General features: G+C 36.1%; 5 protein-coding genes and 3 long non-coding RNA genes across 29 annotated transcripts in view; 1 reads left to right on the forward strand and 7 right to left on the reverse strand.

Moving 5' to 3' along the window:
* Positions 1 to 3364: 3364 nt before the first annotated feature.
* LOC105837946 (ribosome biogenesis protein NOP53) lies at positions 3365 to 51052 on the reverse strand. Its single transcript, XM_012683152.3, has 4 exons — positions 50891 to 51052; positions 34479 to 35245; positions 15120 to 15637; positions 3365 to 4574 (listed from the first exon to the last, which is right to left on the reverse strand). The coding sequence occupies exons 2-4, from the start codon at positions 35241 to 35243 to the stop codon at positions 4484 to 4486; spliced, it is 1374 nt and encodes a 457-aa protein (XP_012538606.1). The 5' UTR covers positions 35244 to 35245; positions 50891 to 51052; the 3' UTR covers positions 3365 to 4483.
* Positions 51053 to 72516: 21464 nt separating this feature from the next.
* Positions 72517 to 183282, forward strand: LOC105834815. Of its 16 annotated transcripts, XR_004962770.1 has the most exons (10): positions 72517 to 73477; positions 73600 to 73608; positions 85460 to 85887; positions 86146 to 86252; positions 87008 to 87128; positions 128938 to 129993; positions 130768 to 131542; positions 139360 to 139630; positions 139713 to 139888; positions 139971 to 143192. XR_004962770.1 is itself a non-coding variant. In XM_036285226.1 (4 exons), the coding sequence occupies exons 1-4, from the start codon at positions 73338 to 73340 to the stop codon at positions 182854 to 182856; spliced, it is 918 nt and encodes a 305-aa protein (XP_036141119.1). In that variant the 5' UTR covers positions 73050 to 73337; the 3' UTR covers positions 182857 to 183282. The 16 variants fall into 16 exon arrangements, 4 of the variants coding, with proteins under 4 accessions (XP_036141119.1, XP_036141118.1, XP_036141120.1 ...); XR_004962771.1 differs by lacking the exon at positions 86146 to 86252; XR_004962769.1 differs by lacking the exons at positions 72517 to 73477; positions 73600 to 73608; positions 85460 to 85887; positions 86146 to 86252; positions 87008 to 87128 and adding exons at positions 115268 to 115344; positions 115442 to 115678; positions 128430 to 128592; positions 128682 to 128829.
* LOC105840975 lies at positions 75082 to 78001 on the reverse strand. Of its 4 annotated transcripts, none has more exons than XR_004962782.1 (5): positions 77771 to 78000; positions 77548 to 77654; positions 76962 to 77445; positions 76099 to 76879; positions 75082 to 75797 (listed from the first exon to the last, which is right to left on the reverse strand). It is a non-coding gene; the product is annotated as an uncharacterized LOC105840975 (long non-coding RNA). The 4 variants fall into 4 exon arrangements; XR_004962783.1 differs by having other exon boundaries at positions 76099 to 76564; positions 76662 to 76879; positions 76962 to 77654; XR_004962784.1 differs by having other exon boundaries at positions 76190 to 76879; positions 76962 to 77654; positions 77771 to 78001.
* On the reverse strand, positions 143965 to 168513 carry LOC114255097. Of its 3 annotated transcripts, none has more exons than XR_004962787.1 (6): positions 168449 to 168513; positions 147282 to 147412; positions 146482 to 146815; positions 145394 to 146373; positions 144234 to 144664; positions 143965 to 144144 (listed from the first exon to the last, which is right to left on the reverse strand). It is a non-coding gene; the product is annotated as an uncharacterized LOC114255097 (long non-coding RNA). The 3 variants fall into 3 exon arrangements; XR_004962786.1 differs by having other exon boundaries at positions 145394 to 145878; positions 146024 to 146373; positions 146482 to 147412; XR_004962785.1 differs by having other exon boundaries at positions 146482 to 147412.
* LOC105839590 lies at positions 162105 to 165032 on the reverse strand. The gene is made up of 3 exons (XM_012686016.3): positions 164702 to 165032; positions 164445 to 164613; positions 162105 to 162390 (listed from the first exon to the last, which is right to left on the reverse strand). Exons 1-3 carry the CDS (start codon positions 164830 to 164832, stop codon positions 162292 to 162294), a joined length of 399 nt encoding a protein of 132 aa, XP_012541470.2. The 5' UTR covers positions 164833 to 165032; the 3' UTR covers positions 162105 to 162291.
* A 14562-nt stretch (positions 183283 to 197844) lies between the features above and the next one.
* On the reverse strand, positions 197845 to 199341 carry LOC118645356. Its single transcript, XM_036286231.1, has 3 exons — positions 198545 to 199341; positions 198364 to 198502; positions 197845 to 198267 (listed from the first exon to the last, which is right to left on the reverse strand). The coding sequence occupies exons 1-3, from the start codon at positions 199339 to 199341 to the stop codon at positions 197845 to 197847; spliced, it is 1359 nt and encodes a 452-aa protein (XP_036142124.1).
* Positions 199342 to 199491: 150 nt separating this feature from the next.
* On the reverse strand, positions 199492 to 200826 carry LOC118645357. Its single transcript, XM_036286232.1, has one exon. It carries the CDS (start codon positions 200824 to 200826, stop codon positions 199492 to 199494), a length of 1335 nt encoding a protein of 444 aa, XP_036142125.1.
* Positions 200827 to 283122: 82296 nt separating this feature from the next.
* The window catches only part of LOC118645257, a 10452-nt gene continuing 5216 nt past the window's right edge, over positions 283123 to 288358 (reverse strand). Inside the window, exons 2-4 of one of the 2 annotated variants that reach the window (XR_004963025.1) lie at positions 284096 to 284249; positions 283758 to 283932; positions 283123 to 283336 (exon numbers count right to left, since the gene is read on the reverse strand). This is a non-coding gene — a long non-coding RNA (uncharacterized LOC118645257). Of the gene's footprint in view, positions 283933 to 284095; positions 284250 to 288358 lie in introns of both variants that reach the window. The other variant, XR_004963024.1, reaches the window with a different exon arrangement.

Below are 288358 nucleotides of genomic sequence, written 5' to 3' on the forward strand. Positions count from 1 at the left end.
TATATATATGTATATATATAAACATCATACTCTGGCGCAAAAAGAAACAAGACAAAAATTTTGACCGAATTTTTAGGCAATCTTCAAAGTAATGCAACTTTGCGAATTAATCATTCAAATTATATGTACTTTTTTTTAAATTAAAGGGCAAAGACTATTTTGAGAATCCCTAAGCAAAAGTTTAATTTGTTAAGTGTGAATCTTTTGTATTGCATAAAGACCAAACATGTTTCTTTTAATTGAAAAAGTAAAAATTTTTTATTACTTTTCACAAGTTTCTCGTTAAAATCTTACTAATATTAATCCAGATTTTTAAAGTTTATTCTTTTCTAAGCAATTAAAAAAAAATGCTCGGGATTCAGCATGTATTGAGTTCGCGCCGTCACGTCAGATGGCAGCAGCTATCGATCACCGTTCGCGTAGATCGTGGTGCGCCAGCATGCGTATATCACCAGAATTAACTACTTCGGTACGTGTGCTCTACGGCGGTGGTTCACTTTCGTTCATCGTGCTATTGTTTCGACATAGTTTTGGTGCTCGAATCTATTCGTAAGATCATAGGAGATTCATCCGACGATTACTCAAGGAAGGACTCATTTAATCATCATTAAAACTCATCCATACTGCTCTAGTGCATCAACATCGAGAGGCTCAAGCTCACTACGCCGGCGCCGCGTGATTCCGGCTCACGGGCATCATCGTCGTCACCGGTAACAAATTAATATAATTTCTGCCGAGTTAGTGGACATTGTTTAATGACTCTAAACAATCTCATTAGTGTGCTGAAAACCAAATAACCGCATGTAACGTGTCTCAATAAGATCTGTGATAAATATACGGTACGACTCGGACATCACGATGAATCCACGTGACACGTAATTGTAATGCATTTGATCTAACACCTGTTCCACAAACGTCCTCTCACCCTGCTTAACATCCTCAGGGGTTATGCAGCGAGTTCATCCAGCGAGACATGTATTCGCCGAGTTGCGAATACATGTCGATACAATGTTTTTTGTTGATTGCACACGAGTTTAAAATTTGCACTGCATTTTAGATCCGATGTGCACCACGTGAGGTTGACGGTCGGATTTTGCACATTATGTGGCCCTGAAAAGGGCTAATGTTTTAAATAAAATTTAAATTCTTATTTTTTATGTATGAGTAAGTGTATATTTGTGTGATATGAGCAGGCTACTAAAATAGCAAACCTTCTGTCGACTTCAATAAAATTAGCGCATTAGCTATCCGCTATATTCAGATCAGTAAGTGTAAATTTCCACCGATAGATGATGTGCAAAATCCGACAGTCAACCTCCACGTGGTGCACATCGGGTCACTCTGATGATTGAGCTAAACACGAATAAAATCAATGTGCAATATCATATTGATACTCAAAATTCATGATATTAAAAAAATACCGTATTTATTCGCTAAAATACCCTAAAATGCAGTGCAAATTTCAAACTCGTGTGCAATCAACAAAAAACATCGTATCTATATTTTTTTTTAATTGCTTAGAAAAGAACGAATTTAAGAATCTGAATGAATATTAGCAAGATTTTAACGAGAAATTTGTAAAAAATGATAACAAACTTTTACTTTTTTAATTAAAAAAAACGTCTTTGGTTTTCGTGCAATACAAAAGGTTCACACTCAACAAATCAAACTTTCGCTCTGGGATTCTCAAAGTAGAGGCTTTGCCCTTTAATTTAAAAAAAGTACATGTAATTTGGCTTATTTTTCGCAAAGTTGCTTTACTTTGAAAAATTCGGTCAAAATTTTTGTATCGTTTTCTTTGCACCAGTGTATATAAACATCATAGTTAAACATCATATAAAAAATTTAGATTTTTTTGCTCAACTTTTGCGAACTTAGCGCTATTTCAAACTTTTGTTCCTTTAATTCTGCCCAGTAGTTTAAAATCACAAATACATGTCACCACAACGTTTTTCACATCATCAAATTTAACTGTTAGTAATAACTTTACATTGTACGGCGAGAGAGCATAAACAAACCGCGCATAGAGCAGAGTGGCAACGTTTAGGGCCACGATTATTATATTATTATCAGATTAGATATCATACCTACACTATATATTGCATTCCATTGTCTGTGACAAATTGTGCTCAAATATGCCAACCTGTGACAATTTGTATCTCCTAAAAAGAAAGCACCTAATATTTATTTTGTATTATCTACTAAGCTTCGTTTGTTTTTCTTTAAAGAAGATAACGATGATTCTGAACATCCGGCAATATTTTAAATTTATGTCATTGTAAAACTTTGTGAATACAGCACAAAAATGCACTTAATGTAAAACTGAGCTATTTCAAGAGTATTTCAGTAATTACTGATATTGAACTATTAATTTTGGTAGCTCCGCGTTATTTGTTGCAGGCACTGGCAAACAGCACAAGCAAACGGTATAGTAGGAATTACTTCTACGAAGTAATTAAATAAAAACTTATCTGCCCAGTTTATGCTCTCTCGGCGTACAGAATATAAGGGCAATATATTCATAGCCAAATCTTATTTTAAGATCGTCTCAAGTAATGTCTCAAGATGCTAATACAGCTCTGTAATTGGTTGATTATATCTCAAAATTGTATTTAAGATGATTTTAAATATAAGACTCGACTATGAATAACGGTGTAAGTGGGAGACTTCCTTTTGGACACGTAACGATTGGACATGGCTCGATTGGACACGCTCGATTGGACATCGCATTATTGGACACCGCACGATTGGACACTGCATTATTGGACACCGCACAGTCTTCTAGTAAAAAACATTAATATATCATATGACAGATTATCTAACCTTAGAAATATCTGGCACAAAAAAACGTCGCTCTGCTAAAAAAAATGTAAATTTCAAACGTCTATATACGTATTTTTACGAGCATTTCGTTTTGCGTAGAAAGTCGCAAACTTATGTGGTGTAGAGAATGCTTCGCACACACACACGCACGCGCGCGCGCGCGCGCGTGGATTCAACAGGGGCCTTCGGCCTCTTCTTCCGCACCCATCCCATCCGTCACTAATCCATGTAAATTGTATTGGAAATCTGCAAACACATGTAAATGGGTGTGTGTGTGTATATCCCCAATCGTGTAGTATCCAACAATGCGGTGTCCAATCGTGCAGTGCCCAATAATGCGGTGTCCAATCGTGTGGTGTCCAATCGTGCGTGTCCAATCAAACCGTGTTCAATCCTTACGTGCCCAAACGGGATACTCCCAGTCTAAGTGATTTACGTGATACGAAAGATATGTTACACTTAACGTTCGCAATAATCTTGGAATTATTTCCTTCTTGTTGTTTATCAAATATTAAACAAAGGTAAATAATACTCGCCAGCGTTACAAGTAAAACGCACTAAGTGTCAACTATATTTTGAACTCCAGTTGAGATATCGTTGTAACATACATATGACAAATTAAATCTAGGGCACACAAAAATACATAAGCAGTAAGACATAAAATAAATAAATCTATTACAATTGAAAACTTAAGCAATGTTAAAAATTATAGTTCTATAGTACTACTGTGTAAAGTACTTTTCATTACTCATATTTTATAGTTTCTGAACATTGAACGCTGAAACACTTACCACGCAACAAGATGCAACGCGGTAGCCAATCAAAGTTGGATGAAGTGATTTTATTTTATGTAGCGAAAGATTTCGTTGCATTCATTTTCGCCACGTGATAAGCGTTTACCGTGTCCAATATGGCATATCCAATATAGCTATTACTATTTATGTATTTTAATGTGTTAAAGTCTAGTAGCTAGATCATAATACATAAAAAAATTTCAGGAATAAGACAATCCGCCAACCGTATACAAAAATATGTAATCAATGTGTAACAACAATCGAATTCTAGCATTGTAAACACAAAACTTAAGACGCGAGTAAAAATTTCAACAATTTCAACGTTGTTTTTAAAATGACTGCTTATGTTTTCGACTAATTGGTTGATTTATTTATTACTTCTATTTTATGTATTTTTGTATGTCTCGTAGGCTTCACAATTAAGAAATTAACCCTCCGTCTGTACATTAACCCCAAAAGGAAACAAACTAAATTTTTCACTTGTATATCACAAAACTGGTGATAGATGGAGCTTGGCTCCCTTTTAATAAATGACCAAAATAATTATTAAAATTTAAAATGTAGTCACTCAAGAGTACATAAGAATTTTTTAAGATTTTGTTGCATGTATTTAACATTTTAAAAACATTTTAAAAGGGACAGGACAAAAAGGAATCAGTGCACAGACCGTATTGGTGAAAGTAAGTGTACAGACGGAGGGTTAAAGCATAACATAATCGAATCCAAACTGCTGATTTCTTTACTGCTTACATTTTACTGGTTAAATTTTTTTTCTTTTTGCTATAGATCTTAGCACGTCATAGCGACACAATTACATACAATGTCAAAATAATAGATTAATCAAATCAAATATTAAATCCTGTTTTTTAAAAAATTGTAGTTGCCTTGATGTCATCCAAGTTTTTTATTTTATGGTCAGATTTTATAAATTTTTTCATCTTTGCTTTGTCCCGTTTCCTAAATAAAAAAATATTAGATTTTTATTATAAAAAAATTTTTTAACTATATAACTAAATAATATAAAAAATAATTAAAAATCTAATAACGTTTTAATATCAGAACTAACCAAATAATGTTCATATGCAAATTATTTTTCTTTTTACTTAATACTCTTTTTCATTTTTATTCCAGTATTTTTTCTTAAGAAAATATTCGTATTTAAAAGGTCAAAAATTTAATATTTTTTTAATATTCTTAAAAACTAAACGTCTTAAAAAAAAATATTTCTTAAGAAAATGCTAAAGTGCCCATCAAATTTAATCGGGGTCAATATAATGTAATCATTCGTGCATATCATTCACAAGATTTTGTATGCATTTCTTTTAGATTTAGAAATCCTTTTCCATCATATAAACTGGACTTTATAACAAGAATAAAAAAATATTTTTCAGACTGCGTTTTCTAATCTATAAAATAAATGTCCCTATTCCCGACCATGCTCCCTCTACTGGCCACTTTAACGTGAAACGTTATTTACGAGGCTGCCGATTCATCAACACGTTTATTAGTGGAGTGGAAAAATTCCAAAATTTATGTAGTACAAAAAAATTGTAGCGTGCAGAGTGAGTACAATAATTAGATATCCTTCTTTTCGCATTTTTTTGCCGCACGTCACCATCCACGCATATTCTTAAAAGTAAAGTTAAGAATTAAACCGGTCGTCTAACTAGTCTGTATTTCGTTAAAAATCCTTTTGTAAGGAATAATTCAAGCAATAGATGATTTGTTACAGTTTGATTGCCATACTCGGAAACAAAAATCAGTCGGAAACTGTCATATTTTTATTTATTCGATCGAGGTTAGGCATAGCAAAACGCCTGCATGTTCCCATTACCGTACACGTAAACGTCAGTGTATTGTCGAACACTAAAAAAATCTGCAAAAATATTAAAAATTTTGTAAATTTTAAAATAAGATTTTAAAAATATAAATTTTGTTCTTCGATTATTACATTAAGTTAAGCTAATATTGATTGTTTGATATTATTAAATTAAAATAAAATGCCTATTTTCATAATTTGTGTATTATTTATGTTTATCATTAATTTATGTTCATTTTTATATTTATTTTTCGTTTGAAACCTCCGCCTTGTATGCTCTAAAAAAAAGTGGTCGGTAATGGGGACATGCCCGGTCGGAATTGGATACAGCTGGTCGGTAGAAAGGGCACTAGTACGCCTTTATTCTTCTCTATCTAGAAAAATACTTGATGGAATGGGTTAAGTCTACAATTTTTGGAAAGTGCATGGATGAAGCTATCCACCAGTATAAAACTCTTTATCGAATTTATTTTCGTCACGCTTGACAACGCCATTCTTTGATTGGGTCTGCCTTATAGAGATCGGGAATAGGGACATTTATCTAAAATTGCAATTTGTAATTATTTACATTAACGATTTCGATGATCTTCAAATATGTTGTCAGGGTCATTATTCTGAACAACTTTTCCCTATACATGTTACCGCCGCTCGGTCTCAATTTTTAAGTTATACACAAAGGTTTATTTTTAATTTCTTGCTTCGATTTCATTAGTTTTGAAGCACGGGGAAGAGTGCGGTGTAGAAAACACATGGGCGGAGTGCAGGGAGAGATGCATCGCCTCTCTGCTCTGTAAGCAGGAGACGCGGGTAAACTATAAAATGAATTTTATCAATCCAGATAATATATTCAAAATATTGAACGTTGTTGGTGTAAAACTAGAGCCAACATTCCGCGATACGGAACTCGAAAAAAACATTATGTTGATCATATAACCGAGGGTGTTTCGACGGCGACATGACTTGAATAAAAGAAGAGTTGCATTTTTTTTCATAATGGCTGAAGTTTTTCCAATTTCTATTAAAAATAATAAAAATTAACGTAATTATTTACATTAGCGATTCCTTATCAATTTTGATGATCTTCAAATATGTTGTCAATGTTGTAAAAGTTTTAGACCACATTTGGCATTTATTAAAAAGTTATTAACACAAGTTTTATGATAATAAGGTAATTCTTCCGAATCACGGCTCTACTTCCAAATAGGCAAAAATTTTTGGTAGTGGCTTCTTATGGATAAAAAATAATCTAAATTACAATTTTTAGTCGAGGGAAGTTTAAAAAAAGTTATAAACAAAAAAGATTAAAAATGTACCATTGTTTTCTGACTAATATGGAATAAAATTTGTGATAAATCATAAAGTTATATGGTATAGAGGACGCGTGGGCGGGGAGGAGATCCGCCCCTCCTTTTGTACACCCCCTCCCCGTAATTTTTCCTAACTCTAACCCAACCAATTTTATGTCGTTATTTGGTTAATGCAAAAACATTGGAAACGAACTGCGTGGACTTTGTTTGGCATGAAAAGTCGCAAACCCGTAGAGAGCGTCCTAAATGCGCACAATAATAAATGGACACAGTAGGCTGAGTGAAACGGACACAGTAACAAACGGACAAAATCTGATGTACAAAATCCAATCGTCATTCTCCACGTGGTGCAGATCGGATCACTTTGATGACAGCGGTATGATTGAGTTCAATACGAATAAAATTAATGTACAATATCATATTCATACTCAAAATTCATGACATTCAAGAAATACCGTATTTGCTAAAATACCCTAAAATGCAGTGCAAATTTCAAACTCGTGTGCAATCAACAAAAAACATCGTATCGACATGTTTTTTTTTAATTGCTTAGAAAAGAATGAACTTTAAGAATCTGAATTAATATTAACAAGATTTTAACAAAAAATTTGTGCAAAATGATAACAAACTTTTGCTTTTTTCAATTAAAAAACACATGTTTGGTTTTCATGCAATACAAAAGGTTCGCACTTAACAAATCAAACTTTCGCGTAGGGATTCTCCAAGTAGAGTCTTGCCTTTTAATTTAAAAAAAGTACATGTAATTTGGATGATTTTTCGCAAAGTTGCATCACTTTGAAGATTGCCTAAAAATCGGTCAAAAATTTTGTTTCGTTTTTTTGCGCCAGTGTAAATTGATGTCGCTGGTACGAACTCAAGAATATGAGCGCTTTCCGGATCCTAGCGTTATTTGAAGCTAGTTACTTGAAAGCGTCCTTGTTACAATCGCACTTGATAAGGACCTAAATGTAAGGTCGAAATGTTGTACTTTTCTATTTTATATGAATAAAAAATTGGCCAATTCGTTGACTAAATTAAGGAGTTTCATGTATATATATACTTTTATACATTACTAACGGTCATGATCTTAACAACATATAAACCTGCGAACATAAACATAAACCTGTAAAGCAAGATCTACCATATTTGACTAAAGTTTTATAAATACGATACATGATATCAGTGCTTTACGTAAAGTAAACGACATTTATGCTTGTACAGTACCACATGGGTTTGCAACTTTCCACGCCAAACAAGATCCACGCTGTTTGTTTCCAATGTTTTCGCATTAATCAAATAGCGACATAAAATTAGTTGGGTTAGAGTTAATAAAAATTATGAAGAAAGGCTTCCCTATACCATAATATTGGATTGTTTATATATACGCACTTTAGCATCCTTCTATCCAGGACACCCCTACCGACGGGTGAGTGCGGAAGGGGGGGCCAAAAGTCTCCTTTGCACCCCGTGTGTGTGTGTGTGTGCGTGCGTGCGTGCGTGCGTGTGCAGAATCAGGAAACAATGATACATTTTTATATCTTTTTTGTTTATAACTTTTTTTCACTTTCCCTGACTAAAAATTGTTTTTTATATTAGTTTTTAAACATAAAAAACCACTACAAAAGTTTCAGCCCATTTAAAAGTAAAGCCGTAGTTCGGAAAAATGGGAGTGGCTCACTTGAACACAGTACAATTGGACACAGTGCAGATAGACACGTTACAAACAGACAAAATAATTTACAGTTTAAATGGACACAGTAACTTTTAGACAAATAAGACATAAATTTTGGACACGTTAAAAATGTACACCGTACATTTCTACACTGTAAAGTTGTACACCACAAAATTGTACACCGTACATTTTTACACCATAAAGTTGTACACCGCAAAGTTGTATACTGCACATTGCAAACAAAGTAAAGTTCATATGTGTTTGCAGATTTCCAATACAATGTACGTGGATTAGCGACTGAAACGGGAGCCGAAAGCCCCCCTCGCAAGCCCCGTAGGTGTACGCGCGCGCAAAGCATTCGCGAAATGTTCGTAAAAATACGTATATAGACATTTGAAATTCACGCATTTTTTGCATGGCTTGTGTTAGAAAGAGCATGCGCTTGTAACCAAGAAGCATGAGGATATGATCCTGCTTCTTGGTTACAAGCGCATGCTCTTTCTAGCACAAGTTGCGCATGCTCAAGCCATTTCGTCGGTATGACAAATCTTATAACTTGATAGTCGTCAACTTTAACTGTTGATCTCCCTTCGTAGAGCAGAGCAACGTTTTTTTTTGCTAAATTTGTTTTGTGCAAAAACGCGTCGATTAAGCCTAAATTCAACAAATTCAGTGAGCAGTGAGCTCTCCTTTAGTATTACCATACAACAAGGTAAATCTTTTACGTATTTAAATAAACAACTTCGTTGTATACGATTTTACGTGTCCAAATGAACGGTGTATAACTTTACGGTGTAGAAATGTACAATGTACAATTTTGCGGTGTACAACTTTGCGGTGTACAACTTTATGGTGTAGAAATTACGGTATACAACTTTACGGTGTACAACTTTGCGGTGTAGAAATGTACGGTGTACAACTTTGCGGTGTGCAAATCGGTAAAAAATCGCTAATGTAAATAATTACCTTACAATTATAAAAAGTTAGAGAAGTTAATCTTTTTTCTAGACTTTTAATCTTAGTGAATTGCACGATATTGTTCGTATATGTTATCCCTAAAAAAATGTTTCATTCTGTACATATATATTGTAAATTTTGTATACTAAGCACATATTGTCATCAAGTAACAGCTCTAAATGCAAAAAATAAAATTTTTTTTCGTTTATATCAACTCAATCGTATTCCTCTAAATTTCAATGCGTACTTTAATTCTATAAAAGAATTTTGCAATTCTAAATAATATCGACTAAAATAGGTGACTTTAGGATCCCCTTAAGATATTATGTACCTTCCAGTTGTGCTCAAAGACGATTCGCGAAAAAGAGAAAGAATGCAAATAACCTTTTCTCGCCAGAAAGTCAATATATTGACGCTACAATGATCCAAACATTATACGGGTTATATCTAAGATATAACATTTTGGGATTTTCTAAGAAAATTAAGTTTTCAATGCCGACAGTCAAAAAGTTAAAGTAAGCGAAAAATGATACACCTTTGAACACTACTGGGGTACACACGCATGGCACTTCGTGTCCGTGTGCACACGTACATAACACACAATCTCGCAACAGAGTAAACGAGGAGCTGGCAACGTCGCATTGCACGAGAGCAGCGAGAGAAATAAAGTGAAACTGAGACTCACACTCAAATACTCGCTTCATCTTCTCTCTCCAACTCTCGTTCAGAGAGTCGCACGACGTTGCCGCTACGCTGTAAGTGAGTCACTTCCTATACTTATAGTCGCGATCAAAATAATGAACTTTCGATTAAATTTATGTAAAAACGAGGCAATTATCATAAACTTTGTTTTAATTTAATATAAATACTACGTTCTAACAAATGTTAGTTTTTTTTTTTTTTTTAAGAAAATCTGTTGTTAGAATTCTTGTCTGTAAGCCATAACGTTCGATTCTTTACGTTCGGTCTATCTTCCCTATATTAAAGACTCAACTTTGAGGCTTTATATCTCAAGTGCGGTACGGTAAATTGTTTTAAAATTTCCATCAGTTATGCAAAATAGCTTGATTTACCTGTATAACAAATTTTTTCAAAATCTATTAAAAATTGATTTCGGCTAATAATATCTTAGGGGATGATAAAGTTGTTCTATTTTACCGATTATTTTCCTACTCACTAATCTTTTATTAAGTGAACAACTTTGCTTTCGCCGTTTTCCAATAGATGGCTGTAGCGGTAGGTGATGGTCGAAATAAACAGATCGTAGACATCATACAATAAGCATTTGTAGACATAACGCCATCGAAATATTAGTCGATTGTGTTCGCATCATAAAGTTATTCTTGATTGAAAATGTTGGCTTATAAAATTCTCCTCATTTGCGGAAGGTATTAATTTTTTGCTTCAATATGAAGAAATCTGTGGCTGAGGCTCATCAAATGCTCTCAAATAGTATGGTGAGGCCGCTATTAGTAAAAGAACGTGTCGAGAGTGGTTTCAATGCTTCAAAAACGGTGATTTTTGACGTCGAAGACCGGCATGACGATAGAAGAAAGTTTTCGAAAATGCAGAATTAGAGGCATTACTTGATCAAGACTCGTGTTAAACGCTAGAAAAATTGGTAGGATTATTGGGAGTGACTCAACAAGCCATTTCAAAACGCCTGAAAGTCATGGGAATGATTCAGAAACAAGGAAATTGGGTGTCGTAAGAGAAATGTTGAAGCCGAGAAATGTTGAACGGTGTTTGTTTGCTTACAAACAGCTGCTTGTAAGACAAAAATGGAAGGGATTTCTGCATCGTATTGTGACTGGGAATGAAAAATGGATTCATTACGATAACCCCAAGCGCAGAAAATCATAAGACTTCCCAGTCATGCTTCTACGTCGACGGTCAAACCAAATATTCACGTCTCCAAGATCATGCTCTGTATTTGGTGGGACCAGCTCGGCGTAGTGTTAAGAGCTACTAAAACCGACTGAAACATTCACAGACGATCGGTATCGAAAGCAATTGATGCGTTTGAGCCAAACACTGAAAGACAAACGGCCGCAATACAATGATAGACACGATAAAGTGATTTTGCAGCATGACAATGCTCGATCCCATGTCGCAAAGCCCGTCAAAACATACTTGGAAATGTTGAAATGGGAAGTTTTATCCCACCCGCCGTATTCTCCGGACATTGCTCCCTCTGACTATCACTTGTTTCGATCAATGACACACGGCCTGGCTGACCAGCACTTCCGTTCTTATAAAGAAGTAAAAAATTGAATCGATCCGTGGATCGTTTCAAAAGATGACCAGTTTTTTCAACGCGGGATTCGTATGCTGCCAGAAAAATGGGAGAAAGTAGTGGCCAGCGATGGACAATACTTTGAATCGTAAATGTATATGTTTTTCACAATAGTCTTGAATTTCGAAAAAAAAAACGGCGGAAACAAAGTTGTACACCTAATAATTGCATTAACAGAATTAATAATCCTTCTCTAAAATTATAGACGATAACAAAGTCCGACTATAACAATTTTGTAGGAAAAACAAACAAAATTTTTAATTGTCAGCTTCTGGCGTCAACTAATAACATGTGCTCGATGTAAAAATTTTAGACCTTGTACGCATAAACCAAGCCTGGGTCGTTGTTGAGTAAACATTTAGAAACAATACTACGCTTTCAGATTAAACATAGGCGTTCTAATAAAAAAGTTTAATGAGTACAAAAATTTCGTGTCTGAAAAGAGCAGTCAAAAAATTTTTTTTTAATTCTCAGTATGAAATTTAATTCATAAACTGATATTAATACATGTATTTTAATTGTAGAAAAAAATCTAAATCTGTAAAGAAATACATACAATATCCTGTTAATGATGTACATTGTACATGAATGACTTTACACTATCGACCTCGAGCAAGTATTATTTAATGACATGAAATTTATTATTTCAACAAAATTACAAGCGAGAAAAGCAAGCAGTACATAGATCATAGTCAAAACATTTAATTTAGCTCAATTATTATGAAATGTTTTTCAATAAAAATGAAATTTATAAATACATGTGTCATCATGCTCTTTTCATAATTATATCATTTGTGTATCTTTGTTTTGACTTACATAAAACCATAAGTTAAAAATTCAAAAAGTAGAAAATAATTATATTAAGTTCATTACTATCATGTTCATTGAAACATGCATTACTGTCACTGCAATTTTGAAAATTTTTTCAAAATAAAATAAATATAAATATTGAGTCAAAATTTTACCATAAAAAGAGATATTTGCTAATTAGAAGATTTTTATAAAACGTGACGCATACTACAGAAATATTAAGATAAGGAAAATAAGAATTTTGATAATTAAGTATCTAAAACAGAATCACACAACTGTGATTACAAATAATTTATTATATATATTTCCAATAATTTCGGATACGAAAAAACTTAAAAAATTAAAATTATTCGAAGAAACAGAATATTATATAGATCTAAATTAACTACAATAAAAATCGCATGCTAACTATAAAAAAGTGTACTTAAATTTTTTAGTTTTACTCGAAACTGTTTTTATTCCTTAGAACAACTTTCTTAGAAATTATTAGGAATATTGACTCAAATTTTTGCAAGTTTATTATACATCCATCTTTTATTAAACTAAAATTTTTATTATATATTTCTGATTACTTAATATTTTTGTTTATAACTAAAATTACAAAATTTTTCAGGCTAAGTATAAAATTTCTTACAAAAGCTGGTATTTTGTTAAAAGATGTTTTTATTTAGTTCTAGTTTCAATGATATCTATATTTTCTTTGGCTGTAGTCAACATAACATTACAAATGCTCCAAAGTGCTTGACTGGTCAATCAAAAAATTTTACAAATTTAATAATCAAAGAATACTTCAAATACTTTACAGCATCAAGTTAATCGTAGCCTTCAATAATAAAAATTTGATTCTTAAATGTCTAAAACGGGTCGCATTCATTTGACCGACAATCACTTGACCGACACCACTTGGCCGACAGTACACTTGATCGACAGTATCACTTAGTCGACAATTACACTTAACCGACACGATTATTTGACCGACAGTATCACTTAATCGACAATTACACGACCAACAAGTATACTTAACCGACACGATTATTTGACCGACAGTTCACTTAACCGACACTACTTGGCCGACACACTTGCTCGAAGTGAGTCTTAGATGCGCACAGTAACAAACGGACACAGACCAAACGAACACAGTAACAAATGCGCACAGACCAAATGCGCACGGACCAAATGCGCACGGACCAAATGCGCACAGACCAAACGGACACAGTACCAACAGATTTACCACATGGGTTGCGACTTCTGAGGGCACCCCTACCGGCGGGGTGGGTGCGGGAGGGGGGGCAAAGCCCCTCTTGCACCCCCCCCCCCGTGTGTGTGTGTGTGTGTGTGTGTGTGTGTGTGTGTGTGTGTGTGTGTGTGTGTGTGCGCGCGCGCGCGCGCGCGCGCGCGCGCGCGTGCAAAGCATTCTCTGCACCACATGGGTTTGCGACTGTGCGCATTTGTTACTGTGTCCGTTTGATCTGTGTCCGTTTGTTACTGTGCGCATCTGTGAATCACTCCGAGCAAGTATGTCGGCCAAGTGGTGTCGGTTAAGTGAACTGTCGGTCAAATAATCGTGTCGGTTAAGTGGACTTGTCAGTCATGTAATTGTCGATTAGGTGATACTGTCGGTCAAGTGCACTGTCGGCCAAACGGTGTCGGTCAAATGAACTGTCGGTCAAGTAATTGTCGGCCAAGTGTACTAGACCCGTCTAAAACAGCTACCATTTATCCTACTGCTTCTACGCATTTTAATATAAGTATAATTAGCTGTTAAGTCATTTTATAATATCTAAAAAAGTAGCATTTTTAAAAGATCTGTTTCATTTCAATGTGAAAAAAACAAAGTTTTTAGAAATTTTTTGAAAAAAATACTACGTGATGAATTTTAATTTAAAACTTCGTACGTTTATTCTATATATTTTTATTAAAGTGTAGATTTAAGTATGCTTCCCAGGTAAACCACGAATACATATATATCGCAACTCTCTCTTCGCTTTACAATGTCTCATTAATGTGTAGAATAAAATTATAAAAAATATTAAATTTTTAAAGATATAAAATAATAACAAGGTATTTCTGGAAAAAAAAACTAAATATAATATTTCAAAACTTATTAGATCGACTGATTTCTATTTTAACATATATTTTTACTTCTACAACTTCTTATAAAATTTTTAAAATTGTAAAAACAAAAATTTTTTGTGGTAAAAAAGCTAATGTTTTGTATATTTTTTTTGTATATTTTGTATATTTTTCAGCAACGTCTTTGTTATTTTATAACTTTTAAATAAATTAATATTTTTTTAATAATTTCTGCTCTAGGCATTAATAAAGATATGCATAGAATAAACATACAAGTAAAATAAATATATAAAACTTAATCTCAATCCGCGTGGTTAAAAAAATTATAAAAACAATTTTGTTTAAAAAAAATCGTTACTAATTTAAAAAAATATTAAAACAGTAGTAAATTTTAATATTGGTTATTCTTTTTCAAAAAATTCTGAAAAACTTTTTTCGACCTTTCAAACAAATATATTCCCTTCATACAATTTTAATACATGTCTATCTCGTCCTAAAATCATACTATTCAAAATTCTCATAAATATATTTCATTTTATACTTATTTTACCACCAATTTTATACTTACAATTTTATGACGGTTGGTGCAACAATGTTTCTCTGTTGAAACGATTTATATCGTTCTTTCAGTAAATTTTTAGAAGGTTTACAATTTCTCAAATTGCCAGTTAATTCTTCTGCTAACTGAAAATCAGGATCAATGGGCTCAAAACTGGTCTTACTTAGTGTCTTTGGCATAAGAGATTCTCTCTCATATTTCTTTATACGTTTCTGCCGCAAGAATTCTTGCTTTCTCTCATTTACTTCTATCTGCATTTGCAGAACTTTTAATTTATAAATGTCAGATACTTTTTTCTTCTCTAGTTTCATCAATGCACGTTCATTAGCTGCTTGTTTCTGTTCTCGTTGCTTCCTTCTTTGCACAAGCGTCTTTTTAGCATTCTTTATAGATTTATTATTTGTTATTTCGATTGAATCCTCTTGATCATAATACTCATTAGATTTAAAATTTGATGTAATTCGATTCTTCGGCAAACCTTCTGACATTTCTTTCATGATATCTTCATCTCTTTTCTGTAATGAAATCTGAAAAAAAAAATTAAAAAATTTAACATTACAAGTTAATTCAAAAGATACAAAAGTTAAAAAATATTTAAATTAGAACTTATAGATAAAATTATAAGTTAAAACTACATAAATAATGTAAAAATATTAATTAAAAATATAATTATATATATATATATGTATATATAATTCTAAAGTGTCAGCATAAATAAACTTACACCTAAATACTAACTCAAGTCAAAAAATTTTTGTTAAATTTTTTGTAACTTAAAATAATATTTGGCCCGCGCATATTGCACGACAGCGAGGACAGTGGCTGCAATTCTGATGGGGATTCTTCCCTGGAAGCTCACCGCCGTCATAAGGGTTCGTATGTACAAGCGGGAACTCCGCGAGGAGAGTGATCATTACGCCCCGCGTCAAGGACTGTCTGAAAGGCCAGGAGTGGCGGATGCTAGTAGCCAACTAGTAGAATGAGCTGCTCAGCATCAGCAGTATGACCGTCGCGGCCGTGAGACCTCTCCTTGCCGATTGGTTGGTAAGGGTTCACGACAGGGTAACTTTCCACGTGGCAGAGGTGATCTCCGGACATAGTTGTTTCAGAGACTACCTATGTCGAATTGATAGAGAGCACACTGGGCATTGCCACCAGTATGGAAAGGAGAATGCATTGCAGCTGTGTGGAGGCCATTCGGAAGATAGAGTAAATTTAATCACAGCCTTAGGAACAAAATAATTGTCTCTGGCTACGGTCATCAAAGCCGTGGTCGGAAACGAGGACAAGTAAAGAGCGTTCGTCTTTTTCTGCAACCGAATAATGGCGCAGAGGGAGATCTACGAAAGGAAACGGAGAGATAAAGTTGTTCTCCCCACTCTCTCTGGCGCGCCTTCTTCAGGAGGTAGACTGACGCCGCACAATGATCAAGACAACTAAAAACGTGGCCAAAACTCATTTTTTCAACACTTTTAAAATATTATCAGAACATAACTTTTTACTTTTAAGCCTTTACTAAATTTATATAAAGTTATAGTTCAAAAAAATCACATTCACGGAAGTTATACGTGCACAAAGATCATAAAAATCGTAAATCTCTTATATGATTTTGAGAATCAGAATCAGGATTACATTTGTGATTTCATTCAAAGTTGTCTTTAAGTCAGCTATTAGAGCTTTTTATCGATGTTTGGTATATGTATGTATTTATTATACTGTGTCCCCTCAGGGATTACAGTCATCATGATTTATACATATATCCATCCAGCCCTGTACGCCCTGGCCATTACTGTAGCCTTACAAATATCACCACCCTCCCTTTCGCGTCCCTTCTAACTCTCTTTTCCTATTCCATATCCTCTTATCCTTTCCTATTCCATGTCCTCATATCCTCTCCCCTCTTCTCCCAACTCCTCTTACTCTTCCCCCTTCTCACTTAAACTCTCTTTCTCTCTTCATCTCTCTCCCTCCTCTCTTCATCATTCCCCCTCATCACAATTCCACCTCTTTTCCTCCACCCAGATCTCTATATTGCTGAATTCCACCCATCGCCTCTTCGCTCTCTCCCTTTTTGTAGCCTCTACGATCCTCCATCTCCTCCTCGTCTCTTCAATTAACATCCAACTCCCTCAGCACCATTATTATGATCCGCCTCCCCCTTCTTTTTTCTACCTCCCCTTCCCAACTCTCTCTATTCCCTTACACATCCTCTTCTCACTTCCTAGTCCTCTCCTCCAACTCTTCTCCAGGTTACGCTCCTCTACCTTTTCTTCCTTTTTACTTCCTCTCTTTTCTCGATTCACTTCCGTATTCTCTCTTCCCATTCTGTCCTCTCTCCGTCTATTCTCCTCGTGTCCATCCACCTCTCATCTTCCTTCTCCTGTCGTTCAGTACTGCCGCTGTTCCCGATCCTCTTCTTCCTCTTTTTTTGATCCCATCACGCTCTCCGTTTCCACCTCCTGCACGTCCTCTTAAATTTTAATAATACATGTTTTCTCCGCATTGTTGAATTACTGCTTGCAGCCGATTCCCCAAGTTAATGCAAGCCCTAATTTCTTCAATATGAAACTTTTTCAATCCGCCAGTGAACAATGACAAATTGGAAAATTATTAACTAATCGACAGTACTGGCCTAAGTAATGTTTATTAGTAAATGTTCATAACGTTTCGGCCTTCGTTTAGACCCTTATCAAATGATAGTCTTGAATTGAAAACGCAGCTAAACTTTAATCATGTACATACGTCAAAGATTTTCCCCAAAAAACAAGCATGTGGTAGAATTTAATATGAGAATTTTCAACTGCATTGACTGTTATAACTAAATGCGTCACGTACCACAATGAGTTTGTCAAATTTTTTATAGTGAAACATAATTAATAACGAAAAAAGTCTGCACATCTTGTTAAACGTGTCGGAGCGACTAATTTCTTCTTGTGGAATGTCATTCCAGATTTGAATTACGACTTGTGACAAGTCTTGGAGATTGACAGGTTGTTAAATTTTTCAACCTACGACCCATTATGTCCCATACGTGTTCTATGGGATTCAAATCTGGATTTACTGTAGAATGTAGAAGCAGTCTAATTGAATTTTTCGCCATAAATTCGAGTAATGCCTGCGGTATGCGGCCGTGCGTTATTCTGCATAAGGATGAAATTTCTTCCTATGCGACGACTCATTGGCAGCACATGAGGTCGCAAAATTTCTTCCGTATCGTACCACTGTCATTCCTGGTGTTGGTAGAACAACAAGATTGGTACGCTGATTCAAGGTGATTCCTCCCCATACCATTATGGAGCCGCCGTTGAATCCAAATGTAAACAAAACACTGGTCCGATTAGTGTCCGTACAATCACACAACGTTGTTTACATTGAGTAATTTCCGTAAATACCGAAAGCCGCCAGTGTTTTGTTTCCATTTGGAAGCATTTTTCATTCATTCTCGAGTTGTACTGTCCCGAGAACGTACAGTTTTCCTTTTAATACAAAAGTAAGAAGTGTTGATTTACAAAATGCGGCAACTAAATCAAGTTCAGCGTGCGCAAATTATTGCGCTTATGAGAGAAAGTTTCTCTCAATCCTACACTGCAAGACGACTTGGAATAAACCAATCAGCAGTTTCTCGCATTTGGTCTCGTTATCAAGAAACGGAAAATTTGCAGCCACGAGGGCAAGGTCGAGCACGCATTACGACTGCACAAGAAGATCGCGATATTGTAAATTTTACTATGCGAAATCCAACGGCCATAGCCCAACAAATTGCAGAAACAGGTCGTTAAATTAGTGATCAAACGGTGAGAAAACGTTTACACAAGGCAGGTCAAAGATCCCGGAGTCGCTGCCGTGTACCAATGTTAAATGTTGGGCATCAACGTGCTCGCTTAGAATATGCGCAAGCTCATGTTTGCTGGACAATGAGACAATGGCAAAACGTGTTCTTCACCGACGAATCACGACTTTCATTATTCTGATGGGCGAATTCGAGTCGTCGGGGACAGCGATATGACAAAGCATGCGTCGCTCCTGTAAAAGGATTCAACGGCGGCTCCATAATGGTATTGAGGGAAATCAACTTGAATCATCGTACCAATCTTGTTGTTCTACCAGCACCAGAAATAACAGCGATATGTGGAAGAAATTTTGCAACCTCATGTGCAGCCAAGTCGTTGCATAAGAAAAAATTTCATCCTTATGCAGGATAACGCACGGCCGCATACCGCAGGCATTACGAATTTATGGCGGAAAACTCAATTAAACTGCTTTCACATCCTGTAGTAAGTCAAGATAAACCCCATAGAACACGTATAGGACATAATGGGTCGTAGGTTGAGAAATTTAGCAACCTGTTAATATTCAAGACTAGTCACAAGTCATAATTCAAATCTGGAATGACAAGAAATTAGGACTTGCATTAACATGAGGAATCGGCTGCAAGCAGTAATTCAACAACGCGGAGAAAACACGTTATTAAAATTTAAACACACACACACACACACACACACACACACACACACACACACACACAAGTGAAGGGAGACTCACTTTAATCAAGCACTCTGAAAATGAGCCATTCTACAAGCACGCACGCACACACGTACACACAAACACACACACTCTCTCTCTCTCTCTCTCTTACACACAGAAAAACGGATCTTTTCAGGGCCATATAATGTGCAAAATCCGACCGGCAACCTCGCCGTGCACATCAAATAATGCCAATGCCGGTGATATATGCCAAAAATGCAAGGGTTATTTTAAAGTGCTGTATCTTTGCGAAAAAAAATGGCAGCGACTTTACTTTTTTTTAGAAATTGAAGAAGAAGGTTCGTACTTTATGTTTCTGCAAACAGTATCCCCGAAAAAAAATGTAGCAAGTTCATGCATTCCGTCAAACCTTGTAATTTTCAATATAATAAACATGCCCTCACATTTAAGATGTTACAGTGGTAGGGATACATCACACCTAAAATCGAACTATATTATCTTAAAGTAGAGATTTCAAGCTTTAATTTAAAAAAAGAACATAATTTTATGTTGATGATTTTTTGCGGAGTTACCGTCAGTCAAAATTGGCCTAAAATTTTTCTATGCCATATTTTTTTAGCGATATATATATGCATGTCCAGTGGCAGTTTCCGCGACTTTTCACACTTTATATCGGCCGATTCTAGGACATTTGGCATTTTCCAGGACTATCCTGGAAAAAATTTGTCTTACGGCAGTTTCCAAGACGTCTTGGAATCTACCTTACAAATACAAGGGCAGGTTCCGGAACTGTACATCTGAATATATATACATTTTGTACATCCAAATGTATTGGCAGATTTCAGGACAAATATGTAAACCACAAATAATTATTATAAAGTCAATACGTATAATAATTAAATTACCAAAAAAATTAGTAAAAAAATTTGTTATTATCATAACTATAAATTAATTTATATATTAAAATCATTTCGTATTGGAAACACAATAAATAGACTTTATTGTGTTTCCTCAGAAGTTACAAGGCGCTTTTGACACGGAGCGTTCCCAAACCGTTTACATCTATATCTTAACCACAACCTCCGACTACCCCTTCTCGCACGTCCTTATCGCCCGTTCTCCCCCCCTCCTGCAGCCCCTCTTCTTTTGCCCCTTTTATCCCCCGCCTCTACTTCTCTCAGTCCCCTCCATTTCCTTCCCCACAGAACCTTACTCCCTCCCCTTCTACGATCCTTTATCCTATTCCTCTTCCTCTTCCCTTCTATTGTCCTTCTTCATCCCCTCTCGCCACTCTTCATATCTCTTTTTCTTCCCCCTTTTTCCTCCTACCTTCCTTCTTACTGCTTATCCTCCTTTCTCCACCCCCCCCTTCACCGTCCCAACTCCATCTCCTCTCGTCTACCCATAACCCTCTGTTTGTCACTTCCACCCATTTACCCTTTGCCCTTTCTCTTCTCGCCGTCTCTAAAATTCTCCACCTCTTCCTTCTCTCCTCCATCGTCAGATCCTCGCTAATTCCAACCCCCCATATCCCTTTCATTTCACCTCCCCTTGCCAACAATTCCACCCTGTCAACCTCCCCGGCTATCTTCGTTATGAATACCCGTATTCCCCCTCCGCCTTCCTTTCCTCCACACTATCTAAAACAACCCTCCTCCCCAGCACCTTCTCAATGATACCATCTATAAAATATCTTCTCTCCTCCTCGTCCTCCCCTTTACATACATCCTTCTCTTCTCTTTTTGTCCTCTTCTTTCTTTCTTGTCATGTCTTTCCTTTTGCGTAGCCCTCTCTCTTTCGTCTAGTCTGTCCTTCATCTTTTACTCTGTCTCTTTCCTTCTGTCCATCCTCTTCCTCTATTTTTCCTTCTTCCTGTGCTCTTCTCTCCTTTCCGTTCTTCTCCCTTCCTCTGCCTCCCTCTGCCTACAGCCATTTTTCTTCCTCGGAACCTCTCCTCTTTCACCTTCCTCTCCTTCCTTTACTATATCCGACTGCATTTTCCTCTCTGCCATCCATCTTTCTTTTTCCTCCTTTTCTCTCCTTCTCAACTACTTTCTTCCTCTCACCTCCTCCCACTTGCTCTCCTCCTCCGCTTCTCTCCACCACTCCTCCATCATCTCCTTCGTCATCTCGTTTTCCTCCTTACTCTTCTCTCTCCCCTCTTTCTCCACATCCCCCCTTGTTGACTCCTTTTCCTTACTCTTCCCTTCCTCCTTCCTCTTCTCTCCATCCTTTGGCTTCTCCCCTTTCCTCCTTCCTCTTCAATTCTGTCTTCTTCCATCTGTTTTCCCGGTGCCTGTACTCGCTCTTCCTCCTTTTGTCTCCTCTTCTCTTCTTCCTCTCCTCACCTTCTAACCTGTTCCTCTTGCTCTTCCATCCTTTCCGTCCTCTTTCCGCTCTCCCTCCTCTTTGCCTTTTCCTATGTCTTCTTTTTTTTCCAACCATGTTTCCTCCATAACCCTAACATCTGCCTTAAGCACTCTCTTATCCCTTTCAACTCCTCCCTTATTTCCTTCAGCTCTCCAATTTCCATCTTCTTATCGCCAACTTCTTTTCTTTTATTTCTTTCTTCTCTCTTTTCTACGTTACACTTCTCGTTTTTCGCTGCTTTCTCCACCATTGTTTTACTCCTCTTGCCATGTGACACTTCACCTCACTCTATCTCGATAATCGATATACCACGTCGACTCTTTCTTTGCTCTCTCCATCAATCACCTTCCTCCTTTTCTCCTATCGATCTATCGATATCTCGTTCCACTCACTCTCTCCTGGCGGACCACGTCTTTAAGCTGGTCACACACACTTTCCGTAGAACGTAACAGTAAGATTTCGACATGTTGGATTGGGCGACCGTAACAGTAAGCGACTAAATCAAGTACGTGATTGGTCAAAACCTTACTGTTACGTTCTACGGAAAGTGTGTGTGATCCGCTTTAAGAACGCTTGCGTTCCCAAAACCCGTTACTACCATCCTTTTCTTCTCTCTGCATCCTTCTTCTATTTTCACGCCATCTGCCTCCTGTGTCGCCACCATCTGCTTCTTTCACCAATCCCTGCGCCCGATACCAAATCCACCACCTTTTCTCCGCTACCACTTCTGCCACCCGACTTCCTGCTCTTACTTCTCTCCTCGTCTTACTCTCCGGTCACGCTTGCGTACTGCCTTCCTCATCTATCCGCTACATCATCCTCTTTCTTGCCTGCTCCGATTTTTCTTTGTGTCCTTCCTCCTCCACCTCTTCCTTCCAATATTCGGCTTTTCTTTTCACTTTCTCTCCTCCCAACACTCCCCTCACTTCTTCACCTCTTATCACTCCACTTTCTCACTCCGAGAAAAGCCCCCATCTACTCTCCTTCGCCATTTTTTAAACTCTCCAACTTTTCAAATAAATTGTCTATTTTTTAAATAAACTGTTTATTTTCACTTTTTGGTCTTTAAATTACTTTTATTACTAAATATTTTATAAAAAATTTTGTAATAAAAGACACAACTTTAATACAAATTTAATACTCACTTTATAAGAAATCTACAAATTATAAAAAATAAATTCCGACAATTTTATAATCTTATTATTTTTTAATTATTTTTAAAAAAATTTTAAAATTAGCGAAATTTATTTTTCACAATACTTAGGTTTCACCAAATTTCTTAACAAATAAGTCTTCTTTTTAAAAGTAATTTTTCTTAAAGTAACTTTTCAGATTACTTTTAATTAAAGTTTAAAGTGTTCAAATTTACTTTACGTATTTTTTAAGTTTTTTTAAAAGTAACTCAGAAGTATTTATAAAAACAAAAAATATTTATGATAAATATTTTGTACATATTTTTATGTCTGAGTTTGCCAGGTATAAAAAAATTATGATATTCATTAAAATATTTAAAATAATTTGGATAAAGTTTCCGAAAAGCGCAAACCTCCTATCGCGTTGAAATTTTAACCAAAGCTCACCCTTGATTAGAGAAGAAAGTCCCTAATACGATTTTTGGCGACAAAGCCTTGTTTGCTCCCCAGTCCCCTTCAAAGTTTTTATAATTCTTACTAAATATCTCCAAAAATATTGATTTTAGAGAAAAAAGTTTGAAACAAAAAATGAAGCTCATAAAAAGCTCTACAAAAAAGATTATATACATTTTTTACGTAAACCTAGTTTACGTAAAAAGTTTAACAGTTAAACTATAGTAATGTTTATGTTTTATTTTAAATTATAAAAATATTTGTTTTATGTTAAACTGTAAAAAAATTACTTTTTTTTAAATTTGCAATTAAACCTTTTTTTACCTTAAATATATATAACCTTTAAATTAAAAAAATTTTCGCATATTTAAGGGGTTACACCAACCTAGACGGTCGAAAAACAGGCCTAACTTTGATATTTTATTCCTCCTAAACGGGTAGTGGGAATTAAATAAAATTTTGGGTGATTATTGACTTATGTTTCGACAATATAAAAAAATTTTTTTATTAAACAATGGCGACGGAAAGCAGAAATATAGCCACTGACACACATTGAGGTTTGGAGAAACGCATTTTGCGGTGACCACTGTCCCGTCTAAACAATCCATCTGAAACAAAAAAACAAAAGTGTTTGTAAGTTAACAGTAGTGGTTTGTCGGTGACGATCGCCGATTGTCAATTTTATCGTTTGTTACAAAATGGCGATGAGTTGAAGTTAAAATTAAAAAAAAAACGAAAAATTTTTGTCCTTTTCATTTTTTTAATTTTTAATGAAGATCGATAAAAAAAACTAGATCGTCACCGACAAAAGAATGTTTCTGAGAGTATTGTGTAAAAATTTGAAAACGATCCATCGATTAGTTTTTGAGATCTGGTGGTCACCGACTTTGAAAACCATGTTTTGAGAAAAACGCGTTTAAAGTTTCAAGTTTAGTTCTACTATTGTTAATAGCCGAATTTTGCACTTTACCTCTAGTTGGCAATTCTGGTGCCATATGAGATTCCTTCCACATCAATAACAGCAGCGCTCTGTGAAGACTTCTGTTGACGGCGAGCAATCCTTTCTTCGCGCGTCGCCTTCTGCGCTCGTACTTCGACCACATCGATGCGCGCTCGGTCTTGATTTTCGCAATATGCAGCACTATTCTTTTATTATCATTAATAAATATGCGGCAGCATCTTCATTAAATGTGTATGCAGCAATATTGGCAGCAATTTGCACAACGTGTGCACCGCTATGCTGCACTTTTGGCGCTATGCGCCAAATCAGATTGTTCAAACTTTTGTTAACGTTTTGCGTAAATCCACCGACGCATTTCTCCAGTAAATTATCACTAGAAAGTTGTTTTCAAATATTGGACAAATGGCTTTAATCACATCATCGTCCAGTGGCGATTTATGTTGATATTGCTCCAATTCGAGCACTCGAACGCTCGATCTTGTTTTACTTAACTCTCTGTAATTCCGGCATTTTTTCAGATATCAACATAAAACTTTCAGGATATATTCTCGAAACTTGAAGCTTCACGAAAATGTAATTTAAAAAAAATCGAATTTTTTTTCTCGCTAGGTAATTAAAAAAAATCGAATTTTTTTTTCCCGCTAGGTTGGTGTAACCCCTTAATAAAACAGAAATTTTTTAAAATGTTTAACGGGGTCAATTTGACCTCCGCCAAGTTATTTTGGATCATAACAGCCAAAATAATAGGTTTACGTAAAAAATGTATATAACCTTTTTTGTAGATTTTTTTATGAGCTTCATTTTTTGTTTCAAACTTTTTTCTCTAAAATCAGTATTTTCGAAAATATTTAGTAAGAACTGTAAAAACTTTAAAGAAAACTGGGGGGCAAATGAGGCTTTGTCGCTAAAAATCCTTTCAGGGACTTTCTTCTCTAATTAAAGGTAAACTTTGGTTAAAATTTTAGCGCGATCGGAGGTTTGCGCTTTTCGGAACTGTATCCAATAATTTTTGTATCATTTCTAAATGGTTTATGAAAGATAATTATATAACTTTTAAAAAATATTTTTTGAAAATAAATTTGTAAAATATTTATGAATATTTATGATAAATATTCTGAGATAAATATTCTTGTTATCTGAGAAAGTATTGTTTTTTTTTAAGGTTTTCTGAAATAGATTTTTCCAAATGCTCGACATTATGAAAAATGTGACATCCAAAAAAAAACTAAACTAAACATTTGTCTGTATTTTTAAATTAACAAAAATATCTAGATAAAAAAACATTTGGATAGTTTGTAACACACTTGTAAAATACTCCAAAACCTTTTCCTTGACAGTAAGTAAACAGATATAAAACAAATATATGATTATAGATTTTGTTACATTCGACGAAAATTTTTCCCTTTTCGTCTCACTCGCTCTCGCGCGTTCCATCGCGTCTCCCGTCTTGCCGAGCGCTCCCCTTCTTACGAACTCATACGCATGGGACACCGGTGTACGCTCCTATGTGTATCTTTTTTTTTCTTTTTATATTATCGCGCATACAATTAATACCTCTTTTTTTCCTGTTATCTCTGCAAGTATGGAAAGGTCGAATTCATCGAATTACGCCATATGTGATTAAGAATCACTCTTTTTAAAATTAATATTCTTTTTGTCTTTTTGTTTATTAAAGCTCGTTGGGGTGATCACCATCCTTCACGCTCTCTCGCTAATTGTTACAAATTATAATCCGCTGCAATCACTGCTTCGCTTTCTCACTCTTACAAGAATTTTAATATAATTCAACCACGCGGTTCGCGCGTGGTACTCTCGCGCTGCCGAAGCATTGCTCCAGCGTGTTACCCGAGAGAGACAGCAACAGCCTACATATTACTCCAGTCCCGAGATGCGAAAGAGATGGCAAAAGAGAGAGCAATTATGAAGGTATGCGGGTCAATTACTCCGCTCATAGAGATGATAGGAAGAAGGCGTAAAGAGTATCGGAACGCTGACCCCCCCTGGCTACCTCTAGACCAAAAATTATAACTATTGGAATAAAAATAGTTAATTCAGGAATTTCAAAAAATAAGTTGTTTGTCGCAGAAAATTACAAGGAATTCGAGCTTCCCCATACCCCTAAAACTCCTAGTTTTGGGGTATATAAGAAGCGCAAGAGCCACAAAAATCAGTATTTTACTCTAAGTAGCTCGTCGTGCTGTCAGCACCATAGTCTCGCGATATACATACGCTAATATACGTATTGAAAATAACGATACCTCGAACGTACCACCCCGCGTACCCGCTCGTCTATTACGAGACCAATGTAAGGATCTCGCTCTGTAAGTAATACTCTTCCTATCGTTTTACCGATCGCTATTCGGTTATAGTAAAATCAGTGCGCTTAATTTAAAGACAAAAAAGAATTCTCAAATTTAACTTTTCTATTGTACAGATCCTTTTTTTTCTTTTACCTGAATCAAATATTTATTGTCAAATTATTGTGATTTAAATCAAATCGCCTCTTTATTTCCTTTTAATTTCTTGGCACAACTGCGAAGTGCGTTCACTATTACAATAAAGTCTGCACCTATTGATAAATTTTCTTATTTTCTTTTTGCGTGCTCTTTGTTTTTTTCATTCTTTTGGCTCGCAAGTGTTAAAATTAAGATAGATATAAGGGGAAAAAGGATATTTTCCCTGGTGCTTGTGTTCTCCGAGTGAAAAACGGCGACTTCCTTGACTCATCCCGGAGACGCGCGCTTTCCCTCGAGTGTCTCGTCTCCTCCGTGAATCTTGGGCCAGGAGCACCTATTAAGGCGCTTTTTTCCACAACGTTATTTTCTCCTCCGATCGTGAATCATGGGGCCTGTGATTCACAATCTGGACGCTTTCAGTCCACATTCACCCTTCTCTACCCTCGTGGGTTATGGTGCGCCTCCAAGGCGCTCCGTCTCACGCTTCAACCTAGGGTCACCGCTATTTCGCTCTCCTTCTCACTTGCGCTCAATCGAGCATTCCGGAAGTCCACCTACAAAAGAAAGGGTTAACTTCCCTCCCCCTCATTCTACCTCCTCTACAATAACAATGTTAATATCCGCGTTAACGCCAATTCGCGTGGTACGCAGATGATATTGAAAATAAATTCATTGTCGTTTTCTCTTTCTTTATTCTCTCTTTCCTCATTTCTCTCGTTTGCTCGCGCTAGACAATCACATACGCACGTATACATATATACACTCAGCAGCAAAAAAAGCGGTACACCTAAAATTTCAGAAAATTTTACGAAATTTTAAATAATCATAACTTGATGAATAATAAAGATAACAATTTTTCTCGAAAAGGGAAATAAAGCTTGAATTGTCCACTTTAAGAATATTTTAATAGCAATTATGCGTGGCTATTTTTTTCAAAATGGCGGATGACAAAGATAGAAAATGCAAAATTGATAAATAAAAATCTGAGTTGCGGCGGTGCATGACGTGAATCGGGTGTCACAACCCAATGGAACAAAATGCAAATGAAAATATAGAGCATTAGCTTTAAAATGCTTTTTTACAGAGTTCGATGCGATCATTTTTCGCTAAATAATCAAAATTTGAATTAAAAAACAGCTTTTCTCTTTAAACTTGCATAACTCAGCAAAAAATTATCGTATCAAGATCTGTAAAAAAATTTTAAAGACAATACTCTATATTTTTAGATATTTTTCGTCCCATCGAGCTGTAATACCTACTTTACGCCACGCGTTGTCGAAAGCTCGAATACTTATTTGTCAACGTTGCATGCTCTTTTTTTGTCATCCAACATTTTGAAAAATTTTTGCCTACAATTTCGATACAAATTTTAAAAAGTATGGTTTTAAAGTTTTCAAACCGTTTTTGAAATTTTGTGCTAGGGCAATTAGGTGCCAAGATGTTCAATTTTACATTTGTAACAAGGTCGATTCGTCAAGACTTAAAGGGCTCGGAGGCGTTGCGATTCGTTTAGTTCTTCTATAACTTTAACAGCCAGATTTATTGTTCTTTACATTAATAATTTGCATCATTTTGAAAATTAAAAATTTATTATTTTCAAAATGTATCAATTTAAAAGCCAGGAAAGTAAAGACAAAATTCGATTCAAGATTTTCATTCTTCGTAATCAATATTACGAAATAAAGATGCGATTTATGTTTTAAGATACTGAAATCATTAGCTCAAATTATTGTTGTAATTTTTCCCAATATGATCCGCATAGATTTTGACTGGTTAGAATTGCATCTGTGTGTATGTGTGTGTGCGTGTGCGTGTGTGTGTGTGTGTGTGTGTGTGTGTGTGTGTGTGTGTGTGTGTGTGTGTGTGTGTGTGTGTGTGCGCGCGCGCGCGCGCGCGCAGACCGATAAGAAGTATGCCAGATCGCATAAATGAGATAATCCGCGCACAAGAAGGACATACACACTACTAATATGTACAACATGCACGCGCGCACATGCACACACGCGTACCTACACAATACATACACACGCGCGCGCGCGCTTGCGCGCCACAAGGAGGGTTAGGAGTCTTAAAATACTGTGGAGTTGACGAACCACGGGGTCCTTATCCTTGTGGAACACACCCCCCCCACACACACACCTGCACCCCCAAACCGCACCCGCACCGTACCCGACATGCACACGCACACACACAGAGAGAGGGGGGGGGAGTATGAGCAGTTGAACAAGATGTAAATTGTAGTCGCACGAAAGCAAGATACAGTAACGCAGAGAGATAAATAACAAGAGATCGCAAAAATATTACAGATTTAATGGACGACGCAAAGGTGAACAATAAAGGTGTGAGGTAGATTACAATTAAAGATAAGAAATGTATTTCTATACATTTAGAAGAGTAGCGAGAGATATAACTACAATAGCCCGAGCATATATACGACGCAAAGCTGTTTGAAAGTAGAGGATAGAAGCAGTAACGCAGGTCGCGAGCGCATAGACTACAGTAAAAAGCATGAGGAAAGGATTAATTTAAGAATGAAAGATTCAAAATGAACTTTAAGAATCTGAATTAATATTAGCAAGATTTTAATAAAAAACTTGTGAAAAATGATAACAAACTTTTACTTTATTCAATTAAAAAAAACATAGCTTAGTTACTGTGTCTTAAGTCTGACGAATCCTGTCGGCGCGCAGTTTAAAATAAAACTAAGAAAATTAAAATTGAAAAGAATTATATCCATCATCAAGATCCGATGTAGACCGTTAGACGATTTAAAAATTCATTGATATGTTTAAAAAAAATGTTTGGTTTTTATGCAATATAAAAAATTCACACTTAACAAATCAAACTTTCGCACAAAGATTTTCAAAGTAGAGTCTTTGCCCTTTAATTTAAAAAAAGTTCATGTAATTTCGCAATGTTGGATCACTTTGAAAATTACCTAAAAATTTGGTCAAAATTTTTGTCTCGTTTTTTTACGCCAGTGTATTACTGCAATTTATTTTGGCGAATATGTTAATAATAGAGTAATTTCTGTAATATTTCAGAAATATTTAGACTATATTTCACTGTAATATTGTAATGGGAAAACAATATTTTTGTGATGACTGTAATATTGCGTGCTATGTGGGTTATAACGCTTGATTTTGTTGCTCGACTCTAAATGAGAATAAATAAACAGTTTGTCTATACGGATGGCCGCCAAGCATCATTATCTGGTACTTTATATACTATACAAACACTATACAGACAAATAGTTAAAAGATTTTATTGTTCGTATAATCGCAATTTTAAAATTTTCGGTGGATAATGCCCTTTCAAGATTTCTAACGTTCAATTTTGTTGCTCGACTCTAACAATAAGTGATTGTTGAACAATGAATAATTTGTCTACGCGGGCGGCCACCGTATAATTTCGAAATGTTTTTGCGGTATCTTAGAGATACAAAAAAGCATTAAATTTTAGTGTAATCATTTTTTTTTCGATTTGAGCACTCTGAATATATCTTTTTATTATGGAGAGGGCTAGCTTGATGACAAGTTGGCCCCCTTTCAAATGCCATTTCCTGCCAAACGGCAACAAAGTATTAAATTTTTGTATATATATATGCGGTTTTTTTTGTGCTGATAGAGGGAAGGTGCTAACTTAATAGTATGGATCTTCCTTCTTCTTCCTATACCCAATGGATTTCCCTATTGGGACAAAGTACCACAATTTAATATGACGGAGGACAACAATTGTGCAGGTTAAATTGCGCCCTTATTGGTATCGGTCAATAAGCATACTTCCTCACCATCAGCATACTTCCTCAAAAACTAGTCGTATATATGCATAAAATATGCAGTTTTACTTTGTTGTCATCACATGGAAATCAAGCTATATATTAATTGGTATGTTTTATTTTCACCAAGTATGCAAGCAATAACGTTGCTTATGAACAATCTACAGTGGAACTGTAATTAAAGGTTGATTTAGACAATTCTGGTCATTTAGAAGATGTGATAAATAAGTAGAAGCTATTTCTTACCTCTTGTGCGCTTTGTAAAACACGAAAGATGTTTCAATTTATCAGTTTTATCTGATCTAATTAGATAAAACTTAGTCTTCGCCTGATTTAGGTCAAACTAAATTTTTTTGTTTACATGTCAGACTAAATATAATCATCAAGTAATATTTATAATCTCAACCATTACGTCGGTGTAAACTGTCAAATAATATTATTTTAGGGTGAACAACCAGAAAGCACAAAACCATTTTCCAATTACACAATCGTAAAATAAATAAAGCGAAAGAGCTTTTTCACAATTGCTATGTGTGCTAAACATCACTTTATCAAATAAACAGTTAAAAAAAGAAATAACAATTATTAAGTAAACAAGTAAAGGAACACTTAATACAAAGAGCTACATTTGCATTCTTTAATTCCAAGCATGAAAGATAATATAAACCTAGTAATGTAAGAATTCAATATTAATATCAGAAACTTTAACTATTTTATCCCTAATTTTAGTTGTGTAATTAGAAAATGAAATTTTGTGCTGTCTGACCATTTGTGCACTCCGAGGTTATATCATCTGACGGTCAGTTTATATCAACATAATGGGTGAGTTTATAAATATTACTTGATGATTAGATTTAGTTTAACATGTAAATAAAAAACATTTCAGTTTGGTCCAAACCAAGAGAAGACAATTCTATCTGATTAGATCAAATAGAACTGACAGATTGAAAAACCTTTTAAGTTTTACAAGTGCACAAGAGATAAGAAATAGCTTTCCCCTATTTATCATATCTTCTAAATGACCAGAATTCTCTAAATTACAGTTCCACTGTTGGTTGTTTATAAGCAACGTTATTGCTTGCACACTTGGTGAAAATATGCACGCACGCACGCACACACGGGTGGTGAAAGGTGGAAGCTTTGGGCCTCCCGCACCTACCCAGTCCAAGTCACTAACCCATGTACATTGTATTGGAAATCTGCAAACTCATGTTAACTTTACATTGTTTGCAATGTACATGGGTTAACACGCATTTTTTGCATGGCTTGTGCTAGACAGAGCATGCGCTTGTGACCAAAAAGCATGAAGATATGACCGCTGCGCATGCTCAAGTAAAACATACGTGACCATTTCGAACGTGGCCAATTCAAACGTGGCCATTTCGAACGTGACCGTTCCGAACGTGTCCGTTTCGAATGTGGCCATTACGAGCGTAGTTGTTTCGAACGTGGGCCAATTGAATGCCGTGCAATATTTCCCGTGGCCATTCCGAACGTGTCCGTTTCGAACGTGGCCATTCCAAACATGACCATTTCGGACGTGGCCGTTTCGAACGTGGGCAAATCGAACTTCGTGCAATATATCCCGTGGTCATTCCAAACGTGGTCATTTCGGACGTAGCCGTTTCGGACGTAGTCGTTTCAAACGTGAGCAAATTGAATTCCGTGCAATATTTCCCGTGGCCATTCCGAGCATGGCCGTTCCGAACGTGGCCATTCCGAGCATGGCCGTTCCGAACGTGGCCATTTCGAACGTGACTGTTTCGAACGTGGGCAAATTGAACTCCGTGCAATATTTTCCGTGGCCATTCCGAACGTGGCCATTTCGAACGTGGTCAAATTTACGCGTGACCATTTCGGATACTCCCGTGAATTTGAGATCTAAGAGTGTTCCAACGGGAGTGGCTTACTTGGACACAGTACAATTGGACACAGTGCAGATAAACACGTTGCAAATGGACACAAACTAATGTACACGGTTCAAATAGACACGATTTACTTGGACACAGGAATTTTGTACACCGTAAAGTTGTACACCGCAAAGTTGTACACCGTACATTTCTATACCCTTCGGTTTAGCACACCCCTACCAACGGGATGGGTGCGGTAGGAGGGCCGAAGGCCCCCCTTGCACCTCCCCCGTGTGTGTGGCCACAGTTACAGTGTAGAAATGTACGGTGTACATTGTTTTGTGTCCATTTGCACTGTGTCCAAGTGAAGGTCACTCGTTCCAACACATAATTACTTGGGCAACAAATAGTTCTAGTAAGTTGCGAGTGCTATCAAGAAATAAAAAATAAGAGTTTAATGTAATTCTGATGTGATCCAAAAAACGCCCTTATTGATACCCCTCCTTTGTCTAAATTATTACATAATTAAGCAACTTTCGATAAATTCCATAATTTCGTTAAATTCATTCGTCAATGAAACCATCTTTGATTAAATTCGTTCGAATAAATCTTAAATAATTTCAGATTAAATCTATTTAAATTAAATGTTACAAAAAGGGATTGAATTATTGAGTGAGTCCCAAATGCACACAGTAACAAACAGACACAGTAACAAACGGACACAGTAACAAATGCGCACAGACCAAATGCGCACAGACCAAATGCGCACAAATTAAATGTGCACGGACCAAATGCGCATGGACTAAATGCGCACAGTCGCAAACCCATGTGGTGCAGAGAATGCTTTACGCGCGCACACACGCGCGCACGCACGCACGCACGCACACACAGACACACACAGAGGGGTATGCAGGGGGACTCCCTCCCTCCCGCACCCACCTCGTCGGTAGGGGTGACTTGAGAAATCGCAACCCATGTGGTAAGTGTTGGTTACTGTGTCTGTTTTCATTTGGTCCGTGCGCATTTAGTCCGTGCGTATTTGGTTCGTGCGCATTTGGTCCATGCGCATTTGGTCTGTGCGCATTTGTTACTGTGTCCGTTTCACTCAGCCTGCTGCGTCCGTTTATTACTGTGCGCATCTGGGACGCTCCCGAATTATTTTATTGAAAGTAATGCTCAATTAAAATGTTTCTGATTAAGTTTGTTTAAATCATTCAATTAAAAGAATTTTAATTAAATTTGGTTAAATAATTATTATTAAAATATAATAATTAGGAAAATAATTACTCGCAATCATAATTTCTATTAAACCAAACTTTTACTTCTTACAAATAACACTACCCGGTGCCACTCACCAATTTTAATATGCTTAGAATATGTCGTAATCTAGGTCAAAATAAAAGACACGTATTTTTTTATGCGTGACCATACAGCCATTGAAGTGATGAAAACCCTCTTGAAGAAAAATCGGTTTTTATCTTTCTAAGCAAATATCGTCGAAACAGTAAGATATAAAAAAAAATTTCAAACAAAATTTTTACGGTACTTTACTCTAATGTACTTTAAAACTGTGCAATCAAATTTTTCGAAATCCTCCTCTCCCCTCTCAATTTTTAAAAATTGAAAAATTTTCACCACTTCAACGGCCGTATAGACACGTATAAAAAAATACGTGTCTCTTATTTTGACCTAGACTACAACATTCTAAGCATATCAAAATCGGTGAATGGCACTTGGGTAGTGTTAGTAAAATCGTTTCTAGGCCAAGTAAAAAATGGCTGCCAAATTTTTTGCATTATTTTCAAATATGATGTAAAACAATCTGTATTTTTTTTAAATTTGAAGACAAGTGTAATACATTCTTAAAAATTTCATAATTTACTTTTTGAAACATTTGAATGGTGACTCTGTCCAAATGCTCTTCCTGTTTTATAAGCTTCAATTCTTTCTGCCCAACTTTGTTTAACAGTTCCTGATGATCGTTGTACGATGGATTATACGATGTACCAGGATGAGGCGTCTCTATTGCGCATAATACAGATGGTTTTTTACACAATGATGAAGGTAATTTTCTTTTCGTCACTCCTAAATGCTTAATCGTATGTCTAATGCTGTCTGAAGACATCCATTTTGTAAGTGTTTCTGGCAATATGACATTTGTATCATTCCATACGTCATCTTTAATCTCTCCTCTTTTAGAACGATTCCCTGAAGAAACTTTTGGATGCATTTCATTCTCCAACACTTTCTTCTCTTTTAATTTAAAAATATCCTTTATTTTTCTTTTCCTTTCACGTTGAAGTAGTATGGAATTCATGTTTTCTTCCTTCGATCTCACTCGATTTCTTTTAGAAATCGGATCAGGTACACATGTATGTGGTTTTAACGAAGTAAAACATCTTGGTTCTTTATTTTTCAATGTTAATCTAGCAGCACGTTTAGAAATTGCATTTCCAGTTGCATCGACTGTAGTTTTGTCGATAATAAATAATTGTGAATCTGTGCGCTTGGCAAAAGAATCACCCAATCGTTCTTCTAATCTGCGGTTGTCAAGAAATGCATCTATATCTTTGACATCACTGTATTTCCTCCATGATTTTTTGGTCTTCATAGAAACCTTATGCTTTTTAGCCTGGACGTCAAGCATTTCTAAAAAAAAAATTCTTATATTTTAATATAAAATACACAAATGTGTAATTATAGTTTTAATTTTTATACAGGGTGTCCCTGACCATGTGGGTCAATGTTCATAAAGAGGTAGAAGGAATCGAGATAAACATAAAAGTTCAATATTGTCTTAGGTTAAGTCCACCAATAATCGAGATATTAATTTTTCAAATTATGCGAATAAGAACGCGCCGAGGGAAAAGCTCGATCCGCTCAAACCATAACACGAAAAAAATCTATCGTAAAGGTACGATAAGCTTTCATTAATTTACTGTTCACAATTACGATAGAAATTAGATTATTTGTAGATTCCATACGTTAATATCTCGATTATTGGTGGATCTAACCTAAGATGATATTGGACTTTTATGTTCATCTCGATCCTTTCTACCTATTTACGAGCGTTAACCCACATGTTTTAGGACACCCTGTATAATTTTAATACATGTCTGCTTTAAGAGTATTAATTAGATATTGTAACTACCACTTATTTTACAAGTATAATATATAATATTATATATGTATCTACTTATACAAGTATACACAAAGGACCCTGCACAGAACATATGAAAAATGGGTCTTGGTGAATTTGGCTGAAACTTCGTAGATTTGTAGTTTATGTGATCCTGATGAAAAGTTCTCATGGCCCCAACTCGATCAATAGAGTCGTTTAAGTTTCGGAGATCGTCAAAGGTGTAAAATAGGTGATTGCCGCCGCCACTGTGTAGGCAACCATATGAATTATTCCTTTCCTTATATCTTCTGTACTCTTTTTTACTTTCTATCCTCTCTCGCTTTTCTTTCTTCCCCCTGCCCCTTTACCCTTATTTTTTCTTTTCTTATTAGTTTTCGTTATTTTACATTTTGCTTAATTTAGGTAACGCTAATGCCAACGGTAAAAGTGACATATTCCAATTCTTGTAATTCGGAAGATTCAATTGACTGTGACATAACAGTGAATTTTCGCTTGTTGCTCGTAGAAAAAGATGCAAATCACGTAAAATAAAGCAAAATGTAAAATAAAGAAAACTAATAAGAAAAGAGAAAATAAGGGTAAAGGGGCAAAGGGAAAGAAGAGGGGAGGGGAGAGAGAGAAGCGAGAGAAAATAAAAAGTAAAAAAAAGAGTACAGAAGATATAAAGAAAGGAATAATTCACATATGATTGCCTACACAGTGGCGGCGGCAATCACCTATTTTACACCTCTGAGGATCTCCGAAACTTAAACGGCTCTATCGATCGAGTTGGGGCCATGAGAACTTTTCATCAGGATCACCTAAACTATAAATCCACGAAGTTTCAGCCAAATTCACCGAGACCCATTTTCCATACGTTCTGTGCGGGGTCCTTTTATATACATATCAAAAGACACGGTAGTGTCTCGCCCCAAGTAAACGCGCAGCGCGAAACCGTCCCGTGTATATATACGCGACTTGCGAGCACCTGATATTATCAAATCTCAATAACGACTAAACCGATCAAGTTCTAACCATAGAGATATAAGAATAGAGTACGTAAAACAGTCGAAAAAGCGATAAAGAATTAGAAAGAAAGCCCTAAATAAAGGCCCCTCTTTGTTCAATCGTGCATGCGCAGGAGTACTGTTTTAAAGTCTGCCGAGTCTGTATCCGTGCATCGCATGATACGTCAATACAGAATAATAAATTGACGATTTTTAATGGACAGTAATATCTATATATTTCTCTATATGTTTAATTTAATAAGTTCAATTATACTATGTTATGTTCTTCAAAATTTTGTATTGTTACACTTTTTGTAGCAAAATAAAATATAATTATAATTCTAGAATTCAACCTTCATTATTTATTTTGATGGCTATATATATATTTTTTAGCAGAATAATTATAATTATTGTACATGCTTATTTTTAATGTATAGTTATATAAAATTTCTTTATATTTAATTTTTTGTTATAAAAAAAAATTTCCAAAAGTTAAGCGCGATCCTCCCGTATCTATACAAGTTAAAAAATAAATGCATTGCTAACGTTACCATTACGTACGTGTATCAATATTATCAGGTCTGTAAATATAAAACCAGAATTTGCCCATAGATGGCGCTAGCTGTCAATGTAGTTACCATCAAACCGTGTCATTGGCGCCATCTTGTTTTGATATATAATAAAGATAGTCAACTCACAATAATACAAGTTTCATATACAGCATAGTTTTTAATAGTGTTGAACATGTCGAATTTTGTGCCTAGACACTACAATTTGCGGACAGGATTGATTTTCTGTTACCATTTGAAGAAAACTGTTGCAGAATCGCATCAAATGCTTGTCGAAGCTTACGGTGAGCATGCTCTTCGTAAATCACAGTGCTTTGAGTGGTTTAAAAAATTCAAAAGTGGCGATTTTGACGTGAGAAGCAAAGAACGTGGAAGACCACCAAAAAAATTTGAAGACAGCGAATTGCAAGCATTGTTGGATGAGGATGACGCTCAACTCGCGGATCAATTAAATGTGACACGAGAAGCCGTCTCCATACGTTTGAAAGCCATGGGAAAGATCCAGAAGATGGGAAAATGGGTTCCACATGAACTGAATAAAAGACAGCAGAAAAATCGAAAAACTACTTGCGAAATGCTGCTCGCCAGGTACAAAAGAAAATTATTTCTTCTCAAATTGTGACTAGCGATAAAAAGTAAATATATTTTGAGAATCCAAAGCTTAAAAGATCATGGGTAACTCCAGGCAAACCATTAACATCGACTGCAAGGCCAAATCACTATAGACAAAGACAATGCTCTGTGTTTGGTGAAATCTATTATGAGCTGCTAAAACCTGGCAAAACCGTTAATATTGAACGCTACCGATAACAAATGATCGATTTCAATCAAACTTTGCGTGAAAAACAACCAGAATATAAAAAAGGGCAACACAAAGTGATTTTGCTTCATGATAATGCACCATAACACACATCAAAACCAGTCAACGAAACAATTGAGGCGTTTGGTTGGGAAATACTTTCGCATGCGGCTTACTCACCAGATTTGGCTCCATCCGATTATTACTTATTTACATCGATGGGACACGCACTTGCTGGGCAGCGCTTCACATCTTACGAAAATGTAAGAAAATGACTAAACTGGTTTGCCTCAAAAGAGGAACAGTTTTTTTGGCGTGGCATCCATAAATTGTCAGAGAAATGGGAAAAATCTATAACTAGCGATGGGCAATACTTCGAATAAAATATTTTTTATCATTTTCATACAATAAACGTGTATTTTCTACAAAATTCCGATTTTATATTTACATACCTGGTATATTACTAAAATATGTAAGTTGTGCATCAGGGAATTTAAAGTTCATATTTATTTTTATAAATAATAATTTTTTAGTGTTCTACTTTAGATTTCTTATTATCTTCATAATTTTAATTTCTCATAAAAAACTTAAATTAATATTGTACTTTAATGCTATAAAATAAACGCACTCACAGCTTGTTCACTGGCTCTGCACATGCGTCATTAGACAAAGACAAAAGGTCCCTTATTCTCTTTCTATCTCTCTATCGCAGCTACTTATATGGTAATATACAACTCACGCGCTCTATTTTTATATCTCTATGATTCTAACTAAGCTCAATCAAAAGCTTGAGTTTAATTTCTATAAAAAAAACTTTTTATTTTTACTCTACGTGCCCTACGAGTGGAGATATCGTAACGCAAAGTCCGAATTGTAAATTTTTCATTCAAGATATGTCATCATCGCTCTAAAATTCTTGTCCAGTACATGAATTCAAGAGGGCATAAAGATTTACCTGTGACAGGTCTCTTATAAAATGTTGATGTATACTATATATTGATATAATAATAAATCGCTGATATTCGCTTTGCAAAAGTAAAAAATAAAAAAATATCAATATGTCTGTAAATCGTACAATAATTATAAAAAAAATCGTAGATACGAAAAGTGCACGTTTTGTCATCGCTTTTCCACATATGTAATTGACGGTCGAATTCGCGACGAGTTTCACGGCAATAATGTGACAATTCGTGGTTAATAAAGCGCGCGTGGTTAGTGACGAGTTATTTGTGTTTCTGTACACGTATTATATTGAAAAAAAAAAACGGCTGTGCCGAATTTGGAAATTGGTTAACGTACTGTGCGTTGTAGAATCAGATGAGTATATTACAAAAAATGTTCATCTTTTAAAGAAAATAATAAAAATAGTTTTATTTTGTTATTTAAAAAAAGAAAAAAACACTTTACTTGAAGTTGAACTAGAGAAAGAACAGTTTGAGCGAGTAAAAAAAGAGAAAAAAGAGCATCTGCGAGGAGAACATAGACTTTTCCGAAAACGCTGCAATTTATTAAACATACCGCCCGTCTTCTTTCACCAAAAGAAAAAATAATCACCAAAGGAAAAAATAAGAAGGAAGAGTAAGAAAAAGAAAAAATAAGAAGAGTAAGAAAAAGTAAAAATAAAGTAAGTTGTTACACATGTAAATAATTTATAATTAATTATGTATGCTAAAAAGAGCGTTATTGTCAAATTGAAAGAAAAAAGAAAGAGAGAAAGAGAGAGGAAGAGAAGGGAATAACATTGTGTAATATTTATGTATGTATTTGTATTTACATGTATATGCGTATGTACATACATATATAAATATAAGTATGTATGTATGTATATATGTACGTATATGTATATATGCATGTGTATATATTCTATCTGTCTTTCTTTCTTTGTGTAAGTAATGCTTCCCCTTGAATATTATATAATTCTGTCTTTTGATAGTAAAAACAAAAAATATTTTAAAGATAAATTTAACTTCAGGTAACAAGAAAGAAAAAGAAAGAAAGGAATACAAAAAAAGATTGATAGAGTATAGAAAAAAAACCGAAAAATAAAAGAGAAAAGAAAGATAAAAGATATAAGGACCTTGATAAGATATGTCAAGGTCAAGGTCATCGGAGCTGCCTCCCCTAAACTGAATAATTACCTTATCTTTGTAAAATTTGTGATGGGATCATTTTTTAATTATTTTATTTGTACAAATAATTTTCATATTTTTATTGTATAACATTGATGCAAAATGATACAGAGACCGTGTGGGCAGGAAACCCAAACATTTTAAAGTCGCTATTTAGCCACAATTTCAACTCTGAAGTCGCAAGCCCTTGTGCTAAAGTACAAGCGTAGACATCGTTTCGCTCTGTAAGCGGGAGAAGGGATGGATAGACGTCGCTACGCGTGGAAAGTCGCAAACCTATATGATGTACTCCTATACTGAATAATTATGTGTCGTATTTATGAAACTTTTTGTTAGTAACTTTTTAACAAATTACGAAAAACGGCTAAAATATTTTGAAGGTCACTCAGGAAAGTGACCCGGATAATATATGTCAAGGTCAAGGTCATCGAATCTGCTTCTCCTAAACTGAATAATTACCGAGAAAAAGACATAGAAAAATCTCGTAAAATCTATCAAAAAATTATTTAAATTATTTGTACAAATAAAATAATATAAAAATGATAACTCATCAAAAATTTTACAAAGATAAAAAAAATATGTCAAGTACATAAACGCATTTAAAAATGGGACGAGATCAATACAATTAACCAAATATATTTTAAAAAAAGACTTAGAAAAATCTTGTAAAATCTTTCAAAAAATTATTTAAAAAATGGAAATGTTATTAATAATAACAGATAATGAAATAAAAACTGATAAACAGTAAAACAAAACCAAAACCACATTAATCACATTCTTGTATATATACTTATTGATAACAATAGAGTCTTAAAAATATAGAAAAAATCCGACCCGGGCACGCCAAGTTTTTACTTCACTATAATCCCATTAGTTGATTTTAATTATTCAATTATTTGATCATCAAGCCCATTTATTATTAAGTATTTTTTTAAAAAGTTATAATAAATAAATTTTGTATAAATATTCTTATAGTTGCAGCATTTACTTTATATCATTATTTTTGTAGGGAAGACGATAAAACAATAAATTAATAGAACAATAAGACAATTTACTTAATATAATAGTTTTTTTCTTGGGAGCGCACATACACACACTTGACGCCTTTTTTACCTTTTTGTAAAAATATATATACATATATTACACATAAAATCTGTGTAGGAGATACAGGAGCAACGTGACGCAGCAGATAACGCAGCGCACTTTTATTGTAACAATGTGCATTGTCACTTCAAATATTAATGCTATTTAATGCAGCTACATTTAATTAACAAGGAAACCTCGCGAACCCGAAAATTCTTATTGTAATGAAACTTGGCATAAATATAGAGGGGGTAAATACATAAATTTAGAAATTCTTTATTTTGGTTCAAAAACGGCTTGAAGGAGTGGAACCACCCTTCAAAGTTCAGACATTTTTGCGTTTTCTCGATGTATCTCGCAAACTAAACAAAATATAAAAAAAAATGTTTCATACAAAAGTTTTACAGCATAAATACCTCTATTTAACTATGCTATTTATTTTTTTTTTAATAAAAAAAACTTCCAAAAATTTTTTTCTGAAAAAATAAATAACATAGTTAAATAGGGGTATTTATGCTGTAAAACTTTTGTATGAAACATTTTTTTAATATTTTGTTTCGTTTGCGAAATATATCGAGAAAATGCAAAAATGTCTCAACTTTAAAGGATGGTTCCACCCCTTCAAGCCGTTTTTGAACCAAAATAGAGAATTTTTAAATTAATGTATTTATCTCCTTTACATTTATGCCAAGTTTCATTAAAATAAAAAATCTTCCGTTTGGTGTTATAAAGTTAAACGGTTTGAAGGAGTGAAGCCACCCTTCCAAGGTTGAGATATTTTTACCTTTTTTCGATATAATTATTTCGTAAACTAAACAAAATTACTTACGTGTAATTTTATAAATAATTACATAATATCATATAAAAGCATATTTTATTAAAAATTATTTACTTAATTTTTTATAAACACACACACACACACACACACACACACACACACACACACACACACACACACACGTACATGTATGTATGTATGTATTTATAAAAAAAGTTAAAAAATTAAGTAAATAATAATTTTTAATAAAATATATTTTTATATAATACTACGTAATTGTTTATAAATTTACATAATTTTACACACACACGCGCGCGCAAAAAAAATAAGCCAAAAAAATAATATAGAAAAAAAAATAGTTTTTTTATTCAAAATTGCAGAAGATAAAGGATAAATTAAAGAAAGAGAAAGAGATAAAGAGAGAAAAAAAGAAAAGAGAGAAGATTCAAAAAAGCATAATTTTTTAAAATTAATAAAGATAAAGATATTTACATAAAAAAACAGAGGGAGAAAAAAGAAAGAAAGACGAGAAAGGTATATATAATTATTTAAAAAGCTGTTGCGTTATTTTTTTTATAAAATAGCATGTTATGTCATGTTTAAACATATATACGTTATGTTCATAAAAGCATAAATATCATATATGCATACATATATAAGTATATGTACATTTACATGATAATATTTTAAATTTTAAAATCTTTCAGAAAAAAAGAAGTAGAAAAGGAAAGAGATAGGTAGTGTGATGTGACAGCCGCAGGCTGCTGTCCGTCACAAAGGCCTAAGGGCCCTTACGCGTTAACATCACGCGGGTCCTGCGTCCTCCCGTTCGGGAACGGACGCAAAAGCGTGATAAGTCGTGTTTTCTGTGTGTGTCGTCTCGTGTGTTGTCCCTTCGCTAATTGTTAAGATTCTTACAAGCGCTGCATCACGAGTGCTGCGGGAATCGGTGGCCACAGCAATCTATTTTGTAAATTCTGGCGTCTCGTCTCAACAAAAGACACCCTCGGAATACCTGGAGAAAGAACTAACAACGAGGAATTTGCAGGAGACCCTTTTCGAGCGGGGGTCCGCACGTAATACCGCTTTTATCTTGCCTACGATTTGTATCGTACGAGAATTCCGATACTGCCGCCGAATCACGCTTTCAGGATCCAGCAATGGCGCGCGAGGCCGGTGCCCCGACGGGGCGACTTCAAATCCAATCCCGTACAAGTTCCGGCGGAGATCGCGACAGCTTACAATCAGTAAACGCCCTCGTCAAGAAGGAGATAACGTCCCGGTGGCAGAGGATGCGCCCGGCAAAGAGAAAGGAAACTGCCGCAGAGGAAAGCGCCAAAAATTCCCGTGCACGGGGCCCAACAATATCGACCACCGCGCTTGGATCAATCAGCAAGCGACGGCGTACACGTTGCGCGTCGCGCGCAAATCGATTTTAGAAAATCACGGCCAATAAGGACCCGGCTTATCAGAGGCAAGGTGGAGCGCGTCGGAGAATTCCCGCGTACGTAAAATAACCGTTCGTTCATTATCCCGTATTCGCGAAATTTACTTTCAAGCGATCATAAGCTTGTAACGCGCGCGAATCACCATTGCCATTTAACAGAGTCGTATAATTCTGTATCGTTCACTGTTAAATATATTTGTTAATTTTATTGTTAAATTTATGTTATCTTGATAGTCCTCTCGCCTTCCCGATTCCATCCGCCCGCGCCAACCTCCCCCTCTGCCATTTTAGGACTGAGTAGCTGACTATCGAAGGCGCCGAGGCCCCGGTCATCTAAAGAGCGCCCGTCTTTTCCGCGATTATATTAGCGTAATGCTGATTCACTGTTCAGCATAGAAAGAGTGGTACGCTCAACGTACCTAGCGCCCAAGTTCAAGCTTTAACGAGAATATCGGAGTTCGGTCGCCCCGACACACGGGCAGCGCAGGGCCGTGACCAGGGGCGAACGCGAAGTTGACCGTCGCTCGCGAGCGCGGTTACAGTAGATAGATTGATTTAAAGATAGAGAGAGAGAGAGAGAGAGAGAGAGAGAGAGAGAGAGAGAGATTACGAGATTCAAGAAATTTAAAAGAGAAACAGCGACTTTTGCTGTAAAAAGAAACAGACAAAGTGAGATAGAGAGTTTAAAAGAAAAGAAATAAGAAGAAATATCAGGTAATATTAAAATAAAAAATAACATTGCACATCATGTCTGTATAACGATGTTCATAAATATATATTTTTTAAATTTATCTTTAAACTTTTAAATCTTTTTTAATATAAAATTTAAGTTTTTAATTTTTATAGAAGTAAATAAAAAATATAAATAAACAGATAGATAGATAGAGAGAGTGTGTAAAATAGGCAAAATAAGCAAATTATATTAAAATATAACTAGGTGAAACAACGACTTCGGTAGATAAAAGGAACAGATATAGAGTGCAAAAGAGAATGAGAAAGAGAAGAAAAGAGTGTAAAAAAAAAGTAATAAGGGAAAATATCAGATATTTAATGTTTTAATAACATTGTTTAATATTGTCTGTACATGTACGCTTATTTTGAGATTTTTAGCTGAGAGTTTTTACTCTCAGTTACCACACATTTTTGGCCACCCCATTTTATCACTCATGGGTTAAAGTAACCCAGAGTCTTTTTGTTTATATTTCGGGATCTAACAAAGCTTTTTTGAAATATTCTTTTTCAATCAATACGCCAGACAGTAAGAAAAAAGAATATATCGGTACAAATGTCACCAGATTTCTACGATTCAAGATATTTAAGAAAAAATAAAAAGTGATCTTGTAAAATTCCCAAAAAATCATGTTTTTTTCAAAAAATTATGATTTATTGTTAAAAAAACATGTAAACGTTTAAATATACAGAAATGTAAAGGGTTTGAATCAAATTAAAAAAAAAGTTATTACGATTAGCTCTAAAAAGAATAATTATTTGACGAGATAAAGTTGAAGAATTTTAAATTTTTATCAATGAGCTGCCTATCTAAAATATTTCATTTCTTTTGCGAAGATAATAAAATAATACAATGTAATATAGAAATATAAAATTTAATTATTATTAATTATATTACAATTAATTAGATAATATTTTAATTAAATTTATATTATAATTAAATTATTGAAAAGTGACTCTAATACCACACTGGATAAATTTAACCCATTGACAGATTTGACGCCTCTCGCATTAAGAGGTTTCGATTACATTAAAGTTGCTATGTTGACGGATTTGTAGTGAAGATATAGAAGTTTTATCTCCCCAAGCCCGAGTCAAAATTTCAAGTCATTTAGCAATGACACATGTTTAAATTTTTGATATGGGTAAACGTAACCCAGAGAAAAAACTGAGGGTTAAATAATTTGGTATTTCGCGTATTTCTCAGGAATAAAATTGATAAATATAGATCGAGAGAGAGAAAGAAATATGACAACATTAAAATATAATATTATTTATAATTAATTAAAATTTTTACTGTGACGTAATAGATTAAATATATCATATAATATTGTTAAAAGTTTAAAATCTTTCAGAAAGAAAAAACTTGGAAAGAAATGATATTGATAGATAGATAGATTAAAAGATAGAAAAAGAGTGAGAGAGAGAGAGGGGGGAGAGGGAGGGGGAGGGAGGGGGGTGGGAGAGAGGGAGGAGGGAGATAGGGAGAAAGGTAAAGGGAGGGGTGGGAGGGTGAGAGAGAAAGGGGGGGTGCGCGCACACCACCACACACACACCACACACGCGCGCGGTTTCCACTTTCTATTCCTTCTATTACTTTTTTTTGTTGTTTCTTTTTCTCTCATTTTTATGTATTAATATACTTTATATATAGTATACCTATATTAGGCATATTGTTACACACTGTTTATATCTCTCTCCTCTTCCTTCCCTCTCCTCTCTCTCTCTCTCTCTCTCTCTCTCTCTCTCTCTCTCTCTCTCTCCTCTCTCTCTCACTCCGTCTCTCCTCTCCTCTCTCTCCTCTCTCCACCCTCTCTCTCTCTCTCTCTCTCTCTCTCTCTCTCATTTTGTATATCATTAAATGTTTACACGAAAATTGTTTAAGCACGTATATTTAGTATAAAAAGATATTAAATATCGTGTCTTAAACAACTTGTCGATTAAACTTCTTTAATTTGACATTACAAAATGTGTAAAATCACAATCAAATTGCTCTTTGAAGAAAAGAAAAAAAATTGATGCTTTCTACAAATATAATATTAAAAAAATGTCAACTATATAAAAATGAATATTTATTAAATAAACTATCAAATTATTGTTTATTATTTATTTTATTATTATTCTGTAATTTTATAATTTAATGATTAACGTATATGGTTAGGTGGAAAGTAGAATAATATAATAAAAATGAAATAAATGGTTTTAAAAAATTGATATTGCTAAAAAATTAGTAAGAACGGAATTCATAGACCAATCTTAGGTTCAAGAATAGTCTTAAGCCACAAGCGGATTTAAGGCTTTACTTAACCAATGAAATAACAGTATTGACCTCTGAAGATCGTACTTAAGACGGATCTTGAATAAGATCGATCTATGAATTTTGTCCTAAGTTTTATGAAACTAACAATTATATATAACAGTATTTGATTTCTTCGACCATCACATTTTAAACATGTCAAAGAAATGTTTATAGGTAAATCTATTTCTTTGATATTGATATAAATCCTATACGGTAAATCGATATATTATTATAATAATGTAATGTATTAATAAATATATGCGAAATAATATTTAATAATAATAAAAAATAGTATTAAAATGTATTTGTTGATTTTTGAATAATAAAATAATACATTTTTTGTTATTAATATATAGAAATCTTTTAAAATAATTTATATAATTTTATTATAAAAACTTTAAATCGCTCTTATTTAAAGTCTCTTTATGTCGTGATTAAATGTATTGAATAAAAAATAATAATTTATTTTTACAATATATACTCTGAATAATATATACTCTGAATTAAATAGAATTAATTTCGACATTTACGTCATATAGCGACATACACTACAAAAACGTATAGAAAAAATGTTAGTAATTTGCATATATTTGTTGTGAGTTTATAACCAAAACAATAAAAAATCAAAAACTGCATCGATAATTGTATTAGTAAAAATTTAGATTAAAAAATATAATTTATGACAAAAATTGAGATAAATATTTTTGATATAATAATTATTACGTTATTTTAATAAAAATATATAAAAAATAAAAAAAGTTCATAAGTAAGCGAGGAAGAGAGAGAGAAAAGTGCGTGCATCTGTGCATATGTACACTGTAGAGTATCTTATTCGAACAAAAGATTTTCGAAAGTTAGTTTTCTATATTGATTTTTTTTATTTGATTATTTTTTTAATTTATTAATTTCTATATGTGCACGCGTACATTATTATTTTATAACTAGCAATAATAGTTAATTAATTAATGTATATAAAGTTGCAAAAAATGTTGATCTCATTTTATATAGAAGGGTACATATAACGTCAAAGTATTTAATAATTCAATAACAATTGTAATTTTGTTTTTGTACACTGTAAATTGTAACTCTATTTTGATAATCTATAGAAAATTCTATAACTTTCTTTAATTTTGCTGTGCTTTATGCATTATTTAATAATAATTAAACAAAAACACTTCCTTTTTTTATTTTTTCAACTACAATTTAATATAAAAATAGTATGAATCCTAATAATATTTTAATGTAGAAACAGGGATGTGCCGCATTACACAATGTGTTGGGTAATAAGATGCAAATAAACATTTTTTTTAATGCAATACTTTCATGTATTATACAATGAAGATTTTATTAAGTTAGTCACATGCTAATATATAGATAAGATGTCCAATTTTAATTTTATCCTTTATTTTATTACATTTAAAATATTTTTCATTCAAAATATTCAATTTTTCCTTAAGTGCGCCATATTCCCACCATCTCCCCTATATATAAATATATTTTCTTTCACACAATATGTAAGATTGTTTCTACCAAAGTAGATTAACTTTAATCTTGATTTAACTTATCCTTTATCTTTTTCTAATTCTTATAATTAGAATAAGATAATAAGTAAGTTAAATCGAGATTAAAGTTGAGCTATGTTGGTAAAGACAGACCTAAGCAAATCAAATTTTACTTTCACATTTGTTAATTATCCACATGTATTTTTGAAACAATTATAAGTTATAGTGTTTATGCCATATTCAGATAGACTTTAGATATTTCTTAAGAGAATCATAATATTGTGCTAAACAAATATAATTTTAACATACTTGTAAAACATGTAATTATGCATGCGCATGCACATGTACATATACTTTCATGAACATGGTACGCACACATGTATGGTGTATGGTTTACAATATATTATTACTACAATAATTTTTTAATTATTACTAACTATGATTTATTGTATACATAAATTTGTTAAAAAACTATATCTATACATGTACAAAATAAGTCTCGTGACAATCCTCCTGTGCAAAGTTTGTCATGTTGAGTGCCATTGAATATAGAATATTTCATCTCATATCAATTTTTTATAAAAATCTAATGCAACACATGTTTGATTCTTATACACTGACTTTGATTAAAAAATACGTCCAACTTTATTTCTTGTTAATCAGCTACAAAGAAAAAAAATCACAGAACAGTTAAAAAAAAAATCATCAATTTTTCAGAAAAAAAACCTATAAGATTTATTTGTACACTACATTAAAGACTGAAAACCAATAATAAAAAAAAAGTAGAGTGCTGATAGAGCAAACTCACTGCTTACTTACTCACAAACTCACTTTGGCGATAGAGTTGGTAGATTCAACAATATTAATTTCTCGTTAACTATGCATAATATTGTTATAAAATCACAAAAATTGCAAAATAGTACAGAACTTTATAACTCAGTTTAGCAGCTTTACCCACATATAAACGTTGTCACAAGAATTACCATACCATGGTGGACCAATTTGACTGAATATAGACAGAAATTACTTATATTAAACTTGTTTTAGATGCGTTTTCGACATCAGAATACGTCCACTATTTTTAAAAGTCTTATTTTTAAAAGACCTTTTTTAGTCAAATATCTGTCTACATATTGCTTAAATATTGTCTACACTGTAAAACGCTGTTTAGTCAGTTTGCAACTCTTGTCTAATTTATTCTAGGATAGCAAATCTAATAAAAAATTTTTTGAAAAAAATTAGACTGTTTCTATATCTAGTGTCGCTTAATTTTTGTGATAATCTTATATGTGCAATTATCCAAACCATAGTTACATTTATTATGGCATTGCAATTGGAAAAGCGGTCACCATATACTTTTATCAGCCACCAATGTTGCTTAACTTCAAAGATTGTATGTGAACTGATGCTTCATAATGATCCATGAATACTTGATTCTTATAAATATATATTTGTAATGCTAGCACTACACTATGCGCGTATTCGCGATTCATACGATTCGTAATTCGTAATTCGCGATTTATCTGACGTTCATAAATAGTGTGGTGAGAAAATTCGTTGATTCATCATGCGCAATTCGTCATTCGCACTGATTCGCTGGTCGAGTGGTCAGATAAATCGCGAATTATGAATTACGAATCGCGAATACGCGCATAGTGTGGCGCTAGCATTACAGATCAATTCAATAGATATTGTCAGAAAGGTAAATAACATATGTAGTTAAAGATTTGTTTTTGCTTTGTTCAGGAAAAAATAAAAAAATAAATTTCTTATAGAGTTTGAAATGAAAAAGCAGAAAAAGCTAGTTAAATTTTGTCACATGATAAAAACACATAAAAAAATTGAGTTCAAATCAGAAAAACGCATAGCGTCGCAATTCTGTTAAAAAAAGTACATACAAAGGCTATGTTCCAATATTAATGCCATTACTGAAAATCCAGTTTCCATTACGTATACTATAGATTTTCAGTACTGATAATAATATCGGAATGCAGCCAAAGTTATGATAATTGTGGTTCGGCAATGTATATCAATTTAGGATAGAATGTAGATGTTTGTTTTTTTTAACAAATCTCAGATATGATATAGACAAATTGTTACCTTGAAATGTTAAATATTGAAGTTTAACTAATTAAAAAAATTTTTTAAATAAAGTAAACACAAATTTTCTGGTAGCCTTGGACTAAATCTAGATGGATTTTATCCAAATATATTAAATAATCTAGACTACACTTGATCATAATGATGCAGTATTTTTGCGAGAACTCCTGACAAAATTTAGAGAAAGTTTAGACATTTTATATTAATTCCAGGCTGTATCTGGATGTTTAGATGTCTAATTATGTTTATTCGATCAAAATTTTGTCTAAAATATACATCTAGCATTTGTCTGTACTGTTTAATTTTTGCCAAGTTGGCCCATCAGAAAATTAAACAAATCTTATTAATTTAGACATTTTGCTGCCTTGAATTGTTAAATATTTTGACCAGTTTTCAAAAATGTTTAATAAAAAATAGACATCAATTTTGTGGATAAATCTTAGACTAAATCTGAATATGTATCCAAATGCATTAAATAATTTGGACTAGATTTGGACTAGACATAATCTCGACGCAGTACTTTTGCGACAACTTCTGATAAAATCTAGACGGACTACTAAACATTGTGTACTAATTCCAGATTATATCTAGACCTTTAAATGTACAAAATTTGTCTAGTTATGCCTATTCGATCGAAAATTTGTCCGGTATGCATCTAGTACTTGTCTATATTGTCCAACGGTTATCAAATTGGTCGGTTAGGGATATATATCGATATTATAATACGTTACCTTATAAATTATTTCGATAACTTTTCGTAAATGTATATGTTTATATCTTTACAATACCACGTGCAAACAATTCTACCAATCTAACCTCACTTAGATCAATGTAGTAATAACCTAAGATTCCAAAATTATATAGAGCCGCTTTCGTGACGAATGGTTTGTTCGCGTCGCCCATAGAACTTATACTAATCATTGGTCTGTTCTTTTTCGGTGCACTGCTGCACTGGTGCAGTAAGTTAGAATGAGAAAAAATATATTTTGGTCTGTTCTTTCTAGCTGCACTGTTGCACCGATGCAATAGGTTTGTTCTGGTTGTCTACACTTTTACACTTCTACGAAAAATATAAGTTCTTATTGGTTTATATTTTTAACCAGCCAATGAGAACTTATACTTTTCGTAGAAGTGTAAAAGTGTAGGCAACCAGAACAAACCTAATAAGTTAAAGGCTGCGTTCCGTTTCAATGCATGATGCGCATAATGCATTGTTCATCCTTGTTTAACGTTTGACAAACAACAAAGATGAACGATGCATCATGCGTATCATGCGTGAAACGGAACGCACCTAAAGTAAGACAAGTATATTTTTTCTCATTCTAACTTATTGCACCAGTGCAACAGTGCAGCTAGAAAGAACAGACCATTTAACTTGTTGCACCAGTGTAAGGGCCACCGCACAAACTTTTCCATAACGCGTTACGTTACGTTAAGTACTCCATACAAACCTAAGTTGTACTTAAAATTTAACTTAAATCAACGCACAAAGAAATCCTTAACGTAAGAACTTAAGAACTTACGTTAAGGATTTCTTTGTGCGTTGATTTAAGTTAAATTTTAAGTACAACTTAGGTTTGTATGGAGTACTTAACGTAACGTAACGCGTTATGGAAGAGTTTGTGCGGTGGCCCTAACAGTGCAGCTAAAAAGAACAAGCCTCATGATATTACATCCATAGAACTTAGGGTGGATTTCCATGGCACATATTTTCCCATAGACATAAAGTATGTTCGGGGAGACACTATTAACGCTACAAACGCTAACGCTATCTGAACTGTTCGTGGAGCCAATAGCGCGATAGTGATAGCGAGTTCCATGAACAGCTATAGCATAGCAAACGCAGTTGCGCAGTTGGTTAGCCACTGCCAGCAATATTAACAAAATGTTTATATATATATATTAATAATTATTAATGTTAACTATGTTACTTATATTTATTATAATTTATTTCTAAATATATATAATATATATATAATACTTATTTATTTATATTTATTTTATATTAAATATTTTAATAATAATAAAATGATTATTAAACAATTAAATTTTTCAATGGAAATTGAAATTATTGAAGTTCACAAAATAAAAATTATTAAAGTTATTTACGATCTTATTAAATAAAGTTTTTAATTTTTAATTAAATTAAATAATAATTAATAAGTCGTATATATTACTCTTTAATTAAAATTATTTTATATGTAATAAAATAGAATAATTTAAACAATTTCTTATAAATTTTTATTTTGTTCCATTTTTCTATCTCAATTCAAAATCAAATTAATTAATTAATTTATATTTATTTTACATAATATTATATGTTTGAAGCTTTATGCTTAATATAATTTTTTAATGTAAATTTATGTTTTTTTGCACTATGTCGTATACTGTCGCACTTGAATTGCATTAATTATTTAAACTAAAATTTTGAAATAATATATGATTACGTTATCAATTTAATTGATAATAATAATACTTAAGTCGTTTACATATTTGCAATTGGTACAGAAAAAGATTGCATTTTAAGACAAACAGTACATGCAGTGTAATGAATCAAAATAGTATATATTATTATATACATATTTTGATGAAAAATAATATTAAACTCAAAGATCCAGTCTTGATCACCTTGATAGAAATATATTAATAAAATATTTCACAGAAACTTTTTTATTTGATCCATTTTTATTATTTATTAAGATTTATTAAAATGCATTAAAATTCATTAAAATTTATTAAAATTTATTAAAAATTAATATTTAACATTTATTAAAATTTATAAAATTTATTTATTTAATAAATAACAATGTAATAAAATAAATTTTATGAATTTTAAAAAATTTTAACAAATTTAAATAAGTATATTGTAACAGCCGTGTTTCCCTGCGCGGGCAAGTTTATCGGGAACTAGGGCAGGAAAGGCCGCAGAAACAGCGAAAAGCGTACGTTCTAATAATAATTAAGTATATTTTGTGTCGAAAGGTATCTGTACATTTATTTACAATTATTTACAGTGTACCGCGGCGGGATATTCCTTGCGGCGGTGCGCGCGTGCTCGCGGCGTCAGCTGTGCGGTCGGGCGAGCTTGACTAGACGCGGTGGCGGCGGGGTCTCGAGGTGAGCGCGTGATCGTTTTCGGGCCGTTGTGGTGCGCGGCGCGCGTGATTGCGTTTCTCGGAAAACGGGTAGGGTTTTGCCGAATTGGTCATGGTATCCCGAGAAGACTCGGGCGAGGCGGAGAACACTCTACCCCGTTTGTTATATACCGTGTCAGGAGAGGATGGAACCGGCGGCCAAGAACCCTTGGCAAAGGCGGAGAACACTCCACCCTCGACTTTGCTGGTTCGGAGTCTAGGACGTGTTTTCTTCTTCGCAAACGTAGCCGAGAACTCTCGGCTAAGGCGGAGCACGCTCTACCCTAATCTGCGTTCGCTCTTCTCGTGGTGTCCGAGCGGATCGGGAAAAGCTCGGGCACCGGATAAACGAGAAGTGTCTGTTCCTCCGTCGAGGCGATCTTTTATACCGCTCTCGGCGGAGGTTCGTGGACCCTCGGGGGTCTTCGGGCTTCTCCGTCCTCCACCTTTCGCCGAGCGGGATGCTGGCGGGAGGATCGAGATCGTCGAGACGGTCGTTGTCTCGGTCGCCTACTCTTAAGATTTATTATTGGGCCGATGCCCATATCGCGGTCTGGCGGGTAGTCGGTCAGACCGGCCGCGGTCGTTGGTCACCGAAAAAAAAGGCGGTTTGTTACACCACCCCTCTCTCAAGATAGCACCTGAATTTGAGGTGCTTTTTACTGCCTCTCAGTTGGGGGGTAAGATTTTTCTTTGCAGGACCGCAGTCGTCCGCAGCTGTCGAAGCGCAAGTGCCATCGTCGATTGCCTAGCCGGGCCTTGTATTGCCGGCTCACGTGCACCGAGAAGTGAGGAACGTCCACGACGGTCCCGGGCTCTACCTCTACGGGTATCGGCGGTGGCGGTGCCGGTCCGTAAACTCGGATGGGCTCCAGGGTCGGCCGTTGTTCTCCGGTTGCTGCTGGCTGCGGTGTGGCCAGTTTTGGTCGTGGTGGCCTGGTGGGCGGTGGTTGGAGCATCCAGGCGTTCTTGGTCTGGTTCCGCCGGTCGGAGGGCTGAATGAGCCGTCCGTTCCGATGTCCGACAAGGGCTACTCTGGCCGCTGGTCGTGCCGTTGTTGTTGGCTGCTCGGGAGCAACAGCTGGTCGCTCGAAGCCCGGCTGTGTTGGGTCGTATTCCTCGTCATCGTTGAGATAGGCGTTGATGACTTCCAAGATCTCGTCGTGCGCCATGGTCGGAACGCGAGTGAGGCAGAGATTTTCGAATTTCTGGCTGGTGCCTCACAATTGCCCTCCCCTCCTGAGGCCCGTTTGTTGTGTTTTGGTGGATTCTTTAACGTTCGTCGTCCGTGTTTTCATCTCCACCGCTGGAGTGCGGATGGGAATCGGTGGCCTTCAGGTCCTGTACGTGTGTGTGTCGATACCATTTTCCCCCTTTACTGCGTAGGTCGACAATTACGGGTAAGATAATGCGGCGGACCTCTAAGGGTCCGATAAATTTTGGGGCTAATTTCGCATTGAAGGCCTCGGCGCGCTTTGAGAGGGGGTGGTCGCGCTTCCATACCCATTCCCCTAGTTTTGGTTGCCAATTGCGGCGGCGCAAGTTATAATATTTTTCCTGCCGCTGAAAGGCACGCGCGTTCTGTATGCGTACGAATTCGTGTGTTTCTCGGAGTCGTTTCTGCAGCGCGTGAGGACGTGGCCGTTCGGTTTCGGTGGGGGGCTCGGTCGGCCGCCTAAGCTCGCGCCCGTACATGAGATACGCCGGTATATACCCGGTGGCGTCATGCTTTGCGGTATTGTATGCGAATTGGAGTTCACCAATATGCTCGTCCCAAGCGCGGTGATTTCGCCGGACGTACTGTGAGATCATTGTTTTCAGGACCCGGTTGGTTCTCTCGACGGGATTGCAGTGGGGCGCATAGGCCGGCGTAAGGCGGTGACGGATGCCGTTTCCGGCAAGTAGGTCTTTGAGTTGGGATGACCGCAGCTGGGTGCCGTTGTCCGACAGTATTTCTTCCGGACACCCGTGTTGTAATATGACTGCCCCCGTAAGTTTTTCTACTACGTTTTTCGCGGTCGCGCGTCGCAGTGTGCGAGCTTCTAACCATTTTGTAAATCGATCCTGCATTGTTAGGATCCACGTATGTCCCCTCGTAGTACGTGGCAAGAGTCCGACCAGGTCTATGGCTACTTGTTGCCATGGCCTGGTGACGGCGGTGGGGTGCAGGAAACCTGCGGGTCGTACCTGGGCAGGTTTGTGCGCGAGGCACTCGGGGCACCGACGTACGTAACGCGCGATCTCGCCGAACATGCCGGGCCAATAGTAAAACTCCGCGATACGGGTAATAGTTTTCGCGATGCCGAGGTGCCCCGCGGTCGGCTGGTCGTGGTATCGGTGCAGGAGTTCCTCGCGTTTCCCGGCCGGTACGCACTCTTTCCACTACGTCTCCGGGGGCGTGTCTCGGAAGTCTAGCGTGTGCAGGACATGCCTCCGAAGCCGGCCCCCTTCGATCCGGAAGTCGGGTGCATCTTGGGGTGTTTGCTTGACTGTTTGCCACATGCGCCGGTACCACGGACATTTTGGGAGGACGATGGCGCTTACGGTGGTCTGGCGGGAGAGCGCGTCGGCTACTCGGTTTAGGGATCCCTTACGATACTGTACCTCGAAGCTGAATTGCTGGAGCTCGAAAGCCCATCGGCCGAGTCGCCCAGCCGGTGAGTCGAGCGTCCTCAGCCAGCGTAGTGACTGGTGGTCTGTAACGACCTTGAAGTGGTAACCTTCGAGGTAGCAGCACATGCGTCTTATGCCCCATACGACCGCGAGGCACTCGAGCTCGGTGGCACTATAATTACGTTCAGCCGCGTTGAGGGTCCGGCTGGCGTATGCGATCACCCGTTCTCCCTCGGGAAAGTTCTGCGTGAGGACCGCGCCCAAACCCGACGCGCTCGCATCCGTTTGCAATACGAACTGACGGGTAAAATCGGGACAGGCTAATATCGGCGCGGTGGTCAACGTGCGTTTTAATTCGTTAAAGGCGGTATCTTGTTCGGTTCCCCATTGCCACGATGCCTTTTTACGTGTCAATGCGGTTAACGGGGCGGCGATCGTGGCGAAGTCTTTGATGAAGCGCCGGTACCACGAGGCGATTCCGAGAAATTGCCGTACTTGCCGGACGGTTTTCGGAGGTTCCCATCGAGTGATCGCGTCGGTCTTCTCGGGATCGGTTCGTATCCCGTCGCGGTCAACCACGTGTCCGAGGTACGTCAGTCGATTTACGCCAAACTTGCATTTCGCGGGGTTTAGTCGGAGGCGGGCCTCGCGCAGTCGCCGGAATACCTCGTGCAGCGTCTGTAGGTGTTCAACAAATGAGTCGTTGACGATTATAATATCGTCCAGGTATACAAATACGTGCGGCTCGAGTTCGGGCCCCAGAACCGCGTCCAGCAAGCGCTGAAATGTCGCGGGAGCGGAGTGTAGCCCGAACGGCATTACCCGGAATTGTAAGAGTCCCTTTCCCGGCACGGTAAATGCAGTGATCGGCCGACTGGCGGGATCGAGCGGCACCTGCCAGTACCCGTTTTTTAGGTCTATCGTCGTTAGGTATCGCGCCCCGCGCAATTTGTCCAGTGTCGCGGAAATCTGTGGTAGCGGGTACGCGTCGGCTTCGGTTACTTCGTTCACTCGGCGGAAGTCCACGCAGAACCGCGGCTTTCCGTCCTTCTTTCGCACGATGACGATAGGCGAGCTCCAGGGGCTACGCGAGGGCTCTATAACTCCTTCCCGTAGCATTTCTTCTACTTCGGCGTCGATGATCGATTGCATAGCCGGGTTGCGTGGTCGGTACCGTTGTTTTATTGGCGGATGATCTTTTACGCGTATCGTATGCTGAACGCGGTCGGTAGGTCCGTGTACGTCCTCGAACAATGGCAGTTCGGTATCCAAAAACTCCCGCAGCTGCCCTTCTTTGGTAGGCGTAAGGTCGCGGCAATTAGACGCGGAGAGAAGCTTCGGTGAGACCGCGGCGGCGCGCCGTATCGGTGGCGGAGGAATCGCCTGGCGCAGGCGGGCCCAGAGGTCGACGCCGATTAGAACTTCGGCGTCGAGTCCAGGCATAATCTGGAGGTCGTGCAGGATCACTCGACCGTTTACTGCGATCGGTAGGGTCATGTACCCGACAATCTCGGTGCTCGACCCGTCCGCCAGGTGTACTCGACCGGCGGCGGTTTTCGCTGTCAGCCCGGTGTTTCGTAGTTGCGCGGCGGTATGGGAGCTCACGAACGATGCCTCAGATCCGGTGTCCAGTAACGCGAGAAAAGCCCGACCGCGTATTCGAATCGGTAGGTGCGGCCGCGGTTTATAGACTATTCGGAGGGACGGGGCGCGGTCGCGCTTTCCTCGGCCCTGGCGGCGTTTCCCGGCGGGGGGTGGCAATCCCTCGTAAAGACGCCATCCCTGCCGCATTGCGAGCAGAATTTTTTCGGTATACGGCGGCAATCAAACCGAGTGTGCCCCCGCTGCTTGCAGCGCCAGCAGCACTCGGTTTTGTCGTATGTGGTGGCGGCGGTCACGGGGCTCCGCGGTGTCGCTTGCCGCGATCGGCATTGCTCGTCTAGTACCTCGAAGTCTTCCGCGTGCCGTAATAATTCATTTACGCGGACGATACCGTCGCGGCGCACGTATAGCTTATACCGTGGCTCCATATTCTCGTACAATATGTCCAGCTGGTCGACGACCGTATACCCCCCCGCGCGTCGCATCATTGTTAATATTTCAGTGGCGTATTTACGGTATTTCTCCCCGGGTTTTTGCATTCGCGCCTGGATTTCGCGACGGAGCTGCGTGAGGTAGCGGCGTGGCAAATAATATTCGCGGAATTCAGTTATAAATTCATCCCACCTTTCCCAGTTTTGGCGGTTATTTCGGAACCACAGGAGGGCCTCCCCTTTCAATAATTCGGGGAGCCCTCGTAGCAGTTGCTGGTCGCTGTACCCGTACTCTGTTTTTAGCTCTTCTACTCGCTCTAGGAATGACATCGGGTCCTTGCCCTCGAAGTGGCATCCCCATTTTCGAATTTGATTCATGGCTTTTGCCTGTGATTCCGCGGGGGGGTCTTCTTCGGGGGGAATTACCGTGACGTGCGGTACGTCCGAAGATGGTCCCGGGGGGACGGACATATTGGTGAATCTCTCGGGGTGGGGTGTCACGAATTGGCTTAATCGGCGTCGTAGGTCATCTAACGTTCCGTGTGTTTCCAGGCCGGTTTTCGCGAGTATATCTTTTAATTCGTCTTTGGACGCGTTATATATCCTCCGAGCGGATCGGGAAAAGCTCGGGCACCGGATAAACGAGAAGTGTCTGTTCCTCCGTCGAGGCGATCTTTTATACCGCTCTCGGCGGAGGTTCGTGGACCCTCGGGGGTCTTCGGGCTTCTCCGTCCTCCACCTTTCGCCGAGCGGGATGCTGGCGGGAGGATCGAGATCGTCGAGACGGTCGTTGTCTCGGTCGCCTACTCTTAAGATTTATTATTGGGCCGATGCCCATATCGCGGTCTGGCGGGTAGTCGGTCAGACCGGCCGCGGTCGTTGGTCACCGAAAAAAAAGGCGGTTTGTTACAATATATTAAGGAATTTTAATATATATTTTAATAAATTAAATAAATTTTAATGAAACTCTCTCTCTCTCTCTCTCTCTCTCTCAATAAAGAAAGATTTTTAGTTAAATATTTTCATTAGGACATATAAACAATTTCTTATTTTCTTCTTTCAAGATCACGCATAAATTTTCTCTAACCTTAAAAGAGAGATAGCACGTGATGTTTAAACAGACAATGGTGAGGATTGAGCCAAACGCTATCCATGCACTACCTCTAAAGCAGTAGCATGGATAGCGCGCGTTTATGACGTCAAACGCTGCGGACAGTGACGTCATCATAATTTTGATAGCGCTATCCAGCGTCTCCGCGAACAGCGTGCTACGTAGCGCTGATAGTGAGCTCCCCGAACGCACCCATAGGGTGCGTTCGGGGAGACGCTATTAGCGCTATCAGCATCAGTCCATCTTCATTACTCATTAAAAGTAGAACAAGGATAAACTGATGCTGATAGCGCTAAAGGCTGTGGCACACAAAAAAACTTAAGCAGTAAGTCATAATTTTGACCAATCACATACTCGATTTAGCCAGTTACGGTTATGGTCACCCAATTCAATGCGTCGAAACCTTACTGTTACGTCTTATGGAAAGCGTGTGTTTCTCGCTTAAGAAGATGCTACCCACACAGCACACTTTATCCTAGGGATGTCCCTGGGATGTCATTTTGGGATATCGCAATATCGTTGGATATCCGTGGACCGTCTGCGATATCCAAGGGATATCCAAGGGATGCACAAATGTCCACCGATTTGACATCCTGTAGATATCTCAAACGATATCCAGAGGATGTCCAAGAGATTTCCTGAGATATCGTAATATACCCTAGTGAAAAAATTTGTCAGAATTAAAAAAATTTCTTTCAGGATTTCTGATAAATATTCCAATTTTTTATAAGAATTGAAACGTTTTTCGAAAAAACTTTAAAAATGAAAAATTTTGAATAATTTAGAAAATTTTTGAATATTTCTAAGTATTTTTGAGTTTCTAAAAATTGAAAAAACTTTTTACGGCAATTTTGTAAGAGAAAGAAGACTATAATATAACATGTTTTAGCCAAGCCGTCGTACCTGTTAAAGCATGTTTAATAGTTTAATATCTCTATACCTGAAAAAACGGTCACCCATCCAAGTGTTAACCCTCGCCGATGTCGCTTGACTTCGAAGACCGTACGCATTCTAACGCTTCGTGGTGATCCATAAACACTTCTTGTTTATGGATTCATATTTGTTATAGATCATTGCAATAGATGTCAGAAGGATAAAACATGTATAGTTAACTTATATTTTTATAAATAAATATGAAGTTTTACCATTTTTTTTACTTTTTTTACTATTTTTATATATGCGCGCAAAATAGTATGTAGACTAACTTATTAAAAAATCTGTTTTTGCTCCGTTTGTATAAAATAAAAAAATTTTTTTAATGTCATTTTTTATAATTTTTTAGTATATGTGGCATATTATTAATATGCCACATTGTTTCCATAAATGTATTTTCTTTATGTTCTGACGTTTTAATCTACGTTTCTTAAAGATTTAATTTACACTTCTGTCACTCTTTTGTTACATTATAATTAACTTTCCCTTTACACCTCTTACGGAAAAAACACTTTAATTTTGAGAGTTTGCACTCAAAATTGAGTGTTAATACTCGATTTTGGGAGTTTACTCCCAAATTTAGGTGTATACGCTCAAATCTTGAGTATTTAAACTAAAGATTGAGTGTTAATACTCGAACATTGAGTGTGTATACCCAATGATTGAGTGTTTATACCTAAGTTTGGATTTAAATATTGAATATTTGAAAGTATACTCTCAACATTTGGATATGTCACTCAATAAATGAGTGTATACTTTCAACATAAAGTGTGAACACTGAAACGTTAGGGATGTACACTCAACATCTATCGGTTGAAGGTATACACTTAATATTGAATGTGCACTCTCAAACATTGGATTAGAAAATGTTAAATAAAAACAAAAGCAAGAAAAGCAAGTTCAACCAAGATTAAAATTAATCTGCATTGGTAGAAACGGACATAAAACGAATATCTAAAATAAACATTCAACTATAGAGTGTTCGGTTGGCTTTGAGTATTAATTTGAGTATTACTTTCAACTTGAATGTTTGCCATCTAATTGAGTGTTAATTTCAGTGTTATTCTTAAATTTAGGATTAACATTAAAATTAACACTCAATTAGATGGCGAACATTTAAGTTGAGAGTATATAATAACACACTAATTAAAAGTAAATTAAAGAGCGAACACTTAAGTTGAGTGTTTACACTGAATTGAGTGTTTACCCCTTGTCCCAAATTATACTCAACTTGAGTATTTTTTTAAGTGTTATTTTTAGTGTTTTTTCCGTAAGGGACTTGATTTATGCTCCATTAATTGTAGAGATAAAAAAGATATGATGGGATATTATTTGGATGTAATAGAATATCGTAAGATATTAATGAATATCTTACAATATCTTATAATATTTTAAGATATTTTTTGGGATATCGAAATATATTAATAAGATATCATATGATATTTTAAGATATTTTACGATATTTTAAGATATTTTTGTAGGATATCCCGGGAGCTACTCATTGAGATATCCGTGGGATCGCCTTCGTCTGTCTGGGATAATTTGGGATATCCTCAGGATAAAGTGTGCTGTGTGGGTTTCTACGACTATTGCTACGGCCTACGACTCTCCAGTGCAGATGGCCCTTTACACATGAATTGACATAACCCTGACATAAGGTTTTGACGCGTCGGATTGGGCGACAATAACCGTAACCTGCCGTAACCGGCTAATTCAAGTACGTGATTGGTCGAAACCTTAGGGTGCAGTCCCATGGAGCGGATTATGCGGAACGAGCGGATCACCAATCACAAGATCGTTTCGACGGAATTTTTGCAAGAGTTCTATCAGAATGATCCCGCAATTGGTGATCCGCTCGTTCCGCTTCCGCATAATCCGCTTCATGGGACCGCACCCTTAAGGGCCATCTACAATGGAGTGTTTTAGCCGTAAGGGCTACCGCACAAACTCTTCCATAACGCGTTACGTTACGTTAAGTACTCCATACGAACCTAAGTTGTACTTAAAATTTAACTTAAATCAACGCACAAAGAAATCCTTAACGTAAGAACTTAAGAACTTACATTAAGGATTTCTTTGTGCGTTGATTTAAGTTAAATTTTAAGTACAACTTAGGTTCGTATAGAGTACTTAACGTAACGTAACGCGCTATGGAAGAGTTTGTGCGGTGGCCCTAACAGCACTAAACTACAGCAATGCTGTCTAGAATAAAAACGACGTAGCAATAACATACAAGCCGGCCATCAAAGAAAGGTGACTAAAAACTAATCCCGAATGCCCCAACGCTCATCGTAAGCACGCAATGAATTGGCTCAATGTCTGCTGTAGGCTGTAAACAGTAAAGCAATACGAAGTGGAGACATTTTCTACGACTACTGCTACGGCCTACGACTCTCCATTGTAGATGGCCATTTACTGTTAAGACCCTCACACATGAATTGACATAACCGTAAGATTTCGACCAATCACGTACTTGAATTAGCTGGATACGGCAGGTTACGGTTATGGTCGCCCAATCCGACGCGTCAAAACCTTACGTTATGGTTATGACAATTCATATGTGAGGGCTTTTACGGTTATGTCAATTCATGTGTAAGGGCCTTTACGGTTATGTTAATTCATGTGTGAAGGCCTTTAGGTCAAAATCACGTGGTGCAGAATAGAGCTGCCGAGTAGAACGTGCATCATAGAAACAGCCAATCAGAACTTTGCCGCATCAACGCATTCTTATGTGGCAAAGCTCTAATTGGCTGCTTTTATGACGCACGTTCTATTCCGCACCATGTGATTTCGGCCTAAGGGTGACGTCCCATGGCGCGTATTGCGATACGCGCGTATCGGGCGTATCGAACTCTGCAACCAATCACAGATATTCCGCTGCTTTCAATACGCTGAAATATGTCTTTTATGTCCCATGAAGCGGATTACGAGGAAGCAGAACAAGCGAATCACCAATCATGGGACTGTTTCAACGGAATTTTTGAAAAGGTTCTATTAGAACGATCCCGTAACGATCGTGACTAGTGATCCGCTGATTCTGCTTCCGCGTAAGGCTGAAATCACATGGTGCGGAATAGAGCTGCGGAATAGAAAGTGCGTCATAGAAGCAACCAATACGAGCTATTCCGCATTTTCTGTTCCGCAAATGTTTAACCGGCCTGTTTCCATGGTGCATCATAGAAGGGCAATAACGCATCCGGAATGAAAATTACCCAGGTAGCAAGCCCATGTCATTTTGACGTCCCAAAATGGTCATATCTGGTCATATGTCGTCAAAATGACCATTTTTTTACATGACCTAAAATTGACGTCATAATGACGTCATTTCGAAGTCATATTTCAGTCATGATCTGACGATTATTTTCCCAGACAGCACACATCCAAAATCAGAACATAAAGACGTCATTAAGACGTATTTTAGACACGGTCTAAAGCGGTGTCTATACAATGAGATTTAAGGCGTAAGCATAGCATATTATATAAGCATATTTATATTTACTTTAAGAGAACTTTTTTAAGAAAACATTTAGATATCTTGGAAATAATTTCAAAATGGTCAAATTAACCATTTGAACGCTTCAAAGTCTTAATGCTAAATAGATCGCAATTTCCATCAAATTATAAAGGTTATGGAAAAAGTTAAATTTAACAATGAAATTAATAAGTAAATAAGTTAATGCTATTTATTTTTAATATGTTTTGCAAAATTTAATTGCTTTTATAAAAAATAATATAATTGCGACAGTTTCCCACATAGAAATTGGCATCCAGTGGATGTCCAATGGACGTCCATAAAACCTCCATAGATCCATGGGACGTCTATGTCCATGGTGGAAGTCAGATAGACGTCCATTAGAGGTCTAGTAAACTTCCTTAACTCCATTGGAGATTTACCTCTATGGCGGAAGTTAGGTAGACGTCCATTAGGGATCCAGTAAACTTCCATGGCTCCATTGAAGATTTACCTCCATGGCGGAAGTTAGACAGACGTCCATTAAAGATCCAGTAAACGTCCATGGAGGTTTACATCCATGGTGGAAGTTAGATAGACATCCATTAGGGATCCATAAACATCCAAAGCTCCATTGGATGTTTTCTTCCACAGTGGAAGTTAGATGGACGTCTATTAGAGATCCACTAAACTTCCATAGCTCTATAGAACATTATTTCCATGATGGAAGTTAGACAGACGTCCATTAAGGATCTATTAAACTTCCATAGCTCTATGGAACATTTACTTCCATGATGGAAGTTAGATAGACGTCCATTAGGTATCCATTAAACTTCCATAGCTGTATGGAACATTTATTTTCATGGTAGAAGTTACCCAGACAACACGCTTATCAGAATGAAAACTTTAAGAAAACTTTTTTAAGAAAACATTTAGATATCTTGGAAATGATGTCCAAATGGTAACATTTATCAGAGACGTCTACTAAGAGAGGTCTTTGAGATATCTCATGGAAGAGTTTTATTTAAGTTTCTTGAAAATGTTATCCTTATGATATCATAGCTAAATGATATCAGCTTAATATCTCATAAAAGATATCACAATGCTGTCCGATTTTTGAGCCGTCCATGCGCGTGGTAGTTGACTCAGAAATCAGACAACACTATAGCATCCTGAATTAGAGATCCATTTGATATTAAAAAAATTTATCATAAAGATAATGTTTTCAAAAATAACGGTTTGTCTACAATTACTGCGCACAAAAAAATGCATAAAATCTAAATTTATCATGTACTGAATACAAAAACAGAATAATAAATGTACTATTCAATTTTTCTTAGAATATATATGATCTATATAGTTAAAATTATCTAATTACCATTTGAACGCTTCAAAGTATTAATGCTAAATAAATCACAATTTCCATCAAATTATTAAGGTTATGGAAAAAAATAAATTTAACAATGAAATTAATAAGTAAATAAATTAATGCTATTTATTTTTAATATGTTTTGCAAAATTTAATTGCTTTTATAAAAAATAATATAATTGCGTCAGTTTATAACATATATGTATATGTAGACAATATCAATGAGTCAAATTGGCATAGCAGATAGAGTACAAGGTTTGTAATCCTAAGGTCCCGCCCACCCTTACGGAAAAAACACTCTAATTTTGAGAGTTTACACTCAAAATTGAGTGTTAATACTCGATTTTGGGAGTTTACTCCCAAATTTAGGTGTATACGCTCAAATCTTGAGTATTTACACTAAAGATTGAGTGTTTATACTCGAACATTGAGTGTGTACACCCAATGATTGAGTGTTCATACCAAAGTTTGGATGTAAATATTGAATATTTGAAAGTATACTCTCAACATTTGGATATGACACTCAATAAATGAGTGTATACTTCCAACATAAAGTGTGAACACTGAAACGTTGGAGATGTACACTCGACATCTATTGAAGGTACCCAGATAGCCAAAGAAAGGCAACGTGTTGTTATTTTGCTATCACTTATTCCCTATTAATTTTATTAAACTAAAGCCAAGGTGTTTCCGCAAACTGTCTGTTGTTCTGACATCATATAAAATTCTACATCAGAATTCAACAAACTGACGGCAAGTTGTCAACATGCATGCACAATTGCTGTCATTGTAACAAGTTTATTATTCCTCAATGCATGCACTTATAATTTTATAAATTCATGAAGGTTATTTGCTCTCCTGATGTTAACTTCGTTCCACGTTAAATTACAATGACAGCAAATTGTGAGCAAGTTCACAACATACATGCAGTGCATTAATTTGCCCGATATGTTTAATTTCGCTTGGCTATCTGGGTATACACTTAATATTGAATGTGCACTTTCAAACATTGAATTAGAAAATGTCAAATAAAAACAAAAGCAAGAAAAGCAAGTTCAACCAAAACATTCAACTATAGAGTGTTCAGCTGGCTTTGAGTATTAATTTGAGTATTACTTTTAACTTGGATGTTTGCCATATAATTGAGTGTTAATTTCAGTGTTATTCTTAAATTTAGGATTAACATTGAAATTAACACTCAATTAGATGGCAAACATTCAAGTTGAGAGTAATAACACTCTAATTAAAAGTAAATTAAAGAGCGAACACTCAAGTTTACACTGAATTGAGTGTTTACCCCTTGTCCCAAATTATGCTCAAATTGAGTATTTTTTAAGTGTTATTTTTAGTGTTTTTTCCGTAAGGGAAACATTGGATTAGAAAATGTTAAATAACAACAAAAGCAAGAAAAGCAAGTTCAACCGAAATTAAAATTAATCTGCATTGGTAGAAATGGACATAAAACGAATATCTAAAATAAACATTCAACTATAAAGTGTTTAGCAGGCTTTGAGTATTAATTTGAGTATTACTTTCAACTTGGATGTTTGCCATCTAATTAAGTGTTAATTTCAGTGTTATTCTTAAATTTAGGATTAACATTGGAATTAACACTCTATTAGATGGCGAACATTCAAGTTGAGAGTAATAACATTCTAATTAAAAGTAAATTAAAGAGCGAACACTCAAGTTGAGTGTTTACACTGAATTGAATGTTTACCCCTTATCCCAAATTATACTCAACTTGAGTATTTTTTTAAGTGTTATTTTCAGTGTTTTTTTCGTAAGGGCAGGTAGCAAGCCCACGTCATTTTGACGTCCCAAAATGGTCATATCTGGTCATATGTCGTCAAAATGACCATTTTTTTACATGACCTAAAATTGACGTCATGATGACGTCATTTCGAAGTCATATTTCAGTCATGATCTGACGATTATTTTCTCAGACAGCACACATCCAAAATCGGGACATAAAGACGTCATTAAGACGTATTTTAGATACGGTCTAAACCCATACAGCACAAAAGCTTGCAGCAACATTGCTGCAACGTTGCAACATTGCATATTGCGATGTAATGTTTCAGAGATATTGCAAAGACATTATTTTACAATATTACTTCAGCAATGATGCAGCAACATTTTAAAATATTATTAAAATAGTGAAAATAGATAAAATTAATATTCAATACAGCCCAAAGAACACATTATATAGTCAAAATGATATCACATTGATGTCATAATTACATCACGACAGAAAAAGTCAAAATGATAATTTTTGGTAACAACATTTGACGGTTTATTGACGTCAAAAAAATGTCATGCTTGTAATATTATATATTTAGTATTATAGTAATGTGCAGGGTTTTTCTTTGCTAGTTAAAAGAATTTTTGAAATACATTTATAGAGTAAAAACATATGTGAAACAAATTTATTAAAATGTTTATATCTTATAATTATAATAGATATAATTGAACAAACTATATATATATATATATATATATATATTAGTATTATAGTTTTCATAATTTTAGTGTATTGTTTAATTTAATGTATTGCTCTAAAAATAGTTCTATTGCAAAATTAATTATTACCTGTACATATTACATATGCATAATGTACCATAAGTATAATTTCTATATAAGCTGATACGTTTTTATATATTAAAATTAGAGATTAGTCATCTTTTCGTCACGGAGCAAACTCAGATAGCACAGATGATCCTTTTAAGTTCAAAAAGAATTCACCTTTTTTTATTCTTTAAAAATTTACATAATCTGTTCGAAATGAGTTCAAGAAGAGTACCATATTTAAATTTGTTATAAATTCACATAATGTAGTCAAAATGAGTTAAAAAAAATTCAATATTCAAATTCGTTATGAATTCATATAATTGATTCGAAATTAGTTTAAAAAGAATACCACATACAAATTTATTATCAATTTATATAATTTAGTCAATATTAAAATTCTTATAAAGAGCCATAACACTATAGAAAGGTATAACAAATATAAGTGTCTTTTTATTTTTTTGCTTTTGACAACGCATAAAATTTCTATAACACATTTTTTGATTTTAATAAAAAGAACATAAAAATATATATTTCTTTGTTATTTGTAAAAAATACTATTATTATCTAAATAGTATATAAATACTTTATGCTATTATATATATAGTATATGTATATACATATATATATATATATATTATTTGTCATAAATTTGATATATAACTAAATAAATATTTTTTTTTATTATAATAAACATATAATAATGCGTTTAATAAAAAATTTGTAAAAAAAATTGTAAAAAAGTACGTTATATATTTTTATATAAAATCAGGAAATGTTAATTCAATAATATACTACAATAAAATATGCGAAAATTTTATACATAATTTATACATGTATAGTAACAATAAGAGAGTTTCTCACTTATAATAATAATATACTAAATTCTCTATTTTTGTAGCAGTATATTTTTAAATTAACATTTCTTAAAATTTCAAAAATTCTTTATTTTTTTTTTACACCAAATAGCAATTCTTTTTTGTACTATAAAAAAATCATAATAAATTCAAAAAGGTATCTCGATAAAGTTTTATTAGAATACTATTAAAAAATAATTTTAAATTCAATGCGAATTCTTATAGAACATAAAATGAACTTTATATGCATTACAAAAGGGGCTCAGAATTGGTGACATACAAAAGAATTTTTTTTAAACTCTTAAGAATCCTTTTGGTGCAGAAATGGGTTAGAAAAAGACTTCATTTCAAAATTTGGGTGTTCAAAAAGAATTCTTTTCGAATTCGTTGTGCTATCTGGGAAGTCATCATCTTTTCGTCACTAAGTAGCTAGTAGCAGATACTGGAGTCAATTTTTGGTCATACAAAAAATGCGTGACTATTTCGAATCAAAATAAAGTCATTTTGACTTTTTGTTGACTTTAGTGTGTTCCTTGGGAGTTTGAATAAATTAATATATTACAGTAACTTTTAAAAAATAATGTAAAAGTGATCGTTCTATATTATTTAAAATTTTTCATCTATAGAAATACATGCATTCTGGAGTAGTTTTAATTTGTGTGTAAAACTATTATTATGTAGATTTGTGTATAACAGAGTACAAGGTTATTCAAAATTATTTTAAATAACTGTATTTTTTAATTTAACAAATACAGAGTGATTATAGTGACATTAACCAAACAATCATCCGATTATAGTGACATTAACCAAACAATCATCCGATCAATTTATTCGGTTTTAAATAACTATATTTTGAATTTAACAACAGAGTGATTACGTCAACTAAAAGATAAATTTTGTAAGTTTTGTCTCTCATCTTATAATGTACTTATATAAGATAAAAGACAAAACTTGCAAAGTTTATCTTTTGGTTGAAGTTTCACTAATCACTCTGTATTTGTTAAATTCAAAATAGTTATTTAAAATCAGATAAATTATTTTGAATAATCTTTTTCTGAATAATATTGCATACATATTTTACTGCAATATTGCTACAATATTACGTAACAATATTTCTAAAAACGGACATTTTACCATTGCTGCAATCTTGCAGCAACCTTGCAACGTTTATGCAATATTGCAATCTTGCGTTGAAATGTTGCTACAATGTTGCTGCAATCTTTCTGTGCTGTATGGGAAGCGGTGTCTATAAATGAGATTTAAGGCTTAACGCATAATTTAAGCATATTATATAAGCATATTATATTCAACTTTAAGAGAACTTTTTTAAGAAAACATTTAGATATCTTGGAAATAATTTCAAAATGGTCAAATTAACCATTTGAACACATCAAAGTCTTAGTGCTAAATAGATCGCAATTTCCATCAAATTATAAAGGTTATGGAAAAAGTTAAATTTAACAATGAAATTAATAAGTAAATAAATTAATGCTATTTATTTTTAATATGTTTTGCAAAATTTAATTGCTTTTATAAAGAATAATATAATTGCGACAGTTTATAACATCCCAGATAGCTACAAATGTATGTATGAGCACAAATTGTTCTCATGTTGCTAATAAAGATGTTAGCATCTTGCTATGCATTTACGTCGTCCCTTGTGCTGTTATTTGCTAGCATTCGACACTGATCTTAAATAATGCTAGCATAATGTTTGAAACGTGCAAAGAATTTTATTTCCGACATCGAATGCTAGCAAACAACAGCACAACGGACGACATAAATGCATAGGAAGATGCTAATATCTTTATTATACCAAACTGGTTATCTGGGATATAAGTATATGTAGACAATAACAAGTACCCATATCGATGATTCAAACTAACGTAGCAGATAGAGTACAAGGTTTGTAATCCCGGGTTCAAAACCTACCAGCGGCAAGTAAGAATAAAATAAAATAATATAATTTGAATTTAATTAATTAATAAAAATTTATCCCAAATTTAGTACGTACTGTTGATAAGAATAATAATAAAAATAAAATTTTTATTTTATTTTTTTATCTCTAGTTGCATTTTAAAGATATCCGATTTAAGAAATCTTTTAGATATTAGTTTCATGATATCTTTCTGTTCTCAAAAAACGACGCATTGGTTAACATTCTGACATTATATGTTCCCAGTGAACACATTTTATAGCGGCAATATAACATGGAAGTTACATGTAATTTAACATTGTTATTCTTGTGATATGTAGGTGCTATATGACATGGAAATAACCTGTTACGTAATATTTGTTATACGCAAGTGATATAGCTGTTATACATCGTTTTGGCGTTACAGTTATTCAACAAAAATTGTATAATCGTAACATAACACGTTCGTATCAATGTTATTACGGAACGATGCGTCGTAGTTGACTCAGAAATCAGACAACATTACAACATCCTGAATGATAGATCTATTTGATAATAAAAAAAATTATTATAAAGATAATGTTTTCAAAAATAACGGTTTGTCTACAATTACTGCGCACAAAAAATGCACAAAATCGAAATTCATCATGTGCTGAACAAAAACAGAATAATAAATGTATACTATTCAATTTTTCTTAGAATTACGATCTATATAGTTAACCATCTAATTAATCATTTGCACGCTTCAAAGATTAGTGCTAAATAGATCGCAATTTCCATCAAATTATTAAGGTTATGGAAAAAGATAAATTTAACAATAAAATTAATAAGTAAATAAATTAATGCTATTTATTTTTAATATGTTTTGCAAAATTTAATTGCTTTTATAAAAAATAATATAGTTGCGTCAGTTTATAACATATAAGTATATGTAGACAATAACAAGTACCCATATTGATGAGTCAAATTGGCATAGCAGGTAGAGTACAAGGTTCGTCATCCTAAGGTCCCGGGTTCAAACCTAGCAGCGACAAGTAAAAATAAAATAAAAAATTACATAATTTAAATTTAATTAATTAATAAAAATTTATTCTAAATGTAGTATGTGCTGTTGATAAAAATAATTTAAAAAAAATGAAATTTTTATTTTATTTTATTTTTCTTTGTAACTGTTGTGTAACGGTGAGATAACATGTAATTATAACATGTTATATTGCTGAGTCGGAAATTGTAACTTACATGTAAGTTACGTGTAATTTCAGAGTAACGTAACCTGTTATATTCGGTTACATTGCTGTTACACTGCTGCTATATTACTGTGTTCACTAGGTTATCTTTTAAAAGTCTCTTTATGTTATCATTTTCAGAAACAGGATATTTTTTAGAGATCTTTTTGACAACATATTGTTCACCTCATTCTATGACGTCAAAATACGGTACATTTCATAACGTCAGGAATTTGTGACATTCGATCGTCATTTTAACGTCATAAGAGCGTCATTTCGTGACGTCAAGAATAGTCAGTAAATGACCATTTTGTAATAGCAATAATAATCATTAATATAATGTTATATGAAATTTTGTATTGAATATTAAAAAGTTGAAAACAATATTTTTAAATTTTTGAACTGTATTGACGTATTCTTGGTCATTTTCTGCACCATGTGAACAGGCCGGTCAAAGATTTGCGGAATGCGTTATGCGTGATGTAGCCTTGGTCGTACACACCATGGAATAATTGTTAACCTTTTTTGCTAAAACTTTGTTTTTGTCAGAAAATAGTAAAGGTTATGAATATGGAAAATAAAATAGTGATGGTTCAAGAGTCTATTAAAGTTTTAACGAGAGTATACATGAGAAGAACTCCAATGCTCCAGTATCAAAAGGAAAAAATCAGTTTTGCTTTAGCCCAGATAGCCAGTTTGGTATAATAAAGATATTAGCATTTTCCTATGCATTTATGTCGTCCGTTGTGCTGTTGTTTGCTAGCATTCGATGTCGGAAATAAAATTCTTTGCACGTTTCAAACATTATGCTAGCATTATTTAAGATCAGTGTCGAATGCTAGCAAATAACAGCACAAGGGACGACGTAAATGCATAGCAAGATGCTAACATCTTTATTAGCAACATGAGAACGATTTGTGCTCATACATACATTTGTGGCTATCTGGGAGTGAAATTATGGTTATTGTATACAAAATTGTCAAAGTAGAAATAAAAAAAAAGGATGTGGGTCAGGCCTATTTATTCAATTGAGCAGCGTTTCTCTCAAGGAGATACCCAGGTAGCCACAAATGTATGTATGAGCACAAATTATTCTCATGTTGCTAATAAAGATGTTAGCATCTTGCTATACATTTACGTCGTCTCTTGTGCTGTTATTTGCTAGCATTCGACACTGATCTTAAGTAATGCTAGCATAATGTTTGAAACGTGCAAAGAATTTTATTTCCGACATCGAATGCTAGCAAACAACAGCACAACGGACGACATAAATGCATAGGAAGATGCTAATATCTTTATTATACCAAACTGGCTATCTGAGATAGTGACAATTTAATTAATATATATGTTACGAATGACAGATCCTTTATTATATTTTAATTGTATTTTAAGAATGGATGCTAGCATCTTTGAAGATCTATTATTAATAGTAGATCCTGGAATTGAAAAACAATTAAATATAAGAGAATCAATTGCTTTAATTTATATACAAAACTCCAAATATGATTAATATGCCATGATGTTCTATGACGCTATGACGCAACGATGCCAATGACGCGAACGCATGCAGAAAAAATTGTAGACACTGCGGCAAAACTCTGATTGGCTGCTTCTATGACGCACGTTCTATTCCGCAGCTCTATTCCGCACCATGTGATTTCAGCCTTAGCCGAAATTTGGTTAGGTCCGTTAAAACGGACAAAATTCCATAGCTAGTTTCCCTTCTAAAATATTGCCTGGTTTAAGGCATGAAAAATGTTTTCACACGTCAGTTCAAGATTTTGTTTTCATTTTTTTCGATTTTTTCCACATTTAATTATTTATAAAATTTATTTATAAACATATTTTTTTAAAACAAATATTTTTTACTGTTATGGCAGTATAGATATTAAAAGAATTGTTTAAAAGAACAGTATTACAAAAATACTTCATTTTATATATTGTTTTAGTAAAACTTGAATGTAGTATATGCAAAATTCTTATTGTAAAACTTTGATGAATAATGATAGTTATCAAGCATCTCCTATACCGGAACTGGACGTAATATTCTCCAAGTTTCGTGGTGAAAAAAGTACTGGTAATCAGAGCATTTGGATCAATTGCCACAGGTAAATAGATAGAAATAACATTAAATCTTGTCGTATTTTTTGGTACATTATAGTTTATGCAGAGCTGTGCATTAACAAAAAAATTTGCTGTATATAAAACTAATATATATATAAACTTTGAGGATTTTCAGGTAAGAAGACATGTCTATATATGTCTACCTACAATGGTGTCTTTCCACACATGCATGTTTCATGCACTGTCCAGAAAAATACAAATACACATGCTTATCACTTGGCTGCGATGATTGATTTTGCACTGAATACATTTTTTGATTCTGCTTTGTTTATCAATCAACATGTGTGTTCAACGGGTATCAGGAATTCAATGGGTAAGAGAAATTTAAATTACAGAAGACTAGTAATTTCTCATTTTTAATAGATTAAAGATATTTAACTTCTTATACATTACTTACCAGCTGCATAATGTAATGTATTGTTTTTACAGACTCTTGATTTTTTAAAAACTATGATTATCATAAAAAGAAACACTTATTTTCTAAAATATATTTTTATAATCCAGCCATAGTTAAAAAGACAGCGAATTCGCTACAGGTAGACAACTTTGCTTTTTCCATACGAGTGCAATAGTATTGCGTACTATTTTAAGAAAAAAGTATTGAATAACAAAAAATGCATTTAATTCTTACTTTTTAGAATGGTGTTATTCTCAATCAAATGCTGCAACTCAAACGAGGAATACATTCCATATATTCTACAATTTATGAGATTATAATACTTACGGTATGAATTTAATAAATTCACATAACGTAAAGTACAGACAGCTGTCACAAAAATGCACGCTGGAAGATAGTCAAAACAGGTTTTCCATGGATCTGTTAAACTCGCCAGTGTACCTACCATTATCTGTAACGAAACAGAGTATATGCAAGCTAAAAGTGGATGTGCATGCTTTGGAGATTCTGAACAGGCAAGGTGTCAATGAAAAATTGTAGCTGAATCCTGATATTGCCGCGATATAGGAAGAAGAGAAAGCTAGGAGGGCCGAAGCTGGTCTAGAAAACGCAAAGTCGCAATTATTGTATCCTAAGACTCCTAGTAAAATTACTCTTTTTTTCAACGAAGAGTGATATTTATCAAAAGGAGAAATTATTGATGAGACTGAATGCAGGTATTTTATTATTCTATTACATTATGATATAAAAATATTAATATATACCTGTGTAATTTTGTTTAATTTTTCATTTTAGATCAGTGAGACAATTATGTCAAATACAACGGTATTTTAATATCTTGTTGAAATATCTTATTAAATAGAAGATAATGAAAGTGCATCTCATGTTCTAAATTACAACGAATCTTTATCTGAAGAATATCTTGAAAGAACCGTTTCTGATAATTATAAATTATCGCAATTGGCATTGTTTTTTAGAGGCAACTCGAAGTCAAAGTAATATAACAGATACTAGTATTTGTAAGTACTTTATATTTACTAGTCCATTACTGAATGCATCATAAATATTTGTGACATTTCTGTTAAAATACTAAAAAAATATTTATTTTGTATATAGCGGATGCAGATGATATACATATAAGTGTTTTACATTTTTCGAGAGGAGAAATTATTGACGAGACTGAACGCTATATCATATAACAGGTATTTTATTATTTCATTACACTGAGGATATAAAAATATAATATATGCTTGTGTAATTTTGTTTAATTGTTTATTTTAGATCAGTGAGAATTCAAGACAATTATGTCAAATACGTTATTTTTGTATCTTATTGAAATAGAAGATAATGGAAGTGTATCTCATGTTCTATATTTTATATATGAATTGCAGCGATAGGAGAAATTGTTTCTTTGGCGTACAATGCTTCACTTTATTGCTTAAAACGTTGTGTTGCTCCCACAATTCTGAAAGTCGTCTACAATATGCAACAAAATGACCTGGATGTCCTATCAGTCTGAAACTATAAAATAACGCTTACATACTGTTTTGAAAAATGTAAAACGATTGTATTTATTTTATTTAAAGTAATACAATTATACCTATATTGTTTTGCCAGCATGAGCATTGACGGTAATTCTTCCAATTTACAAGATTTTGAATCAGAATTAATTAATATTAGCTCTGATATCTAATTCTATAAACATGTGGCAATTAATTTCGATTGTTAAAATAGAGCAACCGCCACATTGACATCGTTTGTTGTTCATAAAAGCATCTCCCAAAGAAATCTTTTATGAATATATGTACGTTTTTTAATCAATAAATTTTCACTGTTCTTCGATTTCTGTTCGTGATTTTATATTGATTGGTCAACCGTTGTCATTTTCCCCAATTTTTGCGGCATGCCTACAAATGTATAACAAAGATTACTTACATAACTTAAATAATTACAATTTCTTTGAATAAATTATGTAAAATATACAAATATCTTATACAGTATTTGTTTCATTATTATCTGTGTCATTTTCTAAAAAAAAAGGAATTTTTTACTTGCAGTAATGCAATTCTACTTACAATATTTTTTACTTATAATAATGTAATAAATATAAATTGTAACAATTATAATAATAATAAATGTAATAATAGTAATAAGCTGAGAGGACAATAGGTTATATTAATAAAATTATTAAATAAAAGTATACATTACATTCATCAAAAAATTTCTCATAAATATAATACATAAAACTATTTGAATTATATAGATCCACGTTTAAATATTTTTCACAAAGCAAGCTCACACGTAACAGATATATCTTGTGCAGTAGAAGTAGAAGGAACATTGGATGTTGGCATATATTGATTTCTCTTTGAAAATTAACATCGTTGGTATTTTTATCCGTAACGTAATCATTATCCCGTAATCGTATGTTAACGTTGATCGGATCTTTGATTACACATTAATTCCTAAGAACTTAAATTGTCCAACTCTAAATTGTGATATGTAAATTCTCCACTTTTTCTTCTTCCTCCACTTCCTGATCATTTTTAATTGATTTATTGAATACAGAATATGGGATCCCCAAGAACATTATTATTATCTACATTACTCGCAAACTCGTTTTCTTCCGCTAAGTTAGTTAATATTTGTACCAATTTTATATCATCTGCATCCGCTATATACAAAATAAATATTTTTTTAGTATTTTAACAGAAATGTCACAAATATTTATGATGCATTCAGTAATGGATTAGTAAATATAAAGTACTTACAAATACTAGTATCTGTTATATTACTTTGACTTCGAGTTGCCTCTAAAAACCGATTGCGATAATTTATAATTATCAGAAACTGTTCTTTTAAGATATTCTTCAGATAAAGATTCGTTGTGATTTAGAACATGAGATGCACTTTCATTATCTTCTATTTAATAAGATATTTCAATAAGATACTAAAATACCGTTGTATTTGACGTAATTGTCTCACTGATCTAAAATGAAAAATTAAACAAAATTACACAGGTATATATTAATATTTTTATATCATCATAATGTAATAGAATAATGAAATACCTGTAATACAGCGTTCAGTCTCATCAATAATTTCTCCTCTTGATAAATATCACTCTTCGTTGAAGAAAGAGTAATTTTACTAGGGATCTTAGGATACAATAATTGCGACTTTGCGTTTTCTAGACCATCTTCGGCCCTCTTAGCTTTCTCTTCTTCCTATATCGCGGCAATATCAGGATTCAGCTACAATTTTTCATTGACACCTTGCCTGTTCAGAATCTCCAAAGCATGCACATCCACTTTTAGCTTGCATATACTCTGTTTCGTTACAGATAATGGTAGGTACACTGGCGAGTTTAACAGATCCATGGAAAACCTGTTTTGACTATCTTCCAGCGTGCATTTTTGTGACAGCTGTCTGTACTTTACGTTATGTGAATTTATTAAATTCATACCGTAAATATTATAATCTATCATAAATTGTAGAATATATGGAATGTATGCCTCGTTTGAGCTGCAGCATTTGATTGAGAATAACACCATTCTGAAAAGTAAGAATTAAATGCATTTTTTGTTATTCAATACTTTCTTCTTAAAATAGTACGCAATACTGTTGCACTCGTATGAAAAAAGCAAAGTTGTCTACCTGTAGCGAATTCGCTGTCTTTTTAACTATGGCTGAATTATAAAAATATATTTTAGAAAATAAGTGTTCCTTTTTATGATAATTATAGTTTGTAAAAAATCAAGAGTCTGTAAATACAATACATTACATTATGCAGATGGTAAGTAATGTATAGGAAGATAAATATCTTTAATCTATTAAAAATGAGAAATTACTAGTCTTTTGTAATTTAAATTTCTTTTACCCATTGAATTCCTGATACACGTTGAATCTTACACACGTGTTGATAGAAAAGCAGAACCGAAAAATATATTCAGTACAGAATCAATCGCCGCAGCCAATTGATAAACATGTGTATTTGTATTTTTCTGGACAGTACATGGAACATGCATGTGTGGAAAGACACCTCACATAGAAATTGGCATTCAGTGGATGTTCAATGGACGTCCATTAAACCTCCGTAGATCCATGGGACGTCTATGTCCATGGTGGAAGTCAGATACGTCCATTAGAGGTCTAGTTAACTTCCTTAGCTCCATTGGAGGTTTACCTATATTGGTGTAAGTTAGATAGACATCCATTAAGGATCCATTAAACATCCGTAGCTCCATTGAATGTTTTCTTCCATGGTGGAAGTTAGATAGACGTCTATTAAGGATCCATTAAACTTCCATAGCTCTATGGAACATTTACTTCCATGATGGAAGTTAGATAGACGTCCATTAGGGATCCATTAAACTTCCATAGCTGTATGGAACATTTACTTCCATGGTAGAAGTCAGATAGACGTCCATTAGGGATTCACTAAACTTTCATAGCTCTATGGAACATTTACTTCCATGGTGGAAGTTACCCAAACAACAAGCTTGTCAGAATAAAAACTTTAAGAGGACTTTTTAAAGAAAACATTTAGATATCTTGGAAATAATGTCAAAATGGTAACATTTATCAGGGACGTCTACTAAGAGAGGTTTTTGAGATATCTTATTAAAGAGTTTCATTTAAGTTTCTTGAAAATGTTATCCTTATGACATCAGCTAAATGATATCAGCTTAATGTCTTATAAAAGATATCACAATGCTGTCTGATTTTTGAGCCGTCCAATGCGCATCGTAATTGACTCAGAAATCAGACAACACTAACATCCTGAATGAGAGATTCATTTGATATTTAAAAAAATTATCATAAAGATAATGTTTTCCAAAATAACGGTTTGTCTACAATTACTGCGCACAAAAAAATGCACAAAATCTAAATTTATCATATACTGAACAAAAACAGGATAATAAATGTACTATTCAATTTTTTTTAGAATATATGATCTATATAGTTAACCGTCTAATTAACCATTTGAACGCTTCAAAGCATTAATGCTAAATAGATCGCAATTTCCATCAAATTATTAAGGTTATGAAAAAAGATGAATTTAACAATGAAATTAATAAGTAAATAAATTAATTCTATTTATTTTTAATATAATTTGCAAAATTTAATTACTTTTATAAAAAATAATATAATTGCGTCAGTTTATAACATATAGGTATATGTAGACAGGTACCCATATCGATGAGTCAAATTGGCGTAGTAGATATAAAGTACAAGGTTCGTCATCCTAAGGTCCCGGGTTCAAAACCTACTAGCGGCAAGTAAGAATAAAATAAAATAATATAATTTAAATTTAATTAATTAATAAAAATTTGTCCTAAATTTAGTATGTACTGTTGATAAAAATAATTTTAAAAAACATGAAATTTTTATTTTTAATTTTTATTTCGTCAATCATCTATCGAGGCTCCATGAAGCCTCTACTAATGATCCACAAAACATCTGTTAGTCATCCATCGAGGTTCCGTGAAGCCTCTATTCCCCGATAATCATTTCTGCTGTGACAAATGTTGGCAACAGATTCTGTTGCCAAAAAGGCGACAAATGAGAAACATGTTGTCATTGCAAACACTGTTAGCAGATATTCAGCAAATATTTAGCAACGTCTGTCATCAGAATACATGACAAAATAATAGTGAACTGCGAGCAGATTTATTGAAAGTATTGATGACAGATTGACGGCAAACATCAAAATGCAAACAATATCAGCAAATTGCCTGTAGAAATGCAATAACATTTGTGCGTCAAAGTACGCGACAGATTAATACCAGAAACGCAGCAATCTGTCCAAATGTCAAATTGGCAATAAAAAGCGCGGCACCGTCGATAGGCGGTCTATTCTCTCGGAAGTAAAATGCAACCAACTCTCTATATAAGGACCACTTGCAGCGCGACTAACGTAAGCAAAAATTACTTTCCTTCGCTGCGCCTGTGGAGGTGTCCGATGTGGAGGACCACCACATTATACTTTTATAATACAGAACTACTAGTATTTTTATTTTGTTAGAGTGACATTTAACTACAAGAAATTTAATGAAATTAATTGCACCTAGAATAGATGATATACTTGCGATATAAAGGAAGAAAATAGATAGGTCAAATTGAGGCCTCTCTCCTATAGGAAATATTAAATGCTAAAAAGAGTGTGAAGTAAATTATTCCATCTGTTCCTATCCCTAAATTAATAAACCTTTCCAGGAGATTGCTTACATCTATTCTCAAATAAAATTATAACTGTGAAAATGAAAAGATTCGACAAATATGTCACCAATCTGTCGTCATTTATGAATACAGATCTGCTGCATATTTGGCGCAAATCTGCTGTGAGTTTACGTTGCAACACCTGTTGTCAATTTGCTGCGTAAATTTGTCATTGTATTGCTAGTGACAGATCTGCTCTGTTGCACTCAATTTGATATCAGGATTTGATGACAATTTTTGCTTGCAATTGGAACGCATTCGAGGACACAGTAGGCCATGGTTTTGACAGCCTGATTCCGTAAGAAATTTTTAGCAGTCTGCTGACAATTTAGCAGCAAATGGTTAGCTGGGTTAATAATCCACACAACGTCTAGATCTCTTTGACGACATCAAAATATTTCAGACAAAAGTTGTAAATAGTTTCAAGGGGGACATAAGATGGTATTATTGGTTTGACCTTGAAGAATTTGTTGAAGGTCACGTGAAGGTCACTTTCAACTTCTTAAATGGAACGTACCTTTTCTCATTACATATTATTGTAGCTTATCTCGAGAGCTTTCCAAAATACTATAATTAATTGTACTTCTACCAAGTACTTTTCGAGTTATGAGGCCCCAAGGTAGTACTTTGCAGTACATTGACACAAAGTGCAAAATATCTTGTATATTGTATTGTTATGGGGTCAAGTTAATCCTTACGTATCATTCAGGTTGATTTGACTGACAAAAGCAAGATCGAGGTTGATATCTTTGTCTGCGAGGTTTCCAACGAAGGGTTCACGAGTTAGACTTGATGTTCGTAACTTAAGTCTTCCGTGACTTAGGTAAAAGTTGTACACCGCTCAGTTTTTACACCACCCACCTGGAACCGTACAATCCATAGTGTGTCCAAGTGAACGCCACTCGTTACGTGAACGTAGTAGAATTCCGTTCTTTTTGGGGTACTTGATTAACGTGAGTCTCTTTGCCTCTCACAATCTGCCAATTTGATATTGTCACTTACCAATGCATTTCACAAAATATTTCAAAAATATCAGATAATATTCGCTTTATTGAATTGGTTATTTCGAGATTTCCGTGAAAGGATAATGCGAGCAAGAGCCACGTGGAGAAAACACAATTCCTTATCGTTTTGCAGATTCTCATTCATGATCGATAACTACCTTGTCAACTACCTTGTATTTGAATAGGAAGTTGTGTACCATGGCAGGCTATACACCAAATGAAATAGTTGATATTTTGTTAGTTCTTGGCGAAAGCCATAGAAATTACAGAAATGCTTCACGTCTTTATGCTCAACGTTATCCTGATCGTCATCCAGGATCGCAACAAATTATAAATATTGAGAGAAAATCTCATGTAATAGTAAATCGTCGCCAAAGACAGTGAAACCGAAACATTAATAATAATGACCCAAGGCTCCTCGCTGTTTTGGGTATGGTTCATCTGAATCCTCACATTAGTATGTGATAGTACTCGGCACATCGAACGTCAATTAGGGATTCCTCGATCAATCGCTCATCGTTTGTTACAATCCGTTGATTATCATCCCTACCATATTACACTTGTTTAGGAACTGAGTGAGAATGATCAACTGTTGAGAGTCAATTTTTGTAGGTGGGCCCTGAACATATTAAATGAAAATCCAAATTTCTTTTCGTTCGTTTGTTTCTGTGATGAAGCTACATTTCACATTACTGGCAGTCTGAATAGGCATAATAGTCATTACTGGTTGCCCATTAACCCTCGGTGGATGAGAGGGCGAATGAATCAGCACCGATGGAGTCTTCACGTATGGATAGGAATATTAAATGGCTATATTATTGGACCACATTTCTTTGAGCGAACGATCAATGATAAAACGTATTTGGATTTCCTCCGACTTACCTGGTTACTTGGAAGAAATTTCGTTAGATGTTCGACAAAGAATGTGGTTCCAACATGATGGTGCTCCTGCCCATCACTATCAACGTGTTAGCAGATTTCTTCGACGGCGGTTTAAGGATCGTCTGATTATCCGCAACGGTCCACCCTTACGGAAAAAACACTACAAATAACACTAAAAAAATACTCAGGTTGAGTATAATTTGGGACAAGGGATAAACACTCAATTCAGTGTAAATGCTCATCTTGAGTGTTCGCTCTTTAATTTAATTTTAATTAGAGTGTTACTTTCAATTTGGATGGTCGCCATCTAATTAAATGTTAATTTTAGTGTTAATCCTAAATTTAAAAATAACAATTAAATTAACACTCAATTAGATGGCAAACATTCAAGTTGAAAGAAAACTCAAATTATAACAATACTCAAAGCCAGCTGAACACTCTAATTGAATGTTTATTTTAGATATTTGTCTTATGCCCATTTTTACCAATGTAGATTAACTTTAATCTCGGTTAAACTTGCTTTTTTTGCTTTTGTTTTTATTTAATATTTCCTAATCCAATGTTTGAGAGTGCACACTCAATATTAAATGTATACCTTCAACCGATAGATATTGAGTGTACATCCCCAACGTTTCTGTGTTCACATTTTATGTTGAAAGTACCCAGCTAGCCAGGCCTGTTAAAATCACATATCGTGAAAGCTTTACAGCAAGGATTGTTTCAATTTTGACAACAATTTTATGACAAGTAATTGTCTGTTGCTTTGTTTTCTAAAAGTTTTGAGCAAATTTACGGCAAAAGTTTTCATTACACGATGCTGCAAATAACAGAGAAAGACTTGTACATAAATATTACGTATAGAAATTACAAGATTTGTTCCAACACGATAAAATGCAAAATTTAAGCAAATAACAGAGCAAACCTTGCTACACGACATGACAATAAATTTATGGCAGAAACAGGAAATCTTGTTAACCACAGAATAACGGCAAATTAGTAGCAAAAACAAAATAAAACTTGCCGAGCATACTTTTGCAACAAAATTGCGACAAGGTGTATCCGTAAACAGCTTAGTTTTTGTTGGCAAGGCTTGTCGCAAATAGTATGACGCACATTTTATGCAAATAACAGGGTTGCATTACCGGGTTTTAAATTTTATTTCTGACTTTACTATCTATCTCGAGATGGCGCATTTCTCGTGAAAAAGATTTACCTACTGGATTAATAAAAGGGGCTCGTCGAGAACAGAGAACCAAGTACGATTGCACCATTCACATTTGATATTGGACTAATCAGTCTAATATTTTATTTTTGTTGATCTAAATTTCGACAATATTTGTTCTGTTCTTGCCACAAATTTGCTATCATATTGTGCATAGCAAGGTTTGCCTTGTTTTTGCCACAAATTTACTATCATGCTATGTACAGCAAGGTTTGCTCTATTCTTGCCACAAATTTGTTATCATATTGTGTACAGCAAGGTTTGCCTTGTTCTTGCTGCAAATTTGTTGTTATGCTTTACTAGCAAATTTTACCCTGTTATTTGCATAAAATATGCGTCATACTATTTACAACAAGCCTTCCCAGCAAAAGCTAAGCTTAATGCGGACACACCTTGTCGTAATTTTGTTGCAAAGGTTTGCTCGAGTTTGCGGCAAACTTCGCGCAAAGTTTGCGTCATTTTGCTAGCTGGGTATACACTCATTTATTGAGTGTCATACCCAAGTGTTGAAAGTATATTTTTAAATATTCAGTATTTAAACCCAAACTTTAGTTATGAACATTCAATTTTTAGTAAATACTCAAGATTTGAGCGTATACACCTGAATTTGGGAGTAAACTCTCAAAATCGAGTATTAACACTCAATTTTGAGTGTAAACTCTTAAAATTAGAGTGTTTTTTCTGTAAGGGCAGTATTGTGACCTCCAAGATCTCCTGATTTGAACCCTCTTAATTTTTACTTTTGAGGATATGCAAAAGCTTTTGTGTATCAAATAGCTCCAAATACAAGAGCTGACATGATGGATAGAATAAGGAGAGCTTGTCGTACGATTACGCAGGAAATACTTGTAGAAATCACACAAAATTTCAGGCAAAGATTAACTTTGTGTTTGAATAATTAAGGACACTTTGAACATTTATAGTCCAGATCTTGCTTTTGCTAGCCGGATCAACCTCGATCTTGCTTTTGCTAGCCGAATCAATCCCGATCTTGCTTTTGCTAGCCGGATCAACCTCGATTTTACTTTGGCTAGACCTCGATCTTGCTTTTGTCAGTCAAATCAACCTGAATGATACGTAAGGATCAACTTGACCCCATAACAATACAATATACAAGATATTTTGCACTTTGTGCCAATGTACTGCAAAGTATTACTTTGCGGCCTCATAACTCGAAAAGTACTTGGTAGAAGTATACTTAATTATAATGTTTTGGAAAGCTCTCGAGATAAGCTACAAGAATATGTAATAAGAAAAGGTACGTTCCATTTAAGAAATTGAAAGTGACCTTCACGTGACCTTCAACAAACTCTTCAAGGTCAAACAAATGGTACCATCTTATGTCCCCCTTCAAATACCACCATACAACTTTTGTTTGAAATATTTTTATATACGGGGGTTAGATATTTTGCTGTCTAAGTTAATTAGTTTTATATACAGCAAATTTTTTTGTTAATACAGCTCTGCATAAACTATAACGTACCAAAAAACACGACAAGATTTAATGTTATTTTTATCTATTTACCTGTGGCAATTGATTCAAATGCTCTGATTACCAGTACTTTTTTCACCTCATAACCATGGAACTTGGAGAATATTACGTCCAGTTCCGGTATAGGAGATGCTTGATAATTATCAATATTTATTAAAGTTTTACAATAAGAATTTTGCATGTACTACATTCAAGTTTTACTAAAACTCTATATAAAATGAAGTATTTTTGTAATACTGTTCTTTTAAACAATTCTTTTAATATCTATACTGCCATAACAGTAAAAAATATTTGTTTTAAAATAATATGTTTATAAATAAATTTATAAATAATTAAATGTGGAAAAAGTCGAAAAAAATGAAGACAAAATCTTGAATTGACGTGTGAAAACATTTTTCATGCCTTAAACCAGGCAATATTTTAGAAGGGAAACTAGCTATAGAATTTTGTCCGTTTTGACGGACCTAACCAAATTTCGGCTAACTTTAACGAATTAAATAAAATGTGTTTGGATCACTCATAAATCTTTTTAATTAAACTTCATAACTCTACGTATAAACTTTAAACAATTTCGTATAATAACTTTGTTCAATTAATATATTCCAGCTAAGTGTCGGGTGAAAAAATAATTAATTAATTACAAATAAACGGATGACTCACAAACCTTTTTAATTGCACTTCAAACTTCTTCATACGAAATACACACGATTACATGTAGCAATTATTTAAAAAAGCATTTACTTCCAGTCAAGTATGGGCGAATCTCAGTCGCCTTGTTTTACGAAACGGGAATGGACGAAAAACAACAAAATGGCAGATGTGACTGAGTGCCAAGTGCCAAATTTGACGACTATAAATTCGACCCTAATGGTTTCAACAGACCAGCGCAATTTCTGTCGCCCGCAACGTACGACGTCCAATGAGCGACCGTCTTTCCGCTCATCTCTGTACGCTCATTAGATGTCGCGCGTTGCGCGCGACAGAAATCGCGCTGGTCTGCCGGAGCCATAGAGCTTGTATTAATGGAAGGGCCATTGCTATATGCCAGAGTCCGTGCGGGGAGAATCGACAGAGACATGAATATATTCTCATATATTCTGTCTCTTTTCGTATTGGACATCCCCACCACTACGTTTTCTAGAAGAAAAGAAGCGCACATACGAGCGGTACGACAGGTACGTACTTGGTGCCTACTTGGGCCTTAAGCTGTTACATTTAGTACAAAAAATTTTTACATACGAAAGTAATACTGCGCATTCATGCATTGATTGGCATGCATCTTTTAGGTTCTAAATTATGTACCACTTAAACTTTACCTCAATCCCTCTCTATGAGTCGTTTTCGTCCTGCTTAAAATTACTATTGTTAATTTCTCGTACAACCGTGATGCTAGCGTCATCAAAGTTATACTAAAAAAAACTTTGGGGGGGAAGGGTCTTTAGTGCAAAAGAGAGAGGCCAACCCGGTCCGTTTGTTCTACTCCAAACGCCAGCTAAATAAAATTCAAATAGGACGTTTTCGACCCATAGGGAGGGATTACGTAAGTAAAAATGATTATTTTGAAAAAAAAATTTTTTATGTAAATTAAGTATTTAGGGACACGTACATGCATTTTAGAACATAATTATGTATATATTTTAAGTTGAACATCTACAATGGAAATTAGAAATCCAGAATATTTTGAGCAGATCAATAAAAATCAGTTTTCGGCAAATATTGGGAAGATTGGACATTAACTATAAATATGGTAATAAATTAAAAAAAAAAAGATGTTTTTATTGTTTACACAAAAATGATAAAAAGATCAATCAATGTTATGCTCGATGCAACAAATCCGTTTGCGATGATCATCGTTTAAATTGCTGTCGCGATAGTTTTAAAACTGTTCTTTTTCTATTTTTATAACAAAATTTTGTATTTTTACTATGTATTAAATAATAATTTGTTTAAACTTTAAGCAGAAAAAATAATTGTAGATTTATTGATGTTTCCCTATTTTATAACATTATTTATCATCCTAAAAAAATACCAATTTTTATACGCTGAAACTGGATATCTGCTTTTATTCTACGTTGATCAGACATTTTTTTTTGTAAAGAACTTTTTTCCTTCCAGAAACTGATTAAAAAATTTTTTTTTAATTTTTACCATAGCTATATTTTTTTTTTAATTAACCTTTTTATTGATTTTTCTCATTGTTTATTAAAAAATACATATTAAATTTGGGAGAGGGAGATAATATAATAGTAGTTTCTTCAAGAGAAATGTTAAAAGAGTATACATGATTTTTTTCAGATTTTTTAAACCATTATTTATATGGTTATAAGGGTGAGGACGAAAACGATCCATAGGGAGGAATAGAAGGTGCCGAAAAACGGGAAGGATTGAGGATTAATGAATGCACAGTGTTATATTTGTAAGCAATTTTTTTTCGTACGAGTTCGAGAATCAAGCCTCTGATTGGAGTGAGTCCCAGATGCGCACAGTAATAAACGGATACAGCAAGCTGAGTGAAACGGACACAGTAATAAATGGACACAGTGCGAAACGGACATAGTAACAAACGGACACTGTGCAAAACGGACACAGTAACAAACGGACACAATAACAAACGGACACAGTAACAAACGGACACAGACCAAATGCGCACAGAGCGAAACGGACACAGACCAAATGCGCATAGAGCAAAACGGACACACTGCGAAATGGACACAGACCAAATGCGCACACTGCACATGCGTACGGACCAAATGCACACATGGAAAGTCGTAAACCCATGTGATGCAGTGAATGCTTTGCACGCACGCACGCACGCACGCACGCACGCACGCACGCACGCACGCACCCACGCACGCACCACGCACGCACGCACGCACGCACGCACGCACGCACGCACGCACGCACGCACGCACGCACGCACGCACGCACGCACGCACGCACGCACGCACGCACGCACGCACGCACGCACGCACGCACGCACGCACGCACGCACGCACCACTCACGCACGCACGCACGCACGCACGCACGCACGCACGCACGCACGCACGCACGCACGCACGCACGCACGCACGCACGCACGCACGCACGCACGCACGCACGCACGCACGCACGCACGCACGCACGCACGCACGCACGCACGCACGCACGCACGCACGCACGCACGCACGCACACACACGTGGGTGCAAGGGGGCCTTCGACCCCCCTCCCGCACTCACCCCGTCCAAGTCGCTAACCTATGTGGACTTTACTCTGCTTGCAATGTACATGGATTGCATTTGGTCCGTACGCACGTGCGCATGTGTAGTGTGCGCATTTGGTCCGTGTGCATTTGATCCGTGCGCATTTGGTCTGTGTCCGTTTCGCATTGTGTCCGTTTTGTTCTGTGCGCATTTGGTCTGTGTCCGTTTGTTACTGTGTCCGTTTCGCTCTGTGCGCATTTGGTCTGTGTCCGTTTGTTACTGTATCCGTTTATTAATGTGTCCGTTTGGTCTGTGTCCGTTTGTTACTGTGTCCGTTTCACTCAGCCTGCTGTGTCCGTTTATTACTGTGCGCATCTGGGACGCTCCCTCTGATTGTATAGTTACGAACCTGTTCCCACACGAAAAAAAACAGAATATATTCACCTCTCTGTCGATTCTCCCCGCGCGCGTCACGATGCACCAAGGCCCCTCCATTAGTACAAGTTCTATGGCCGGAGCACAGTTTAGCTATAACCAGGACCGCTATTCTGTAATCACTTACCGACAACTATCGATGTCGTTAAGTGTCGTTGCGCATATTTTTTCATATATTAAAATACGTGCGTGAAGACACTTTCCCAAAGAAAATTTCAAAATGGCGGATAAAAGTAAAATTTTCGATTTTTGCTTAAAATGTTTGCCTTATTTTATTTATAACTTTTTGCAAACATTAAATTTGGCTAATATCGTAAGTTCACATAGAAACTACATTCATTAGCTTTAAAAAAATCTTTGGGTTTTTTGTTTCAGACGATCTACGAAGCGCTAGAATGCTTGCAGATTTAAAAAAAATTTTTTAAGGCGCCTGCGTATTCCAGCTCTAACTTTGTATATGTTAGCATAATTGTTTATAAAAATTTATTAAAACAGTTCAATATATGAACAATAAGTGGTAAAAAACGTAAAAAGATTCATTGAGTAGCTTTTCTAAAAAAATTCATGAAAAAAGGCTTTTTTTGGCCTTCTAAACCCCTTTACTCTCTTAACGACATTGATAGTTGTCGGTAAGTGGTTACGGAATAGCATCCTAGTTACGACAGTCAGCGAAATTCTTCGTATAACATTTTACGACGCATGCGTCAACTGTACTATCTAAAATATGCCGGACATGGCAAGCCACGCGGTATGAAGCTAGACATATGATAATTGCGTATTAGAGATTATATTGTGTGAATAATTTTTCAGTGATATTAAGCAATGTAAATTAGGTATTATTTTGAAAAGATTATCAATGAAGATCATCTTCAGTGTTTTTTTTAATATTATTTATTTTGAAATAAATCATAATAATGAATAAAGTTAGTAAAGGTGAATTTTCTTGTGTCATGTGTAAAAACATATCTGGACGAAACGCAGGAATAAAATTTTTTCGTTTTCCAAAAAATCCAGAAATGTAAGTTAAATTTTTTTTATAAATAATGCAGATTGCGATGTAGTATATTAAGTTTATATAATAATATTATAATTGTGTAATTAATTTTTTGCATAAGTGTAAATTATGGTTTAAAGCTTGCAATCATGTGATAGACAAAACAACCGAAAAACTTTATAAAAATTATCGAATTTGTAGTGCTCATTTCAATGAAAACATGTATCTTAATGATTTAAAAACTAGACTTCTATTACGCTATCCTACCCAATGCGATACAGACCACTTCAAATTTCATGGTAAATCCAAATGGTGACACTAACGTTATTTTACAAGGTAATGTTTTGCTTTACTTTTTACTTAATTGAGTGGTACTAATAAATTTTTATCACCGAGAGTACAGGATATGGACAGGAATTCTATCACGAATTAGAGACAAATGAATTATTATTAGATGGACAAATGGAATTAACTGAAGAATTCCAATAAGTTTCACATAGCAAAAATAAATACAAGAAACTAATGATTAGCAATGTATTACTTTTAGTTAGTACAGTGCAACACATAATTAATAAAAATTATTATGTATTGATGTTATTTGTAGCTGATGGGATGCTAATGATATCAGAAGAGCGCAATATTTTAAGAAAGAAAATTGAAGAACTTGAGTCTTCGACAGCATTCAGTAAACAAATACAAACGCCTCTGAAGTTGTCTCACAATACACCAAAAAAAGAATAAATTAAAGGGAACAATAATACGATTGCAACGAGAAAACAAAAAGTTGAAAGAACAGTTGAAAAATGCACTCAAAAAACATAAATTAAGGATAATTTAGAATACTACTGTCAGCTAACCGACAAATTTTTATCTCTTTCTATAGCAGCTTTAATGAAGGAACAAGCTAAATTAAACCAACAGTCAATGAAAGGCAGGAAATATTCTATGTAATTTAAACAATTTTGTCTTAGTATCTATTTTACTAGTCCAAAGACTTATCAAGTATTGCATAAGAAACTAATACTACCAAGTCCGAGAACTCTTCAGTGTTCGAGTGGATATAATTTGCTCACATTCGAAATGGCCACGTTTGGAATGGCCACGTAAAATATTGCACGGAGTTCAATTTGCCCACGTTCGAAACGGCCACGTTCAGAATGACCACGTTCGGAACGGCCACGTTCGAAATCGCCACGTTCGGAATGGCTACGTGAAATATTGCATGGAGTTCAATTTGCTCACGTTCGAAACGGCCACGTCCGAAATGGCCACGTTCGGAATGGCCACATTCGGAACGGCCACGTTCGAAATAGCCATGTTCGGAATGACCACGTTCGGAACAGCCACGTTCGAAATCGCCACGTTCGGAATGGCCACGTGAAATATTGCACGGAATTAAATTTGCTCATGTTTGAAACGGCTACGTCCGAAATGGCCACGTTCGGAATGGCCACATTCGGAACGGCCACGTTCGAAATGGCCACGTGAAATATTGCACGGAATTCAATTTGCTCATGTTTGAAACGGCTACGTCCGAAATGGCCACGTTCGGAATGGTCACATTCGGAACGGCCACGTTCGAAATGGCCAGGTTCGGAATGGCCACGTTTGGAATGGCCGCGTTCGGAATGGCCACGACCGGAATGGCCACGTTCAAAATGGTCATGTTAGTAATGGCCATTTGCCGCAAGAGATCGAGCTGTGCACCTGCAAAGGGTTCTCGTCGGCAGCTTTGAGGACAATTGTCCAGAAAGGACAGTGAGGAACACTAAGGAAGTCTCCTGGTGGAACCCTAAGCTGCAGGAATTCAAAAGTGCTGCACGTTGTGCCTGGAACAGGGCCAGGAACACGGGCCGCCAGGCTGACTGGGACTTTCACCGAAGGGGTCAGAAGGCCTATAGAAGTTCTAGTAAGGGTTAAAAAGGAGAGCTGGAGGAGGTTTTGCGAGTCGGTGGAGGGGATACCCGAAGCCGCTAGGCTCGGCAGGATCTTGGCCAGAGATCGGGACACGGCTTTGGAGGCCATTCGGCTCGACGATGGGACAATGGCGTCTGGAGAGCAATGCCTAAACCACCTGCTGGAGTCGAACTTCCCGGGCTTCCGCGGAGGCCTGGAGGAAAACGTCCACCGGGAGATCTCGAATCCACATAGGGTACGAGAAAAAGATTGGTCTCTTGCGGCAGAAATCGTTAGGCTTGACAAGGTCAAATGGGCCGTAAAGAGTTTCAAGCCCTTCAAGTCGGCTGGGCCGGACCGAGTCTTTCCGGCCCTTCTCCAAGAAAGGCTGGAGCAGATCACCGGGCCGCTTACGCGGACGCTGAGAGCTTGCTTGGCACTGGGCTATACGCCTAGGGCTTGGAGGCAGGCGAGAGTTGTGTTCATCCCCAAAGCAGGAAGTACGGACTACAGTTCCGCCAAAGATTTTCGTCCAATTAGCCTGACGTCTTTTCTTCTCAAGACGTTGGAAAGGCTGGTGGATGTCTACATACGACGTAGTTCTATTGCAACACCTGTTGCATATGAATCAGAACGCGTATCGTATGAGATATTCTACAGAATCGGCGATTCACTCCGCTGTATCGTTTATCGAGGAGCAATTGGAAAGGAAAGGCTAAGTAGTTGGCACCTTTCTAGACATAGAAGGGGTTTTTAACAACACACCGTACGAGGTGGTGTGTAAGGAAGCTACTCTCGCAGGGGCGTGCCGGAAAGGATCGGGGATTGGATCAGAGGCATGCTCGGGCGGCAGGTAACTGCCTCAATGGGAACAGTGAAGGTCAATGGATGAGTGAAGAAAGGCTGCCCGCAGGAGGGAGTCCTCTCTCCACTCTTGTGGTGTCTGGTAGCGGACAGACTGCTCAGGACGCTAAACGAAAGGAGCTTTTTTCATTGGGATATGCAGATGATCTGACTATCCTGACACGAGGCCCCTTTCTGGAAACTCTCCTGGAGCTGACGCAGAGGGCCTTGGAGGTGGTTGAGGAGTGATGCGACGAGACCGGTTTGTCGGTGAATCCACTGAAGACCGGGCTCGTGATATTCACTCGCAAGTACAACGTAGGCCCGGTGGAGGGGCCGGTCCTTGGAGCAACGAAATTAGTTCCAACCGGATTGTCTAAATATCTGGGAATGATCCTAGATAGGAAGCTGACATGGAAAAAACATCTCGAGAACCGCTGTAAGAGTATGTGCTCTTACTTCTGGATATTCAGAAGGACATTCGGGCAGACTTGGTGTCTTAAACCGAAAATGGTCTACTGGATTTACACAGCGATACTCAGATCCAGGCTGCTTTACGCGTCTGTCGTATGGTGGCCAAGGGTGCTAAGAAAAACCGCTAAGTCAACACTGGTGTACGTCAGAGCTTTAGTTTTAAGAGGGGCTCTGGGAGCCATGCGGACCACGCCGGTGGCGGCGATGGGGATGCTGCTTGGCTTCGAGCCTCTCAATCGGGTGGTATTGGCGGCTTCGGCGACGGCGGCCTACCGTTTAAGGTGTGAATCAAGGTGGAGGACAGGAGTCTTTCACACGAGATTTCCTGAAGGAATTTTATCTTGGTTCCTTTCCATTTTTGCAATAGGACAGGATAGGAGGCCGATGGTTCGTACCTTCAAAAGAAGGTACAGAATAAGTTTCCCCGGGCGCTGAGATTGGAACAACTCTAAGGGACCGATCCCTCGGAGACGTTTGGTTCATGGACGGCTCCACAACGAGTACGGGCTCTGGAGCTGATCTTTACTGTCAGCGCAACCGGGCTGGAATAGTCGTTCCGCTTGGCGAACACGCTACGGTTTTCCAGGCGGAGGTGTTAGCCATCATGAAATGTGCCCAGAACCTATTAGAGTCTAATATGGTGGGAAGGCGCATCCGAATTTTTTCGGACAGTCAAGCGGCGCTTAAGGCACTTAAGGGTCCAAGAATTAACTCGCGACTAGTCTGGGATTGCAAGTGCGTACTGGACGAGTTGGCGAAGAAGAATGATGTCGGCCTAGTATGGGTCCCTGGGCACGCAGGGATCAAGGGCAACGAAATGGCGGACCTGCTTGCTAAGGAGGCGGCCAAAACAAGGCTGTTGGGACCTGAGCCGGCTGTTGGGATCTCTTTCTGTTTGGGCAGGGAAAGGATCAGGAGCTGGCTTCGGGACCAGCATCTTGAATACCGGAGGAATGAAACAGAGGGCAAATGCGGGAGCGGTGCACTTGCACACGGTTCAAATGGACACGGTGCATTTGCACACTGTGCATTTGGACAAAAGAAATTTTATTAAAAATGTACACCAGTTATGTGCATACGTAAAATTTGACCACTGATATTTGCACACGGAAAAATGCGCACTGATTATTTGCACACGGAAAGATGCACACCGTTTATTTGCACACCGTTCAGTTGCACACCGTTCAATCAAACGCATATTAAATATTCATACAATGGCCGTTTGCAATGTGTACATGGGTTAGCGACTTGGACGGGGTGAGTGCGAGAGGGGGGACCGAAGGCCCTCCTTGCACCCCCCGCGCGCGCGCGCGTGAGTTTGTGTGTGTGTGTGTGTGTGTGTAAAGCATTCACTGCACCACATGGGTTTGCGACTTAAATGGTGTGCAATTGAACGGTATGCAATTGAACGGTGTGCAAATGATCGGTGTGCATCTTTCCGTGTGCAAATGATTAATGCGCAGCTTTACGTGTGCAAATGATCAGTGTGCATCTTTCCGTGTGCAAATGATCAGTGCGCATCTTTCCGTGTGCAAATAATCAGTGCGCATCTTTCCGTGTGCAAATGTTCGGTGCGCATCTTTCCGTGTGCAAATGATCAGTGCGCATCTTTCCGTGTGCAAATGATCGGTGCGCATTTCTTGGTGTGCAAACGAGTGGTGGGCAAGTGAACGGTGTGCAAGTGAATGGTGTTCAAATGAGCAGTGTGGGCATTTTTTCGTGTGCAAATATCCGGTGATCAAATTTTACGTGTGCATAAAACTGGCGTACATTTTTAATAAAATTTCTTTTGTGTCCAAATGCACAGTGTGCAAATGCATCGTATGCAAATGCACCGTGGTCATTTGAACCGTGCGCAAAATGTCGTGTCCAAATGCACCGTGTCCATTTGAACTGTGTCCAAGTGAGTGCCACCCGCAAATGCAGACAGGCTAGGGACCTGCTGGGGGAGTACCCCAGCAGGGACCTGGCCAGGAGCATAAGATTTCTAGGTATGGGGGACGCCAGTCTCGCGACACAACTGCTCACGGGCCATGGTGACCTTAACTACCACCTGCATAAATTGGGTCGTAGCGATACGCCCGATTGCAGGTTGTGTGGTGAAGAGGAGGAAACTAGCCTCCACATTCTTGGGGACTGCCCAGCATTGGTCGGACCAAGAACACGCCTGCTGGGGTCAAGTTTTCTGGAACTAAGCCAGGTGAGACAGTGGCCTGTGGGGGATCTGCTTCGCTTCTGGAAAGAAGCGGGACCCCGATAGGACAGCTGATAACGGGGAGGCCCAATGAACGGGGAGGCCCGGTCTGAGTGCCAAAGTGGGCTTTGTAGGAGGACCGCCCTCGATAACATTATTATTATATTATTATTAAAATTGTTTATAAAATTGGATTCAATTATATATATATCTTACAAGTAGCACATATGTGTTCAGAATGTAGAATGTCACAGTTTCACGAAAGGGATCCTCACAAAAGGGGTATAGCATGCAACATACATAAAAAAATCTGTTGGTCATCAGGCATTAATCAACATTTAGCCTCTATATTTTCTATAGAAATGACGTGTTTTACATTATCCAAATTTGAAACTTTAAATATGCCTAATGTTGAAGAAGGAAGTGGATAAGTGTAATAGTCTTCCACTTGATGAAACTTGTTGCCAACAAGATGTATTGAGTTTCCTTTTTTAACAATGTTAATAAGAACATAAATGCTTCCTTCAGTTGTTACAAATATATAATTTTCGATACAATAAGAATTACCTGATAAAATAGCAATCCTACAGACGAACTGCATGCAGCGTAGAAACACACGCACCGAACACAAAACCATTGAATAGATGCGTTTAGTAATTATAGCAGACGGAGTAGACAGTGAGCGCTCAGTGATTCTTTACTATGATTGGTTTTTGCTTCTAAGTCCAGCAAAGAATGAAAGGCAAGAAGCAATCATATTAAAGACTCACTGTGTACGAGCGCGTCACTGATCCGCTCCGTTTGCTGGATATTAATCGTGTAATTTCATGTAAAAAGTTTCACTTTTCACTTTATTTATTTTACGTGAATTTTTTTATGACCAAGTAACATTAGTTGTGTCACATAGAGTGCGTTCGGGGAGACGCTATTAGCGCCACCAGCATGAGTCCATCTTTATTACTCATTAAAAGTAGAACAAGGATAAACTGATGCTGATAGCGCTAATAGCGTCTCCCCGAACGCACCCTTAATGGCACAAAATTATTTAGACGTCTATTAGATGTCTATTAGACGTCTATTTTGACACAAAATTATCTAGACATCTATTAGATGTCTATTAGACGTTGAGAAATGACTTGCAGCTTAAAATGATTTTTTATTAATAATTTATTGTTATTGTATAAAGACTACTATTGTAAGGTTTTAAACAAACACAATGACACAAAATCACATTACATCTAAATTAGATATTTCTAGACGTTATTTAGACATAGACGGCTCCGACGTCTAATAGACGTCAATCCGATCTTTCATTTCTCCCTGGGTAAGATGCGAATAAAAATGTAACTAGATCTCGCGACACTTGGAGCGAAGGTTGGTCACGCGAGTTTGGTACGCGTGGTGGAAGCATATAGCGTGCAGGTACTGAACGTGCGCTGACAGCCGGATGTGACGTATCGAGTGCATAGACTAACGTAGCCTTTTGAGAGGGGTAGTTGATTTTTGCGGTAAGAGGAGAGTCCATGAACTTCGGTCAGTTCCGCGATTCGACTATGTTCGGCATTATATCGTCCGTCGCTCTCTCGCTCGCTCTCTCTTTCTCTCTCTCTTTCTTTCTCTCTCCCTTTTGCAGTCATATGTCGAATTATTAGTCGAATATTATCGAGCGTACTCGATAATATTCGACTTCAACCGAAGTTCATGAAGTACCTCTTCACCCCGAATATCAGCCCCCTCTTGTCCTAAGTGATAGGTAATGCTCCGTCTACGTTAGTCTATGATCGAGTGATATCGGAGTACGTCGCTGACTCCGAAGCGAGGGAGAACGCTCTCACTTTCGTTCGAGAAGTCTCGTGGGGCTGATCTCCGCTCTAATCGCTTTTGTAACGTACCTGAAATATACTTATCTAGTGTTAAATTGCGGCTAGTTGTTTCTCGATTTCCCGATAATATCCCGAATTCCTGATTCTCGATCCAAAACTTGAAAGAAAAGAAGAAACAAGTTTACAACGTCAGAAGCGGGATAGTGCTCCGGCTTACCCGTCTCGTGCCTTGTGGAAAAAGTGCCTGACTTATCGTCTTGTGTCTCGCGGAATTGTGTTCTGGTCTTCTCGTCTTGTGGCTCGGTGGATTGCGTCCCGGTTTTCATATCTCGCGTTTCGACGCGCAATTCATCGGCCACCGACTCGTTTCTCGACCGTACAGAAGCACGTGCGCGATTGAACCTCGACTCAGCTCCTACAAGTGAAAAACTCAAACTATACTCGAATTAAAATATATTTAATAAGCCTCCGGTCCACGCGTCGCGTTGGCTCCAAAAATCTCGTACCTGCGTACTCGTACTCCGGTTTGTGTGAAACCTCGTGGTGGCCAAGAAGTAAACCGGTGGACCGCTATTACGTGCCTTTTACCTCGTGCAGTAGGAGCCAACTCGGTAACCAGCGAGAATACCTGAAAGAAGATAAATTTTGAAAATGGACCAGCAAAAACTGACTAAACTCGCGACAGAAGCCTTGAAAAAAGATGCTGTTCGCGCCGGACTTGTGGATCAAATTAGTTACCCGTCGATCAAAGTGAATTAATTGAAATGATCATCATGCGGAGGGAAGCAGAGGCTCATCCCGGTTCCGACGCCGACCCGGCGAACTCGGCTTTTGACGGCGAAAAAGAGAGCGCCGATGCGGCAGCCCTGGATCACGAAAACGGGGGCAATCCCCTCGCAAACGAAGTAAAACAGCTGCTAGCCACAGTGACCGCCGATTTTCTCGTTAAGCAGCGTAAGATGGAAAGAAAACAGCAGGAGTTCATGGAACGCCAGCAACAGTTTGAAAGACTAACGCAGCAACTACTGGGGCAGCGAAGCGTGCCGTCGGCCCTTCTGGAGCCAAGACAAGGGCCGGTGGTACACCCGCATTACCCGACCATGATGGTGAGTTCGCCGCCAAACCTCCAAGGTACCCCAGCAATATCGGCAACGATGACTGCTCCGGTCAAAGTTTCAACACTGGTGCCCTAAATACCCGAGTTTGGGGGCACCGACAACGAGAACGTGAGAGTATGGGTCCGTCGAGTTAATAGCGTTGTTCAAATACATGCCGCCTCGAATAGAGTGACTTTACTCCAGTTGTCTCACAAAAATAGCTAAAAGGTAGTACAACAGACAACAGGGGGAAGCCCTTGAGTCCTGGAGCGGGCTCCAGCAGAGACTAGTCAAGGCCTTCAACAGCAGAGTGTCGTTTTATGGAATGAGGCGGAAAATCGAGGCCCGCACCTGGAAGCACAATAGAAAAACGTTTAGTCAATATTCCATGAATAAACTCGACCTAATGAGTAATTTAGATCTTTTGGAGAAGGACGCCATCAGCCTCCTAGCAGGTGAAATCACGATTAGCGCTCTGCGATATACCGCGCTGACGATGGAAGCAGAGACAGTGGAGGATTTTCTCGACAAGATGAGAACTCCCACGAGAGATGTACATGAAACAGAAAAGAAATCATTTATTCAAATTGGCACAAAAACGAGAGATCCCGATACGTGCCGAAACTGTAGGAAAAAAGGCCATACGCACCTGGAATGTCACGGAGAAGAAACCTGCTTTTATTGTAATGCAAAGGGGCACTGGTAGTATAAATGCCCCAGTAAGAAAAAAAGGAGTAAGAACGTCGACCTGAACGACCTCGACCCGACCGACCACCCGCACTACGGAAACCGCAGCAGCAGTGGAGGACGACCCCTCAACGGTGGATTCAGTGGCTGCAGTTCGAGATGCGACAGGTAGCGAGGAGAAGCGCCTAGAAATCTCCGGCCCGTTTGTGGGCATCCGTAAGCTGCAAGATAGTCAATGTTATTTATCTGCGCTTGTAGTCCGGTCTCGTTTATTAGTAGTCAAGCGTACATTAAATATATTAGTTCTCGCGTTGATAATTTAGATAAAGTAGACAGAAAGTTAATCAATTTGAATTAGAAAACGCTAGATTTGCTCGGGGTAACAAATTCAAAAATGACATTGAACTTGTTACCGAGCAAAAACTTCGAGATAGTTCTATATGTTATACACGATAAATTGTTTAACGGCGACATTATTTTGGGTCGTGACTTTCTCGACAAAGAAAATCTCACCTTGATATATCGACCCCCGTTGACCGAACAGGAGGAGAAAATCGACTTGTTTTCCGCTCTCCCCTTAAGTATAATCGAAAACACCGAACAAGATCGCGTGCCTGAGATGATCGAGCAAGCTGCTATTGATTTTGAGGCCGAAGCAAAAGCCCGGTTGAAAGATGTTGTTCTCGAAGCATTGTCTTGCGATATCACGCCGGTAGCGGATGATTATGCGATAGATATAAACATGCGTGACACGTCGATCTTTGCGTTTGCGCCTCGTCGTTTCGCTTACGCCGAGAGATTAGAGTTGCGAAAAGTCACGGATGACCTTCTGGAACGAGGGATCATTCAACCGAGTATCTCGCCGTACTGCTTCCGAGTAGTTCCTGTTAGGAAAAGAAATGGGCAAATGAAATTATGCGTCGATCTCAGACTATTGAATAGTAGGATTCACAAGTAAAAGTATCCATTCCCGCTAATCGAGGACTTGTTAACCAGATTAAGTAACATGAAAGTTTTCACGCTCTTCGATTTGAAAGACAGCTTTCACCAAATTAAAGTACGCCCAGAGCATAACAAGTATTTTTCTTTCGCAACTCCGGACGGTCAATTTGAGTATCGGTATCTGCCGTTTTGTTTTAGCGAATCGCCAGCAGAATTTCAAAAAAGACTGGTCCAAATACTAAATGCACTCATTCGAACAGACAAAATTATGGTCTACATTGATGATGTGCTAATTCCGTCTGAGACTGTCGAACAGAATCTGGAGACCCTTAAAGAAGTACTTATCGCGTTACGAAAATATGGATTTGAATTGAATTATGGCAAATGCAAATTTCTTGAAAAGAGAATAGAGTTTCTTGGCTACGTTATTTCCACCGACGGAATGACGTTAAGCCCGCGACATACGGAAGCGGTCCGCAACTTTAAGTTACCGGAATCAGTACACGACGTTCAATGCTTCCTCGGCTTGACAAACTACTTTCGAAAATTTATAAAAGATTATGCCCATAAGGCAAGACCATTACAGAACTTACTGCGAAAAGAATGCAAATTTCAATTTGATAACGTGTGCTTAGAGTCATTTAATTTGCTTAAAAATGAACTCGTCTCGTCGCGTATTGCATTTGTACGACCCGGCGGCAGAAACCAAACACACGGATGCAAGTAGTCTTAGCTTCGGTACTATCTTGTTACAGAGACGATCCGATAAGACATGGGCTCCCGCTTATTACAGTCGAACAACGAACCAAGCTGAAATGAAGTACCATAGTTTTGAACTTGAAATGCTAGCGATTGTACGAGCGTTAGAACGGTTTCACCTTTATCTTTATGGTATAAAGTTTACAGTTGTCACGGATTGTAACTCAATAATACATGCGGTTAACAAAGCGAATATTAACCCTCGAATAGCGAGATGGACACTTGCTTTGCAGAATTACGATTTTCAAATAATCCAAAGACCAGGCAAATCGATGGCTCACGTGGATGCACTAAGTCGCAGCGTAGCGGCAGTTGACGCGTTATCTCTCGAAACGACTCTCGTCTATAAGCAACTCGCTGATCCTAATAAAATAAGAGAAATTAGTCAGATATTAGAGAAATGCGCCGATGGAAAACTACTCACTAGTAAATGGTCTAGTATATAAGATAATATAGATAATTAACTCAAATTTTATGTACCTGAAGCAATGACCATTGCTGTTATTCGTACATATCACGAAAATATGGCTCATTGCGGGGTTGAAAAACTTCCAAGGCATCCAGCGAACGTATTGGTTCTCCCCTTGCACCCCCCCCCCGTGTGTGTGTGTGTGTGTGTGTGCGTGCGTGCAAAGCATTCACTGCATCACATGGGTTTGCGACTTTCCGTGTATGCATTTGGTCCGTGCGCATGTGCAGTGTGCGCATTTGGTCTGTGTCCGTTTCGCACTGTGTCCGTTTCGCTCTGTGCGCATTTGGTCTGTGTCCGTTTGTTACTGTGTCCGTTTCGCACTGTGTCCGTTTGTTACTGTGTCCGTTTCGCACTGTGTCCGTTTGGTCTGTGTCCGTTTGTTACTGTGTCCGTTTCACTCAGCTTGCTGTCCGTTTATTACTGTGCGCATCTGGGACTCACTCGTAGTGACGATGCGAATGGCTGCATTTCGTTTTATTACAAACATGATTAATAACATTAAGGTAATTGTTCAATTTAGCTACGCCAGTGCAAATATTGGTGAAACTATGCTCATTCGACGTGTTTTTGCACGAAACGAACGAATCTGGCAGAAAAAAGCGTCGCTCTGCCCCGGGAAATGAGATATTAATCGTTAAAGTTGATGAATATTCAGGTTATGAAACCTGTTATACCGACGAAATGTAATGACTTGAGCATGCGCAACGATCATATCTTCATGCTTTTTGGCCACAAGCGTATGCTCTGTCTAATACAAGCCATGCAAAAAATGCGCGAATTTTAAATGTATGTATTTTTATGAGCATCGAGCATTTTGTTTAACGTGGAAAGTCGCAAACCCATGTGATGCAGTGAATGCTTTGCACGTACACACACACACACGCGCGCGCGCGCGCGCGCACGCACACACACACACACACACGGGAGTGGAATGCGGGGCTTCGCCCCTCCTCCCGCACCTACCCCGTCTAAGTCGCTAACCCATGTGCATTGTACTGGAAATTTTGTAAAACATACGTGGCCGTTCCGAACGTAGTTGTTTCGAACGTGGCCGTTTCGAACGTGGCCGTTTCGAACGTGGCCGTTTCGAACGTGGCCGTTTCGAACGTGGCCGTTTCGAACGTGGCCGTTTCGAACGTGGCCGTTTCGGACGTGGTCGTTTCGAACGTGGGTAAATTGAACTCCGTGCAATATTTCTCGTTGCCATTCCGAACGTGGCCATTTCGGACGTGGCCGTTTCGAAAGTGGGCAAATTAAACCACGTGCAATATTTCCCGTGGCCATTCCGAACGTGGCCATTTCGAACGTGGCCGTTTCGAACGTGGCCATTTTGAACGTGGCCATTTTGGATGCTCCCCAGCGTTCAGTTAAGTCATTACAAATATATCCCGGACTTAATGATTTAGTCTTCGATATGATTAGTGAAAGAATTGTTAATTTTACATGTTTGGACAGGTTATGCTTAATTTGTATCGATGAAATTTCGTTGAAAGCTAGTCTTGATTATAATATTATTCGAGATGAGATTATAGGATTTGAGGATCTTGGACATGGAAAGAAATTTTTGCTAGCATGTAACGCGGCTGTAATTATGATAAGAGAAATTTGTACATCTTGGAAACAACCAATCGCTTATTATATATTAAATTCAACTTTTAATGAAGTAGACATACAAAATGTTATACAAGGAACAATTAGAATATTGCAGATTATCGGATTAAAAGTTCTTTTACTTGTTACAGACATGGATAAAAACTATCAAAATACGACAAAGCGGCTTGGTCTAAGTTCTAAAAAATGTTATTTTGACATTGATGGCAAACATATTCATTATTTGGCAGATCCACCACATTTAATCAAAGCTGCAAGAAATAATGTTTACATTAACGATATTAAATATAATGGTCACCAAATTTTTTAGCATTATATTGTAACTCTTTACAATTACGCCAAATACCAACCAAATTGATTAGCTTATAAACTAACAGATACTCATGTTCAACCATCAGGATTTGATCGAATGAAAGTAAAATATGCTGTACGGGTCTGAAGTGCTATGGTAGCAGCTGCCTTGAAAACATTATACGTTCTAAATATCCTATCAGCGAGCGTTTTGGCAGCCGTCGAATTTATTGAAAAATTCGATGCTTTGTTTGATTTATTCAACTCTTCCATGTTAACAGATAAGAAAAGTCATAGGCGAGCTTTTACTGGCGCACAAGATCAAATACAGTTTTTACAAAGAATGTTACATTACGTGTTAAGCTTAAAGGTTTTTTAAAAAAAATTAGGAAACGACATCTCCGAATAAGGTTCAGGTTTTTAAGTTTTGGATATTTAACAAAAATCTCTGCAGTCACTGTGGACTTATATACAAAGCATTCTGCCAGATGTTAAATTTTTGCTCACTAGACGTTTAAGTCAAGATGCATTGGAGAATTTTTTTTTTTTTTAATTCGAACTTTGAATGGCGCGGCGTATACAGTTACGCCTGCACAGTTTCACTTTGGATTTTGAAAATTATTTTCTACAATTTATTTGACAACAGGAACCGGAAACTGTACTGAAGATCGCGACTTAATGATTATGGACGTTGCTAATTTTAAAGCTTAAAATGTAACGTTAATTTAAATCAGCAAGATAAAGGAACAGCAATTTTAATCGATGATCATGATTACCGCCAAATCAGTCTACCAGAGGAAAATGCTTTACGTTATCTTTGTGGATAATTAATGCGAAAGTGCATTATAAAACATTCCTGTGATATTTGCCTCAAGCATGCGAGAGAATATATAGACTTGAATAATAATTCGTATTATTGTTTTTTTCGAGCTTATGAATCAACAGAGAATGATTTGTTTGGTATTTTGTTTATGCCAAATAATGATTATGTTACATACATAAAAGTTTTGGAATACAATTTCTTCTAAAATATAAATACCTTGATATTGCAAAAAGGAGTTGTAGCTAATTTAATTGAAGTTTTTTCTTATGTACCATTTGAACATCCATGTTTAAATTTTCCTAAAGAATATTTGATAAGGCTGTTTGCTCGAGTCCGTCTTTTTTTTACTTTAAGAAATATTAATAATACATTTAAAACTCAACGAGGACACAGGAAAGTAATAATTTTGAAACTGTTCGGGATTCGGCTTCCCTTCTAAATTTCCCGGATCAATCATTAATCGCTATCTCTGATTCTCCGCTGATGACACATCGTGTCAACAGATTTGGCGGTGAGACAACGGGAAAACAATAGCATCATGCCGGCCGTCTTGAGCCTAGATCTCGGAGTTTCATGTCCCTCGGTGGGGAGACCGCGTAATCCTCCGTAGATTAGCTGCGTGACAAGTGATCGCCACGCGTTGTACGCGTTCAATCGGATGGTGATGACGCGCTCGACTTCCCGGAGCAACCATCCTTTGCTAGTCTTGCGCCTGCTACCGCCCGCCAAGTACCCGTTTTTCGCTTTGCGAAATCTGCTTCTCTGTAAAAGTTCTTTGTTTTTGCGCTATCGTGCGTTGTTCCGCACAACGAGAGTCTGTAAATTACGACTAATCGTGCCGCGATCACGTTTAAATCCGGTTATTCGATTAATTCACTTTTTCTAGTTAGTTGTTTGTTTTGTTGTAAAATTTAATGCTCTATTCTCGCGGGTGATAGAGGCGAGAGCGTCCTGTGAGTGGTTTTTCGGCATTACCGATGATTCTCGTGATCGCACCTGCACTCCTGCCTCGCGGCAAAATCTCCGTCGTTCGCGCGCTCAAGATATCCGTTCGATATCACGCGCAATTCGGCGTGAGGCAAGATTTCCGTCGCGGACCACCCTGGCAGACATCAAGAGTGCAGAATAAAAGATTTCCGACCGCTCGCGTATCATCGATTCCGCTCACATTAGCCGTTTGCGCCCACTCGTGATTGCCACCACCCGCTTGAGTGACCATTGACGGGAGCGTCCGAAGTGGCCACATTCGAAATGGCCACGCGTAAATTTGACCACGTTCGAAATGGCCACGAAAAATGTTGCACATGGTTCAATTTTCCCACGTTCGAAACGGCCACGTCCGAAATGGCCATAAGAAATATTGCACGGAATTCAATTTTCCCACGTTCGAAACGACCACGTCCGAAATGGCCACGTTCGGAACGGCCACGTTCGGAACGGCCACGTTCGAAATGGCCACGGTTTACAAAATTTCCAGTACAATGCACATGGGTTAGCAACTTAGACGGGGTAGGTGCGGAAGGGAGGCCGAAGGCCCCCCTTGCACCTCCCCGTGTGTGCGTGTGTGTGTATGTGTATGTGCGCGCAAAGCATTTTCTGCATTACATGGGTTTGCAATTTTCCACGCAAACAAAAAAAAAATCATTTCAAACTTGTCCGTTTCAAACGTGGCCATTCCGAACGTGGCTCTTTTGAACGTGACCGTTTTGAACGTAGCCGTTCCGAACGTGGGCGTTTCAAACGTGGCCGTTTCAAACGTGGCCATTTCAAACGTGGCCGTTTCAAACGTGGCCGTTTCGAACGTGGCCGTTCCGAACGTGGCCGTTTCGAACGTGACCATTTCGAATGTGGTCAAATTTACGTGTGACCATTTCAAACGTGGCCATTTTAGACGCTCCCGATTTCCGCGATCCGTTCCGTTCGTTTTGCCTAATATTACATGGAGCACAATTTACGCTAAAAAGCCGGACAATATGGTGATAACTAAACATTATATTTCTTTATTAAAATGTGCCTTTACTTAATTTATTGTAATTTGTATTAGTATACATATCTTTTCACGTCATCTATTAAAAACAAGCATCTTAATCAATAAATACCGCTAAACATTCTTATTTTCTAATCCTCTATTCCGTTTTTCCGCGTAAATTGTGCTCCATGTAATATTTGGTAATCAAAACGAACAGAACGGATCGCGGAGATCTAGTAAATTTTGTCTTCCGCGTTTGTGCGTTTCCGCACTTCATATAATGGCACCCTCATAATAGGTTGGCGTCATCGGAATCAATGTTTTGGAGTGCGTTATGTAACGTGTGGTACTGTAATCTTTTTTGGAGTCGGATATCTAACCGGAGTTTCTAAAGAAGGGTGTCTTGGCGTGAATAGGAACATGTCGAGGCATGTGACGCGGACAGAGCCTGGGGTACTATTCCGTAACCACTTATCGATTATCGATGTCGTTAAGTGTCGTTGCGCATATTTTTTCATATATCAAAATATGTGCGCAAAGACACTCAACAACGTCAATAGTTGTCGGTAAATGGTTACAGATTAGCCCCCCCCCCCACAGTATATACAGTAGCGCAACTCACACGATTCTAGCGTGTACAAAATTGAACTACACTTGCGCAGCGCAAGATATGCGTTCGATATCAGTTAGAGATGGGCGATACAGTATCGATACACCTGTGTATCGATATTTTTGATGTCAAATATTGATATTTTGTATCGATATTTTAATTTTCGATATTACCTTGTATGGATATTCGAAAAGGGATATCGAACTTCCGATACAATCCGTTAATTCCATAGATTTTTTGTTTTCTCGCCCGATCGCGAGTGCACACACTGCTTTTCACTCTTGATAAGAAGCACCCGCGGAATATTAAAATGTAATTCGCTTAAGTTGTAAGGTTTAATTAGTTTAAGAAAATTAGTTTTTAAGATCATTTATATTAAGAATTATATTAATAAGTTATATTAATAATTAATATTTCTATAACATTTTTTCTTATTATATGTGGAAATGATAAAACCAACATTAGACTACTTATCGCATATGTATTTGTTGTAATTGATTTTCTCTTTCTGAACAGTGATTTAACCACTGCTGTTTGCAACAGAGTTCCATACTTAAACTACATACTTAAGAAAATTAGTTTACATTAATTACAAAACTAAATGACTTAATGATGACAACGGACCGCTTTGTTCTCCCAAATTAAATTGAAATATATCTAATAATAGAGGTATGAATTATGGACAGTATAGAGTATCGATATTATTAAATATCAATATTTTCAATGCAATATTTTTAGTGTATCGATGTTTTTATTTGTGATACGTATCAATACGCAATATCGATATTTTCTACTGTATCGCCGATCTCTACTTGCGCCAGCTAAGTAGGTAACCAACATAGAGCTTATACTAATAGAGGGGCCTTGATGTGTTGTGACCATAGAGCTTATACTAATGGAGGGGCCATTGCTACATGAGAGAGTTCGCGCGGGGAGAATCAACAGAGACATAAATATATTTTCCACCACTCCGTTTTCTAGAAGGAAAGAAGCGCACATACGAGCGGTACTACAGGTACGAACCTACCTACTTGGGCCATTACAGGCCGATATCAAACAAAAATAACTTAAAATTGATTTGACGTACTATTTATAATGGTAATAACTTGCTACATTTGTAAAAGACGTTATAAAAAAAAGTAACATATATCGTTTCATCTGTAAGTATGCATATAAACCTTTAGAGAACCGGCATTTTTTTTATAAAAATAGTGATTTTTTGGCCAAAATTTTGTACATACATTCATTGATTGGCATGTATCTTTTAGATCTTAAATTACGTACCACTTGATGAATGCACAGTGTTATCTTTGTAAACAATTTTTTTTGTACGAATTCGAAAATCGGGCCTCAGGTTGCATAGTTACGGACCTGTTCCCACAGGAAAAGAGACAGAATATATCCACCTCTCTGTCGATTCTCCCCGCGCGCATCACAACCATAGAGCTTATACTAATGGAGGGGCCTTGGGGTATTGTGACACGCGCGGGGAGAATCGACAGAGAGGTGGATATATTGTCTTTTTTTTGTGTGGGAACAGGTTCGTAACTATACAATCTGAGGCCCGATTCTCGAACTCGTACGAATAGATTTGATCTTCTGAAGATTGATGAACAAAATTTTGCACAACAAATTATGATACGTTATAAATATGTATAAAAGTCTGATCAAAAAATCACTATTTTTATGACAAAATGCCGGTTCTCTAAAGGTTAATATGCATACTTACAAATAAAACGATATATCACTCTTTTTTTCATAACGTCTTTTACAAATATAGCAAGTTATTGCCATTATAAATAATAACACGTCAAATTAATTTTAGTTATTTTTGTTTGATATCGGCCTGTAACGGCCTAAGTAGGCTCGTACCGCTCGTATGTGTGTTTCTTTCCTTCTAGAAAACGGAGTGGTAGGGATGTCCAACACAAAAAGAGATAGAATATATGAGAATATATTCATGTCTCTGTTGATTCTCCCCGCGCGGACTCTCTTACTGTCGGCATATAGCAATGGCTCCTCCATTAGTATAAGCTCTATGATAACCAATCACATAACAGATTTTCTGTTGCACTTCTTTCTATTTTCTATATGTTTCTTTGTCACAATTAAATGCCTCAATGACCAAAATTGGTGGCAACAGACAAAATCGAAGCTTTAACGTTAAATGTTAAAGGAGTTGAAATAAAAAGGGTGTCAGTGGTTAGTGTTCAGTGTTCAGTGGTCAGTGCTCAATGTTCAGTGAATAGTGATTTGAAAAAAGTTGTAACGAGTCGTTCCTCCGCTGCCACCGGGATGACAGCGAACAGTATGCCTATTCTCTAACTTCTTAACATAGACATAGTAAGTATAGACCGCATTCCGCTGTATAAGCGTTGCTGCATACGAAAAGAAAGAGAAAAGATATATAAAGAATCTCTTTCTCTCTCTGACATCATTGTAGTAGGGAGAGCCTGACAGGGGAAATGATGGATCGACGCGAGGAGATGAGGAGAAGTGCTCCCCATTCTCCGGCATTAAAAAGAGAAAGAGATTCTTCATATATCTTTTCTCTTTCTTTTCGTATGCATCAACGCTTATACAGCGGAATGCGGTCTATACTTACTATGCTTCTTAACGACAGTATCACTAGCTAGGGATATCGTTATGCAGACTTAACGACACCCTAACGAAAAATGATATTTTGTAATTCAGCGTATCGATAAATGTCGTTAAAAATATCGATAAAATACCGAATCTTATTGTTAATACATCGAGGGGCCTCATACCCCTCGATAAACAATAACGACAATATAACTAGACATAGCAGTCAATAGAAATGCTTCGATGTGCTCCGAAGTGACTTTGAGTAATAGTACGAAAGTATTCAAGTGTAGTACATGGTTTATAATATTGCATAAATATTATAAATATTAACATTAAGAGCACGCAAAAAGTAATATTGCATTATTACATGGTAATAAAAAATAATGTATTACATAAATCTTATAATATGTAAAAATATTAAAATAAATAGATTTAGGTTAGGTTATATTCTACTTATGCAATATATGTAGTATAAATCAAATGCGTTTTTTATAAACAATTTTATTAAGATCTTTTATTTTTAAGGTAAAATGGCTGAAGGATATTTGGCATGGAATTTATTATTTTTACAAGAAAAAGTCCGGAGGCTTGAAAGAAGACTAGAGAGAAGAGTGTTACGTGATGTACAAAATCCATTTGAACTTCCTCAACAAGAATTTATTGCACAATTTGGATTTAATCAAGATTTAGTCATGCATATCGTTTCCACTGGAGGTTTACCTCCGGAAATTAGATAGACGTCCATTAGGGATCCAATAAACTTCCATGGCTTTATTGGAGGTTTACCTCCATGGCGGAAGTTAGATTAAGGCACTATAAAAGTGAGTATTCTCACGTCCGCCATTTTTCTTCTAACTAGCAGGAAAAATTAGATATGTTTTGTATATATATACGTCAATAATCTTTGGAAGCACCAAACTTTATGCGACAATGAAACGAAGACACGATATTTATGATCTTGGGACTGTAAAGGTTATTGCGATGTATTATATATATAAAACATTATGCTAGTTACTTGCTAGTTTGAAGAAAAATGGCGGACGTGAGAATACCTACTTTTCTAGTGCTCTAGTTAGATAGACGTCCATTAAAGATCCAGTAAACTTCCATGGCTGCATTGGAGGTTTACCTCCATAGTAGAAGTTAGATAGACATCCATTAGGGATCTATTAAACATCTATAGCTTCATTGGATGTTTTCTTCTATGGTGGAAGTTAGATAGACGTCTATTAGGGATCCATTAAACATCCATAGCTCTATGGAACATTTACTTCCATGATGGAAGTTAGACAGACGTCCATTAAGGATCCATTAAACTTCCATAGCTCTATGCAACATTTACTTCCATGATGGAAGTTAGATAGATGTCCATTAGGGATCCATTAAACTTCCATAGTTGTATGGAACATTTACTTCCATAGTAGAAGTCAGATAGACGTCCATTAGGGATTCATTAAACTTCCATAGCTCTATGAAACATTTACTTCCATGGTGGAAGTTACCTAGACAACACTCTTGTCAGAATGAAAACTTTAAGAGAACTTTTTTAAGAAAACATTTAAGTATGTTGGAAATGATGTCAAAATGGTAACATTTATCAGAAACGTTTACTAAGAGAGGTCTTTGAGATATCTTATTAAAGAGTTTCATTTAAGTTTCTTGAAAATGTTATCCTTATGACAATAAACGTACTATTCAATTTTTCTTAGAATATATGATCTATATAGTTAACCATCTAATTAACCATTTGAACGCTTCAAAGTATTAATGCTAAATAGATCCCAATTTTCATCAAATTATTAAGATTATGGAAAAAGATAAATTTAACAATGAAATTAATGCGTAATAAATAATTTATTTTTAAAATATTTTGCAAAATTTAATTGCTTTTATAAAAAATAATATAATTGCGTCAGTTTATAACATATAGGTGTATGTAGACAATAATAAGTACCCATATCGATGAGTCAAATTGGAGTAGCAGATAGAGTACAAGGTTCGTAATCCTAAGGCCCCGGGTTCGAAATCCACCAACGGCAAGTAAAAATAAAATAAAATAATATAATTTAAATTTAATTAATTAATAAGAATTTGTCCTAAATTTAGTATGTACTGTTGATAAAAATAATTTTAAAAAAATAAAATTTTTATTTTAAATTTTTATTTCGTCAATCATCTATTGAGGCTCCATGAAGCCTCTACTAATGATCCACAAAACATCCGCCAGTCATCCACTGAGGTTTCGTGAAGCCTCTATCAATAATCCACACAACGTCTAATAGACCTCTTTGACGACGTCTAATGGAGGTCTAATAGACGTACGCAGTGCGGAAATGTGACTCCCAATGCGCACTGTGGATTTCTAATGGCTCTATGTTGGACGTCTAATGGACATCCACTGGAAGTTCAAACTTCCATGGCAGACGTCTAATGGACGTCTATTGGAGGTTTCATTTCTATGGGGGTATATTTTCGTCTTTAATAATTATTTTTTATTAAGTCGTATAGCCATCAATTTATTTTTATTTTTATAAATTTTAATGATGATAAAATTAATTTTTACATGACCATATCCTACTATGTCATTCAGAAGAATTATCGCGTGATAACTCTGAGTGACTTTTACTGTTTTGATTGTAGCATATCATGGCTCTAAAAATATTTTTGTTTGCTTTGCTTACGATTTGAATTCAAGTTAAAAGGATGAAACATTTTTTTAGTTTCTTTTTGTGAGCACTTTTTTGTTGCCATTTCAAGACGAAAATGATGCAAAAAGGTTATAAAAAGTTATGCTCTTTATATCGATACACTTTAACGATTCTCGAGTTACGTGAAACACTCGGCACATCTGATCGCAGCATGCTCTATTGATTCGTAATGCCAACTCCAAAAACGTACCCATAGACAACAGGAGTTGAAGAAAACAATATATTTTATATTTAAATAAAGTAATATTATCTTACAAGACTTGTAAGCAAATAAAAATATTTTTCGAATAACGGTATATTACACACAATACAGTGAAAGGGACTCAGGATTATTAATTCTTCTGAATTATATGGAATGATATGCTTAAGGGGATCCGGGAGTGACAGAGTTACCGACATTTTTTGGGGAACTTGGATTTTCGAATTGGAGTAACAGAATGCAAAATCCTTTTACAGGATTAAAGTACGCACAAAAATGAAGGGGGCGACGTACGATTTGTTCTGATAAATAAAAAAAAATTGTTATTTATTAGTCACCTAACGACAATATTTGCTTCATACAAAAAATCTATAGTTTATATGTATAAAATAATCACGTCGCCCCCTAGAAAAAACTCTCAGGAATAATATCGTGCAATTAGAAATAAGATTAGAATCCTAGAAAAAAAGATTCGCATTCCGCAAATTGGAAAATGAAAAAAACGAAAATTTGGGTTATGTACACGTAAAAAGTCGATAAGTAGAGCAATATGAGAAAAATTTTTTTCGTTTTCAATATAAAATCCAATTTATAGATTAATATTAATATGTGTACTTTAATTCTGGGAAAGGATTTCTAAATCTATACAAGAAATACATATAAAATCTCATTAATGATGTGCACGAATGACTCTAGCTTATCGACCTCGATCAAATTTCAAAGGCACTCCTGGATCCCCTTAAGCAAAAGTAATTTCAACATCTTTGAACTTTATAAAAATAAAAATAGATTGATGGCTGTACAACGACTTTAATAAAAAATCATTAATAAGGACGAATATATAATTAGAAATAGTAAATAATTTGTTCATTCATTTAATTTTGGTACTAACTATTAAGGGGATCCAGGAGTGTCTTTGAAATTTGATCGAGGTCGATAATGTAGAGTCATTCGTGCACATCATTAATGAGATTTCATATGTATTTCTTGTATAGATTTAGAAATCCTTTTCCAGAATTAAAGTACACATATTAATATTAATCTATAAATTGGATTTTATATTGAAAACGAAAAAAATTTTTCTCATATTGCTCTACTTATCGACTTTTTACGTGTACATAACCCAAATTTTCGTTTTTTCATTTTCCAATTTGCGGAATGCGAATCTTTTTTTCTAGGATTCTAATCTTATTTCTAATTGCACGATATTATTTCTGAGAGTTTTTTATAGGGGGCGACGTAATTATTTTATACATATAAACTATAGATTTTTTTGTATGAAGCAAATATTGTCGTTAGGTGGACTAATAACTAAAAGCTTTAAACTACATATATTATGTGAAAAATTCTGCCCTTTTCAATGAAAATATTCATTTTAAAATAAATTTTGGGGAAGGTATAAAAAAACAGGATTTTTCTAAAAAAATTATCATTTTTAATGCTTTCTATAATTTTGAGAAAATTGGAAATGTTTTTATTGGAAAGAGCAGGAAATTTTACATAAAAATGTAAACGTTTGACAAAAGAACAAAAAAGAAGAAATTGGTTAAAATTTACTTTAAAGCGATCTCGAAACGCGACATGTCAAGAAAATAATAGCAGCGCTCCCGCTAAACCCGTGGGTTTAAAAATTAAAAAAATTCAGATTGTTTTAACTCATATTGACAAATTTTTTCTGCAAATTAAACGGAATCGGTGACTATGGTTCCAGATTTCATTTGCGGATTCCGTGAAATGACTCTTATTATATAGCATTAAAGTTAAAAAAATTGAATTTGTTTATTATTTTACAATAATTTTTCTAAATTGGTACATTTTTACTAAACTTTAGAACACCCGGGAAAAAATACCTCTTATATGCACTTACCCATGAAAAAATACCTTTTATTTGTTTATATTTACAAATATATGTTTATATATGTTTATATATCGTCATATAAGAAATAAAAGTGCAATTATAAATGATCTTATACGGGAGCGTCCCAGATGCGCACAGTAATAAACGAACACAGCAGGTTGAGTGAAACGGACACAGACCAAATGGGCACAGACCAAATGCACACGGACCAGATGCACACGAACCAAATGCGCACGAACCAAATGCGCACAGACCAAACGGACACAGTAACCAACAAACTTACCACATGGGTTGCGACTTTTCGGGCACCTCTACCGACGGGGTGAGTGCGGGAGGGAGGGGCGAAGCCCCTTTTGCACCCGCTCGTGTGTGTGTGTGTGTGTGTGTGTGTGTGTGTGTGTGTGTGTGTGTGTGTGTGTGTGTGTGTGTGTGTGCAAAGCATTCTCTGCACCACATGGGTTTGCAACTGTGCGCATTTGGTTTGTGCGCATTTGGTCCGTGTGCATCTGGTCCGTGCGCATTTGGTCTGTGCGCATTTGGTCTGTGCGCATTTGGTCTGTGCGCATTTGATCTGTGTCCGTTTCATTCAGCTTGCTGTGTCTGTTTATTACTGTGCGCATCTGGGACTCACTCATCAAATCCTCATCCACTTCCACCCTCCATGTCCCTTTCACTTCCCCTCCCCTTGCCAATATCTCCTCTCTATCCACCTCCCTTTCCATTTCCGCTATCAATACCCACTTCCCCCCTCCCCCTTCCTTTCCTCCACCCTGTCAAAAGCCACCCTCCTTTCCTCACCCAAACACCCTCTCCATAATATCCTCCACAAAAGACCTCCTCTCTCTTCGTCATCTCCTTCCACCCCTCTCCACACTACATTCTTCTCTCTTCTCCTCCTGTCGTCTTCTTCTCCTCCTGTCGTCTTCTTCTCCTCCTGTCCTCCGTTTTTCCCTCTGCGTAGTTCTCTCTCTCTCTCTCTCTCTCATCTAATCTGCTCCTCATCCTCTCCTTCCTCCTGTCCATCCTCTTCCTCCATTCTTCCTTCTTCCTGCACTCCTCTGGCTCCTCTCACCTCTCCGTTGTTCTCCTCCCCTCTTCTGTCTCCTTCTGTCCATTTTTCTTTCTCGGTATCTCTCTCCATTCACCTTTCTCACTTTCTTAAAAAAAAAAAGAAAATATTATATTAGGTAAATTGTCTTACTGTCCTATTGTTTTATTGTCTTTTCTACACAAATAATGATATAAAGTAAATGCGCCAATTATAAAAATATTTATACAAAATTTATTTATCATAACTTTTTATTAAAATATTTAATAATAAACGGGCTTGATAATCAAATAATTAAATGATTAAAATCAACCAACGGGATTATAATAAAGCAAAAACTTGGCGTACCCGGCTCGCATTTTTTCTATATTTTCAAGACTTTATGTTATTAATATCAATAAATGTATACACAAGAATGAAATTAATGTGGCTTAAGTATTGTTTTACTATCTATCAGTTTTTGCTTCATTATTTATTATTATTCATTTCCATTTTTAAAATAATTTTTTAATAAATTTTATAGAATTTTTCTAAATCTTTTTTCAAATATACTTGGCTAATTGTATTCGTATTATTTTTGAATACGTTGTGTACTTGACATATCTTTTTTATCTTTGTAAAATTTTTAATAGGTTATTATTTTTTCATTATTTTATTTTAATAAATAATTTCCATATTGTATGACATTGTCATGTGGGTCACTGCGTTTCAACGAGCCGGGCACGCCAAGTTTTTGCTTTACTATAATCCCGTTGATTGATTTTAATCATGTAATTATTTGATCATCAAGCCCGTTTATTATTAAATATTTTAATAAAAAGTTATAATAAATAAATTTTGTACAAATATTTTTATAATTGGCGCATTTACTTTATATCATTATTTGTGTAGAAAAGACAATAAAACAATAGGACAGTAAGACAATTTACCTAATATAATATTTTCTTTTTTTTTAAGAAAGAGAGGAAGGTGAATGGAGAGAGGTACCGAGAAAGAAAAATGGACAGAAGGAGACAGAAGAGGGGAGGAGAAGGACGGAGAGGTGAGAGGAGCCAGAGGAGTGCAGGAAGAAGGAAGAATGGAGGAAGAGGATGGATTATTTGTGTAGAAAAGAGAATAAAACAATAGGACAGTAAGACACTTTACCTAATATATTTTTTTCTTAAGAGGCTACATCACCCAAAAATTTTGAAAAAAATTGCTTTTTCGTTTTTTGCATATTTGTAAAGTATAAAGTCTTGAGAATATCCCTTGCAAGTTTCAAAGTGATTCCTTGAAAATTGTCGGAGATAGAGCGAGAAGGATCCAAGCGCGTTTAGCGATGTTGGGGTGCGATGAGCGCCTTCTAATCCTTTGCAGCAGCTAGCTTACGCAAGAATATTACGCCGGCAAACTAGAATCGAAGCCTTTGATGCCGCTACATCTGGGGAGGGTTCACTGTATGGCCCTGGAGTGGATGACTCCATGTAAGTTTGAAAAAAAATTATCTACGTTTTAACCGAATGTCAAACTTAAACGCGTTTTTCTCGAAACCATGTTTTCAAAACGCGTGCCAAAAATATCTCGAAAACGGCTGAACCGATTTACTTGAAATTTGGAGGGCTTAATCTATCAAAAAAGGCAGCCTTTACCGTGGCGATTTTTTTAAGAGCTCTTACTTTTTTTTAAAATTAAAAAAACGACCGATTTTTACCTTTAAAAATTGCTTTTTTTCTTTAAACGGCCGCCATTTTGCCAAAAATTGATATTTTTAAAATTGGCCGCGATAAAAACTAGATAATATCATTTAGTTTAAGAAAATTCTAGGCTGGTCTGTTTTAGATAAGTCCTGTACGAGTTGCAATTGGCACCGCGGAGCATCTTTTTTTAACAAGGTCTTGCGACGAGGACAATATCTCTGCCATTTTTAAATATTTTTAGTTCAAATTTATTCTGAAACATGTTCTAAGAATGTATTTTAAAGTAAAGAAAACTAGGATTAATTACATACATTACGTTTCGAAAAAAAATCGAGAAAAAGGCCTATTTTTTACGTCTCTGGGTGTATGTAGCCCCTTAAGGGCGCACATACCCACACTTGGCGCCTTTTTTTACTTTTTTTTAAAAAAGGTAATTTTGTTCGGATATCACATTTTGTAGTATTAAGCATCTCATTTAGGCTGCGTCAGTGAATATTCACTGATTATCACAGTTATAAGTATGCCATTGCGAATTAGTGAATATCCACTGATTAAGATTTAGAAAGTGAAATACGGTAGTAAATAATGTACCAAATTTTTGTCTTCCTAAATATCTAACAATGACACATTGGCTTGATATATGCGTAGCTTCTTGAATTCCTCACACGCTTTGCTAAATCATTTTTTTTAAATAGAGAAACAAAGGTATTCCTATATTATTACTTTTGCCAGATAGATCAAATTTTTGTAATTGTTCAACACTTATAATTTTATATTGTTTTATACATAGACTCTAAATATTTATAACTGCAGCAACAAGCATTTGTTACTATATACTAACTACCTAATACTGCATGCTTTGTAATTTCCTGTAGAGCTTTATTCTCTATATTATTTTTGTCAACTTCTGTTTGTAATTTGTCAATTTTTTATGGCTATATATTAAAAGAAAAGGTTTTTTATGGCTGTGCTTATTATTCTCTTTTTCTCTTTCTTTTTTCTTCTCTTTCAGCAGATAATCGGGAAATAGCCACAATGATTTGAAGGTTCTTTTCTACTAAAAAAAAACGTATACATATATACATATTATATTTCTACATACTAATTTATGGAAAAAATAATGTCTTAGATTGTCTTAGATTGTCTAGATTATATATATAAGTAAGTATTTTCATACGTCATATGTATATAGAAGGATGTATATATCTACATATGTGTGTATATGTGTGTCTGTGTGTGTATTATTTGTAAATTTTATTTATCTCTCTCTCCTTTTTTTCTTTGTGTAAGTAATGCTTTTCTTCTTTTTTTCCTTATGTTATACATAGTTCTAATAATTTAAATAATTACTCGTAATAAATATAGTATACGAGTAATAACGAATAATTACTAGAACTATAACCAGGGTTCTCTATAATGCATTACTTTTTGTAATGCATTACGGTTTCATTAAAAAATACTTTTTTAATAACTAATGCGAAGATCCTTAATTACGCATTACTTTTTTAATAAGTAATGCGATTTTTTCATTACGCATTACTTTTGAAATAAGTAATGCGATTTTTTCATTACGCATTACTTTTGAAATAAGTAATGCGATTTTTTTCATTACGCATTACTTTTTTAATAAGTAATGCGATTTTTTTCATTACGCATTACTTTTGAAATAAGTAATGCGATTTTTTCATTACGCATTACTTTTGAAATAAGTAATGCGATTTTTTTCATTACGCATTACTTTTTTAATAAGTAATGCGATTTTTTTCATTACGCATTACTTTTGAAATAAGTAATGCGATTTTTTTCATTACGCATTACTTTTGAAATAAGTAATGCGATTTTTTTCATTACGCATTACTTTTGAAATAAGTAATGCGATTTTTTTTATTACGCATTACTTTTGAAATAATTAATGCGATTGTTCCTATTACGCATTATTTTTTAAATAATCAATTCGGTATTAAAATATTTTGCAGTCCGAGTTCAATTAGATTGAATTATAATTAACAATAATGCTAACCGTAAAAAACAACATTTTCGAATATTTTTCATACATTTATTTAATATGAAATAATGAGCGTGCACTTGACTTAAATTGAATCAAAAATAAAATGTAACATAAAATTCAAATTATGTGGTCACAAATTGACAGGGTTCTAAATAATGCATACTTTGTATATATGCTTGAAGTAATAAAGATTAATTAAAGTAATGCATTACTATTTCATTAAAAAATATTTTTTCAATAACTAATGCGAAGATCCTTAATTACGCATTACTTTCTTAATAATTAATGCGATTTTTTTCATTACGCATTACTTTTAAAATAAGTAATGCGATTTTTTTCATTACGCATTACTTTTTTAATAAGTAATACGATTTTTTTCATTACGCATTACTTTTTTAATAAGTAATGCGATTTTTTTTATTACGCATTACTTTTTTAATAAGTAATGCGATTTTTTTCATTACGCATTACTTTTTTAATAAGTAATGTGATTTTTTTTATTACGCATTACTTTTTTAATAAGTAATGCAATATTTTTCATTACGCATTACTTTTGAAATAAGTAATGCGATTTTTTTTATTACGCATTACTTTTTTAATAATTATTGAGTAAAGAAATAATTATTTATTAAAAAAATAATAAGTAATGCATTATTTTTTAATTTGCATTTTCATTACCCTGTGTATAACATAAGGAAAAAAAGAAGGAAAGCATTATTTATATAAAGAAAAAAAGAGAGAAAGAGATAAAAAATGCACACACACACACACACAACACACACACGCGCGCGCGCGCGCGTACAGAAACTAAATAAAAACTTGCTCGCTATTAACCTCGCGCATGTCACATCATTAATCCCGAACTGTCACATTATCGCCGTGAAACTCGCCGCGGACTCGTCTGCTAACGTCAAAGTATATTCGACTATGAACGCGCACTTCTCGTCGGATCTACGAGACTTTTCTTATAAGAAATTATTAACCGTACGATTTACAGATATATCACTTAATATTTATTCTTTACTCTCACAAAATGATCATATCACAAATGACAGCGATTTATCATCATATCAATATGCAGTATATACTTTGTAAGAAACTGTCACAGGTAAGTCTTAGAAGAGCCCTCTCGTGTTGAATTCGTGTACTCGACAAAGACCGACGACGTATCTTAAATGAAAAATTTACATTTTGGACTTTGCGTCGCTATATCTCCGCTCGTAGAGCACGCAGAAAAAAAATGAAAACATTTTCTTTTATAAATCAAACCCAAGCTTTCGATTGAACCTAGTTAGAACTCGATAGGTTAAATCGTTATTGAGATCTGATAATCTCAGGTACTCGCAAGTCGCGTACTCGCGTAAATGTATGGTGGTCTCGCGCTGCGCGTTCACTTGGCGCGAGACACTACCGTGTCTCTTGATAATTATGCAAATAGTTATTGCAGTTTATATTTTATACTTCTCTTTTAATATTATATATTTTGTTATATTGCATTTGCCGTTTTAAATATTAAAAAAATATTTTGCTTTATATTAATTTATATTCGCATTTGTAACAATGAAAATGTACGTACGCACATACGTATATATATGCTACTTTTGTTATATATATGCATTTATACTTAATATCATGTAATACGTTGAGTATTGTGTAATTAAGGTTTTTATGTTCTAATATAAAAATATACGCAGGAGAGGCAGTTATTGAATGTGACGCGACTAAAGAAATAACGCAACTTCTAGCGCGGCGCCTATAGCACGAGATAATCATCTTGTTTTGCCAATAATTGAGAATGATGGAATCCATATATTATTATATTTGGATGGATTTAACTTTTAATGCTTTTTAATTTTTGCCCTTACAAAATTTCCAAAATTTTGAAAAAAGGGGTGGAGGTGGGGTAAATTAAAAAGTTTGAAATTTTGGGAAAATCTAAATATACTATTGTAAAGAAAATAAAATACCATAAAACTTTTGTATAAATCATTTTTTCATAAACCTTATATTTTCAAAGATATTCGCCAAAAACAAAAAAACCTGTTATTTTCAAGGGGTGGTTTCAACTCCTAAACGTCGAGATACGCCGCTAAAAAAAAATATGGGTGTAATATTTTTTTATGTTCTACAACATATTCAAAGCTCATTGAAATCGGTGAGGGACATTTTTGTCCGTTCCCTTGTAAGTATATTTTTATGTTTTGTGGAGTTACACACAAAAATACGATCTATGACATATATCCAAATAAATCATCTAAAAAACAAAATAACAAATTATATAAAACCAAAGGGTGTACGCAATTAAAAAGAAAGCAATTATAGTAATACTTACAGTCATGTGCGTCATGAAAAATACAGATATAAAATAAAAAATTCTGATAAAAGTGTTATAGTATGTGCGTTACTTTCGTAACAAGATGTTGAGCCGAATAACAAACAAAGGGAAAGTGAAAAATAATCACAAGTAGAGGAGTGACCAAAAACAAAATCATCAAGTATACTAAAATAAATACGTCATAAACTAAGTAGTTTTGATTACTCTGTCATAAATACTACTCACTTTTCACTGTCAGTTTGTAGATTAATGGTATGATAATATTTTATAATAAAAAATGTGTGTTTCAGGTATCTCACGTTTCCTTGCCACTACTTCTTTATATAGTATTTTTGCTTGTGACCATTTGAAATCATGTCCGTAAGTGCTCCTATGTTGACTAATCACCGAATGATTATTAAGTTGTTTTATAATATCACGTTGGTATTCTTTTATGCGCGTTCCTACATGTTGCTTAGTCTAACCAATATACACTGCATCACATTAATTACAATCGATTTTATATACAAGTTGCGTTTGTTTTGAATGTTGTAATTTATCTTTGCCTCTTTTTATTAATTTAAATTAAATTTCTTGGGAGTAATATGTACAACTCTAAATTTTAGATCACCAAGTATATGACTAATGTTGTCACTTAACCCTTTGATGAAAGGGATAGTAATAAAATCTTTTAACTGCGGTTTTAACCATACTTTCTTGGTGTGAATGCTTAAGTTCATTAACACGAGAACGAGTGTGTTTATCTATAAAGTAAATAGGGTAATAATTATTAATTAATATTACACTCTTTAGTTTTATATAATTCGTTATCTTGTCTTTTAGATGATTTATTTGAACATATGTCATAGATCGTATTTTTGTGTATAATGTAACGTATGTACGTATCACATTTGAAAAAGACCTATAATCGAAACGTAGTGCCTTAAATCTGGCCAGTTAGGTCAAAATTAAATTTATTTTGGAATCTTTTTAATTGACAGTTTTTAATTTTTCTAGTAGATACAAAAAAATTTAGTGAATAAAAAAATAGATCATTATTTTTACATTATCACAAAAATTAAGAAAAATCGACACTTTAAGGTCGTCATCTTACCCCTCCTCCCCTTTTCTCCTATATAAAACAAGATACAAGAGATAAATACTAATTGTCGAATCCGATCTATTACTGGTTATGTACTGAGATTACGTTCTTCTTTGACATCTCTATTAATATAATGATAAGTAATCATACAAGCGATATAATATCGAAAAATATTATCGCTACGTGAGAATTAGCAGGTACGATGACATATCGATTCTGTTATTTCGTTCACATGGCTTTTCCATTCAAACGATATTATCAGCTTTTTATAATTTACAACGCATAAAATGTTATCAACGCTTACGCATTCTTTTCTACAAATTCCGATATGCTTTTTTTCTTCTTTTTTTCTTCTTTTTTTTCTTATTCATAATATTTTTTATACAATTTTAAGGAATTACCTAATACAATATAATGATTTATCTACTATACGGAGTGTCCCAAAACATGTGGCTCAATGCTCGTAAAAAAGTAGGAGAGAGTCAAGATGAACATAAAAGTCCAATATTGTCTTTGGTTAAGTCTTAGGTTAGGTCTTAGGTTAGGTCCACCAATAATCGAGGTATTAATTTTTCAAATTATGCGAATGAGAGCGCGCCGAGGGAAGTGCTCGATCCGCTTGAGCCATAACATGGAAGAAAAAATCTATCGTATATGTATGATAAGCTTTTATTAATTTACTGTTCACAATTACGATAGAAAGTAATTAGATTATTTGCAGATTCCATATGTTAATATCTCGATTATTGGTGGACCTAACCCAAAACAATATTGAACTTTTATATTCATTTCGATCCCTTCTAAGCGTTGACCCACATGTTTTGGGACACCCTGTATATAAATTAACTTACACAAACAAATTTATATTATATGTATATGTAATAACATATACATATATATTATAAGGAGTTTGCATATAAATATATCATTATCATAGTATCAATATGAACAAAGAAATATCCATAATAGTAAAACAAAAGTAACAATATTGTCAAATTGTCTTAAAACTTAAAAAAAGAGGGAGACTTATAAGGGTAAAAAATAACCTATATGGGTAACCGACTGAATTTTATTTATATGAAAAAGTGAATATACATCATACTTTTACAATTAATATCTCGAAAAATGCTCATTATGAAAACCGAAGATGTTTCATGTAATTTTGCATATAAGCATGCAATTCCCAGTAAACACTGATCCGTAACATTTACGTGATCATTATGGAACAATGTTTCACTATTCTCGTAATAGTTACGTCATTTTCCGGTTATAATTTGGTCAAAATGTCAGCATATTTTGATTTTATTTCGCGCAACAAAATAAGAAAAAAAGAGGAACATACACATAATGGTTTCGTATAAAATAACGTTACTTTTACGTATAAGATGACGTCACATTTACGTATAAAATAACGTTACTTTTACGTATAAGATGACGTCACTTTTACGTATAACTTAACGTAAAATGCACGTATAAAATTACGTACCAGAGAGATTCTTCTTGTAACTATATTATGTCGTTTTTACTGCATCCAATAAAATAGTCTAGCTGGTATAAAATTTATTGAAATCAATAAAATTTTATTTGAACCAGTTAAAATCTATTTGTATATAAGCCTAAAGTTTTAATCGGTTGATATGTAAATAGATTTTACCTAGTTCAAGTAGAATTTTATTGATTTCAATAGATTGCATATATACTAACTACAAAACTATTTTACTAAATGCAGTATGTAAACTAAAAGATAATAATTACAAGAGGTTATAATCAAAATTTCCGCATAATTGTAAATTATTTATTATTTAACAAATTATTATTTTTATTTTTATTTAATAAAATGATATTTCTTCTTATGCTTAGTATATAATTAATAAGTTATAATAGTAACAGAGTTAAATCGTCTTTTCAGAAATAAAATGGCGCGAGAAAGAAATATCATTTTGTTAAATAAAAATAAATATAATGTTTTATATACTAGTATACATATATATAAATAAATATTAAATTTAATGAAATGAAAGTTCTTTAAACTCTTTATTTTGTTAAAATGATGAACATATATAATATTAATCATATAATATATATTTTAAATATATATAATCGTGAAATTCTCGCAACTATAAATCACATAAGAATCACATTGACAGTTATTTTATAAATAATAAAAAAAATAAATTCGTAAAATAACGTAAAAAAATGTAAACTATAAAACAAAAACTTAAATGTTAGCTTGCTCCATTTCCCTAGCCCTTTTTTGATCACGTGCGAGTCTCTGTCCACCCTGAAACCATTCTTTGGTTACATCTTCGAATTCTTTCAAAGTGAATATATGATTAGTTGAAATTGTTTCTAAAACATACATTACGACAATATAATTTTAAAAAGAAACTTTTGAAAATGGATATGTCCAAGTAACATATATTTTACCTTGTATGGCCCTTATAATTGTTTTTTGGCCACTGATATTAAAGTGATCACGTAAGCCTTTCCACGACGATTGTTTAACTACTTCATTGCTAAAAACTTTTCGGTATATTCTAATCAAATTTTCTTTCCTACAGCTTCCGCCTATACGAACTAGACAATACAGCTAGACAAACATAATGAGATTATAACATTAATTGCAATATATATAATAAATTAAATAAAAACCACATTTAACTTACAAATTTGTTATATTCTTTCACATTTTCTACTAAATTATTTTCAAAAGCCTTGACATCATCAATTGTTTTAAGTGGAAGAGAACGCTCTATATTTGTCACATCCAATGCAGGGACATCTGGAGTCTTCTTCATTTTTTTTTCTACAGCTAATAACACAGTTTTATTCTCTTTAACTGTTTGTGAATTAGAGAAGTTATCACTTCGTATATTCTATTAAAATGCTCTAAAAAATTAATAATATTAAGAAATCAATACAACAAAAATAGAAATTACAGAATAAAGAAAAATATATAATACCTTCCATGCTATTTGACATTGATGTCATTTTCGTATGTAAATCCTGTACACCTACAAAACTATAGAAGGACTAAAATAATCTTAAAATACTTGCTAAGAAAAACTTCAAATCTTATTTAAAAATATGTATTATATAAAGATAATACGTATAAATAATAACGTCGATTAAATTAGAAAACTTCCTAACTCTATTTTTGGACAAAATTGAGATATTAAGTGCATATTAATGTACATAATATGTATAATAATATGCACATAATATTTCTATTTTATCCAAAAATGGAGTTAGGAGGTTTTCTAATTTAGCCGATAATAAATATAGCAAAAAACCGTTACTTTTATTAGATACTATTGATCCGTCAATGACCTGAATGACTTCTTCAATGGATTCAAGTGGCTTGAAAGTACTTGGTTTAGTAACAGGCATGTTAGTCATTGTAAGAGTCGGTGGGTTTGGCAAAATCGATCTTGACTCAGAATTAGAAAATTCGGAATAATCGGAATTAGAATTAGACGGAGTTTTTTCCCGTTGGGATTTGCTGGATATTCGCACATTTCTCTTTCTTTTATGTTGAATATTGTTATCATCGTATGATGAATAATTTGTAGATTTTGCTCTAGCCTGTTCTAACGTATCTTGGTTGGGAGAAAATCATAATTTTCAAATTATTTTTCAACAATATTAATAACTTATAAAGACTATAGATTAATAATAAAATATAGGTTACCATTATATCCATGAAATTCGATAGAATATAGAGCCCACTTTGGGTCATCATCATCAGGTAAAGTTTGTTTTAATATTAACGTATTTATATTTTTGACCGATGGCCACCAGCATTTTGTTGCATTTGATCGAAGCCATGAACTCGGTACCTCAGACACGATTTCTTCTTCATCATCGCCATCTTGAGTAAACGTTACTACTGCATATGGTTTTGTCATTGTTGATTTTTTCATCTGTAAAAGTAATAAATAACAACTTTTGTTAAATAATATTAATTTTTTACATTTCTATATATGCTACATCTATATCAGTACTCGCCATAAAGACGTATCTTGATGGAGTAAAGATAATATTACTGCTTCTTCTTTGCCTAAAGGCAATTTTACACATTTTGTTTTAATATCAGCCAATGAAACAATAACCGATTCGTATTGTAATTCACTGATTTGTTTAATTCCAATGCTTAAAGAATCGCATGGACTTTTAAAAAATGACTTGACATTCAAATATTTTTTACCCTGAACGAAAAATCTGTTTATTTTTTTAATAAATTGTTGTAAGCACAATTGTTGTACCATCAAGCAAAGAGCAACAATTATCAGCAGATCGTGTACTAATATAGAAGTCCTTGCATTGAATTGATTTTATTACCTTTTCACAATTAGCATTTGAAGTATTACTAAACTGTAAAATTGGATAATTCTTTTCTTTGCGCGACAAGTTCAAATTATCTTCTTCCATACAACGACGAATTAACTGTTCTAAAGGTTGACTCGCAGATTTAATTTTTTTTTTAATTTTTTGCATGTAATTTTCGTACTTAAATGCGCTGAACTCATCTAATAGCCCCCATAAGTTTACATAGTCACATAAATGAATTAAATTATGCACGTTATATATGAGACATGCTGATTTCCATATAATATACCATAATTTTCCACAAAATACAACAATAAACTGCGTGCATAAGCAAGCAGTTGTATGCAATATTCTTTTGAACATAAAATTCGAATGGCTACACTGAGGCTTAAGAAATAAATGTACTCATCACGAGATAATTTGTTATAAAATATTACGGGTCCGGTGTACAACAACAATTGCCTAAATTCGGTACCTTTAAATCGATCAACCTGATCGAGTGATCTTGATTTCCTACAAAATTCCTTCGGTAGAAAAGCCGAAAATGACAGCAACAAATTTGAAATGTAATCTAATACAGTTTGCACAAAACGTACGTTCATTTTACCCTTTATCCAAAACTGCAACAATTTTTTCATTACTCCTAATAACACAAGGTGCATGTAGTCCAAAGGAAATTGTGTGACCATTCCAATATTTAATTTTTCAAGACTTGAAGTGAATTTATGATGCTCTTCCTGTTGTTTGAATTTAAAAGATTCATCTGATCTTAATGTTGCATGAATTTTTTGAAATGTGACTCGATGTTTTATGTAATCTCCCTTTTAAATGCAGTTACCACATCCAAAATGGGCATTATGCCCCACAATTCCTTTGATAAAAGATCTTGCAGGAGTATCGCAGATAAATGTATTTACTTTTACAGTTATTTTTTTATTAAATTCTATAATGTCTGATTTCAAAATTTCAATACAATTATTTATAAAATATTGCATAAAATCATTACCGCATTTTGGCTTTTTATTACCGTGGTATACACCAACTATAAATGGTTCGGTAAAAATCTGCCACAATACTAGCCAAAATGGGCCAAAATTGACTGCCGGATGACTTTGTTAACGGAAGACCATCTACGTTCACGTTAATCTTTATTTGTGATGGACAAGAATCTCATAAATAATGCTTACGAACAGACTTTTTTAAACTTTCACGTAAACCTGCATGATAATGCCCTGGTTCCATTTGAAAAATATCCACCTGTTTAGGAGTTCAAAGCAAAGTTCTAGCATCAACTGGTAGGTCATGGCCGTATTTCACGAGAATTTTCAATAAACCACTTAAAGCAAAATGGCTCAAAGAATTCTCAATGGCCCATTTTCGAATCTCGTCTAAAATATCAGTTTTACAAAAAAAATCTTTATCAGAATTGCTTGACGAAAAATTATTTTCATTGGCACTAACTCTCGAACATATAGAAATTAAATCATCATTTACATTGAAATCGTCAATGTCAACTTCCCTTACATCACTTTGCTGCTGAGGTAATTGCTCGATGTTGTCTGGTACATTAGTTTGACGTACAATATCATTTTCAACTCTTAGAGAATTTATATTATTAGGCTGATTACGAATATTATTGAGTTCTGTTAAAAAATTACGTCGCTGTTGCCTTGATGTTAAATAAGGAATATCTAGTTTTAGTTTCGTTCTAGGCATATTTAAATTTAATATATAGTAGGAAATAGTAAATATGTTATAGACTGATATTAAAATTACGTGTTCCCAATTAATTGCTCTCAATGACAAAGTAATCCATCTTAATATAAAATGTTTCAAAATATCTGCAAATAACATTTAAAAAAATGATGCAGATAAATTGAATTAAAATGATGAAAATTAATATTAATACATTAAGCATTATAATTGAGCAAATGTTTAAGTGATTTCGACTTTCTCGAGACCAATTTTTGGAAAAATTTTCTTTCAGTAAAAATAAAAAATAATTTGGTCAAATCTTAAATTCTTAGATTAATAATTCTTTGTATTTATTATGTATCGTCACACATTAAGCCAGATATACTTGTAACCATAAATCTAAAAAAAAGTAACAATAAATACCATAAATCTAATAAAAACATAAACAATCGCACTTACCATATACGATAGTAAACAAGCCAGCGGAGAAGAGATCACAATTCGTAACACTTCAATGAACAAAATGTTGAAAATTGGGCTAATATAATCTGAATCGATCAGAAATGGGAATGATTCAATTCACCACACTAGATAGATAAGAATACGAAAAGTGCAGAATGATTCGCGGATCAGACGCTTCGCCTGTTACGTTAATTCATTGCCGGTCAGACCATGGACATAGGAATATAGGGACGGAATATAACATTATAGGGCAGAAGCCATTGAGAGGAAACTGACTGTGCCTACTTTTGATTGGTTATTATTTGGCGCAAGCGCAGCGTTAAAAATATGAATGTAACACAACGTGACATTTAAAAAATAAATAAAAGATAAATAGGTTAATTACGTTGTGTCAGGGTTTTACATTATAACAAATACTTTTTGTAAGTGAAAAATGGTACAGTGCTTTGTTCAGTCGTGTAAAAACAGATCTGATTTTCAAAATTGGAAAAAAAGAAATAATACTATAAATGATAATATAAAAATAACATTTCACAGGTATTAAATTATTCATTACGTTAAACATTAAAATATTATATTTTTTATTTTAAAAATATAATTTGTTAAAAATAATATGGTTCTTTTTTAGTTTTCCCAAAAATTCTACTACTCGCAAGTTATGGTTGGATATTTTGGGAATGAGTTCATCATTTATCCCAACTACAGCTCGTATTTGTTCTATTCATTTTAAAGAAGAATCTTTTAATAGAACATGTTCAATAACTCGACTTAGGCCAAATGCATTGCCTAGTGTAAATAACAATTCATGTTTTTATAATATATATTATATCTCATACTATAATATCTATTTTTCATTAACTAAAGAACACTTACAATGCAGCGATCATCTTCGGAATCTACTGTTGAACAATTTATTAATGAAAACGTTGAAACGGTATCACAAGAAATAAATTATTCGCCAATAGTTCCAACAGAATCAATAGATGTAATCAATGGATCCTTATCACCCATAACAAATATTTGTTCACGTAAAAATCATTTTTAATACATATTTTATCTACCTTCAAAGAAATAGAATTAATAAATAAAATTTAATAATTTTAATCTGATATAATTACTGTTATTTATTATTTTAGCACAATCGGTATCTAAAGTGGATAAAACAACAATGGTATCACCTACACGAGTCTATAATTCTCCAGAAAAATCTAGATTACGAAAAAGAATTAAATTCTTGGAAATACAACATGCAAAAAAAATGCGATTTGCGCAACAAAAAATACGACGGTATAAGAATCAAGTGATCACACTCAAAGAAATTTTAAACAAATTAAAGAATAATCAATTGTTGAATGAAACACAAATTGACATCATACATATGTTAGGTAAACCAATAGGTGAGATTTTTAAGCGATTAATTATGCGAAAGAAAAATGCATGCGTACCTAAACAATATTCGCCGGAAATACGTTCATTTGCACTAACGCTACATTATTACTCTGCACGAGCTTATGAATATGTGCGTGATTACTTTAATAAGTGTTTACCACATGTAAAAACTCTTTCTTCTTGGTACAGAAGTGTTAATGGAGAACCTGGTATTAGTTCAGAAGCGTTATATTCTATCACTGAACGTGTAAAAAAATCAAATTATACATTATTTGGTTCTTTACTATTTGATGAAATGGCAATTCGAGAACATTTAGAATATGATGGTTCAAAATTTAGCGGTTACATTGATTTGGGAGAAAACATTGCTTGTGATGATACTATCTTAGCAAATCAAGTTTTAGTTTTTATGATTGTTTGCATAAATGGTGCATGGAAAATTCCAATTTCATATTACTTGATAAAAGGAATGTCTGCAGATGAGAAAACTCGTTTGGTAACAGAATGCTTAAAAGCTGTGCATGAAACTGGCTTAAAAATAATATCTTTGACTTGTGATGGAACATCTACAAACTTTTCTGTTTTTAAAAATCTCGGGTGCAATTTTGATGATATAACTTCGTTGCAGACATCGTTTTCTCACCCTGTTACAAATGAAAAAATAGTAGCTTTTTTCGACCCCAGTCATATGCTAAAACTAGTGCGAAATACTTTTGGAGATTTGCAATATTTTATTGATGGGGATAATCAACCAATACGATGGTTATACTTAAATAATCTTCATGAATTACAACAACTGGAAGGTATGCATTTAGGCAATAAATTAAGAAGCGAACACATCAATTATAATAAACAAAAAATGAAAGTTCGATTAGCCGCTCAAATTTTTAGTCAATCAGTCGCAGACTCACTTTTATTTTGTAAAAATAATTTATTGTTGGAAAAATTTCAAGGTTGCGAGCAAACAATTAAATTTTTATTAATTTTTAATGATCTTTTCGATATATTAAATTCAAAAAACATAAAACAAATTGGATTAAAACAAGCGTTAAATTCTAAAAATATAGAATTAGTAACAAATAAATTTGAACAATTTAAATCCTACATATTATCATTAAAAAGAGAAAATGGTGAATTATTATGTTATTCTCGTCGAAAAACTGGTTTTTTAGGATTCCTTATTTGTATGGAAAGTGCGTTAATATTATTTAAAGAATTTTGTATAGAAAATAATTATTTAAAATACATTCCCTTTTATAAATTCAGTCAAGATCATATAGAATTGCTATTTGGATGTCTTAGACATCATGGCGGAGGAAATAATAATCCTACTGTCAGACAATTCAAAGCGGCTATAAAAAAAATTCTTATTCATGCAGATTTACGTAATTCAATGACTGGCAATTGTATTCCTTTAGAAGAAATATCAATTTTACACGTATCATCTGCTGGCAAAATAAAAAATTCTGAAGATATTATAAATTCCACATCACGATTATTACGATTATATGATAAATCGTATGAAAATAATAATGTTGAAACATTAAACTTAGTTAATGATCATAACTACATTCCAGATGTTCGGGAAATTTCGGAATTTTCTAAGAATGTCATCGAATATATTGCTGGCTATGTCGTAATGCAATTAAAAGAAAAATTAATTTGTGATGTTTGCGTAAGTGCATTAACAGTACGTAACGTTGGAAAAAATAATTTGATAAGTGTAAAAAGTCGTGGAAAATTAATACAACCGTCAGTTGATGTTATAACTATATGTCGTAAATGTGAAACAGAAATTCGGTGCGCTGTTCATTCAAGTGGAACATTTATAAAACGAAAACTTAATGAACCTTATATATCAAACCAAGTTTTAGAACAATTTATTAACAGTAATTTATTTAACAATTTAAAAGCACACGCACACGATCAATCATTAATGGAAAATCACGATGTCCATTTAATTCGAGCTATTGTTAAAAAATATGTAAAAATTAGGCTACACTATATAGCGTTAACTAGTATAGATAAATCAAATAGTAAGCGTCACTTACTTAATAAACTTGTACTTTTTAAAGGGCAATAAATGTTGTTACTTATTAAATATAATTAATGATATTTGTTACCATACATTTCATAAACATATCCCTCATTGAATCCAAATTTTTTAATGCAATTCCAAAGATATATCTCAGGGGCTCGATTCTTGAGCTTATTCGCAAGAGAAATGTATTTGCAAACTTTGTTTTTATAGAATAATTGGAAATTTATTGACTGTCGTATGGCTTTTAATAAACTTGCAACTTTTCTGTTGCAGCGGGTATTTGCGCATACATTTCTTTTGCGAATGAAGTGGTAAGTAAATGTCCAAAATATTTCAACAAGATATTAATAAGATATTTTATGTCATAATATTACATATTAGCCATGTATATTTGTTAAGGTTTTGTACTTATATAGACAACAATAAATATTTAAAATATTAAATATTGTGTAGTAATTCGACTAAACTTTTATAATTTGTATTTTATTTTACATTATAGCATGTATATAAAACTAATTAAAAATTTATTTAAATAATATTAATGATAAATATTTGATAACGTAGAAAATAAAGTAAATAATTTCATAATCCAATAGCACTCAACAATGGTACTAGATTTATATTTGTATAACAAATAAATAACAGTTTTAAATTAATCTGTATTTTTTTTCAAAATAGTAACACTAAGCATGCGCAGAATTATAACCAATCAAATTTAGGCACAGTATCATGGCGGACTCCCCCTGTATTTTAGCTTCACTCCCCTCGTCCTTCAATCAAGCTTATGCTCTGTCCCTATATTCCTATGTCTATGGGTCAGACAAGGAATGAATGAATAATAAAAAAAAAAAAGAATCAAGCGACGCTTCGTCGCCTACGCTGATCAAGGGACTCGAGACAAGAAAGCAATTAGAATGATGTCCGTTTTTTTTTTTTTAAAGGGAACGATGTCCCCCTCCCGGCCCCGTCGTCAACCGGAAAATCTCCGCATTCGGAAATTCCCTTTAATTCGGAACATTTTCCCGCCCGCCTTCGGGAACATTGTTACCGAATTTTCGTTACGGAATTTTTGAATTTTTTTTTTATTATAGTGGTAAATAAATTGATGTGTTTTATAATAATTACGAAACTAAAAAATTATTGTTATAAAAAAAGACCAAATGTACAAAATGCAATGCAAAATAAAGCAAATATTATTTTTATTAAAAATTTATTTAATATTCAAATTTAATAAAAAAAAATATATTTTTTAATTTTTATAGCCAGTAGAATGTCAAATGACCTGAACGGGTCCAGAATGAATTACAGTGATTTATGTGGCACGGAAAGTATTAAAGATATATGATGTCGTAATAACATTATCACATTTATGCTACATTAATGATACTTTTATGTTAAGCTCATTGAAGTCATCAAAATTACGTAATTGTTACATATTAAACATGATGTCACAATAATTATTACATCTATGCTGCATTTACGAAATTTTTATGTTACGCTCATTGATGTTATTAAAATTACGTAATTGTTATTTATTAAACATGATGGCGCAATAACATTACAATAGTGACATCACATTTACGAAACATTAACATTTGGCTTATTGACGTCAACAAAATGTAAATGTTACGTAACTATGCAACGAAATAGTGACAACACAGACATACATAACAGTTATAGTTTCGATTCGTCAATGACATACTTGGCACATTATTAGTTCATTGTGCTGGTCTGTAACATTCATGTACAGTATGTTTTATAAATGTTCCGTAAATGCTCACAGCGTGTTCACTGGGTTGTTACTGTAAGTGTTGATCTTACCTACCATAATTTTTGTAATTGTTTGTTCTTAAAAGCATTTAGAATTAAATTGAAAAAAATGCAATATCTAATAAAATAACTTAATTAAATTAATTAAAAACTAAATACCTCACTATGTGCGTATATAACATAGGTGTTTTGTAAGATACCAGTATAAATTAAAATTTTTGTATAAATAATGTGTAGCTTTTATTTGAGTACAGTTTGTATTTCATTTACATTATATGAAATATTATATTATTAAAGATTCGGATCTTGTATTAATTAAAATGCGTTAATTCTTAATACTCTAGAACCGGCACTTTTCGTACTACGAAAATTTGCACTCAATGTACATACATTGCTGTAATAGTGCAAGCGACCGAAGTTACTATTAGCAATCGCCTTTTTATCATTCCAAACTTGTTATCTTCTGTTTATACTTTCTATACTTGTTCATTGGTTAAACCTTCCCCATGGTAAAGACATCATTTGAGAAGAGAGAATTTTAGTTGGGTTTTCTGGATGTTGTTGGTCTCCAAATGCTGTCTAAACAAAAAATCCAATATCGGTCCCTAAGGTGTTGACAATTAATGCGTACTAGCTTTCCATTTTTTTGCTGAAATAATTACAAATTATTTTAAAAAGTTTTTTTCATAAAAAGCCGTTTTAAAAATAAAAATGCTAGATTTGTTTTATTTTATTAAAAAGGTGCAAAAAATGTATTTATAAGAAGCAAAAGAACTTGTATAATTAACCACCCCTGTTTGTAAAAGACACTAGTGCTCATTAGCATTCAGATTCATAAATAATATAAAAAGCAATTAGAAAACAAAAAAAAACAGTGCGTACGTCTAGAAAAACATATATGATCCAGATAGCACAATGTCCAAAATCGGAACATAAGACGTCTTAAAGATGTCTTTCAAATGATTTTTAGACATCTTTTATTTAGACATGGAAATATGAAAAACATCTTAAAGGCACATCTTTAACAAGGTGGGGGGGGGGTCACAGTAATAATCGACTTTGATGAAACTTATTCTATATATCATGTCAAGTGTTACTGGGTAAAAGAATAATTGGAACTACTTAACCGTTTGCGAGAACATTGTAATTACAACATATTAACTAAAAGAAGAGAACATTTCAATGAGAAGCGCGTAGCACAGCGGCAGTGCGCTAGATCCATAACTTTGACATTGCGGGTTGCTCGATGAGAAACTTCTTTTTCTTAAATAAAATTTTTTTTTTTCAATGATATACGATTTTTTAACATGTCATTACTGTTTAAAAACAGAATTATATTTATTAATTTTCAGTCATTGTATGAAATATACATATAACGAACCAGGCAAAGAAAAAAATGCACTTTTATAAAATAAATAATTAAAACGTATTAATTATATTAATTTTATGTAAAAAAATCGTATGTCATTAAAAAAATTTTTTATTCAAGACAAAAAAGTTGTTTATCGAGATTTGAACTCGCAATGTCAAAATTGAACGTTTGAGTAGTTCCGATTATCCTTTTACCCAATAACACTTGACATGATATCGATGGAATAAGTTTCATCAAAATCGATTATCATACTAGTGTGATTTTCCTTTGTAAGACGTCTTTAAGATGTTCTCGATTTTGAATATTTGTTACGATTTGTGCTTTCTGGGACGAAATCGGTGTTTGCTAAAAAATGTCATCAAGTATCACGTATTTCTAAGATTATTGTGATGTTTATAGAACTATTACATTAACACTAGTAATTTTGCTTTATTTGTATACTAATCATATTCATATACTGATTATATTATTGATTTGTACTTCTTACATGTAGAATTATGTGTTCGCGTGAATGATAAAAAGTTTTCACGGAATAGTGAGAAGTTTCACGAAATTACATGATGGGTGCCTTGATTTTTTCATAGGAAAAGTTGTCTAATTTACTTCTTAAAGGTTTAGATTTGTTATTTAAAAATCTATAGTCAAAATGGCAGATTAAAATGAGTTTCACTCAAATTTAAGAAGATTTAGTATTTTGATTTGTCATGTTGAATCTACTATTTTCAATTTTGGAATTTTTGCCGCAAATTTGTCATCAGCAATCTCATGAATCTATGTATTAACTTATATGTGTGTAACTTAGTGCAACGGAAGTTATCATTTTAATCCGCCACATTGAAAATCCTCTTTAAAATTAAATAGTAATTTTTTTCATACATCTCATATATGTAAGGCAAAGGGGAGTGAGATGACGACCTTAAGGTTTGTCGATTTTTCTTAATTTCTGTGATGGTGTAAAAACAATGATCTACTTTTTCTTAGATTCACTAAAGCCTTTTGTACCTATTATAAAAATTGAAAGGTTCTAAATAACTTAGAATTTTAAAAAATTTTGATTTTCTAAGAACGTGTCAATTTCGTTATTTTGCCCCCCCTATGTGGGTAAGATGACTTTTAGTAGCGAAAAGAGTAAAATTAAGTGACATTGTAACCTACCTATTTTTAATCTGTATAAATATCAATTTTCTTATTTATTTAACAATATATTATATTAATAGTACAACTACTTTATTTTTTAAAAATAACGAAATTATAAGTTGCACACGATAAAATTTAGTTATAGATTATCAATATAATCAGTATCACAAATTACAAACTTAATTTGCATAACATTAACGCAATTACGTTGCAGAACATAATCTTCAAGTACAAATGCGTCATCTGGCATTATCCGTCATCTTACCTGCAATCATATAATATTCACTTATTTATTTAAAAAATATATTACATTACGAGAAATGAAAGATATGAATGCATTATTATGTGCGTTTTTAGCTATACTATATCATGATTTTATTAGAAAATCGAAAATTATATTTGTGAAATATTTGTAACTATATAATTACGTCATTCCCTGTAAATAAGTGCCAAAAAGTTAAGCATGAATGTATCTAAAACACATTTCTTATTATATTATTCATTTTTGTGGACCGAAAACCATATTACAACAAATAATCTACTATTATCTAAAACATTTAATGAGTTCAATTTTAATGAGTTCAGGTCGATATCTGTTATTAGTTTAGAAAAATTAGTGATTCGTCATCTTACCCACTTCGTTCTTATCCCCCTTTCCCCTACGTTGATTGTCAAAATGAACCTATAAAAAACTTGCTATCTTGATTATTGTAAATAATCTAGGCATTTTTCACTTTTCACTTTTAGTTTATGAATATTTCAACTTTCGATACACTGGTAACAAAAAAAGATTGTAAAGTTATCGTTAAAAATAAAGCACTTAAGGGGATGCTCGATCAGGATCGATAATGTAGAGTCATTCGTGCATGTCATTAATGAGATTTTGTATATATTTTTTTTACAGAGTTGGAAATTCTTTTCCAGAATTATAGTACACATATTAATATCAATCAGTGAATTGAATTTCATATTGAGAACGAAAACATTTTTCTTCACATTAATCATGGACTTACGGACTTCTTCCGAATCCGCACTCACCATACATATTCAAATACATTATTTTCTTATACCAAAAGCTTCTAGCTCATTTCTGAAAGCACATTATTATTCTTTCCTGTAATGATAAAGGTGCATAACAGTTATTTTGTACGTATGGAGTCTTTAAAACTTACAATTAGTGCTGCAGATTAAAGTCACGAAACTGCACAAAAGTATAATTTTCTAATTTTTTTCGTTTTTTGGAATTTGACCATTCAAAGCAAAGTTAAAGAATAATGATTTTGTTCTTAATTAATTACATTTCAATTCAATCCCAATATCAATCTTTAATCTGATACAAGTTTAATGAAAAATCAAACTATGAATGCCAGCCAAAGAATAAACATCAATTTTTATAGATTGGCGCATATTTTTTCATATCATTATTTTTGTAGAGAAAAAACTTAACACTCATTTTGTAGTGTTCACTCTTAATTGGCGCAAAATATTTACATTTCATTATTTTTGTAAAAAAATTTTTCTACAAAATTAAAAAGTGTGCGTGAATACAATAATTTTTTATTAAAAATAATGGTTACTTTAATAAACAAAGTTATACCATTTTAGGAATGTATATTACTTAGGTTGAATTTAATCAAAATTTTATCTTGGATTTGTGATTTTTTTTCGTTATAAAAAATATCACTTAAGTTGAATTAATAAAAAGTATTCTTGGATTTTGTGATTTTTTTTTAAAGAAAAACTACATACTTGGCGCGCTTTGTTTACCTTTTTAAAAAGGTAATTTTGTTTGGATATCATGCATTTTGTAGTATTTATAAATTATATATCACTTAGGTTGAACTTGATATGATCAAAAGTATTATCTTGGATTTTGTAATTTTTTTTTATATATTACTAGTAAAGCAAAAAATAAAAATTAGTATTATTAGAAACATTTGTTTAAAGTTTTATTCAAGCTAATTAATAATTGTAAATATTGATTGACAATTACAGCAATATTTAAATTATTCATAATTCAATATCACACATCCCTTACGGAAAAAACACTCTAATTTTGAGAGTTTACACTCAAGATTGAGTGTTAATACTCGATTTTGGGAGTTTACTCCCAAATTTAGGTGTATACGCTCAAATCTTGAGTATTTACCATAAAGATTGAGTGTTTATACTCGAACATTGAGTGTGTACACCCAATGATTGAGTGTTTATACCAAAGTTTGGATTTAAATACTGAATATTTGAAAGTATACTCTCAACATTTGGATATGACACTCAATAAATGAGTGTATACTTCCAACATAAAGTGTGAAACTGACCACTGAAACGTTGGGGATGTACACTCAACATCTATCGTTGAAGGTATACACTTAATATTGAGTGTGTACTCTCAAACATTGGATTAGAAAATGTTAAATAAAAACAAAAGCAAAAAAAAAACAAGTTTAACTGAAATATTCAACTATAGAGTGTTCAGCTGACTTTGAATATTAATTTGAGTATTACTTTCAACTTGGATGTTTGCCATCTAATTGAGTGTTAATTTCAGTGTTATTCTTAAATTTAGGATTAACATTAAAATTAACACTCAATTAAATGGCGAACATTCAAGTTGAGAGTAATAACACTCTAATTAAAAGTAAATAAAAGAGCGAACACTCAAGTTAAGTGTTTACACTCAATTGACTGTTTACCCCTTGTCCCAAATTATATTTAACTTGAGTATTTTTTAAAGTGTTATTTTTAGTGTTTTTTCCGTAAGGGATTTCATCTATCTCATCGACACCAGTGTAAAATCTAAGTTATGTTGCTCTCTGATTAATTAATTTTACATTGATGTTGATGATTAAATAGATGAAGTGTGACGTAATGTTTTGCATTGGTTAAATACTGTTGACGTTGTAAAGATACCATCTTTTATCACCAAAATACTGGCATTATATATGTTACTAGTAAACTAAAGAATAAAAATTAGTAATATAAAAAATGTTTATTAAAAGTTTTATTCAAGCTAATTAATAGTTGTGAATATTGATTGATATTTACAGCAATACTTAACTGACTCACAATTCTATATATCACACAACATCTCATCTATCTCATCGACACCAGTGTAAAATCTAAGCTTCTCTTACTCACTGATTATTTAATTTTACATTGGTGTTGATGATTAAATAGATGAAGTGTGATGTAGAGTTGTGCATGTGGTTAAATTACTGCATTCGGTAAAGCAAATTTGAGACGTAGGAGTGCTCTCTTACCTCACTCTATCTTTATTCGATGCCAATAAATAACAAAGACAGAATGTGTCAACAGAGCCTCCAGACACTTCAGATTTGTTTTGCCAAACCCACCTAATATTAAAAGGTTTAAGTATAAGGAGCATCTTTTACTTAGCGCACACGTACACACGCACACACGCACGCACGCACACACACACACACACACACACACACACACACACACACACACACACAAGGGATGCAAGGGGGCCTTCGGCGTCCAAGTCGTTAACCTATGTGGACTTTACTTTGCTTGCAATGTACATACACGGGCAATCCATGTACATAACCTGATCATATTTATAAATAAATTAAGAATTAAAACATCTAAATGTGCTTTTTAACTATATTTAATTATGAAAAGTAAATAATAAGGTTTTTGGTAAATCTGTTGAACATTAGCAATCCATTCTTGTTTAAAATGTCGATTAAATGACAAGCTATAGTAATGATAGGTTATGTGTACTTTTAATTGCAATTTTGTTTTATTTTTATTTATATAAGAATATTCTTATGTTTTTCCAACTTGCGTTTTTTCCAATAATTTATAAATTATATGTTTTTTTAGACTGCTGTTAAAAAATGATTATTGCATAAAATGTCTGATCATCAGTATTACTGTGATAGTATCGCAAATGAAATTAGGATTGATATTCAGGATACCGAAAATTTGTCTGATAATTTCGAAAATGATAGAGAAAGAAATGGCGATGACTTTCTGATAGAGTTATATAGAGAAAAACCGTATTTATATAATAAGAGAAATAATAATTTTAAGGATACATTAAAATAAAACGCATGGAACGAAATTTCTAAAACGATAATTGAGACAAATTGTGGTAATTGTTTTTTAAAATATTTATTGTCGTTTTTTATCATTACATATGGTTTCTTTAATATATTCTATAATTTCTCCTGTAGGTGATTTTTACACTCCAGAATATTATCAAAGAAGGTGTATTTCATTAAGAGAACAATTTAATCGCGAAAAAAAGACAAGAAAATGAATCCAGAAGTGCTGCTTCAAATTCCAAATCACGTCCATTTGCATTATATTCCAAATTGACATTTTTGGACCAAGTCATAAAAAGACGAAGGTAGTATAATATCTACGAACAATTTTATCATATAATATTAATAACATATCTTTTTTTAATGTGATTTTATTATTGTTTTCAGAAGTTATACTAATGTACAAAAATTACAATCAGATGCAACATTAGTTAACGAAAGTGTATTAGGAAGTGAAGTTCCAGATGTTAGCACTTGTTCAAATAATAAAGAAAGTGAAGGCGAAAAGAATCAAGAGAATGTCGATATAAGAAATTTGCACAAGTTACAATATGTTCTCCACGTCGCAAGAAAGGAAAAATAAATGAAACTAAATCATTAGACAAAACCAGAACAAACATTTATGAATATGAGCAGCAGAATTGTGAATTACATGGAAAATTCAAAACCACACACAGCAGATGAAGCATTTATACAATTTATAAAAGCACAGTTAGATAATGTCCCGGAACACGAAAAAAATATTAGAAGAAAAATGATTATGGATGCTACATTTGTATCATTGTCAAACATATAATCTTTTTATGTATTTTATTATCCATTTAATGTTTGAAACATGTTAAATACTTTATTGTTTATTTAACATATATATATATATATATATAATTTTTATTTTATAATTTAATTTTTATACTGTGATAATTAGTTACAACAAAGATATAGTTTATTTATTTATCACAGTGCTCATTGCGTACCTAAGTAGCGAGGTCTTAATAATATCTTATTGATGTATTAGAAAGGTTTACTTTATAATTTAATTTTTTATACTGTGATAATAAGTTACAACAAAGACTTAATGTATTTTTTCTCACAGTGCTCATTGCGTCCTTAAGTAGCAAAAAAGTTTTATGACATTTTATTAATGATAGAAAGATTAATAAGACGTTATTTAAGCATTTGACGTCATATTGCTGTGCTATTACAAATATTTTACATTTTATTAATTTATTATAATTATTATTATTATATTTGGATAAATTTATTTCACTACATGAGAGAGATTTGTCTATTGCATATATTTTTATTTTTGCATATTCCTTTTATTTTATGTTATTTTACCATGTTGTATACTATATCTCATATACTTAAATACAATAAGCATAAACCAATGCAGTATATTTGCAATATTTTTTTTATAGATTAAATTCAAAACATTGTAAACGCAACCATTTATGGCAGTGTTACGTCCGGCCGATTTTTCGCGCCGGCCGTCACGATCTAAGCAAGGATCGCGCCTTACGATGACGCGTTGCCGTGGTAACGGAGTGCGAACGGATTCACGCGCTCTCGGTGCCGGGGACTGGTGGATCACGCGCTGCGAGCATGCGGTCCGCTCTGGCGGCGCGCATGCGTTAATTAAAAATATCATTTATTAGAGAACCGAATTAGATATCGAAAAATTTCCAAAAGAGGAGTGATCCTTCCCCTAGCCGGCTTCCCGAAAGCTGAGGCGCCTCGGCTTCGAATCATTGATAGTAATCGCGCAAATTAACTAATTAATTTAATTTATTAATTACTTTTTGGAGAGGAGGAAAGCCTACGCTCTCGCCGGCGCCGGTGAATCCGCACTCGCGCGGGATCATTTGGGATAGGGCAGTAAGGGCCAAACACCCTTAATTAATTAACAAACGGAGTAAATGAGTTTCGAACACGAGGAGGAGCACCCTGTACCTCCGTGGTACTGGAATCTCCTATCCTCAACTCCGTTATGAAAAATTCAAATTAACTCACTTACGGAATACGGCAATTAAAAGGAGTGGGCGATAGTTGCGCGCCCCACGACTAAAAAATGTGAATAAGAGGGCAAAACTTTATCTGGCGACCATAAAATAACAAACGATAATTAATTAGTCATCAAATTAGATGACAGATGTTAGATGAATTATTGCTCCTTTTTCCGCGCTCTTCACCCCCGAACGCCCTCACTTGCAGGTATATAAGCCGCGATTTTCGGGCAAAATTAGAGATTTTGCCTCCTTGTCTCGCGCCGAAAGGTCGTAAAACGCGTTCCGTACTGACTCTCATACTTATAAAATTTCGCGATTTTTCTCGTCCGAACTTAGAATATTTTTCGCGATTTTTGAATCCTAACTTAGAATATTTTCGTAATTTCCGTATTCGAACTTAGAATATTTTTCGCGATTTGAATTCAAATTTGAACTTAACACCTTTTGTCGCGATTTAAGACTTACAATTTAAACTTGGAATATTGCGCGGTACTAAGAGAGACTCGAGGTGGCAATTTCTCCCTTACGTTATTAATTAGTTTTTTTTATAATTATAAAACGCGACTAGCGATCACAGCGAGCGTCTTGCGTGCGAACCGAATAAGTGTGAAGCCGGAAAATTGTGAAGGTGCGAGTTCTCTTTTTTTTACAAAATTTTTCGTTTATTAAAATTAGTGTAATTAAGATCGAGATCTTTTTTTTTCTTTCCACGTTGCTGAAGTGCGAGTGCGGGACAAATCGGTGGTGCTTCGATCACTCTTAATACTTTCCATTTATAGACGGTGAAAGTGGTGAACCACGGCTCAGAGCTGCAGTTCCGTAAGGAGTGCAACGGCCCTCGTCACCCGCTGGGTGAGCGCGTTTCAGCGTTCCCTCACGGCACGCGGGAGGATCGTGCGCTTTGCTTCTCTCTCTCTCTCTCTCTCTTTGTCGCAACCTCCCATCCTTTCGAGGACGACCAGCCAACGGTGCGGGAAGGTGTGCGCTGAGAAGGGTACGTCCTTCCCCGTCAACCGCCCTTGCGAAGTCGTAAGACTTTAGCGTAGATGCGGGGCTACCGGCGCGCTATATGCGTTCCGCCATTCTTGACAGCACCGGAGCGGACACCAACGACGGTGCCGTTACTAAACCAGGCGCCTCCACCCAAATTTATAGTGTGGGGTACGCGTCCTTTGATCCTCTCGATCCACGCCGTCAGGCAATCCAGCGGCCTCCGCATAATAATAATAACGATGATCTTCGCGCGAAGCACGACCGAACAAATCGCTCGGTGACTTAACATAGTAGTTTCCCACCTTGCGTATTACCTTGATTGTCAATTAAAATAAGAGAACTCAAGAAACGGTATTTCTTGTTACAGGACAAGAAGATCAATTAATAAAGATACGATTAATTAAAATCCACATAACCATGCTAGCACCCCTAACACTCTCTGTTTCCGCTCGGTAGAGGAGAGTAACTTAATAGAACAATACGAAAAATAATATTTCACGATCCTTGTCCTGCCGGATGTAGCAGCAGTAATTGCAAACTTTTCTTTTCCATTAAAGTATATGGCTAATGTATTGAAATTGTTCTAAATAAAAATAAATAATTAAACTTTCATCTATTTATAACAGTCTCCTTTACATGAAATATATTTTAACAATTATTTACAATAATTATTATGAAATTAATAATTTTTCGATTCCACATATATATATACGTACACACACACACACACACACACGCGCGCGCGCGCGTGTATTAATTGTTTATTAACATTTATTAAATTGTATACAGGGTGTCCCAACGCACATGGATCAATTCTCGTAAAAAGGTAAAAGGGATCGAGATGAACATAAAAGTTCAATATTGTCTTGGGTTAGGTCTGCAAATAATCGAGATATTAACGTATGGAAATCTCAAATAATCTAATTAATTTCTATCGTAATTGTGAACAGTAAATAATAAAAGCTTATCAAACATTCATAATAGATTTTTCCGTTATGGCTCAAGCGGATCGAGCTTTTTCTTCGGCGCGCTCTCATTCGCATAATTTGAAAAATTAATACCTTGATTATTGGTGGACCTAACCCGAGACCTAACCAAAGACCTAACCACAGACAATATTGGACTTTTATGTTCATCTCGATCCCCCCCTTTTACCTTTTTACGAACATTGATCCATGTGCGTTGGGACACTCTGTATATATGTATATAAAAGTTCATAATTTTAATGTAATATCTTATAGTTCTTATACCGTTATATCCCAGCTAACAAGATGTCAAAATGACGTCATTTTTTAAAGCCCGCAAATGTCATTAGGAACATAAATAGAACATCATTTTAACGTCTTGTTACCTGATTAAATTAATGGAATGTAAAATAATTATTCATATTTTTATATATTTTATTTATCTGCATGTACACCTCTATGGACAAAATCATATTGCCACTCCAATTCTCCCGTTGGAGAAACAAAATATTCTCATAATGTATTTCGTTGAGCTTGAGCATCTTGGACATTATCACTACATTCTTCAACATTTGGTAGTGAAAACTAAGTTGCACCCTGCAATGTTAATTAAGATATGTTATTGAAATAATATATAAAATATCTATATAGCAACTATGCATTTCTTATTAGTTATAATTCTTTACCTCATTTATAATATTATTTGAAGTTATTTCATTACTATAAAATTTATATCCACTGCGTTGTTCTTCCTTTAGCACATAATTATGCAAACAGACAGAAGCTATAACAACAACATTAGCGGTTTCAGATAGTATACACATGGCTGTGTGAAATATTCTCTATTTATTGGCAAAGATTCTAAAGGCGCTTTCAACAGTTCTACGTGCTCTAGAAAATCTGTAATTACAAATTTTTTGTTTGTCACTCAAATTTTTTCCTGAATAAGGTTTCATTATTCTATTTGAAAGTCTGAAGGCATCATCAGCAACAAAATATTCGAATGTCTTCAAATTGCTGTCAGGAGGATTAACAGTTCCTTTTGACAAATTTAATTGCTCATTACTTAGTTTAATTCCTATCTGAGAATCATTAAAAATTCTTCCATCACTGTCTCCTATATTTAATCAGACACAAAAATTATTTTTCTTTAAATATATTGATTAAAAGTGTAGATAATATTGCATAAACATGTTAATTATAATTTCAAGGGTTCTACAAGCATCACACTTAAGGGGTTATACTACCCAGGCGTGCTGAAAAATGAGGTTTTTTTTATGAATTTTTTTCTCCACTACTAATAAAGCAATCAAACTAAAGTTTACAGGGTTTATCATATATGTTTTAAGATATACAAAAATATATATTTTTTTAATTTAAAGTACAAAATGGCATCGTGGCAGTAGGTTACTTGAGAACGCTTTTTTTTCGAAAAAGTAAACGGCGTGCAGGGTAGCAATGTTTAGACAGCATCTACAGGAATAAAAAAAAATTTTTTATATTCTATATTAGTGTTTCTTTGGAAGTACCAACAATTATTAAAAAATATTGATTTTTACAAATTTGGCATGCATTTAAAAAGAAAAATTACTTTTTTCGATGAAAAATTGATTTTAAATTGTTTATAAAAAATGTAATTATTTATTGATCGTAAAAATCGTTGGTACTTCGATAGATAATCTATCTAAGAAGCTACAGTTCAAATTTCAAGTCAATCGAATAAAAATTGCCCGAGTTATGCTGCACGCCAATTTGAAAAACATGGTTCTGAGATAATCGCGTTTAAAGTTTCAAAACATGTTTACTATATGAAAAATTGAAAATATCGGCTTGCTGATTTTTTTACCTTCACTCTGCTATCCCAGGACCGTAAAACATTCCTTCCAAACCTAAATATTGCTCTTCAGCCTCCTTTCTAAGCGATATAAGGTCCTTCCGCGCGTTTTTCTGTTTATTGATGCTGAGCGGTTTGCAGCTTGAACGTTCATCGATTTCCATACAATAATTATAAAATTCGTAGCTAATCTTCAGTTGTTCAAGTGTACTCATTATAGCAAGTAATCCTTGAAAACCATCATTATAAGTGATTGCAGCAACATTAGTCGCTATATCAATAACGGTTTTGCCACTTGATACCGATTTCGGCGCTACTATCCAAACGACGGCGTTTAAACTTTCATTCGCATTTAATTAACACTTAATTTGAGAAAGTATGACTTTTATTTCTACCGATATAAATACCGACTTGACTACAACGCTCCAAAATGCTGCGCGTGACAGAGTGGCATTTTCTAACATTCCAAAGCGCTCGGAGGCGCCTCAGAAAATAAGCTGTAAAAATTTTTTTTTACTTATAATTTGCTGGAATATCATTTTTAGATAGTTTATGCATCATTTAAGCCAATAAAAAAAAACGGAAAAAAATTTTTTTGCTGAGTAGTATAACCCCTTAAATATTTATATCTTATAAGATTACCTCCATAAGCTCCTATATCAACTAATGTAAATCTATATAAATGATCTGCTACTGCCATTAAAACTATGCTATAATATTTTTTATAGTTATAAAATAATGTTCCAGAATTTGGAGGACACTGCATTCTTATATGTTTGCCGTCAACAGATCCAAAACAATTAGAAAGGTTCCATCGCTTCCAATATCCATCCGCACATTCTTTTCAATTTTCTTCAGTAGGAAAAGTAAGATACAGTGGTAAAACATTTATAAGTACTAGACAAACTTCCTTTATTATCTTCTTGACTGTAGATTCTCCAACTCGAAATGCTGTAGCTATTGACAATGGTGAATTACCTGTAGCAAGGTACCTACAAACAATAAAATATTACATTTATATTGTGAAGTATATATTGTTTCTTAAAACAACATTAATAATTACAATATCAAATATTTTAAAATAATGTGTATTATTTTACCTTAAAATTATTATAGATCGATGTTCTGGAATAAGAGCTCGTACATTTTTTTTTTTAATGTGGCGTAGTTAATTCAACCAATTTTGTAAATTGTTTAAGTATTATTCTAGTGTAGCGGTATAAAATAGATTTCGATCATTTTTTAATTCTTGGAATAAATTTTTATAATCTCCAAATCGAGCTCGTCTTTGATTTATTGGTCTAGTATGCCATTGCCTATGTAACCATCGAATTTGTTTTTTTTTCGTATAAGCAAAATAAATGTACTCATCCAATGAAGCACGTCAATTAAAAAATCAGTATTTTTTATTTTAGTTATTGCGTACATATTCTCCTAAAAACACAATTGTTTATTATACAAGCATCTCTATGAGAATAATAACTGATCCCAGATATCTTAAGAACATCTTGTTTTTAAAGTTTCTAAAATATACATGAGACGTTTTTGATCCAGAAAATGCTATGTAAGATGTTGTTTTATATATAATGAATTTCATAAACCTTATATTATTATTCAATGTTAGTGTGTTATTATTTTACTTTCAGAACAACTTGAAATTAAAATAATACTACTCATTGTTTATTATAATGTTAAATACAATAAATATTTCCGTCATTATTATATGGCAATATGATAGTATAGTTGCCAACAGATATATTGTATCAGTTTGCTTGAGTAAAAGAAATGTTATTATAATTAATATTATTATTTCTTTTTTGTAACTAAATATAATTAAAAAGCATATTTAGATGTTTTAGTTCTTAATTTATTTATAGATATGATCAGGTTATGTACCTACCGTTGAATAGGCAATCACAGATCACGACACAATCATACGACAAAGCTTGTGCGTTGCATACGACTACGACTACGTCTGTCTTAATCATTACGCCATGTTTTGTGCTTCGACCCTTAGAACTCGAGCCGTTTCTGAAATCCGATAATCTCGGGTGCTCGCAAGTCGCGTACTCGTAAAGAGCACGGCCGGGCTCGCGCTACGCTTTCATTTGCCACTATCGTGTCTCTTAATAATTTTTATTAATTTTTATTTTTCCTTATGATCAAAGTGTTGTAAGTACATAAATGTTGTACATAAATATAAGTAACTGGAAATTAATTCATGAATTTTTACAGAATTTAAGCATAAATATTTTAAAAGATACTGCTTTGAAAATTGCTATGAGTGGCAACTACGTTGTGTGTGCGAAGGTTGAAAAAATAATATGTATATGAAAGGTTATTTACGTTCAGATTGTAGTACATTTGAATGATAATATTTCATAATTGTATAATTTTTTATAGTTGTTTATATTACAAAAAAAAACAATAAACTTCGATTTAAACGGAAAAAAAAATTTTTTATGTAATAAAATAATGGAACTTTGATATTTAAAATAAATATACTTCAATATATACTTAAATATACTTTTTTAAATTAAATTAAGCAATTCGTTCTTTCAATTTAAGGTTATTTTTATTTAACTCTCGTTGACCATAAATAAAAAAATTAGCTGTTTTAATATAACAATCTATTTTTTTTAATATACCTTTTTCTAACAAAATATATACCGTCACTTTTTTTAAATAAAATCATTTTTTTACATCTATTTTTGTGGTGGCCATGTTATCCTTCTTGTTTCTCTTTATATTAGTTTATTATGCAATGTCGCTACATTTTTATAAATAATATATAATATAGTAAATATTTTATAATTTTGAATTTAAAATAAAGTACTCACAAATATGGCCATATATACAATTTAGCTCAGCTCCCATTTTTAAATAGTTATACAATGAATTTCACTGATAACGCTAATATATCAATTAGGAAGTTGATATGATTTATTCATGCTAGTTAATTGCTCGATATCTTTTCTCAGATAGCACAGAGATTCAAAAAGAATTCAATTTTGTATCACCAGTTATGAATTCTCTTTGAGATGCAAAAAGAATTATTCTTATAAAAAAATATTCAAAAAGAATTTATAATTGGTGATATACAATTGAGTTTTTTTTAACTCTCTGTGCTATCTGGCCTTTCTATAGCTTGTAATCATACTTTATTCAAATTGTGTTCTTCTGAATCTAAAATTTTAGAGATAAGTTTTTGCTTTGTGTAACTATCATGTAACAATTATAAATATTCACAATTGATATTATTGTAGCTCTTTATTTAGGCATTTTAACATTGTACTAGATACCACAGACGCGCGCTTCGCGCGCGCTATTTGACTTTTTATTTTTTACTTTAAAAAAATATATTACAACAATAACCATCTATACAAATTTGACAGCTTAAAATACAATCCCAGGTAGCAAGCCCACATCATTTTGACGTCCCAAAATGGTCATATTTGGTCATATGTCGTCAAAATGACCATTTTTTTACATGACCTAAAATTGACGTCATGATGACGTCATTTCGAAGTCATATTTCAGTCATGATCTGACGATTATTTTCCCAGACAGCACACATCCAAAATCGGGACATAAAGACGTCATTAAGACATATTTTAGACACGGTCTAAAGCGGTGTCTATACAATGAGATTTAAGGCGTAAGGCATAAGTATATTATATAAGCATATTATATTCAACTTTAAGAGAACTTTTTTAAGAAAACATTTAGATATCTTGGAAATAATTTCAAAATGGTCAAATTAACCATTTGAACGCTTTAAAGTCTTAATGCTAAATAGATCGCAATTTCCATCAAATTATGAAGATTATGGAAAAAGTTAAATTTAACAATGAAATTAATAAGTAAATAAATTAATGTTATTTATTTTTAATATGTTTTGCAAAATTTAATTGCTTTTATAAAAAATAATATAATTGCGACAGTTTATAACATATAGGTATATGTAGACAATAACAAGTACCCATATCGATGATTCAAACTGGCGTAGCAGATAGAATACAAGGTTTGTAATCCTAAGGTCCCGGGTTCAAAACCTACCAGCGGCAAGTAAGAATAAAATAAAATAATATAATTTAAATTTAATTAATTAATAAAAATTTGTCCCAAATTTAGTATGTACTGTTGATAAAAATAATTTAAAAAAATGAAATTTTTATTTTATTTTTTAATCTCTAGTTACATTTTAAAGATATTCGATTTAAGAAATCTTTTAGATATTAGTTTCATGATATCTTTCTGTTCTCAAAAAACGACGCATTGGTTAACATTCTGACATTATATGTTATCTTTTAGAAGTCTCTTCATGTTATCATTTTCAGAAACAGGATATCTTTTAAAGATCTTTTTGACAACATATTGTTCACGTCATTCTATGACGTCATAATACGATACATTTCATGACGTCAGGAATTTGTGACATTCGACCGTCATTTTAACGTCATAAGGGCGTCATTTCGTGACGTCAAGAATAGTCAGTAAATGGCCATTTTGGGACGTCAAAATGACGTGAGCTTGCTACCTGGGATCGCAATGACAGTTATTCTCGCAACACGAAGTAAGCGCAGCGAGAGAACCAATCAGTATCGCGTAAAAGAGGCTTCATTACATACCTTTTTTAAGATAGGATTTATTTTAGGTTTTTATTAAAACATCTTGTTTATAAGTAAAGAAAGAAAGCTCTTTGTATTGTGAAACCATTGAAACATTATGGCCAGGGACACCATTAAAAGCACAATATATTTTATTAATATACAAAAAAGTTAAGATTCTGTTTCTTTATTTAATATTTAATTTTTGATTAATATTTCTTACCTTTCTCTCTAGTTAGTTGAACCTTTTTGACAGGTGAAAGTTAAGATAGCCCCTTGTAGTAAATAAACACAGTTTCATTATTTAATGAATAGCTGTATGTGTAATTTTTTCTTTAAGTATGTTAATAAATGCTTAATTAAACACGTTAATTCTGTTATTTTAGATTTTTCAAAAATATTTACAAAAAAGAGAAAAATACATATTTGGGCCACATTGGGTATATATGTAATCAATATAGCTCAAGTGCTATTTTTTTTTTAAATCTTTACTATACTTACATAAATAATTAAAAATATTTTATATATCTTTTCTTAGTTTCAGAAATGTTTCCTATTTTAAATCTGACTCTTATTTTTCAATTTTGTATTCATCAAAAAATTAGAAAAATTTCCAAAGCTTAGGGGGGAGGGGGGCATATTGGATACAGGTACCTCATATCGAACAACTTTTATGAATATAATCGTGAAGTTTCGACTCAAAATATTGGTTACAGTCACACAAAAAAGTGGTTTGACCTATATACCAGACCCATGTATTCTTATGGATTTTGACCTGCTGAATTCAAATCTAATGTCAAAATTGGTAAATTGTTTTGTTATTCCAAAGTAACCTCAAAAAGGGTCAAAAATCCATTGGACAAACTTTCACTGAGGTACGTTTAGTTTACATAACAAAACGATTCAGGATATGCTTCTTTACGTATTTTGACATGCTGAGCTCAGAATTAATTTATCAAATTTAAGGTTAATTAATTTAAAAAATGGTTCAAAATTCCATGAAATAAATACTTTTGCTAAATGTAGATTTGCTTCGGCTTACGGTACAAAAGCATTTTTTCTTATGTATGTCAAATTATTAAATCAATCTAAAAAAGAGAGTGAGTCCCAGATGCGCACAGTAATAAACGGATACAGCAGGCTGAGTGAAACGGACACAGACCAAACGGATACAGTAACAAACGGACACAGTAACAAATGCGCACGGACCAAATACACACGGATCAAATGCACACAGACTAAATGCGCACGGACCAAATGCACACGGACCAAATGCGCACGGACCAAATGCACACGGACCAAATGCGCACGGACAAAATGCGCATAGTGCAAAACGGACATAGTCACAAACCCATGTGGTGCAGAGAATGCTTTGCACGCACATACACACACACATACACACACACACGGGGGGAGGGTGCAAGGGGGGTTCGCCCCCTCCCGCACCCACCCCGTCGGTAGGGGTGCCTTGAGAAGTTGCATTGGAAAGTTCTTTTTTTCATTTTAAAGCTAGAAGCCTCTACTTTAAAGAGCATTTGTCAGATTTTGATCTTTTCCTTTTCCCTTTTCGGCATCTCTTCAAAAGTAAGAACGTGTTTTGTCTTTAAAAATTTTCATACTTTGACGCGCTCCACGGGGTGCAGTAAATTTTTCTCGTAAATTTTAAAATTATCGTAAAATATGAACTTTTCCCTATAAATTGAAAAAAAATTGAAGTCTGTACGATTTTTTTGGACGGAGTTATTAAGATTTTAAGAAAAAATGGTTATTTTGATTTTCATCGGTTATTACTTGTGAATAGATCAACGTACAGCGCTCCGCAAAAAAAAAAACAATGAAAAACTGAAAACTTGGACTTTCAAATATTAATTGATAAAATATTAATTTTCAAATATTAATTGGGAAAAGCGCTTAGGCAAATTTGGTCCAAAATTCCGCAGAAAATTATTGAGAGGTGCATAAATATATGAGAACGTTTACAAGCAGTTTACAATTGATCAAAGAATGTTAGTGTTTATTACTGGGGAGTAATCGTACTATAAAACTTTGCTTTAGCGATGAAATTGGATCTTTCTTCACGACAGTACATTGAACTAAATAAAAACGTAAAATATGCAATTTTTTACGTAATCTTTGAACGCGATTTGTTGTTAGAAAAAATATATCTATGAAAAAATTAATAATAGCATTTGAAAGTGCAAACTTTCAGCTTTCCAATGCTTTTTTGCTGAGCGCTGTACGTTGATTTGTTCACGAGTAACAAGCGATAAAAGTCAAAATGACAATTTTTTCTTAAAATCTTAATAACTCCGTCAAACAAAATCGTAGACTTCAATTTTTTTTAATTTGTGGGGAAAAGTTTATATTTTACGGTAATTTTTGTAAAATTTACGGAAAAAATTCACTGCACCCCGTGGAGCGCGTCAAAGTATGAAAATTTTTGAAAACAAAACACATTCTTACTTTTAAAGAAATGCCGAAAAGGGAAAAGGAGATCAAAATCTGACAAATGCTCTTTAAAGTAGAGACTTCAAGCTTTAAAATGAAAAAAAGAACTTTCCATTACGATAAGTTTTCACGAAGTTACGATTATTTGAAGTTGAGTGAAATTTTGTTAAAAATTTTTGTTGCGTTAATTTTGTTGTTCAGTGTATAAAGATAAAGATAATATCACATATATCTACAACAAATTTTGGTGCCAAATAATTTTTGTGTAAATTTTATTCTGCTCATACGAACTGCACGTTGCATTTTTTGTTATTTTTGAAACACAGTCACTACATAAAGTCAAAATACATAATTTCACAAATTAAATTGAAAAGCAATTTAACACCTTTGATTATACAAACGATAATGAAGTTGATATGTAAGACTCGATTTTTTGCAAAGTAATAAATTATGTCAAAACAGGTAATAAACGAACCATATAGTTATATCATTAAAATGTGTAAATTTATTACATGACAAGAATTAAACAATGATCTCAAGAAGATTAAATGACTGTGATAATAAGTTAAAATTAAACCCACTGCATATTATAATATTTCGAAACGTTTCGAAAGTCTTTATTAGTCGTGATAACATGCTAGACGTAAGGGCAATAAATTAGCAACAAGTTACCAACAAATTATGCGATATATTTGAATTTGATTTGTAGTTGTAGGGGTGCCAGGTTAACGTGCGTCAAAGATGAAATGATTTCACGGTCGTTGCAAGCATTAAGTAGAACGCATCCAGTAAATAAAAATGTTATGTTATATGGACATTCTAAACTTACTTTAGAAGTAAAATTTATACATAAAATATTTATATAAAATATTTACAATAATACAATTATTATATCCTGATAAGATTCCAGGACATATTCAGGATGATTCTAAGGACGTCCTGTGCTATCTGGGCTGTTAAGAATCAAGTTACCCTAATTAGCAAGTTAAGGTGGTTCAATATCGACTCTCTTAATCAATAGCACAGCCAACACGAAACATTCTCAAATTCATACAAATAATCCCTAAATTAATAATCCTTTACAAATAATCCCTTATTTAATATTTTAAATTGATAATTTTCCCGATTTTTCAATTAATTTTTATTATTTATTTTGCAATAATCGGAATTTAATTCATCACTTGGTTGATGAGCAACGGCATTGGACGCCGAGCATTGCGTACGCGTTAGCGCCGCATCGGCTTTCTCCTAGCAGAAAGATATGCACCTCATAAACTACATTTTTGCTATTCAATATCTTTGATGTTTGGTTGACAACCTCCTATGTAAATTATATCATTGTGAAGCTTGTGATTTCAAGTTTTAGTGGTTAATTTTTGAATTTGCTGGTCAGTTTTTTTCAGAAGTTATTATATGACTTCTGTAAAGTATTGAGAGACTCCCATAAGAGCAACAAAGACAACGAACTAAAAAGACAATTTTCAAACAGCTTGTTTTCCAAAGTTTTATCGGCAACATGAATTGAAATTTCGGCAGAAAATACATACAATGTTTAATATTAAATAACAACATCTCCAAGTCTCATTTCAATCTCTCGTGTTTGATTTTGGTATCAAACTACTTTAATTCATGCTCCATTACGTTCTTATTTTCCGTATATTACTATATAACATTAAATAATATAATGATTTAACGAACTTTTGTCATTTTCCTAATGCTTCTTGTTACGGGAGAACGTTCGGATTGTGAACATATTTCCTATACATTTCCTATGTCTGTAACAATATATTATGAAGGCGTGGAGGAGGGACAATGTACCCATTCTCTTCACTTGATGATTGACATGTAAGCTATCCGGTGTCTCTTGGCACGAGTCACATGGGCTCGTGGCCGTCAAGCCACATTGTAATCAACGACCTCGTGGGTTGAAAAACTCGGTTGTGAATGTCGATAGCGTGCACGGGAGCCTCGTAGGGGGAACCCGGGGCCGTTCAGGCTACCGAGACGCCGGTGACGCAATATGAAAAGGCAGAAAGGTCGAGAAAATGCGAGAATGTGGAACGAACGTCTTCCTCCACGCCTACTCGTCGATTGCTTTGTGTGTGTGTGGGCTAAGAGAGGGGAGAAAACGTAGCGAGAATGTTGACCGAGCGTCTTCCTCCACGCTTACTCGTCGATTGCTTTGTGTGTGTGTGGGCTAAGAGAGGGGAGAAAACGTAGCAAACGAACCTGTCCGTGTGTGAGGCGTTTTTGTTTTTCGGGAGAATCGTTGGGACCGTCGTACAGAAAGGATGCGTATAGTTCCCAAGTACCGGTAGAATAAATTCAGTCTAATCGCATTTACTATTCTAAGATAGTTACATTAAGCAATAAAGTGTTATTGGAAATACCACTCATTATTAAAATCATTTCTCCTTGCCCATCACACTTCTGAATATATGATATCTAACTAGTAATAACGTTTCAAGACAAAATTGTCAACGTGTACCGCTGATATTTAGTTTATATAATTATGTTATATTATATTATTTAGTTTATAGTCTATATGAGCTAAAAATATTAAATTAAAAAAAAATTATTTTCTGTACCAAAATCGGTTGTAGAAATTGGCGATCTTAACTTTATCTTATTTTTAATTTGAAAAACTTATTAAACTTATTATTAATAAATTTATCGGAGTATATAAAGTTCTTTATCCACACTATCTTGGTAAAATGTATTTTATAAGATTAATTGCGAAGCATTATATGCGGGACATACTTGAAGACTAATAAAAAATAGAATCGAAAACACGGAAGTCACATAAAAAGATCCATGACTCAGTCTTCAATAATTACGCAACATCGAGTAGAGCTTTCTCTTGAATTTGATTGGAATGGAATCGAGGTGTGTGTAGATAAGAAAATACATCATAAAAAATAATAATATCCAAAATGACCTACATTAAAAAACAAAGGAAAAGTTTGAATCCTGGATATCGACTTATTAAATCCAGTATACTTCCACCATTAGCTAAATTCCGAACTTGTAACAATTTTTGTAAATGATGGGAAAAGTCGTAGTGGAATGTATACAATTCTTTAGGATAATATCACTGTATCATTATAACAACACACATAAGTCCCTTTGACAACAGCTATTGCAATGTTACTTAGATTTTATTATCAGATCGCTTTAACATTTTTGTGATCCTTCTTATTTTAATTTTACTAACATCTGAAGTTTATAATTAATCTTAACATGATAACATTAACAATTGACTTGTAATTTCACTTAGATTATAACGTGGATTACTGATTTTATACCAATATAACGTCTTCCCTACAGAAGATAAGAATCCATATTCGTTACTTCATTTAATTTTCGTTAGTGTACTCTGTTTATACTTTTCTTCCACTAATCCGCATTAGGATCAAAATCTTTGACAATTACACAGGCACACAAAGAAAGTTGTGTGCCCGACGGACTAGACTATGATATTCTTATGTTTTTGGGGTCGCCGAATTTGTATCTGAAGCCTTTTGGCCCATCAAATCAAGATTCTTTTCCAATCTCAAAAAATAATCGCTAAAGTGATACTAAACTATAATCTTGACGGCTGAAACTATTAAGAAGCAAGAGTATTCTTACATTTTTGGTTTGCTGAATTTGATTCTTACATTAGATTTACCCCATAAGGTTCGACATTCAACAGAAATCAGCTATTATGTTTACAAAATGTAAACCAAGACATTAGACTCCCAAATCTATACAATCAAGGGAAAAAAGGAAAGGGGGTAGGAGATCTACTCAAAGCCTAAATCAAGATAGCATAAAAAGATTAGAAAATCAGATTTATTTTTTTATGTGATAATGTACATGTGGGAGTCTTGATTTACATTTTGTAAATATGATAGCTGATTTCTGTTTAATGTTGAATCTCATAAGAGTAAATATAATGTAAGAATCAAATTCAACAACCCAAAAATGTAAGAATATTCTTTTTCCCTATAGTTTCAGTCGTTAAGGTTATGGTTTAGTTCACAAAATGTCATTTTACGATTATTTCTTAATCTTAATATTCACAAATAAAGTAGATAATTGAAAAAAAGTTTAAGGTTAAGCAAAAACTCTGACCTAATGGACCAAAACGGGTTTCGGATTCGAATTCAGCGATCCTCAAAACATAACCCAGTGAGAAATAGTACATCGAATCGGCATCGATTCGACGTCGAAATCATCATTTCGATGTCGATTCGACGTCAAATTAATGTCGAATTCATTATCGTTTCTCACTGGGAAGGATATTATGATTTAGACCACCGGACATACAACTTTTTTGTGTGCCTGTATTATTATTTAACATTTGTTCTGTCAACATAAAGTGTCACGTATGATTCCAATTTAAAATTATTAGCATGTTTTTTTTATTCTAGTGTTAAGAGTGTTTTAATTCTAATGCTAAAGCCGTCCCAGCGAGAAATGATAATGAATTCGACATCGATTCGATGTACCGTTTCTCACTGGGGTCTGTTTTATTGACATTCTGTTCAACCATTTAGTTTTGAATTGAATTTACAAAATTTAAAATTCTTTTACACATTTAAAGCACATACACAAATAAACCCGGGGATGATTAGATCAAGACCATGAAATGCAAAAAATTTTTGATGTTTATTTATATAAATATTCGCCTCAAAATACAAATTCTGTAGGTTATACGTACAAATGAATGGTATCCCGCAGTTCGGAATAAAGTGAGGAATAAAACTATATTCGTCAAATTACAATTAAAAGCCGTAAAAAAAGTTATTCCAAATCTGTAATGATCAGAAATCTGTAGTAAAAGCGCTTAAATAAATGAAATTTGATCACATAAATAACTTTTATTTACGGCTTGTAATCATAATTTGAATATAGTCTGTAACCGCGCTCACGAGCGACGGACAACCTCGCCTTCGTCCTCGGCCCTCGTCATGGCTCTGTGTCACCCAGGCAACTGGGCAACTGTAATCTGACTAGTCTTAAAAAAAGGAAAACGAAAAGTTAGGCGTCAGGTACGAGGGAGCAAACAAAAATTAACGGAAATTACCTCCCAAACGATAGCACTAATCAATGGGCGGAGAGGTAAAACTAACGCGGATATCGGCGGCTCCGATAGCCGACTATTCAGCCCTGAATCTCGGTAGAGGGGGAGGTTCGGTCCGGGCGGATGGAATCAGGAAGGCGAGAGAATTATCAGGAATTACACAAATCTTTAACAAAGATTGAACATTTGTATTCACGAATGGTATCATCTACAATGGCATCGTGGTCTCCAACGCACGATTGAGCGGCAATTATTATGTTCCGCGGCAACAATCTCGAGGCGGCACTTGCTCGGGGCGGTGTTGAATCGGGAAGAGGTAACAATCCTCGACGCAATACAACACGCGAAATTTTCCAACGCGTCGGTATTAGCCTCGCGATGCGGAAGAAACTTACAGACGCATCTTCGGCGTGGGAACGGGCGCTAAAAGCCGATTGGGACGTGCCGTATACTCTCGTACGCGCAGCACACGGGGAGCTTGTGTTCTTTCATTGCAGTAATTTGTTTCGCGGGGAAGCGTCGCTTGCCACGACGCAGTAAATGACGAGAAATTCCAAGTTTAATAAGATCGATCGCAAGGCAACCGGACACGCAGCCAAGCGTCTGTATTCGGGACACAGACAAACGGAAATTGACTCTACTGCGGCTCGGGACGCGCGCGTAACGCAAATACGAAAAGAGGATAAATTGGCTTCGCACAGACAGGCGTGATCGGGCGAGAAGACGGGATCCTAGAAAGTTTGCGAGGCTTGTAATTCTGCATTAAGTAACGGAAAACATCAATTTTGCAACCATCTCGCGGCTCGCCCAATCGCGAAATCGGCGATTTTACGATACTTGTGACGTTCGTCTCACCAATGCGGCAATCGGATCCGTGAGCAATCGGGTACGTGTGCAAACGGGTCGGTGCGCAGTCGGGTCCGTGTGTAATCGGGTCCGTGTGCAAACGGGTCAGTGCGCAATCAGGTCAGTGTGCAATCGGTTCGGTGTGCAATTGATTCGGTGTCCAATTCAAACGTTATGTGTTTGATCGCTGTTGTGTCCAATAGGGTCTGTGTCTTATCGGGACGGTGTGCAATTGGGACCGTGTCTAATCGAGCCCGTGTCCAATCGGGACTGTGTCCGATCGGGAAATATTACTGTTTCCTATCTTTTATGTACGCAAATGGACCTTACTCAAAATATTCGTTAATATGAGTTAAAACAACGTGAATTTCTTTAGACTTTTAAACCTGTGAGATTAGTAGGGGTGCTGTCATTTCCTTGACATGTCGCGTTCCAACATCGCTTTGAAGTAAATTTTCACCAATTTCTTCTTTTCTGTTTTTTTTTTCAAACGTGTACATTTTTATGCCTAAAATTTCCTGCTCTTTCCAATAAAAATATTTCCAATTGCCTCAAAATTAAAAAAAGCATTAAAAATGATGATTTTTGAGGAAAATCCTGTTTTTTTATATTTTTCCCAAAATTTATTTTAAAATAAATATTTTTATTGGAAAGAGCGGATTTTTTCACATAATATATGGAGTTTAAAGCTTTTGTTCTCAATTGTTAGAACCAAAATTAAATAAACAAGCAAATTATATTCACTATTTTTAATTATATTTTCGTCCTTAACCCTCTGCCTACACACCTTATTTTTCTCCCGATTCTTACACACAGGGGTTACGCTAACCCCAAAATTTCGTTGACTTATATCTCTAAATGTATTTAATCAATTTTAACTTTTTTTTTTTTTAATCGAAAGGAAAAAATCTCAGAATTATGATGGTCTTGGATGAAAAGTCGAAGATATTAAAAGAAAAAAGATTTTTTGAAAAGAATGAGAAAGGAACGAAAAATTTTTGTAAAAATTTGCCTTTTTTTTAAACGCCCGTATTTATTAGAAAAAAAAATAGATAAAGTAATTAAAATGGTAATCAATGGAAAGGGGAAGAGTTGTACTTTAAGAATCTATTGTCAGTTTTTTTATTCTGTTAAAAAAATATATTTATTTTGTAATGTGAATTTAGTAAAAAATGAATGCAGTTTAAACACAATAGTAAAAGAAAATAGTAATATTTATTTAAAAAACATAATTATTAATACCCAAAAACATAATTATTAATACAAAAAATATTTATTACAAAAGATTTTATTTATTATAAAAAAAATTTTTAATTTGTAATGCTACAATTGCAGCATATTTTTGCAAAGTTATCGCGACATTGGTAATATATATAAGTACTTTATGCGTAAATGATATATACGTAATGAACAAAAAAATAACTTTACTTACCCTTCAAATTTGGAACTTTTCCATTTTTTTTTTGTTACGTTCCCTACATACGGGGTAATTGTAACCCCAATACACACTTTCGATGCTCCTACTTCTGTTGTTTTTAGAACATTCACAACGCCCAAAAAGGAATAAGTAGAGCACAGTTCAAACTTTTTTCTCCCCCTGGTTCCAGTGTCCCCTTGCTAAATACTTTTAAGTAGCGAACATTTCAAAATCGACTGGGGTTACCGTAACCCCATGTGTAGGCAGAAGGTTAATAATGATTTTTTATTAAATCGTTGTACAGCTATCAATCTATTTTTATTTTTTTAAATTCAAAGATGATAAAATTACTTTTGCATGACTATATCCTACCATGTTAGTCAAAGGAATTATTGCGTGATAACTCTGAGTGCCTTTTACTGTTTTGATTGTAGCATATCGTGGCTCTAAAAATATTTTTGTTTGCTTTGCTTACTTTACTTTGAATCCAAGTTGAAAGGATTGAAACACTTTTTTAGTTTTTTTTTTTGTGAGCATTTTGATGCCATTTTAAGATCAAAATGATGCAAAAAAGTTATAAAAAGTTATGCTCTCTATATCGATACACTTTTACGATTCTCAATTTACGTGAAGCACTCGGCACATCTGATCGCATGCTCTATTGATTTGTAGCGCCAACTCCAAAAACGTACCCATAGGAAACAGGAGTTGAAGAAAACAATATATTTTATATTTAAATAAAGTTATATTATCTTACTTTTTGTGTTATTATCTTACAAGATTTGTAAGCAAATAAAAATATTTTTAGAATAACGGTATGTTACACACAATACAGTGAAAGGCACTAAGAGTTATCATGCAATAATTCCCCTAAATGATATGGTACGATATACTTATGCAAAAGTAATTTCAACATCTTTGAACTTTATAAAAATAAAAATAGATTGATGGCTGTACAAAGACTTAATAAAAAATCATTAATAAGAACAAAAATATAATTAAAAATAGTAAGTAATTTGTTTATTAATTTAATTTTGGTTTTAACCATTAAGAGCAAAAGCTTTAAACTACATATATTATGTGAAAAAATCCGCTCATTCCAATAAAAGTATTCATTTTAAAATAAATTTTAGGGAAGGTATAAAAAAAACAGGATTTTTCTCAAAAATTATTTTTATGCTTTCTTTAATTTTAAGGGAATTGGAAATATTTTTATTGGAAAGAGCAAGAAGATTTACATAAAAATGTACACGTTTGAGAAAAAAACAGAAAAGAAGAAATTAGTGAAAATTTAAAGCGATGTCAGAAACGTGATGTGGGATAAAGTGTGTGTATTTGTGTCACTCTGCACTTAGAGATATTCCACCGCTCGGAGTTCCTTTGGTCGCCCTGAAAAGGACGGTTTGTTAGGCGTCCTCAGAAGGACGGTTGCTTCCTCGTTGGCCGGTTTACAGCGAGGCAACGAACTCCTCGTAGAGATCCTGCGGTTTAACCTGGATCCTGGAGCGGTTGCTTCGAGACTTCCTAGACTTCCTCCGAGGTGCTCGAGGAGTCACTGGCTTCCCGGATGGTGTGCTAGGCCAGGAGATGTCGGAACTGCCTGGAGACTTGACCTGGATGCTGGCGTCGACCTTTGGTTTGGTCGGTATAGTCTGCGTCTTCACCGTGTGCTGCAGGAAGCGTGGAGTCCTGGTCCGTGGAATAGGCGGGAGGTCCCAGGTGATGAGCTTCCACTTCAGCCTGGTTTCCCCTCGGTCGAGCTTTGGTGTCCTCGTGTCAGCAGCCCAAGACGGTGGCCGCTCTGCTGGCCGAGTCAGCCGGTGGGTCTTCCTTCGTCGAGGCAGGATGTTGCCGTTGAGGCCCGTCGAGCGCACTCCGGTTGGAGGCCTAGTCGTCGAGCACTCTCGAGAGAAGTAACCGAGCACACTCCCTAAGGGAAGCCGAGTAAGAAGCACACTCCGAGAAGAAGGCCCTGGTGCGAGCGTACTCCGAGATAGTGATGTGCCGATTGAGACAAATAATAAACGACTATCAAGTCACGTGAGCGCAAGCAGTTCACCGAAGTACCTATGTCGTATAAATGTATGGTATCATTAAAGCCCTTGCGAACTTGGCGGAAAAATTTCTAAAAAATTTTAAAAAAGCTACAAAAATTTATAAAAGTGTTCCAATTCTATTATTTTTATTAGAAAAATGCTAGAATTGGAATACTTTTGTAAATTTTTGTAGCTTTTTTAGAATTTTGTAAAAATTTTTCCGCCAGGGGAGAAAGAAATATAAAAACTATGTAACCGGATATAGGACAGTTACAAAGGACAAAAATAATACAAATTCTTAATGAAAATAATAAAATTTATTAATATATTGCGTCTGCAGCCGACTTATAACACGAATACCAACATTTGTTGTGAAGGTAAGGGAAACTGCAGAAAACCTTACCAGTATTCAATAAAATTATATTTTATGATAAAAAATAGACTCTCACATGAATAAAATTTATACAATAAAATTTATGTTCAAATTAAAGAAAATATATGACAAATATGACACATAAACAATATAACAAAAATAAGGAGGAGTATAAATAGCCATTTCTTTTCGAGGTTCCTCTACATAGTATCTGAAATAATTTAAATCACATATTAGTAATCCCAATGAATGTCCAGCAACCAAAAAAATTAATTTAAAATATTAATAAATTAAGACTGTAAATTTTCATTTAATTTGGCTGTATTGTCAAAAGAATTTTTATTTACACTTTTATATAGTTCTAAACATTTTGCATCTGCGTGAAAATTATAACAATTAATATTTTTCGAATGAAAGGAGGATCTTACTTTACATATGGCATTAATAGTATCTACGTTTAATCTATTCCTCTTCTTGTGTTTTTTACATCTGTGACTATGAAAAATATCCTTTCAGCTTCAACATTTGAATGTGGAAGTGAAAGTGCTGCATGAACTAACTTTTCTAAATTTGGAAACATTGATTGATTATCGAATTTTTTAGTTTCAAAAATTTTATTCCACATATTCTCAATATCTAAAGTAGCCAAAAAATTTTTATTCGCGTCGTTAAAAAGAGTTGGAAGTAATTGCCATTCAAATGCTAAAGCTTTTGCATCGAAAGTTCCAAATTGTGCAGCGATAAAAGTGAGGTCTTTAACCACACTTCTTTCATTATTCAAAGCCACTTTAAAATCTAAAAATTTTAAACCGCGAAGAACTGTATCATTAATAGGAAATCGTTTTATTATTTTTTGAAAAGCTAAAACATAAAAATCCAAACATTTTAATTTTATTTCCTCTACGAATTCTAATTCAAATTTTTGTAAGAATGTTTCACATTCTTGACCAAGAAAAACTTTTTGAAGTAGTAAAATATTCTGCGAATAAGTAATATCTAAAGAAATGTTTTTCAAACTTTCAGGTATTAAAAAATTACGCTCTATCTGCTCCATTAACTGTTCACTACTTTCTGATAAGGTATGAATCAAAGTTTTTCTGGATTGAAATCGCGCATTAAATATGTTAAAGAAATTCAAAATGTATTTTAAAAATAACATATAAGCTTTAATACGATCATCATTTAAAATATTATGAATATCTTGAACCGATTAATTTTTGTTTTCAAAAATATCAAGGTAAAAATAATATTTTAAGACTTCCCAATTTTCGATAAGTCTAGTCACACATTGATGTAAAGCAAGCCATCTTGTGCCTGATAATTTTAATATTTTCCGTGATTCAACACCAAAAAATTGTTGGTATTCGCGTAGAATAGCAGATTTTTTTAAACTATTGGATATGTACGTGGCTATTGCATGCAACACACGTTCACAAGATTCCGGCATTTTTTAGCAAGCTTTACTAGCGACGAGAGCAGAGGAATGGCATATACATTTCATTAAAATAAGCGCCGGTGCCTTTTTTTTAATCTTGTAAAAAACGAATCATGAATACCCGTCATTACGGAAGCGTTGTCACAAGCCATTCCTACGATATTATTAAGGGGAATTCCTTTTTTTTGTAAACAGTTTTCAAATGCTGCATATATATTATTTGCGGAACAATCTCTTGCATCTAATTGCACTATTTCTAATAATTCTGTTATAGATACTTTTTTGTCCAGATGAAAATATTTCACTAATACACAAAGAATTTTATCATTACTAAGAGTAGTACTCTCGTCGACTAAAATGGAAAATTTTTGTTGTTTTAAAATTTCTGTTGTTAATTCATTTTCGCGTTTCTCAATTACATTTTTTATAATATTTGTACATTTTTTCCGTGACATTGAAAGATCATTTGCTATTTCTGAATCTTTACATACGTTTAATTAAGAGGGCCATATGATCTAATAACTGAAATGCAATATTATATTCCACGTAAAAAGCTGCTAAGTTAATTTCAGCTTCTTTTACATCATTAATATGGTAACGTCGTTTATTTTGCATAGTGAGCAGTGAAGCAGATGGATTATTTTCTTTATTAATTTTATTAAAATTTGAAATGTGGCGCTTTCGACTTGCATGCTTATTAAGTTCTGACGTACCGCATGCAAGAACAACATTGCATGTAGTACACAAAACTTTTCCATGGTCAGGATGTGGCATTAACCATCCTTTATATACATTATTACGTAGCCAAGAGCTTTCTGAAATACTTTTACCTTGACCTTTCTTTTCAATTCCTTAACGTTATCACTGTTAGTAGACGGTTTCATTTCGCTGCTGGTACTGCTGATAGACGGACGCTTCATTTCGCTGCTAGTAGACGGATACTCCATTTCGCTGCTGGTAGACAAATGCTCCATTTTCCCAGTTCCAAATACATTATTTCTAAATTGTATATTATTAAACTAAATTCTCAACAAAATCTATGAGGGATACCATTTTTTTAAAAGTGTTTGAGACTAATCTTACTTACCGTGCTCTGCTTGCTCCAGTCTCTTGCACGCGACACCGGCGGCGATGATATCCGTGATACGTTACTAACGACTTAACAATCGAGGTATATGAAACAAAAATCGCGCGACTGTCCCGGCTGGTAAGGTCCATTCAGACGGATTTTAAGAGCATTATGTATATGTATAAAAAAATAGAATAATTATTCCAACAACACACACTTATTTTTATTTAAGTCACTTAACTTCCGCTTATTTATCACTACTGAAAAGTATTTATAGTACATGAATTCAAAATATTTTTTATATTCTTTGATAATAATAGTATAAATATATTTATTTTAAATATTTTCATAAATATCTATCATAATTCTTTTTATACCTGGCAAACTCGGACATAAAAATATGTACAAAATATTTATCATAAATATATTTTCTTTTTATAAATATTTTATAAATATTTTGTGGTATCTGGGATATTCGTCTAATTAGACATTTTATAAACGATAATGAATTACTCTTGCCAGAGATATAAAGAAAAAACATAAATATAAATTTTATAGCTGCAATAATTGCACATTGTTAACACATGAAAAACATTTGAACTGCATAAACATTATATATAATTTTACTTTATATTTTGAATTGGTTTTTTCAAACTGTTAAAATAAACGATACAAAGATATGTATACAATAAAATGTAATACTACTTTCAGTAAAAATTTATTTATTAATACTTTCTTGTTAAAAAAAAAGAAGATAAAAGAGTTTATAAAATTTTCAACGTAATATTCTGTAAAATAATTATAGTGTATAAAAAATGTTATAATAAATGTAAGAAATTTTAATTCGCTTTGGCCCCACACAAGCGCCATGTATTGCAGGCGAGCATCGCGGGCACGAGTCTGTAAGAAGCGCGTGACGTAGTTGACGCATGTGCATAGAATCGAGCCTGTGAGATTTTTTCTCAACCGGCACATCACTGCTCCGAGAAGGAGGCCCGATGTTGCTTCCAGACGAGCACACTCCGAGATGGAGGCCCGTCTAACCAAAAATGTTGCTAAGAGAATATCTAATTTACTACTAGAGTATTCTTCTTGCAGTGAATCTTGTATTTAGATTGTTCTATCCGCGCTGCGGGTGGTCTTATTATAGCTGGATTGTTGCATCTTACTCCGGAGTACCGCGGCTGCTCTGTCGGCTGCGTCGTGCACTACTCGGCTAGCGAGCGCGTGTTGATAGACGCGGCTACGCGCGGCGTGGGCGGTGAGCGCGCGGTGGTTGACGCATCGGTGTATGCGGTGAGCGCATTAGCGTAGGCGCGCTGACTGGAGTGGCGTCTGATCGCCACACGTGACATATCAAGAAAATGATAGCAGCGCTTTCATTAAATCCGTAGGTATAAAAATCTAAAAAAATTCAGGTTGTTTTAACTCATATTGACAATGTTTTCTGCAGTTTAAACGGAATTGATAACTATGCTCCCAGATTTCATATGCGGATTCCGTGAAATGACTCACGTATTAATATCATCATGTAAACTGGATTTTATATCAAGAATAAACAAAATGTTTTTCAGACTGCTCTTTTTCTAACCTATATTTGAATTAACAGTTTTATAAAAAGTTCATGAACTAATCTTTTTTTCTAGATTTTTAATCTTAGTTTGAATTGCATGATATTGTTCATATATGTTATCCCTAGAGGAATACGGTTTCATTTTGTACATATATATCGTAGATTCTGCATACTAAGCAAAGTTTTCGTTTCTAATATTAACTCGAACTTTTCTCATACAGCACAGAAAGATTGCAGCAACGTTGTGGCAACATTTCAACGCAAGATTGCAATATTGCATAAACGTTGTGAAATGTTGCTGCAAGGTTGCTGCAAGATTGCAGCAATGGTAAAATGTCCGCTTTTAGAAATATTGTTACGTAATATTGTAGCAATATTGCAGTAAAATATGTATGCAATATTATTCAGAAAAAGATTATTCAAAATAATTCATTTGATTTTAAATAACTATTTTGAATTTAACAAATACAGAGTGATTAGTGAAACTTCAACCAAAAGATAAACTTTGCAAGTTTTGTCTTTTATCTTATATAAGTACATTATAAGATGAGAGAGACAAAACTTACAAAATTTATCTTTTAATTGGTTGATGTAATCACTCTGTTGTTAAATTCAAAATATAGTTATTTAAAACTGAATGAATTGATCGGATGATCGTTTGGTTGATGTCACTATAATCACTCTGTATTTGTTAAATTAAAAAATACAGTTATTTAAAATAATTTTGAATAACCTTGTACTCTGTTATACACAAATCTACATAATAATAGTTTTACACACAAATTAAAACTACTCCAGAATGCATGTATCTCTATAGATGAAAAATTTTAAATAATATAGAACGATCACTTTTACATTATTTTTGAAAAGTTACTATAATATATTTATTCAAACTGTATTGAATATTAATTTTATCTATTTTCACTATTTTAATAATATTTTAAAATGTTGCTGCATCATTGCTGAAGTAATATTGTAAAATAATGTCTTTGCAATATCTTTGAAACATTACATCGCAATATGCAATGTTGCAACGTTGCAGCAATGTTGCTGCAAGCTTTTGTGCTGTATGGGTTAGATGTAGCTTGAGTTATTAGGAAATGTTTTAGATTCATGATATTCAAATAATTATTGATAAGTTTTTTTAATCTTATGCCAATTTCTTTAAAAGTAAGATCTAGGATATCTATTTTCTAGTAATATATTAATGCAGAATTCAAGATTCTTTTGTTGAAAATTGAGATTAGACAACAAACCGGTCAACTAAACTGTAAATTGTTTCTATTTTGTTAAAAATATACAATTTTAAATGATTTAATTCTTGACTTATTATTAATAGTATCGATTGCTTGCTTACAATTACATGCTTATGGACTTGTTTACGAAGAAGCTGTAATAGCATGAGACAAAGAAGACGTTGAACAATGCATAACACAAAAAAAGTGATTGCAATGCAAGATTATAAACCAAATAGCAGTACTTCCAAGCACATGTAAAAATGCGTCAAATCTGAATTGTTGTTGCCTTTCAATACACTATAAAATATGTTCGCTTTTTGACTATGACAAAAAATTATAAAAAAATACTTATAAAAAAATTCTGTACAAAAAATCGTCAAGCACTAATTTTTAATGTCCTGAAAAAATAAAATTGCAATTCAATCGAGTCATTTTCAAAATATAATGGTCAAGTATTTTTGAGAAAATTTAAAAAACTTGAACAGCACGACAGCATTTTATATTATTTTTAAAATAGAATTTAAATGTCAAATAGAGAAAAATATGATTTTTACATAAAATAAATGTAATTTCTCTACCTCTTTCTCTTTCTTTCACAAAATGTTCATAAAGTTAGATTTTTGTTTTGAGCTGTCTAGATATCTATATCTCTTCTTACATAAAATTTTTTTTAAATATATATTATTATCAAGTTTTGCTTTATAAAATAATTGCCGAGTTCTTTATCCAAAGATATAATCTTTATATTTATATAAATATATAAGAATTTATATAATTTGAACTATATGAACTAATGCATCACAATATTAGGATTTGCAACAGACAACGAAATGTATTTGACCAGCTTTTGAATGTTTTTAAGTTAGTCAATTGATTATATCTTTGGTAGCGTTGATTTAATCCATCTTCGTTTCATTTGCATCATTAGCCGGTGTATCCACTTATAAAACATACGTGATTGTGATAAAAGTTAGTGCGATTAGCACGACGGCATTGACACGTCTCGCAAGACATCTGATAATATCCAATACGTGCCGCATTTGTCTTATTAATGCAATGCGAGTCACGCGAGTAACGACAACTGTTGCCCGCTTATCGGGCGTGGAGCGGCTGATAGCACAAAAATTTCACTGGAAACGTTCCGCATTTTTTCACTTACTTATAATTTTTTCAATTAACGCAAACTCAATCTTACGACAATCACCGACAACGTTGATCTAGATTCATGGGATCCTCGCTCATGACCGATTCCCCGTGCGCCATCCACATTAATCGTGCGCGTTGCGCGGTTGCATGTATTACGAGGAAAAAGTTTGCGTTGTGTAGTTTCCTGCATAGATGTCGATCTGTCGTTTAGGATAATTGATTACGCAAGTACTATTTGCAAACGCATTTGTGGCATTAACTTACGTAAGTCACATCGCTTTTTTTCTTTTCTGCTTAAAAAGTTAGACAACGAATAAAAAAATATGAACATTTTCGAAAAATTATATAATTTACATGATCTGTGAGAGGTTTTCATAATAAAAGAACATTTATTTAACAAATGTAATTTTGTAATAAATTGTTCTTAATATGAACAAAACGATAGAAAATGTATGACTTTATATAATAATTTCAAACTTATAATTTTAAATGTTTCATATCAAGGAACTGTCTTTATTTATTTGAGAAAAATAATATTCCGCATTATAAGGTATTCCGTTTTTATAATAACAAAAGGTTGTATATTAAAATAATATTAATTAAATTATTTATCAAAGTGATATAAATTAATATTTTATTTGTCTGTCTGTTATTTGGTATGTCAAACATTATAATACTTATGACATCAAAAATTAACTAAGTTTATCATTTTTGTGTGACTTATACAATTCTCATTTTATATATCTAGATATAAAGCATACATTTGTATAACAATCGGACAGTTTGCAAAAGTATTGATGAATTATTACTTTTTATCTAAAAATACTTCTATCTACTTTTATCTAAAAATAAAAGAACAGTCTTATTCAGGATTAGAATTTATTTAAAATTCTGTCACTGTTATGTCAAATTGTAACATTTATGATATTGAAACAGAGGTTTGTGACTGAGAATCTCTAGATCTCTGTTAACGGATCACAGAATATTTGAAATATTGTATTAGATATTTTTTAAGTCAAATTCTGAACTTATGTTATTAAATTAGAGCTTTTTGATAAAATTTATTGCTTCTTACGTGAGTTACTATATACGTATCGTATATCTTAATCAAAATTTGACATTTCTAGATTAATCAAACCATATGCAAAAAGATACAGATATAATTGTTTTTTTTATTATTGATTTCTCTAATAAAGCACAGAAAGATTAGTTACTATATTCAGACCTTTGTTGAAATCAGATAGGAGAAAGTTGCGGAATGCGTACCAGTCACTTAAAGTGTACCTCTTTAATATTTTATAGCTTTACTTAATATAAACAATATATCATATAATATTTAATAATCAAAATATGAAGTAAATGGGAAATGTGTAATGTTGACAAAAAATTAACAGAATATGTCTCGTTGCGCATCAACATTTTAAAGCATCAGGTACTGAAGTACTAAACTTTTTATAACTGATAATAACGTAATCAAATAATTTTACACTAAAGTTGTATATTTTTTCTAAAAAAAGGTTTATTATAATATATTTTACATTTATAGTGTATGTATATATTTACAATTATTGCAAAAATTACTTTCATATTTTTATAAAACCTATCAAGTTTCTTAAATCGTAATACTACCAGCATTCTTATACTTGTATTCTTATATGCATATCAATCAAAAAAAAAAAATAAATTCAAGCTACTTTTATCTCAAAGTCCTTTTCATTATTTTCTTTTCATGATTTCATCTTTTTCTTTTCACTATTTTTCGTTTAACTTTTTCATTATTATTTATTTATTTTTAAATATTCGATATTTCCTTTATTTAATAAATAATAATAAATAAATAAAATAGCATTAGTTTATTATTTCCCTTTAGGGATCTTATATTTTAATTACTTTTACTCATAAATTCAATATTTTTGAAAGAGATACGATTTAGGAAACACACAGGTACAACTTAACCCATACAGCACGGGGAGCTCTCGGGGAGCTCCCGAGGAGCTCACAAAATTTTTCATAAGCTTCATTTAAGCTTCCAAAAAATTCGCACGGAGCTGCTATGTCCGCTTTTGAGAGCTCCTTGAGAGCTTCATTTGAGCTCGCAGAGAGTTTATAAATCATGTTTTAAGAGCTCCCTGCGAGCTTCAAAATAATTCTTGGGAAATTTCTATATAAGCTTCCCGGGAGCTTTTATGTCCGCTTTTGGGAGCTCCCTGAGAGCTTAGATGAAGCTATCAGGGAGCTTATATAGAAGCCTCACGGGAATTATTTTGAAGCTCGCAGGGAGTTCTTAAAACAGTATTTCTGAACTCTCTGCCAGCTTAAATAAAGCTCTCAGGGAGCTCTCAAAAGCGGACATAGGAGCTGCCGTAAAAAATTTTATTTTTATAATTTCCCCATTTTGCTCTCTCTGAGTTGCAAAGGCCCACGAACTCTCTTCGTGTAACAAAAACAATATATACTACACTTTGCAGCTAGTGAAGTACTAACTGCTAGGTAAGCCGTGAGTGATGGTTTTCTTTTATAAGCCTTTTGGAGTAAATTTTCTCACGAGAAGGAGCGCTGTGCCTTCGCCTAGTGGCGATCTTGCGAACTACTCGCGACTATATGACTATACATGCAGTACATTAATTTACCCGATATGTCCAATCTCTGGGAGTTTGTTTTGTCGAATTTTGTAAACTTCTTGAAAACTCAGCAAAACGAATTGCCTGGGAGCTTGTTTTGTCGAATTTTGTAAGCTCCCCGGGAGCTCAGCAAAATGAACTCCCTGGCAGCTTGTTTTGTCGAATTTTGTAAGCTTCTCGGAAACTCAATAAAACGAACTCTCTGGGAACTTGTTTTGTCGAATTTTGTAAGCTTCTCGGGAGCTCAGCAAAATGAACTCCCTGGGAGCTTGTTTTGTCGAATTTTGTAAGCTTCTCGGGAGCTCAGCAAAATGAACTCCCTGGGAGCTTGTTTTGTCGAATTTTGTAAGCTTTTCGGGAGCTCAGCAAAACGAACTCCCTGGGAGCTTGTTTTGTCGAATTTTGTAAGCTCCTCGGGAGCTCAGCAAAATGAACTCCCTGGGAGCTTAATCGGAGCTTTGTGCTGTATGGGAAGCGATCGATTTCCTAAATTGTACCTTTTACAGCATGTTGCCAAAAAGCTTATAATACATTAATTTGTTATTAATAAAAAATTTAATATGTAATAATAGGCGCCTTAAAGATTGAGCCACAATTTTCAATGTTTATTTGCATCCCAAAATAGTACTAAATGCGAAATATAACCAAAAATATTTGGAGTAATATGTATATGGCAACTCTTTTCTATTTATGCCGTTAAATCGAAACTTTACAAACGTCTATAGTTTAATATGTGAAATTTATTATATAAATTTCCATTTCTATACGAATATCGTATCAATAGATTTATCAAGTCATGTGCAAGAGGTTGCATAGAAATGTTATTATTTTTCTTATTAAAAAAAAATACATAAAAAGTTACTTTAGTTGATGAATCATAGAAGAAATATCCCCAATAAAACATGTGATATTATGTTAATGCTACATGGATTGGCATCGTAAAATTTACGTGAATATTTGAGTGGACATCCGCTCAAAAACGATACCCTAATCTATGTGGATGCGTAAGTTTCCAAAATTCGTAAAATTTTAGAAACATTCTCGTAATATACACGTAGTCTCTAAATTTCTTGGAGTGAAACGTCACTCCAAAAGAATGGAATTTCACTCTAAGCAATAGTGAAAATACGGCCACTCGAAATAGAGTGACATCTCACTTCTTATAAGAATGAATTTTTCGCTCGATAAGTGATCTCTTCATTCGACTGAAATGAAGGATTCACTTTTCTTGTAGCGAATCGTTCACTTAATTAAAATGAGTCATAAAAGTATTTTGCGGCGGTCCCCATAGGAAAAAATTATGCAAAAATTACTGCACAAAAAATTGAATATTTTATATTTTATATTATAAATTTCTGCAGCTTTTATAGATTTTTGTACAAATTTTCGCCTTAAAAAATGTTTTTCTCAGAATATTTTGCAGAATTTTATGTGATGTTTTCTGAAGTTTTTTGCCTTCAGAAAACATTACATAAAATTCTGCAAAATATTCTAAAGAAAAATTTTGAAGGCAAAAATTTTGTACAAAAATCTGTAAAAACTGCAGAAATTCATGCACAAAAACATACAATTTTTTGTGCAGTAATTTTTGCACAACTTTTTCCTACGGGTCCTCTTCCACATTGGGCAGAAAGTTAATTATAGTTGTGTGAACTTGGAACCTGTATTTGTATGTTTGAATTTGGTTAACAAAAGTTAATTTTTAAATAACTTTAACGAATTTGTGTAAATCTTCGAAGATTGTGCCCGTCGTTTAGGAAAAGAAAGTGTCGTTCTCAATGATAGGAGGGGAAGTGGCGTGTCGACGATGAAAGAAACTGAATCCAGTTGATAACTCCTTGGTTGTGATGAATCGGAAACTATTTGTAAGGATCTTCCAGGTTGCTGTTTCCTTTTCAGTTGCGGCTTTGGCTGTTAAAATTAGAAAAAAACAAAAAAAAGGGGAGATAAAGACTACCAGGGAGCGTATACTGTAGCCTCGAAGGTGAATCGAGTGTTCGACCTGAGTTAGTATACCTCGAAAAAATGGATCGTGATACTGTAACCTCGAGGGTGTTATTAGTCGACCCGAGTTAGTATCTGATTGTTTGCATGCATACTGTTACCTCGAGGGTGACAGAATTGTCGACCCGAGCTAGTATACGTCAGGGAAAAGTATCGTCAATACTGTAACCTCGAGGGTGATGCGAGGATCAACCCGAGCTAGTATTTTGGTTATTGCATTTTATATTTAATCTCGGAGGGTGGTTAATTTAAAGACTTTCTAGTAAGAGTGTAAGAAATGTCTCGAATTGAATCCCGGGAACTACTAATCGTGATCATGTTACTGCTCTCAAGAACGTACCGAGACTTGCGCAAAAATGGCCGTCCAACATTTTGAACGCGCCCTGCGATTGTACCCGCATTTATTTGACATGACGTTTGTATAAATGAAAGGAGGAAAGGAATAGGAAGGTACCTGAAAATGAGGTGGTGACTCTCTCAAACCGTGTGGCCAAACCAAAAAGACTCGCGCTCTTCGGAAGGGAAAGGGACGACAAATGGGCGCCCTGAGATCTCGTCGATGCAAGGGTAGAGAAATTCCTCCAAATATCTCTGAACGTTGGACCAAACTGTAGATCTCTGATGAGCAACTGGAATTACTGGGAACTTCTCAGTTTCACTCCAGCTGAGAAAAAGACGGTCTTCAATACTCAGGAAAACAGACCTCTGCCAAGCCACATCGCTGTTGTCAAGCAAAATCAACAAGAAACACGCGCGCTCGCTCAACGCCCGCGATTCCGCTCGCACGGCGCCTATACCCGGCTGAGCTGCCGCCGCTCGTACTCTCAGGACCGTGCGAGCTCTTTTTAACTCGTTTCCGTAACAGAACCCCACTTTTAAAAAAGTAATTTCTTTACAGATAATGTTAGGATTTTTTTTGTAGCTGTTTGTAATAATTTTTTTATTTGTAGTTGCACTATTTAACTTATAGTTGTGTTCAAAAAAATTGAAATCAATTTTTTAAATCTGCCTTTTCAATGTGATTTAGACTCGTTTGTAGTTGTTTATAGTGCTTTTCTTTCCATTTGTAGTTTCACCGTTAAAAAGTTATAAACATTTGTTTAAACGTCCAAAGCGTGAACATTATTAATTACGAAGAATTTTCAAATGCGCTTTTTTCATGTGATTCAGAATTGTTTGTAGTTGTTTGTAGTAATTTTGCAATCGTTGACAGTTGTACCTTTATACGTGGTGATTCAAGTCAAACCAGGACTTTTGAGTTTACAAAATAAAAGAATCAATATCAAGGAGCGGAAGCTTGCATCGGAGCGGAAGTGCGTCAACGATTCGTTCCAATTAAGTTCAAATACAATGTCAATAGATTACATTACAAGAAATATTAAATTTTTTAATCTGTTTTTGATTTAGCAATTAATATATGTAAAAAATGTATTTACAAATAGAACATTACAAAAAGTATTGTAATATCTTAGCTATTATATCTAATAATATATAGAAAAAATCAAATAATTATTATTCTAATAACTATTATTCTAATTGTAGTACGTTATAGGTTATACAATTAAATTAGTATATATATATATATATATATATATATATATTAATAATTATATAATTTGTATAATTTTTACACTTATTACTATCTTAAAATTATAAATTTAAATAAAAAAGAACAAACAACATAGTAAACAGCTTGTAAACAAAATATTAGCGTGTATTACATTAACGAAATAACAGATTTCCTTAAAAGTTACTTGTAAATTATTTATTTCGTTATTTTAGCAATACGATTTGTTAGCAGAGTTTATTCATAGAATTTGACAGCAAATTAACGATAGAAATTGAATTGAAATTGAGTGCGCAGACAGTCTGATATTGTCCAAGTAGAAAAATAATATTTAAAAAACATTTTAAATAATATCTAAAAAATATTTGAAAAAACATTTTCTTAAATGTTAAAAATAAAAAGACAATTTATTTTTATTAAAAAAACATTTATAAACGTTTTATTTAAGCATTAAAATAATTATTTAATATATTTTAAAAGTCCAAATAAATTTTAATAATAAATGAATATTTTTTAAAATAAACATTTTGGAATTAAATAGAATAAAATAGACTGTATTGCTACCTTTTCAGGGTTACAAGGCGCTTTTACTCTGCGAAGCGTTCCCAAACAGCTTACAATACATTAACCCTCATCTCCCGACCAACCTGGCTATATGCGACCTTTTACAATCTATTTCCCCCCACCCCTGCTCGCCACCCCATCTCTCTCCTCCCAAACCCTCACCTTTACTCCTTCCTCCGGCCCTCCTTTCCGACTCTTCGTCCATCATACATCTCTGTTGCTTCCTTGACCTCATCTTCTTCACTCTCCTCCTCCAGCTCTCTTTCTGTAGGCCTCTCTTCCTTTCTCCTTGTTCTCCTCCCTCTCTCTCCCTTCCCTCTCCGTCCTACTCGCACTTCTCTCTCCTGAGGTTTCCTCTCTGCACTTTCCTCCGTCTCCTCCTTTTTTTTCTCTTTCTCCTCTCCTCTTTGCTCTTTCCAGCATCCTCCATTTTATTCTCCTCTCCTCCATGGTTAGGTCCCTTCCCCCTCCGCTTCTTACCCCGTGCTCCTCTTCTCCTCGTCGTCTCCTTCTGACTGTCGTCCCTCTTCTCTCCTTCTTCCTTGGTTTCTTTCTTCTCTCCCCTCGCCTCTTTCTTCTTCTTCTCTTCCTCACCGCTCACCCTGTTTAGCTCTTTTTATCTCTTCTTTTTGCTCAGTTTCTCCTTTCGCCACTAACACTGACTTTCCGCCACTGCCTCTGCTTCTATACTCATGTATCACCAACCACGTGTTTTGGAACTCAGCGTTCCTAAATTCGCTACCGTCTTTTCCTCTCAATCCTGCCAATCTTGTTCACATCTTCTTACGTTCCCGCCAGGTATTCCGCCATGTCTCTGCTGTCCACACTTCCTTCTTCTAGATGGCGCTGTTCTTCTTCTCCACTGCTCCACCACCGCGCCATCTCCCCACATCTTCGGACAACGTTCCTTCCATTCTCACTTTTTCTCCTGTCGCCCTCTTCCTGACCTCTTCTTCCCGTACATTGCTTCTGTATTCCATGTTAATCTCCTTCGCCTCCGAAATTCTCCGCAACTTTTCTTCTCATTTCTTCTCTCCTCCGTCCTCCCTTGCTTTCCCTCCAATCACTTGGCCGATCACTTTCCAACTTCCTCTTTCTGAATTTCTCACTCATGCTTCTCACTTTTATCTCCTTCACCACTCATTACCTTTTCACTCCGGAGCTTTCTAAATCGCAAACTCTCCCAATCACGCCATCCTTTGGAGATTAATTGTATTAACCAGAAATGTAAAAAAAATATTCGAAAAAAATGTTCGAAAATGTTTGATAGCATACTTGAATTTACCGGTAAAATAGGTTCAAATTTTTAAATATTTTATTATTTTTTAATATACTCTATTGTTTTATTAAATGTGAATTTTATTAAATAATATTAAATAATAACAAAGAAAAATTAATTTATTAACTATTTTATTGTAAATATGTAGTTTAATTATTTTATAATTAAGGGAAATAGTTATTGTATTACATAATTCTAATACACTAATAAAAAATTTAATTACGTGGTTAATTATAAATACGAATACTTAGGCTGTTTAACGATAAACAGTAGGATATGAACGCTTTTTAATATCAATCAAATACATGCGCTTTCAAATTACATTCAATATAGACAAAGAAAATGTTATTGGCTAACAGTCGCTACTTACATACAATGTAGTAAATACTTTTAGCTAAAAGCCTTTATATATTCTTACGATATTATTTCAGACAATTATAAATATTTTAATACATTTTCTTGAAATAGTACCCAAGTATTGGCAAGGATGTCCTTGAGTTTATATAGATCACAGGTTAATTAGAAGAGATATGTTCTCCTTTTTATGCGCTCCATGAGCATTTACCGAGCCAGATCTGGCGTTGGTTATTAATATTTTTAGTTATAATATTATTTATCATATCATATCATTTTTCATTCACACCCCAGTGAGAAATAGTATATCGAATCAACATTGATTCGACGTCGAAATCATCATTTCCATGTCGATTCGACGTCGAATTGATGTTGAATTCATTATCGTTTCTCGCTGGGACATTTATTCATTCGTTCATTCATTTATCTTTTTTTTTAGTTTGATAAAGATTTCAAAGAGATTTCAAAAAGACAATAAACATATACAGTTGCAACACATATATCGGTATCCCCTCTATCTCTATTTCATGGAGACGCGTAAATACTATCAACGTCTAATCGACGTCCATCTGGTTTACTATTTCTACCTAGGAAAGCTGTACACGCCATCGACGTCTGATCAACTCGATCCGACTTTCCCCCTGGGTTTCCTTTTGTTTGCAGCTGCACCGCACAAAAATTATTATTACTTAAAAATTTGCCAAGAAAGATCTTTCGCACTATTATTGACGGCATTTTTAAACTTTGATTAAATATATCAAACATGTTCTTTATAAGTGAAAGTTTCTGCCAAAATTGAATAAAATTCAAGTAGCTTCTTATGCGCTGCTAAATAAAAATTATAATAATTAATATAAAAAGTAGGACTTCCGTTTCCGGACCGTTCTGAATTAGACGTGTGTGGTAGTTTCAGAGAGTGATACTGAGAGTTGTGGAGGTGTTAGGAGGAGTAGGATAGAATGGTGTGATTGCAGAGAGCGAGAGGAGTGTGTGGGTGGTTGAGATAGAGTGGGGAGAGAAGTGTGCAAGCGAGAAATTGCATATAAAGTAGGTAAATTAGTGGGCAACAGAGCAGAGGCAGGGATTGATTAGGTAGAGTCAAGATAGGTGTGCGTGACGCGAGGATAGAGTGAAGTAGAGACTAAGAGCGCCGCCTGGAGGTATAGAGGAGAGATAAGACGGTTAAGGTGTATTCACAAGAGATAACGGGCATAGACTAAAGCAGTGCTCGGAATTAGTTGCACATTTCGCCTCGATTCTCGAGGCACCGCCTGCTATGCCCCCACTACCGCTGTAGGCTCGACGGCCGAGCCGCCGATCGCGCGCGTGGCCTTGTGTCTCAGGAGCGTTCTACGATAGATATGCCTGGTCCATTCGCGTGATTAAAAAATTCTCTTGCGCTGTGAATAATTTTTTTATTTTTACAGACAATTAAAGTTATTAATAATATTTTTCCTCCTGGGTGATGTGGAAAGCTATTGACAAAATTGCAATTATTACATTGTGTTATATTATGCTCATTATATGTATATACAAATATGTTTATAAACGTAAAAATAATATTAATAACTTTAATTGTCTGTAAAAATAAAAAAATTATTCACAGCGCAAGAAAATTTTTTAATCACGCGAATGGACCAAGCATATCTATCGTAGAACGCTCCTGAGACACAAGGCCACGCGCGCGTTCGGCGGCTCGGCCGTCGAGCCTACAGCGGTAGTGGGGGCATAGCAGGTGGTGCCTCAGGAATCGAGGCGAAATGTGCAACTAATTCCGAGCACTGGACTAAAGCATGAGTAATATAGAGAGAGGAAGAAGTGATAGTTGTACGTCGTTAGAGGGAGGAAGGGGAAGTAAGAGAGTAGCAGGATCTCCGCCGGGAGAGGGGGGGATGAGTTAGTTAGTAATTTAGGGACGTAGAAAGATGAGATAATAGAGGGGCTAGAAGTAGTAAAAACGGAAATAAAAGAGGAGTTGAAAGAGATTGTAGAAGAGCAGGGGAAAAGGATGAGAGAGGAGATAGAAGCTTTAAAAAAATAAAACAGGGAGCTTAGGGAAAGGGAAAGTAGATGGGAAAGAGAAGAAAAGAAGTTAATGGAGGCACAGGAGAAGATGAAAAGAAGGATAGAGAAGATTATAGACTAACGTAGACAGAGTCTTTCGAAGAGGGGTAGCTGATTTTTGCGGTAAGGAGAGAGGCTAGGAACTTCGGTCAGTTCCGTCGCGATTCGATTATGTTTGGCATTATATCGTCCGTCGCTCACTCGCTCGCACTTTCTCTCTCTTTCGCTCTCTCTCTCTCTCTCCCTCTTGCAGTCATATTCTCTCTCGCTCGCGCTCTCTTTCTCTCTCTTTTTCGCTCTCTCTCTCTCTCCCTCTTGCAATCATATGTCGAATTATTAGTCGAATATTATCGAGCGTACCCGAATTCAACCGAAGTTCCTAGGCTACCTCTTCACCCCGAATATCAGCCCCCTCTCGCCCTAAGTGATAGGTAATGCTCCGTCTACGTTAGTCTATGGAGAAGATGGATAAGGTAAGAGATAGAATGCTGGAGAGGTGGAGAAGAAGATGGAATTGAAGGATAGAGAAGAGAGGAAAAAAAATGTGATAATTAGGGGGATGGCGGTAAAGGAGGGTAAAAGAAAGGAAGCCGTAGAAGGGGTATTTAAAGATATAGGGGCGGAAGTGACGGTGAAGGGGACCAGAAATATAGGAGAAGTAAATAAGAAAGGGAGGGAAATGCTATGGGTAAGGTTAGAAAATGAGGAGCACAGGAAAGAGGTGTGGAATAGAAAGAAGAATTTAAGGGAGCGTCCCAGATGCGCACAGTAATAAACGGACACAGCAGGCTGAGTGAAACGGACACAGTAACAAACGGACACGGACCAAACGGACACAGTAATAAACGGACACAGTAACAAACGGACACAGACCAAATGCGCACAGAGCGAAACGGACACAGACCAAATGCGCACGGACCAAATGCACACGGACCAAATGCGCACACTGCACATGCGCACTGCACGTGCACATGGACCAAATGCAATCCATGTACATTGCAAGCAGAGTAAAGTCCACATAGGTTAGCGACTTGGACGGGGTGGGTGCGGGAGGGGGGCCGAAGGCCCCCCTTGCACCCACCCCCCCCGTGTGTGTGTGTGTGTGTGTGTGTGTGTGTGTGTGTGTGTGTGTGTGTGTGTGTGTGCGTGCAAAGCATTCACTGCATCACATGGGTTTGCGACTTTCCGTGTATGCATTTGGTCCGTGCGCATGTGCAGTGTGCGCATTTGGTCTGTGTCCGTTTCGCATTATGTCCATTTCGCTCTGTGCGCATTTGGTCTGTGTCCGTTTCGCACTGTGTCCGTTTCGCTCTGTGCGCATTTGATCTGTGTCCGTTTGTTACTGTGTCCGTTTCGCACTGTGTCCGTTTGTTACTGTGTCCGTTTCGCACTGTGTCCGTTTATTACTGTGTCCGTTTGGTCTGTGTCCGTTTGTTACTGTGTCCGTTTATTACTGTGCGCATCTGGGACTCACTCGAATTTAAGAGGGCGGGGAGAAAGAATTTTAGCAGATTGGACGTAGAAGGAAAGGAAAATGAGATGGAGGTAGGAGAGGATAGTGAGAACGGAAGAGGAGAAAGGAAATAAGGTATGGTTAGGTTAGGTTAGGTTATGGTACGACTAATCCTATTATAGGAGAGAGGAATGGGAGAGAGTTGGTGGAGGTGGGATGAGGAGAAAGAAGTACTGATAAATGAGAAGAGAGAGATTAGGGTGGAAGAGAAGGAGGAAGAGAAGGGGGGAAGAATGTGAGGGGTATAAGGAGAGAGGAGAGGATGGAGGAGAGGGGAGTGAGGGGATCTCTAACCTCACCTCCAAACACCTCAGTCTCTCTCCCTAATCTCCTTCAGCCCTCTCACTATCTCCGCTCTCAGACTCCTCATCTCTTTTCTAATTTCCTCCATCTTCTCTCTTCCCTCGCACTTCCTTCTCTCTCTTCTTCACTATTTCTTTTCACCGTCCACCAGATCTTCCTTTTCCTCTTTTCTTATCTCAAATGCTTCCTTGCCACTACTCACTACTCAGAGTCACATTACCATTAACTCTTCATCTATTATCCTATCTCGCCGACGGACCACGTGTTGCGGAACTCCGCGTTCCCAAACTCGCTACCGTCTTACCCTGTCACTCCTGCCAACCTTGTCTCCGTCGTATCACCACTGTCTTTTCTTCACTCCAACCTCTTACTTTTCTCTTCCTCACCACCTTTTTCCTCCGGAGCCTCTTAACTCCCAACTCTCTCATTCCGCCATCTTTTTCTTCCCTGATATTAAATAAATATTATTTGTACAATGAACGCTAATAATGTAAAAATAATCAAAAATAAATATTTGAGAAACATTTATAAAATAATGCTTGCTGATTGGGTTATAACATATAGACATATACTATGATAGAAATTTATGAATAACAAACTTGTATCGTCAAGTTTTGTATCCGTCATAAAAATATTTACTGAGTTATTTAAAAATAACAAAATAGTGGTTTATAACTCCCTTTTTTCCTCTCGTATTATGTTATGTCAAAAAAGTAGTATCTTAAAAAATCTGATTCAATTCTTCAACTCTACGTGAACCAATATAAATTTTTTTATTAATTATTAATCATAATAACGATAATAAATTATAAATAAATGTACAATATACATATATACATTACAGAACAATGGCGGCTAAAAGCAATGATGGGCAATTTCAATCAACAATATCTAAATCAGGATTTCCGCGTAATGATTCTACTAAAAATATTATAAGTTCTGAGAACAAAAAGTCGGACTGCACTGCTCAACGGATATTTGTCTCAGGAATGGACACAATCAATCATATATTGATTGTATTAGTGACGTTTTATCTTGTGTATCATGCAGCAAAGGAATACTCTGTAACAAATATACACGTACTCCTCTGTAGTATTGGTGTAAGTATTCTATAACCCGTGAAATACACGTTTAATTTGTTTTCCTTTCTTGTTTATTGAATTTTTTAAAAAATATATCATAACTCGTAAATTGGTAAAACTAATTGTGTTGTATAAAATGGATGACCAATACTGTCACAAGCCGTAAAAATTAAGCATCTATGCAAATTTTATAATATTTCTCTGGAATTTTTTGAGTAATATTTTTTTGCTGTGCAACATATTCAAAGTTCATTAAAATCAGTGAGGGACTCTTCCGACTATTTTCTTGTTAGACAATTAACCTTTTACTTCTTCCTTTACGAGTCGTTTGAATTAATTTTGTTTTTTTCAGTATGTTCTGTTAATGTCAGAAGCTATTGTCGTCCTGACGAGTGATAATGTGCTAACCGCTTCTTTATCGCGTCGCGCCAACAAACATCTCCACTGGATTTTACAAGCTGTCGGACTGATCCTAAATCTGGTCGGCATAGGCATAATGTACAATGCCAAATCTACGCACTTCCTTACAGTTCATGGTATTACAGGCTTCGTTTCACTGGTGATCATCTGCATCGTAACTATTTTTGGATATCCAGTATGGATTGCATGGAAACTTCGCAAATTTGTAAAACCAGTGATCATCAAATTTCTTCACAACTTTTTGGGCACTAGTGGTTTCGTTATCGGTATGGTATCGCAGTGTTATGGTTACGAAAAGGGATGGGTATACAATGTAACAAAAATAAAACATGCCGATGACACTTTAATTATTCTCACGATATTGATCACGTTATTATCATTAAGAGGTGCGCTTAGTTCTCTCTATAGGCAAGTCAGCGGTTGCTTGAAATTAATTTCCACATAAGAATGTGCCACTCTTTGGGTAAGAAATTATTAAGCACGTTATTTATATCTTCAATTTTTAGTTAAAAGAAAGAGAGATAGAGAGCATAAATTATTAATAACCTTATTATAAATTGAAAAACTTTTTTAATAGAATATAATTTGTTAATAAAATATATATATACATAATCTTGAATATATTAATTATATGAAAATGTTAGTTAAATAAGCAATTTATATATGTGATAATTTATATATTAGACAGATTAGATGCAATAATTATGTGATATTTACAAAGCTATTCTTAATTAAAAGAATTATTTTAAGAGAATACTGAAGACGTCTGTTTTATCGATGTTTGGCGCAGCCAAATAAATTAAGAGATTGTATACTTTTGTAAATTAGATTTATCACAATACAAAATAAATTAATTAGTATTTTGAGTAAACTTTTACAAAAGGGGACTTAGCCCCAATGACCTTGACCTTGACATATGTTGTCAAGGTCACTCTCCTGAGTAATGTTCAAGAGATTTTAGCCGGCACTCGTAATTCGTTAAAAAGTTATTAACAAAAAACGTTCATAAATACGATATATGATACGATATATCTCTGCTTTACTTAAAGTCGCAAACCCATGTGGTGTAGAAAACGCGTGGGTGGGGTGCAAAGAGAGGGCGAGGGGCTCTCCTCTTACATCTCCGCATTAATTATTATAAAGCACGCATTTTTTCGTGTTTTAAAATAAGAAAATCTATTAATTTATTAATATCCTAGTCTAAACCTAATTTTTTATTATCCTAATCTAAACCCTGTAAAGAAATGTGAGTAAATCTTAACAAAAGACGACCCAACCTATAAATAATAAATTCATTATTAAAATAAAGCACGCATTTTTGCATGCTTTAAAATAAGAAAGCCTACTAATTTATTATTATCTTAATTTTTTATGCAAAGTCGCAAATCTATGTGGTGCAGAGAACGCCTGAGCGGGGTGCAAAGGCACGTCTTCCCCTACATCCCCGCATTAATTTTTATAAAGCATTCATAAATTAATAGCTTTTCTTATTTTAAAGCACGCAAAAATGCGTGCTTTATAAAAATTAAAGGGAGAATATAGGGGGAAAGCGAAGCTCTGCCTTTTCCTGGCAGAAAAATTTTCTACAAAATTCTAAAAAACTACAAAAATTTACAAAAGTGTTCCAATTCTAGCATTTTTCTGTAAAAACTACAAAAAATGTTAGAATTGGAACACTTTTGTAAATTTCTGTAGTTTTTTATAATTTTACAGACATTTTTCCGCCAGGGTTGCACCTCGCCCACGTGTTCTCTGCACCACATGGGTTTGCGACTTTAAGTAAAACAGAGATACCATGTATCGTATTTATGAAACTTTATTTGTTAATAACTTTAATAACGTTAACAACTCAGGAGGACAACATATATCAAAGTAAAATCACTTGGGCTGGGTCTCCTTTCATTAAGATTTGCCCATATTTCTTTTTACGTGTACATGGTATCAGAAAATTACAGCAAATTATGAAACTATTTTTGTTTATAATTTCACGCAAAGTAGAGACCGTTAAGCGTACTTACAGTAATAAAATTCTGTTTTTTCTTTTTTCTCTTTTCTTTCAATCTATATTTCAAAATATAATAAACTATATAGAGAAACTAATAAAGCATAGTTTTACTCCCTTCCTCCACCTGTCTTTCTCTTTTTTAGATAGACTCGCTTGGCCTGTCAGAGGCGCTTTATCCTTCCTCCCCTCCTCACTCCAACACCTCCAACAATTCTTTACCTTCCATAAGCTAGATGCACTTGGTCTTAGAAGCGCCCTACTTTTTCCCTCCCTATTCTTGTAAAAAAAATCAACCTCAAACCAACTCTATTTAAGTCTTAATAATTGTTCTTCCATAAACCATAATAATGGATACATATGAAATTTCTCTCATAGCAACACATTATGGGACGAGGGCGTAAGAGTGGCTGGAGGCGCCAACTCAAATGACTTAAAAAATCGTATTACGAATCCGGGATTTTCAACCCGCGCATCTTTTCGATCGAGTGGCAGCACCATTCCCCGAGGAATGCATCAGAGTGGCAACCATCGCCCCTTCGCACTACGGATCGAACACACCTCCTCCTCCTCCAATACCGCGCCCCGCAAAAACGCTTTCATTGAAGCAAAAGATACCGCACCCTGTGTTGGACCCTGTGCGGGAGCGTCCGAAATGGCCTGCGTAAATTTGACCACGTTCGAAATGGCCACGTTCGAAACGGCCACGTTCGAAATGGACACGTTCGGAATGGCCACGTTCGAAACGACCACTTTCGGAATGGCCACGTTCGGAATGGCCACCTGAAATATTGCACGGAGTTCAATTTGCCCACGTTCAGAACAGCCACATTCTAAACGGCCACGTTCGAAACGGCCACGCTCGAAACGGCCACGTTTGAAATGGCCATGTATGTTTTACTTAATTTCTAATACAATTCACATGGGATAGCGACTTGGACGGGGTAGGTGCGGGAGGGGGCCCAAAGACCCTCCTTGCACCCCGTGTGTGTGTGTGTATGTGTGTGTGTGTGCGTGTGTGTGTGCAAAGCATTCTCTACATCACATGCGTTTGCGACTTTCCACGCAAAACAAGATGCTCGTTAAAATACGTATATACAATACGCATATACAATATAAATATCCACAGCGAGAAATAGTACATCGAATCGACATCGATTCGACATCGAAATCATCATTTCGACGTCGATTATTAGGGAGAAATAGTACATCGAATCGACATCGATTCGACGTCGATATCATTATTTCGATGTCGATTCGACGTCGAATTGGTGTCGAATTCATTATCCTACCCTACTGGATTTCTCAATTGATAATTACGCATTTTTTGCACAGCTTGTACTAGACAGAGCATGTGTTTGTTACTAAGAAGCATAAGGATATGACGGCTACACATGTTTAAGTAAAACATACGTGGCCAATTCGAACGTGGCCATTTTGAACGTGGCCGTTCCGAACGGGGCCATTACGAACGTGATCGTTTTGAACGAGGCCATTCTGAACGTGGCTATTTCGAACGTGGCCGGTTCGAACGTAGCCGTTTCGAACGTGGTCATTTCAAACGTGACTATTACGAACGCGGTCGTTTCGAACGCGGTCGTTTCGAACGTGGCCATTCCGAATGTGGCCATTTCGAATGTGGCCAGTCCGAATGTAGCCATTCCTAACATGGCAATTTCGGACGTGGTCGTTTCAAACGTGGGCAAATTGAACTCCATGCAATATTTCCCGTGGTTATTCTGAAGGGGGTTGTTTCGAACGTGGCAATTCCGAACGTAGTCAAATTTATGCGTGGCCATTTCGAACGTGGGCAAATTATATCCACTCACCCTGTGCCCACCAGAAAGTCCATGCGCCCTGTCCACCGTCAAATAGGACGAGACAGAGACGCGAAAAATAATCTCCCTTCTCCCTTAAAGCCTAGAGTAACCCGTGACGTCCCATTCATCGGACGCGGGATATTAATAAGCCTCCCTAATAAATACTATATAAAGCCTATCCCAAACTCAGAAGGTCTACACATAGACGAAGTGTAGAGTGGATATAATTTGCCCACGTTCGAAATGGCCACGTTCGCAGTGGCCACGGGAATTATTGCACGGAGTTCAATTTGCCCACGTTCGAAACGACCACGTCCGAAACGGCCACGTTTAAAATTACCACGTTCGTAATGGCCACGTTCAAAACGGCCATGTTTGGAATGATTTTTTTCTTGTTTTGCGTGGAAAGTTGCAAACCCATTTGATGCAGAGAATGTTTTGCGCGGGTGCGCGCGCGCACACACACACGGGTGGAGAGGCAGTGCAAGGGGGACCTTCGGCCCCCCTCCCGCACCCACCCCGTCTAAGTCGCTAACCCATGTGCATTGTACTGGAAATTATGTAAAACATACGTGGCCATTTCGAACGTGGCCATTTTTTTTATTATAATAATAACAACAACAACAACAACAACAACAACAACAACAACAACAACAACAACAACAACAACAACAACAACAGCAACAGCAACAGCAACAGCAACAGCAACAACAACAACAACAACAACAACAACAACAACAACAACAACAACAACAACAACAACAATAATAATAATAATAAAACTTTATTGCTTGTACAAACAGATAGAATACAATAGAAAAAGAAAGTTACAGAGTGTACTAGCAACAGAAAAGGCTATAACAAAGAATGTTGCTTTGAAGCCTCCCAGAAATACATTTATGCGGTAGTGAAAAATAGTCGAGCGCAAGAAGCTATATGTGACAATAAAGTATTGTAGCGTTTTCCGCGCCGCGCACACGCTCACGCTTGCACAGCACACGCTCGCGCACTCCCGAGCACTCGCCCGCGCACAAAATAAGGCAACTCGTTTCGTTTAAAAAAGCGGTTTATTAAAAGCACAAGAAAACGTAACTCTCGGCTTGATAGCTCAAAACCAAAAACCAAAACAAAACAAACAACTTCAAAACGAAGTGACATCCGTCAGCTGACGAGGGAAATCGATATATTGATTTTTCTAAATAAAGCTCGCGTTCACACACGCGAGCTCGCACGTAACAGTATAATGAGAGATATCAAAGAGAGTCGTACAACATTATACGTATATATTTGTAAGTTCGTGTGTAGAGAAGTCTGTCTCAGCCGCGAATCTCTGAGTAAAGGTTACATGTGTAGTCAATACGTTGAGTAAGAAGCGAGCTTAAAAATTGAGGGAGAAGAGAGGGGATGAGATGAAACGGACAGCCTCCATACGAAAAGAGAGGAGGAAGGAGGAAGATTTTATGGACAAAAGAAGCTGATTATAATAATACACCGCGGCGTACGAGAAGGAGGCACGAAATTTGCAGGTGCGATGAGAGGGGTAGGATAGAAGGTAATGGTGACGAGTGTTAGGCGCGGAGGATGAGTGGAGTTCGGAAGTGAGCTAAAGAAGACGCCTAAAGTACGGAGGTGAATTAGTACGGAGGAGAGAGAAAACAAGACAACATGGGTGGAGAATATAGCGAGGACGCATTTTAAGCCAACCTGAACTAACAAAGAGGGGAGTAAGGTGATCGAATTTGCGGATACTATCATGGTGGAAGGATATAAGGTGTGCTCATACTCAAGACGAATTTCGGTACGGTTCTGCGCAGATTCCAGATGCGGCCATTTTAAAGAAAGAGAGAAAGAGAGAAGAGATCCTTTCTCTTTTTCATTATTTCTGTTCCTATTGCCTGTTGTCTGGCATTATGTTTAGGCTCTATTATGAAAAAAGTCTCTTTATTTTTATCCCAACTATCACCTTTAATTATTTTCATCTCTAATAATTTGTAATTATTTAGAATAAGGCCTTTTTCCGAATTATTGAGAATTGGAGGCTGAATACTCTGGTCTGGATGATATTAAGGTGCTATTATGATATAACAAATTGAAAATTGAAGCAACTTTTCATTGGCTGTTAAAAAGCATATGCGTATGAGCACACTTTATATCCTTCCATCATGGATACTATAAGAAAAACGAAGACAAAAGTTTTGGACACGTTGAATACGCTCAGATAAGTATTGGGTAAAAGCAGGTACGTATACAAAGTCGGCATAGTCGAACAGGGAGACAATCATGGACTGGGAGACGACAAATTTTTGAGAAGTCGAGAGGATGTGACGGAAGGGATAAAGAAGGCGCAGCTGAGAGTAAGCGGATCGACATTTAGAAATGATGTGAGATTTGAAGGACCAGGAGGAATCGAAATGTACGCCAAGAAGTTTTATGGAGTGAGGGATAGGTGAAGAGTTAAGGAAAATGTAGAAAGCTTGGCAACGAGACAAGAGGGCCGGAGAACCGGCAATCAGGAGGGAGGATTTCGAGGGGTTCAAGTAAAGGCCATTAGAAGACGTCCAGTTGGCAATGATAGTGAGATCTTTGTTCAAGGTAGTAGAGGTAGATAAGGGATCTAAAGGATGGAATGAGGTAAGAAGGATGACATCATCTGCGTACATAAATAGCTGCGTGGAAAGAGAGATGGAGAAAAGATCAGAGACAAATAAGTTAAAGAGCAGCGGGCCAAGTATAGAACCTTAGGGAACGCCAGACACTACATGACGATTAGAGGATAATAAGGGAAGTGGGTTATAGATGAGGACTTGCTGTGAACGATTGTAAAGAAAGGAGGAAAGCAAGGATACAGCAGAGGGAGAAAGACCATAGAGCCTGAGCTTGGCGAGGAGGAGGTCGTAGTTTATGGTGTCAAAGGCTTTGGAAAGATCAAGGGCAACAATGGCCGAAAGACGACCAGAATCGAAACCACGCAAGACACAGTCGGAAAGGAGGAGTAGCTCCGTCGTCGTGCTATGCATGCGACGAAAACCTGACTGATGCTCAAGAAGGATATCAGATGCTTCAATAAACGAGCTAAGTTGTGTGTGACAGATACGTTCTAGCAACTTGGAGAGGAAAGGAGGGAGGGATATAGGACGGAAATTCGAGAACGTGGACGGGTTGCGAGTTTTTGGAATGGGGAGGATAATTAAATGTTTCCAGGAGGGAAGATGGAAGTAGATAGTGCAGTGTTTAAAATGAGGAGTGGATCTAAACAGTTAGGAAGACAGAGAAGAAGCATTCTGCCAGAGATGTCAAAGGGACCAGAATGTGAGGCGGATGTGTTTGAGGATATTGTACAACTCACGAGATGAGATAGGCGAAAAACTAAAGTTTACGGCGACGGAAAGAGGAGAGGAGGATGAGCATGTCAATAATGCAGGTGAGTGAGGAAGAACAGGTAGAGAATCAATGAAATGGTCATTCAAGAGAGAAGGACAGCGTCGCCCTCGCGTCGCGTCGAAGTTTCTCAAGTCTCGGTAGCCTCGGTGGTGTAACGTATAGAACGTTCCGATAGCTCTCTTCGATTTCGACTGACTGGCTTTACTGCTCGTTCGCCATACAGCGCCGTCGTTCCCCTTCTCTATCGTATTCTCCCCACTCGCGTGTCTGCGCACGCTCGCTCCGCCTACGGCGCGCGGGGGGGGGGGTTCCCTATCTACGGTTTTCGTATTAGTCCGTAATTTTCGGTGTTTACCGTACGCCGTTCGTGTAGACCGTTGTATCGCGGTAATTCTCACTTCGCCGGTCTAATCGCCGTAACTTTGGTATTTTTATTCTCGTTTCGCGTGTATCGCGCATTCATACCACAAACAATGGATCGGTCACTCGAACCCGACGAGCGACGCTTGCGTCGGTCGCAAGATTAGAATAGATTATAAAATCAAATAATCTGTATTTTTTTATCACAGACATTTTGACAAAAGAAATATTTAAAAACCTACGCTTAACATTCATGCGTAATAAAGAAAAAATAAAAGATTCAACATCAAGTGGTAAAGGCACAAACGATATTTATATACCAAAATGGGATTTAGACCCTCTTCTTACATTCTTAAGAAAGACAATTGCTCAAGCTACTAGCGTATCAAATTTAGATGTTGACGTGAACAGTGCTACAATGTCAATTTTTGCTCAAACTACTAGCGTATCAAAAGATGTTCATAATGTAAATAATGTTGTAATAGCCTTTGAAGCAAGTGAGAGTAACATAGCTTCTAGCATCTGCTTTGATGAAAATTTACAGGCAAGTTTATCATAAATATCATTTATTACAAATATTAACTGTCATCAGTGATATGTACGAATAATTTTCTTTTTGAAATAAGTAATGATTCCAAAAGACACACAGAAAACAAAAGCTACAGTTATTGCATTTGAAACCCCCATGACATCTTTTTCAGAGATATCTGAATCAAGTTTGTCATCCTCGTCTAGTTCAAGTTGTATATTTATTTATTTACTATATTATATTTATTTACTTCAGCAATTACATGCCAAGAAGGGGACTTGGTTTACATGATAATTCTACCACATTCACTCTTTCATCCGTCCATGCACTGAAACCTAACATCTAACTTATTAAAATTTATACTCTTACCCCAACATCACGGTTTAATCACAGTTGGTTACATACAAAAAAATTTCCTTAATTTATTTATACAAAATTCCTTACCTACTACATTATCTATTCTTTTCTTTACACGCTTTAAACGCTTTTTTCTTCTCAAACCAAAATTTTAACAACACCTTCTTTTTTACATCGTCGAAATCATTACATAGTAGCTTATCTATTCTTTCTCTCTTATTTCTGCCTAAGGTTACAAACCATGACCTTGTAATCTCACACTCTTCCACAAAGTGATTTAAATTATCTTTACCTTTGCAACAAAATACGCATTCTCTATCTGTCTCACTTAACCAGTATTTATTATCTTCTTCCATATTGCCGCATCTAAATCTAGCTAACACTCTTATTCCTATACCATTCCTACCGCTATCTATGTATTTCCTACTTAAATACTTTGGCTTCCGTATTTTCCTATCCAAAATTACCGCATACCTCTTATTATATCTCGCCTCGCTTAATTTACTTTCCAATTCCTGTACCTGTACATCTTTATCTCTGGCTTCTAACTCCTTGCCAATTCTCCTAGCTACATCTCCATTTAAACCTTCTAAAGCCTGCGAACTCCATCCATTCCTGTTATAATATCTTTCTCTCTCTTTCCCATATAGATCCTTCCAACCAAATTTCCTTTTCTCATTCCAACAAAGTTTAACCCATCTGTAATCCTCCATAGCTTTAATTTTTTCCTAAACCTTCTAGCCCTTATACCCCATTTAATTCTTAATTTATCTAAATCTAGCTCTAACATCATAATATACCTTGGCGTGCAAAAATCTATGTTGAAAACCCATCTTACATAATCTAACATTACCTTTTCTAATTCTTTTTTTTCTTCCCAAATTTCTACCCCGTAAGACATAACGTTTTTAATCAAGTAACAAAATAACATCCATCTCCTACTAAAATCGTTATTAAAAATTCTTTTTCCTAAACCCTTTTTCCTAAAAATTCTTTTTCCCACACCCTATTCGCGGCCAGTCAACCCTTAATACTCAAATCTTTTATATGATTTCTATAATCCCCCTTTCTATTAAACACGAAACCTAAGTATTTAAACGAACTAACCTCTTCTAATTCCCTACCTTCCCATAATCATTTACCAATCTTTTCCTTTCCATTTCTGTTAAATATCATGACCTTTGTTTTATCTATATTAAGTTCTAAACCTTTCTTTTTTAGAAATCTCCTAAGCGTATCCATCATATCCATTAATCCAACTCTATTTTTCGCTAATAACACCATGTCATCTGCGTACGCTAACGACCATATCCTATCATTTCCTAATTTAATACCACCTATTCCTCTTTTACTCATATACTTATCAATGTCCGCGATGTATAAGTCAAAAAGTAGTGGACTCATCACACATCCCTGTCTAACTCCTTTGCACGTGTAGAATTCCTTCGTCACTCCATCTTCTGTCTTCACTACCGCCTTCGTCTCCTCATACACCTTCTTAAGTCTTCTGGTTGTTTGCTTCTTTATACCAATTTCTTCTAAGATGTGCCATAATTTTTTCCTTTTTATATTATCGAAAGCCGCTTTCAAGTCCACGAAAGCTAACACTTTCTTATCCTCCTTTAGTTTCTCTCTTTGTATTACATGATTCAAAATAAAGATGTTCTCCATCGTTCCTCTTCTTTCCCTAAAACCACCTTGACTCTCCGGCAGCGCCTTCAGCTCCATTGATTCCTCCTCCAGGGAGCCTCTTAAGACCGTTGCGTAAATCTTATAAGCAGAACAGAGTAGGGAAATACCCCTGTAATTTTCCGTTTTTTTCTAATCTCCCTTTTTATATAGAGGTAGGATCACATTTGTCTTCCAATCTTCTGGAATACTATCTCCTAGCCAGATCTTCTTTATTAATACCGTCAGTCCTTTCCTAATAGCAGCACCTCCGTATTTCCATGCCTCCATAGGAATTCCATCCAATTCTGGTGCCTTTTTATTTTTCAGTTTGTCAATTGCTCTTCCAATTAACTCTTCGTTGATCAGCACTCCCTCCTCTTTCTCATTTCCTTCCTCTGTCTCATCCTCTTCAGGAGTAACTTCATTTCCTCTTTTGTCCGAGCCCTCCAACAAATTCTTGAAATGCCTTTTCCATTCTCTCTTTCCTATACTATTTTTTATTTTCTTTCTCCTTCCTTTTCTTTTGTTTATATACTTCCACACCTCAGTTGCATTCCTCAGGTTTCTCAGCTCCAGTTCTTCTTCTTCTTTCCAAATAGCATATCTATTATCCAGGAACTCTTTTAAATTGCTCTTGCACTCCAGATAAACATCCCTTGTAATTTTACCTTTCTTCCAGCTTTTCAGAGCTCTGTGAACTTTTCTCTTTTCCCTGGAGCAGCTCTTGTTCCACCATTCTTTATGTCCTATTTTCCTTCTCTTCCATCTTATTTCTTTTTTCACCATCGCCTCCAGAATCGTCTCTTTTAGTTTTTTCCAGATTTCTTCCGCAGAGTCATTTTCCAAATTTTCCGTCCATTCTGCTACCTCAGTTTTTTTCTCGTACAGATGTCTCGATTCCAAGTCCCATAGAGTTTTTGTCCTCCTTTCTCTTATATCTTGTAAATCCTCCTCCACCAGTTCCTCTTCTGAGTGCATTTTCACTGTCAGGGGCATGTGATCCGAGTCCACTCTATCCACTACTCTAAAACTCATTATCCTATCAATACAATTTTCACATGCAATTACATAGTCTATAACCGTATTACCTCTAGCACCAATGTAAGTATATTCTCCTTCCCTGTTGCCTTCAAACGCTCCGTTCAATATATAGCCACCTATGTCATTTATAAACTCTACGAGATCTCTCCCATTATTACCTATTGTCTTATCCTTACTTTTCCTACTTAACTCTAAAGCCTCTTCTTCTATACCTAGCTCTCCGATTCTTATATTAAAATCTCCACCTATTAAAATCACATCATTCCTATTCTTTTCTACTATCTCTGCTATTGTACTTTTTATATCTTCCCAGTTGCCTTGGTTATATACTGTTATTATCCACATGCTTTTTTTCTCTAAATGCTTTTTGTCTATCCTAGTAGCTATCCATCCTTCTCCACTCCTATCTATCAATTTTCTATCATCTCTCCCCCACTCCTTCTTTTTACCTATTATAAATCCTCCTTTAGCTCTGCCTTTCTTTTTGCTCCTCTCCGCGAAACAACATTCCCAGGTATGTGATCCAGGAAGCATATCCTTTATATTATTCCAACTCTTTTTCTCTACCCAAGTTTCAATTAGACCTATGTAATCATATTCTTTAACAAATTCCCGAAAATCCCTGTCCTGTCTGCCTAAACCCGCTACGTTCCAAAATATCATATTCCAAATGAGTCCTATGTTTCACATTATTACTATCCTTACTCTTGCATTTCTTCTTACATACCCTATTATATTTACCATTACCTTTACCATTAACTATAAATTTACTTCTACTATTCTCTTTCTTTTTCTTCCCTTCTTGGCCCTCACTTAGTTTTCCTTATCTCCTACACTAATTCCTACCTTCATTTTCACCTCCTCTTTATTCCTATCCGCACTAGCACCAGTATCCTCTCTACCTAAGCCTACATCATCTGTAACTTCCCCTTCTCCTAACTTCCTTCTGGGCAAATATATTGTTCTATCTGACATCACATTCTCCCACTTAAGCCATATTCCATTTATTTTTACCCTGCCTATTCCTATCTTTACAATCCTACCTCTGTCCTTCTCCTTTTTAACCCACCTTGCGATATCTCTTTGCGTATTCCTCTCTTCCCATGTCAAATCCTGTTCAATAAATAACCGTTCTCCCCTGAGTTTTTTCTCGTTACACATTATATTCCTTTTCATATCCTCAGTTTCAAGACTTCCTATTATCACCGATCCGCTTATCCACCACTTTGTCACCCTAATTTTCTAGCTTTTCTCTAATCATCTTCTCTATCCATCCCTCTTGTATCCTATCTAAATCTTCCTTTCGTAGACCTCTAATTACGATGTTCTTTCTCCTCTCCTCCTTTTCCCTATCCTCAACCCATTTCTTTAATTTTCCTACCTCTCTGTCACTTAGACCTCCGCTACTATTCTCAAAACTATATCCTGAGCTCGCTCTACTGTATCTGCTTTCTCTACTATCACTTCTCCTTCTTCCTACTGCAACACTTTCTATGCTGTCGCTATCTTCTGTCCTACTAGCCCTCCCCCCCTTCTACTTTCCCTCTCTTTACTATTTCTCCTAACTCTATGATATCTTTTTCCACCCCTATGCATTTAACCTCTAATTCTTTTATTCTTTCCTCCCATAATTCCTGCTCTACCTTTAAAACTTTTAATTCCTGCTTTATCTCATCCTTAAATTCTTTCATTTCTAAGGCTATTGCTTTTACTTCCTTCCTTAGCTTAGTTAATCCGTCCCTATCCAAATTCTCTTTGCCTACCTCCTCATGTTCCTTGAAACTCACTCTTTTACCCTGCTTACTACCATCCATCACCAATTTCCTCTGTCCTTCCCTTACACCTACCTTTTACTCCTCTCTCTCTTATCTCCCTGGACATTTTCCCGCACTTTCCTACCCGTGATTCCTAATCTAACATATCCGTCTGATTTCCTTTACCTATTATTATAACGCCTTACCTTTCGATGCTTTCTCTAATTACCCTTTGCACTCGCCTATCTCGCTATCCTCCTGACACTAAATATCGCTTCTATCTTATCTCTATTCTCTCAATTACAATATAATTATTCGCACACACACCATGCGTCCGCTCACAGTCATACCACCTAACCAAGTCCCTAGTTCAAGTTGTACACTTTCTTAACTTCTCTCCAAAGTAGGTAGACCAGCTTTTGCTCTAGCACCAAATACTCTAACAAACACAAAACGCTTGTCTACAACAGAGAGTGACGACATGTATATTAAACATGGTAGAAAAGGCAGTGATTCATTTTTAATAATAAAGAGGAAGCAGTTGCTACTATAAAAGATTTGTCAAAAGAAGAGACTTAATAATATATATCTATAATTAAATATCCTGTTCTTTCGGCCAGTACACTGTAATCCTAGATATGGTATCAACAATGAAGTTGTTAGAGGAAAACCCTCATCACCAACAAAAACATATGGGAAAGTTTGCACGATGCCAGGAAGAGGTGCTGCTGCAGGTAATCTTAATTGATCTGAATCTAGACAAAGAGAACCTTTAAAAGAGCATTTATTTTACACTCCAGAGTCACTGATACGACCATTAGTGATACAGCCAATATCAATGTATATGAATCTCAAATTTGCATCCACGACAAAAGGAACACTTTTGTAAATTTTTGTAGTTTTTTAGAATTTTGTAAAAATTTTTTTGCTAGGGATCTCAGGAATATTTAAGGTTAGCTAAATAGTATTTAAAAAATGTAAAAAATAAAATTCTGTAGCTTTTTCGGATGATGTTAAGCTATAGAAAACTATAGAATTTTGTATTTATCTAAAAAAAAAATTTTTTAATATTTTCTAGAGAAGTACATACATTCTGTTTTATCAGCAGAAGTTATAATCGCATTGTAATCAATCGCTCTGTTAATCCGCCCATTGTTTGCCCCAACTTTGTATTGAGATCGTAACGGCGGTAGATCTTTCGAGATCGTCTTTGTTTGCGCGAGCGCGTCTGTTGACACCGGATTTTTCGGTCAGCTCTCGAAGGGCAGCCTAATTCCACAACAACATTGCCTTATATGGGCATTTTTTGGCACAGCACTTGTCGTGGTGGTGGCGAAAACAAGCAAATCGCGCCTCACACTCGAAAGACGTTAAGATCTCGGGGCGATAGCCAAGCACTTTTCGCGCCCTGTCGCCAGATTAAACCGAGTCAGTACTGCGAACGGGTCGTTATCGCCACTTCCTCCATACGTCTCGTCTTTTTCTCTCCCTATTCGCGCTCCGCCGCGTAATCTCAGCGCCCGCGCTTTGTCCGGCGTGTGCATTCCGCGCCTAGTGAGTCGTGCTGCGCGCGCCTTATTTAAAATAAGCAAACAGTGTAAAACATATTGTGACGTCGGTGTGTGGAATTATAATTGTTAGTAAAATAAAATCAGCCGACTTTATTTTCCCGTCACACCGCGCCATCCCTGCTCTCGCAACCACCACGGCCGTGAAAACATTCAAATATTTACAGAAAACTACTAATTCTTATGAGTTCCAAGAAAAATAGTTTTTAGAATTATTTACAAAAATCAAACAGTCTTGTAGTTTTATGTACAATTTATAGTATTTTATAGAAAACTAAAAATATAAAAAAACTCAAAGTTCTGCAGTTTACACCAAAAGTAAAATTTAGTACATTTCTACAATTATTTGTAAATAATTTTAATATTATATAGGTAAGTAAATATTTTAACTAATAAAATTTTAAATGTTTAAAAAATTTTTTTTAACTTTTTAATTTTTCGTACCATTTTTTATAAAATTGTATATTTTTAAAAAATTTCGTCGGTGGTACGAGGTTCTGCACCTCAGCCACTCGGTGAGCGACAAAGGGTTTCCAGCGTGCCGGATGGGACCGAATCCACGCCAGCGCTACCGTGGCGTCTGTCCAGGCGTAGATTGGGACATCCTCCATATTTAGGGCCCCCGCGGTGGCGCGTACAAGTCGAGCCAGTAAAACTGTCCCACACAGCTCCAGACGCGGTATCGAGGGCTGCTTGACCGGAGCCACCTTGGTTTTGGCAACCAAGAGTCTGATCGTGAAGCCACCGGCCGCGTTTGCACACCGCAAGTAGACCGCCGCCGCGTAGGCACGTCTAGAGGTGTCGGAGAAGCCGTGCAGCTCGACCACGTTTCCCGGTCCAAGAAAGCCCGCGTGGCGCGGAATGCGCAGCTGGTTCAACTGAGGCAAAGTTTCCGCGAACGTCGTCCTCAAGTGGTCCGGCAGAGAGTCGTCCCACGAGAGTCCAGCCATCTACAGATCCTGAATAAAAACCTTACCAAAGATCAGGACTGGAGCGGCCCAGCTAAGAGGGTCGAAGAAGCGAGCCACGTCCGACAGAACGGTCCGTTTAGTGCAGATGCCCGAGTTTAAGGTGGAGACCACCCGCAGGGCGAAGCTGTTGTCGGGAGGACTCCACAGAACTCCCAGGGTACTGACCCCGTCTCGGTCATAGAAGAGCTTGTCGTTGGACTTCTCAACAGGGCACAGCTTGGGTATGTTGGCTGCCCACTTGCTCAAATCGAATCGACCGGCGGCAAGGATTGCTTCCGTCTGACGTCTCGTCTCCATGGCTTCTTCGAGGGTGTGACCACCCGCCAGGATGTCGTCGACGTAGGAGTGCGACCTTAGGGCCTCTGCACCGAGGGGAAATATGGATCCCTCATCCTCGGCCAGCTGCAGAAGAGTCCGCAGCGCGAGATACGGCGCCGAAGCGGTGCCGTAGACAACCGGAGACGGAAGTCCTGCACCTCCCGAGAGGGGTCAGCTCGCCACAGGATGCGCTGCAAGTCCGTGTCCTTTGGGTGTACCAAGATCTGACGGAACATCTTTACGATGTCCGTCGTAAAGACGAACCTGAAAAAGCGCCAGCGCGACAGAATCGCCTAGAGCTCGGATTGCAGCTTTGGCCCTGAAAGAAGCAAGTCGTTAAGCGAGTAACCAGTGGCGGTACGGGACGACGCGTTGAAGACCACGCGTATCTTGCTGGTCAAGTCCGATCCTTTGAAGACAGCGTGGTGCAGTAGATAGTAGACGCCGCGCGCCGGGTCGGTGAATCTCCGGAGCCGGAATCACTGCCATGTGACCGAGCAGTTGGTACTCAGCCATAAAACTCACGTACTGCTCCCGCAGCGTCGGGTTGCGTGTCAGCCGTCGCTCCAGACTGGTGAGCATACCGAGAGCTTCCCCGCGGTTGTAGCCCAGACAAACGCCTGGATCGTTGCGTCTGGGCAGCCGCACTAAATACCTGCCCCGCGAGTCGCGGGCATGCGTAGCAGCAAACTGACTCTCGCAATGGAGATTTTCCGGCGAGGCAGCAGGTTCCTTCGATAGTTCCTCAAGCTGCCAGAACCGCTGAAGAGCGCGATCCACCTCGGCCCAGGAGGCGGACAGGTGGAACAAAGAGACGCCCGATCGATTGCGCACTTCTGATGAAGTAGAGGCTTGACCCATGAGAACCCAGCCCAGGGCTGTAGCCTGGGCCGAAGGGGCGCCGCTAGGTCCCGAACGTAGTCCCTCTCGAAGAAGGGCGCCGTACACATCGGCATCGAGAATAGCATCCACCGGGGCGGGCTGATCATAGTCCGGATCGGCGAGCGTCAACCCAGCTATGTGCGGCCAAGGGTGCCGCTGCACTCTGCGCGCCGGGAGGAGCGAGGTGAGACGAGGCAGCACCAAAGCTGACGGCAGATGCAGGCGCGCGCTGCGATCCCGCGACCCGATGGTGAGCGCCACCGATTGGGTGGCCATGCTGGAGGTTTGTCCCTGTATGCTGGACACTGGAACGCGTACGCGCCTCCTCGGCAAACAGAGCCGTTGCGCAACCCGATCGGTGACGAAAGAGGCTTCCGATCCCGAGTCCAGCAGGGCTCGAACTGTAATCTCCCTTCCTTCCGTGTCTCAGCAGATCAGTTGCGCCGTCGAGAGTAAAACCTGACCCCCGGACTGGCTGGTGAGAACCGCTACGTTGGCTGTCACCGCCGAACTAGAAGACGCCACCGCACCAGATCCAGCGTCCTTTTCCTTGGCCGCAGAGTCAGCGCCGCCAGCGGAGGAGGCATCTGGAATATGTAACAATGTGTGGTGCTTGTCACCACAGCGCAAGCACCGGAGGTCAGACGGACAGTCGCTCACTGCGTGGTTCAGCTTAAGGCAGTTAGAGCACGCCCCCTGCTTCTTAGCGTGGTCCCGTCGCTGCGGCACCGAGAGCGCCTTAAAGCGCGGGCAATAATTGCAGAGGTGATTGCCTTGACAAAGGCTGCAGCGATTCGCTGACTTGCCCGTAGTCGATGTAGCAAGTGCGCTCACCTTTTTCTTCTCTGGTTTACCTGAAGCAGCCGGTTGCGGGCTGGCCTTGACATTGGCCGCCTTCAGGGATTGGATACGCGTCTGCAGAAACTCCCGCAGCTGCGTGAGAGTCGGGAAGTCCGTAGTGGTCTTCAGGGAGGCCTCCCAGAAGAGGCGCGATGATGGGTCCATTTTCTCAACGACGACGTGAACGAACCAATCGTCCCAGTAAGCGACCGGGCGTCCTAGGGACTCGAACGATCTTCTGACTCGCATCACCGAACTGCTTAATCGTTTGAGCTCTGCTGGGGACGGTTTTGTGACCGCCGAGCTGCCGAGGAAAGCGCGCATGTGAGAGGCAAGCAAGACTCGCCGATTATCGTACCGCGACTTCAGCTCGGACCACGCGAGGTCAAATCCCGCGGAGGTCATCTCCATGTTTGCGACAGTCTCAGCGGCCTCGCCTGAAAGAGTCGTTTTTAAATATTGCAGCTTTTGCACCGGGGCCAGGTCCGGGACATCGCCGACCAGAGACAGGAACAGATCTCGATAACTCTCCCATGCTAACGGGTCCCCGGAAAAGGAAGGCAGGTCTAACTTTGGCAATTGGATTTGCTTGGCAAAGGACGCCACAGAGCCAGAGGCGTCGCGCCCTGACGCTGGCGGATCATCCTTGATCAGAGCGTTAACCCGTGATTTAAATAGCACGTAGTTGTCCTTCGTTGTAGAGTAGGCATCACTATTAAAGTAGGCTTCAACTTCAGCGTCTTTCGATCCTACAAGGTCGTAATGCCCTTCCTCGTAGCGCCGCCAGTAGTCCTCCAGAAGAGCCAATCGGGCCTTGAGATACGCCTGGGTGGCCTTCTCCTTGCCAACCTTGAGGAGGTTCTCCCAGAAGCGGTTGATGTAACCCTTGGTGACAGCGAGTCTTTTAAGTTTAATGTCCATTGTGACGTGACGAAGGTGCGCCAATTCACTGCGCTAGCACAAAGTTGTCAGGGCGCGAGACAGACATACGTATGTCCCGCGTGACACGAGAGAGCGCAGGCGAGGAGAGCGTGAAGCGCGGCGCGGAGCTCGTCGACGCTGGGAGCACGGAGCGCGGAGCGGTAGCTCGTAGGCGTGGTGAGCGCGGGGCGCGGAGCCAGAGCTCGAAGGCGCGGAACGCGGAGCAATACACTATCACTGCACCGGAGCTCCGCGCGCTGTGAGATGCACCGCGTGCTGAGATGCACCGCGCGGTAGTCCGCTCTCGGGCACCCCTTCGGCACGCGCTGTTTTAGCACACTCGTAAGTTCGCCACTTGGCGATCACGCCGAGCTCACGTGATTCCAATATCCTCTCAACTCGGCCGCATATCCGGCCGCGTTTCCGCTCCCACAATCACAGTAGTACCACAAAATATAATACTTATTAAGCGTGGAGGCACTCCGAGCGCGAAAGGTAGCTTTCGTGTGAGACTCGATGTCTCCAGGCAAGAGGCGAAAAACGCGAGAGAGCTCGTCAGCCTATTCGTTCACACCTGACCTCCCGCAAGACCATGCTCATCGCCTGCCCTAACGCTTTCCCAACTCCCAACTCCCTCGTCACCAAGCTGCTCGATCCACCTGGGCGCGGGGGAAGGGGCGAGACACGCGCGGGCCGAGTGATAGAGCTCTCGAGGTGTCGTGTGATATAGGAAGATCACGCCAATCCTCCTGAGGATCCGAACACTTCCCAAAAAATCAACGATTTGGGTGGTGTATTGAAATTAATGAGCGGTAGTGTACATAATTATTTAATAAAGATAATTATATAAGTCGATTATCACAATTTGTTTAAATAGAAACTAATTTTTGTAATTATAGAGAATTACAGAGAATTATAGAGTTCAATGGACTGATAATATCGTAAAATTGCTGTTAGCAGAAATAACTACGTATATAGAATCGTCTACTAGTCCATTAAATAAGCAAGCTTGAAAAACTATTGCTGCAATTATTAACATTTATGGTTATAATTTGACTGCAGAAAACTGTTGTATCAAATAGACTAGTATGAAGAAAAGATATAAAACATTAAAAGACGCAAATAATTGTACTGGCGTAGCAAAAGAAACCTGGGAATATTTTAATATTATTCATGATATGTTAAGAAAAAATCCAGAAATTACACTTTTGTCCATAGTATCAAGTAGACGTGGTTTTAGAGTAAATGTAAATACATCTAAAAGCATAAATTTGAGTACTGAACATGAAGAAAATAAAGAAAATAAAGAAAATAAAGAAAATTTAGAAGCAACCAATATTTTAAAAAATTAACCGATAAAAAGAAAAAAGCGTAAAAAACCTACCTGGATTACAGAATTACTGGATCAAAAAGAGAAACATCACCGAGAAAATTATGACTAAAAAAAACTTTTTTATCTTTACTAGAAAAGTATTTAAATAAAGTAGACGGAAATAAAGTAGAAAAAAATAAAAAAGTAAAAAAAATAAAAAAGTAGAAAAAATATTTTTTAAACAAATTAAGTTTACTAAGCAATATTAATGTAAGAAAATCTAAAAACTCGTTATATTTCAAATATTTGTAACGAACCACGTTACTAGCAGCTGAAAACGACCGCGCGGCCTGGCCAACTATCCGCCGGGACGAATATCGGGCAAGCGTGCCCATTATAAGAACTCCACACCACCGAGATGACGCGCATCTCGGGGGCATACAGCCTCCCTCCTCTCGAGCCAGCATCCCGATCTGCGTCGCCGAGAGGAAGCCGAGGACCGCCAAAGATTCCCTAACGGCTGCCGGGGACCATATATAAGGCCGCCCGACAGCCGTAGACTCTACTTCTCGTTATCCCGTCCGACTCGCTCCGACGAGAAGCCTGAACCTTACGAGCCAGAAAACGGTGGAGTGTTCTCCGTCATCGCCGAGAGTTCTCGGCCTAGCTCGACTCTTTTCATTCCTCGCTAGCAAATCACGGGGGTAGAGCGTACTTTGTCTCTGCCGAGAGCTCTCGGCAGGTAGCTAAAAATCCTCACCGACGACATCCTCACGGCCCGGTAACCAGCACGGAGTGTTCTCCGTCTCCCCCGAGCGTTCTCGGGGCCGACGCCGTTCCCTGAAGGCTCACCACGCTTCACGGAATTGACGAGGCAATTCGAGGAAACGTCGTAAACGCGAGACATACGCGTTCTCACCGCGCGCCCGCCGGTCACCGAACATCCGAGACCGAGCGTAATGTCCCCGCGCCGCACACCCGCCGATCATCGAACTCGGAGCACCGAGCGCGAGGCGCATACCGCCCCCCGCACTGCGCACCGCAGTTGTCTCACCGGGCCGAACAGCTGATCGGCTGGCGATCACGCGCCCCGTCACTGATCATTGTAAATACTGCTGTATATAATGCGCAACCAGATTCTTCATCCGCTGTAAATATTCGCGAACTGTATATAATAGAGAATAAGTAATAAAATTGTACCGATCAACAACCGCCACGTTTTGCTATCTCTGAGCCCTTTTTTGCCCTAGCCCTTTTCCCGACGAGCTAAAAGTCCGCGCGAAAAACGGTCGTTACATTGGCGCCCGAACAGGGACTCGACAAACCGTTCCGAGAGATAGCAAAACAAGCCGAAATCTTGGATATACCTCGCATCAAAAGCTGACCTCACGAGGACGCTCGAGGCGCTCGGTTTCGATACCGCCGGGACGTTAGACGACCTTCGCCGACGGGCAAGCGATTACGCGAACTGACACCCCAAGCAATTCACTGACATGGCGTCCCTACCGGGGCCCGCGACGGAACCGCCGCAAATTAACATCACTTCGGTAGACCCAGAGCCAGCCGCGGAGGCGCACGCGAAAACCATGAACCAGATACGAAAATTGCCATTTCGACGGCAAAGACTCTTGGTCATTTCTGGAACGGATTGAAGAGCTTAAAAACGAGTATGGGTACAAGGACCGCCAAATGCTGCGGGGGCTGCCGGAATTATTGAAAGGGGACGCCATGCTATGGTACCGAAATAACCGGGCGACCTGGGGAACGTGGGACGAATTCTTGGCCGAATTCCGCGACTATTATCTACCGCGACGGTATTTCAACCAGTTACGTCACGAGATAAAGACCCAAATACAAAAGACCGGCGAACCATACCGGAAGTATGCCACCGAACTTCTCACCATGATGAGACGCGCGGGAGACTATGCAACCGCCGAACAAATCGACATATTGTACGAAAATATGGAGCCGCGCTACAAACTGTATGTACGACGGGGCGACGTACACCGCGCGAACGATTTGCTCCGATACGCGGAGGAATTTGAGACGTTGGACGAACAGTGCCGAGCCCGACACTGTGTTACGCCGAAAATCAGTACGTCCGCCGCGGTCGCATACGATAAAACCGAATGCTGTTGGCGGTGCGAACAGAGGGGCCACACGCGCTTCGACTGCCGACGCATTCCCCACAAGTTTAGCTCTCAGGCAAAGACGGCGTACTCACTCGAGACTGTCACCCACCGCCGCCGGGAAACGCCGCCAGGGCCGAGGAAAGCGCGGTCACGCCCCGTCCCTCAGAAAAACGTAAAAACCGCGACCGCACCTTCACATTAAAATCCGTCACCTGCCATTTCTCGCGCTCCTCGACACCGGGTCCGAGGCGTCGTTCGTCAGTTCGCAAACCGCCGCTACGCTTCGAAACATCGGACTAGACATCCAACCCGCCACCGGCCGCGTCCACCTCGCGAACCAAACGGTCACCAGTATTTCGGGTTGCATGACGCTACCAGTTGCGGTAGCAGGGCGGGAAATCTGGCATGAGATGCAAATCATGCCGCACCTCGATGCCGACATACTGGTGGGCGTTGACTTCTGGGCTCGCTTACGCCAGGCGATTCCGCCGCTTCCGATACGTCGCACCTCCGCAACCGCGTCACAATACGTCTCCGGAACGAGTTATGGGGGCCCCACGTCGCCGGAAAAAAAGAAACTCCGCGAGTTCCTGGAGCTCGAGCTGCCGCTCTTCGATAACGTGCGGGGGCCCACCGACCGCGTCCAGCATACGATTCTTGTCCGAAATAACCTGCCGATTAAACAAAGGTGCAGACCGCGCAACCCCGCCATGCAAGCTATCATCGACGCGGAAGTCGAGAAGATGCTCCACGAAGGCGTTATTAAGCCCTCCCGCAGCGCATGGAGTTCGCCCATCGTGATCGTGCGAAAGAAGGACAAGAAAGCGCGCTTCTGCGTCGACTTTCGGCGGATGAACGAGGTCACCGAGCCCGACGCGTAACCGCTTCCGCAGATCACCGCTACTCTGGACAAGCTGCGAGGGGCGAGGTACCTGACTACCCTGGATCTGCGGAGCGGGTATTGGCAGGTGCCACTCGCCCCTGAAAGCCGCCCAGTGACCGCGTTCACTGTCCCCGGCAAGGAATTTTTCCAATTCCGGGTAATGCCGTTTGGCTTACATGCAGCGCCCGCAACATTCCAGCGCTTGCTGGACGCGGTCTTAGGGCCCGAATTAGAACCGCGAGTCTTTGCATATTTAGACGACATCATCATCGCGACCCGCTTCCTCGAGGAACATCTCGACACGCTACGCGACGTATTCCGGCGACTCCGGGAGGCCCATCTACGACTGAACCCGGAGAAGTGCAAATTCGGGGTAGACCGTCAATCGCGAAATGCGAAAACCCACTACCGTCCGACAGGTGCGACGGTTCCTCGGGGTCGCATCCTGGTATTTGTCAGGGACTTTGCCGCTGTCGCCGCCCCATTGACCCAGCTAACTCGGAAAAACGTTAAATGGCACTGGGAGGCCGAGCAGCGAGCGGCCTTCAATTCACTGAAGCACACGCTCACGTCCACGCCCGTCCTTGCATGTCCTGACTTCACACGTCAATTTATCGTACAAACAGACGCGAGTACGTCGGGGCTGGGAGCAGTTCTCACCCAGGACTGTCCTGAAGGAGAACGCGTGATTGCGAGTCGAACACTTAACACCGCCGAACGAAATTACAGCGCGACCAAACTCGAGTGCCTCGCGGTCGTGTGGGGTATCCGTAGGTTTTGATGGGGGCTACTTAGAGGGCTATCGGTTCAAGGTCATTACCGACCACCAGTCCCTGCGGTGGTTGCGCACGTTGGATTCACCAACTGGGCGGTTAGGGCGATGGGTCTTTGAATTACAGCAATACAGTTTTAAGGTAAAATACCGAAAAGGGGCCCTAAATCGCATGGCCAATGCCCTATCGCGACAAACCGCCATAAACGCGTACCGACGCATGTGGCAGGCGGTTAAAAAGACACCACGAGACGTTCCGGACTACCGCATAAAGAAGGGCCGGCTTAAAAAACACGTACTGCATACCCTGAATTTCAAGGAAATACCACCAGAAACACAGTGGAAGCACTGCGTCGCCACGGACAAACGTGCTCAGATCTTGAACCGGTACCACGACCGACCGACCGCGGGGCACCTTGGAATCGCCAAAACCATCGCGCGCGTGGCGGAGCATTATTATTGGCCATACTGCGTATATTGGTACAGTATATTGGTATATACTGCGGCACGGATGCCCGGAGGAAATACTCTCCGATAACGGAGCCCAACTACGATCCGCGCAATTCGAGCAGTTATTAAAAAAGAACGGCATCCGTCATAAGCTCACACCCGCGTACGCCCCGCACTGCAACCCGGTCGAAAGGACGAACCGAGTGTTAAAGACGATGATCGCGCAATACGTCCGGCGAAATCATCGCGCCTGGGACGAGCACGTCAGTGAATTGCAATTTGCGTATAATACGGCGACACATGAAGCCACCGGATATATCCCCGCATTTTTAATTTACGGGCGCGAACTCCGGCGACCGACCGAACCACCCGCCGAACGCACGGCCCCCCACACGCGCTACAGAGCCAGCTCCGCAGCGCATACGAGATTGTCGAAATACAAAACGCGCGCGCGTTTAAAAAGCAAGAACGTCATTACAACCTCCGCCGCCAAAATTGGCAGCCGAAAATAGGAGAATGAGTGTGGAAGCGCGACCACCCCCTCTCCAATCGCGCGGACGCGTTTAACGCTAAGCTAGCACCTAAATTTGTCGGCCCGCTGGAGATCCGTCGCATTATCTCCCCTGTCATAGTCGATCTGCGGAGCTGGGGGGGGGAAATGGTACCGGCATGTGCACGTGCAAGACCTGAGGACCACCGGCACGCGAGAGGACGGTGACGGCGACACCGACACCGAAAATGAATCATATACTGATCACACGGACCACACGGGACCACCGAAAAAGCGGACCGCCACGATACTCGAATCCTGGCAGCGGAGGCACATTTCGTCTCGAGCCATACGACGTGAACGATGGACTACGACGAAGTACTCGCCGCCATCAACGCACTCTTAGACGAGCCCGAAAGCTACGACCCGGTACGGCCCGGCTTCGAACGGCCAACAGCCACCCCGGAACCACCGCCCACACCAGTCAGTCGGCCAGCGATCCGCATCGCCATAGCCGGTACCACCGAGGATGTCGTCGGTGAGGATTTTTAGCTAGCTGCCGAGAGCTCTCGGCGGAGACAGAGTACGCTCTACCCCCGTGGTTTGCTAGCGAGGAATGAAAAGAGTCGAGCTAGGCCGAGAACTCTCGGCGATGACGGAGAACACTCCACCGTTTTCTGGCTCGTATGATTCAGGCTTCTCGTCGGAGCGAGTCGGACGGGATAACGAGAAGTAGAGTCTACGGCTGTCGAGCGGCCTTATATATGGTCCCCGGCAGCCGTTAGGGAATCTTCGGCGGTCCTCGGCCTCCTCTCGGTAACGCAGATCGGGATGCTGGCTCGAGAGGAGGGTTCCTCAAGGTTGTAAGATGGCGACGTGATATCCTGAGGATCACACGAGGGATCCTCAGGGTTGTGGTATGGTGACAGGCGATCCTGAGGATTACACGAGGGTTTCTCAGGATTGTGGTATGGTGACGGAATATCCTGAGGATCACCTGAAGTTTCCTCGGAGTTGTGGTATGGTGACGGGATATCTAGAGGATCACACGGGGGTTCCTCAAGATGGTAAGATGACGATGGAGATGTTCTCAAGAAATCCAGGTACTCGGAGTAGGCAGCGTCAAGTGTTTCGCGAGCCCGCCTGATTTTTTCAGCTCTCCTGCTTTGGGACCGTCTTACGTTTCAACGATTTCTCTTGTGGAAAAACTGATTTACCACTGCAATTAATATATATTTTCTAGTTGTGTTTAAGGAAAGAAAAACTACCTGAAAATAAAAGGTTGAATAGTTGAGACTTACTACTTGTTGAGACGGTACTACTGGCTGAGGGTGATCCAAACTCCTGGTCTTAGGATTAGCGAGCGGTTCTCAGCTGGGCCGCAACAAGTTAGTCCGTCAGGCTCGAGGCTGGTGGGACCGGAGAGTGGTAAGCCACGGGAGGTACCCAGGTGCACTCACTTCACTTGCTGTTAATCTTCGGTAATTAATGTTCGGGACTGAATGTTCAGCACAAAATGTTCGGCACTGGATGTTCAACACGTAAGGTCGTAATGTTCGGCACTGACTTTGACGGAACTCAGTGCGAAAAATATAGCACGAGCTCTGACCCGCAAATATAACAGAATTTCTGACTTGAAAGAAATGTGACGGACACTGGTTCTAAGACCTCGAGAGCACGTAGAATTTTGTGAATCTGGTGCTCGCGATCTCTTGGATCGCGGTTTTATAGAAGATTTTTCGAAAAGAAGGGTTGGGGTGTAGACGGTCTCATTTTTGGATTGGTAGGCCCAATCCAAATTTCCAAAGCTACCAAATTTGCAGCTTGTCTATTGGAAAATTCGTTTGGGTTACTCATTGCTTAGATGACCAATCACTGGCTCATCTTTCCTGGTCTCCGCCCGAATTACCTTTGGTTTTGAGTATAGAAGTGGGAGGTTTACAATTTTCATTTTCTTATCTAAGGAACAGGCGACAGAAAAAAAAGAAATTTATATTCGTCTGTAAATTATTTGTAGAGAGTTGCGCCTTCGATTGTTAGTTCAACCTGAATCGCGTTTTTGCTTGAGTGATAAATTTTATAGTTCCGGAAATCTTTTGTCCAATATGTTTTAGATATTTTCCTTTTCAAGTTTCGATATTTCCCCTTTTTTTCTGTCTTTACGTTAGGTACCGATCTAAGGCATTGTTTGGGCATAGTCTGGTAATAAGGATAGCTGTTACAATACTTCTTATTCTAAATTCAACATTCCTTTAGACTTGGAAGGATTTGAATCATATCTGACGGTTGTTTATAGAAATTATTTATGGATGGAAACTAGAGTCCTCGTTTGATGGCTGTACTTTTGATTTATGTTGTGACGATACGTCACTAAGTCCCGGGCCGACCATCCGCCCCACCACGGGACTCGGCATCTACGGACGCCCCTCCCGAAAGTCTAGTACCCCCGTCGGGAACCGATCCCATCACGCTGCTGGGAGCGCGTGGGGATCGCCCCGACGGGTATAAAAGCCAAGCTCGATCGGGATCAAGCACCAGTCCCGCCCTGTCGACTGAGTAGGTCTCCGGACCACTCTGATGCCCGGTTCTCGCCGGCATTTGACTATCCTTGTGTCCGCCGACGGAGCATGCCACCTGGCCGTTCTGCCGCCCGGTTCTCGCCGGCATTCGACTATCCTTGTGTCCGCCGACAGAGCAGGCCACCTGGCCGTTCTGCCGCCCGGTTCTCGCCGGCATTTGGCTATCCTTGTGGCCGCCGACGGAGCAGGCCACCTGGCCGTTCTGCCGCCCGGTTCTCGCCGGCATTTGGCCATCCTTGTGTCCGCCGACGGAGCAGGCCACCTGGCCGTTCTGCCGCCCGGTTCTCGCCGGCATTCGGCCTTCCTTGCCACCTCCAACGGGGCAGGTTACCTGGCCGCCCTGCCCGCCGGTTCTCGCCGGCGACCACGGGTCGCGACCGCGTTCTAAGGTGCTGCGCATTAGCGCGCTCCCGCCCGACTGACTAGGTTAGGCTGTACATTACTGTATATACCCGCATAGGCATAGTACATAAGGTAGCGTAAGGACTATGTAAGTTAGACTAAGGCTTCTAATAAAGACCTATTACTTCAACATCGGTGTGCGCAAGTTGGTTTCCCCCCTTCTCTCGAATCCTGGTACCCGGCGAGCCGGTCCGAGGCGTTCGGGAAAGGCGAACCGTTACAATGTATTTGTTGTTCTTTAGAAATAAAATTTTTAATTGTCGCTATATCTCACAAACTTGTGACAATAGAGCGATCTTATGTAAACATTCTTATTATTATCAACCGTCAGAATATGATTTTTCTTATTTAGTTATTTTTTTTAGAAGGGTTAGCGATAGAGAAAAACGTTAAGTCCGCTGGACGTAACACAAATATTCCTTATTTTGTGTAATAATTATAAATGTTTATGTTGTAGTGAACTAAATACGTTTAGTTATTCATTACTCAAAAGTTTTTATTCAGATGTGTGCATTATAAAGATATATATTACAAATATATAGTATTTTGATTTTATTTTAAAGTTATATTGTTCGAACCTGCCACATTAAACTGGTCGTAGGGGCAAGGCGAGTTCGAGGTTCTCCACCGTCCTTTATTTTGCAACGAGATCTTAATTCAAAACAGAACTCGCCTTGTACACACGATCACGCTTGGCAACAGCGATTCTGCGGCAGCGGGTCTGCCTGCGCACCAACACGCCACGCCGCGTCACATCATCGCGAACCAATCCAGATCTGCTGGCACGCATGACGGATCACCGCCGCGAGGCTGGATGACTCCGGAGCCACCAATTGCGCCTGTCGTTTCGGGGTCACCCTGCCAAAATCGACGAGGCGACAGCCCATTGACTTTTGATGACGACAGTTTTGCACCCTCAACGAGAAAGACCAGGAGCGGGAAAGTCGGTCACAGTCTCTTTGGCACCTCCGACTAGCGCTCGGTTACCGTGTGCGATTGTCATTGAAAATAATCCGAAACTGTAGAGTTTTTTTTATGTGAAGTAAAGTCAAATGCACAAGGAAACTCGGTGTAGTGAACCTCCATCTGCATCCCATTCCTGCTCACTTTCCTTAGTGCTTCGAACATATATGTAATAAAATTAAATGTGATTGATTGTGCTTCCGATTGATATAGATATACCATTTCCCTTATTCCTTTTTTTAGTTACATAAAAAATTAGGATTTGTTAAGAAATAGATTATAGTATTAAAGTTTGTGACGTTGCAGTTTTGCTGCGGCGTCGCAACGTCCCTCCGCCGTCACAAGGCCCGAGCTCGCGCTAGCGAGAACGGCCGGGAGGTGCAGGGAGCGTATTCTCGGCAGGCCACATTAGCGATATTATTTGCGAAAACTAATTCTATTTCTTTTTGTATTTTGCGTATCGGGCGCCACACTCGGCAAAACCGCCGAGGAACACCGCATAGGATAAGGAATTCGGCCTTGGCGGAGCAGCGGGAAATAGAGGACAGGGCCGAGGCATAGGACAATTACCGCGGGGGTATGGAACCCCCAGCGGGAACCGCGAGGCAAGCGGCACGGCAGAAAACTAGACAAAGCGGAGAAGCCGACGAGGCCAGCAGCAGCGGAGGACTCTTTAGCTTTAATCAGTCTCTCGTATCGGCCCCGGGGAGATTATACTAACCGGAAGGTCGTCTGCAAGAGAGGAGGATCAAGGGCCCCCGTGATCAAAGGACGCCTCGCGAAATTGGGTCGCGTACGCCGTTAAGCGCGAGCTGGCGCGAGGCGCGGAACGCGTACCCTTTCCTGCCCACCTCCTCAATCCTTCTCTCTTAAATGACCACTTCATTGATTCTCTTTCGGCTTCTCCTCATTCACCTGAACTACTGTCCCGTTTATCTTCCTCTCCTCCGTCTGTTGGATCAAAAACTTCAGCTTCTCGCCTATCTCTTCTCGTAAGTTGTTCAATATCTTCAAACACATCCGCCTCACATCCCTTCGACATCTCCGGCAGGATGCCTCTCCTCTGTCTTCCTAACTGCTTAGACCCTCTTCTCCATATTTTAAATACGGCACTATCCACTTCCATCTTTCCTACTTCCTGGAAACACTCAATTATCCTCCCTATTCCAAAAACTCGAAACCCGTCCTCACTCTCGTCTTTCCGTCCCATATCTTTTCCTCCTTTCCTCTTTAAGTTGCTTGAACGTATTTGTTATATGCAACTTAGCTCATTCATCGAGGCGTCTGCTATCCTCCCCGAGCATCAGTCGGGCTTTCGTCGCATGCATAGCACAACGACGGAGCTATTCCACCTCTCTCACTGTGTTCTGTGTGGCTTCGACTCGGGTCATCTTTCGGCCATTGTTGCCCTTGACCTTACCAAGGCCTTCGATACTATTAATCATGACCTTCTTTTTGCCAAGCTCAGGATCTATGGTCTCTCTCCCTCTGCTATATCCTTGCTTTGCTCCTTTCTTTCTAATCGCACGCAACAAGTCCTTATCCACAACCCATTTCCCTTACTATCCTCTCCTCGTCGGGTCATATCTGGTGTTCCACAAGGCTCTATTCTGGGTCCGCTTCTTTTTAACATATTTGTCTTGATCTGACCTCCATCTCTCTTTCTCTGCAGCTGTTTACGTACGCTGACGACGTTATCCTTCTTAGCTCTTTCCATCCTTCCGAAGCCGTATCCGCTTCTTCCAAATTGAACAACGATCTTGCTATCGTTGCCAACTGGGCGTCCTCGAATGGCCTCTGCCTAAACCCCTCGAAATCCTCCCTCCTGATTGCTGGTCTCCTGTCTCCAAGCTTTTGATATTTTCCTTGACTCATCATCTATCCCTTACTCTTCTTCCGTTAAGCTCCTACATTTTGATTCCTCCTGGTCCTTTAAACCTCATGTTACTGGTAAATGTACAGCTTTCTTTCGGCTACGCCTTCTTTATCCTTTCCGTCACATCCTCTCGTTTTCTCAAAAACTTGTTGTTTCTCAGACCATGATTGTCTCCCTGTTTGACTATGCTGATGTTGTTTACGCACCCAACATCTATCTGATCGTATTTAACGTGTCCAAAACTCTTGTCTTTGTTTTTCCTACTGTATCCGTAAATTTCACCACCTTACTCCTCTCTTCAACAGCTCAGGTTGGCTCAAAATGCGTCCTCGCTATATCCTCCACCTGTCTCGTTTTCTCTCTTCTTCGCTCCAATTCTCCTCTATATCTTAGGCGTCTTCTTCAATTCACCTCCGAACTCCATTCAGCCTCCGCGCCTGACACTCGTCATAATCAACTTCTATCCTTTCCCACTCATCACTCCTCTAAATTTCGTACCTCCTTCTCTTATATTGCTGTGTACTACTATAATCAGCTTCCTTTATTCATAAAATCCACTACCTCCCTTCTTTCGTTTCGCAAAGAAGCTGCCCGTTTCATTTCATCATCCTCCTTCTCTCTTAATGTTTAAACTTCTTTACTTATTTTGCGTTGTTCTTCTATGTATCCTTATTCAATTCTCTCGGCTGAGTCAGACCCTCTATCTTCGAATTTTGAGCGATTTTGTTTTTGTTCTCTTTTTTTTTATTATTCTTATTTTACTTTATTTTTTAAAATGTATTATACCTTAACTTTTAATGCTTAGTGCTTGCTTATGTTTCTCTCTTTTTTCTCATGTGTTTCTGGGAGGCTTCATAGCAACATTCTTTGTTGTAGCCTTTCCTATTGCTTGTACATGTTCTGTAACTTTCCTATTGTATTCTAGCTGTTTTGTTATCAAGCAATAAAGTTCTGTTGTTGTTGTTGTTGTTGTTGTTGTTGTTGTTGTTGTTGTTGTTGTTGTTGTTGTTGTTGTTGTTGTTGTTGTAGATAACGTGTCAGCAACCCGCCCGTCCTCGAATTCCTGTCGTGACGAAGGAAGGATGAGCGTCCCAATGCCAAGTGAGGGCCTTGCAGAGGATTCAGAGGGACAAGGAAGCCGGTGAGGTTGCCCGTGACGCGTGTGTAATTCTGTAAAGCCACTCGCAAATCGACGGATCGCGCTAGCATTCTGAGATCGAGCTCTTTAGCGTATTGCAGTGCGCGAGGGCGCACTTATTAGTGTTAGAACGAGTGATCGACTCCTATACGCAGCGGGCCGTCCAGGACTCGTGGAGACTATGATTCGCGTATCGTAGAGTTACGTTTGTGAAGCGCGCTCGCCGAGAATCGTGGCCCCGGATCGTAGCGTAGAAGAGTATTAATTCGCAGCAGAAGGCCGATAGCACGACCGCTATACCGTACTCGCGCGAAGTACGTGTCAACCGGATTGCATTGCGTGCTTCGAGAATTTGCGTCGCGGTACCTGCGATTATGCGTGAAGCTCCGGCTCCTCCCAAGTTTCGTGTCAGTATTATTTCCGTCAATTCCGTTTCGTGAATGTCGCCCCGTCGTCTCATTGTCACGTCGTTTGCGTTGTGATCGTAGCATTTGCGTTCTCGCGTTACTTGTCGTCTCGCGGCTTGTCGTTGTCATTAGGCTTCCTTGTCTAAGTGATTGTTATTTTCGCGCCTTTCCTATTGTAATTGCTTTGTTCGCGCTATCTAACGAATCCGGTTATTTTCGCGTTAATTTTAATTTTCAAGCCTTTTAATTATTTTCCGAAAGAGTTCCGTCTTTCGCGCTTTAAGCGAAACTTCTACTGTATTTCTTTATTCTCTCATTATTATTTATCTTGTTAATTTCTTTCGTTGCAATGAACGCGCTATTAATGTGTTTCACTCTGAATCTACGTTAATTCTTGTGCCGTTTTGTGTCGTCCTAATTAACCGAACGTTCGCCTGTGACCTACTGCCCCGTCCTTCTGCCGAAATTGTAACGGCCGGCTAAATACTCTGCATGAGCGTGAAGCGGGATCTTGGTGTTACTTTTGCGTTCGAATTTGACACGGCGGAGGTGCGTGTCTGGCGCCCATTTGTGATAAGTCCCGCAGATCGCTCAGCGATAAATTGGGAGGCATTTGAGGGAACGTCCATCCTCCCTCCATCTTTCGTACCGTTTTTGTTCCGCGTTACAGTTCCGCAGGGCAGGAAGGAAAACGCGTGACAAGTTTTATTTATGTAAATATCGTTTTATGATTATTTTAGTTATTTCAACTGTGGCGACAGAAGGCGCATGACGCCTAGTCGCCACGCAACCCGGCAAACAGTGAAACACTCAGGAGCAAGAGCACGAGATATTATAAAAATGAAGCTACGCGCTGCCGCCACGAGAAGACCCCGATTCTCCCAAGTGAAGGCACACCATCCAGGGGATATAAGAAGCGGCCAGAGAACTTCGAGTCACTCATTGCGCTATAGCAGTCGAGTCTGATTTTTTGATATAATACAGCAGCCTGGCGACTAACAACGGCGAGTGGCGACTCTGTTCCATACCACCCGGTTTGATATCGCTGACGCGACCACCAAGGGTATACCTTTTTTTTATTTGCGAGAAAGTGGGAAATCTTCATAAAGGGCCATCCAGGAGACCCAATCGCTACACAGTTAGATAATCAGGAGGCCCAAGACACCCGGGTGCCCGTATACCCGGGTGATGTAAAATTCTATGTGGGCACATTGCGAGAGATACTACCCACATAGTCTACCCACTAAAACCCACTCCCTAGTTTTATCCTACACTTGGCACTTGTGAGGGTACCTCCCGATACAACGTATAGTCGTTTCGTCAGGAGGCACCGCCGTGCCGGCTGGGACAATAAACTCCCATCATCAACTAGAACGGGCTCCATTCATGCGCCTTACTATACATACCTAGTGAATGGACCCCGATTGGCTACCAATTCACAAATCGGAGTCCATTTCCGCTCAATACAAGCGCAATTGAAGCATTTTACGCTTTCTAATTCTAGTTGGCTCGGGTGCGGAGGTGCGCCAAATCCCAAGTACAAAGTATCCCCTGTGCTTGTTTTACAATAATAATTATAATTCGTTATGTCTACAATACATGTATTTACTTATACATTCCAGATAATGTCCCATCACGGATGTCCAACTCTAAGGAGATCTTTGGTTCTCCTTTCTAGTCATCTCCGCTTCTTCTTTAATAATCATAATCTCTTCACAATAGGTATAAAAGCCTTCCAATTATTTTCATCATTTACCAGCTACTACTAAACTATTCAAACTTAAATCATTTCCTACGACTAATCTTAATAAACGCCTTTGTTGGTTCCAAGATTCGCAAAACTCCAGCGTGTGCTGCGCATCATCTATGATAAAATCGCATTGAACACACACCGGAGTTTCCGACTTATTAATCCTAAATAGGAGTTTATTAAAACATCCGTGCTCGGACATTATCTGGGTTAATCTATACATTAACATTAAGTTTCTATTCGAATACCACTCGTTTAAAACTGGCGCTAATGCTGTACGCACTCTCCTTCCGGGAGTGTTTGGTTGACACTCTACAATTCGCATTCTCCATGCTTCTATCTATATGTTTCCTGCTCTCTAATTCGCTGTTTAGCGCGCTTTGATAGAAAGAAACTACCATTAGGTGCACTTCTAATCTTACTATATACTATTTTATGCCTTTCCGCCATCAAATCTATAGGGATTTGTCTAACCAATAACATTGCCGCTTCGTATGCAACCGTTCTATAGCCTCTTACAATTCTTAAAGCCAATCGTTTTTGAAGTTGTTTAAGCCTGGTTCTTATGTCCTTGTTTCTAATGACATTTTTCCCCCAAAAAGGTGAGCCATAATTTATGACCGAATGAACGATCTCCGACCGAATATAATCTCCGAGACCGCTCACCCGGTCCCCTTAAATTCGACGAGATTCTGCTAAGTGCAGTGGCCAAGTTCTCTATCTTAGGAATTGTTCTTCTTAGGTGTTCAGCGAAATCCTACTTTCTGTCTAATGTAATACCTAGATACTTCATTGATTTTTTGATTAGTAGAGTCGAGTCATCTATCTTTAAACTTAAGTCCCGCATTTCGTTCTCTTTTATCTCAAAGGCCATGGCCTCAGTTTTCTCAATTGCCACCTTTAAGCCTAGTTTCCTAATTGTCTCAAGTGTAATTCCGGCCATTAACTCAGTTTTTCTGATTGCTTCATTAACATCCGATCCTGCCACAAGTAGCAGTGTGTCGTCTGCGAAGCCTATAATATTTGTGTCCAGAGGTGTTATTCTGGACAAAATGTCGTTGTACGCCATATTCCACAAAATAGAGGCTAATGCAGACCCCTGAACTCCACATGTACATCTTCTGAATACGTATTCTTCTTTATCATTAACGTAGACCAAATACCTTTCTTTGATGTAATTATTTATTATTATCCTTAGACAATTAAGGACACCTTTTCTTTCTGCTGCTTTTTTAATAGTGTCCCATGGAAGTGAATTAAAGATGTTGGCTATCCAACCCTATAATTATAACGATTTTCCCATCTTCGATATAATCGTCAATCGATTTGTTTAATTTTCATTATAGCATTGATCGTTGATCTATTTTTTCTGAAGCCATACTGATTTTTACTCAGCTCATTGTTTTCTTCTAAGAATGTCATTAATCGGTTACCTATTACTCTTTCAAAGAGCTTTCCGGTCTCATCCAACAGACAAATAGGAAGCCAGAAAGCCCTCCGTTTTGTTCGCCTTTTTTAATAGAACCAACTGAGCTAATTTCCAGGTTAAAAGGAAAACGCCCTCTCTGAGACATTTGTCAAAACGTAATTTTCAATACTCCAGCATATAGCCGCCTGATCCTTTCAAGATCAATCCTCTAATCCCATCCGGACCAGGGTCCTTTCTTATTACTGACTTTTTTTAGTGCTTTTATTATTTCTTGCTTTGTTATCTCGAACTCTGGTTCCCATATTAATGGAATATTCAGGTCTTCAACAATTTCATGCGTTGGAAATAAATGATTTACTATAGTATCTAATGTCATTTTATCTAATTTTTGTGTTAATGGGAAATCTAGTTTCTTTATTTTATTAGTAACAATTCTGAATGACATGCCCCAGGGGTTTGAATTAAGTGTATTCATGAGCTCCTTTCATGCCTGGATCTTGGATCTTTTAATTGCTTTTCTCAATTCTTTCCTTAAGCTCTTTAATATCGTGTCCAATGTACGTTGTTCTTCGTATGAAACTTTCTCTCTAGCTCTTGTTGTGCTATATTGGGAGTTGCACTCCTTTCTGAGGTTTGCAATTTCCTCGCTCCACCAGTAGACAGAGTTACTAATAAATTTTCTAGTTGGATTCATGGCCATATTGGATAAATCTCTAAGAATTGTATTTATGTACTTTCTTAACTACTTGATCTGCCGTCATATTACGGCTTGGTTCGCTCCAAGTATTTTCTATAGCCGCCTCTTCTAATTTTTCACCGTTAAACGAGGCAACACTCCAGCAGGGAAAAGCATATTTAATTATTTTGTTACATGTTCTGTTTGTCTTACCTTTATTTAACAATTTATTTTTTAATTCTAGAAAAATGTATAAATGATCTGAGAGCGTGTCTCTTTCTCTATCTAATATCCACCTTGGATTCATGCTTTCAGCTTGACTGTTTACAAAAATTAAGTCCACCGCGGATTTGCCACGAGGGTGTTAACAAGTAACTTCCTTATTTAAATTAAGATAATTTAAGTTATGGCTGAACATCCATTCCACTAGAAGATCTCTCGGGCTATTTACTTTATCCCATAATTTCGATCTAGAGTTTAAATCTTCAGCAATTACTAGAGGCATTTTCTTATATTTAATAATCTCGTTTGTTAGACTATCTAAATAAATATCAAAGTCTTGCAAATTTTTGTTTGGAGAAAAATAAACTCCGATTATAACGATATTACCCCATTTAATCGTTACGAATCCTTCCCCCCTACTAAGTAACACACATGGGGCTTGTTGGTTTAAACCTTCTGATGTGATATAGACAACAGGTTTGTTTTCATTTGAGGAAAACTCCCTGTATTCCTTCTTAATGCTAGGAGAGAGAGAGAGAGAGAGAGAGAGAGAGAGAGAGAGAGAGAGAGAGAGAGAGAGAGAGAGAGAGATTCTATAAATATAATAATTCCAACTTTTTTCTTTTTTGTCGTATAGAGAGCCAAGTCTTGCGCTTGCTTAGAATGATTAACATTAATTAATAGTAGTTTAATTATTTTGTTGTTTATCTTTATCTTTTAAAGTTTCTTCAATTATTTTTCCTTTCTTATTGTCTTTGCTGTTTGCTCTCTTTTTTCCTTGCGGTGGTGGCAAAGCCACGGATCCATCTGCAGTAATTCTCTTCTGGAACTCATTGTATTTGGATGGCGTAATTTGTTCAGCAATAACCCATTATTTTCACTTTTCTCACTCTTTCTTACTTTTGATAACACCTCAGGACTATTTTTTTTGCCTGGTTGCTCCTCGGACATCTCAATATCCTCATTTAAGAACCCCTCTACCTCTATTTCTCCATTGTCTTCGTCTTCTAATTCATGATATTCTTCTTCCGTGTGTTCTTTTTCAGTATGAATCATTTTCTTTTTTGGTGAGTTGCTCGGTAAATATTCTGAATCTACTACTTTACTATGTCCCTCACTTGTTTTGTCTTCTTTCGATGTCCCTGGGGACCGTAATCTCTTATTTTGCCTTATAGGCGCTTTTCTAGGGGACCAGGGCTGGCAGTCCCTGGAGCCAGCTCTATGACCGTGTTCTAGGCCTCTTTCTGCGCACGGCGGACAGTAAGATTTGTTTTTACAGCCCATAACTTGATGGTCAACTCCACCACAGTTAAAGCAATGGCCTTTCAGATCATCTTTAGAAGGACACAACTACATCGTGTGGCCTAGCGCCATACATCTAAAGCACTGCATCGGCCTTCTCTCCAGGAGTTCCACACCCGCTTGTGTCCAACCCAGCTTAATTTTCCCAATATTATTTAATTTAATCGCACCTTCTAATGGGCAACTCACCCTGGTGTTACACAGACCATTTCTCATGTTTCTTATTAGTTCAATTTTATACGATTTATCTGTGAATCCAAGTATTCTTTTCAGCTCTTCTAATATTTCAGTCGTGCTAACAGAATCGTCAAAATTATAAATTTTTATCATTGCTTTTCTGACCGGGCGAGACACCCTTATCCCATCATCTTTAAATATTTCTTTAAGCTGATTTGCCAGCTTATCCACTTTCTCATTTATATTTATCCCTGGTAGTTCAATCGCAATACCGCAAACCGAAACAATTCTTCTTATTTTAGTGCTTTCTATACCAAACTTACTTAATTCTATTTTACTACTAGCTTTTTTTAGCACCTCCGCAAACGATCTACAATTATCTTCATAATTGAGTGTAATCGCAGCCGATCTTGGATGCCTCTTTTATTTCGTATATTGGGGATTGTAGATTTAAGATGGAGTAAACCTAATTATCAACAAACTACATATAGAAGTGAGCAACCAAGAAGATTTCAGGGGGTCTATTATGGTTCTTGGGTGAGTTCACTCACTTTTCACATTTCCAGCACTGGTGTATATTTTTAGAACTAACGACCCAGACAGCACATGTAGATTATGAGAACGAGAGTAGGATATTGCGAAAGTATATTGCAATATTCGTATAATATTGGAGATATGTCTGTGATATGCCGAGTATATACTCATAATGTATTATGTCCGCGTTGCCTTATCCCATAGAATTTCGCTGGCAGTTTGTGAAAATATACCGAATATATCTCAAGAATGTTATACGTATGTCTAAAGTATATCTTCATTATATTTACAATATGTCTACAGTAGGTAAAAGGGATCGAGATGAACATAAAAGTCCAATATTGTCTTGGGTTAGGTCTTGGGTTAAGTCTCGGGTTAGGTCCACCAATAATTAAGGTATTAATTTTTTAAATTATGCGAATGAGAGCGCGTCGTGAAAAAAGCTCGATCCGCTTGAGCCATAACACGGAAAAAAATCTATTATAAATGTTTGATAAGCTTTTATTATTTATTGTTCACAATTACGATAGAAATTAATTAGATTATTTGAGAATTCCATACGTTAATATCTCGATTATTTGCAGACCTAACCCAAGACAATATTGGACTTTTATGTTCATCTCGATTCTTTTTACCTTTTTACGAGTAATGGTCCACGTGCGTTGGGACACCCGTATATATGTATATACATATTATTATAGTTTACGTTACTATATTATATCTTATGTGCATACCAGAGTTATCTGGGCGTAATTCTTGAGAAAACCACGTTGTCCGTGAGTTCGTGTTCGCACGTTTACATCCTGCACTTTACCACGTGTCTGCGTCACACGGCAGACAAAAATGCGTAACGTTACAGATCACAGATAGCGTTGACATGATTCACTTTCGATATTACACGGATATTTTGAAAATATGTGATAGATATATATGAGATATATCATAGGATATTCTACGGACATTTTGAGTATATTAGATATAATCTCAGTACATTCAGTATGAGTTGTGAAGTTGAGTTGCTATATTCTAAGTTTATTTTGAGGATATACCAAAATGACATTCTACTGAGACGTTATATGAATGTTTTACGTATATTCGGTACGATTACAGTAAATTCCGTATGAGAGTAGAATATTCGCACAATATCCGGTGCTGTCTGGGGATATACACTAATCACTGTTGCTCACTTTTCACATTTTCACAGTGAGTGAACTCACCCAAGAACCGTAATAGACCTCCTAAAATCTTCTTGGTTGCTCACTTCTATATGTAGATTGTTGATGATTAGGTTTACTCCATCTTAAATCTACATCTCTTTCCTTTGTTTTCATAACTTCAGGTATGTTACTTCTTTCAGTACTACTTCTTTTTCTTGTAGAAGGATAATCCACTCTGTTAACATATTCCTTAATCCTTATCTCTCCTTTCCTTTTGCTAGGGGTCCCTACTCTAGATTCTATAGGAGCTTGGTTAATTTTATTTATATTTTGTCTATATCTGTCTAATATGATTTTCTTTGGATCTATATCAATATCCTTGCCCTCTGTATAATCGATCCTCTCAACACTATTTTTCTCACTTCCTTTTGCCATAGTTTCCCTTTCATCCGATGAAGAACTAGTTCTTTTTTCGAGTTTTTCTTATCTATTTTTTTTGCTTCGTCTTTTTCCTTATATAACTCCTTAATTATACGTTCCAATTTTTCCAGTTTTTCTCTTTGTTCAATTAGCTCTTTCTCCAAGCTTATACACTTCCTCCTGTAGAATTCAGTATCTCCCTTATCTGTTATCTTTAATGCCATTTTTTTTCCGCGTAATCTCTGATTAAATGTACGCTGGTTTTTAATTTTCCTTCTAATTGACCTTTTAGGTTAGAAGATTTATCCCTGACTTCATCTATAACTGACAAAGCATAGAAAATCTGTTCAGTGAGTTTACTTGCACTCATGGATTTAGCCATTTCCATTTTTTCCTCTTTTCCTCTCTTTGTCTGGCATTTAGTACTCTTGTTTTTTTACCAGGCGGTTCCTTTTTGATTTTCTTACCAATATCTGATGAGGATTGGGTGCAAAGTTCTTTATACCCCCAATCCTCATCTGGTATATCTGTCTTATTACGTTTCATCTTAGTTGGATCAACATTTGTGTAGGGGCTTTTTACACCCCATCGATGTCCCATCTTTTTCCTCTCTTTATATTCATTTATTATCTTCACACCTCTCTCAATATCCTCGTCACTGTCCGAAATGACAGTGACCTGATCATCTTCCAATTTCTTACAAATTTCGCCACTTTTATCTCTAAAATAGTCATTTAGTCTTTCAACACTAATTATTGCCGATCGTTTAATAAATTTTTGTTGATCGCAGAATTCTTTCCGGTTTGATCATGTTTTTCAATCACCTCTTCTATATTACTTCGTGACCCCTTGCTGGATTCGGCATCAATGTGTCCCGACTCACCGCGAGCAAGGTCTCCCGTGATTTGTCTGTGTTCGGACCTCCGATAGCCCGACGTTTTATTCTTTTCCTTTGTACCGTTCATTTTTAATACGCTTGCTTTTTAACGAGGGTAAACCTCGCCCTGGAGCCAGATATCACCCTCGGTTCAAGGGCTGAAGGGTAGTTTCGTCGTTTATTTAGCAGTCCTGCCTTAACTAGTTTAACAATATTTATCCACTTCAAGATAGCCGTAAGAGTAGCAAGGATATAGGACCTTATGGCGTTTTCGATCCGTACTGGGTTAACTCGTTTTGGTTTCTTTTCTTCTAGAACTGGCCAATCACAGTTATTCCCTTCTTCAGAAGAATGGCTGTGATTGGTCTTATGACGTCATTAATCGCTCCCGGAGCGATTAACCCAGCCCGGTTGAAAACGTTATTAGTCACATAACGCACTAGCTTATCTTTATGTGGGCAAAGCCTAAGGGCTTATACAAATACTGTACCTTATTAATTAAAGGTACAAAATAAGTTTGCCATATCAAAAAAAAATTTATATATATAGATATATAAATCCGCCATAGCATCGGCCCATGAATTGACCCTAAGACCATATAATGATCCTAACAAGAGTTGGCAAGTAGCATGACACTTGTAGCCAATATTATGTACAGGGCTTAATGCATAGCACTAGCAATGCCTGTGTCACGTCCCGGAGGACAGACCTTCCTACTTCCGGCGTACCTAAGTCGCTGAAAATAGTGGCGCTCTCTATGCTTTTGAGGCTACCTGCTGGGCTGGCAATACCTCGGGATGTCGAGAGCTAGGATCGGTATAGGAGAATTAGTGCGTAGGCGAATAGAATGACTTTTATGGCAATTACTCTTGGTTTATACTGCTACTTCTCTTTATTGTTTACTACCAAAGGGGGGGGGGGTAGGGGTACATGTGCGATGCTCATATGATTATTCCGTGGTAGGGTCGGGGTTTGCAAGGGAGCCTATTAGATCGTCGAAGTCATTTGGCGTTAGGGGTGAAAGGGCTTCAAAGGGGGTGTAATCGATGAAGGGAAGGTCGTCTGTTGAGGTGCTGGCGTCTGAGGTTTGGGGGGTGGGCTGAGGGTTGGTGGCCTGGCGCTCATTCACCTCCACGGGGGTTAACCCAAAGCAGGCTCTTGTATTTAAATTTAACGCTATTTGAATCTGAGCGGCTTGGTGAGTTAAATTAAATAAGTGAGGAACATCTAAATCGATGGAACGGATTAGACGTAGAATGCGCGAGCGCCCCCACGTACTGCTCGTAGCGGCGGAAAAAGCGCCTCCTCCGCGTGTAGTCTGCTGGTGGCGTCATCTACATGAATGAAGAAATGAGGAACTTCGTGAGTGGACTTGGATTTGAATGAGGATAGTCGAAACCTTACCCTGTCTCGTCTAAAGTTAGGATGATAGATGAGCTTGTTGTCCTAAAGAGAGATAAAATTGAATGATTTAGTGTTTTGTAGGGAAAGGAGACGGAAGGACTTTTATGTCTTGCTCTTAATAGTTGTTATTATTCGCGTAAGCTCATACTATTAGCAGAAGTAGGAATTCACAACTTTGTCTATGCCGATCTACGCTCGCCGCAAGCAACTATTCAGTTATAGGCGGATGCGTTTCTACCGGGGTCTCTCAGCACATACAAACCTGAGAACCTGCATAGACCTCGGACACAAGGCTTTTTGTCTCGCATTCGGATGTTGGCCTGTTTTCCATTACTACCACAGTTGCGGAATCTTTAGGACAAATAGTATGGCTATTGGGTATGTTTAGCTACATCGGATGATAAAGAGCGTTCAAACAAGTTGCAGGGAAATTCAAGTAATACAAATTTATTAGGAACTAAGAGGGACTCAGGTTGAATAATGGCAGGGATGCGGAAAAGATGTTGAATAATTCCAAATATGTTCTGTCTCTGGGTAAAGTAATGATTAAAGGTGATACCATTAATGTGTTGAATTCGGAATGATATTCTAAATGATGATACACAGGGATATTCGGTAGTAATAATTCAACGAAATAGAATCAGAGCAACGTTTAATTTAACGGAGATTAAGAGTTTCACAAAATTATTTAAAATGATTATTTGTGATGGTATTCAATAAGGTTAAACAATTTATAATAATTATACAATAAAATCATAATGAATTTAAGATAATTATCATACTAGTAATTCGCCGAGAAATATTGTTAAGCAACAATAATTTTAGCAATATTTTGGTATAATAATTTTGGATAAATTCGATGCTAAGGAAACAATAGGTTCGCAAGAGTAATTAATAAAATAATTTAGTACAATAAGTTCAAGATAGGGTCAAACTACCAAAGCACGAAAATATTCAATATTCCATATTAATAAGACGAGTAATGACTCAGCGAAATATTTAATGTAATAATTTAGGGAAAATATTCAATATTATTAGAACAATTAGATTCTGAAAATATTCAATATAATATAGTAACGAGACGAGTAATAATTTCATAAAAACGTTTAACATAATTATTTACAATAATTTCTGGAACAGAAATTGTTCAACATCATAAATTATAACAATATTTAACATTACTGAAATGATTAGTTTTTCAATTTAATAATTCGCCAAGAAATTTGGTATCAACAAGATAATTAATAATTTTACAAAATATCAGGCACGAGTAATAATTAAATCATCATCATTGTTCGTCTTCTCAATAAAGTTAGTATAATAAGACAACCAACAATAATTCACAATTTATATTCAATGCATAACAGAATAATATATAATAATGCTCAGCATCTACAAACGAAATAGAGATTCACAAATAATGAGCAAAACGAGAGATTCACAAGAACGTACGATAAAATAGTTCGCAAGTACATGCGGCGAAATAATAATTCACAATACAATAATGTGTATGATTGATCAAGATCGTATAGAATTCATTATTTCCTTTGTTCATATCAAAATAATACTATATCATTTAATAGCTGTCAATTTTGCTAATTCCTGATTATTTCATTTAATAAAAAAAACTATTAATGGTTATTTCATCAAAATTTGAATATTCTAGACGATGTGTAATTAATCATATCTTAATAGTTCCGTTATTAAATTCAAATTAGGCATGATTAATTACTATCTTTTAATTGAAAGATTCTAAGCTTTACAAAATTTAAGATTATTTCCTGATTCGCGCGGATAACTTGATCGGTCACTGAGATACAAGTTCTACACACACACACACATATATATATATTCACATATAAGGCTCAAGCAATAAATTCGCAAGACAATATAAAGTCACGATAATAATGCCTTTTAATTTAAATGAGATTGCTGGTACTTACGGATGACTCCGGGTCCGCAAGGGCCACAATTTAAGATCTTATTTCCCCTGTTTCCTTCCTTCCGGGTTCCGACAGATCGCTAAGACTTCGTTCTTGGTGTAATTTCAAACTATCACCAAGATTCTTTTTCGGAATATTGCGATCACTTAAGACTGTTACGGAGATATTATTGTAACGATACTGGAGTACCACGCGCCGGGACAAGATACCGTCTTTTATATTATAATGCATCTTAATTACCCGCCCCCGCGCCTGCATCGGTTGCCCTAGTTCCGATGCATAGATGAGTAGGGTGAAATCGGCGGCATATCGATATCAAAGTTATCAGATAGTCTAAACAGTCTCAATGTCAGACTTTTTCAATGTTAAAGTATGTATCATCAATTGCATCACCTGTCGCGGTGCAGCATCTTGTTCTTGGAAGTCTTTTAATAGAAAATATTATTTAATTCTCCCGAGTCTTATTAATGGAATTTGTTTCAATATAATTTTGGGATTGACCATGTTTCAAATTGGCGCAGATGATTTCTCAAATAGTTACTATTTCTCAGGCTTCAAGAGTAATGCCGATTTATAAGCAATATGTGCCGATACATATTATTAATTATGTTTCGGCCAATTAAAATTATCCTTAATTAATATTCACAATTGTATGCGCCTTAACAATTTTATACGCCTTGTCGAATATTTTGCAGAAGCCTCAAAATTTGTTCTTAACTTATAGTAGAGTTTCGGTATTAATATAAGATTCGCAGGATAGTATAATAAAAGTGATTGTTATTTAATTAATTATATCTGTGATAATTGCATTCATAGACCATAGAGCTAATCAAGATTTATTTTGAGTGAGACCTTTTACGTCAGAAAGAGATAAAGTTTTATAAGATTTCAATGTTTCATAGTTAGATTGATTATAACAATGACTTTTATTGTTTAAGGCTGGTGCAATACCTTTTAAAGCTTAATAGAATAATGAGTTAATTAATAAAATGCAATTCTTATTTAATAAAACATAATTCTTATTTGCACAGGGTCGGCGCAATAATTTGTCATTAATTTTACTAGTTGTACCTTTAGTTTTATAAGATCTAATTGTTTATTAGCAATAACCAATTAGATAATTAATAGTTAGGTTCACGAAGGGTTGGTATAATAAACCTCAGAGTAGTTATTTTAGTTGGGTAAGATTAGTAAAATTAATTTATTTAATAACGATTTTCATTCGTTAATTAATATTTCGCTTATGTAGTCTCGAGTAAGACCCTTAAATGATTATATCTCGTGAATAATTTTAATTTCCCATAAACAATATTAATCTTGATATAACCATCATAATTGCGAAAAGCAGTCATTCAGAATTTTAAGATAAGCGTGAGTAGTAAAATTGAAAGGGTATCAATAATATAGGACTGAATCGCGTGTTAGTTTACTTCTAGTACGCTAGATGGCTCCCCGAGTATGATTCAAGAATAAGTATCTGGGGTCTTAGGTCTGCTCAGATTGTCATGCTGAGTCAGTTCAATACTACTCTAGTAGTCTGTACCTTGTCTCATTCAAATGGACCTTAATTCTTATTCTGCGGGTATGCATAAGTATCAGGGAAAGCCATGGGGTTAATAGAGGATAAATATAAGTAAAAATATAGAAATAGGAAAAATAAAAAGGGGAGGGGTTGGGACGACGGAACGTCACACCTGACAATATTACTTTTCAGCGGTGCTCAATATCATTTACGAACTTGCATTAAAACAATTCTTATTCGTTTTGTAGTATGGGTTGCCCCTCTGCATTATATTATGTACTTGGTTTAATATGTAGTACTAACAATGCCTAAGGCCGGATCTACAATAGGTGTAGTAAGCCTTATGCCATAAGAAACTGACCAATTATAATTGAATGTGAGAAGAATAAACGAATATAATTGGTCAATTCCTTATGGCATAAGGTTTACACTATTGTAGATCCGGGCTAACTGTACTAGCATTTAACGATCAATATTACTTACAAACTTTCATGAAAACAATTCATACAATAAGATTGCCTCTCTACATTACTCATGGATATTATCATTAGTACAATACAGTGCTGTTAGAAAGGGTCCACTTCTTCGCGCATGCGCGCTGTAGCGGCCATTATCCAGTGCCGAAATATGGCTACTAGCTTTGTCGGCATTTTGTGGAGACAATATCGGCAGTGGAGGTTAATGTTTGAGAAAAAGAAAAAGTGTGTGTTGTGCGTGCGTGCGTGTGTAACTGCATACACATCAGTACACTCTTATTTTATCTTACATTAGAAACTTTATTAATTTTTTTTAAATTTTTAGAAAACTGGGACCATACGGCACCCTTAGATGACAGATTTAGGTACTGCTCTGACGTGCTCTTAATCCGCATGCGCGCAGAAGTGGACCCTTTCTGGGCCCAACAGCACTGGTACAATATATCACTGCAGCGATCTATGCTGCCTTTTATACATAGCTTAGTCTTATTCTAAATTTTCTGTTAGCTGATGTATACAGATCATTTATACTATTTGCTACTCGCAACAGGGGTAATTGATTTAATTTTAGTAAATAAACTCACTCTAACCCATAACTGATATGCAAATCAGGGTTCTTTATACATGAATTGATCTGTTTCATCATTTCTATTACCATATATGTTATATACAGTTACTATTAAATTTGAATGGATTTATTATATCATTTTTACCCACCAACCAGTTTCATGTATTTTTAACTAAAGGCAGGTAGAATAATGTATCTATTGCTTCTGTTTGTTATTTTAGAATAATACGTTCAATCAGTTATGGGTTATTCAGACATACAGATTAGTATATTACATTATATGCAATATTGTTTACGTTATAGGTTTTAGTTTATTTTCCTTCAAAGACCTATCTGATATATCAAAGCCAAATGAAATGACTATGTTTTCGCAAACTCGTTTTAAACTATTTAAAAGCTCGGGGAAGGTTTGCTATTCTTTATTAATTTCTTCCTCTGTTTTATACAACGACTTGATTATAACTTTTAGTTTTCTTTCTTTCCATTATACCAGATGTTGTGACATGTAGCCAGGATAAATATAGGGAACATTCTCCCTTACTTCAGCCAGTGTAATGCATAAATACAAAAAAACTTGTAATGATACGAAAAGGCGATCCTTTCAGGGCATAATTTCGACCTCACGACGATAGTTAAATCCAAAACAACAAACAAGGCCTCTATCATTTCACACAGCAATACATGGAATATTATACTGAGAATTTTTTTCCTCACATTAAGCTATAATTCAATTTAATAAACTGTTTATTTTAGGTGTTCATGCGGTCTTATGCGAATCACCAAGTCACTGAGCAATTAACGCGCGGATGCTAGATCTCTTTGTCTCGGTCTCATAATACAAAGATCACCAGTAACTTCTTGTCCCTCAGTATATCACTCACAACTTCCATATCTGCACCTCCACTCCGACTTTACACTCTTTCACGCCGTGTTACATCGGCCCTCATTAGTGCTTGATAATTTAATTTTTTTAGATTCAAGGGTATATTCTTATCACCTTGATCTTAATAATATCTAGCGAGCGATAAATAGTCCGTACTAGTAATTAAGTCACTCAATTTATTACTCATAGCTACATCCTGTATCTACACCTCTGCTTCGATTTGACACCCTCTCGCAACGTGTTACACTGATCCTTGAGAGAAGCTGTCTCTCGCATCTACACCTCTATTCGATTTACACGCCTTCGCATCGTGATATATCAAGCCTCATTAAGGGGTAAGACTACTGTAATAAGTTTTCAGAAAATCGATTTTTTTTAATTCGTTTAAAAAACGTTTTGAACCTTCTAGAATAAGAGGAAGAAAGTTTTATGCCAAATTTTTTATTTTTTCACGTCCATAACACATCTTAAAACTTTAAAGGCGTTTTTTTCGAAACACGATTTTTTAAAACGGCACGCAGTATAATTCCAACAATTTTCATTCTGTTCATTCCAAATTTTGACTGTATTTTTAAAATAACATTTCGAAGAGAAGTACGTACGGGATTTTCGATAAGTTAATTTTAACATTATTTATTGACAAATAATTGTCCTTTTTTTTTGTCAAAAATTGAACTTGTTACTTTAAATGCTCGCCAATCACACAAAAATTAATATTTTCAAAATCCCCTACGTATTTCTCTAGCTATACTTATATAGATTAAGAGAAAATATTTTGCTTTTTCCAAATTCAAATTTGCATCAGTTACACTGCGTGCCGCAAATTCAACATGCCTCACGAGAATGACTCCAGCGTCGCCATTTTGTATTATTTTTGAGTAACTATTTTTTTTTAATACTTAAAAACATGATTAATAACATCCTTGAATATTATCCTCTTATTTTTTCTTCCATTAAAAAAAAAAAATTGCAAAAAAACGCTTTATTTTAGATTTTTACAGTTGTGTTACTTCTTAATGCTTAATAATTCAATTCCTTTTCAATTTAAGGATAAAGCTTGTTATCTTGGTCTTAGTGATGTCCAAATTCACTCGTATATAGTAAAAAAAACCGTAAATGTCCAAATCACGTAATAATCCAGTGGTGAGTCTCTAGTACTCTCTCCCCACCATTCATTCAATATACGGGCATCCTCTCGTCGATTCTCCCCTCCATATCGTCTTAACTCATCATGCAGAGAATTCTTGATTAATTTATATGGAATCAAAAAGTTTATATCTAATCGGAGATTCCAATACATTGCATCGTAGCAAACAACTCTGAACACGAGTAATCCATTTAATAACCACTCTGACCATATCACATGTATTAATGTCATTTATCTTGTCCGGTGGTCATCCCCACCACTGGCAACGTGCCTGGATGGATATGCACATAAAAGTCCCAATTACAAGTCCCAGAAATTACAATTAACTAATCCATAGTTATACTACATACACTTTCTCTTCATATATGAGATCACTAGTTAAATATCAACAACCTTTTGTAGATCACCCAAGTATCACTATTCATTCCATATATTTCAACGTAATCCGTCTCTTGTCCGCCATTACGTGAAAATTTTGTCGTACGCACGCTGTCACTTTTCTTGGATGTTTTATCAACTAAATAATGAAGAGATTTGACTCCCTTTATTCCCCCGAGTATTATTCCATTACCGGAATTAGATAAATACGAAAAATAGCGAGCAGCCAGCCCACATCCGCCAATCTGCATGCTTCAAGCAACACACATCGTGGGGAGATAGTTTCTGGTCGCTCGCTCTGCTATTACACATATCAATTGTTCGAGACTAGAACAGTTTTATTAGAATTTCAGCATTTTTTTTGCTCTGTTTTATGCGCAAGTAGTGAAAGCTGCTGACAGCCATCGCGCTCGTTGTAGTTCGTTCATTCGATGCACCTAGTCGCACAGCGCTGTCACTAGCTCATCACGCGCGCTTCTTTCGTTTTCTCGCATCGTGGTAACTATGCAAAACATGCCTTAAAAAGGGCATGTCAAATCGATGCCCAAATAAGGCTCGAAATCAGTTTCCTTGCCGCCCCTCTCTCTCCTCCACGATCGCGATTGTCTTAAGACAAATAAAAATAATCAGTCTCTCGCAGCGCAGCATCGACATTAGATCGTCCCGCTGATCTCTCCCGTCATCCGCCGATCTTAGCAGCGGGGATTCACTACCGTTCCATCCCCAGCACTCGTGTCGTGATAGTGCAATTAATTATTCCGCTACTGCCAAGTATTTCTTAAGTTCACGTATCCGCGTGAATGTGTGAGTGCATTACGTAAATGCGCGGGTGCCCGTATCTCTGCCTCGTGTACAAGATCTCCGTCGGATCGCGCGCAAGATTTCCAAGTTCGCGAGAGCTTCGATCTAGAGACTCTTCAAGATCTCTGCGTCGACTACAGGCAGCGTAATAACAGGACATTTCAAGATCTTCGTAAAATTGTAAAGAGATACTACTCGCCCCTCGCTCTGAACGTCCGTGTCAATAAATTATTAAGTGTGAGTGATATCATCGCCTCCTCTTTTCTTCCTATCACCACCTATGTTTCCCCCGTGAACCTACCGCATTCCTCACCACTCACTTCGCGTCCTAATCGGGACAAATTCTGGCATTCTCCGTGCGATCGCGTTTAATCTACGCACGCGCATTCACAACCTAAGTGATATATAATCTATAAAATACATGATATACAACAAAATGCATGATATCCAAACAAAATTATCTTTTTAAAGAAAATAAAAAAACCAAGTGTGTGGTTTTTCTGTAAGGAAAAAATTACAAAATCAAAGAATACTTTTGATAAATTCAACTTAAGTAAAAAAAATTTTTTATTTCATTAAGGGTATACCTGGCGGCCGACGATCCACGAGTGTGGAGGTGAGTGAGTCCCAGATGCACACAGTAATAAACGGACACAGCAGGCTGAGTGAAACGGACACAGTAACAAACGGACACAGACCAAACGGACACAGTAATAAACGGAAACAGCAACAAACGGACACAGTGCGAAACGGACACAGACCAAATGCGCACAGACTAAACGGACACAGTAACAAACGGACGTGGACCAAATGCGCACGGACCAAATGCGCACAGTGCGAAACGAACACAGTCGCAAACCCATGTGGTGCAGAGAATGCTTTGCACACACACACACACACACACACACACACACACACACACACACACACACACACACACACACACACACACACACACACACACACACACACACACACACACACACACACACACACACACACACACACACACACACACACACACACACACACACACACACACACACACACACACACACACACACACACACACACACACACACACACACACACACACACACACACACACACACACACACACACACACACACACACACACACACACACACACACACACACACACACACACACACACACACACACACACACACACACACACACACACACACACACACACACACACACACACACACACACACACACACACACACACACACACACACACACACACACACACACACACACACACACACACACACACACACACACACACACACACACACACACACACACACGGGGTGTGCAAAGGGGGCTTCGCCCCCCCCCCCCCCTCTTCCACCCGTCGGTAGGGGTGCCCTGAAAAGTCGCAACCCATGTGGTAAGTTCGTGCGCATTTGGTCTGTGTCCGTTTCGCATTGTGTCCGTTTGGTCTGTGTCCGTTTCACTCAGCCTGCTGTGTCCGTTTATTACTATCCGCATCTGGGACTCACTCGTCATTAATGGCTATAGAATTGACTTTTTTCAACACTAAAAATTAAGGTAAAAAAATTGTTTAGCTAATGGTACAATTTAATCTCTATCAAAACTTTATAAGAACAAATATATATCCAGATTTAAAAAGACAAATATGGAGACAAAATACATACATCATTCTTAACCGTTTGGTATCATATTCTTAACAAATCTTAACTCAAATATTGTAGCAAAGATTAAATTGAAGCTTAAGTTTGTTGTAATTAAAAATAAAAATACAAGTAACAGGATTACCCGGCTAACCATTTGCTGCCAAATTGTCAGCAGACTGCTAAAAATTTCTTGCGAAATCAGGCTGCCAAAACCTTGGCCTACTGTGTCCTTGAGTGCGTCCCAATTGCAAGCAAAAATTGTCATCAAATCCTGATATGAAATTGGGTGCAACACCAGAGCAGATTGCAACGTAAACACAGCAGGTTTGCGCCAAATATGCAGCAGATCTGTATTCATCAATGACGACAGATTGGCGAAATATTTGTCGAATCTTTTCATTTTCACAGTTATAATTTTATTTGAGAATAGATGTAAGCAATCTCCTGGGAAGATTTATTAATTTAGAAATAGGAACAGATTGAATAATTTACCCCAACCCCTCCTTAGCATTTAATATTTCCTACAAGAGGGCCTCAATTGATTTTCAATCTATTTTCTTCCTTCATATCACAGGTATATCATCTATTCTAGGTACAATTAATTTCACTAAACTTCTTGAAGTTAAATGTTACTCCAAAAAAATGAAAATACTACCAGAGTTCTATATTATAAAAGTATAATATAGCGGTCTTCCGCCATATCGGACACCTCCGCAGGCGCAGCGGAGGAAGGTAATTTTTGCTTATCTTAGTCGCACTGCGAGCGGTCTTCATGTAGCGAATTAGCTACATTTTACTCCAAAGAGAGTAGGCCGCCTATCGACGGTGCCGCGCTTTTTATTGCCAATTTGACATTTCAACAGATCTGCTGCGCATCTGGTATCAATCTGTCGCGTACTTTGACGCACAAATGCTGTTGCATTTCTACAGGTAAATTGCTGATATTGTTTGCACTTTGGTGTTTGTCCTCAATCTGTCATCAATACTTCCCACGTAGAAATGAAAGCTCCAATAGACGTCCATTAGACGTCTGCCATGAAAGTTTGAACTTTCACTGGACGTCCATTAGACGTCCAATATAGAGCCATTAGAAATCCACAGTTCCGTATTGCGTACGTCTATTAGACCTCCATTAGACGTCGTTAAAGAGGTGTCTATTAGACGTTGTGTGGACTATTAATAGAGACTTCACGGAACCTTGATGGATGACTGATGGATGTTTTGTGGATTATTAATAGAGGCTTCATAGAGCCTCGATAGATGATTGACGAACGTTTCATGGATCATTAGTAGAGGCTTCCCAGTGAACAATATTTGTCAAAAAGATCTCTAAAAAAATATCCTGTTTCTGAAAATGATGACAAAGAGACTTCTAAAAGATAACATAATGATATTAGAATGTTAACCAATGCATTGTTTTTTGAGAACATAAAGATATCATGAAACTGATATTTAAAAGATTTCTTAAATCGAATATCTTTAAACTGCAAATAGAAATAAAAAGTAAAATAAAATTTTCATTTTTTTTAAAATTATTTTTATCAACAGTACATACTAAATTTAGGACAAATTTTAATTAATTAATTAAATTTAAATTATATTATTTTATTTTATTCATACTTGTCGCTGGTAGGTTTTGAACCCGGAAACCTTAGGATTAAGAACCTTGTACTCTATCTGCTATGCCAATTTAACTTATTGATATGAGTACTTGTTATTGTCTACATATACTTATCCCACATAGAACATGATATCACTAAAATATCCTATATTCATACTGTGAACATACGTACTGTATATAATATACTGAAAATATTCTCATAATATCTTCTATAATATATCATTATTTGTATATTATTAGAACGGACCTGTTATATCTAAATTAGTATATTATTATCGTACATTCTTAGAATTTACTTTTGCAATCTAAATATCTTTTAATGTTTAAAGTTTATTGTTATCGTCAAAGAATGTAACGTCACCAAAAATGACGAAATTTCTTTATTTTGATTACCGTACTGTAAATATATATACCATACTGAGAATATTGTTATAAAATCTTCTATTTTATATATATATATATATATATAGATTTTATAACAATATTCTCAGTATGGTATATATATTTACAGTACAGTAATCAAAATAAAGAAATTTCGTCATTTTTGGTGACGTTACATTCTTTGACGATAACAATAAACTTTAACTATATATATATATATATATATATATCATTATTCCGCAGTAGCCGCGAGTAGTTCGCGAGATCGCTGCTAGGCAAGGGCGCAGCGCTTCTCCTTCTTGTGAGAAAATTTACACCAAAAGGTTCATAAAAGAAAACCACCCACAGCAACAAATTATCTCTCGATGTGTATAGTAAGCTCAATAGATTTACCTAACAGCAAAGTGTAGTATCATTTTTGTCACTCGAAGAGAGTCCCTTGGGCTTCCGCAACTTGAATAAAGCTTCTAAGAATTGAGAAAATATAAAAATACAATTTTAACCCTTGATCCTTAGTCTAATGGCAGGCCAGGAAGGAGCGAGAAACACTATAGCTATAAAGTATAACTCACACATATGTGATTCTTGTAGAAGAAAGTAAAGTAATTTACTAGATCTAAAGAGAGATGAACGAGTATGTATTGTGACGTGACAGCCGCAGGCTGCTGTCCCAACGGCCTTATCGGTCCTTACGCGTTAACATCACGCGGGTCCTGCGTCCTCCCGCTCGGGAACAGATGCGAAAGCGTGATAAGTCGTGTTTTCTGTGTGTCGTCTCGTGTGTTGTTCTATCGCTAATTGTTAAGATTTTTTGCGAGCGCTACTTCGCGAGTGTGGCGGAAATCAGTGAACATGGAGACCTATTTTGTACAATCTGGCGTCTCGTCTCAATGGAGGACACCCTTGGAGAGAGAACTGACAACGAGGGACTTGCAGAAAACCCTTTTCAAGCGGGGGTCCGCAGGTAATACCGTCCTTATCTTGCCAACAATTTGTACGAGAATTCCGATACTGCCGCCGAATCACGCTTTCAGGATCCAGCGAAGGCGCGCGAGGCCGGTGTCCCGACGGGGCGACTTCAAATCCGATCTCGCACAAGTTCCGGCGGAGATCGCGACAGCTTACAATCAGTAAATAACCTCGTCGAGGAGGAGATAATGTCCCGGTAGCAGAGGATGCGCCCGGCAAGGAGAAAGGAAACTGCCGCAGAGGAAAGCGCCAAAAATTCCCGTGCACGGGGCCCAACAATATCGACCACCGCGCTTGGATCAATCAGCAAGCGACGGCACGTTGCGCGTCGCGCGCAAGTCGATTTTGGAAAATCACGGCCAATAAGGGCCCGGCTTATCAGAGGCAAGGTGGGGCGCGTCGCCGAGCGGCCCTCGCAGGATCCAAGATCCCGCACTCGAGTTGCGGACGTTGTCGTGTGTGTGTGCGTGATCCGAATCCCGAGCAATCCAAGAATGTAAGAGGACGCAGGAGGCCGACCCGGACGAAACTTACGAGAAGGAAGCGACTTGGTGAGACAAGCGTCACTTCGAATTTGTGAAGCCACCGATTTCGTGGTCGGGCGAGCTACGAGAAAATTACGAGTTTGTCGCGGTATCTCTTCAGCATTCCAGTAGAGTCACGAGCTCACGTTTATTAGAGTACCGTTGCCTCGCCCGATCGCGCCCGCCTGCGTGAATTCGCTCCGTGCCATTCTTTCCGTGAAATTGCGTGTGTGTCCCGATCCGCAACCGAGTCACCTGTATTTTCGTAGCGTGATTGTATCGTGAGTTACTGTTGTTAATTCTATTGTAGATCGTCGCGCACTTATAATTTCGTAAACTCTAATTTACTTTGTCACATTTGTATCGCGAATCTCTTTGTAATTGCGCTCTCGTCAGTTTTAATGTAATTGTTTTGTACCGCCTCGTTGGCGAGCTAATAATAATTACCGCACATATTGCTCACGGGATCTTATAACGCGTGGAAGAGCACGAATCCGTCGCGTGCCGCGCGGACTCTGAGTACTGTTCGTCCCGATTGCTCTTGGCGAAACCGTTATTCTATCGGAAGTTTGGTGTCCACCAACGACGCAGAATAAAGCGTAGACAAGTCGGAGAATTCCCGCGTACGTAAAACAACCCGTCCGTTAATTGTCCCGTACTCGCGGAATTTAATTTCAATCGGTCATAAGCTTGTAACGCGCGCGAATCACCATTGCCGCTCAACAGGGTCGTATAATTCTTTATCGTTCACTGTTAAATATATTTGTTAATTTCATTGTTAAATTTACGTTGTCTTGATAGTCCTCTCGCCTTCCCGATTCCATCTGTCCGCGCCAAACCTCTCCCTCTACCATTTTAAGGCTGAGTAGCTGGCTATCGGAGCTGCCGAGGCCCCGATCATCTAAAGAGCGCCCGTTTTTTCCGCGATTATATTGGCGTAACGCTGATTCACTGTTCAGCATAGAAAGAGTGGTACGCTCAACGTACCTGGCGCCTAAGTTCGAGCTTTAACGAGAATATCGGAGTTTGGTCGCCCTGACACCCGGGCGGCGCAGAGCCGTGACCAGGGGCGGACGCGAATTTGGCCGTCGCTCGCGAGCGCGGTTACAGTATGTGTGTGTATTTTATATATATATATATATATATATATATATATATAACATGCGCGCTCGTGAGGCTTGCAGGCGTGTACGTAATATACTAAAAAAATACTAGAAAGATTCCGTATGATATCATGAGTATATACTACAGGATATTCTCAGTACATTCGTAGAAGCAATTTAGGGCGCTAATAAGAACTTGCTTAGCATATCCTCAGTATATCATAGTACGTATATTGAATGTTCCAAGAACATTAGTCATATACGGTTATGATATTCTTAAAATATTCTCAGAATATACTTGTTCCGTTAGGGATATGTTATAAACTGACGCAATTATATTACTTTTTATAAAAGCAATTAAATTTTGCAAACATATTAAAAATAAATAACATTAATTTATTTACTTATTAATCTCACATAGAAATGAAACCTCCAATAAACGTCCATTAGAAGCCTGCCATGGAAATTTGAACTTCCAGTGGACGTCCATTAGACGTCCAATATAGAGCCATTAGAAATCCACAGTTCCGCATTGCGTTACGTCTATTAGACCTCTATTAGACGACGTCAAAGAGGTCTATTAGACGTTGTGTGGATTATGAATAGAGGCTTCACGGAACCTCGATGAATGATTGACGGATGTTTTGTGGATCATTAGTAGAGGCTTCATGAAGCCTCGATAGATGATTGATGAAATAAAAATTTAAAATAAAAATTTTATTTTTTTAAAATTATTTTTATCAACAGTACATACTAAATTTAGGCAAAATTTAGCAAATTTTTATTAATTAATTAAATTTAAATTATATTATTTTATTTTATTCTTACTTGCCGCTGGTAGGTTTTGAACCCGGGATCTTAGGACGAACCTTGTACTCTATCTGCTACGTCAATTTGACTCATCGATATGGGTACTTGTTATTGTCTACATATACCTTTATGTTATAAACTGACGCAATTATATTATTTTTTATAAAAGCAATTAAATTTTGCGAAACATATTAAAAATAAATAGCATTAATTTATTTACTTATTAATTTCATTGTTAAATTTATCTTTTTCCATAACCTTAATAATTTGATGGAAATTGCGATCTATTTAGCATTAATACTTTGAAGCGTTCAAATGGTTAATTAGATGGTTAACTATATAGATCATATATTCTAAGAAAAATTGCATAGTACATTTATTATCCTGTTTTTGTTCAGTTTTTGTGCGCAGTAATTGTAAATAAACCATTATTTTTGAAAACATTATCAAATTTTTTTAATATTAAATGGATCTCTCATTCAGGATGTTATAGTGTTGTCTGATTTCTAAGTCAACTACGACGCGCATGGACGGCTCAAAAATCGGACAGCATTGTGATATCTTTTATGAGACATTAAGCTGATATTATTTAGTTGATGTCATAAAGATAACATTTTCAAGAAACTTAAATAAAACTCTTTAATAGAGTTAGAAGATATTTCGAAGACCTCTCTTAGTAGACGTTTCTGATAAATGTTACCATTTTGATATCATTTCCAAGATATCTAAATGTTTTCTTTAAAAAGTTCTCTTAAAGTTTTCATTCTGACAAGCGTGTTGTTTGGGTAACTTCCACCATGGAAGTAAATGTTCTATAGAGCTATGGAAGTTTAGTGAATCCCTAATGGGCGTCAGTCTAACTTCCATCATGGAAGTAAATGTTTCGTAGAGCTATGGAAGTTTACTGGATCTTTAATGGACGTTTATCTAACTTCCGCCATGGAGGTAAACCTTCAATGGAGCCATGGAAGTTTACTGGGTCCCTAATGGATGTCTATCTAACTTCCGCCATGGAAGTAAACCTCCAATGGAGCTAAGGAAGTTCACTAGACCTCTAATGGACGTCCATCTGACTTCTACCATAGACATAGACGTCCCATGAATCTATAGAGGTTTAATGGACGTCCATTGGACATCCACTGGATGCCAATTTCTATGTGGGTTTCGATAAATTTGCTCGTATTTTCTATTATTTTGTCATGTATTCTGATGACAGACGTTGCTAAATCTTTGTTGAATATCTGCTAACAGTGTTTGCAATGACAAAATATGTTTTTCATTTGCTGCCTTTTTGGCAACAGAATCTGTTGCCAACATTTGTCACAGCAGAAATGGTTATCGGGGTATAAAAGGGAAATTAAACACTACTCACTATGTATAGCATCCATGCCTCTAGAGTTTAATCCAGAAATATCTCCTTCATAGTTTTTTTTTCCAGCTGCTCGAGGCTTCTGGCCAGTAAACGTACAATTCACAATAGCTTCTTTCGTATACACGCCACCAATCAAGCGACGAACTAAGTGCGATGGTTTCAATGCTTGTTTAAGAGCATTATCTAAAACACTCTTTTTGCAATATATATCATTTGCTAAGAGAATCATCTGCAACAAGAAAAGTAAAAGCACCTTAAATTAAAGCCTTCGGCACACAATACGATTTTTCATGCTAGATCGCATACAAGGAATCTTAATACGTGTCTTGATTGGCTCGGATGATTATGTCACGAATTGTAAGCCAATGAGGATACGTAGAAAGACGTCTCGTATGCGATCTAGAATGAAAAATCGTATCGTGTGCCGAAGGCTTAAGTTTCAAATTCTGCTTAATTGAGATATTAATATAATTTACCTGTTCGCCTGAATAATTCTTCCCAAATAACTGTTCAGAGGTAAGTTTGTCAAGATCAGTGTTTATGATTGTGCCGTCAGCTTCATCTGCAAACAAAATAATTTAAAAAGAAGTATTTGTGGTTAAAGTTGATTAAGAAAAAATGAAAATATGTTACCAAGCGTATCTATTGCCTTTTGATCAGCAACAATATTTACTTTGCAATCATTTTGGAAAACTTCAACATTAGATGTAGAGAGTTCTTCGCTTGATAAAAGACAGTAAATTTCTTTATTTGCAATTGTTTTAAAGATTTAACTACAAACTTAGAGAAAAATATTAAAAAATATGTTTTGTGTAAGATTTCAAGAATTTTTGTAAAAAAAATAGCTGTTATATGTGGAGTAAAATAAAAGAAAAGCAATTTAAAGCAAATTATAAAAAATAAGTAATTTAGAATAAGCAGAAATTCTTCTTAATATACAAAATCAGCATACCCCCATAATTAAAAAAGCACCTTTTTTATACAAAATATTTCCATGGACAGAACTAGAAGATGATAAAATATCCTCTTCTAAATTAGAAACCGGCTTAACTAAGAAATTATAAGTTAATTCTTGTATTTCTAAACTATTTACAAGTTCTTGCTTCTTTGGAATACATGGACTGACAAGTTCATTCTTGTTTGAGGAATCTGAAGTAAAGTATTACAAAATAAAATAATTCCAAATAAACAAAAGTTTTTAAGTAAAAATATTTTAATATATTAAATGGTAATTAATTGTGTACTTGTTAGTCATTACTTATATTTTTTAAAAATGCATAAAAAAAAGACATTCTAATATATTTATTGTAAAATAAAAAAAATATAAAAAGAAACTTTACTAGAAAGCAACTGTGCCTCTAGTACTAAGATTTGCTTTTTAAGTTCTTCTTTAGTGGGACTAATAGAACCTAGTTGTTTAATTTTACAAACAGTTTTTGTTTTAATAATATCTGTATTTTCTTTCTCGTGGTATTTCTATGACTGACGAATTTTGATGAGTAATTCCTGTCTCTTAACAGTTTTTTCCTGAAATATAGAAATGAACAGATATGATTAATGTACAGAAATACAAATTAGGATATTTATAATTATTAGGTATGTTGTGACTGTTCAACCTTTTCCTTTTCCTCTTCTATCATTACTTGCACCTTACCATTATTAAAATAATCATTTTCACTTTCAACTGATGATATTTCATCCTCTGAGAAATTATCTGTAAATAAATTCTTAGTTTTATCAAGAATTTGTTTTCCCATAGCAATAACTCTAGTCTCTTTATTTCTTTTGGCTACATTCTATAAAATTAAACCATAAAAAGACACAATAATGTATGTCTTAAATACTAATTCGAAACTTAGTTGTTAATTTTCTTCTATCTGCTTACCTGTGATGACTTCTTTATTTTTTCTGTTTTGGACTGGAAACAGCGCTTGGACAAAATCTTTTTGGGGGCGTTACATGCCTCTTTTTTTTATTGGAAACCTCTAGTTTCTTAAGGGGTTACATCAACCTAGACGGTCGAAAAACAGGCCTAACTTTGATATTTTATTCCTCCTAAACGGGTCGTGGGAATTAAATGAAATTTTGGGTGATTATTGACTTATATTTCGACAATATAAAAAAATTTTTTTATTAAACAATGGCGACGGAAAGCAGAAATATGGCCGCCGAAACACATTGAGGTTTGGAAAAACGCATTTTGCGGTGACCACTGTCCCGTCTAAACGATCCATCTGAAACAAAAAAACAAAATGGTGTTTTTAAGTTAACAGTAGTGATTTGTCGGTGACGATCGCCGATTGTCGATTTTATCGTTTGTTACAAAATGGCGATGAGTTGAAGTTAAAATTAAAAAAAAACGAAAAATTTTTGTCCTTCTCATTTTTTTAATTTTTAATAAAGATCGATAAAAAAAATAGATCGTCACCGACAAAAGAATGTTTCTGAGAGTATTGTGTAAAAATTTGAAGATCCATCGATTAGTTTTTGAGATCTGGTAGTTACCGACTTTGAAAACCATGTTTTGAGAAAAACGCGTTTAAAGTTTCAAGTTTAGTTTTACTATTGTTAACAGCCGAATTTTGCACTTTACCTCTAGTCGGCAATTCTGGGGCCATATGAGATTCCTTTTACCGCTGTGCTGCACTTTTGGCGCTATGTGCCAAATCAGATTGTTCAAACTTTCGTTAACGTTTTGCGTAAACGACGCATTTCTCCAGTAAATTATCACTAGAAAGTTGTTTTCAAATATTGGACGAATGGCTTTAATCACATCATCGTCCAGTGGCGATTTATGTTGATATTGCTCCAATTCGAGCACTCGATCCCGTTTTACTCAACTCTCTGTAATTCCGGCATTTTTTCAGATATCAACATAAAACTTTCAGGATATATTCTCGAAACTTGAAGCTTCAAGAAAATGTAATTAAAAAAAATCGAATTTTTTTTCCCGCTAGGTTGGTGTAACCCCTTAATTGACTTAACTTTTTTATCACATAAAAAAAAGTTAGTTTTATTTATTTGTGCAATAGTTTCTGCTTGAAATGTAAAATAATAGTTCGTTATTTAATTCAAAAATGTGATTAAATTTTAAATGATTTGTTAATTATAAAAAAAACATTTTTGTATCTACTATACTTTTATTATCTACTAACTATATACTAACATTAATAACGTTTACTTACTATCTATATATTAACGTTAATGTTTTATTTATTATTTTTTAGAATAAAAAATCTGTGATGTCAATACGGATGTAAAAAGGACTATTTTATCAGCCCTAGAAAGCGGAACTGAGAGAGAGCCAGATGCGGTCGATGGATTTCTGCTTCAAATAAAAGATAGGTTACGAGCCCTTCCATTACGCGTGAGGACTCAATTTGAAATAAAAATTCTTTCGCAATTATTTGAGTTAGAACAAGAATTATCTCTTTGAAGTTATATAAGAAAAAAAGTTATATAAGTTAAATAAATTTTATAATTATATCTAAATATATAAAAGTGTTAAAAATTGTTTGAATATATATAAAAAAAGACACAGTAATTTGTTTTTATTCTATTATTGTTTTTATTTTAAAATTATCTTTTTTTAAGAAAATTATGTTAGACATATAATTATGTTTTACTGGAAATTGTAATAATACATTAAGGAAATATAATAGTATAATATCAAGTAGCACATCAAAAATCATTATTTATTGCCTTCTCCCATTGAAATGATAATGCACCGGTGCCTACAAAGAAATCGGAATAAGCATTTCGGAGTTCGATGCCACTGTTAATTGATCTGCCTGTACTAATTGGCAGTGAGCTAAGTCCTTGAGAAATAACGTTGTAATCTTCAGAAGTCATATGTGTGTATGTGCTTGTGGAAACCAATTTTTTTTCGTTAATAATAATAAAATTGTGAAGTGTTATTGTTGCTTGAACAATTTTTCTTGCATTTGGAATATTTGCAATTATGGGTCTTCTATATATCCTCCATCTTGCTGCTAGAATCCCGAAAGCGCTCTCTACAACGCGTCTTGCTCGACTGAGCCTGTAATTAAAAATCTTTTTCCTGAATTCCAACTTGCTACTTCGCGAATACGGTCTCATCATGTATGATGTTAATAAAAAGGCCTCGTCTGCTAGCAACACATAAGGAAATGCAGGTCCATCAGTTTCGATAGGCTTAGCAGGTGGCAGTTGAAATGTACTTTCTTCAAAATGTCTTCCCATTTCGCTATTTCTGAAAATCCCTCCATCACTTTGTCTACCTTCCGCACCGATGTCGACTATAATAAAGCGATATTTTGCATCACTAATTGCTAACAGATTCATACTGTGGTATCCTTTGTAGTTAAAATGTGTCGAGCCACTATTTGGTGGAGCGTGTAACAAAAATTATATATGTATTTAATTTTATCATTCGCTGTATATTATAATGAGATACTCCATAATAAATACAAATCCACATTCTTCGACACTTTTTAATAAGACCACGTTGCGATTGACCACAGCCCACTCACACAGCTAATATAGTAAAAAAATTCTACGCATCAGAGACTTTGAATGGCTATGGTTAATGGCAATATGGTCAAAGAAAACACTCATATATTTTTTATGACAAATTAATCATATAATAAATATATAGTATTGAAATTATCTTCCAAAATTCATAAAATAAAAAATATCTTTCAGTGTACCTGCAATCTAACGTGCTTTCCATCGATACATCCTACACAGTTTGGATAGTTGTTCAAATTCATTAGCAATTTCTTGCCAACTCTCTGGACTGTCATAAAGAAAAACTGTCTCTTTCAAAACATTCCATATTGCTTCGCAGGTCTCCGATATTATTTTTGATATAGTATTATGACCAATTCGATAAGCATATGAAAGCGATGTCATGCTGTCTCCAGACGCCAAATATCTAAGCGTAACATGCAATCGTGTTTTAGGAGGAATTGGATCTCGCACCACATATTGCTTAATAATAGATGGACCGACTAAGTAATATAATTGATCAAAATTTTACGGTTACGGAAATGTACATGCAATGGCCTTAACTCTCTTTCGAAATTATCAAAAATATAACTATATATAGATATACACATACATATACGTGTGTGTGTGTGTGTGTGTGTGTGTGTGTGTGTGTGTGTGTGTACATATTTCAAAAAATCTTCTACTAACTATAGAATAAGAAAACCTAGTTATCTTAGATTATTTCAGAATTTATGCACACATACACACATAAATATGCATAATTCTGAAATAATTTAAGACGTCTAGGTTTTCTTATTCTATAGTAGAAGATTTTTAGAAAAGATAAAGATCCTCTCGGCATTGACAAATTGTGAAATTTACATAAAAATTCTCATAAATTATCTAAAAATTCTAAGAACAATTTTTACTTAGAAAGCATTCAAATTTTTAATTTATAGAATTATTTCTTTCAATCTATTAAATTTTCAGAAATACACACTGACTAATGGCATCTCCATCAAAAAAGAAAGCTAAGACCGAAAATGATTTACAAGTAGGTATTTATTTTTACATGATAACTTTTTTTTTATTAATAGAACAAAAAGCTCTCTATTTATATAGAATAAAAAACTATCTATTTTTCAACTTTGCTACAAAAATTTAAAGTATTTTCTAATTGTAACTATATCTTAAATTTGCAACATTTTAAATAATTTAATAATGATTATATTCATTTGCTCACGTTGTAAATAAATTATAATAAAATAAAAATAAAAAAATTTTTTTTTCTATCTTTCAGATATCTCACGGTTCACAGACATTACTGTATAAGTATTCAAGCTCTGTTGAATATATTATTATAAGTCATTGGTCTATTCAGAATCTCTTGTAATTTATAATATGTGTTTATATTTCTCAGAAATTTCTTTTTCAGATATCAATAAGCATTCAGAGTATACATATGTGGACCAAACATATCATAATGAGGAGAGTACCTGTAGTAGTTCACTAGCTGAGGATATTTCACTAGTAAACTGGGATCCTTATGTCGAAATAACATCATTTTACTCACGGAATGAAATAAACACTGATTCCTCTCAAAAGATATTTTTGATGTCACTATCTGTACTGATTCTAGTAGCGTGAAAAATTCCCAAGGAACTATTTCAGATACAGAAGTGTCTTTTGAAATTTCTTATTCTTCTATAGATAGAACAAGTTCTACTATTTTGGAGCAACTTAAACAAATGCATGACGGTGAAGTTAGTGGAGATGTCAGTGATGAAGGTTTTTACAATAAAAATGTTAAAAACAAAGAAACTTTAAAACATAAAAATGACGACTATGCAACTTCATGTAATCATAAGAATAGTAAAACTAGTAAGAGACAGTGATAATGATGATAGAACAACTGTAAATGAAGTTTTGTTTGTTAGTTTTGATGAATCTTGCTCTGATTGGGATGATTATAATGCTGATTTTGAGAATGAGCGTAATAAAAATGAAAGTAATATTTCAAAAAATTCTTTTAGTGACATTGAAAATGAAACAATAAAGATGAGTCTATTCAATTATATAGTAGCACCAACGTAACTAAAGAACAAGCTATTTTAAAGTTTTGAAAACGTATCTAGATAACAAATGTAGTAAAAAATGTGTGCGAGACATTCTTTCAACTGTTTGTGATCTAATACCAAGTGATCATAAAATGCCAAAAAGTTATTATCATCTGCTTCAGTATGTTCAAAACTTAGCACCACAAACAACAGAGCAGAAACATTTCTATTGCTCAGCTTATCTTTTGTATTTTGGTATTGATCTTAAACAAGAATGTCCTGTTTGCGAAAGTGTTGATAAATGCGGTTTTTTTAGTTCAATATTTCTGATATAGTAATACACTTATTTGAAAATAGAAATTTAGCAAATATAATAGATGAAAATCTCGTATAGGAACCTTCTAAAAATAATGTTGTAAGTGATATAAGAGCTGAAACAATTTATGAAGACCTGAACAAAAATCGTTCAAAGTATGACCTCTTTATAGTTTTAAATTGTGATGGTGTAAAGCTGAGGAAGTTCTACGAGTGACTTGTGGTTACTTATGTTTATGCCTGTTGAGATTCCAGTACATTTAAGAGCAACTTATATTTCTGTAATTGGAATTTGGTGCAATAATAAGCAACTAAATATAAATACTTTTTTCAAGCCTTTTTGTTTAAAACTGAGAGACATTTTTCAAAATAATGGTGTTACATGGAAACATCCTATCTCAAATCAGTTGTGTAAAAGTCAAATTGTTGCACCTTTGTTTATCGCTGATGCTCCTGCTCGCGCTAAAACATTTCAAATTTTAGTGGACGGTATGGCTGCAATTTGTGCGAGGTGAGAACTGTTAAATGTGCTCCAATTCCTGATAAGAAAAAAGTTCGAGTATGTGCCCAAAATTACAATTCACCACTGCGTGAAGGAAGGCGAATGTTTAATCAAGATAAAAGAGCCTTAGAATGTGGAATAAAAATAAAAGGAATTAAACAACCATCAGTAATGAACATTATTCCTTATATTGATCTTGCAACCTTATTTATCCTAGAATACATGCATTCAGTTTTATTGGGTGTTGTAAGATAGTTAATGTACATTTGGTTCTATAAAAATGGTTTGTGGAGTTGTAAAAATCACTTAAATGACATCAACAGGTTTTTAAGTGAAATACGACCTCCTGATTTTATTCAACGAAAGCCTAGAGATATTTTATCTCTTAAACTTTGGTTGTTATTTTTTTCTTTGGTAAATATGCTGTATAACGCCCCTACCTCCGATTTCCATATAACTTTGTAAATTTGCGTATTTCGGTGCGTAGAACACGAATTTGCAAGGAAAAATTGTCGGTCTCAACTAGGAAAAAAGTTATTAAGCACTAAAGTTAATAGTTGCGTGGTTAGGATTTCTGTCATATCGACATGATGTAGACGCATCTGACTATGCGCAAGGACATAAAAGTGCATGAAATACAGCAATGGAGAGAGAGAGAGAGAGAGATTGATTGATTGATTGATTGATCTTTTATTAGCTTTCTCAGCTATTTTCAATACATATATACACAATTTTATGCTACATCATTAAAAACAAACTCTTTTAGCATTCGTTTAAACATTTCTAAACGATTACAATGTTTAACTTCGGGTGGTAATGCGTTATACATTAACACACCCTCATAAAATAAACTTTTTTGCGCGCTTCTTGTTTTTCGAAATTCTATAACAATATCCCCTGTCTGCCTAGTTTCGCGTTCTCCCTCTACTATTCTAAGTCTATTACTAAATTGCTCCGGCATCATATTATTTAAAATCTTAAAAATAAATATGCACGTGTTGTAATACAGCCTTTGTCTTATGGTCATAAATTGCAACGCTTGGTGCATACATTTAACTTTGGTACGTCTGTCACATTGCAATATGACTCTCATAGCTCTATTTTGCGCTTTTTGGAGCCTACTTAACTGTGTATCTCCCATATCTAATAGTAGCGTCGCACAATACTCAAAGTGAGGTGCTATTATTGTCTTGTATATCGTACATCTAGTGTAAGCCGAGATAAAGTTTCCTATTCTATTTAAAAAACTTATCTTCTTCCCTATTTTCTTTAGCATGTAATCACAGTGACCGCTAAATCTAAGTCTATCATCAATAATTATACCCAAGTACTTTATTACTTCTACACGCTCAATCTCATTTCCATCCAAATATCTCACAGTAGTATTGCCTCTCAATTCTTTTCTTATCCCTCTAACTAACATATATTTTGTTTTCCCCGAATTCATCTTCAGTTTATTAATATTCATCCATTCCTCCACTACGTTAAATGCAATATTCAATTTCCTCTCTACTTCCGCACTACTCTCACCTGTTACATATATTAAGGTATCGTCCGCAAACATTTTTATATTACACATATCCGAGCAAACGTTCACAATATCATTCATATATATTATAAACAACAATGGGCCCAATACCGAACCCTGTGGCACTCCGTATTCCGTAGTCATTATCTTAGACCATCTATCATTAAATTGAACTTGTTGCATTCTATCTTTTAAGTACGACCTAAACCATTCTAGAACTGTTCCTGTAATACCATACTAGTATAATTTCTCTAATAATCTTTCTCTATCAATTGTCTCGAAAGCTCCTTTAAGATCTACAAAAATAACTCCTACTATATGTCTCTCACTAATAATCAATTTCCATTCATCTATAACTGTTTGAATTGCTGTTTCACACGAATAATTTTTTCTGAAGCCCGACTGATGTTCCGTTATGATATTATTACTTTCTAGGTAGACCTCAATTTGCTTTTTAACTATTATCTCTAGTACTTTTTCATATATTGGTAATATATTAATAGGCCTATAATCACTTGCCCTCTTAGGTTTCTCTACTTTTGGTATTGAAATTATCGTGGATGTTTTCCACTCTTTCAAAAAACAACCCTCACTCAATGACTTATTTATTATATCACAATATTCCTCTCCAATGACACAAGACACCGTTTTTAATATATCGCTAGTTATTCCTTCTTCTGTGCCTTTCTTTTTTGGTAATTCCCTAATAATTATTTTTACTTGTTCTGTCGTAATTGACTCAAATTTTTCTAGCTCTCCCTTCTTTTCAATACAATAAATAGTTCTCTTATTTGTGCTTGTTGTATAATTCTTATCTATAGATTTTATTATGTCTTTAATACTTTGTATATAATATAAGTTAAATTTATCAGCTATATCACACTCTATATTATTGTCTAATATTTCAAAATCTATTTTTCCTACAACTTTTGCGCCTATTGGTCCTCCTCTAATAATTTCTTTTAATGATTTCCACATAGTTGTGGGATTGTTACTATTATGATCAATCATATTTTCATAATATTCTTTTTTCTTTATTCTAATTAAATTAACTACTGCATTTCTTTCTATTTTAAATTGTTGCCAGTTTTGTTCCGTGCTATCGTACAGTGCTTTTCTATAAGCCTCATCTCTTCTAGTCGCTAACTCTTCTATTTCCTTTGAATACCATTTTTTCCCTTCCCATATTTTCGGTATTCTAAAAATTTTCTTAGGTGCTAAGATGTCTAGCGCATCTACAATACTATTAATTAAATTCTTTGCCCTTACATTAATATCTAACTCATTAATATCTAAATCATATCCTTTTTCTAAATTACTCTCCACTTGCTTAATAAGCTCATCCGCATTATATCTACTATAATCCCTGCCATTGAATTCTTTATATTTATTTACAGTCTTGTTCGTATTTATCACGACTTTTATCCACGCATGATCCGTTATCTTAGGTTCGTACTTGACTTCTACATTTATATCTTTATTCGCAAAAACTAGATCTATAATTGTTTTACTATTTTCGGTAACTCTCGTGGTTTATCCACATATTGCTTCATACCTAGACTTTGCATAGTCGTTAGTAGTTTATTTGTATAATAAGAGTCTGTCATACAATTTATATTAAAGTCTCCTAATATTATACACTCTTCTTTTATCGTTAATTCTTCTACTATCTCCTCTAAGAATCCTATAAACTCTCCATGTGACGCACTCGGTGAATGATATATTACCATTAACACTCCTTTAAATAATTTCTCTTTCACTTCTATTGCAATGCACCACACAATTCTTTCTAATTTTTTCAATACTACTATATCATACTTGATATCATCTCTTACATACAGAGCAACTCCCCCTGTATTTCTATTTTCCGCGTCGCATCTAACCACACTGTATCCCGGTACACTTATTTCACTGTCTTCAATTTCCGCAATTAGTCTTGACTCCGACAATACAATAACTGCCGGATTTAATTTCTTCATAATCTGATAGTGTATCTCGTCCTTATGTGCCATTAAACTTTGCGCATTTGTATACAGTATATGTTCCTCTTCCTTCTGTGGTTGCTATTTTGCATCCTCCCAGCCGGCCCTTCTCTTTTCCTCTTGTAGAACTCTTTTGAACGTCGGACATTCCGGGCTCAATGCATCATGGTCATCTTTTATCTTCAAGTTATACGTTTGGTTTTTATACATACAATTTACACATTTCTTCTCATTTGTTGTACACTCATTTGATTTGTGATTACCTGCACATTTATGGCATGCTTCATTTTGCGTACAGTATTTCGCAAAATGGTGATAGCCCCAGCATTTAAAGCATCTCTTAACACTAATATGATTAAATACAGGACATCTTTTCCATCCTATATTTACTTTTCCTTGGCTCAACATTAATTCATGTGTTTTTTCATCTAGTTCAATTATTATGGCGCCTTCTGTTTTACCTCTTCTGTTAGGTTGAGTTTTTAATCTTTTCACTATTCTCATATTATTTTCTTCTTGTGTTCCAAGTTTATTTTGCTTTTTAATTGAATCAATTAATTCTTTATCACTCAAGTTCCATTCTTCTTCGTCAATATAAACAATTTTTACTTTCGGCTTTATCTGTAGTGACTCAGTAACTTTAAATTCATCACCCAGCTTGCTTTGCACTGTAGTTTTTAATTTTGCCATTTCTTCTCCATTCTCACATCCCAAGATGACTGTACCATTGTTTCCTCTCCTTATTTTCGTTACTCCCATTTCCATATTCTTTATATCTACTTTCTTTTTTATTAACATAGCCGTATCAACATTTTTTTGCTGAACCTTAGGTTTAACAATTATAACATTTTCTTTCTTCTTTTCTTTAACTATCTCACTATAACTCTTCTGTGCTCCTCTTGATGAATTACTAGGTCCAGTGGACAGCATCCTTTTTACTTCTTCTAGCTCTTCTTTGATATTTTTTAACTCATGCTGGATAATTTCCTTTATCATCACTTTAATTTCCTTCTTACATATAGTCTCGTCTTTTATTTCTTTTATTGTTTTTATGAGCCAATCAATTTTTAGGTCCATATTTGCCGATCCACTCGTGCTTGTGCTTGGTCTTCCAGATGCTCCTGCCGATCCGAGCCTATCTCTGTTGCTACTTGCCGTTTTCTTTACTTCTCCAATTTCATACTCTATCCCAAATTTTGCAAAGGGGCCCTGGCACGGTACTAGTTCATTATTTCTATCATAAATTTTGTGTTTACTAACACAGCCTGGATGGTAAAACAGTTTAACGCATGATTTGCATTGTACTACTTCAGTTTTAATAGCCTTCTTGCATGCCGAACATCGATATTCGGTGTCCTCTTCTATCGTCGACATTTGTGTTCCGCCGCTGTCGATTCGCTACACGTCAGCAGATTCCATCCACGTCAGTGCTTGCTTGTCACAACGTCGTTGATGCACATGATTATAGAAATATAATTCAGCTATTCACAGATCTGCCTTTCCCGGCTAGATAACGATTCCTGTTGTCACTGGTCTATAGAACTATCACCACACTAATTTTATACTTTTTTACTGCTCTCTTTTCTTCTCAAAACACACTATAAAGACGGAGCGATGTTCGACACGTCTACTCCATTCCAGACCCGCAGAGAGAGAGGGAGAGAGAGAGAGAGAGAGACAGAGACAGAGACAGAGAGAGAGACAGAGACAGAGACAGAGACAGAGACAGAGACAGAGACAGAGACAGAGACAGAGACAGAGACAGAGACAGAGACAGAGACAGAGACAGAGACAGAGACAGAGACAGAGACAGAGACAGAGACAGAGACAGAGACAGAGACAGAGACAGAGACAGAGACAGAGACAGAGACAGAGACAGAGACAGAGACAGAGACAGAGACAGAGACAGAGACAGAGACAGAGACAGAGACAGAGACAGAGACAGAGACAGACAGAGAGAGAGAGAGAGAGAGAGAGAGAGAGAGAGAGAGAGAGAGAGAGCGAGTGTAATACAACTGAAACCTCTGTTAATTTAGTACATCGATAAATTGTATTTTGTTAAAGCAGAGAATAAGTCGTATATGGCAAAGTTTCCATACTTTGCCATATATGACTTATTCTCTGCTTTAACGAAATACAATTTTATCAATTAATGCAAGGAATTCATGTAATTTCATAGTTTAATATAAATTACGAGGATAACTTGTGTTATAAAATATAAAGGTCTATTATTTGAAGTAAGGTGCAAATAAAAGACTTATTGAAGATTGCCGTATGAATTATCATTTTTTATCATTTTCTGACTTATCGACATAAAAGCAGAGAATAGGTCACAGTTTCGAACAGGTATTTATATACATAAAATATTTATAAATAAAATTGTATTTTGTTAAAGCAGAGAACAAGTCGTATGCAAACTTTGCCATATATGACTTATTCTCTGCTTTAACAAAATACAATTTATCGATGTACTAAACTAACAGAGGTTTCAGTTGTATTACACTCGCTCTCTCTCTCTCTCTCTCTCTCTCCATTGCTGTAATTTCATGCACTTTTATGTCCTTGCGCATAGTCAGATGCGTCTACATCATGTCGATATGACAGAAATCCTAACCACGCAACTATCAACTTTAGGGCTTAATAACTTTTTTCCTAGTTGAGGTGTTCTACGCACCGAAATACACAAATTTACAAAGTTATATGGAAATCGGAGGTAAGGGCGTTATACAGCATACCTTTTCTTTACACACACCTGCTCTGAAAGATTTTTTGCCCAAAAAATACTATCAGCATTACTTGCTGCTTGTTAGATCTGTTAACAATTTACTTTAATCTTCAATTAAAGAACATGAAATTCAGGAGTCAGAAAATCTATTACAACTATTTGTACATGATATGGAGAATTTGTATGGAGAGAGAGAAATGTCTTACAATATGCATCAACTTCTTCACTTAGGATTGTCAGCGCAACGATGGGGTCCTTTATTCTATAATAGTGCTTTCCTATTTAAAGACATGAATGGTATTGTTTCAAAAAGCACACATAGAACAAAACATCTGGCAAATGAAATTGTGAATAATATTAAACTTTCTCAAGGCATTCATATTCTTCAAAATAAAGTTCCAAATCAGGAGTTAAAGTTGCACACTTCTAATATTTTTAAGATTCTTGGTAAGAAAATTAAGTTAAGTCTGACAGAGGAAGAAAGAGCCCTTCTCTGTTATCTGCAGGAATCAAAGACTTAAGTTTTGGTTACACAAAGGCGCACATAAGGAAAAATATCTTCACGTCTAGTATGTTTTTTGAAATTTGCTGAAATGAGTTTGGAATTTGAGCCGCCATATTGAAATCGCCATATTGAATTTTCGAAAAAAATCGCAATAAGGTCTTTTAAAGCAGATATAGATAACACTTTCTACTCTGATAGAGATGTTTTGGCCACTTGTTTTTGAACTCAAAATATGGGATTTTTGAAAAAAATTTACGAAAAAATCGGCTTTTTTTTGAAGAAACAAGCTGTAACTTTTTTCAAAGACTTTATAGGACAATTTTGACGGCGGCATTTAAAAGAGGAGGCTTTTTGCGTTCGAAAATGGTATTCAAAAAATTTTTACTAGGTTGATTACATCAAAAGATAGAGCGTTAAACGTTGAGAAGAAAGTTGTGTTATTTTGATCCGAAAACGATTAAATATTGTGTTAACAACTAAGATTGTGTAGAGTATATTTTATTCTTAAGATAGTATTCTTTTCAATACTCACCGATACGTGGCGTGTTAATTCGTAAACAAAATGCATTTTCTTATAAATGAAAGGGGTTCGCCAAGAGCGCGAAAAAAAGTGAGATTTCGTTACATTGACATGTAACATTAATTAAAATATGTCAGTCTATAAAAAGGATCGAGAAAAATGAGAAGGACAGAATTGTGAAAACTTTTATTTTAGAAAAATACCCACATAGAAATTGACATCCATTGGATGTCCAATGGACGTCCATTAAACCTCCATAGATCCATGGGACGTCTATGTCCATGGTGGAAGTCAGATGGACGTCCATTAGAGGTCTAGTAAACTTCCTTAGCTCCATTGGAGGTTTACCTCCATGGCGGAAGTTAGGTAGACGTCCATTAGGGATCCAGTAAACTTCCATGGCTCCATTGAAGGATTACCTCCATGGCGGAAGTTAGACAGACGTCCATTAAAGATCCAGTAAACGTCCATGGCTCCATTGGAGGTTTACCTCCATGGTGGAAGTTAGATAGACATCCATTAGGGATCCATTAAACATCCATAGCTCCATTGGATGTTTTCTTCCATAGTGGAAGTTAGATGGATGTCTATTAGGGATCCACTAAACTTCCATAGCTCTATGGAACATTATTTCCATGATGGAAGTTATACAGACGTCCATTAAGGATCCATTAAACTTCCATAGCTCTATGGAACATTTATTTTCATGGTAAAAGTTACCCAGACAACACGCTTGTCAGAATGAAAACTTTAAGAGAACTTTTTTAAGAAAACATTTAGATATCTTGGAAGTGATGTCCAAATGGTAACATTTATCAGAGACGTCTACTAAAATAGGTCTTTGAGATATCTCATGGAAGAGTTTCATTTAAGTTTCTTGAAAATGTTATCCTTATGATATCAGCTTAATATCTCATAAAAGATATCACAATGCTGTCCGATTTTTGAGCCGTCCATGCGCGTCGTAGTTGACTCAGAAATCAGACAACACTATAGCATCCTGAATGAGAGATCTATTTGATATTAAAAAAAATTATCATAAAGATAATGTTTTCCAAAATAACGGTTTGTCTACAATTACTGCGCACAAAAAATGCACAAAATCTAAATTTATCATGTACTGAATACAAAAACAGAATAATAAACTATTCAATTTTTCTTAAAATATATGATTTATATAGTTAAAATTATCTAATTAACCATTTGAACGCTTCAAAGTATTAATGCTAAATAGATCGCAATTTCCATCAAATTATTAAGGTTATGGAAAAAGATAAATTTAACAATGAAATTAATAAGTAAATAAATTAATGCTATTTATTTTTAATGTTTTGCAAAATTTAATTGCTTTTATAAAAAATAATATAATTGCGTCAGTTTATAACATATATGTATATGTAGACAATAACAAGTACCCATATCGATGAGTCAAATTGGCATAGCAGATAGAGTACAAGGTTTGTAATCCTAAGGTCCCGGGTTCAAAACCAGAGGCTAGTAAGAATAAAATAAAATAATTTAATTTAAATTTAATTAATTAATAAAAATTTGTCCTAAATTTAGTATGTACTGTTGATAAAAATAATTTAAAAGAAATAAAATTTTTATTTTAAATTTTTATTTTGTCAATCATCCATCGAGGCTCCGTGAAGCCTCTATTAATGATCCACACAACGTCTAATAGACCTCTTTGACAACCTCTATTGAAGGTCTAATAGACGTCCACAGTGCGGAACTGTGGATTTCTAATGGCTCTATATAGGACGTCTAATGGACGTCCACTGGAAGTTTAAACTTCCATGGCAGACGTCCATTAGACGTCTACTGGAGGTTTCATTTCTATGTGGGTAATATGTTTAAATTAAATTAAATTTTAAATAAAGTCAACAAAAAGACTCATTGAAAAAAAATTACATTTAATAAGAGCACATTTAGTATTAAAGTAATGCGATTTTATTCTTTAATAAAAGCAAATTTTGTTTTTAATAAAAAAATTTTTTTAATTTTGATCAAGAATAATCTATTCTTAATTAAAAAAATATTTATCTTTGGCGCTATTTCAAGTATAAAATATTCTTGAATTAAGGTATTTTTACATTTTTTTAAGAATACTTTTTTTGTGTGATTATAATAATGAAATTTAATACAATTGCAACACGAAAACTAAAAGAAGTATTATAATAGAAATCATGGGAAATTATGTGGTTATACGGAGCCAAATCCGATTTCAATGTCCTTTACATATGTTATCAAGGTTATCCTTCTGAGCAATGTTGTGAAGGTTTAAGCCGCTCGACATTTATTAAAAGGTTATTAACACAGAAAGTTTTTACGAATTTGTAAAGACACTTAATCGACATTTCTTCACAGTGGCTACACACACGGGGAGAGGTGCAAAGGAAGGCCTTCGACCTCCACTCCGTTGGTAGGAGTGGCCTGTGTAGAAGTGCGCAAAAAAATACAATATCGTACTTTGTTATGATAAATTACGACTTACAAGGGAACCTCGCGAACTCGAAAATTAAGATTTTAATGAAACTTGGCATAAATGTAGAGGGGGTGAATACATAAATTTAGAAATTTTTAGTTGGTGCCCAAAAACGATTTGAAGGGATGAAACCACCCTTCAAAGTTGAGACGATTTTTGCAGTTTTTCGATATATCTCGTAAATTAAACAAAATATTAAAAAATGTTTTATACGAAAGTTTTACAGTATACCTTTATTTAACTATGCTATTTATTAAAAAAAAAATTTTATTTATAAAAAAATTTTTTTTTCCGAAAAATGAATAGCGTAGTTAAATGGAGGTATTTATGCTGTAAAACTTTTGTATGAAACATTTTTTAATATTTTGTTTAGTTTACGAGATATATCGAAAAACCGCAAAAATGTCTGAACTTTGAAGGGTGATTTCACCTCTTTAATCCGTTTTTGGGCACCAACTAAAAATTTCTAAATTTATGTATTCACTTTCTCTACATTTATGCCAAGTTTCATTAAAATCAGAATTTATGGGTTCGCGAGGTTCCCTTGTTAGTTGACATAATTATTTCTCAACAAAGTATGCACCGTATTTTTGTGCACTTCTACCCAAGGCACTCCTACCGACGGGGTTGAGTGCGGAAGGGGGAGACTGAAAGCCCTCCTTGCACGCGCGCGCGCGCGCAACTGTGTGCGTGCGTGCGTGCGTGCGTGCGTGCGTGCGTGTGTGTGTGTGTGTGTGTGTGTGTGTGTGTGTGTGTGTGTGTGTGTGTGTGTGTGTGTGTGTGTGTCTGTACGTGTACCCCAGGGCAATTTCAACGTCAAAAATTACAAATAATTCGTGAAAACTTTCCGTGTTAATAATTTTTTAATGAATGCTGAGCGCGGCTTAAAACCTTCACATTACTCAAGATGATGACCTAGATAACATATGTAAAGGACACTGAAATCGGAGGTGGTTCCGTATATCTACATAATTACCATCATATAAATTGTTATAGAAAATGTACATTAAAAATTATAAAAAATATTTTATTATTTCAAAATAGAAGATCTTATTGTTAGTCAGAACGATTAACAACTCGTTGCTACCCTGACCGACAAGAAATGTAGAAACATAGGATAAAAGGCGTGAACTCCAAAATTTGAATAAAAGTTCTAAATCGTGTCAACTGCTGAATTAAATAAATTAAATAGCGATCGATACGAGAATACCATATTATATAATATAACAATTGCTTTTTTCTACTCTTATCGTGCAACCGCTGTTGATCTTAAAATATTAAAAGAAAACGAGTTATTAATGTAAAAATGCAAAGATATACATAATATGACAAGGTCATTTTAGAAGTATAGTTAAAACTTCGGGTGCTTCAATCAGTTGTTTGAGTAATAAAGATTCGCGCAGGGGCTGTGAGGACATCGACATCGCAGCATGGCCTTTGATCAATCCACCGACGTATCCCCCTATCTAAACGTGCGTTGATCTTTCATGAATATGAAAAGTCTCCGTAATTGAGGCTACCACTACATATATTACATCATCTAATTGTCGTCCTTTAAAAAAATGTCGACGATTTCTTTTATTGATTAAATTAACATTTTTTTACAAAGTAAACTTTTTGTTAATTACACCGAATTATAACTTTTTTTCACTATTAAAACGTAGATAATAACGCAGTTGGAACGCAACAATTTCGTACAAAAATGAAAACGTTGAAGAATAAAAAATTTGTTCAACATCTAGCATCAACTCATTATGCATTTCCTTTATATAAGTCTTTTATTTTGTACATATAAACCAAGCATAACTCTAACTCAGGATATAGATAAAAGAATATAAAAAAATAATATTATGTTTCTAGAAATAAACTAGCAGCTTTAGCATAAAAGAAAACTGTCTGAAAATTTATGCATATGCATGCATACGATTATACATGAGAAGATCAACATAGTCTTTAATCAAAATTAGAATAATTTTGTTTAGATTAGATAAATATCATCGGAAAAAATTTAATTAAGCCTATCAAAATATTATTAAATACAATTTTATTTTTTAAATGTAAGATTTTCAAAAGCTTTTATTATACCTTCTTGTGTTTATACACAAGTAAAAAACATTTTGTATTTGTGTTAAAATCGGTTTTTGTTGAAACTTTTGTGTTAAATTTTTCATTTTAACAGAGTGTGAATTTAAAATAATATGATTTTTTATTTGAATAATGTGAGTTAAATTAATAATCAACATTTTTTTAAGTATTCATTGTTAACTCTTATATTTAGACCTTACTAACAAGGGAACAGACAGAACTGTCCTTCACCGATTTTAATGAGCTTTAGATATGTTATAGAACATGAAAAAATATTAGACCCATATTTTTTTATGTTCTACAACATTCAAAGTTCATTAAAATCGTGAGGGACAGTTCTGTCCGTTCCCTTGTAAAAGTACTATGCACGATTACTAGTTCAAAACGCAGATATAAGTATCACATTTTCATTATTTTTATTATGTTTCTTCTGTCATAAACATTTATTTATTATCAGAAAAATTGAGAATATTCTCTTATTAACATTTATTCATTATTAAAAAATTTTAATTAAAAAATTCAACATTAATTTAAAATGGCTGGTTATTAAACAAAAAATGCAATAAAATAGTTATTAAAGTTTCTATATTTATTATTTTTATACAGGAAATACAATCTGGAAATCATTATTAAGGTTCTAGTCATATAGGTGTCATAGATGACGAAATTATTGGTAAACAACATAATGTTCATGGCAATAAGTCAGAGTGCAATGAGCGAGTGTACTTAAGAAATATTTTCTTATTTTTAATATACATTTAATATTTGTTAATATTTAGGAAAACATGCTATAATTGCTTAATTTCAAATAAAATTTAAACTTAAAAATATTTGTTCTTTTTGGTACCAAATAGAGAAATAATGCTTTTTTACTTCATGCATTATTTATTCAAAATTATTGTAAAAGAATCTTCCAGAAGATGATACAAGTTTAGACACAGAGGAAGATAATGAAAATCAGTTAGAGGGAAATACTCAGTCAGAAAGCAATAAAGAAAATAAAAATCCTTCAAAAAATGACAACAACGAATATGATTTTGATGATGAAATAACATATGATAACAATCAAGTAAGTAATAATTTTAAAACTATTTCTAGTAAACGTTTATAACATTTCGAGTTGATAACATTATCATTTAGTTAATTTTATGTATTAAATATTTGATTTTTAAATACATTAAAATTAAAAAATGTTTTAAAAAAGTAATATGCGAGTAAAGTATTAACTTTAATTATTTCGTTAAAACATTGTGTAATTTTGAAACAATCATTTTCAGGAACGAGGTTCTCCATTATATGAATCTTGCAGCTTAACATTAGAAGAAAGTGAATTCTTGTTCATTATGAGTTTTATAATTCGTCACAACATCACTGATATTGGATTAGAAGATCTTTTATCTCTTATCAACTGTCATCTTCCTATGAAAGCGTACAAATCAAAGTATCTCTTTTTAAAAAAGTTTCCAAAAACTGCTAACATTGTTACACATTTTTACTGCATTAATTGTTTCACCTTACTCGATTTCGTTAGAAATAACATAAATACAAAATGTCCCGATTGTCATAAGAAGTACAATCAGAAGATATTGCAACATGTTGGAAAGTTTTTTATACAGCTTCCACTTAAAGAACAATAAGTAATGTTGTTAGTATAGTTTTTATAATAAGTTTCAGAGAACGAATGACACTAATTACATATCAGATATTTGTAGTGGAAGTGTATACAATTCATTAAAGCTTAAAGACAAAATTTCCGATCTTGATATTACACTTCAATGGAATACGGATGAGGTACAAGTGTTTAAATCCTCTAAAGTATCTATGTGGCCTATTCAAGTTATGATTAATGAGTTACCATACCGTGACAGGCGAAACTATTATTTTATGTGGATTATGGTACAGAACGGTGAAACCAAACATGCAGTTGTTCTTAAAGTTATTTGTAGATGATTTAAGAGATTTACACAATAACGGTATTACTTTTACTCCATCTGAACAAGTAGCTCCTATAACAATAAAAGTGCACACTCTTCTTTCTCCAGTCGATTCTGTTGCTTGACCAGTTGTTCATTATATTTCTCAATATAATGGAAAATTTGGGTGTGGTTTATGTTTAAATAAAGGAGAGCGAATGCGAGTTGGGAAAGGTCATGCACGTGTTTTTTACAGTGGAATAGGAATTAAGAGGTCAAAAAAATTACATGAAAAACATGTAGAAAAAGCAATTATTAAAAAACGGCGAGTGTTTGGAGTTATAGGTTTTTCACCAACGATGTTAATACCTTTGTTTAATGTTATATATTCCTTTCTGCCCGAATATATGCACTATGCACTGCTAGGTGTTTGCAAAACATTTACAACTATGTGGTTTGATTCAAAGAATTTTCAGAAACCGTGGTACATAGGAACAAAAGTTAATTTGTATGATCAAAAATTGATGAAAATAATACCGTGTCACGAAATTTCTAGAACTACTTATCTATTACAAATTTCGGATTGTGGAAAGCATCTCAGTGGAAACACCATTTACTTTATTATTCGCTTGTATGTTTGAAAGATATATTACCTTTAAGTTATTACAAACACTGGCTGCTTTTAATTTTTAGTATTTACACTTTTTTAAAGAATAGATTTAGTATTCAGGAATTCAGGTCTGCTAAACGAGCTATACAACAATTTGTTAAAGATACTGAAACCTTATACGGAAAGGAGTACATGAAATTTAATATTCATCTTCTCCTTCATAGCAGATAATGTAAAACAGTTTGGTGCTTTATGGGCTTGGTCGGCGTTTCCGTTTGAGCATTATAATGGTATATTAACTAAAATGTTTCACAATTCTCAGAGCGTTCCTCAACAAATTTGTAAATCTTATTTAAGATTGCAAAATATTAAGAACAATACTGTTTTTTTTCAACAAAATTGCAGTATATCAGGAAAATCATTGTTTAATAAAATGTTTGGAAACTATAATGTTAATAAGTATCTTGATTTTGTACTTTTTTTTTTTTTTAATTTGTGGATGTGCTCAACAAATTGAATTATCTGTTATAGAGCAACATTTAATAACAGAAGTTTTAGGAGAAGAAATTATGCGTGCGGCTACAATCGTTTCATTTATAAAAACATATTGTACTATTACAGTGATAGACAACTAAAAAAAAGACATAACAGTACTGTAAAAACCAGTGATTCTAAGATAATTGACATATACAACATTCTAATTGTTACAACCGCAAATAGTCAAAATAAACAATGTGTTATTATAGGAAAAGTGTTTGCAGCATTGAACGAAGAACTTTGTTCATATGGAGCAATTTTTTCTAATTCATTTTCTACAGTAGCCATGTTAAGTGAGAACAAAATGTGCTGTTTACCAGAGAATTTATTACAGAAATGTATTCTTATACCGTATATTGACAACAAATTATTCCTATTGTAAATTTTTTCGAAACCGATTAAAAAGTTAAAAAAATAAACAAGAATTACACACATATTATAATTGTTACGTCCGGCTAAGTAATTCGCGCCGTCCGTCACGAACATACGAAGCATCGTGCCGCGAGACGCGTTGCCATGCTCGTGCCAGCCAGGCGCTGACATGTTCACGCGCTCTCGTTGCCGGGTATCACGCGCCGCGAGCATGCGGTCCGCACTGGCGGCACGCATGCTTTAATCAAAAGCATTAATTGCCAGCGAACCATTATAGATAGCGTAAAAATTCCAAAAGGGGAGTGATCCTCCCCTTAGCCAGGTCCCTTCCGAGGCGCCTCGGCCCCATATTGTTAATAGTAACGTAGATTAATTAATTAGTTTAATTTGTTAATGACTCGTTAGAGAGGGGGTAGGCCTCTGCTCTCGCGTGCGCCGGTGCATCTGCAGTCGCGCAGGAATGCTTGACGCGGGGCAGCAGGGCCCGAACACCCTTAATTAATTAATAAATGGCTTCGATAGATTTCGGGCACGAGGAGGAGCACGCGGTACCTCCGTGGTTGCGAAAACTCATATCCCGAAATCCGTTGTGAAAAACGCGAATCAGGAATGCGGCAGATTAAAAAGAACGGGCGATAGTTACACGCCGCGCGAGTGAGGAATATGAGCGCGGGGACAGAATCTCATTTAACGAAGGTAGAATCAAACACAATAGTTAACTAATTACCGAATTAATTGACAGGCGTCAAGTGATTTATGACCCGCTGTTTATAGCTCTTCACCCCCGATCATCCTCACTTTTGCGTATATAAGGCGGGATTTTCGGGCGAAATCCAAATTTGCTTCCTTGATTTCGTTAGAGTACGTAGTGAGTCGCAGAGATAAATTTACGTTTTCGGACTTAGACTATTTTCGAGAGAAATAAACTGGCGCTTTTTGGACTTTGATTATTTCGGAGTCATTTCACAATTTTCATTTCGAACTTAGCTGTTTGAGTGAAAATCAGCTTGTGCTTTCGGATTTTGACTACTTCGGAGTGACTTCACATTTCGAATTTAGCTGTTGAGTGAAAATATACTCGCGCATTAAGTTTAGATTATTTCCGAGTGAAAATAAATTCACGCTATTGAACTGAGACGATTTTCGAAGGAAATTGAATTCGCGTATTCGGACTTAGTTCTCTGTGAATTCAAAATATATTATTTTACGTGAATCGAGGTGGCAATTTCCGCATCTAATTATTTCATACTTTTTTTGTTTAATTTAGATTTGGTTGCGAGCGAGCGCGATAATACTTGTAAAGGTGCTAGTTCCAGAGTAATCTTTATTTTTATATAAAGTGAGTAGTTCATTCTTACTTTCGAGCGAACTATCTTATTTTAATTTTTTTTCCTTTCTTCTTCCTTCATCACTTCATCACTCGGAGAGTTATACGGAGGAGAGGAGAGTTCATTTGCGCATCGGAAGGACCCGCGACGCCCGCGTTCCTTCCCCGATTGCGCAGCCACGTCGATCAGCATTGCGTGAGCGCTCTCTAGCGCTCCCTCAGAGGAATCGGACGCTAACTCTCTCTTTCTCTCTCTCTCTCTCTCTCTCTCTCTCTCTCTCTCTCTCTCTCTCTCTCTCTCTCTCTCTCTCTCTCTCTATCTATCTATCTATCTATCTATCTATCTATCTATCTATCTATCTATCTATCTATCTATCATTTCTCTTCATCCCCGCGTTTCTCCGTATCGAGGCGATCTTTTTCGCGATAGCATTATACGGAGGAGAGGAGAGTCAATTGCGCGTCGGGAGGGACAGCGATGCCCGCGTTCCTTCCCCGATAGCGCAACCACTCCGATCACCCCTGCGCGAGCGTTTCCTAGCGTTCCCTCGGGGGGGGGGGGGGCTGAGCGTGATCTCTATCTCTCTCTCACTCTCGTTATCTCACTCTCTCACTGATTGTAAAGCGATCATAACGGCCGTACTACTTTTATCAATAAAGACACCCTTTCAATCATCTTCCTTAAATCGTATCTAGCCACGCGCCTATCTAACACCAATTACAGAAATGGCATTCCTCTGCTCAGGATGGGTAGGTCAAGGCGGGCCGATCGCCGCATCCAGTTGAAGCGGCTCCAAGCCAAATATGAATCTGGGGGCGTATTTGACTCCCGCATATTTCTGCTTCCGCCACCTCCAGCCTTAATAAGGCCACCGCCAGCGCCGCTCGCGACCCCTCAGGAGCTCTTCGCCGTGAGTGAGTCCCAGATGCGCACAGTAATAAACGGACACAGCAGGCTGAGTGAAACGGACACAGTAACAAGCGGACACAGTAACAAATGGACACAGTAATAAACGGACACAGTAATAAACGGATACAGTAATAAATAGACACAGTAATAAACGGACACATTAACAAACGGACACAGACCAAATGCGCACAGACCAAACAGATACAGTAATAAACGGGCAAAGTAATAAAGGGACATAGTAACAAACGGACATAGACCAAATGCGCACAGACCAAACGGACACAGTAATAAACGGACATAGTAATAAACGGACACAGTAACAAACGGACACAGTGCGAAACGGACACAGTCGCAAACCCATGTAGTGCAAAGAATGCTTTGCACACACACACACACACACACACACACATACACACACACACACGGGGGGGTGCAAGGGGGGGGCTTCGCCTCTCCCTCCCGCATCGACCCCATCGGTAGAGGTGCCCTGAGAAGTTGCAACCCATGTGGTAAGTTCGTGCGCATTTGATACGTGCGCATTTGGTCTGTGTCCGTTTGTTACTGTGTCCGTTTGTTACTGTGTCCGTTTATTACTGTGTCCGTTTGGTCTGTGCGCATTTGGTCTGTGTCCATTTCGCACTGTGTCCGTTTGTTACTGTGTCCGTTTGGTCTGTGTCCGTTTGGTCTGTGTCCGTTTGTTACTGTGTCCGTTTCACTTAGCCTGCTGTGTCCGTTTATTACTGTGCGCATCTGGAACGCTCCCTTCGCCGTCAACACGCCAGCCTTGCCGCTCCCACCCTCTCGGCAGGTCATCGCAACCACGAGTGTACTTACGCCGGAGAGCAACCCGACATCCACGTCCCCCGCTCACTTCGCCCTTCCCCAACCAAACTATGGCCGAGGGCCCGTGATCATCGCGGTGAGGGCCGTGAGGCCGGACACCGTAATCCCCGCGCGAATGAAACTGATATTCCCGAAAATATACGAATAAAATTTATATATTTTTCTTTATTATTTCTTTTCTTTCCCGCTCCGCGCTCCCCTAAACCCCCCACCGGACGTAACATAATACTAAAGAAATACATACTTTTCCTTTTCTTCAAAATTACTACAGCACAGACTAAGTTTCCACCAAGAGTTTAAATCAGGTAAAATTCGGGTTAAGGTAAGCTTTTTTTTATGGTGGGAATGAGCTGAACCTTGCAGCCATTGTCTGCGACGTCGTCAGCGTCGATCCGTGGCGTTACGGTGAGCCTGAACAGAATGGAGGGCACTAAGAAAACCCTGCGTTGCGAGAAAGCTGGGCAGCAATCAAGGGGAAGCGAACAACTCAGCGCGGGCGACGTGGCGTACCCGGACAAGCTGACCATGCCGCTGACGCAGCCACCGTCGGTGGCGACGGCGCGGAATAAGGCTGCTGAACGGAAGGAAGGATGATAGTGAAATCCATCGAACATTCTTACGGCCGGAGTGAATAAGCTAGGGCAACTACTATCGGACCAGCATACAACGGAACAACCGTTTATCATAATTAAGCATTAGCAAGACTGTTGATAAAAGAAAGTAACCTACGAGTTATAATAAGTTTATGTTTCGTTTACCAAAGAGTAATGTAAATCATCATTATTTGTTTAAGTTTATGAGAATAGACCAACGTCCGTCCGCACAATATAATATTATGTTAATAAAGGAATATATAAATGTAATCACGTTAACCTTAAGTATTTTTTAATTCATAAAAGAAATTATTATTAAATCATTGCCTAATCGCGATACTAAAGTAAAGCGGGGCAGATATGTTATTTTGTTCATTAATATTGTTCGTTTAAAACATTGTAAGACGTGACGAGAAACGCGACTAAAATAATAGATAGGTCGAATACGCGAAAAGAATGGCACTACAAATGAATAAAGCCGAAACACGCGAAAGAGACAGCATTCGATCTGACCGCGCGCGCGTGTGCATGATTTAGTAAGTAAGAAAAGATATATGTTAACTTATAAATATATGTGACAATGTATAACCTCGAATATATGTATTCATAACCTAAAACATTATAACCATGTTAGCAAATAAGTTTTGTGTTTTGCAGATCCCACTGGGAAACGTATTAACTTGTGAACAAGCGACAGAGAGAGAAAACCACGTATCAAACATGTTTCATACGCCAGGGATACGCCTAGTATCTACACAACAAGTGTAGGTAGAGATTCCAGACAGCGTGACTGTTCTGGTTAGAATGCATCTTCAGAGCGTAACATTTATAATAACAATACACATCGCGGAAAGGCGCGAGAACGTCGTGGTGATAGACTGCGACATTTATGAATTCAGCTGGCCGCCATAAGCGAGCCTAGCCAATGGAAAACCAGCTTGCGGCTTTGGATTGGTCGAGTGGCATTAAGCCGCTAACGAATCCGCCAATGGCGAGAACAAACTAATAACCTTTCTCCCTGGAGCTCAATTCTGTACCGCCTACCGACAAGTATCGGTGTCGTTGCGCAGATATTTTATATAGCAAAAAACCTGCGCAACGACACCAATAGTTGTCGATATGCGGTACTGATGCAGTACAGAATTGGAGCCCTAGCTTGTCGTACGTGCAGCGAACGATGCGTAACGCTGCCAGTATATAATATAAGAGTGAATGATCACACGACGCCGCCCGCGAAAACAACGCACGCGTTATTAAAGCGAGCGAAAGCGTTGGCGTCGTCTGACGAGCGCATGCGTGAATGACATGTAAGGAAGCATAGCAGCTCGACATCTCTTGATTGGCGGAAACAAGCGACACGCCCCAAACGGCCAATCAGGCGATGCCGAGTAGAGGGAAAATCAAGAACATGCATGAACAAGCAACGATTCTCAAGGAGTCCCCTCCGTGCTAGCAAGCGATACGGACGTATCGAGATCTCCCGCCGACGCTTCTAGAAGGTTCTATGAATCTTTCGCGTGGTGAATAACGGTACCATTTACTAGTGCCATTTTCGTGTAACGAAATCGAAGAGGGTATCACTCCTGCGTTATCGTTACGACGCGATAAAACATCGTACAAAATCCATTCGGCGTTTATGCAAGAAATACGTCGAATATGCAACAACTACGCAATTGATGTTCGTTGCGAGGAAAGCATCCGGGCGCGGATCTATGTGTGTGTAAAAGCAAATAAAGACTGTGCATGTGTAGACAAGGTAACTATTAAGTAATTTACTTACCCAACGCCGTGGTGCGGCGTCATACCTACCTACTGCTGACCACTGAGCCGGACGTGCGACCTGGACGTCTCCTGCAGGAACCCAGTCTGAAACAACGCAAGGGCGTATCTTGGGGAGCCTGAAATACATTAAAGATTGTCTACAGCGCGGGCCAAGCACTGTAAACAACATCCTTGGCAGTTGAAGCTCAAACTGGCCTGGCGACCGTGAATCACTTGTTATCGTGTAATCCTAAGAAATCTGGGATTTTATCAAAATATCTAGCTTGTACGGTCACAACCTTACCCTAAAAATTTTTAGGGTTTAGTTAAAGTAGGGTTCAGCTCGTTTCCACGGTAAAAAAAAAGCTTACCACAACTCGACTTTGACTCGATTTGAACCCTCGGTAAAAACTTATATAGTCACAGACAGCACAATATTTGTGATAAATACCCATACAGCACACGTAGATGCTAAGAATGTTCGAAGGATATTGCAGCAGTACATTGCGTCAATTTTGAGAACATTCGAGATACGTACTACTATTTTCTGAGAACATACTGAGTACATTCCTATTTCCGCCTTTTTCTGCTTCGTAGTATATACTGAGAATATTTTGCAGTAAATATCAAGAATATCACTAGTATCAACGTAGAACCAATGTTCTGTAATAAGGGCTAAAAAGGAGAGCTGGAGGAGGTTTTGCGAGTCGGTGGAGGGGATACCCGAAGGTGTTAGTCTCGGCAGGATCTTGGCCAGAGATCGGAACGCGGCTCTGGAGGTCATTCGGCTCGATGATGATACGATGGCGTCTGGAGAGCGATGCCTAAACCACCTGCTGGAGTCGAACTTTCCGGGCTTCCGCGGAGGCCTGGAGGAAGACGTCCACCGGGAGATCTCGAACCCATTTTTTTCTCGTACCCACATAGGGTACGAGGAAAAGATTGGTCTCTTGCGGCGGAAATCGTTGGGCCTGACAAGGTCAAATGGGCCGTAAGGGGTTTCAAGCCCTTCAAGTCGGCTGGGCCGGACCGGGTCTTTCCGGCCTTTCTCCAAGAAGGACTGGAGCAGATCACCGGGCCGCTCACGCGGCCGCTGAGGGCTTGCTTGGCACTGGGCTATACACCTAGGGCTTGGAGGCAGGCGAGTGTTGTGTTCATCTCCAAACGGGCTACAGTTCCGCCAAAGATTTTCGTCCAATTAGCCTGACATCTTTTCTTCTCAAGACGTTGGAAAGGCTGGCGGATGTCTACATACGCGACGTGGTTCTACTGCAACACCCGTTGTATGTGAATCAGCACGCATATCGTACGAGATATTCTACAGAATCGGCGCTTCACTCCGCTGTATCGTTTATCGAGGAGCAATTGGAGAGGAAAGACTACGTAGTTGGCACCTTTCTAGACATAGAAGGGGCTTTCAACAACACACCGCACGAGGTGGTATGTGAGGAAGCTACTCGCAGGGGCGTGCCGGAAAGGATCGTGGACTGGAACAGAGGCATGCTCGGGCGGCAAGAAACGGCCTCATTGTGAACAGTAAAGGTCTGTGGATGGGTGCAGAAAGGCAACCCGCAGGGGGTAATCCTCTCTCCACTCTTGTTGTATCTGGTAGTGGACAGACTGCTCAGGACGCTAAACGAAAGGAGCTTCTTTACATTGAGATATGTAGATGATCTGGCTATCCTGATACGAGGCCCCTTTCTGGAGACTCTCCTGGAGCTCACGCAGAGGGCCTTGGAGGTGGTTGAGGAGAGGTGGCACTCACTTGGACACGGTTCAAATAGACACAGTGCATTTGGACACGGTGCTTTTGGACACGATATCATGCGCACGGTTCAAATGACCACGGTGCATTTGCACACTGTGCATTTGGACACAAAAGAAATTTTATTAAAAATGTACACCAGTTATATGCACACGTAAAATTTGACCACCGGATATTTGCACACGAAAAAATGCCCACTGTTCACTTGGACACGTAAAAGTTGCACACCATTCATTTGCACACCGCTCACTTGCACACCGTTCACTTGCCCATCACTCATTTGCACTCCAAGAAATGCGCACCGATAATTTGCACACGGAAAGATGTGGAGTGATTATTTGCACACGGAAAGATACGCACCGATTATTTGCACACGGAAAGATGCGCACTGATCATTTGCACACGGAAAGATGATCACTGATCATTTGCACACGGAAAGATGCACACCGATCATTTGCACACCGTTCATTTGAACCGCTTTTGGACACCGTTCAATTGCACACCACTTAAGTCGTAAACCCATGTGGTGCAGTGAATTTACACACACACACACACACACACGGGGGGGGGAGTGCAAGGGTAGCCTTCGGGCCCCCCCTCCCGCACCCACCCCGTCCAAGTCCCATCCAATATTTAATATGCGATTGATTGAACAGTGTGTAATTGAACAGTGTGTACAACACAACGGTGTGCAACTTTCCGTGTGCAAATGATCACTGCGCATCTTTTCGTATGCAAATGATCAGTGTGCATCTTTCCGTGTGCAAATGATCAGTGCGCATCTTTCCGTGTGCAAATGATCACTGCGCATCTTTTCGTATGCAAATGATCAGTGTGCATCTTTCCGTGTGCAAATGATCAATGCGCATCTTTCTGTGTGCAAATGATCAGTGCGCATCTTTCCGTGTGCAAATGATCAGTGCGCATTTTTCCGTGTGCAAATGGTCAGTGCGTATCTTTCCGTGTGCAAATGGTCAGTGCGTATCTTTCCGTGTGCAAATGATCGGTGCGCATTTCTTGGTGCGCAAATGAGTGATGGACAAGTGAGCGGTGTGCAAAAGAATGATGTGCAACTTTTATGTGTCCAAGTGAACGGTGGGCATTTTTTCGTGTGCAAATATCGGTGGTCAAATTTTACTTGTGCATATAACTGGTGTACATTTTTAATAAAATTTCTTTGGTGTCCAAATGCACAGTGTGCAAATACACCGTGTGCAAATGCACCGTGGCCATTTGAACCGTGTGCAAGTGCACCGCTCCCGTTGAGGAGTGGTGCGGCGAGACCGGTTTGTCAGTGAATCCATTGAAAATCGAGCTCGTGATCTTCACTTGCAAGTACAAGGCAGGCCCAGTGGAGGGGCCGGTCCTTGGGGGAACGAGATTAGTTCCAACCGGGTCGACTAAATATCTGGGAGTGATCCTAGATAGGAAGCTGACATGGAAAGAACATCTCGAGAACCGTTGTAAGAGTGTGTGCTCTTACTTCTAGATATGCAGAAGAACATTCGGGCAGACTTGGGGTCTTAAATTGAAAATGGTCTACTGGATCTACACAGCGATACTCAGACCTAGGCTGCTTTACGCGTCTGTCGTATGGTGGCCAAGGGTGCTGAGAAAAACCGCTAAGTCAACACTGGAACACGTCAGAGTTCTGGTTATAAGAGATGCTCTGAGAGCCATGCGGACCACGCCGGTGGTGGCGATGGGGATGCTGCTTGGCGTCGAGCCTCTCGATCGGGTGGTATTGGCGGTTGCGGTGACGGCAGCCTACCGCTTAAGGTGCGAATTAAGATGAAAGACAGAAGCCTTCCACACGAAATTTTCTGAAGGAATCCTATCGGGCATCATTTTTGCAATGGGACAGGATAAGAGGCCGGTGATTCATACCTTCGAAAGAAGGTACAGGATAAGTTTTCCCGGGCGCTGGGAGTGGAACGGCTCTAAGGGACCGATCCCTCGGAACGGGGACGTCTGGTTCGGGCTCTGGAGCTGGTTTTTACTGTCAGCGCGACCGGGCAGGAATAGTCGTTCCGCTTGGCGAACACGCTACGGTTTTCCAGGCGGAAGTGTTAGCCATCATGAAATGTGCTCAGAACCTATTAGAGTTTGATAGGGTGAGAAGGCGCTTCCGAATTTGCTCGAACAGTCAGGCGGCGCTTAAGGCGCTTGAGGGTCCAAGAATTAACTTGCGACCAGGGTAATAAAAATGCAAATTAAGAAATAATGTATTACTTATTATTTTTTTAATAAATAATTATTTTTTTACTCATTAATTATTAAAAAAGTAATGCGTAATAAAAAAAATCGCATTACTTATTTTAAAAGTAATGCGTAATGAAAAAAATCGCATTACTTATTAAAAAAGTAATGCGTAATAAAAAAAATCACATTACTTATTAAAAAAGTAATGCGTAATGAAAAAAATTGTATTACTTATTAAAAAAGTAATGTGTAATGAAAAAAATCGCATTATTTATTAAAAAAGTAATGCGTAATAAAAAAAATCGTATTACTTATTAAAAAAGTAATGCGTAATGAAAAAAATCGCATTACTTATTAAAAAAGTAATGCGTAATTTAAAAAATCGCATTACTTATTAAAAAAGTAATGCGTAATGAAAAAAATCGTATTACTTATTAAAAAAGTAATGTATAATGAAAAAAATCGCATTATTTATTAAAAAAGTAATGCGTAATGAAAAAAATTGCATTACTTATTTCAAAAATATGCGTAATGAAAAAAATCGCATTAATTATTTTAAAAGTAATGCGTAATGAACAAAAATCGCATTAATTATTAAGAAAGTAATACTTAATTAAGAATCTTCGCATTAATTATTAAAAAAATATTTTTTAATGAAACCGTAATGCATTACAAAAAGTAATGCAAATGCTAAATATAGAACCCTGTCAATTCGTGACCACATAATTTGAATTTTATGTTACATTTTATTTTTGATTCGATTTAAGTCAAGTGCACGCTCATCATTTTATATTGAATAAATGTGTAAAAAATATCGGAAAATGTTGTTACGGTTAGCATCATTATTAATTATTATTCCATCTAATTGAACTCGGGCTGCAAAATATTTTAATACCGAATTAATTATTTAAAAAATAATGCATAACAGGAACAATCGCATTAATTATTTCAAAAGTAATGCGTAATGAAAAAAATCGCATTACTTATTTTAAAAGTAATGCATAATGAAAAGAATCGCATTAATTTATTAAAAAAGTAATGCGTAATGAAAAAAATCGCATTATTTATTTCAAAAGTAATGCGTAATTTAAAAAATCGCATGATTTATTAAAAAAGTAATGCGTAATTAAGGATCTTCGCATTAGTTATTAAACAAATATTTTTTAATGAAACCGTAATGCATTACAAAAAGTAATGCATTATTTGGAACTCTACTCGCGACTAGTCTGGGATTGCAAGTACGTACTGGATGAGTTGGCGAAGAATAATGATGTTGGTCTAGTATGGGTCCCCGGGCACTTGGGGATCGAGGGCAACGAAATGGCAGACCTGCTTGCTAAGGAGGCGGCCGAAACAAGGCTGTTAGGACCTGAGCCGGCTGTTGGGATCTCCTTTTGTCTGGGCAGGGAAGGATCAGGAGCTGGCTCCGGGACCAGCATCTTGAATACTGGAGGAATGAAACAGAGGGCAAATGCAGACAGGCTAGGGACCTGCTGCGGGAATACCCCAGCAAGGACCTGACCAGGAGCATAGCGACCTTAACTACCACCTGCATAATTTGGGTCGTAGCGATACGCCCGACTGCAAGTTGTGTGGTGAAGAGGAGGAAACTAGCCTCCACATTCTTGGGGATTGCCTAGCATTGGTTGGACCAAGAACACGCCTGCTGGGGTCAGGTTTTCTGGAACCAAGCCAGGTGAGACAGCAGCCTGTGGGGGATCTGCTCCGTTTCTGGAAAAAAGCGGAGCCCCGCTAGGGCAGCTGATAACGGGGAGGCACAATGGACCCGGTCTGAGTGCCAAAGTAGGCTTTGTAGGAGCCCCCCCCCCGGTAACATTATTATTATTGTTATTGTTATTGTTATTGTTATTGTTATTGTTATTGTTATTGTTATTGTTATCGTTGTTATCGTTGTTATCGTTGTTATCGTTGTTATCGTTGTTATCGTTGTTATCGTTGTTATCGTTGTTATCGTTGTTATCGTTGTATCGTTGTTATCGTTGTTATTGTTGTTATTGTTGTTATTGTTATTATTGTTATTATTGTTATTATTATACAATAAAAGATCTTATAACAATATTCTCAGTATAATAAGGTATATATATTTATAGTACGGTAATTAAAATAAAGAAATTATTTCGTTATTTTTGGTAACGTTACATTTTTTGACGCAAAAAATAAACTTTAAACATTAAAAGATATTTAGATTGCAAAAGTAAATTCGAATGTACGAGAAACAATATACTAATTTAGATATAACACGTCCGTTCTAATAGTATACGAATAATGATATTATACATAGAAAATATTATAAGAATATTCTCAGTACATTATATACATACGGTACGTATGTTCACAGTATGAGTACAGGATATTCTAATGATATCATGTGCTATGTAGGTACCCATAAATATTAATTTCTATTTATTTTAAAAAAATATACAAGATATTACATATAAAAATTTTTTATACTTTAATAAAAATCTTTATTTAACATATTATTAAAATATTTTATGCAATATGGTAAATAAACAATAAAGATTTGTAGTAATATTTTGTAAATATTTACATAAATATTGTAAATTTTATAAATATTTTTATAATATTTACGATATATATTTATGATTTGTTCAATCTAAGATCACAAAAATATTTATGAAATATTTTGTTTAATATTTGTAAAATATTCAAACAATTATTGTAAATATTTTGTAAATATTTTATAAATATTGTGTGTTTTGTCTGGGACTTAAATCCAAATTACTATAATTTTATATTTGCATTATAATTTTACTTATAAGTCTTTATACAGTGTTGTAAAACAACGTGTACAATTTTTTTTATATTAGTTTATTAAAAACATCACAAATGTTTTTAATTTATTATACAATATATACTAAACAGATCTTAAACTTATTTATTTAGTTTATTAAAATTTTGGTATTGCTTTTTAGTTATTAAGATCAACTTATATAAACAAATATTTGGAAAGAATCATATGACATGAGTAGTATATCATAAGAATGTAAAGAGTGCCTAAGTATTTCTAAAATTAATGTTAAAAATTTTAGAGTACTGACGAGTGTTATGTATCGTTTCCCGCTAATAGTACTCCGAGTATTAATCTGATAAAGTACTGATACCACTTCAATACTTTGAAGTACTAATGAATATTATTACTTCTAATACTGCCAGTACTGTAAGCACTGATAAGCACAGTACTGACCATTCTGCAATATTCATGAGTATTAATATACTAATATTCTCAGTATTAATTCTAATACTCCCAATACTGATCACTCAGTACTGAGTACTGAGTGCTAGTACTACTCTTTTGCAAGGGTATATATATATATATATATATATATATATATATATATATGCTTCTATAATTAAATTAAAATTTTAAGGTGTTTTGTAAAAAAATAATTATACGCTTTTTTTAATAACATTTATTAATGAAATATTTATTTAAATTTTATCACACTACAAATATTACTGTAATTTTATGTGTACTATTCTTTTCACATGAACATACACTTTTTCATGCTGGTATTTCTTGTCACATAGAAACACTTGAACTGAATGCGTTTTAAGGGATGCTTTCAATTTACATGATTTATGTCGACACTTGTGTCGACTCAAGTCGATAATTCTAATGCGGTAAATGGAGATTATCAGCAACTTTATTCAACTCTTATTAAAAGCAAAGTCAGTCGAAATTAACTTATGTCACCGATACATTGCGATACAAATCAAAAAGAAGCAAAAATTATACTAAAAGTTATATTATGTCCAGCCTTATGGGATTTTAAATCTTTTATTCAGTGGGAAGGATATTTCAGGAAGGACAGATAAGGCAAGGAAGGACGTAACGAGACTTACCATTTCCGAAGCCACGCAAAAGAGAGAGGTGCCTCGGGTCGAACGCACTTTTTGTGACTCGAAAATGTAGGTCAACGTGCCGATAGAGCCCGCTATAACCCGTTTGAGGTCGTACGTCCGTAGGTCCAAGTTTCGAGTCAACGAATTGAATCGCTTTAACTCGGGATCGGACCTGATGCAATCCTTGTTCGGAATGAGAGGAGGTCGTTGAGATTAAATAAACAATGACATTACTTAAAAATTAACAATATTTATTCTAGCATTAAATTTACAAATAGAGCTGAAGTCCTTATAATTTAAACAATTTTATATATCTTTAACATGGGTTCGGTTTGATTAATACTGTTTTAAATATAAATATATACATGTGTTGATTTTATATTTAAGTTAAAATTTGATTGGTTAAAATTATTACAAATGTGATTCGGAGGAAGATGGAAAAGATGATTTTTGTCATTTTTGAATTATTCTTATTTCTATTCTTTATACGAGCTCCTCTATAATAACAGTGGATGGGGAGAAGAAGTTATAGAAGAAGTCTGTAGGAACGGCTAAAGGATTATAATAGTGAGGAGTGAAAACAAGGATCTGAGGGGGAACGAGTGCGGATACTATGTCGAGTAAAACTTCCGGATCTATGGCTTCTGAGTTAACTGTAAAATCGCGGTAATGTTGAAGTAAGGGGTCTGTTTTTAACGGAAATTGCTCTAGTATTTCTATTAATGACGTCTGAGTACCGTCATAGTGGTAATAACGCGGCCGGGGTGAAACTCGATCAAATTCATCTATTATTTCTAGTGATGGTGCAGGAGAAGGTAGAGATGGAATGTTTTCGGGTTCAAGAGAACTAATCGGGGAGTATGATGGAAAAGCATGAGAGGAGGGAGAGCGAGCTTGAGATTCGTATATTGGTTCGTGTAAATGAGTATGAACTTGAGATTCGCATATTGGTTCGTGTAAATGAGTATGAACTTGAGATTCACATATTGGTTCGTGTAAATGAGTATGAACTTGAGATTTGCACACGGGAGCTTCAGGTTCGTGTAAATGTGTATGAACTTGAGATTCACACACGGGAGTCTCAGGTTCGTGTAAATGTGTATGAAGTCGTGGTGAATTTAAATCTAAGAGAAGTTGTGCCTTCCTGGTTCTCCTCCGACGATTCCGTCTTTCGTTTGACCGATTGATTTTATAGGTGGATTGATTGACCACTACAATTTAAATTAGAGTTTACGCAACGAGAATTTAGAAGTAGAAGGTTAAATTATTCAGACTTACTACTTGCTGTTTTCCTAAGAGAAGAAGTGGAGGTTGCGGCAAGCCGGTCGGGTCGTTTGGTTTTGATTGGAGTCAATCAAGGTCGGGTCGTCAGACTCGGAGTTCCTGATGGTGGATGAGTCACTCGGAACCAGTCTAAGGTTGAGTCAGGGTGGATGGGAGTTGACTCGTCAGTGCCTCCAGTCCCAGAGGTGTTGAAGGTTTTTCTCACTTTTGGTAGAGTTCATTTAACTGTGCACTAATACCCGAACTCGGCGAGATGCAGACTTAGGCGGACTCGGTCTCCCGGTATAAGGCAAAAGCAAAAGAGCTGCTCGCGGTCTTTGGGATCGCGATTATATAGGAAATTTTTCGAAGGGAAGGGTTGGGGTGTAGGCGGTCTCATTTTTGGATTGGTAAGCTCTTCCAAAGCTACCAAATTTGAAGCTTGTCTATTGGAAAATTCGTCTGGGTTACTCATTGCTTAGATGACCAATCGCTGGCTCATCTTTCCTGGTCTTCGCCCGAATTACTTCTAAGTATAGAGGTTTACAATTTTCATTTTCTTATTTAAGGGACAGGCGATAGAAAAAAAGGAATTTATATTTGTCTGTAAATTATTTGTAGAGAGTTGCGCCTTTGGTTGTTAGTTTAACCCGAACCGCGTTTTTGCTTGAGCGATAAATTTTATAGTTCCGGAAATTCTTTGTCCGATATGTTTCAGATATTTTCCTTTTCAAGTTTCGATATTTCCCCTTTTTTTCTGTCTTTACGTTAGGTACCGATCTAAGGCATTGTTTGAGCATGGTCCGGTAATAAAGATAGCTGTTACGATACTTCTTATTCTAAATTCAACATTCCTTTAGACTTAGAAGGAATTGAATCATATCTGACGGTCATTTTTAGAAATTATTTATGGGTGGAAACTAGAGTCCTCGTTTAATGACTGTACTTTTGATTTATGTATTTGTTGTTCTTTAGAAATAAAATTTTAAATTATCGCTATATTTCACAAACTTGTGACAATAGAGCGATCCTATGCAAACAATCTTACTATTATCAACCGTCAGAATATGATTTCTCTTATTTAGCTATTTTTCTTAGAAGGGTCAGCGATAGGGAAAAACGTTAAGTCAGCTGGACATAACAGTTATCTTGCATTGAATTGTGTCACTAAATAAAAAGAATCCGTTTACAACACTAGCATAGATCGAATATTATCAACAAATATTTCCACGTGCAAGCAGTACACAACTTGTACACTAGTATATACAATTTGAATATATACGTTTCACTATATTAACATACACATAAGCAAAATGAAATCAGGAAAGAACGTCCTCCAACATGTTAACTCGTCGGCACGAACTAGCCTCACTACGCATAGTGTCGGTCACTTGATTGGGGTAATTTGATACACGTGTATATTACGTCACGATTGTCATGCGCAGTTGCATGGTCACAATTCTATATAATTGAACAAATATTGAGTAAATGTAGAGAAACAGCTTTTGAATAAAAAGATTTATAATTGATCTAGAAATGACAATTTAACGTGTACAACAATTGGTGTATATTTGAGAAAAAAGTTACTTTATGTTTTAAAGTAATAATTATATTCGAGATATGTCCGCTTATAGGGTCCATAATTGATCATTGATAATTCAAATTTTAGATCCCATTTATTGATCAATAACTAAGAATTAGTATGGTGTTTTACTTTTCTTAAAGTCATATTTAATTAAAAATTGAACAATTATGTTGTTCCACGTCATGGAGTGAACGTGGAATTGCCATTTCTCCACGATTTGTTACCTGGGTAATTACATCCCTGTTGCCCGACTCTTACCACGAAGAGATCGATATTATGAGTCTTTTTTGTTTTTTAATTTTTGGGGTTTTAATTTTTTATTTTTAGTTTTGTTTTTGGTCCTTATTTTTGTTTCTTACTTTTGTTTTTGTTTTTTATTTTATTTTATTTTTTTTAATTTAGAGATATTTATTTATCAAAACGTATTAAGTTTACTTATGAAAAATCTGAAAACATTTTGAATATTGACAGACTTGACGTTCAACACAGAATTTTTTAAGTCCTTGAAGAATATTTAGAAAAATTCGAGCAATTTCTTTTGGCTGCGACAGTCTCAATTTTATGCGATAGCAAATTGTTGGCTTTCCATAAGTATCTTGAAATTCTCAAAAAAAATAAAAAACGAAAAATAAAAACCGTTACCCCCCCCCTGCCCAAAAGCTTCACCTATGTCAACCTCCTCGTAAGAATAACAGGATTGAACAACAGGGATATTATTATCGACAGTTAACAGATATTACAATAATATTATTGTACTTACAAGTTAGAGTCAGTTCCTAACAGCTTTTGTTGAAAACTAATCCATATCTCTTGATTGAGAATGAGCAACCCTCAATAATCTTCTGGTATAGAGCTTTAGCCATATTTTTCGAAATTTCAACAATATATATCATCATCTTGAATTCGCCATATTGAATTTTACAAATTTGATCTTGGATTTGCAATCAGCGACCCAAAAAACATGTAAAAGTATTATTCGATTAATACCAAAACAATTTTAATCCAACTATTCCCTTTTTCTCTAGAAAAAAAATCGGTAAAATTTTTTAGCTTTACAACGTCAGTTTGGTCGGCGCCATGTTAAATTTTGAGAAATTTAGTCACTGATCTTGAAGTTCGGGGTTCATGGATGCAAGAAATTTACTCTCCAAGATTGAGCTCAAGCAGTTTCAATGTGATATCGTTCATTAAAAAAAATCTGTCAGTGGAAATTTACGTCTTTCTTTAAAAAAAAAATGACGTCGGATTCTGAAAAAACACGAAATTTTACGTAAGAAAAACTTGGGGTTAAATTTTTTAAAGAGCTAGAACATGATGAATTCTTTCAGCAAAAAAATCTGCAAAAAATCGTCCGTTTGGATATTAACGGATTAAAAGAGGTAAAAATTTCAAAATTAGTATCTCAGGAAACATAAATTTAAAATCGTCACAATAAAACTATTATGCGATTTCTAGGTTATTTAACCTTAATTACATGTTTATTTTATTGAAAAATTCCTGAAATATGTCCAATTCTCGTAAGAAATTATTTGCAATAGTTTGGAAAGAAATTTAAAGTAGATCAATATCGGCCCTTACTGATATTCCTTCTTTGTCTAAATGTAACTGTAATGTGTTGTATGGATTGCCAAATATTTTTGCAATATTTTTGGAATATTGGAAAAATATGAGCTGTCATAACAATTATATAGCTATTAATATAGTTAAAATAGCTGTGGCTATATTTTGCTTTTTTAGTTTCTGTCACAACGACTTCATAGCTATCAAATTAGCTGAAATACCTGTTGCAGTATTTTGACTTTTCTATTAGCTGTTACAACGCTTTTGCAGCTAAACATCCAGCAAAATACCATTTGCTGCCAAATACCATTTACTGCCATTTGCTGCTTGTAAACAAAGCTGGGAGGTTATACTAACCACTTTTTTCCTGTCGCAGCTAATATAGGTAGACTGTGTTACTTAGGTTAAGTTTATTGCACAGCAAAAATCAATTTTTGAAGGTTATACTATGATTAGCGTATTTACATGTACGCCATGTGAGACGTAGTGAGAGTGGCAGTTTATCACGCTTGCGCGCCATTAGTGCTCGAGCATGTTCATTGTTAAAAGCTAAATTACAGCCAAAATAGCTGTAATTTGGCTGTAATTTGTATTCCAAAGCGAAAGTAAAAAGTAGCATGACTATCAATTTTATATTACATCTAGCATGTATCAGCGACGGTTAAACAAATCCATGCGTTATTTATAAAACTCGAAAATTAGTACTTAAGACTCTGTGTGTAGTTCTGTAATTAGCGTACTTAGAAATTTGCGTCTGCGTTAATATTATTATTTGTATAATATAAGTTGTAGTAATTTACAGTTATTAATTAATAATATACATTAGTTTTTTTATCTCAATTTAATAAAGCAAAGATTCCAAGTTCAATCCTAGTTGAATAAATAATTTTTTTATTCTTTAAACATAATTTTAAAATTAAAATTTAATTTAATTAATTTATATTTTTAAATCTTAATTTATATATTCAGAACAGATTTATTTATTAAATTATTTTTATGCCTTATTAATTTATTTACTAAAATAGCGAATGTATAGCTGTAAAACGGCCGCGAATATGTTGTTGCTGCTATTTGATTGTACAGCTATTTTGCTGCAAAGAAGTTATTATAACTTTTTTATAGCAACATAGCTGTACAGCCAAATAGCAGCAACAACATGTTTAAAACCTAAAAATGTTGTTCCATTTTTGCTGCTACAACATTGTCAAAACGTTGCAATAATGTTGTGGCAGTAACTGTGCTAGACAAAAATGCTGTGATATAAACTGCAACAACGTTATCGCAGCCATTTTACAGCTTACATGCTACTTGGGAAGCTTAGGCATTTGTAAACATAACGCCATCGAAATATTAGTCGATTTGTGTCTGCATCATAAAATTATTCTTGATTGAAAATGTCAGCTTACGAGCCAAATTCTCGTCATTTGCGGGAGGTTTTAATTTTTTGCTTCAATATGAAGAAATCTGCGACTAAGGTTTATCAAATGCTCTCAAATAGATATGGCAAGGCCGTTATTAGTGAAAAAACGTGCCGAGAGTGGTTTCAACGCTTCAAGAACGGTGATTTTGACGTCGAAGACCGGCATGGCGATGGAAGAGAGAACCCAGACGGCACCAAGTCGTCTAAAAGCATCACTAAAACTGGTCATATTTTAGTCTAAGACATCTTTTAGTCAGAGCGTATAGTTAACTAAAAGACGACTAAAGGTCGGCTCGTGACCCGCTTTAAGTCGACTTTTAAGTCTTGTCCAAAAAATGACTTTAAAGTGACTAATTTTAGACATTTTTTAGTCATCTTAAGAAAATGAAAGATGTCTAAAATTAGTCACCATAAGTCATCTTTTAGTAAGTGTTTTTAGACAGGTTTCTATTTGTAGATTAGGTTAGATTAGGTTAGATTTTAATAAACATCCCAGGTAGCACAGAGAGTTCAAAAAGAACTCAATTGTATGTCATCAATTATGAATTTTTTTTTTTAGATGGAAAAGAATTATTTTTATAAAAATAATTCTTTTTGCATCTCACAAAAAATTCATAATTGGTGACATACAATTGAGTTTTTTTCGAACTCTTTGTGCTATCCGGAATGGCACACATTAAATACAATAATTAATATTTATTTTTACATCAATTATATAATATTTATAATACAATACGGTATATGTAATAAATTTTTATATAAATACAAACGCAGTTTAAATAGATGTAAAGCAATAATTTAATGTCTATCTATTGCGTCTCTTGGTCGTTAACTTAATAAAATCTTCACACGTGATATGGCAGAATTGTATAGCTGTGAAATCTTGGGGAAAGACCAAACTTTGCACCAAACTTTGTCTCAAAATCAAGCAGATGTTCTTTAAAATCCATGTATATCTTCGATTTATCCAACCAGGCAAAATTCTGATTCTCATTAAACAATGTGCTTATTCTTGCAATTGGATATTCACAAATCAAACGAGCAGATCTTTCCTATAAAAAAAAGATGCTTCAAACATTATCGTACGTTTGTTATTGCTTATACTAAATCTACAAATATTTCTATGATGTACATACTTTACTTTAGGATGCAATTCTGATAATACTAAGCATCCTTCCATTAACTGATTGAAATGCTTTAGATTTTGACCCGAAAAGATCTATTTGAAATCCACTGCAATCTGCTGGGTCAACTCATCCTGAATCTGACAAACCTTTTGTTCAAACAAAAATAAAATACTTAATCAAAGGATTAATTCTATTAATTATTAGCTCTTACAATATAATGTGAAAAAAGCACTTTATCCATACAAACGACTATGGCGCAGTGAGTTGTGTGTCTGCTCTCTGTGCAAGAGACTTGGATTCAAAACCACGTAATCAGAGAACGGACACACAACTCACTGTGCCACAATCACTATTTTTATTTTGGAAAAAATTAGTGTAACTAAATTACTTTTGAAATTTTTATGGAAATCAATCAGATAGATAAACACATACAATTCTAACAAAAAAATATGTATCATTCTTAGAAAAAGATGAAATATAAAAAATGCACATAAAACATTACATATATAAATTAATATTGCAATATATTAACTAAATCAGATTAAATCAGAATCGACACACAATTACTTATTGATATTCCTCGGATGGCTGCTTGTTGTTGTCATGTTGCACGTTGCTTGTCATGAGAATACATACTTCAATATCTTTCATATGCTAATCTGAGCTACCAGAACCAACATCCATTCCTGAAGATGTTTACAGATTGTATGGGCTATTTGCTACTCCTCGTCCGAAACCACTTCTGCAAGATTGATTAATGGTTTATATAGAAATAAACTTTGAAAGAATTAAAATAAGATAATTATAGAAAATTATAAAATAATTTGTAAAAAATATTACAAAAAAAGTTATTCAAGTTGCATTCGTACGCATAACATTTTCTTGCATATTAGACACTTTATTACCTTCAAGTTCCTCTTCTGGTTCCACTGTGTCTTCATCTCCTGACCTGACTTCTTCTGTCTCGTCTATCTTTGCATCTCCATCTTCTGATCTGTTATTAATGTTTCAAATAGACATGCACGCAGATTACTCTCTGATAACAGTGACTTTCCTCTCCTAAAATGCAATTAGATTAAATTTATTTCGCTGTTACTTTGATTACTTGATGCCATATTAATCTTATTAATATGCTTATATTTTCTATAATTGTACTGATCTCATTATACGATTGCAAATTAGACATTAATTTATATGTAATGCTAAACTTAAGTTAATTATAAAGAGATGCTCCGGAGTAATTTATGCTATTACCAATTGCAAAAAAGCACGTTTAAAAATTTGTTCGGCTTTAAATATGTCCGTAAACACTCGTGCGCACGAAAGATTTCAATTAACCACGCACTAGGACGACTTAACTCCGCTAGACTACACCATAAATGACCATAGATAGAACTAATATTTTCGCTACACTTGCTTTAATCAGATCGTCAGGCACAAAGGTCGATACAAGTGCTCGGTCGATACAAGTGAATTCTACTTATCTTTGTAAGCACATGTACAATGGAATATTCTTGTAATTTTTTCGAATGATTTTATTGTCAAATATAAATTTAAAATAATAATATAAAATAATAATTATTTTAGATTTATCAAAAATATGTTTTCATCATTTTTTTAACTTTGCCGAAAACGTAACAAAAAATAGATGACAAAAATGTATCAGTTTTATGTTGTCTTTTTCGACTTGCCGAAAAGATGTCTTACTGATATCTTTTGGCTTTGACAAAAAGATAACTTAAAAATGTCAACTTTTTGTCACCCTTTAGTCTTAGGTGCTGTCTGGGAAGGTTTTGGAAGATACAGAATTGGAGGCATTACTTGATCAAGACTCGTGTCAAACGCAAGAAGAATTGGCAGGATCATTGGGAGTGACTCAACAAGCTTCTTCAAAACGCTTGAAAGTCATGGGAACGATTCAGAAGCAAGGGAATTGGGTGCCGTACGAGTTGAAGCCGAGAGATGTTGAACGGCGTTAGTTTGCTTGTGAACAGCTACTTGCAAGGTAAAGACGGAAGGGATTTCTGCATTGTATTGTGACAGAGGACGAAAAATGGGTTCATTACGATAACCCCAAGTGCAGAAAATCATAAAGACTTTTCGGCCATGCATCCACGTCGACGGCCAAACCGAATATTCACGGCTTCAAGGTCATGCTCTGTATTTAGTGGGACCAGCTTGGCATAGTGTACTAAAAAATGACAAAATCCAAAAATACTTTTGATAAATTCAACTTAAGTGATATTTTTTTATAACGAAAAAAATTACAAATAAAAAAAATTACAAAATCCAAGATAAAACTTTTGATCAAATTCAACTTAAGTAATATACATTACTGAAATGATATAACTTTGATTATTAAAGTGACAATTATTTTAAGTAAAAATTATTGTATTCACACACAAATTAATTTCTTTACAAAAATAACGATGTGTAAATATTTTGCTTATTAAGAATAAACACTACAAAATGAGAGTATTAAGTTTTTTCTCTACAAAAATAATGAAGGAATATGCGCCAATCTACAAAAATAGATGTTTATTTTTTGGCTATCATTCATAGTTTGAGTTTTCATTAAGCTTGTATTAGACTAAAGATTGATATTGGGATTGAATTGAAATGTAATCAATTAGGAACAAAACCAATATTCTTTAACTTTGCTTTGAATGGTCAAATTCTAATAATTCCAATAGACTCCAATAAAATATTTTACGATAGAAACTTTGCGCCGCTAAACGGAATAATTTGTTTTAATACAAAATTGCTTTCTTACAAATTAATTTATATATTAAAATAATACGTATAACTGATGGAATAATGAATACGGCTAGTTGTACTGATTAGATAGTGCATGTATTTAGACAATATCTGTTACAATGTTGTGTGAAGAAATGTAAGCACCCAACCTTATGTACGTGACGACAGACCAACTTACGAAGATTCTGGAAAAACCATTTCTTAGCACTAGTGCATTAGAGACGCCACAGGTTGATCAACTGAACGTAAAGGCAAGTTTATAATTAAGGCCCATTTCATGATTAGTTCTTCAATAAAATGAGCGTCTTAAACACGCGTATTTTAACACCTCCTCTTGTTTATGACATCATTCTTAAGATTTTTAAATATCCTGAGATTTTTGTCTATTGTAGACCTTTCGTCATTAGATCAGCTACCTGCTCATCCGATGGTACGTATGTGACAGTTACATTTCCAGCTTCTTGCTCCTGCCTGATCCGGTGAAAACGTATTCCGATATTTTTGCTCCTCCTGTGAAACTCTGGATTCTTTGACAAAACTATTGCTGCTTGATTATCCACCTTTAGCTCTGTTCCTTCTGCTTGCTCTAGACCAAGAGATTTCAGAAGTGACCGCAGCCATAGAAGTTCCTTCAAAGCTTCTGATATGGACATGTATTTAGCCTCTGATGATGAGAGCGCTGTAACCTTCTGCAAGCTTGATGACCATGCTATTGGTCCACAATATAGCATAAAAATGTATCCAGAAGTCGATTTTCTTCCTATCGGATCCCCAGCATAATCGGAGTTGCTGTATCCAACTACCTTATCTTGCGTTTCTTGATTATAACACAGTGAGAGGCCAATTGTTCTCTTTAGGTACTTCATAACTTGCTTGGCTGCTCTCCAATGTATTTCTGATGGGTTATTTGAAAAATGAGCAAGATTACTCACAATAAAAGATATGTCTAGTCTTGATATCTGTGCAATATAATTCAGACATCCCACTGCTTCTTGATAGGGAAATCTCTTTTCAGTGATTACTTCTTCGTTTTTCAGCTCTGATAATTTAACGGAAGTATTAACTGGCGACGCTGTCGTTTTACAATTCTCCATGCCAAAACGGGACAACATTCGGGATACATATTCTTGTTGATTAATGCTGATAGTCTTCATCTTTCTATTACGTTTTATTTCCATACCAACATAGCTTGATGGCTCGTGGCAAATAATTTCAAATTTCCTTTTTAACGAGGAAATGAAGTATTCAAATAATTTCTTGTTTCTACAAACCATAAGTCCACGTATAAGCATAGAATCATCCAGTCATCTGTGTTGTAATTTTTCATAAAAATACATGGATCTGAATTTGATCGCGTTAAGCCGCGTTCCATTACAAAGTCGTTAAAAGTCTTATTCAGATTCTGGATGCCTGTTTCAGGCCATAGAGACCTCGTTTTAAGTGACACACGCGGTCGGTTCCATCTTTATATCCTTCTGATTGATGCATATAGATGTTTTCTTCAAGTGGACCGTTGAGGAACGCCGTTTTGATAAATCAAATTGTACTCCATATCGTATTTAGCCGCTATTGCTAGAACAGCTCTTACAGATTCGTAGCGCACTACAGGAGAGAACGTCTCGAAATAGTCAACTCCCCTTGTTTGATGGAAACCGCGAGCAACTAGTCTTGCTTTATGACGCTCAACAGTTCCATCTGGTTTCAGTTTAGATTTGAAAACCCACTTACATGCGACCACAGATCGATCATTCGGCAGTTCTTCCAACTCCCATGCTTGATTTTTCTTTAATGACAGCATCTTCTCATCCATGGCTTTCTTCCAAAGATGCCCATTTTCTCTACTTATTGCGTTTTCATATGACACTGGATCCATTGATACTCGCATCACAGCTATGCACAGCTGATTTATCTGACCTGCTTCTTAGTTGCCTGTCCGATGCAGGTACTGGCTTCTGAAAATTTTTTGAACTTACTGGTCGTCCTCTCTTCTTTTCATTTGTGTCATTTATCGTTTGCTCATAGTTATTGTTTAAATCCACCTCACCTTTATCTTTTTCTGAAATTGACGATTCGCACGGTTTTTCATAAACCTCCTTTTGCTCGTCGGCCGGTATGGGAAACAAAACCAGGTCCTTGTCCGTTGCATCCTAAATCACAACATCAGAAGCTCTTTCTACAAACTTTTTGATAGGATCAAAAACTCGATATACTTTATCAGTTAACCGATCATATCCGACAAAGACTGCTTTTTTTTACTTTTGATCCATTTTCCGTCTCATTGTACTAGGAATATGTACAAAAGCCTTTGCACCAAAGACTTTAAGGTGAGAAACATCAGGTTTTCTGCCATACCATTCGCCATACGGCGTCGTGTTTAAGATCCCTCGATTTGGAACTCGATTTCTAAGCTG

Source organism: Monomorium pharaonis, chromosome 4, assembly GCF_013373865.1.
Source record: "Monomorium pharaonis isolate MP-MQ-018 chromosome 4, ASM1337386v2, whole genome shotgun sequence".
NCBI classification, from domain to species: Eukaryota; Metazoa; Arthropoda; class Insecta; order Hymenoptera; family Formicidae; genus Monomorium; species Monomorium pharaonis.

Excerpts from the sequence above, each read along its gene's own strand:
- LOC105839590 (XM_012686016.3), bottom strand. The coding sequence starts at position 164,832 with ATGGACCTTACCAGCCGGGACAGTCGCGCGATTTTTGTTTCATATACC. Across the intron at positions 164,614-164,701 it reads ACTGGAGCAAGCAGAGCACG|AAATAATGTATTTGGAACTG; the intron begins GTAAGTAAGATT and ends TATACAATTTAG. Across the intron at positions 162,391-164,444 it reads AATTGAAAAGAAAGGTCAAG|ATACTATGTAGAGGAACCTC; the intron begins GTAAAAGTATTT and ends AAATTATTTCAG.
- LOC105837946 (XM_012683152.3), bottom strand. The coding sequence starts at position 35,243 with ATGCTTGACGTCCAGGCTAAAAAGCATAAGGTTTCTATGAAGACCAAA. Across the intron at positions 15,638-34,478 it reads CCATTCAAATGTTTCAAAAA|ATTTCATTACAGAAAAGAGA; the intron begins GTAAATTATGAA and ends TTTTTTTTTCAG. Across the intron at positions 4,575-15,119 it reads GCACCAACCGTCATAAAATT|GAAACGGGACAAAGCAAAGA; the intron begins GTAAGTATAAAA and ends TTTTTTATTTAG.
- LOC118645357 (XM_036286232.1), bottom strand. The coding sequence starts at position 200,826 with ATGGACATTAAACTTAAAAGACTCGCTGTCACCAAGGGTTACATCAAC.
- LOC118645356 (XM_036286231.1), bottom strand. The coding sequence starts at position 199,341 with ATGGCCACCCAATCGGTGGCGCTCACCATCGGGTCGCGGGATCGCAGC. Across the intron at positions 198,503-198,544 it reads GGTCTTCAACGCGTCGTCCC|GGCCAAAGCTGCAATCCGAG; the intron begins GTACCGCCACTG and ends TGCTTCTTTCAG. Across the intron at positions 198,268-198,363 it reads GACTTGCAGCGCATCCTGTG|CTGGCCGAGGATGAGGGATC; the intron begins GCGAGCTGACCC and ends ACTCTTCTGCAG.
- LOC105834815 (XM_036285225.1), top strand. The coding sequence starts at position 128,479 with ATGAGTTCATCATTTATCCCAACTACAGCTCGTATTTGTTCTATTCAT. Across the intron at positions 128,593-128,681 it reads GGCCAAATGCATTGCCTAGT|CGATCATCTTCGGAATCTAC; the intron begins GTAAATAACAAT and ends CTTACAATGCAG. Across the intron at positions 128,830-128,937 it reads CATAACAAATATTTGTTCAC|CACAATCGGTATCTAAAGTG; the intron begins GTAAAAATCATT and ends TTATTATTTTAG.